General features: G+C 36.1%; 1 protein-coding gene and 1 long non-coding RNA gene across 5 annotated transcripts; one reads left to right on the top strand and one right to left on the bottom strand.

The window, feature by feature from the left end:
• Nucleotides 1-85,211: 85,211 nt before the first annotated feature.
• LOC131044822 (uncharacterized) lies at nt 85,212-248,582 on the top strand. Of its 4 annotated transcripts, none has more exons than XM_057978263.2 (16): nt 85,212-85,474; nt 85,567-85,650; nt 85,931-86,038; nt 86,332-86,439; nt 86,696-86,788; nt 87,084-87,191; nt 87,440-87,511; nt 88,442-88,540; nt 91,017-91,109; nt 108,241-108,321; nt 108,635-108,736; nt 174,345-174,434; nt 237,824-238,877; nt 246,758-246,905; nt 247,037-247,852; nt 247,939-248,582. In XM_057978263.2, exons 1-16 carry the CDS (start codon nt 85,330-85,332, stop codon nt 248,278-248,280), a joined length of 3,543 nt encoding a protein of 1,180 aa, XP_057834246.1. In that variant the 5' UTR covers nt 85,212-85,329; the 3' UTR covers nt 248,281-248,582. The 4 variants fall into 4 exon arrangements, with proteins under 4 accessions (XP_057834246.1, XP_057834247.1, XP_057834245.1 ...); XM_057978264.2 differs by having other exon boundaries at nt 108,220-108,321; nt 108,656-108,736; XM_057978262.2 differs by having other exon boundaries at nt 108,220-108,321.
• Nucleotides 114,056-119,121, bottom strand: LOC131044823 (uncharacterized). The gene is made up of 2 exons (XR_009105712.2): nt 117,989-119,121; nt 114,056-117,916 (listed from the first exon to the last, which is right to left on the bottom strand). It is a non-coding gene; the product is annotated as an uncharacterized LOC131044823 (long non-coding RNA).
• Nucleotides 248,583-288,358: the final 39,776 nt, after the last annotated feature.

The raw sequence follows: 288,358 nt of genomic DNA, 5'->3' as shown, positions 1-288,358 counted from the left end.
TTATTTCAGTGGAAACATCAAAAGAAGGGAGCCCTATAGATGTTGAAACTCAGAAGGAAGATGATGTTGATAGACTCTCAAGTCTTTCATATGTGGTAGAGAATCTTGAGGAACCTATTGAAGAGATTCCACGACCTAGGATAACAGCTATTAGACCTTCATCATCCCTAAGTAGTTTATCTGTTGCGTTAACATTTTATAGACAATGGTAAATAGAGAGGGCTAGATTGCAAGGGGTTATTGAAAAAAAACAAAGAGAAATTGAAAAGAGGGATAACAAAATTGAAGAATTAGAGGCTAAAGTTTATACAATCACTAGTTTGGTCCCCGAACTAATGCAATGTAGGGCACCACCAAGGGTTTATGTTCTATATTTAAGGGAGCGGTATTTAAATTTTAAATTGAACCACATTGTCAAGGACCTTAGCCCCTCTTTAGAAACCCCTGAGGAATTTAATGATGCTTACCAGACTTCCCCAGTAGCTGTGAAAATTTTTTTATGTGAACTTCATTTGTATAACTATGTTGTAGCTTCAAATAGTGAGTGGAATCCTTTGTTATATATTGGTGATATCCATATAAAATCTTTAATGTCATGGATTCAAAATGAGATCAGCATGGGGGCACAAGCTAGAGCACACAAGGATTTTGAATTTGATTGTCCATTGCCATTGATGAAGGAAGCAAAAGAGCCAAGAGTTCTTTATTATGAATGGCAGAAGTTGTTGGTAAGGCAAGATGTTAGGAATCTAGTGTTGCCGATGAGGGAATAAATACACCAAGCATATGAGCATTTACTTCAAACTGAAAGTGCAGCTGCAATTGATGGCTTAACTCGATGCTGGAATAACTTGCCAAAATAATTGAAGCAGGGAGAACCTCATTCACTATTAAATTTCTAGGCAGTTATGCAAAGAGCCCCTAAATATATACAACTAGGCAGAGAGAAAACCAATAACTGGGTACCTTTGATCTTTCAGCCTCCTATTCTTATGTGGCCACTATTGGGATGTAAGACTATAGATAAGCCCTATGAAGCAATTACCGAAGAAGCCAGATGGTCCAGGTTGGAAAAGATGAAAGGATTTTACTAGAATTTAGCTTCCAGAGGAACAAGTCAAGGAACCATTGGTGACCTAAGAGTTAGTGCAAGAATCAGAAATTTTCCTCTTCCTGGAAGATCAGCAAGATCTTAAAGTTGGGAGGCATGATGAGTTGAGACATTGGCATATTTTTATCCTTATAACTCTTGAGCTTTTGTCATGTTTTGAGTTACATAATAGTAATGATATATCAGAAGTTTACTATATGTATTTCAAATGTTAGCTTGAACCTATTAAAACATGTTTTGTCTTTGCCAGTTTATTCCTGCAGTCATGTTAGTCATTCTTGTTGCCATGTGGATTATTTAGGGCAATATCATGTGCGAAATTAATAGATGTCCCGATTAAATAAAATATGTATGTATGTTCTTGTATGTTATTTCTTTTGAAGTGCAAGGAATAAATGATGTTGTTGTGGAAGCTCGCCTATCACGCCAATTGCAGGAAGAGATATTCAAGAAGATGACTGAAAGATCGAACAACAGAGATGCTGAAAAGCATAAGGAACACCATAGGAGAAGCAATCACGTGATACTATAGATATCTAACTCAAGTGGACATTGGTGTTGTAAATACCGCCACAGTATGTTATGATTGTTGTTCGGTTTAGATCCATATTTTCTATAGCTTAACTCTAGCTATCTCCTTTCTCGATTATTTATCCACCTCTTTCTTTGATGTGATCTGTGTTGTCTAAAATATATATTTTAATTTAAAATAAGATCTTCATCTCTTCTCAGAGGTTAGATAGAAAAAGAGAGAAAGTAGAGCAGAGGATTTTTACAAGTATTTTTGAGTTTCTTTTTATGTTGAATCATGTAATGACTTCCAAAGAACAATGAATAAAAATATGTTATTCTAAACACTTAGAGTTATTTTTGGGAAGCCTGGAATCACTCACCCAAGGGGGCCTACTTGGTGAGTGTTCATGTGCATTTGTTAAGATTAGTTTTCTTCCTTAGCTACAATAGATGTTCTTGCATTGACTGTTCCTGTAGCCACTAGAAATAGATCCACTGATTGTTCCTGTAGCCAAACCAAAATAGAGTAATTTATGTTTATCAGCATTGAACTTAGCCAGTATTGCTTGAATGAATTTATGTTAATGTAGAAGTTTTCATGTAGCCTTTCAATAGTTTCAATTCTTGCTTATCTTTTCCGCATAATGTTAGTTGCAGCAGTAATGCAGAGTAGCTATTGCGGGAACTTAGTGCATATATAGTGCAGACCCATTTCAAGAATTATGTCCCTAGGTTGACTATCAAATGAACACTAGCTATACAAATAGTGACTTTACCAAGTGAATGTCCAAACTTCGGGTTGAGACTTTAACTAAAGTTATTATTCTTATTGTTGGGTTGAACAAAAACAAAATATCATACCTACCTTACACAATACCGAGGTAAATATTATTTAACAGTATTATTTACTTACCTCTATAAAATCAACCAATCAGGAAAGAGGGTAGGTAAATTTATATTATATCTAGTTATGCAAATAATATTAAAGTAGTAATATAAATATGAATGGGATAATAATAATAAATCAAATCCCACTAATAAATTAATAAATAAATAAGGCCTGTATAAATATAAATTAATAAATAAATATAAAAAATCATATCAACAATAAAACATAAACAATAAATAATCAATAAAACAATAAATAATTAATACAAATCAATTAAGCATTAAATCAATATAATTAATCCCAATTAAATAAATATAAAATATCAACAATAGATAAATATCAAGTAATCAGTTAACCAAATAAATAAATGATAGCCATACTATAGGATAAATTAATTTTGACATTAATAAATTACATTAATCCAAATATTAATTAAATGATAAACACACACTCACATCACCTCAAGAAACCCGACAAAAGGGTCAACATCGACACAAGACTCTAACCACCAACTTGTGCCACAACACAACTAACAAGGTGAACAATTAAGCCTAGAGTGAGTGAAGAAAACCCATGGCATCTCTAACAACTTGTCATTGGGATAGGACATGCTCAAACCTGTGAGACCAAGTGGAGTCGATGTTCAATACTTGCAATCCTGCAACCACCACCAAAACACAATACAATACATATACAACATATATATATCATGATAAATAGGCAAGTGCAAAGATAATTGCAACACCATATCATTCTCGCAATGAGTGATAAGGCATTGTCCCTTTCACGAAGACAATCACACAATAAAAACATCAATGCATCGTGCATGAAACCATAATCACGAATTAGGGGTTAGAACTATCATAACATCATAAATTATATACTCTACATAGGAATATCGAGTGCATATAATCCATTCAATGTAAATCCATCCATCAAGTAATCCAAAATGTATCATCAATCATATAAGTCATCCAACACCATGAGTCATATCAAATATCCATCATCATCAATAAGAATCTAGAGTCTAAATAAGTTCATAATCGTCGATTAAATATCATCAAAACATCAACCATGAGCCTAAACAAGTCTATCAAAGCATAAATCAAAATATGAGTCTAAGAGGGACACTACATGATATCTCCTAGAACACTCTATATGGTATGAGCCGATCGGATCTTGATGATGTACTAGCCTCATTTGCTACAAAGTGTGTCTTGCACTATTCAACAACATCATGTGCATCTTTTATTCAAAATCCCTCATAATTCATTTGATACTTTTTTAAAGCATGTTTGATGCAAGCTCCTGCACCATCATGCTCACCCTTTCCATGTCCACTCTCAAAGAAAGTCCAAATATGTGGTATCTTTTGGTTTTGATGGTATCTACATAGTGCACAAAATGGCCTTGATGATTTTAATTGTGTTGCACATCCATCTGACCAAACAAAACGCTTCTCAATTTTTATGTGCATGTCTTCCAAATATCAAAAAAACTTCTTAAAACAATGTTCTACAAAATGTGTGTCATTCTCTTTATCATCACTAACATAAAAGTGGTATTCTTTCTTGATGACAGGTGCTTCAAATTTACTTTTAATACCATCCACATCTAATTGTGCATATCAATAACACACCTAGACCATAATAGTGATCTTCTCTGAAAAGTAGTATTCTGATTGAATTTGTTTTTGATGAACAAAACAGTAATTTTATGCAAAGTTGACAATTGATAAAATTATTCCATGTAAAAAAGTGTCTCTCAATGTTTGGAACTATTGTGCTTGCCACTTAGCAAAAAAATCATGATGTATATAGAGTGGAATCAATTTGCAAAAATTATCCATAAAGGTTCCAACGGGTATCTCATCTTCAACATATTCTAACCTTTTGGATTCTTTCCCAATTTTTGTTTTAGACTTTATGTATTTGTACATCTTACATTTTACCATCCTTGTCATGTCGGTATCTTCATTTCTTGAAGGAAATTTAGCCAAATTACCACAAGTTTCACATTTTTTGTTTATGCAATCTATTTGACCTGTTGCATTATCATTTGATTTGTCACATAAAATTGATGTTATGAACTAACTTGGCCATTTAGGGGGAGTATTGTGAAAACCAACAGTTTCTTTTATAATTTTTTGAAACACTTGACAATAGAGATCAAATTCAATATGATAATGATAACATGTTTCAAAAGCTTTGTTTATCTTCACATTATATGGCTTTAATCTTTCAAACATTGTTTGTCCAATCTTTATGTTTGGATTTGAATTACAAAATGAAAAATATAATTCATGATGTGTGGTGTCCAACCAATGTTTTGTTTGTAGCACATATTCATTACGCCCAATCCTATGGTGATCATTCCAAAATGTAGTGATCGTGTTCCTAACTCCATCTTCAATCCTGTCAGAATGAGGAGATTTACATATTATTTCCCAATTTCCATCTAATGTACTATCATCGAAATTCATTCTCTTTTTCACATTATGTGATATTGTCTTCCTACTATATCCAATCTCATATGAAAGTGAGGAGATTTATGTTTTTTGGGACATGTTTTTATTTGCAATAGATGTCAATATCACTCTTCTTTAAATGGATATCCATAGATCTAGACTGTTTCCCAATTGAACCCAAACCAACCTTAACATTTTCAACAATATCTTTTTGTAGGTTGTAAAATTTCCTCTTTTTCAATGTTGTATCTACACCCAACAATTTTAATGGCTCTTTCAACTCATTATTAAGAATTTGAATTGATATTATTTGGGCCTTTTCAAGTGTATCAAGATTCTTAAACTCAACAATTATTTTCTTTGACTTTTTATTCAGTGTCCTCCTATTAGTATGTGTAGGTTTCTTAGCATAATATCTCAATTTCTCCACATCTATTTCAATTAAATGATCTAATGTTCTGTAATTAATTTTTCTCTTTACAAATTGATTTGGATCCATATTCTCATTCATACCAGTAGAAGGAAACAATATTGACCCTTCTCCAACTTCCATTGCTTGAAATTGGGTTGCCCCTTGTCCAACATTTGCTTGAGCTTCTTCATGTTGAGCACAAGCTACACACAAAACAAAATGAAAAAAGAATTAATCTAGATATAACATAAATTTAATTATAATGACTAAACAGAAAATATGGGGAGACATAGCTAGATCTAGAGAGAGAGAGAGAGAGAGAGAGAGAGAGAAGTAAATATGTGCATACTTGTTTGAGATTGGTTTGACCCTTCTCCAACATCTAGAGCTTGATCTTCTACTTGATCTTGTGCTTGACCTATAAAGAGAATATGAGAGAAAGAGATAGAGAGACTAAGCATGTTTAATCACCGAAGAAGACTAAAAAGATCTAGAGAGAGAGAAAGATCATAAAAATCTTTAATTACCCTTAAGAAGACTAAAATGAGAGAGATAGAGAGAGAAGTAAAGATGTGCATACTTGTTTGATCTTGGGTTAACCCTTCTCCAACTTCTACAGCATGAGCTTCTACTTGATCTTGTGCTTGACCTATAAAGAGATTATGAGAGAAAGAGAGAGTGAGAGAGACTAAACATAATTAATCACCTAAGAATCTGACTAAAAGGATCTAGAGAGAGAGATCCTAAAAATATTTAATATCTTTTAAGAAGACTAAAATGAGAGAGAGAGAGAGAGAGTATTAAGGAGAAAGAGATCCTAAAAAAATTTATCTTTTAAGAAGACTAAAAGGAGAGAGAGAGAGAGAGAGAGAGAGAGAGTCTTAAGGGGAGAGATTAAAAGTACTAAGGTAATTAACAATGGAGAGAGAGAGAGAGAGAAGTGAAGATGTGCATACTTGTTTGAGCTTGGTTTGACCCTTATCCAACTTCTACAGCATGATCTTCTACTTTATCTTCTACTTGACCTATAAAGAGAGTATGAGAGAAAGAGAGAGTGAGAGAGACTAAAAATAATTAATCACCTAAGAATCTAACTAAAAGGATCTACAAAGAGAGATCTTAAAAATCTTTAATATCTTTTAAGAAGACTAAAAGGAGAGAGAGAGAGAGAGAGAGAGAGAGAGAGAGAGAGAGAGAGAGAGAGAGAGAGAGAGAGAGAGAGAGAGAGAGAGACCAAAGCCACTTGATCATCTAAGAAAACTAAGATGAGAGAGAGTCTTAATGGGAGAGTAAAAGTACTAAGGTGATTAAGGGTGGAGAGAGAGAGAGAAAGATCCTAAAAAATCTTTAATATCTTTTAAGAAGACTAAAATGAGAGAGAGAGAGAGGGGGGGGGGAGGGAGAGGAGAGACCAAAAATACTTGATCACCTAAGAAGACTAGGAGGAGAGAGAGAGTCTTAAGGGGAGAGATTAAAAGTACTAAGTTGATTAAGGGTGAAGAGAGAGAGAGAGAGAGAGAGAGAGAGATCCTAAAAATATTTAATATCCTTTAATAAGACTAAAAGGAGAGAGAGAGTCTTAAGGGGAAAGATATCCTAAAAATATTTAATATCTTGTAAGAAGACTAAAAGGAGAGAGAGAGAGAGAGAGAGAGAGAGAGAGAGAGAGAGAGAGAGAGAGAGAGAGATTCTTAAGGGGAGAAACCAAAACTACTTGATCACATAAGAAGACTAAGAGGAGAGAGAGAGAGAGAGAGAGTTAAGGGGAGAGATTAAAAGTACTAAGGTTATTAAGGGTTGAGAGATAGAGAGATCCTAAAAATATTTAATCTTTTAAGAAGACTAAAAGGAGAGAGAGAGAGAGAGAGAGAGAGAGAGAGAGAGAGAGAATCTTAAGGGGAGAGAACAAAACTACTTGATCACCTAAGAAGACTAAGAGGAGATAGAGAGAGAGAGAGAGAGAGTGTGTGTGTCTTAAGGGGAGAGACCAAAACTACTTGATCACCTAAGAAGACTAAAGGACAGAGAGAGAGAGAGAGAGAGAGTCTTAAGGGGAGAGATTAAAAGTACTAAGGTGATAAAGGGTGGAGAGAGAGAGTCTTAAGGGAAGAGACCAAAACTACTTGATCACCTAAGAAGACTAAGAGGAGAGAGAGTTAGAGAGAGAAAGAGTGTGTGTGTGTCTTAAGAGGAGATACCAGAACAACTTGATCACCTAAGAAGACTAAGATGAGAGATAGAGTCTTAAGGGGAGAGATTTAAAGTACTAAGGTGATTAAGGGGGGGGATAGAGATAGAGAGATCCTAAAAATCTTTAATATATTTTAAGAATACTAAAAGGAGAGAGAGAGAGAGAGAGTCTTAAGGGGAGAGACAAAAACTACTTGATCATCTAAGAAGACTAAGAAGAGAGAGAGATTCTTAAGGGGAGAAATTAAAAGTAATAAGGTGATTAAGGGTGGAGAGAGAGAGAGAGAGAGAGAGATTCTTAAGGTGAGAGACCAAAACTACTTGATCACCTAAGAAGAATAAGAGGAGAGAGAGTCTTAAGGGGAGAGACTAAAAGTACTAATGTGGTTAAGGGTGGAGAGAGAGAGATCCTAAAAATCTTAAATATCTTTTAAGAGAAAAATTAGAGAGTGAGGGGGGGAGAGACCAAAACTACTTGATCACCTAAGAAGACTAAGAGGAGAGAGAGTGTCTTAGGGCAGAGATTAAAAGTACTAAGGTTATTAAGGGTGGAGAGAGAGAGGGATCCTAAAAATCTTTAATATCTTTTAATAAGACTAAAAGGAGAGAGAGAGAGACCAAAACTACTTGATCGCCTAAGAAGACTAAAAGGAGAGAGAGATTCTTAAGGGGAGAGATTAAAATTACTAAGGTGATTAAGGGTGGAGAGAGAGAGAGAGAGAGAGTCTTATGGGGAAAGAGATCCTAAAAATATTTAATATCTTTTAAGAAGACTAAAAGGAGAGACAAAGACAGAAAGAGTCTTAAGCAGAGAGACCAAAACTACTTGATCACGAAAGAAGACTAAGAGGAGAGAGAGAGAGTCTTAAGGGGAGATATTAAAAGTACTAAGGTTATTAAGAGTGGAGACACACACAGAGAGAGAGAGAGAGAGATCCTAAAAATATTTAATATCTTTTAAGAAGACTAAAAGGAGAGAGAGAGAGAGAGAGAGAGAAAGAAAGAGATCCTAAAAATATTTAATCTTTTAAGAATACTAAAAGGAGAGAGTGAGAGAGACAGAGAGATCCTAAAAAATATTTAATCTTTTAAGAAGACTAAAAGGAGACAGAGATAGAGTGTGTGTGTGTGAGAGAGAGAGAGAGAGAGAGTCTTAAGGAGAGAGAACAAAACTTCTTGATCATCTAAGAAGGCTAAGACATAGAGAGAGAGAGAGAGAGACTATGTGTGTGTGTGTGTGTGTCTTAAGGGGAGAGACCAAAACTACTTGATCACCTAATAAGACTAGGAGGAGAGAGACAAACATTCTTAAGGGGAGAAAGTAAAAGTACTAAGGTGATAAAGGGTGGAGAGAGAGAGAGAGAGAGTCTTACGGGGAGAGACCAAAAATACTTATTCACCTAAGAAGACTAAGAGGAGAGAGAGACATAGAAAGAGTGTGTCTGTGTGTGTCTTAAGGGGATAGACCAAAACTACTTGATTACCTAAGAAGATTAAGAGGAGCGAGGGAGTCTTAAGGGGGAGACTAAAAGTACTAAGGTGCTTAAGGGGGGAGAGAGAGAGAGTGGGAGAGAGAGAGAGAGAGAGCAAAACTACTTGATCATCTAAGAAGACTAAGAGGAGAGAGAGATTCCTAAGGGGAGAGATTAAAAGTACTAAGGTGATTAAGGGTGGAGAGAGAGGGATCCTAAAAATCTTTAATATCTTTTAAGAAGACTAAAAGGGGAGATAGAGACAGAGACAGAGAGAGTCATAAGGGGAGAGACCAAAACTACTTGATCATCTAAGAAGACTAAGAGGAGAGAGAGATTCTTAAGGGGAGAGATTAAAATTACTAAGGTAATTAAGGGTGGAGAGAGAGAGAGAGAGAGATAGAACCTAAAAAATATATAATATTTCAAGTGTTAGTAGCAGCCAAGAAGGCAAACTGAGAGGGGGGGTGAATCAATCTTCACCGAATCAACAAACTTAATCACAAAACATAGATCTGATAAACTGGAGTAACAACAAATATAATCAATTTGATAACACAACACACAACACTAGCATTTTGATGTGGAAAACCCAGTTAAGGGAAAAACTACGGTGGGAACCCTCCCATAGTAAGATAATACTCTGTAGTAGTATATGAAAAATATTGCAATGGGGAATGCACATGTATTCAAGCACACCGCCTAGAGCTCACTGCTCAAATATAATGGTTCAGAAGGCTACAACCCTCAGGTAAGTCTTACTAACTTACAATAAGATTCAGACTACAATCTGAAAGAAATGAACTGAAAGAATCACATCTCCAAATGCCTGATCACAGTTCTGGTTCACCACAATTATCTGCTCTGCAACACCAATCTCTCCTCAATCTCAACACTTAAGGATAAATCTCTTGTTTGCACATACACCACTCTCTGATAATGTAGACATAACATTGACACCTAAATTACATGAATATATCACCTATATATACAATTCATCAACCTTGATAACAAGGTTAGCTAAACCCTCAACCCTTAATTACAAAATTGCATCACACGATACAAAGATCGACCACTGGACCAATACAACGATTTAGATATCATAGCATGGACCTAAATCAAATTCCCAAATGCACAACTCCACTAGAAATCGCATCAAGATCAACCGCAACATGTTACACCACCAGAAAAACCACATAACACGAAAAATCATCACCGGTTCATAGAAACCATCAAAAAATCACACAAAGATCAATGCAGATCAACAAAACAAATAGGATATGGATAGGAAATACCAACAAGCATGTTAGAATCATTGGAAACAGCTACGCCAACACCACTTATCAAATCTTCATATGTCAACATCTGAAAGCTCAAGAACACAACCAATCAGCAACTGTCACGAAGAAAGATAACTTGTGGGTCACCAAATCATGATCCATATGAAAAAAAGATACACCAGACCATCCTAAACAATATCCCAAAATCTCAGCACAAGATCTTATCACACCGAAATATATCAGAGGATATACTAAACTCTGCAAAACAGTGATCAGCAAAACAACACTGCAAAATCGGATCATAAGATCTTCCCAAACTACACACATCAGAGCAATACACATGAATATGTTGACATTAATGACAACAATATATCCTAGCAGTAGCAATGACCAACAATCTCCCCCTTTGGCATTGATGGCAACATATGAATGTGAAAAACAATCAATGCAAAGTAAGAAGATATCTCCAACAAACTCCCCCTTAAGATTAGGACATATAAAGCAGTTTTTCACATGATCTCTCTCCCCCTTTGATAGCAATACCAAAGATCTTTAAAATAAATAATCAAAATTACTCTCCCCCTTTGAATATGAAACATGAATCTCTCTCCCTAAAACACAAACTACTCCACTAGAGGAGCAACACCAACTCACCAATCTGGATAAAAGGATAAGACTCTGAAATCCATCGGATTGATGCAACTTAATGCATATAGTTCTCATCGGGAGGGGTGGATACCCCTAACTTGTCTCTAAAATAGACAAATTATCTACGGGAAAAGCCTTAGTGAAAATATCAGCTATTTGTTTCTTTGTAGATACATACACCAGCTTCAATGTATCTTCACTAACTTACTCTCTCAAGTAATTATATTTGATTCACACATGCTTAGTCTTTGAATGTTGTGCTAGATTCTTTGACATGTTAATAGCACTGGAATTATCACAATATGTAATAGTAGGCTCATCATAAATAACTCTGATATCCTTCAACATTTGCTTCATCTAAACTACCTGAGTGCAATTACGAGCAGCAACAATGTACTCAGCTTCAACAGTAGATAAGGACACTGAATCTTATTTCTTACTAGCCCATGAAACCAATTTCTTTCCCAAAAATAATGCTGCACCGGTAGTGCTCTTTTGGTCATCAACATCACCAACCCAATCTGCATCAGTGTAGGCACATAGCATGAAATCATCATTCCTCAGATACCATAGACCATAATTCACAGTTCCTTTCAAGCATTTGAATATCCTCTTCACAGCAGTGACATGACTCTCTTTCGGATCAGTTTGATATCTAGAAGCCATGTGTAGACACCTAAAATTGTCTGGTCTAATTAAATAAATATCTTATTTATTTAATTACTTTAAGCCTAATTCTTCTATTAATTAAATAAATCTTTATTTATTTAATTAATTCATTTATCCTCTTCTAGACTTATTTCTCATTTAAATAAATACATTTATTTATTTAAATTATCCTTTTCCTAAATTAAATAAATATCTTATTTATTTAATTGATCCCACTTCTTCTATTAATTAAATAAATCTTTATTTATTTAATTAATTCATTAGCCTTTTCTACCTATGACACATGTCATTCATCTTTTAATTCCTACACTACCTACCCTTTCATTATTTTCTTATTTTCTCTACCTACCCTTTAATCATAGCCGACCATTTATCTTTTACACCTCTCAATCTTATCCCTCCATTTCTTATAGTGTCATCTATATAAGGATATGCTTCCTTCATTATCAACCCTCAACTATGCATCCTAACTACTTGATCAATTGACTACACTACGCTTTTGAACTTTCATATGCGATCCTACTTGCAACCACATTTCCATTCTTTGTTGAGCTCTTGTGCACATATAAAATCTGAGAGCAAATATATCAAGCAAGATCAATGGAGATAGGAAGAATGGAGATTCAAACCCTATTGGACATGTGATGGTATAATCTTTGTGATTTCATTTGATTTGCATTGTCTTAGGTAATCGATATGTTATGGTGGATCTTTGTTGTTGTTAGGCTAGGGTTTTGTGGTTCAATTCATTTGGTTTTTCAATATTGTTGTTATCCACTTTCACCATATACATTTTGGCACTCCCCGTGGGACATGGATTTTTGTTAGATCTGTGTTTTTTGCAGGTTTTTCTAACCCTATATTGTTGTTTTGTAAAACAATTTGGAGAATAACCTTGTGCAGCTAGGGTTTTGGACATAAAATCAAGATCTTGGAGAGATTTGATCTGATCTCACAAACGACTAACAATTTTTGCACCACATTTTGTTTGCGGGTTGAGGACAGTATTAACAGCTCTCAATCCAAAATTCAAAATTTTTGGAGCAAATTTGCATTTTCCATGATTTTTTTATGATTTTTCATAAAAAATTAATTTTGAGAGAAAATTAGCAATTTTTTCAGATTTTCTTATATTTTTGAAAAGATATCTGATTTATACACATGATCTGTTCTTTGTGATTTTAATTTTGATGCAAAAATATTTCCCTAAAAATCGGATCTTTAAAAATTAGGGTTTTTCCTTATTTTGATCAGATCTCACAAACGGCTTCAAATTTTGGCATCAAAATGCTTTTGCAGGTTTGGAAGACCATCTGTAATCTCCAGTAAAAATTTTAGATTTTTTGGATCTATTTTGCATTTTATATGAATTTTTTATGATTTTTCATTAAAAAATTAATTTTTGGAGTAAATTAGCAACATTTTTGGATTTTCTTACATTTCTGGAAATCTCTTGAAATTTTATAGGTGGTCTTTTTTTATGATGAATCAGAACTTTGAATTGGTCAACAAAATGCATTGTTGAAGGCCCCTATTTCACAAAGTCTTTTGGATCTAAAATTTACCTAACTTGTGTGCTTGCAGGAAGGGGTGATCATTTAAAACAATCCAAACTACTAATAAATATTTGCTGCAAGACCTTGACAAGGATTTTATTTTGATCTTTATTGTGCCTTGTTTTCATATATTATCAAACACTTCAATTGGTGCACTAAAATTGAACCAGTGTCTTTTGTGTCTTGGTTAATAGGCTCTTTTTGTTTCATCTTTAGAGGGCCTGTCTCCCCGTGTGGTTATTAGGACTACTAGTGAGGAGAGAATGACCCAAGTGGTAGCGAGGAAAACCCACCTCTTCTGAACCACTATAAACAACTGTATCCATGGTGAAAACTATGGATAATGTGTGCTGATTAGTTCATACCGACACTATGTCTCCCCATAAACCTGTTTGATCAAATTTATTTGATCATTTCTAGGGGGTAACCCCTACCGGCTATGAGCCTTCTGTATTTATAGAGCTGAAAGTGTCGCATGTATGGCCACACGAGCGGATACCCTTACTAGCACCTTTTTGTATTTGAAGCCAAAATCCTTCTAGTTGTTGGGGCAGGAGGTCGGACCTCTGGTAGCGGCCCACACACATACGGTTCTTAGTAGAGATACAAAGTTCACCACAGGGAGTTTTCATGGGGACTGATGCTTCGCTTCCCCGAGAAGTGAGTGTCGAGGGTGGAGCCAGTGGGGTCAAGCATCTAGGTATCCACTCTGAATAGCGTAGCCTCGGGGAAAACTCCATGTGGGATCAACAACTATTGTCTTGGCCAGCCATAAGAATTGTGTTTGTCTTATTTTGAACAATCAAACATTCAAGACCAAACACCAAAACATTGTGTCTTTTGTGTCTTCAAGTGTATGCAAAACAATTTTACATCAAACAACACACTTTTTTTTGGAGTCATTTTGGAGTCTAAACACTTGCAAACACTGTGTCCTCATCAACACTATGTCCTCTTGTCACGAAAAACAGTCAAAATTTCAGATTGGGTCACAACAAAACAACTTCACAAATTGGAAAAATTTACAGTCCAACAAGCAAGAGCAATGAGTTTCAGAATTCTTGAGCTTCCTAAGTTATTTCTCTAGATTTTCATATAGCATTCAGCCTATTTTTGGGTCTCACAAAGTCCATCATTGCTTTACACCTTACATTACATTCACATTTATCTAAACTTGAGTCAAAAGGTCACTTGCTTGTCCTCATCATACTTTGTCAACACATTACATACAACATTTTGCTAAGTGGTCCCTCATCAAGGTCTATCACCTTTGGGTCTCATTTGGTCTTACTTAGAGTCAAGGTCAACTTACCTCATCAAGAGAAACTATCATCTCTTTGGAAGCCACACCTACTCTACTACATACATACTTGGTCTTACACTTTGGACATTGCAAGTACACTTCAGATTCATTTACATTCCATCCAACTCTTGGTCTTTCATATCTTTCCATTTTCATCTAGTCTCACACATCTTCGTCAATACCTAGTTCATGGTTGAAACCCATTCCCAAAAATCTAGGAGAGAAGCTAAAGAGGCTCAAGAGTGCGCAAACATGAGTTCCTATGAGTATGACAATGATATCTTTTTCAATTCTTATCATACTACATTGCCTGACATGGATGCCTATAGAAACATTCCAAATGTTGAGAACATGGACACTACAAACAACAATGATACACACAATGACAATATGGACAACATTTCAGTACATTGAGCAGAAGTGGAAGACTCCATTATGGATCCTCGTTTTAATCGATTGGTTGAGGAAATAATAAGGAGAGATAGACAATACTTCTTACAAGTGATGGCACAAAGTGGAGCCAAGATCCCTCAAGATTTTGACATGTCTCAAATAATGGAAAATCGACCTTTGCAACAACCTCATCCCAACATGGATCAAAGGAGGCCTAATAGTGGAGGCAATAGAGGACCACATATGGTGCCTGAATCACCATCATCTTTGTTTCAAAAACCAGAGGTCCCTTACACACATGGTCAAGCATATGATACTCACCTTTGCAGACCATTATGGAGGTCTCATGCAGAAAAATATACTCAATCACATACCAATGATAAGGACCAACCACCAAAGCAATTGGATATCCAAAGGCATGATCAAAATTTGGACACAAGGAAACCCCATGTCAAATTTGGGGGCAACACACTAGAACAAACTCATGACATTCCTGTAGAGTATGGTATATATGGACAACACAGATATTCCATTCCTCATCATGACTCTATACCAAGTGGTCCATATACGCAACATCGTTATAGACCTCCTCCATATGAACATGTGTATGATCAATATCATCCATACATGCAACATGCTCTTCCTCCACCCGGTGCTTCAGGAATGGGATATGGTCTAAGAAGTTGGTCTCCACCTAAGAATAATTTGGAACAACAAATTAAGGACTTGCAAAAGAAAATGGAGGATATAAATGCACTGAAGCCAACTTACACAATGTGAGACATATGTTCTTATCCATTTGACAAGAGCATTCCAATGCCTCCATTTCCTACACACTTTGTGACACCTAATTTTGATAAGTACAGAGGAAAAGGGGATCCTAAGGCACATATTAGACAATTTTTCACAACTTGCATTGAGGTAGCAACAGAAGAGACATATTTGATGAGATTATTCCCACAAAGATTAGGTGATCAAGCTATGGAATGGTTCTCCCAACTTCCACCTGGAATTAAGTCATGGGGTGAATTAGCAGAGGCATTTATTCAACATTTCTCATACAACATAGAGACGGACTTATCAGTCACTACTTTGTGCAACACCAAGCAAAGGGATGGAGAGTCTTTTTCATCATTTTTACAAAGATGGAGGAATTTAGCCAGTAGATGCTCTTGTGAAATTCCACAAAAACAAATGGTAGAGATATTCACCCAGAATGTTAACAAAGACATTGGTTATGACTTAAGAAAAGCTTGCTTGTCCACCTTCAAGGACGCCATTGAAAAAGGCTTAGCAATAGAGAAGGTCCTAATTGAACAAGGAGTCATCAAAATATTCAAAGAAAACAAAGAGGACTATAAAGGAAAAGACAAGCCAAGATTTTGGAATAAAAACAAAAACACAGTCAATGATGGTGTTGTTGATGCCAATACAATACGACCCAGAATCATTTTTTCTGGATCAAGCTCAACAAACAATCAAGTGAATACTCAAACAACTTCCAAATCACAAAGGAAGTACACTCCATTGGGAGAATCACTTGAGTCAGTTTTCAAGAAGCTAGTGGCAAACAAGATAATAACAATTCTAGATTTGCCTCCATATGAGCCAAAGGTCAAACCAAATTGGTGGAATGATGATGAATATTGTGAATTTTATAAGAGCAAAGGTTATAAAACATGAAATTGCCATCGACTAAAGAACATCATACAAGATCTCATTGATAGAGGTGACATTCAAATTCAGGGACATTCATCCAATCAAGAACATGAAATGTTTAAAGAACCATTTCCAAAACATGACAAGGTAAAAGCTAAAACCACATATGACCAAACCAACTATACCAGAGCATCTTATAACTATGATTCAACTGTCAATCACATTTTGATGGACAATTATGTCTCTACCATTATCATCAAGGACAAAACACCTAAGAATTATACCCAAAGACCCAAAATCATCTTAAAAGGAATTGGATCTTCTTCTGAACCTACCTCTAAATATCATGTTACAACTCATCGAGGTAAATTCACTTTGCAAGGTGCTCCAGCTAAAAACACTGCTTCCTCGTCAACCAAGACTAAGTATGACCTTGTAGAATAGTTAGGGAAGACACCCGCACTCATCTCCATCCTTGAGCTCTTACGCATATCCCCCGCACATAAAGCCATTCTTGATAAAACTTTGAGAGACACTTCTGTCCCTACTAATCTGAACATGGACCAGTTTCAAGCCATGGTGGGATACCTTTCCATTCCACACTCCCTTACATTCATAGAAGTTGACGACGCCTCCGTAAGTCAGCCACATAATGCACCATTACACATTGAAGCCTTCCTACACAAACATCGAATAAAACAAGTCCTGATAGATGGAGGAGCGGGTCTAAACATTTGTACATTGAGCACTATTAAACAATTGGGATATTTAAATAAAGTTGTGAATTCTACAAACAAAATTACCATCAAGGCATATGATGATGAAGAGAATTCATCCAAAGGCACAGTCACCTTGCCTCTCAGAGTTGGGCCAGTTACAAAGGATGTGGTTTGTCAAATCCTAGATCTCGATCTCACATACAACATATTGCTAGGACATCCATGGATTCATGAGATGAGCACAGTCCCATCTACATATCATCGATGTATCAAGTTTCCACACAATGGAGTTGAAGTGACTGTCAAAGCTCACCTAAATCCATTCATATATTGTAACAATCTGCAACATAAATCAGAAATAACAATCCCAGTCAATCAAGAAGCTATTCCTTCATCAACATATGTGGATCCAGAATCATTGAAAGCTTCTACATCAAAACAAGTAGAGATCAAAGAAAAGATCAAGATTAAAGACCTGGGATGTGGTGAGTATATATTTCATGTTGATCAACTCCCACTATTTCCTAAGGTATTCAGTCGACAAGAACAATCTACAATCAATTTTCAATACCAAGGAAATGGGTATGAACCACCTAGTGTTGTGGCTACTAAGTCTGAATGTGAATCTCCTCTAGTGGTGCAAGCACCTCTTGATATTAATAGTCCTAAGAGTGCTTCCAATGAAGAATCTATTGAGCATATTGCCAGCCCTCTTGAGAACTCACATAGCTCTACCATTTCATCCACTCATTCCATTTCCACTCCACTTCCAAACTTGGATCAACAAGAATCACAAAAGCCCTCACTTATTGGGGATCAAAAATCAAGCTTTGAAAAGAAAAATCTAAAAGTCAATAATAAAGAAAAGTCATTTAGTCCAAATCAAAATCAAAATTTATTGGACTCTGCAAAAATCAAGGTCAAGGATAAAATTCCTATGAAGGAAAAAGAACAAGAGTTGATCTCCCCTAATATCAAAATAACTGGGGGCAAAAGTTCTAAAATTTCAAGTCAAAAAGCATACTTGTTGATCCTAAGTCTCCATCATGTCATCTTACTTTCACTTCTTTTCACAATCATAAGCCTTCATCACTCATCCACTTGTTCCACACATTCTTCCCTTCTGGTGATACATCAGGGACCTTTAATGGAGCTTCCTCGAAGGACTTTGTTATCAGGGATGCCCAAACTTCTTTAGGTGACACACATATGGGCCTACATAGTCCACACACTAGTAATTCTATCTCAATTCCTTCATCAAGGAAGACAGTCACTTCAGCTACACATCATTCAGTCAAGGAACAATGCAGTTACAATCATAAAGTCAAGCCTCACACATTTGAGGTAGGTGACTTAGTTCTTAGAGAAAATCCTAAAAATCAGCAAGATAGAGAGAAGAAGGGTAAGTTCAAACCAAATTGGCTTGGCCCTTACATCATTACAACAACCTATGGATCCGGTGCATATCAACTCTCAACTCTAGATGGCAAACCTTTGGAGGATCCTATCAACAGCATGCACCTTCGCAGGTTTTACACAGCTCTTCAGAGTATCCTAATTCAAAAATACAAAAAAGAACAAAAAAATATTCAAAAAGACAAAAAAATCATAAAAAATAAAAAAATCATTACTTGGTGAAAACCTGGCAAACAGGCGCCTTGTGACACAAAAAAAAAATTGAAAAACAAAAAAAAAAAACATTTCGTCCAACGATGAAAACCACTTCGGTGGCTCCCTAGGCAAGTACCATGGTGAAAACTGGGTCACTAGCGCCATGTGTAGAGACATTGCTCCTCCCTCCTTCAGGATTCACTTTCATCCTTTCACTTTGCACACACTCACAACCTATCAATTCATAATAAACTTACCCATTCCCATCATGGCTTGTTATTGATCTACCCAAGATTGGTTAGCCATTCATAATAATCATTCCTTTTCATCCCTTTCCATCCATAATAAATCAACTCCTATCTATGGCTAAGGCAAATCCTACGTCTAGTGATGGGTGAGGAACTGAGAACATCACATGTTTTGAGGAGTATAGTTTCTTCCAGTTTTCTTCAGTCTATTTGTGTACAATCCGCAATAAAGAAACATTTGCATCACAGATCTGCAATAAAGTTTTGTATTCTCCACAATAAAGTATCAGTTTCATGGATTCAATCAGTTTCATATGAGACAAAAGTAGCAATGGGCTTCAACAAATCAAATCTTTCAACAGACTCAGACAACATTATGGTTCAGTGCTATCTATCCTTTTGTGAAAGTAAACATTGTGACCACAATCAAATAAGACTTATACAAGTGACAAGAGACACTAAACTTGAGGACTACAGTGGATGTTGGTGTCAAGTCCCTGTTTCTTTTTTATTTTATCTTTTGGTGACATGTCTTTTAGCTTTTCCAGGATGTCTTTGACTAGAGATTCTATCTCCAGGATGTCTTTGACTAGAAAGGCAAGGATGGGGTATCGTCACCTATTTTTCTTTGTTGTCTGTGGATTGTTTCTTAGTAATGCTATGACTTGTCCAAGGATATAAGGACACTGAAAGTCTAGTGTGAACTGGGGGATTCCTTGTTTGTGACTGTCTTATCTCCATGCAAATAGGTACAATGACTTTCTGGGTCGAACATATGTCTCAATTGTCATAACCTATCTTGCCATAATAAAGCTCAATGATGATAACACACAAGAAGCTCTTTCACTTTCATATCTTCTATCTTTCATCCCCTTTTCTTGATTGACCTCCATCATCCTCCTTGAGTCTATGTAGCCTTCTATCACATGACTGAGTATAATGACACGCCAAAAAACATTTGCATTTCATGTAGTTGCACCTGCATTACCACATATAAGCATTTCATACATACATATAGATATCACAATTGCATCACATCCTGCACACAACACATGTTAGCACATCTTACATTTTTATCATGTAAATAGTCATTTGCATTATCATAGATTCACATTTGCATTTGCATAACATTTAAAAACATAAAAGAAAAAAAATATTGCATTTCCTCATGTACATATTTGCATCCATAACATAAACATCACATAGAAACATACATCATAGGTACACATGCACATAGCTGCCGCAAAGATGCATCATCTCATATATATATAATCATAAGTGTCATAATACAATGATGTCAAAATCATATGGCTACAAATCACCTGAAGGTGTCTACATCATCATACAAAAATGGTACAAAACTGATACATAGGGAGCCCTTTAAGGCTATGATGAACTCCCTCCCTCAAAGTCGCCTAGCCTCGATGGAGTCTGAGCCCTAGAATGATCCACCCTAGGATCATCTCTCCTGTCCCCTCTATCTAGTGGTGGAGGGCCCATGACCCCACCACTAGATGCCTGTCTCCTGTGACTCCCTCCAGTAGTCGTCGCTATCCGTGATGGTCTACAAAAGCTCCTAGCCCGCTACTTTGGTGGCACTGCCCTATAGTATAGGTCTCACCAATAACCTATCTCCTCCCCTTCCCATAGAACATAGGTGTATCCATCCCCTGTGTCCTCTGTTTCCTGCCTCCCAACCCTCAGTCTTGTCTCAGCCTCAGTGTAATGCTGGATAGCCTGATCTCGCTCTCGCTCAGTGTCCCTGAGTTGTCTCCTGAGTCGATCCCTCTCCCTCTCCAGCTTCTGGATCTCATCTGTCTGTCCCTAGCAGATCTCCCTCAGCTCAAATAGCTCATCCTCCTCCTCCTCGGCCCCCTGTACCTGTGGCTCTACCTATCGCTGCCCCTGTACTAGTGACTGTACCTATGCCTGTACCTGTGGCTGCTCATGTGGCTGCCCCTGCCCCTATCCCTGCACCTATCTGGGACCCTATGCTGCTAGCACCTATAATGGCAACCCACCATGACCCCTCACCACCTGAGCCTGTCTCTCCTCTCCACCCTCTCTCCGCGGAGCCACCCTCCTCTCTCCTACTGCACCCTGCCTCCTCCATCGACCTCTACCCCCACCATCTCCATATCATAGTGTCAACCTCATCAAGGACTCGACACCAGTGCTCCAACCTGCCAATCCATGGTTGTGATGTAATCATATCATACAAGTGCACAAAGCTACGTCCATGACCCCTACCTCTGAAATGTATCAGTTGTGTCACTGGCAGATGCTCATATGCCCACACTTATAGCAATGTAACTCCGCAACCCAATCCTACGGATCCATGGTAGATGAACTAATGGAGCTAATAGTACAAATGTGCCAGCACACACGATCCCCAGGCATCTCTAGTATGTTGTGTCACCAGTGTCTCCAATGTGCTCCCCCGGCCCATAACCTCAACTGCTGCTCTCTCTTCAACTGTCAGCTCTGCTCACAAAGTCTAAGTTGAAGGGAATATCTCTTGTGACTCCAGCATAGGTAGGTACTCCTGCAGTCAAGAAAATCAACTGTGTCAATAAAGTAGCATTCCCTGTTCATCACAAAATGCTACTTATTATCCTAAGTGTTTATGATACTCTATCCTAGTGACACTCACTGTTCATCACAAAGTGTTGCCTCTATCCTAGTGACACTCACTGTTCATCACAAAGTGTTGCTTCTATCCTAGTGACACTCACTGTTCATCACAAAGTGTTACTTCTATCCTAGTGGCATTCCCTGTTCATCACAAAATATTATTTTTTATCCTAGTGGTACTCACTGTTCATCACAAAGTACTATGTGTTTTTGCACTCCCTATTCATCGCAAAGTGCTCCTCATATATTTACACTCCCTGTTCATCACAAAGTGTTGCTCATATTTTAGTACAACCTATTCATCACAAAGTACTATGTCTCGGTACTCACTGTTCATCACAAAGTGCCTTGATCTATCCTAGTCTTTCCTAAAGGACCTACTTGAGTGTATCCTCTCAGCAGCTTATCCAATTGATAGCGTATGTTCATCATAGAACTGTCGATTTTCACTAGAAGACATAAATGCACATTTTTGACACAAACGCTTTCATGACATAAACGCGCTTACATACTGCATAAATGCACTTACATACTGCACAAACACGCCTGCTCTACCCAGATGCACCTGAAATACACAGACATGCCTATGCTCTGCACAGACGCACCTACTCTACACAAACATGCCCACATTGCACAAATGCGCCTGCACAACGTAGACGCACTCACATTTTGCATAGGTGCTTTTTTCGGCACGGACACGCCTGACACAAACGCAGACGTGCCTAGCCAACCTAGACGCGCCTGGCACCAACGCAGACGTGCCTAGCCAACCTAGACGCGCCTGGCACCAACGCAGATGCGCCTCAACATTTTTGACATTTTTTTGGCATTACCTAAAAGTGCATTTATTGCTCTACCTAGCATGCATTAATGACAACAATTAATGCAACAAAGTACAAGGAGGTTTTGTGATACTTACCAGCTCTCCTGCATCTATTGGCCTCTGAAATCAGTGAACGCGATCAAATCTATGCACCAATGCCATCATTGTTGACTGCTGCTACTCTATTCTCTCTCTACACTCTGATCTCTTGGATGTGTGGATGACAATGAAGATTTTTTCCCCTCGTGGTCTATCTTATAGACTGCTCTAGCCCTAGCCCTAGTCTCCCATGTCAGTCTTCATTATCCTGTGACTTTGTCACTCTATCCTATCTGGTCAGTCCATTGTAGCCTTTCTTTCTTATCGAGATATTGTCTGTGATCTTTTCAGACATTCCCATCTTGGAGCAACTTTGTATCAATTCATATTATCTTCTTTGAAACAACGCGACAAGTTGCATTGTCTCAAAGAGGGGCAAAATGTAGACACCTAAAATTGTCTTGTCTAATTAAATAAATATCTTATTTATTTAATTACTTTAAGCCTAATTCTTCTATTAATTAAATAAATCTTTATTTATTTAATTAATTCATTTATCCTCTTCTAGCCTTATTTCTCATTTAAATAAATACATTTATTTATTTAAATTATCCTTTTCCTAAATTAAATAAATATCTTATTTATTTAATTGATCCCACTTCTTCTATTAATTAAGTAAATCTTTATTTATTTAATTAATTCATTATCCTTTTCTACCTATGACACATGTCATTCATCTCTTAACTCCTACACTACCTACCCTTTCATTATTTTCTTATTTTCTCTACCTACCCTTTAATCATAGCCAACCATTTATCTTTTACACCTCTCAATCTTATCCCTCCATTTCTTATAGTGTCTTCTATATAAGGATATGCTTCCTTCATTATCAACCCTCAACTATGCATCCTAACTACTTGATCAGTTGACTACACTACGCTTTTGAACTTTCATATGCGATCCTACTTGCAACCACATTTCCGTTCTTTGTTGAGCTCTTGTGCATATATAAAATCTGAGAGCAAATATATCAAGCAAGATCAATGGAGATAGGAAGAATGGAGATTCAAACCTTATTGGACATGTGATGGTATAATCTTTGTGATTTCATTTGATTTGCATTGTCTTAGGTAATCTTCATATGTTATGGTGGATCTTTGTTGTTGTTAGCCTAGGGTTTTGCAGTTGAATTCATTTAGTCTTTCAATATTGTTGTTATCCACTTTCACCACAAATACCATGTACACAGTGTGCATAATGTCTAGCCTAGTCTGAGTAAGATATAGTAGTCCACCAACCATAGATCTTTACAAACTCTTATTATCTTTCAGAGATTCATCATTCTTAGACAATTTACAACTAGTCACCATTGGAGTTCCAACCGGTTTGGAGTCATCTAACCCAAACTTCTTTACCAATTCCTTCACATACTTAGATTGAGATATGAATATTCCTTTTTCAGTCTATGAAATCTGTAAACCTAATAAAAATTTCATCTCACCAATCATAGGCATCTCAAATTATTTTTGCATATCACCGGCAAACTTCATACTCAAGTCATTATCACCTCCAAAGATAATATCATCAACAAAGACATCAACAATCAGGATGTTATCATTTTCTATCTTAAAATATAGATCACTATCAGCAACACCTTTATTAAATCTCAATTTCAACAAATACTTATCTAATCTAGCATACCAGGCTATAGGGGCTTGTTTAAATCCATAAAGAGATTTATTCAACTTACATACCATGTCCCCATCAACTGATAATGAAAATCCATCAGGTTGCTCCATGTAGACTTCTTCCTCTAAATCACCATTCAAAAAGGTATATTTGACATCCATCTAATATACCTTCAAATCTTTATAAGAAGCATATGCAAGCAACGGTCTAACAGCTTCAAGTCTAGCCACTAGAGAAAAAGTCTCCTCATAATCAATCCCTTCTTTCTAAGAATATCCTTTGCAAACCAGTCTATCTTTATTTTTGACAACTTCACTAGCTTCATTCAATTTGTTTTTGAATACCCATTTAGTGCCAATGACATTCTTATTTTTAGGTCTGGGAAAAAGCTCCCATGTATTATTCTTTTCAATCTAATCTAATTCTTTTTCCATAGCACTCATCCAATTTTCATCTTTACAAGCTTCAGCAACATCTTTAGGTTCAGCTTTAGAAATCAAACATACTTGTTCAGTAGCTAACCTTCTTCTAATCATTACACCTTTATTCTTATTACCAATAATTTGATTTTTAGAATGATTCAGTCTTACATACCTTGGAGTCTTCTGATTGTTCTAATTATTAGGTTGTTGCACCTCTTCACCTGCAACAACAACATTTGGATCAACTGTCTCTACTAGATCATTATGCTTAGGTTCTTCAGTCTGAACATGGGCTAAAACATGTTGTCCATCATCATAACCACATGCTCTAATCTCCTTTCCAAGGTTCTCATCCACCTTCGCATTTGCAATTTCCACTATCTTTCTCAGTCTCTTATTGTAGTACCGTTAGGCTTTTCTCTTTGTAGAATATCCCAAGAAAAATCCTTCATCACTTCTAGCATCAAACTTTCATATATCCTCATCTCTCTTGATATAACATTTGCTACCAAATACTCTGAAATATCTCACAGTAGGAACATTACCAAACCAAAGCTCATTAGGATTCTTACCGGTATCACCTTTAATGTGAACTTTGTTGATGTGTAAACAACAGTTCTTAAATCTTCTCTCTAGTAGATCTTTGGAATATTTCCTTCAATCTACATAGTCCTTGCGGAATCCAAGTTAGTTTTGTTCTTCCTTTCAACAACTCCATTCTGCGGAGGGGTTCTAGGAGCAGATAATTGTCTTCTAATCCCATGCTTCTCACATAATGAATTGAACTCACTAGAACAGAATTCTCCACCTCTATCAAATCTTAGATACTTCACCTTCAAACCAGACTTAGTTTTAACCTTAGCTTTGAATATCTTGAACTTGTCCAATGCTTCATATTTCTCCTTCAAAAAGACAACCCACATCATTATGGAATAATCATCAATTAGCAGCATAAAATATCTATCACCCTGCACACTTCTAACATTTGTAGGTCCACATAGGTCGGTATGCACAAGATCTAGCAGTCCATCTGATGTATATTTTTTCTCTTGAAATAAATCCTCGTTTTCTTACCCAACTGACATTCCTTACATATCAGATTAGTAGGCTTAACAATCTTAGGCAGATCTCGAACAACTTGTGTAGAATAGATCTTAATCATTAAATCAAAATTTACATGACACATTCTCCTATGTCACAACCAACTTTCATCAATCTAAGCAATCAAACAACTTTTCTCACTAGCATTCAAATGAAAAATGTTACCTTCAATCTTAGTTCCAGAAGAAATTTCTATACCAGAGGCATTTAGGATCTTGCATTTTCCATCCTTGAATTGTAGATCATAACCTTATCGACCATTTGTCCAACACTCAGAAGATTATGATTCAAACCTTACATACAAGACATCATTAGTATTATGCTTACTATCAAAAGAAATAGAACCTCTCCCATGGATTACATAGGCTTTGTCATCTCCAAATCTAACTATTCCACCATCATATCTTTCCATACTCACAAATTTTCTTTTATCACTATTCATATCATGTGAACAGCCACTGTCAATCACCCATTCATCTTTCTCTTCAACCTTAGTAGTTAAAGCTTTCTCCTCAATAGTGCAACTTGTGGAATCAATAGGTATAGGTCCATCTTCCTTAATGGAAAGGAATACAACATCATATCCTTCTGATTCTTCATTTGTAATACCTTCATCAACAGCATAATAATATTTCTTCTGATTCTTGTACTTATGATTATGCTTGTAGGGCTTATCATACTTGTCATGCTTCTCATATCTATCATTCATATCATGCTTATCAAATTTATCATGTTTGTCATACTTAGCCATTCTCTCTGGGAATCTAGAAGTAAAGTATCGTATCTTATTACAAGAGAAACATTTCAAAGGCAACTTTCCATCATACTTACCAGCTCCTTTAGGAAATCATCGGGAAGTCAGTGGTTCAAGTTCATCCAGCTCTCTTTCTTTCTCTTCCATCTCTCTTCTCTCTCTTCATATCTAGATATTTTGCACTCATCAGGATCATACTTCTGCTTACAGGATATAGATGTTGATGCTCTAAATGTCGTCTCAGACTTTCCATGTGATTCTCCAAATTCACTTATCTCAAATGCAGTAATCTTTCCAACCAGCATATCTCTTGTCACTGTAGTCACACTATGGATCTCATCAATAGTAGCAGCCTTATGTTTATAAGCAGGAGGCAAAGATCTCAGAACCTTAGCAACAATTTCATCTTCCTCAATGGTTCCACTGGCACATCTGATACCTAGGACAAGATCATAGACCTTAGCCATGAAAGAGTGTATGTTTTCATCATCTCCCATCTTCAACATCTCATATTTTCCTTTTAAAACTCTAAAAATTAGCAACCCTCACTTGTTTATCACCTTCATACAGGATCTCAAGATTTTCCCAATTCTCATGTGCAGTCTAAAGTCTCATTATATTTGTCGTCTCAAAATTAGTCAGGTCACTAAGCAATGCTTCATTCGCTCTAATAATATGTTCAACTCCCTTGATCTCATCAGGAGTAGTTGATCCATTCGGAGGAGCAGAATAGGCATTCTTTGTAACCTTCTAGTAATCTTCACCAAGACATTTCAAGTGTACTTCCATTTAGTCCTTCTGTATAGCATAGTTACTTCCATCAAACCTTGAGCTACCATCCCAGATCTCCTCAAGTGGTTAATCTTCTACCAGAGGATCTAGCTCTGATACCAATTGTTAGTGGCAGCCAAGAAGGAAGACTGAGAGGGGGGGTGAATCAGTCTTCACCAAATCAGAAAACTTAATAACAAAATATAGATCTAATAAACTACAGTAATAACAAAGATAAGCAAGTTGAGATCACAACACACAACATCAATATTTTGACGTCAAAAGCCCGATTAAGGGAAAACCATGGTGGGAACCTACCCACAGTAAGATGATACTCTGCAGTAGTATGTGAAAATATTATAATGGGGAATGCACATGCATTCAAGAACATTGCCTAGAGCTCACTGCTCAAATATAATGGACCGGAAGGCTACAATCCTTAGGTAAATCTCACTGACTTACAATAAGATTCAAACTACAATCCAGAAGAAATGAACTGAAAGAATAGCATCTCCAAATGTCTGATCTCGGCTCCGGTTAAGCATAATTGTCTTCTCTACAATACCAATCTCTCCTCAATCTCAACACCGAAGGATAAATCTCATGTTCACACATACACCACTCTCTGATAATGTAGACATAACATCGACACCTAAATTACATGAATATATCACCTATATATACAATTCATCAACCTTGATAACAAGGTCGGCTAAACCCTCAACCCTTAATTATAAAATTACATCACACGATACAAATATCAACCACTATACCAATACAATGATTTACATAGCATAGCATGGACCTAAATCAAATTCCCAAATGCACAACTCCACCGAAAATCATGCCAAGATCAACCGCAACACACAACACCACCAAAAAAACCGCATAACATGAAAAATTATCATCGGTTCGTAGAAACCATCAGAACCTTGCACAACAATCAATGAGGATCAACAAAAAAAATAGGATATGACTAGGAAACACCAGCAAGCACGTTATAATCATCAGAAACCATTGTGCCAACACCACTTATCAAATCTTCATATGTCAACGTCTGAAAGCTCAAGAACACAACCAATTAGCAATTGTCATGAAGAAAGATAACTTGTGGATCACCAAATCATGATCCATTTGAAACGAAGATACACAAGAACATCCTAAACAATATCCCAAAATCTTAGCACAAGTTTTTATCACACCAGAATATATCAAAGGATTACATCAGAATATATCGAAGGATATACTAAACCCTACAAAATAGTGATCAACAAAACAACACTGCAAAATCGGATCATAAGATCTTCGCAATTTGCACACACCGAAGAAATGGATAGGAATATATTGACATCAATGACAACAATATATCCTAGAAGCAGCAATGACCAATAATATCCAACATTAAGAAGACCAAAATGAGGGAGAGAGAGAGAGAGTCTTAAGGGGAGACATCCTAAAAATCTTTAATATCTTATAACAACACTAAAATGAGAGAGAGAGAGAGAGAGAGAGAGAGAGAGAGTCTGAAGGGAAGAGACCAAAACTACTTGATCACCTATGAATCTACTAATAGGAGAGAGAGTCTTAAGGGGGAGATTAAAAGTTCTAAGGTGATTAAGGGGATAGAGAGAGAGATCCAAAAAATCTTTAATATCTTTTAAAAAGACTAAAAGGAGAGAGAGAGAGAGAGAGAGAGAGAGAGAGAGAGAGAGAGAGAGAGAGAGAGATTCTTAAGGGGAGAGACATCCTAAATATCTTTAATATATTTTAAGAAGACTAAAAGGAGAGAGAGAGTCTTAAGGGGAGAGACCAAAACTAATTGATCACCTAAGAAGACTAAGAGGAGAGAGATAGAATATTAAGGGGAGAGATTAAAAGTAATAAGGTGATTAAGGGGGTAGAGAGAGAGAGAGAGATCCTAAAAATATTTAATAACATAAGACTTGAATAAAAGGGGAGAGAGAGAGAGATACAAAAAATATTCAATATCTTTTAAGAAGACTAAAAGGAGAGAGAGAGAGAGAGAGAGAGAGAGAGAGAGTACTTTTTATTTATAATCACCTTCTATTTCTATTATATTTTATTATTTTATTAATTTAAGTGGTCTTATGAATTATAAATTGTAGAGATGCGTACCTCTTTTCTTCCCATGATATCTTGCCAATTCTTGTTCATGACGTCTTTGTTTTCTTTCAAGTGAAAACTTTTATGCACTCTTATTTACCCTTGTCCTTTTATTTCCCATCTCCTTCCTTTGAAAAAAATCCTTTTCAAAATTCCACAACAAGAAAATTCACTTTAAAATGTGTTCTTTGTGAAAAATGTGAATTGACCTTCAAATTTGATATGTTAAAACTGAAAAAAAAAAAAGCATTTGTATTTATATGGAATCGTTCATAGACAAAAAAATTAAAATTGGCCGATAGGGGTTTCTATTGATTGTCAATAGTTACGAAAGATCACATTCGATAGAAAGTGGTCATTATAATAGAATTTGTACCAAGGGGTTTTGATAGAAAGGGGGTTCAATCGAACATATGTTCTATCGAAAGTCCTTGGTTCTAGTCTCCCCCCAAACCTCTCATCATTTCTACTAAATTTTGGCCTTCGAAGCTCAAATTGGGTGTTCAAATGGATGAATTTTGATAAACCCAAACGCTTGATGGTAGTACTTGAAGCTAGTTTTCCAATGATTATTATTTTAATATATATTGAATTTATTAAGATTTTTTTTTAGCTTACTTGAACATAGGTTTCACACCAAACATCAACTTCTAAGTTCAACGCTTATGGAAAAATAGTAAACAAGTGAAAAAAAAATTGAAAAATATCTATGCACTAGGTATTGAAGTCCTCTTTCCAACAAAAAAAATGAATTTTGTTACATACACAACAAGTTATGAATGACCAAATGGACATATGTCAAAATTAAAATTAACTCAACTTCAAAGCTTAATAAAATATAAATAATTGAAGATAATGTTATGAAACCAATTGAAAACATTAGATATGGATGTTACAAAACTAAATTTGAAAGAATCGCATTCATATCTATTTTAGAAAAAAAGTTATGCCTGACGAAGTGAATATCACTATTTAAAAATATTATTTTTTGTAAAAAACTAGTGTTTGAGGGAGCTAGAAAAATGGAAGCAAATTGATTCAAAAAAATATTATTAGAATCTACACACAAAATGATGTCAATCACTAGTTCACAACATCTACAGATTTCATACGGTTTAGCAACAATAGTTGTCTAAATGTGAAGTTTTGTTTCTGAAAATGAATATTGTAGTGTCAAAGTTGGCAAAAAAGTGTAACCCACTATTGTGGGTTCACCCATTCACATTTTATTTTCATCAATTCACATAATATCCCATGCTCAAGTCACATCTGCACTCCTTGAATATAAGAGATCATTAAAAACCTAATTGAGGGTCAAAAAATAGAATAAGCATTACTACACAAAAATAAGCCACCCAAACCAAAAGTGGTCCAGTCTAGGAGAAAGAGGGAACCTAGAAACAACACAATACATCCTTACAAGTCAAATCCAATGAACAACACACACCAATGCATCCTCTTAAGTTGCCACCAAATGAAATGTTTAGATAAACAATAAGGCTTAGCACCTATTCATCCAAAAGACATCTTCCAATGCAAATTTCCTAATGCGGATCTCCACCCAACATGGTAAGAACCATAGAAATGTTCTAACTCAACCTTCAATTCATATCTGAACCAAAAAGGTATGATCCAAACAAGATAATCCAACCAGACACGCTGAATCATAATATAATTGAATATACCAAGCACAAACCAATACAACTCACCTTAGAAATAGAAACACCACCAAAGAATGAAATAATAAATATTGCATGAACCACACAAACATGTCCATGAAATCGCAACACAAGATTCACCATATCCAAAGGCTACCAAATACTTTCCAAACCAATCCAACAAACACACTTATTGTCAGAGAATAGTAACAAACAACTTCTTGTTGGTGTTAGACACAATGCACCACTGAGAGGGGGGTGACTCAATGGCTCTCAATCTTTTCCCCTTAACTATCCTATGTGTATATATTGGTTATTAGATCTAAATCAATGAAGGCTTACCGGTTAGTGGGGAGACTAATCACAAATGCATTCACACAAAAAAGGGACATCACATAACACCAGCATATACGAGGAAAACCCAAGATGGGAAAAACCTCGGTGACAAATGTTGTTGGAGACTACTACTCCAATCTAGCCTCACAATGAATCTTTGATTACAATATTTAGAGTACCAACCCAAGGAGCACCAACCCAAGGAGCTACAACCCCTACACTGAGCTACAACTATTAGGATTCCCAAAGATACTGAGAGGGGGGGTGAATCAGTATCTAACCGGTTAGATAATTTACTTGACTTATAACATGAAAAGCATATTAAAACTGTGTACCGGTAAATCAAAAATAATGTAGTAAATAAGAATAGCAACCACAACATAAAAGACACACCATAACACAATATTTTAACGAGGAAACCCGATGTGGGAAAAACCTCGGTGGGATTTGTAACCCACAATATTCTCTTACTGGCCAATAAGGGAATATTGCTGCTTACAATAGGGGCCTGCACATGCAGGAAGGCCAAGTGCCTAGAGCTCATTGCTTGGTTACAAAAGAAGTCACACTGACTTACAAAATTGGATTATACAAATCCAATGTCTTGTACTGCTTCAGATCAGCATCTTCTATGCCAGATCCAGTACTGGTTTAAGCTCTGCAATATACATAAACCCTTATCCTAATAGTTTGCACATTAGGTCTACTATATTCTTTTCATACTCCGCACTATCTATCTCTCCTAAATGATCTACAATGATCTCATACATATATGAGTCATATTACAATCTACCATGTTGGCTTACAAAAGATTTTACAATTAATTATAAAATACATTTACACAAAATTCATGTCGGTCATGGTGTCGATAATCTTCTTTTTTGATGTCGGTGATCTGTATGTCGGTGTAGAGTCTGTTAGTGCTGGTGCTTGTGCTTTCCTATCGGTATCACATGATTGTAAGGTTGCCATCAATGACAATACCTTCAATTACCTACAATTTCTCATTGGAGTATGCATTTGTCAACAATCTCCCCCTTTGGCATTGATGGCAACACTCATGAGAAAAATCAAAAAGTGTCCAAAATGATGTCCAAAAAGAATCTGCCAAAATTGTCTTACCAAAACTATGTGCCCAAAAATGTATGCTCCCCCTGAGCTGATGATGTCCTTTTCTAATCATTTTTCTCATCTCACTACTCCCCCTTTGACATCAATGACAAAGGTTGTCAATCGCTATCAGTGGAGTGTGATTCCTGCCTAGATTTTTGTAACCGGTGGGTTATAATATGGAAGATATCTGCCAAAACCAAATTTAAACTATCGCTGAATCTTTTACCATCCTGTAATGCCTCTTATGTTCTCTGAACTATACCAGTGAGTGTGTTCATTTTCTCTTCCGATGTTTTGAGTCTGGGAACCAGAGCCTCAAATATTTCTTTTCTCAAAGAAATGAGGTAATCTAGTTTCGGACCAAGTTTACATTATAGGCCCTTTGCTTTATCCTTTATTCTCTCTTTATCCTTTTCTAACTTCTCAATCTTCTCTTCAAGATCTTCAATTTTCTTTTATGTTTCCAAAAATGAATCTGATGTGCTTATTAGATTGTCAGCAATATTGTTAATCTCAGTTTGTGTTTTGTTGATCTCTGAATCTATGTCCTGTGTCAAGATGTTGGTTTTAGATGCGTCCCTGTACAGTTTCTTGAAATTCAAAATTGTTTCTCCTAGTGCCGTTAATAAGGTTTTTGTTTGTTCCTTATTCTTCTTTACTATTTCCTCAAAGAATTTCTCTTTTTCCTTATTCATCCTCTCTTTGAATGTGTCTTCAATGATTTGATCAACTATCAAAATGTTGTCGGTGATGAATTTAGACAATGTGTCTAATTGACTTAAAGAATCTTTATTATCCATAATGCACTTGGGTGCTACCAATTTAAGAATAGGAATTGTGTCATCGATAGCCTTATAAGCTTGTGCAAAACACTTGGTGATTTTCTTCATTGAGTCCAGTAAGACCTATGTTACATTTGTAGGCCGTAATTCTTCTATTGAAGTACCAGATGTCTGCCCAACTATTTTCACATTCTCCATGCTATCGGTTGTAGTGATAACCTTGCTGGTTTTGACCTCTGGTAGGTCAGTTTGTGTTTGCATTTCTATTAGCAAAGGTTTAGGCTTTTCAGTTTTAGCCGGTGGCACTGTCTTGGTTTGAACCTGTACATCAACATGTTTTTGTTCCATTTTCTCCATCTGTGTCTTAGAAGGTTTTTATGAGTTCTCAACAGCCAGTTTCTCAGCTGTAGTCTCTATATGCACTTCTGGTTTCTCTGTTTGTACCTTTGCACTGTCTATTGCCAGTTCTCCTAATTTTTTTTCAGTTTTATCTACCGGTTCTTCTAATGTTTTACCAGTGGTGTCTTCTATTGGTTGCTCTGTCTGAGTAGGTTTTTTTGTGCTTATGTTTACAGTATCATTAACCTCAACCTCAACATCTGCATCCAATGACTCAGTAGTCACATCTTTGTTTTTATCCTCAGTGGTTTCTCTATCAACCACAACATTTACCTCTTGTGTATCTATATTCATAGTGTACAAAATTTTGGACTCAGGATTTGTATCCTCTTGAGGAGTCTCCATACTCTCTGTAGCCAGTTGATTGTTTGTAGTTTCTACCAATGGAGTATCCGAAGGAGGTGGGGGTAAGTTATCAGTTATTTTTAGGCTTGGAGGTCCACCTACCTTACCTTTCCCCTTATCCATGTCCTTTTGATATACCCTGATGGTCTTAGGTCTTAGTAGCTCTTCTTGTTTCTCTTTTTCAACAAAAAATATGTCCTATTGGTCTGTAGTTTCTTCTATTATCTCATTCACTCTCCCTGCCATCAGTGCTACATGTCAGTGAGCAGTTAAAAATATTGTCGGATTTGCCTCACTGATTAATTTGTCTATCTTATCAGGTGAGTTTATCAAATGCACTGCAAGTAATTTTTCAATTTTTATCTTCTTGTCCAGCTCAATAATAGCTACCCTTCTAGCTTCTAGTCTTCTCTACAAATCAGCTGGTATTTCATCAACAATTTTCATCAAAATTTTCTTGTAAATATCCAAGTGTAAAATTACACTATTTTCTATGCTCTCTTTGCCATCAGCGGAAAGTGTGTTGTACAATTTGCTAATGTTTTTCAACTTTCCATCCTCTATTATTGCACTTAAGAGTTTATCCAATGGAGCAATATCTTGTTTTACCTTCTTCTTCTTAGGTGTTAGCTTCTTTGCTGGAGGCCTCATTGCCTGTTGCTTTTGTCTTATTTTTCTAGGAGTGGGTGAGGGTACCGATGAGGGTTTTCTTTTCCTTTCTACCCTTTTGAATATCATCGGTATATCATTCTTAGAGGAAGTTGCAACTGGTGAAAGATGAGTTCCAGTTGAAGTCCTTCCAACTCACTTTCTTTGATACCATTTTGCTTCAATACATCTTCCTTAAGTGCTTTTGCTTGTGTAGTGCCTTTCCTTACTGTTTGTTCAACTTTCTTAACTCTTTTCCTAGATTGAATACCACTTTCTATTGTTTCAGCACTGCCAAAGACTTTCTCGGTGGGTTCTTTTGGTTCTTCAAGGAGGGCTTTTGCATAAGTTTCAATGTTATCATTTGTTTCATATCCCATTTCAGTTACCCAAATAGTCCTAGGGACAACTGCCTCCATCCAGATTTCGTCATTTTTAATTACAAAGCATATTTCCTTCTGATATTTATCCACAATTGCCTATGATGGTCATATTCTTTTCTTCATTTGAGCCTTTAGTGCCTAAAAATGTTCATTTATGATTTTCTCTCTGTTTTTTCCCATGTTGTTTAATAGATCCAATAGTTGCTTTCCTACCAGTATATCAAAGCCAAAATCCTTTCTACCAATACCGGGTACTTGCTTAGTAATGTACAGCATTAAACATACAAGTAAGTTTCCAAATATAAAGGTTCCTTTCTTATCTCCCTTTATCTTCTTCAGATTGTCTATCAATTCATCTTTGAGCCATTCACACACATCTATTCTAGCATTATCATTAACCATGTCATATGCACTTTTGATACATAAGCTAGATATTGAGTTTAACCTATTTGCATGCATAGCTTTGTAGCCTAAAATAATACTAACAAATCAAACATTAATTTCCTTCACATCATTTACTCTTAGAGACCTTTTATCAAATGTTGCGGCAGTTAGGGCTATCACTGTGTTAGTTGAGACCTTTTTAGTTCTATCAGGCCTATTGTCGATGGAAGGTAACCCTATTACTACCTTAATGGCTTCTTTGGTGATCTTATGAATTGAATCCAACCAAAATAATTCACCATGGACTCTGCTTAGGACTATTCTTATCACATCTTCAGGAAAATCAGGAATGCTAAGAATATCCATAAAACCTAGGGTTTCTATTATTGTGTTCCAGTTTGATATTGCCATTTTCATCATAAATCATAGTTCTATACATGTTCCTGATTTCATCATCTCCTAATTCCTCTATGTGACAATGTATGTATATCCTAGGGTCTTCAGCATATACTACTCCCTTAGGAATTTGAGAAAATGAACCTAGGGTATCATCTTTCTTTTCTATTTTGGGAACAAGCTTGAATACGGGTCTAGGGCGCTTGATAACTTCGATCATAGTAGTATTTGCAATAAATTCAGGAGTGGATGAGGAAGCCATAGTTATAAATACCTCAAACTGCCTTTAGGATGAGTGCTTGGATGAACTGCTTCACTTCTTCGCTAAGGATGCCTTTGCTCAGGAATTTTCACGCTCTTGAAGATTTGAATGTTCAATGAATGAAAAAGGAGTCAAAACACTTGCTTTATAATGTTATTTTCACCAACTACCACATTTAATGCTTGTTAGTTAAGTCACAACTTAACTCATCTGCCGGTAAAGAAGTAATTCAACTTCTCACCATCAACCAAGGGTATATTAGCATGTTTTTCAATTTGTTTCCAAACCCTCAAAGGATTTTCCTTCAGTTAGATGAAGAGTCTCTTGCTGGTGGAGTGTTACTTTGCTCTATTGGTGGAGGAGTATTCCCATCAGCAATCTGATCTGACTTTCTGATCCATTGTTTTGAGAATTCTTGTTTTACTTCATCAACCTTTTCTTTACCTTTCAAGCTAGGACCTTTGTTATTTGTCAGTGATGCCTTACTTCTTAAAAAATTAGCAATATGTCCAATCTTGTTACAAGCATAACAATTCACATTGTTTTTCGGAATAGCTTTCCCATATCCTATGCCAATATGTGTTCTGCATTGATTAGATAGGTGTCAAAATCTTCCACAAACATAACATCTTACATTCATTCTGCAATTTTCTGAATTAAGACCAACTTTTTTGCATTTAGAACATTGATTGGTGGGTGTATTAGTGTTCTAATAATTTCTAGATCTACACTGATTTTCTCTATGACCATACTTGTTATAGTTAAAGCATTTCCCATTGAATTTGTAAGCATTAGGTTGTATTACCAATTTACTATGGTCGTGATTGTTTGCAGTACTAGAGCTTTCACCAATTTCAAAGTGAAGGCCATTTGTATCACCATTAGGTTTCTGATTCTTCAGCATGTCAACAAGTTCTTCTAAACTTTTCTTGAATTTCTCCTTGTGTTGATTTGTTGCAGCCAATTCACTTTCCAAGATTCCTTTCTGTCTCATGAGTTCATTTGTGTCATTTTGTGTATGCATCAAATCTATTTTCAACATATCATTTTCATGACTAAGACTTGTGTTTTCATTTGCAGCATCATTTAGTCTTCTAGCCAAATCATCTTCGTTCTTCTTTCTATCTTCAATTTCTTTAGAAAACCTCATAGTCATATCTTGCATCTCATTCTTCATTGTACAGTTATCTTGTCTCAGTTGGTTTACCAGATCATTAAGAGTTTCCTTTTCATCTTCATCATTCTGCATCTTTTCACAAAGTTCTCTTCTCTTGTTCCTTGCAATAGTGAAATTCTCTTGAATTCCTTGAATGATATCCTGAGCAGCCTTTAGATCATCTTCAAGTTTGATATTCTTCACCTTTTCGGCATCATAGTCTGAAAGAGTTGTTTCCAATTGCTTTCTCACGATTTTCATCTCTATCAGTGACAAGATCTTCCTCAAGTTGTTAGGCTTTTGAAAATAGAGGACCAGGCTCTGATACCAATTGTTAGGATTCCCAAATATACTGAGAGGCAGGGGTGAATCAATATCTAACCAGTTAGATAATTTTCCTGACTTATAACATGAAAAGTATATTAAAATTGTGTACCGATAAACCAAAAATAATGTAGTAAATAAGAATAGAAACCACAACATAAAAGACACACCATAACACAATATTTTAATGAGGAAACCCGGTGTGGGTAAAACCTCGGTGGGATTTGTGACCCACAATATTCGCTTACTGGCCAATAAGGGAATATTACTGCTTACAATAGGGGCCTGGTAGGAAGGCCAAGTGCCTAGAGCTCACTCCTCAGTTACAAAAGAAGTCAAACTGACTTACAAAATTGGATTATACAAATCCAATGTCTTGTACTGCTTCAGATCAGCATCTTCTATGCCAGATTTAGTACCGATTTAAGCTTTGCAATATACATAAACCCTTATCCTAATAGTTCACACATTAGGTCTGCTATATTCTTTTCATACTTCTCACTATCTATCTCTCCTAAATGATCTACAATGATCTCATACATATATGAGTCATATTACAATCCGCCATGTCGACTTACAAAAGATTTTACAATTAATTACAAAATACATTTACACAAAATTCCTATCGGCCATGGTGTCGGTAATCTTCTTTTTTGGTGTCAGTGTAGAGTTTGTCGATGTCAGTGCCTATGCTTTCCTGCTGGTATCACATGATTGTAAGGTTGCCATCAATGACAATACCTTCAATCACCTACAATTTCTCATTGGAGTGTGCATTTGCTAACAACTCAGTGAATACAAAACATAATCATTTACAAATTAATAACCTTGTTACAAATGGATTTTGTAACACTTCTTCAAATCTCTCTACTGGATCTCTTGTCCAATTCACTTTCAATTCTCTAGCTCACCCTTTTACTACTGCAACCTTATCTCCTTCTTCAACCTTGTTGGTTCAGTCTCTTCTCCTTCTTTGTCAGTTCTCTGCTAGTCTACTCTGCACTCTTCTGCAACTCTTCACTATCGGTTTGGTCACCATTGGTTACCTCACTATTGCTGGTTGAACTTTTCAACCTTAAACTCTCTCACTCTTAGTCTCTCTCCAGATACTCGTTGATTACTTGACCGATCTTCTCTCAAATTCAGCAACCATCATTCATTTAGCAACTTATTGGTTGCTTTAACGTCACCGGTTAAGCCTTCACCAAAACCTATTACTGGTTGTCTCATTGCTACTCGATCTCTATGATCCTCTATAGATATCACATTTTATCTATTTCTCTATTCGGCCCTTTGCATCACTTGGTAGCATCTCTCTCTCTGAGGCATCATCAAATCTATCTTTTTCCCGCTTATTTGTATTCAGACATTCCCACCAAAAGCAATATTCAAAATTGGCACCTTAGGGTTTCTTCCACAGATCATAAGGCACATCAAATCCAATTAGATCTCATTCAATCTAAGCTCCAATACAACTATCTACACATCACCACCATTAGCGTGCCTTCCAATACACATTTTCTATGTTTAGCAACCACGGACAGTCAGTTGGCGAGACACAAGATCAATCAACATTAATGGTTATGTAGATTGCATCACCAACCTCATCCTGCACCTGGACACTCTGCATTGATCAATGCATCCCATCAATCACTGATGTTTGACCTTCCTTGATTCGCACACCTCTACAACACATCACATGATTTTTGGGGTCTACGATTAATATTGACCCACTCTGCAACAACCTCATCGGTGCACACTCTATCTACCATTGCATGCATGTCTGCCACCTTGACTCCATGTGGCACCTTTGTTGATATCCACCTTAGCATGGACCTCTATGTCAGTTCAAACAGGATCACCGACCAAACACCCTACCGGTCCTTCTTTTATGTCAGTTTACTAACCATGTCAGTATCTCACACTTTACTGGTTACCCTTCATGTCTGCACTTTGTTGATCTATCAGTGGAACACCTTAACTAGTTGCCAAACATATCTATCCATAGCATGCTCATTCACATCAGGTAGGATCACATCACTTAGCCTCCTTGCTTTCTTACCGATTCGCATGCTCACAAGTAGCCATCCCGATGACACCATGTCATCAACCTTCGACTGATACCATCTTAAGTATCTCCATACCAATTGCATTCTCTATTTGCAGTTGCTCCACTTTGCCTTCTTCACCATCAGACCGGACATCAACTTAGTTGATTTGTCAAGGTGACCAAACCATCACTCTTGATCTATTCTGGCAACTCAATCATGCTTTCTCTGTTGGTCCAGTGCATATCCATGATTTCATCCACTTGAGGCATTCCTTTGATTCACCGATAGATCCGGTGTAATATTTCAAACACCTACCTTTACCTCTTCTTCCCTATCTCATAGAACTATGATGCACACTATGCATAATAGGAGATAAGCTCCACTTACTGGTGGTAGTGGATCCTTGTCATCTACATGTCATCTACATCCTACAATGTACTCATGTGGCTTCCATGTTTGTGCATCATACCCTCAAACAAGCACATGTGATTTGGTGTGAGTACATTCACTGTCATTCATCTCTGTGTGGGGGAAAAAGCGAGACTAGGTCAACATACCCTAATCCTACTCTTTGACACACATTACGGAATACGAAAGAGCCTAGAGATATCGCACAATTGGCTACTTCTTTTGGTGAAAGAGAGAGCCACGGGATATCTATTAGGATTCCTATTCCCTTGTTGAAATTGTAAGATCAAGTAATGCAAGTTCAAACCCTAATCTCAAAATGCAAGTATGAACTAATAACAAGATTGCAGAATTGAGATTAAACAATGAACAACTGTAAGTACAAGGATGAAATAAGAATGCAGATATGTACCCAGAGTCAAAATCGGACTGAAAATGTTCGGAACGGGGGCGCGGGCGCCACTGTCCTGAAAACTGCACCGGAAACAACTGTTCTGCACTCTGAAACACTATCTACAAACCTTAGCAATTCGTACACTCATTCGGTAGGCCCAAAGAGCATAGATCAGCTAGTTACTCCAATCCTTACCATGCTTATTCACGGTTTTGCGAAGAATTTGTTCAATTATCTTATTGGATGATTCGGCTTGGCCATTTGATTGAGGATAGTATGCTGTAGAAAATCGATGTTTGATATGATACTTCTCGAGGAATTTCTTCACGTCCTTGTTCTTAAATGATGTCCCATTATTTGAGATTATAGTAGAAGGTATCCTGAACCGAGAAATGATGTTTTCTAGGAGAAATTGACAAATCACTTCAGCAGTAGTAGAGAGAAGAGGAATAGCTTCTACCCACTTCGTAAAGTAATCTGTTGCAGTTATAATGAAGGTGTGTCCTTGAGATGAAGGAGGAGAAATTTTTCCAATAAGATCCAAACCCCATGTGGAGAAAGGCCAAGAAGCTACTTGAGAACGAAGTTCTTGGGCAGGAGCATGAATTAGATTATTGTGTTGTTGACACTGATGACATTTCTTAACAAATGAAAAGGAATCCTTCTGCATAGTTTGCCAATAGTATCCCATACGAAGCAATCTATGAACCAAGGATTTGCCCCCAAAATGCCCCCCACAGGCACCTGAATGTGCCTCTTCAAGAGCAACAGGGATTTCTGACTTGTTAAGACAATGAAGGAGAAGACCATCATAACCCCTTCGGTATAGGACATTAGAAAGAATGATATGCCTAGCAGACAGCTTGCGGATTCTAGCCCTAGTGTTCCTATTAGCGGAATCAGGAAAGGTACCATCGGTCAAATATCTTACGATATGCGAGAACCATTCATCTGAGTCTACAAAGTCACAACATGTTATCAAGCTAGGATCATCCTCAATAGCAGGAGAAATAAGATTGTGAATAACGAAATTAAGATCGACCATAGGGTCCTCTAAAGATACAAGAGAAGCCACACATGCCATTGCATCCACATGTCGATTATCTTTTCGAGGAACGGGTTCCATGGTATAAGAATCAAAATTTTGTAATAAAGAGATAGCAAGATCTTTATATTGTGATAATTTGTCTTGTTTTGCTTGATATATTCCTGTTACTTGTCTTATAATCAATTGTGAATCTCCATAGATATGTATGTGTTTTATATTCAGAGCTAGGGCTGCTTTTATTCCCGCTATAAGAGCCTCATACTCAGCAATGTTATTAGTACACAGGAAATTTAGATGATATGACAAAGGAATGGACTTCTCTGTAGGAGAAATCAGAACAACACCTGCCCCCGATCCTGTACGACACTTAGAGCCATCAAAGTATAACTCCCAAGTTTCATCTTTCTCTATAGAAAGAATGAAGTCATCAGGAAAAGACTCAGGGTTAGGGAAGGAGAAAGGTGAAGGGGCCTCAACTAAGTGATCAGTCAATGCTTGTCCTTTAATTGCCCTTTGGGAAACAAATTTAAGGTCAAATTCAGTTAACATCATAACCCACTTAGCTAGACGTCCTGATAAATCAGTTTTAGAGAAAAGATGCTTCAAAGGATCAAACTTAACCATGACATGGACTTCTGAATTTAAAAGATAATGTCTCAATTTATGAGTCGCAAACACCACGACCAAGCATTGTCTCTCTATCGCAGAACATCGGGTCTCATAATCGAGTAAGGTACGACTTATGTAATAAACCGGACATTCCTTACCATCTTTATCATGTTGTGCTAACAATGCTACGAGAGCATGAGAAGAAGCAGCTGTATACAGAAGAAAGGGTTTAGAAGAGTCGGCAGGTTGAAGAATAGGAGGACTAGCCAAATACACTTTTAAATCTTCAAATGCTTGCTGACAGTCTTCATTCCATTGAAAAGTGATATCCTTTTTAAGAAGTTGAGTAAAAGGAAAGGTACGATCCGCAAGTTGAGACACGAACCTACGAATAGCTTGAATCTTTCCTTGTAAGCTTTTAAGTTGAGACACATTTTGAGGAGGTGGCATGTTAACAATAGCATCTATTTTCTTAGTGTCCACCTCAATCCCACGATGCGAAACTATGAATCCTAATAGTTTTCCACTATCCACACCAAAAACACATTTTCGGGGATTCAAGCGCATGTGATATTTACGAATTCTTTCAAAAATTTGGCGGAGGATTTTAACATGATCCATGCGAAGAAAGGATTTAGCTAAAATATCATCAACATAATCCTCTAAAATCTTATGCATATAATCATGAAAGATAAGGGTCATCGCTCGTTGATAAGTTGCACCGGATTTTTTAAGTCCAAAAGGCATCATTATCCAACAAAACGTACCCCAAGGAGTGGTGAAAGCAGTTTTGAATTGATCTTGAGGGTTAATAAAAATTTGATTGTAACCTGAAAAACCATCCATGAAGGATAACAAGGCATGTCCTGCCGTAGAATCAACTATCATGTCAATGTTTGGAAGAGGGAAATCATCTTTTAAAGAAGCCTTATTTAGATCCCAAAAGTCAGTACACATTCTTATTTTGTTATCTGGTTTAGCCACAGCGACAATATTTGAAATCCATGGGGAATAGTCAATAGGGCGGATAAATCCAGCCTCCAATAATTTTTCAATCTCAGCCTTAACAAGCAGAGCCACCTTAGGATTCATTTTTCGAATCTTTTGTTTCACGGGCTTAGCGTCAGGAACTAAGACAATATTATGAGTAACGATCTTAGGATCTATACCAGGCATGTCAGAATATGCCCAAGCAAAGATCTCAGGGAATTCATGCAATAGTTCTTCATATTGTTTCTGTTCCTCTTCATCCAAACATTTCCCAATTTTAATGACTTTCTCTTTATTGCAAGGATCCATCTTAACATCAGTGGTGTCACTTATGAGAAGATTACTTTGTTGAGGAGTATCCTTTAACTGAGGGAATTCTTTCACAATCTCATCATTATCAATCTCTTTTCCAAAATAGGCTTCGGTGTTCAAACAATAAGGGAGTCCCCTATTGTGATGATAATGAGGAAGAGTATCATAGGCTCCCAAGAACTCAGCTAAAGCATCGTCAGTAGGGAAGATATCCAAAGCACAATCACCCGAAGAATCCTCATCAATATACTCAGGGTGTTGTATTGATAAAGATGTAGAGGTAGCATTAACACTAATGCATGGTCTTTTAGAAGCTTTAGTACGTCTGCAGGGATTATAGCCAAGTCCAAAGGCATGATGTTGAAAATTAGTCTCTAGAGGAACTCTTATCCCTTGTTCATTAGCACCACAACCTTTTCCATGATACCCATGCTTAGCGAAAATGCGAAAACCACGACCATAACGATCAGCCATTTCAGGAAGGGAAGGTGGTTTTTCATAAGACAAAGAATCAAACTCTTCATAATTATTGATGTGAGGAGAAGAAGTTTGAGAAGCGGCCACAAAATTATTACTCATAGATTCAGGTAAGGTTGATTGATTTTCAACTTTGTGATTTTCAGCTTCTTCCTTCTTTTCCACTTTAAGCTCTCTAGAAGGAACCTTATATTCACCTACAAAGGTAGGGTTAAAATAGAGAGATCCCCAATCATCTTCTGCGAGGATCTTCTCAGGATCAAAATCCTTTTTATGTGTAATCTCACGTCGAGAGGGATCTTCTTTAGGAGTTCTAGACTCATCCAAAGGATTTTGACCATCGGAAAGTGAAGACTCATCGATAGGTTTCTTGTTTAAAGAGTCATCACTAGACAAGGATGGCTTAGAAGAATCTCCTTTGGAATTAGATGTTTGTAGACAAGCTTGAAAATTAGTATCACCCATCAAAGTGTATGTCTTATTGTTATAAACGAATTTAACTTGTCTATGCAATGTAGAGGGGACAGCTCGCATGCTGTGAATCCAAGGCCTCCCTAATAACAAGTTATATGTTAAATTTCCCGGCATAACATGGATAGGAGTAGGCAAAGTAACAGGTCCCACTGTGAGAGGTAAGGTGATGATACCTAATGAAGTCTTAGCCACATTGTCAAAACCACGAATGGGACGAGAGTCAGGCTCAATAAGAGATGTATCCACATTCATCTTATGCAATAGATTAATGCTACACACATTAAGACCAGAGCCATTATCTACTAGTGTTCGTCTTATAGCAGTGTCTTTCATGATAACCACAATCATCAAGGGATCATATTGTTGTTGAATTTCACTAGTAGGCAACTCATCTTGAGAAAACACAATTTGAGCTTTAGGATTCATCACAGAGTTAACAAAAGATGCTATATTACTAGATGTATTCGGTGGAGGAACATTCAAATCTTTCAAGGCATCTTGTAACATTCCATGATAAGAGGAAGAAGTTTGAATCAAATCCCAAAGGGATATCTTAGTAGGGGTAGCTTTAAGTTGTTCTATGAGATCATATTCCTTTCCAAGAACTTGTGAAATACGGGGAGCTTGTGGAAGCACCGGTTGAGGATTAGGAAGGGAAACTGGAATAACAGGAGGAGGATTAGGTTGCCTATTATTTCTGGTATGATAAGTATGGGCAACCGCATGATAACTCTCTCTAGTTATTTGTTTAGCATAATTGTAAGGACTTATAGGTTTTCTTCCTTGCACAGTGATGATTGGTTTATTCGGAGTACGAAAGGAATCATGATCATACCCTCCTTAGACAGTAAGGAGAGGTGACTTAGAAACTTGAAAGGTGGGAGAAGGATAAGCTCCTTGGACTTCAAAGAGAGGCTTTTTATGCTCATTCAAGTTTATCATGTTAACTAATTTAGAGGTCTTGTTTTTGTTTATAGGTTTCGATAAAGCCACAAAGTCATCAAGAGCATCATCCAACAAAGCATGATCATATCGGTTAAAAGGTTTGTCATTTGATTCAAAAGGAGACATCTCCTCATAGAGGGGATTATTGAAAACAACCATGTTACTAGATTCAGGGGAAGAGTTGATAGGAATGTATCCTTGAGAGGAATCATTCAACTTATCTTTCTCATCACACCTAAATGGCATAGTAACAAGGTTTATGAGTTTTTGGTAAAATGAAGGTTTGGCATCTTTAGGGTTTAAAAACTCATCTAAAGCTTCATCTAATTCATCTTGGCTATACTCATAATAATCATCAAAAGCATGAACATTTTGCAAATAAAAATCTGACATTTTGAAAAGATTGCATAAAATTTAAACACACAATGCAAAGAAACACACTCTTTTTTTTTTTTTTTTTTTTCTCTTTTAATGAAAATGAAATGAAAACACACTAAATCTAGATCTAGATCTAACAAATGTAATGCAAGAGGAAGCAATGATAGATTCACGTCGGGTTCACCAAAATGTGTGGGGGAAAAAGCGAGACTAGGTCAACATACCCTAATCCTACTCTTTGACACACATTACGGAATACGAAAGAGCCTAGAGATATCGCACAATTGGCTACTTCTTTTGGTGAAAGAGAGAGCCACGGGATATCTATTAGGATTCCTATTCCCTTGTTGAAATTGTAAGATCAAGTAATGCAAGTTCAAACCCTAATCTCAAAATGCAAGTATGAACTAATAACAAGATTGCAGAATTGAGATTAAACAATGAACAGCTGTAAGTACAAGGATGAAATAAGAATGCAGATATGTACCCAGAGTCAAAATCGGACTGAAAATGTTCGAGACGGGGGCGCGGGCGCCACTGTCCTGAAAACTGCACCGGAAACCACTGTTCTGCACTCTGAAACACTGTCTGGAAACTGTCTGCAAACTGTCTGTCTGGAGGACCAGGGCGCCCAGCGCCTCTGTCCTGGCAGGACCAGGGCACCCAGCGCCCCTGTCCCAGTCTCCTGCTCTGCAATTTCACACAGAGTGTTGTTCCAACTTTCTCTCTCCGGATCTGTATCCTGCGGCGTCGTCCGAATCTCGAAACTTGCAATAATATCTAAAAAAGGGGGAGGGGTGGCTATATAGGGTTTTGCCTTAGTCAAACCCCCACTTTGGTGATTTCCACCTCCATGAATAGCCAAGTTGTTTTGTAAAATGTATTGTGTGTGCAGACCTAGTGTGTGTGCAAGGTCCAAAAAATGCAAGAAAGCAAACTAGAGCAACCTAGAAAGTAAACCCTAATTGCTTGCAAATGATAATGTAAATGCTCTAAATCAAGATGCAATGTGATCTAAAGCATGAATAAATGATGTATCAAAGCTTATGCAAAGACATGAAAACAATACGAAATCATACCCAACCCTCAAGGGAGGAGTACAAGCCAATCTTCAGTCGGTAATCTCCTATTGTTCTTCAATGTCTTCCAAGCCCTAAGTGGATGAATGAATTTGATAGATGCTTGATAGAATGATGTTGAATGTTGTTGAAGTCCTCAAAGATCTGCTCTTTCGCTGCATATGAAGTTCCTGGAAACCAAAAATCCCCTTCCCTTCAAATGAGGAAAGAGAGCTTTTATGTATGAAACCCTAGGTCGTAAATTCGTATTTTGGCTGACCTAGAGATTGAATATCCCGCCAATTTCTTGGGGTTAAGCTTTATTTTATGATTGGATCATGCTCCCAAAATTTTGGGAAAAATGTCCGAGACCATGTGCACCGGGCGCCACGGTCCCGGCAACTTTTCACCAAATTTTCAGGGCCGTCGGATATGATGATTTTAGAGAGAATCCTGAAGTTACAGGTGATTTCGAGATGTTTTGACCCCGATACCAAGCCCCCAAGTTCGGAATAGGACTTAATTAGGGTTTTTGATTAAGTGATGTATTGAAGGAATAAAATGCGAAGGGCGCGCTTTAGTGAAAGGGCCCAACTTTATGATGATGAAATAGGACCTTAGACCTAATTAATTTGATTAATTAAGTGCTTAAGGAGAAATGCAATGCAGAATGTAAAATGCACTAAGGCGGGTGCTAAACTAGGTGTGAAATTGTACCACCCTAGCGAGTGCGTACAATTTACGACGCTACAATCTCTTCACTTGGTGACTACATCTCTATCTAGTGGGAGTCCTATTTTTTGCATCCACATAGCACACTGATGACCTAAACATTCTTCTCCTTCTGTGTTGATGTGATTTAGGTAACATTCTGCCTCTTCAGCACAAACAACAACTCAACATCTTTTTGACTCAAAAATGTCATTATTTACCAGTTATTATATTATACCAGACTCGTCCATATCTTCCACACAAGTCAGACACTAACTTGTGTACCGGTGTCTCAACTGTGACTCCAATTGTCATTCCTTTGAATGATATTCTTCTTCTTTACCAATGACCTACAACACTAGTTGACATCAAAGACTTCATGTCAACAATACACCCATACTAGTTGTCCTTCTATATCGAGTGACATCAATGACAACACAATGCCAACAATCTCCCCCTTTGGTATTGATGTCAACTCATGTAGTATCCGGCATACTACAGAATCCTTCTCCCCCTTTGACAACAATGGTAAAGGGCACTGTTAGGGTCTCTCACTTCCTCATTTTTACTGGTCATAGTCAGATATTTTTCTTCCCTTTTTCTCTTTACTAGATGCTTCTCCCCTTTTGATACCAATTGGTACAATTTCTCAAGTTGCAACTCTTGAGATGGAGGACTCATCCATCAACTGACACCAATTGCTCAGAACCAAGTGTTTATGCAAACCGGAAACATATGCATTTACAAGTCTAAAACCAATTGAAAACCCATGTGTCAGTGAACAAAAACATACCTGTTGGTCAGACTGCATCATCTCCCCTTGATATGTAGAAGTTATTCTAACCCCAATTATTTGATATTAGGTGTTGACGTTGACACTGATACCAAATGTATCTTCTCTCATACCAACTGTATGTTCTCCTATGCAGATAACTTTCTCTCTTAGCAAGCAACACTCTCGGTGATCCAGTTCATTTCAATTGAATAGGCATTGAAACATCTCACAAAACTAGATACCTCCAAAACACAAACATATCGGTACAACCATAGACACTTACACACCCTCTGTGTCTAGCAAGGTTGATACACATCAGAAAACATGGTTGTCAACTCCCCCTGAGTCAAGCATCTCATGTCCATATTGCCAGTCAGGTCCAAAACTAGGGCTATAATCAACTCCATATACTACTTTAGTTGTACATATGTGATCATCTAATGATCTTTCAGCTCCATCATATCCATTTCACCCTATGACATAATCCAAGATCTTCACAATGCTTTACAATGTCATCATGATCCCATGAATCAAACCAATTATCCCAAAAATATATATGCCTGCATGATCATAAACCAGGCCAACATATGTCATTCAGGTCTTTATCAACACCACCTAAGACATAACTTCCCATTTCATGTTAGTGGAGCCAATGCAATGATCTCCAACCTCATTGTCTTACATAACCTGCAAGTACTTGTTAGCATTCATGTCAGTAACCACCTGCACATACCGGTTTTCTGTACCGGTTCATCATCACTATCGGAGCACCTTCCTATGACTCCTGACATTTATAGACACATGCAGTAGTGATCCAACTCAGATCTGTAGGTGCATAGCCAAGGTAGCCACTACACACACTTATCTTCTCTTTTCCATCCTTCATACCAGCAGCATCTTGTTCTTCCAAGTGTCCTTATTCATTAAGGGGGTGAGAGATCTAGTCAATATGCTACTCCCCCTGAGGTTCTAAATCTCCTTTAGGCCTTAGGAGATATCACTTGTGCATTGAATGCACAGTACCAGTCCATGGTCTTCTTCCTCCACACCTACTTGGTCTCATTCTTCTTCCCATTTCCATTCATGGGAGCAGGTCTTACCTTCTTCTATTGATGAGTCCTTTCATTTCCAGACTCTTCATCACAACTGGAAGTAGTGCTATAGTAGCACATAGCATCCATCCCAACTTCATGATTGGGGAATCTCTTAATATACCATTTTGACCATCTTCTTCTGGTCATATTGCTATGACTAGCAACCAAAACGGGTGGACCTCTTGCTCATGCAGGGACATTTATCCTTTGACTCCATGGAGGTCTATGTTTTCCATATTCTTTGTATCCATTTCTAAGTTGAGCATAGTTTCTATACCGGCCTCTGTATGAATACAAGTTCCTCTTCCTACATTCATACTCTCTAAGGCCAATTCCATTGCAATTATAACAAACATTATTTGCATAACCAGGAGAGGGGATATGCATGTATCTACTCCTAGATACATTTTTCTCATATGCATGATATCTATGAGATCCTAGATTATTCCTTCTAGATCTCTTTTCTACATTCTTCTTCCCTATGGCCATGACCATTACATGTAAAGAAATAACCAGTAAAGGATGGAATATGACTTACAAATTTATTCTGCCATGCATGAGGAGATCTTACTGGTCTAGCATCTCCATTTCTCCTTCTTTGAGGATGGATCATGGTTTATCCATTCTTTGAATTTCTTCCATCTGATCTCTTCTTCTCCCACACTTGTTTTGTCTTGTGGGTGGTAGCACTTCCTTGTCTTCTACCGGTAGGATGTCTTCTTTGATGTCTTCTCATGTTCCTGCTTTCGGTGAAGTTGTCTTCTCCCATATGAACTTTTCCTTTGGGATCTGAATTGTTTCTCCTTCTTGCAGCACATGTCTTCATTCTTGTCTGCAAGTCTTCACCGACTATGGTTAGGTCAACCTTCTTCCGGGGAGCATTTCTAACTATGAAGGTTTGTCCCTTGTTCTCTCCATTTGAGGAGACAAACATAATATCATTTAGGGGAGCATTCTTGTTGGTAGAGCATTCACCAAAACCACTTCCTAAACCTTCAATGTCCTTGGCATTGCTTTTGCTTTTTCAATATTTTGTCCAAGGCATCATTGTTGCTATCAAACCGGATTCTTACCTTCAGCTCATCCTAATACTTCTCAAGGTCATTTTGGAGAACCTCCATTTCTCCAAGCAGTCGTTGATATTCTTACCTTTTACTTCTAGCTCAAAGGCTAGATCACTGCACTGGCACTCCTTAGTGTCTCCTTGTTGAGGCTTCAACTCTAAGATACATTTCTTAGATTCTTCAAGGCATTTCATCAACCGGTTCTGCTCCAATACAGCAGCATTCTTGAATAGCTTGTATTCCCTTCTTACTCTACTAATTTCTTCAAGTGCATTCACAAGCTCACTTTCAAGATCAACTTCTGCTTCATCTTCTTCTTCTCCTTCACTATCACTGCCAAACACATCTTGCCGGTAGGGGTGATCTACATGATCATTCTCAGATGTGTGCCTCTCATCTTCTAATTCTTGAGCCATGAAGAGGTGGGTTCCTTCATCATCATTGTTGCAATTGCTAGCAAATCTGCCTTCATCATTTGTAGATACATGAGATGCATTTCTCATTCTATCTTCACAAGTTGGTTCTGTAGTAGTAGGCTCATTTCCATAGACCTTCTTCAATCTATCCCATAAGCTTTTTATGGATCTGCATCTGTCCACCTGAGAGGAGACATCATTTGTTAACCCATAGAGTATAGCCTTCATTGTTGCTTCATTGCATTGGTTTCTTTTCTCTGCATCTAAATCGATGGGAGGACTGACTTTGCTAGGGCAGCCATCGTACCCTACAGAGGATAGGTGAACTTCTATTCTACAACTCCAAATGGAATAGTTAGACCCATTGAACATCGGAGTTGGGATTGACACTAGACAAACTATTGTGTCCTTAAGCCAAAATCTACCCAAGCTGGAGAAAGCTCTACTGACTAGGAACCTAGGCTCTGATACCAATTGTTAGACACAATGCACCACTGAGAGGAGGGTGAATCACTGATTCTCAATCTTTTCCCCTTAACTATCATATGTGTGTATATCGGTTATCAGATATAACGCAATGCAGGCTTATCGGTTAGTAGGGAGACTAATCACAAATGCATTCACACAAACAAGGGACATCACATAATGCCATCATATACAAAGAAAACCCAAGATGGGAAAAACCTCTGTGAGAAATGTTGTTGGAGACTACTGCTCCAATCCAACCTCACAATGAATCTTTGAATATAATGTTTAGGGAACCAACCCAAGGAGCACCAAAACCTAATTTAGGGCACCAACCCAAGGAGCTACAACCCCTACATTGAGCTGCAACTCAGTGAATACAAAACATAATCATTTGTAAATTAATAACCTTGTTACAAATGGATTTTGTAACACTTCATCAAATCTCTCTGCTGGATATCTTGTCCAATTCACTGTCGATTCTCTACCTTGCCCTTTTACTACTGCAACCTTATCTCTTGCTTCAACCTTGTTGGTTCAATCTCTTCTCCTTCTCTATCGGTTCCCTGCTTGTCTACTCTGCACTCTTCTGCAACTCTTCACTGCCAGTTTGGTCGCCACTAGTTACCTCACTATTGTTGGTTGAAATTTTCAACCTTAGACTCTCTCACACTTTGTCTCTCTCTAGATACTCATTGAGTACTTGATTGATCTTCTCTTAAATGAAGCAACCCTATCTCATTCAGTAGCTTGTCGGTTGCTTTAACCTCACCGGTTAAGCCTTCGCCAAAACCTATTACTTGTTGTCTCCTTGCTTCTTGATCTCTATGATCCTTTGTAGATATCACACTTTATCAATTTCTCTATTTGGCCCTTTGCATCACTTGGCAACATCTCTCTCTCTGAGGCATCATCAAATCTGTCTTTTGCCTGCTTATTTGTATTCAAACATTCCTACCAAAAGCAACATTCAAACTTGGTGCCTTAGGGTTTCTTCCACAGATCACAAGGCACATCTAATCTAATCAGATCTCATTTTATCTGAGCTCCAAGTAAACTATTTGCACATCACCGTCATTAACGTGTCTTCCAATAAATGTTTTATGTGTTTAGCAACCACGGACAGTTAGTCCGCAAGACACAAGATCAATCACCATTAATGGTTTTGCAGATTGCATCACCAACCTCATCCTGCACCTAGACACTCTGCATCAATCAATGTATCCCATCGATCACGTATGTTCGACCTTCCTCAAGCCGCACACCTTTACAACATCTCTGCAACACACACCATGATTTTTAGGGTCTACAATTAATATCAACCCACTCTGCAACAACCTTGTTGGTGCACATTCCATCTACACTCCACATGGCACCTTTGTCAACATCCACCTTAGCTTGGACCTCTATGTTAGTTCAAACAGGATCACTAACCAAACACCCAACCGGTCCTTCTTTTCTGTCAGTTTAGTAACCCTACCAGTATCTAACACTTTACCGGTTACCCTTCATGTCTACACTTTGTTGATCTTCTCATGGAACACCTTAACCGATCGCCAGACATGTCTATCCATATCATTTGTCATTCACATCAAGTAGGAGCACGTCAATTAGCCTCTTTTCTTCCTTACAGGTTCTCATGCTCACCGATAGCCATCCTGATAACACCATGTCATCAACCTTCGACTAATACCATCTAAAGCATCTGCATACTAATTGCATTCTCTATTTTCATCTGCTCCACTTTTCCTTCTTCATCATCAGACTGAACATCATCTCAACTAGTTTGTCAAGGTGACAAAACCATCACTCTTCATCTAGTCTGGCAACTCAATCATGCCTTCTCTATCGGTCCAGTGCATATCCCTGATTAATTCACTTGAGGCATTCCTTTGATTCACTGGTAGATCTGGTGTCAGCTTTCAAAGACTTGCCTTTACCTTTTATTCCTTATCTCATAGAACTATGATGCACACTATGCATAATAGGAGATAAGCTCCAATTACCAGTGGTAGTGGATCCTTGTCATCTGCATCCTACAATATACTCATGTGGCTTCCTTGTTTGTGCAGCATACCCTCAAACAGGCACATGTGATCTAGTGTGAGTACATTCACTATCAGTCATCTCTTCACATGGTGACTACATCTCTATCTAGTGGGAGTCTTGTTGTTTTGCATCCACACAGCATACCGGTGACCTGTACATTCTTTGCATCCTGTGTTGATATGATTTAGGTAACATTCTGCCTCTTCATCACAAACAACAACTCAACATCTTTCCCACTCACAGATGTCATCATTTACCAGTTGTTATATCATACCGATCTCTTTTCCATATCTTCCACACAAGTCAGACACTAACTTGTGTACCGGTGTCTCAACTGTGACTCCAATGGTCATTCCTTTGAATGATATTCTTCTTCTTTACCGGTGACCTGCAACACTAGTTGACATCAAATACTTCATGTCAACAATACTCCCATACCAGTCGTCCTTCTATATCGGGTGACATAAATGACAACACAATGCCAACATTTGGAATCAAAGAACACTGAGAGGGGGGGTGAATTAGTGTTCTACAATTTTTAACCTAATTAACTTATCCTTTTAACCAATTAATGTGAATTAATGAAAGAAAGATGCAGAAACACAAAGTAATCAGCAACAACACCATAACACTAGATTTTATATGTGGAAAACCCAGTTAAGGTAAAAACCACATTGGGGATGAGACCTAGAATATAAATATACCCTATTAGAAGAATAAAAATATTACATTGGGAATGCACATGCATTCAGGCACATTGCCTAGAGCTCACTGCTCAAAAGAAAAGAGGGCAACAACTTCAGAAGGCTCACTTCCTTAAGAAAATCTCTTACAAAATATAATTGGAATGTTTGAAGTGAAAAAAGCATCTACAAATGCCAAGGTACAATTCCAGTTAAGCACAAAATATTTAATCTCTTGTTGCTCTACTACACTACTCTATTCCATTGTTTTGCTTTATTCTGGAGCACAAATCCTTCACTTGCAAATGTGAAACTACACACAATCAATCACAAGCACTTTCCACACACACACTGTTATCAAAATGATCATATACATCAATATTTTATATATGCGACATGAAATTAGGTCTTCTACATGTCAGCTTCAAGAACACTATCCAAATAATGAAACATGCACACATAGCGACTCAATCTGAACTCCAATGCACATGTGGACCAAAAATAATTGTCCACACACTTCCCAAATGTCAGCTAAACATCCTCAATCACAAAAATAATCACCAAAATTACTCCATCAATTTTGCACAACGATCAACTATCCAAAATGTTCATACCACACAGTTCAACCCAAAAACCTAAACACTAGATCTTCTAACTCACATAAAAATCATTACTAGAGGCTAGGATTCTGGAATAAGGTGGTCTAGACATCAAACTATCTTCCTCTAGCTCCGCAACACAAAATATTTAACCGAAATGAAATGACAACCAAAATACTACATTGTGTCGGATAAGCTATTCTAACTCACCAAACTTAACCAAATCTTCATTCTGACTACTGTACACTCCCCCTTTGACATCAATGGAAAATGTAGGGATCTGGATGTAAAAATTTACACAAAAATTCTACATACAGATTGGATATATACACAAACCTAACTGCCTTAAACTTGAAGATATCTGCAGAAGTGTTATTCAATGAGTCCAAATGGTTGTCTTGGCCCTTCTTGAGACACTCTAAAATAGATATAAGACCACTGAAAAGGTAGGTTTGCATCTCTACTTATTTAAGATCTGAAGGTTCGCTAATAGCCTGAGCCATCCTTCGGGGCACTAAGCAATGTGTCTAACTTGGGAGTGATATGACTCCTAAGTTCACCAACTCTACCAATAATCATTTCCTTGTCATAGCTCAAACTCTTGATTTTGTCAAGTAAGGATATTACTTGATCTTCTTGACTACTCACAAAAACTAACAAGGGATCAAATGATAAAGATATTCTAACTAATTTCTTTTCATGCTCCTTGAACCACTTTTCAATATTCTCAGTGAACTTTAACAATGATAGACATGACTTGTAAATTTTTCCACCTTCGGATAATGCATCTTGAACAATATTAATACAAGTATCCAATGTGACTCTATCATCGGCAATCATTCTCTTCAATATTTAGAGCCTTTTTGCATTAAACTCACTGCGGACCTTCACTTTGGCTGATTTCTCCAATGATCAAAATGAGTACTCACTGAATTGATCAAACTTTTTAGCTGGTCAGAAGGGGAATCAAATGTATCCTTTTGAAATGTAGGCATTATTTTCTTCAAAATACCGGATGCAAGATTCATAAGCTCACTATCCTCTATGTGAGAATTTAAAATCTCCTCTCTTGCCTTAGCCTATGCAAGTGATGCTAGCTTTAGCTTCTGGATCGAAGAGAGAGAATCTAATTTAATTGGACCTTTTGATAATGTCGTGTCATCACAAATTTTATTTTCTTTTACAAGAAAATCTTTTAGAACATCTGCAGTGTCTCTTGTTGCATCCTTTTTCTCTTCTGTGTCCATTTTTGTCTTAACCTCTTTAAGTCTTCCATCATCAACCGCCGAATCTTGATTCTCAACTAAGGGCATTATATCCATGGGCTGATCCAAAGGATTTTGTGTATCCTCATCCTCATTATCATTACCTATCTCATCTTCACCTTTATTCAACTCATCTTCCTTTTTAGCCTCTTCTAGAATAGGGGAAGCATCTACCACAACTTGTTCACCTTGAGACTTCACTACATGTACTTCCAAAGAAAAAGGAGTATCCTCCTTAACTAGTTCACCTTAAGATTGAGTACTCTGAGATTTTGGAATAAATGACTTAGCAGTATCATCATTATCTTTCTCAAGAATAACTTCATATTGGTTTTAAGCAAAAATAATCTCAAGATCCAATTTGTATCTTTCATGACTTCTTCAGTTTGCCCAATCATGAGATTATTAACCCTCTTTTTGGTTTGCAATTCCTTCCTATATTCTTTGAGAATTCTATTAGTTTCTTCCTTATATATTACTGAACATATATTAACCAAGATAAGCTCTCTTAACCTTTCATCCTCAACTTGAGCGCTTACTCTCCTCATTTCCAAAACATCATATAAGCTTTTAGGAATTCCTGACATTATCTCTACAAGAGCCCTATTGAATTTATTTAAATATTCTACAGCTGCTTCTTCCAATGACCTCTTACCAGCATCATCAAGTAACTTATAATACTCAGAAAGTGGCTTGAGATTACCTCAGTGCTTCCTTCACCTTTTTGATGGTCATACCGGATTGATTTGAACCAGTCTTTATATTTTAACTGGGCTTCTTACCACTAGAGGGCTTCTCCTTAGTAACTTTAGCAGCTTTAGTCCCCTTTTTCTTTACTTCCTTCACAGCTTCATCCAACTTTGTCTCCTCATCATCCTTCACAGTCACAAATCTTACTTTCTTCCTTTTTTCTTCACCACCGAATGATTTGGTTGGAGATTTTATTGGGTTAGCAAATCCGGAGGAGGGTGCATAGCTCATGGTTTTTTTTGTCTTTGGAGTAGAGACTTCTAGTTTTTCCTTCTTGACAGGCTCCTCTGTAGATAGGATGTTCCTCTTGCTTGCTTCTTGAACAGCCTGCTTAGAGATTCCAATGCTTTCTGCATAAGCCTCCACTTCCTTCCTTACTTTCCTTTGAGTTTCTAGATTTTTAAATTTCTTGTGCAACTTCAAGCTCTTCCCATCATAGGTACCAATTCTCTACTCAGACGGATCTACCAGTTTCCTTAACAAGTGTTTAGCATATAGATCTAATATTTACTCATCTACCTCATACCCCATAGGCATGATCCATATAGTCCTCGGTTCAACTACTTCCATCAAACATTGGTCAGTATATACCATGAAATAAATTGTATCCTAGTGCTTCTCTACTATTAACTTAGGGTTCCTCTACCTATCATGCATCTCACTCTGAATTTTTTTGAAATAGCCCGATAAAACAACTTTTTGGGCCTTAGTATCACCAACATTGTACAATAACTCTCTGATTTGCACTCTCACATATCTGTCATAAGCCCATTGGACTTGTCCAACTCCCAAAACTTCATTCATGAAATAGAGAATAGACATAGAATCATAGTTTTGTACTTGAACGGATGTTTCTTGTATTTCTTGATCTTTGCCAAATTCTTCATTAGCTCACTCCAAAGCAACCCACATAGGTCATATTTCTTATTCTCCCAGATCATCTCATAAGCAACATATATTTTTATTTTGGATACAGATTTCTCTCTACTAGAGTAGTAAATCTTATATCCATTTACCATTGAGGCAAATCTAACATCACACTCAAAAAATTCATTGATTGTCATGGCTCTTTTGTTGAACCTTGAACCAGTTGCGTTTGTGACAATCTAGTTCTTTACCGACTTCAAGAGGGCAGCTCACCAAATGAACACAACCATGTTACAGCCCTAATAGCATTCTTGGTGATCTTGAAAGGAATTATTAACCACATAAATTCATCATACATTTTGCTAAGCACATACCGAACCCATTCTTGTTCATCAAACATCAAAACTTGGCGAATTGGACAAAACCCTTATCCTCCAACACTTCAAATTTTGGTTTTAGCCTAAAATTTCCATCAATCAATTGCTTATTATAGAGATTCAATATATGGGAGCTTCCCAACTCCTCGATGTTGCAGTGTGTGTAAACCCTAATATCTTCAATGCTCGAAACACCATGTGGAACCGATGAAAATGCACTCTTAAAATCATCTTCTATGGAGATAAATGGGTGCTTCTTAAAATGTAGTTGAGCTCTCTCAATGATATCTACAAATAGTGGGGTTGCAGTTCTAGAGGTAGCCATTTCAAAAATTTCAAAACTTCAAACTGCAAAAGTTTCAGCGAAAAATACCTTAACCATCGGATTAAGAAATTTGTGCAACAAATCTTCTTCACGCTTTGATCTCTGAAAATTTTTGTTGCAGAGCTCTCTTATCTTCTTCTCTTAGAATGAAAAGTGAGAAATGAAGTGATTAAGTCTCTTTTTATCTTCTGCACACCTAACTTTTAGGTGTAATAAATGTACTTTCCCCTAATACTTCCTAATACCCTGCATACACAAACAGTTCTTCAAGGAATTTTCTACAGTTCTTCAATTTCGTCAAACTCTTCTGGAAGTCCTTCAAAAACATTTGCACCACCATAATACAACTACTGATAATCTATTGATCTTCCATCACCAACATTTGGCAGGGAAGAAAATATCTGCATGAAGACTCCCCTTAGTCCAAAGGCCTCAATCTAATTCCCAAAGGAATTGGCAACACCAGAATCAGGTGCAGACTCATTTCCAATATCTAAATCACTCTTCTTACGCCATGTCTTCTTCATCTGATCTCTGATATCCTCCACTTTTTCTTTCTCTTTAACATCTTCCTGCACATTCTTATTCTTTTCTTCCGGACCCTTCCTATTCACATTTCTACTTCAGCAAAACCTTGCAATGTGACTAGATTTATTGCAATTGTAGCTCATCACATTTCTTTGTCTAGGCATGAAGTTCCCTTGATTTCCTTTTGATCTACATTGGTTAGCAACATGTCCAAACCTACCACATGCATAACATTTGATATTTCTCCTATTTGGAAATTTATTCATAATACATGCATTCACTGTCTTATGTCCATACTTGTTGCATTTAAAACATTGATCGCAGAAAGATTGACCATTTTGATTCATTGTATTTCTACATTGACTAGTCATATGACCAAATTTATTGCAAACAAAATAGTTGCCATTGAACTTATGAGCATTAGGTTTCCTTATTGGAGACCTTTTAGCTTTATTCTTTTGATGTTGAGACTTTTGACCAGATCTTGAGCTTTCACCTTTTCAAATCCAAGTCCTCCCTTGTCATCTTCACTCTTCTGACTTTCAAGCATCTCACTAAGTTTGGTGATCTTGAATTTCTTCTTGTGCTCATTTGCAGCTTCAAGATCATATCTAAGAAGAAGGATCTACTTTCCTATCTCTTCCTCATGTTGTCTAGATTCTTGCAAGTCAAGCTTTAGTTGGCAACATTCATCAAATTCATCTTTTAATAACTAAGCAATTTTCTCCTCTTTCTTCTTCCTTTCCTCAATCTCCTTTGTCAATTTCATCACAATAGATTCCATCTCATTCTTCTGAAATGCATTATCTCTAGCAAGTTTCTCGCATTCTTCTATTTTCTCTTTCAAGGCTTGGTAATCAATTCTTTGGCTTTCTTTCTCCTTTAGCTTATCAACAAGTTCCTTTCTCTTTTCTCTTGACTTGTTCAACTAATCTTTTAATCACTGGATGAAGTCCTCAGCATCCTTAAGATTCGCTTTCATCTATTGGACCTCTTCTTGGGATTGATCAAGATCCTCAAGTGTCACAATAAGCTAATGTTGAAGACTATTAGAATCCATTGATTCACCTTCCCAGATCCTCAAGTTGTTAGGCTTCTTCTGCGGAACTAGATTTTGATACCAATTGTTGGAATCAAGGAACATTGAGAGGGGGGTGAAGTAGTGTTCTCCAATATTTAACCTTATTAACTTGTCCTTTTAACCACTTAATGCAAATTAATAAAAGAAAGATGCAAAAACACAAAGTAACCAGCAACAACACCATAACACCAGATTTTATATGTGGAAAACTTGGTTAAGAAACAAACCACAGTGGGGATGACACCCACAATATAAAATACTCTATTAGAAATATGAAAATATTACATTGGGAATGCACATGCATTTAGGCACACTGGTCAAAATAAAGAAGAGAAACAACCCCAGAAGGATCACTACCTTACAAAATCTTTTACAAAAGATAATAGGAATATCTGAACTAAAAAATAGCATCTACAAATGCCAAAGTACAGTTTTGGTTAAGCACAAAATATTTAATCTCTCGTTACTCTACTACACTACTATGTTCCATTGTTTTGGTTTATTCTAGAGGACAAATCCTTCACTTGTGCATGTGAAACTATGCATAATCAATCACAAGTACTTTCCACAAACAAACCAATATCAAAAATGATCATATCCATAAAATTAGGTCTTCTACATGTTGGCTTCAAGAATGTTATCCAAATAAAGAAACGTGCACACATAGTCGACTCAATTTGAACTCCAATGCACATGCGGACCAAAAAGAATTGTCCACACGCTTCCTTGATGTTGGCAAAAATCCTCAATCACAAAAATAATCACTAAAATTACTCCATTAATTTTGCACAACGATCAACTATCCATAATGTTCATACCACATTGTTCAACCCAAAAACATGTACACCAGATCTTCTAACTCACAAGATAATCATCACCAGAGACTAGGATTCTGGAATAAGGTACTCCAAACATCCAACTGTCTTCCTCTAGCTTTTCAACATAGAATATTCAACAGAAATGAAATGCCAACCAAAATACTACATTCTGCCAGATGCACTATTCTAACTCACTGGACTTAACCAAATCTTCATTCTGACTTCCGGCAGAGAAAAATCAATCATTACGGATGAGATATCTTATTTCAATTGCCATCAATGACAATACTAAATGATCTATACAGTGTCTCTTTCCAATACTTCTACCAATGAGACATTAAATATTATTTCCCGCATATATAAAGTACTCTTTCCTACATACATTAAAAACTCTTTCCTGCATATTGAACTTGCCACAACCAACACTAAAGCATCAAACTCAATATAAAAACCAAACACTAGACAAATAAAACCTGCAATAGTACAAGATCATATCCAGACCAAACTCTATCTAGACAACCAAGTCTGACATCAATGACAACCAAACTCAGATCTTACAAAAAAACTATTTTATTTGCAAAACAACACATTTATAAGAAACAATGAGGGGAAATTATAAATTTAATCAATAGGTTTATCATATTGTTAAATTTTGACAGAAGTGAGAACGGAGCTAGGATCTGATGTCAGACATAGATCAGATGCAACTCCAAGCAACAGATTATAAAAGATCAAAATAGCTTAATGAAGATAAATCTAATATGAGAAAAAAATAAAGATAAATAGAATTTGGAGAAGAATCTCACCAATCTATCACTGAACAAGTGAAGGTGAGATTATAGTGCTTATTATATAAAAAAAAAATAGCATATACATCCAAAAAGTGCATTAACTCCCATCTCCATAAAAAGTGGGAGGTTTTAGCTACTACCCCATAAAAGGTGGGATGGTTTTACCTACTTGGTAAATGCCAAAACATGTGGCATAACCTCTTTACATGAAAACAAAAAAGGAGTTATAAGAGGTGGCACATAAAGCCAAAAGAGGGTGGAAAACCCAACTACCCCATAACCCACTTAGGAAAAGACAAAATAGTAGCTATGAGAGGTGGCACAACAAGCCAAAAGAGGGTTTGTAACTCAACTACCCATGTGAGGTGGAGACTTACACATGTACAACTAAACTATTTCATCATGTGTCCTCATATTAACCACTCCTAATAACCTAAGAAAGCTTAAATAGGAATTTGGGAAAACATCAAAGCAATAAACATTAGCTAACCACAAAGCTAAATTGCAATGAAAAATGTCCTAATACACTCAATAGAGATATGAAGACAAGATAATCAAACCAAATGCAAACCATTACAAACGTGGATATCTCCTCCATAATTCTCCATTGGCTTTCTTTCTCCTTTAGATGGATGTGGCTCTCACCTACAAACACAAATGTATTGAAAGCAAGATAATGATAGAAAATTGATTTTGATAGCATAAGGATACTCAAAATGTGGTTGAAAAATCAATGAGAAAAGGGCTAAATTTATAGAAAAATTGAGATTGATTGGAGAATCAAAATGGATTAAAAAAGATGGCATAAAGCGGATTTTGACTGGACATATCTCCTTTTTGAATTTTAAATTGATATTAAAGAGATATTTTACAAGAAAATAAATCAAGAAAATCAGAGCTAACTAGTTATTTCCATTTTCAATTTTTAGGAAGATATGATAATGATTTTTGAAAATCATATAAAGCAGATGATGACATACTTTCCATTTTTTAAAATTGGGAGAATATTAGAAAATTAATTTATTTAAAATGGATAATGATTTATTTTAATTTTTAAATCATTTTCTCGATTTATTTCCATTTTTGAATTTGGATGAGGATAATTATAAATTTGTTTAATTAAATAAAAGCAAATAAAGATTTGTTTCCATTCTTGATTTTTAGAAGAAGATAATTAAGATTTTATTAAATAAATAGAAATTTATTTAATTATGATGAAAGAATTAGCTAATTAAATAATTTAAAGAAATTATTCAATTATGAGGAAAATAAAATTGAATTTAATTAAATAACAAAGATTATTTAATTAAAATTGGATTGAACTTAATCAAATAATAAAGATTATTCAATTAATGTTAGGAAATTAATGATTAATGATGAAATAATTTAATTGATTAGGAAAATAGAAATTTTAAATTAGAAGAATGACATAATGTCAACATATGATAAAAATCAAATGCGACATGGAAGACATGTTAAAAATTAGGTTAACGACGCAGGAGTGATGACCAATTTTGAGTGTCTACATTTTGCCCCTCTTTGAGACAATGTGATTTTGAGCATTGTTTCAAAGAAAACAGAAAAAATGATCATGCCCCAACAAACTAAGGAATGGAGGTAGGATGCCCCCTTGAGAGATTGTTTATGTATGAAAAAAATATATGATCTCTCGAAAGAAGAGAAGAATGGTTAGATAGAAGTGAAGAATGTTAATTGATTGTAGACAAGGGGTGATTGATATCGAAAGAAGAAATTCTCAATTGATCAAAGAGAATAAATAGCACGATAATGATCGACTTGATGAAAAGATAGAAGGATTCATGGGATAGAGGAAATGTTAGCCAGAAGAGATTCAAATGAGAAGTGAAGAATGATTAATGTGATGAAATCTTGCTTTCACAAATGCAACTAGTAGGTGAGATCCTTTATTGGATATGGAAAAACGAATGCGGCGCACCATGGCAATGAAGGCCAGGACGATAATGCAATCCCTTTGCGTAAGATAGACATGTTCATAGACAAGGAATGGTTCAAAAATCCTAAGACAAACTTGCCCCAGAATGTTATGAAACACTCCACAAATAGAAGACAAAAACAATAAAGGACCATGAGCCATCCCGACCATTCTAAATCACTTAGTGACATCATCGAGCAACATAGGAACATGGTCGAAGCCAAAAATAAATCAATAAAAAGATAAGACTCACAAATTCAAACAAGTCAAACAAACATTCTGATCTTCGTTGCCAAAGTGATAAAAGGATGATCATGTTGTCTAGTTTCAGGGAATGCAGTACCCCATCTAAGATAGGACACAGTCTAGTTTCTAGTATACCATGCTCTGTATAAGACCCATGATAATATTGACAAGGACAAATGATATTGATATTGATTGATTGACATGACAATTTTGATCAGTTTGAATGTCTGGTTTGATTGAAAAGTTCATCTGTTAATGCATGATTTGTTAAACGCAGTGTTGTAACATGTTATCTATTTGTTGTCTACACAAATGTTTGTCTATGTACAAAAGGGACAGTTTATTGGTGAAATGAAACAAAAGCATTTTTTTAAAAAAAAATTTAATGTTTTGAAATTTTTAGGGTTTTTGGGCATTTTGATTTTTAGGGCTTTTTTCTTCAGGACATTTTATGAATGTTTTTGAATTATTTCGGGACATTTTTTGATGTTTTTGGATTATTTCTGGACATTTTTTGAATGTTTTTGGATTATTTCAGGACATTTTTCAATTTTTTTAGGATTTGTTTTTTTTTAGGACTTTATTTGATTTTTTTGGATTTTTATGATTTTGCCCCCAGTGTCTAGCAAGGCAAGGAATATGACAGGTGAATAAATAGACTTGCTAAAATGTTGGTGGGTAGAGGGAAGACAAAGGCCTTTTATTATGGAGACAATGGGACAAGAGACTGGATATGACAATGTCACGGCGTGAGGGACATATCAAGAGGTTTTTGAAACCATGTTTAAATTTTGCATCCTTATGTCAGATCAAGATCAAGGAATGAAAAAGAGTGTATGGATAGTGATAAGATATGGATAGGATAAGAAAGACCAAGAATGGATAAGGGACATGGACTGAAGATCAGGATAGGCTAAGGGATAGTGGCAGAAAGTTACAATAAGCCAGGGAATATGGATGAAAGGTTGTAATAAGCAAATGGATAAAGACCAAAAGCTATGATAGAATAAAAGCTACAAACAATATGCATGATGCTCATGATGATCCTCAGCCTTGTCAAGATCAAAGGTGGAAAGGGGAAATGGACACGAAGGACAATAGGATATGAAGGGGTATGATAGGATAATGAAGGGTGAAAAGATAATGAAGGGGGAAACCTGCCCCCAAGTGTGGTGTGCAAGAAGTTCATGGATTACACATGACGCCTGTTTGTCAGGTTTTCATCATGGTACTTGCCCAAGGCGCCTGTTTGCCAGGTTTTCAACAATGGATGAATTATTTTTGCTTTACTTTTTTTCTTTTTTTTCTCACTTTTCTTTTTTTTATTTTGACTTTTTCAATAAAAGATGGACACATGATAGGGGATGGAAGAAGGACTCAAGCATCTTTTTGTTTGCATAGTAGCCTTGAAAAAAATGGACCATGACCTTTAAAAGTATGTTCAAAGATGTTGGTAGGATAAGGACATGGAAAATGAGATGAAACTAAGGCAAGGATTTATGCAAAGGATTGGACCAGAGGGATGGAAGGATGGAAAATATGCATTAGATAATGGATAGGGTATTGGAAGAATTGGGCTTCAGTGGATGGAAATGTTGGCAAGATTGACATTGGCACACACCTTGAGGGGTGATGGACTAATGGAGGAAAAATGTATTTTGGATATTGAGATTTTGATGGAGGAAAGGCTATGGATTTTGGGACATAAGGGCCCAAAACGGATGAAGAAGGTGATGGAGGAATAGACTTGGAAATTTTAGATGGAGGAAAAGAAATTTCAGATGCCAATCTGGGTTTTTCTTTTTGTGCTTCAAGGAGCCTCTTGGGAATCCACATGGTTTTTGATGTTTCATTTTTTTTAGTTTCTTGGAGTGCATTGCTTGCATAAGGGATTTAGGAACCCATATAGATTTTGACTTTTGTTTTTGAGCAATGGGCCTTTGTGACCTTTTGCATATTTCTTTTTCTTTATAGATCATATTGTTTTTTGTTTTGACATGTCTATTATATTGGACATGTTGATCCTTGAATACATGTGGATTGCTAGGCTTATGACTTTTATACTTGGCATCCAAATTGCTTGGAGGGGGAAAGGAATGCATAGATGGATATGAATGAAATGGAGTTCTTTTGGATGGATGAAATTTACTCAAGGATGTGTGCCTTTTCTGACCTTGCATAGAGGACGAAGGGATATAAGGACCTAAGATGGATGGAAGGTATGATGGGGAAGGTGTATGTTTTGATTTTGATGGAGGGATACCAATGTATTGAGAGTGAGTTGTGTAGACATGACCCTTAAGATCTTCTTTGATATGGAGGGATTCTTTCTCATGAAGGTCTACCCCTTTGCCTTTATGAATATTTTGACATGTAGGATACTTTGTGCTTTTAGAGGAAGATGCAAGTCCATTATTAGGTGGACATGACATGAGAGAAATAATGAGATTATAAAGTGGATCAGAATGGACCAAAGTGGAAGAACCCATTGTGCATATAGGGGGTTCATGAACATATTGCACCAACACGTTAGAATCATGAGGGGGATCAGGATCACTAGGGGGATGACGATCACGAGGGGAGCTAGGATTGTGTGGTGGACATGGATCAATGATAGGCTCTTCAAGAGATGGAATGGGATAAATAATGGGATCATCAAAAGAAATGAGATCTTGGAGTGTATATGGAGGATTAAGACAAGGAGATGGAGGAACAAAAGGATCTTGTGGAGGATTTAAAGGAATAATTTGACCTTGACAAGGAGGAAGATCATTGAAATCCTCTTTAGAGGTGCTTTGCCCTTGACTTTCAATGGGATCATCAGAAAGGATGGAAGGGATATCTTGATCTTTCTTAGGAAGGGGATTGTTTGGGATTGGATGGACTAGGATATCTTGATCTTCCTCAGGGAATGGAGTGTCAATAGGACTTTGGATAGGATGGACAAGAATAGGGGAATCATCATGAGTTTCTAGGAAGATGAGATCCTGGTCAACAATTGGATGGGATGATAAGGTTTCAATATCTTGATCTTCATCTATTTCAAGACATGTTTCTTCATGCTCTAAATTATCCTCTTGACATGGGGTTGGACTTTGGATATGCATGGGGGATTTTGGCAAGGGATCAATGCTTTGGCACAAAGGGGATGGAATTTGAATGGGACTCTCTAAAAGAGAAGCATTTGATGGCATTAAATCTTGCATTTCCAAAGAGTACAAGGGATTTGTATAAATGAATTGATTAGCATATATTTCTATGGCAAACAATCCTTGGGAGGATGCATTATTTGATGCATCATTTGGAGGTGATGGTGTAAATTGCTCTTGTGAAACTTCAAAATATGATAGAATGGGAGGGGAAGTGGAGGCAAATTGAGGATCAAATTCTTGATGGATGGATGAGCCATTGCTAGACATTGGTGTATGATTTTGATCATCCTTAGGAAAATCACTTAGGAATCTCTTTAAGATTTGTCTAATAAGGCCACCTTTCTTTGGAGACGCATTTGAATCCCTGCGAGGTTTTGACATGATTGGATTTATATTTTTAACTTTCTTGGCAAGAATTTGGTCTTGGTTTGATGTCATGTTTTGATATTGGACTTGGTTCAATTGTTCTGACATGTTTGAAACTTGGGTTGGTGTGTGCTGCAACCTTTGTTTTTGAATGTTTGGTTGTAGTTGTTGACATTGATATTCCACCATTGGTTGAACCATTTGTTGACATTGTATTATTGGTTGGACATATTGTTGAAATTGGACCATTGGTTGTATATGTTGGACCATTGGTTGTGTCTGTTGGAAATGTTCAAACTGTTGAACAATTGGTTGTGATGGTTGAAAATGTGATTGATAGTAAACACCTTCTTGTTCTTGTTGTGGAGGCACATAATGTTGTTGTCTCTTTTCTTGAAATTGTTTCATCGTCTCTATTTGTGAGAGGAGAGATGGTATGTTTGATTGTTTGATAAGAGATCTTACATCAATTAGCTCAAAGTTTGGGTTTGGACCTTGAAATTTTTGAAATGTTTTGGACATTTGGGATCTAATCTTCTCACTATTTTTCACTTTTTGTTCCAATATCTCCTTTTCTTGAGCTAGTTTCTCCTCTAGTTTTTGTATTTGGACATTTAAATCATCATGATAAGTTTGATCCAAGTTATGAGACATGTAGAGATTGGATTGACATGATTGATTTCTCAATTGTGATGACATGGCTTCGTAAGAAGGTTGAGACCTCATTTCAACAAACATGTCACTATGCAATGCAACTAAAGGGATTGACAAATGCAGCTTAAAAGGATGACAATGCAACTAAATGTTTTTGGACTTTTTGAATTTTTGGAATGACAACTAGATGCAACTAAATGCAATGAAAATGTGACCTTGCTTTGGACCTTTGAGTTTCTATGGTTTGATAATGTTATGCAACTAAGTGCAACCTATTTTTTTGTTATTATTTCAAGAATTTTTGGAAATGATATGCAATCTTTTTTTTTTTACTATGCCTGGTAAACTTTTTAACGTGACCGGTGACGCTGGCACGACATGCCCTTCAGGTCCATGTGAATGCTTTTGACTTGGAGCTATGAACCAGTGAGGCCACAGACGGGGGACCTCATCCCCACACTTCACTTGTTCAAATCCGCGAGCACAATGACCCAGCGAAGGCACAAGGCCTTGCGAGCACAGTGGCCCAACAGGGATTTGAACCTTGGTGGCTGCTTTACCAACGAAGTGTGTTAACCACGACACTACATGTCCGAAGACAAAATGATATGCAATCTTAAGCAATGGTAATGCAACCTATTTTTTTGTTGTTTTTTTTAGGTTTGGACAAACCTTTGAAATGCAACCCTAAAGACATGACCCTTGGGATATTGAAATGAAGTCTAGACCTTAAAAGGACAAAGGACAAAATGACAATAGGACAAATGACAATGTCTCACCTATATGCTTCGATACTAAGCTAGGTTTGACAAAATCATGTTGACAGAATAGAAACGTTGGACAAGCTCAAGACTTCCTAACAACAACTTAGGGTTTAATCTAAAGAATTGAATCCTCAAGTATGACAAAAACCTAATTTTGACACTATATGAAAAAGGACAATGATCTAAGGTGCAAGCCTACAATATGATATGATAATGACCTAAGTTATGAAGAGAGACCTAGGGTATGCAAATGTGACCTTATATGATGATATGGACAAAATTTGATTATGACACAATGATATGACACTAAAGATGTAGGTACAAATGTATGATAATGTTAACCTAAGACCAAACTTAGGGTTAGACTATGAAATGATATTACCCTACATGCAAAAGGACATATGCAAAGGAATGAATTTTTTGATATGCAAAGAATATGACCTAGGTGAAACCTAACCTTGGTATTTGACACTGATTTATGGAAAGTGCAAACCTAGGAAAGACCTAATGATGGCATGCAAAATGACACCTAAGAAGGAACCTAATAATGATATGCAAAACTTAGGAAAATAGTGTTAAACCTAAGTTCAAAATGAGGACACTAAAATGGGACACTAAGAATGAAGACACTAAGTGCAAAAATGAGGATACTAAAAATGATTATCCGCTAAAACCTAGGTATGGACTATGATGGACCTAACTCTAAGTGACATGTAGTTAAAGACAAAAATTTCCAACGTTTGAAAGTCATGCTATGAAAATGTTTTGAACTTTGTTGGATGAATGATTTTGTTTTGGACTTGATTGGACTTGTTTGAAAATGTCCTTTTTTATTTTTGTGACAATGTGTACGATTCAAATTTTGACAATCACAAAAGACAAGATGTTTGGACTTAGACCCAAGACAATCATGCTCATTCACAACATGTCCTATGGATGGTCAGGGCAATATCTGTTGAATCCTCTAGCCATAAAATACAACACTCAGTCGGATAGCTAGACGCTTGGTAGCACTGGCTCCCCCTTACAGTGCACTCACTTCTCGGGCATACCAAGCTTCGAGTTCAAGGGGCATCACTTCCCAAGAACTTGCTATCTCTAACTGAGGAGTACATGAGAGGTATCTTCGGCATGCGTGTATCACAATGCCTGAGCCAACAGATAGAAGGTTTTTGGTCTCTACAAACAAAGGGTTCTAGTTAAGGCATCCATTCGGGTGGGTATTGATCCAGCGAATAAATCGTCACAATACCATTCCAGCACCCGTTGTCTACAACTTCCGTTGCATCCACAGTTATTTAGAGTGGTTTGGAAGGGGTTTTTCTTCAACCCTATCACCACTTAGGGTCGTTCCCTCTCACAAATTGGGAGGCAGGCCCACTATCTAAAGTTAAAACACGCAAGCAAATGAAAAACAAACATGGTATACATGGTGTTCGTTAACCCTTTAGAAAATGAAGTGTGCAACTACACTAGAAATCACAAACACATAGTTTTGAATATGAATCTTTGGCTACGTCCTGCAACAAATATGTCAATAATTTCAATGTTTGTCTTCAATATACGAAAATGCCAACCTCCAAACCTGCACACATCAAAAGCCCCAAATTAATTGCCAAAAAGAAATCCAAAACCCACTAACAAAAAACAAAACATTAATCTAATTAACAAAAATAATGTTTAATCTACTTAACAAAATTTAAAATCTAATTTTAATCTAAAAAGAAAAATCTAATCTCAATTAAAATAATCTAATAACAAATTAAAAATCTAACTAATTCTAAATAACAAAATTAAAATCTAACTAATTAAAAATCTAAAAGTAATCTTAAAAAAACAAATCTAAAAGTCTAAATCAAATCAAAAAATCTAAATCAAATCTAAATAAACAAATTTAAAAAATCTAAACTAAATTAACTAAAAAAACAATCTAAAACTAATTAAACTAAAAAAATAAAGAAAAATCTAAAACTAAAAAACTTACTTAAAATAAAGAAAAATCTAAAACTTAAAAAACTTACGTAGGAGGCTACCAAGGCAGCCCCCATGCAAGCAAGAAAAACGTGGGTAGATTTAAGATGTTTTTCCAATAATTTAAAAAATGTTTTTGGCAGATTTAAGATGTTTTTGACAGATTTTTAACAAATTTACAATGATTTTTGAAGATTATGAACTGATTTTTAACAGATCATAAAACATTTCAGCAGATTGTAATGTTTTTTTAGCAGAAAATAAAATCTCCAAAGCTTTTCCAAATTTTTTTATTTTTATTTTTTAACAATTCATAAAATGATTTTTTAACAAATCATTGATCATTTGGAGCAGATTTCAAAGCTATTTCTGCAGATTAACAGACTTTGCAACATTCTGGACAAGCATGCCTGCTAAATCTCATGAAGATCCTGTCACATCAAAAACTCAAGAAAATTTTGTCAGATTTTTAATACATGATTCATGTCGGGTTCACCAGAAAATGTAATTAGGAATTTGGGAAAACATCAAAGCAATAAACATTAGCTAACCACAAAGCTAAATTGCAATGAAAAATGTCCTAATACACTCAATAGAGATATGAAGACAAGATAATCAAACCAAATGCAAACCATTACAAACGCGGATATCTCCTCCATAATTCTCCATTGGCTTTCTTTCTCCTTCAAATGGATGTGGCTCTCACCTACAAACACAAATGTATTGAAAGCAAGATAATGATAGAAAATTGATTTTGATAGCATAAGGATACTCGAAATGTGGTTGAAAAATCAATGAGAAAAGGGCTAAATTTATAGAAAAATTGAGATTGATTGGAGAATCAAGATGGATTAAAAAAGATGGCATAAAGCGGATTTTGACTAGGCATGTCTCCTTTTTGAATTTTAAATTGATATTAAAGAGATATTTTACAAGAAGATAAATCAAGAAAATCAGAGCTAGCTGGTTATTTCCATTTTCAATTTTTAGGAAGATATGATAATGATTTTTGAAAATCATATAAAGCAGATGATGACATACTTTCCATTTTTTAAAATTGGGAGAATATTAGAAAATTAATTTATTTAAAATGGATAATGATTTATTTTAATTTTCAAATCATTTTCTCAATTTATTGCCATTTTTGAATTTGGATGAGGATAATTATAAATTTGTTTAATTAAATAAAAACAAATAAAGATTTGTTTCCATTCTTGATTTTTAGAAGAAGATAATTAAGATTTTATTAAATAAATAGAAATTTATTTAATTATGATGAAAGAATTAGCTAATTAAATAATTTAAAGAAATTATTCAATTATGAGGAAAATGAAATTGAATTTAATTAAATAACAAAGATTATTTAATTAAAGTTGGATTGAACTTAATCAAATAATAAAGATTATTCAATTAATGTTAGGAAATTAATTATTAATGATGAAATAATTTAATTGATTAGGAAAATAGAAAATTTAAATTAGAAGAATGACATAATGTCAACATATGATAAAAATCAAATGCGACATGTTAAAAACTAGGTTAACGACGCAGGAGTGATGACCAATTTTGAGTGTCTACAATATGTATAGGAAAAATAAATACCCCCTAACATAAGGAAAAATAAAAAACCTACACTAACACCCCCCCCTTAAGTGTAGCTTAGGTGGGTGAAAAGATGGGTCTTGGAAAATGAGGTTGTGTTAGGTAGGTACCCATGTACATAGATATCTCCCCCAAAAGAAGAATACCCCCATAAGAGGAATACACCCCCCACCCCCCCCCAACCCTTAAATAGAGAGATAAAGAATGAAGGAGTAAGAAGACCATCCTAAAGTAGACACCTGTCGCATCCCAAACAAAGCTTGCAAATGAAAGAACTTGCTTTTGGTGAAGGGTTTGGTGAAGATGATCGCAATGTACTCTGATGTAGAACAATACTTAAGATCAATGATGCCTTCTTGAATCAGCTCCTAAATGTAGTGCATATGTATCTCAATGTATTTTTTCCTCTTGTGATGAACTAGATTTCTTGAGATTTGTATAGCACTTTGATTGTCACAAAAGATGATGGTAGGATTTCTTATTGGAATACCAAACTCAATGCTCGATTATTCTGAAGACAAATAGCCTCAATGATGGTATTGACTACCCCTCGATACTCAACCTATGTTTATGAAAGAGAAATTGTAGACTGCTTCTTGCTTGACCAACAAATTAGACCAGAACCAAGTGAGAAACAATACCCTGAAGTAGACTTGCGATCCTTAGAATCACCTACCCAATTTAAATCTGTGTATCCCACCAAGTCAATATACACATCTACTACATACTAAATTCCATAATTATGATTACCTTGAATGTAGTGGAGGATCCACTTAGCTACTTTCCAATGCAACTCATGTGGCTACTACATGAATCGAGAAACCATGCCCACAACATATGAAATATCAAGTTCCGTATGAGTCAAGTAGATGAGACTGGCAACAAGTTATTGATATAAAGTGCCATCAACCAAGGGTGAAGATCAATTAGCCTCAAGTTTGACCCCTAAAATAAATGGAGTTGATGTAGGCCTCCTATCAGCCATGCAAAATCTAGAGAGCATATCAAGTGCATACTTGGGTTGACCAAGGAAGATATTTGAAGATGATAGTAATCTCAATCCCCAAGAAGTAATGCAAAAGACCCAAGTCTGACATCGGAAATTTATCATGTAGAGAAGTTTTCACTATCTTGATGGTGGATGAGTGACTCTTTGTGATCAACAAGTCATCAACATAGAATACCAGAAATGTGAGAGTATCATCCTACTATAGAATGTATACGTTCGGATTAGAATGGCATCAAGTGAAACCAACTGTTAGAAGGAATGGGTCCATCTTGGCATACCAAGCTCGAGGAGCTTGTTTGAGGTCATAAAGACTTTCAAAGTCCACACACAAGTTAAGGATCCTAAACAAACCCTTTAGGTTGCTCCATGTATATTTCCTTGTAAAGGTCGCCATGAAGAAATGCACTCTTTACATCCATCTGATGAACTTCCCAATAATGGGCTACAATTATAGAAAGGAAAATTTGGATGGAATTCATCTTAGCAACTGGAGAAAAATTCTTAGAGTAATCAATCCCTAGAACATGGGAAAACACTTTTGCTACCAAGCGAGCCTTATACTTACCAACCGACCCATCTGCTAGAAATTTTGTTCAATAGATCCACTTGCATTGAACAAGTTACCTTCACTTAGGAAGAGGAACTAAATCCCATGTGTGATTCCTTTCCAAGGAATTGAACTCTTCTTGCATTACAGCATCCCACTCAAGAACACCTGAAGCTTCTTGAAAGGACTTTGGATCAGAAGTTGGAGCAATGAAGAGATGTGGAGCCTGCTGAAATTGTGACCTTGTTCTTCTAGTATCTGATGGATCACCTAGCCAATCTCCTGTTGACTCAAATGTTTGTCGAGCCCAAAGAGGCATTGAGAATGGAGATTCTAGGGGAGAATCATCAACCTTTGAATGATGACAATGAGAGGAATGTGAATCCTTATCATCACTATCACCATTTGAAATGGAGGAAGAAGACTCCTCATCAAGATTATGAGGATCAATATCCTCTGAAGATCTATCATCATGATGCAATGTCTCCAATGTGATAGTGTATGGAGAAGTGGTATGAGAAGAATTACAAAAACTCTCCTCAAAATGAACACTCCTCTTAATGAACAACTCATGAGTAGTGGGATGGATAAGTCTATACCCTTTGACATCATTGAGATATCCAACAAATATACAAGGTTTTCTTTGTGGATCCATAGCCTTAAGTTTCTCTACTCGAATGTGGGCCCATGTAAGAGAATGAAACACTCTAAAGTGCTTAACTATAGGTTTTCGGCTAGTCTAATCTTGAAAAGGAGTTACCCCCTTCATAGCTTTGTGAGGACCTTGGTTTTGGATGTAACACACACAGTTGATGGCATTTTCCCAATACTGAGGTGCCAAAGACTTAGAGTGAATCATACAATTGGCGATCTCCTTCAAAGACCTATTCATGCATTCTACGACACCATTTTGCTAAGAACTATATGGAACTATGTGTTGCATGTTGATACCTTTTGAAGCACCAAATTGTTCAAACTAGTTGTTGACATATTCACCCACATTATCTATACACAAATTCCTGATGAACTTCCTAGATTGTTTCTCTGCAAAATCTTTGAAATCTAGAAAGTTCTCAAATACCTCAAACTTTTGTTTGAGAAAGTAAACCCAAGTATATCTGGAAAGGTCATCAATAAATGTCAAGACATGTCTAACATTGTTGAAAGATGGTTGTGGAAATGGTCCTGTCAAGTCACTGTGTACCGACTCCAATAGCTATGTAGCTCTCCATGCTTTACCTTTATCATACTTCTCCTCAGAATTCTTACCAAGAATGCATCACTGGTAAACTCTATCAAAAAATCGAATAGAAGACAATCGTGAAACCATGTCCTGTTGGTTGAGTTGTTGCAAGTAACGGTAATTCAAGTGGCCAAATTGTTGATGCCACAAACAACTCACCTCATTTGCATGAGTGAGTAGAATTGTCGAAGGAGAGTCAGGAACAAAGTGAGAAAACTAATATAATCTAGAATGATGATCTTTTTTTCCCACAGCAATAGTAGACCCATTATGCATTTCACTAATTCAAAATGTATCTAGTGTGAACTCAACTCGCTTGCCAAAACCGGTGTGAGTGATCTAATAAAAAGATAGGAGATTAGTTGATAAATATGGAACACAAAGTACATCCTCAAATGTTGCTTCACCCACATCAACATACCCTCTCCCATGCACTTCAACAAGAGTGTCATCACCCATTAGGATGGAATGCATAGAACATGGCCCTAAAGAGGTAAAATCATCTTCTGAAGAAGCTATGTGGTGCAACACACCCGATTCAATTATCCAAGAATTGGGCTGCGAAGCAACAACAATTAGAGCCTTACACTTTCCTTTCCCCTTACTCTTATTTGTGTCCTTTGAAGATCCTTCTGATGAACTTTGTTTGACTAAATCAAGCACCTTGATATTATTCTTTTCAAGAAGATGTGAAAGGTAATCAATTTGTTTCTTTAAACACTTATGTTCATCATGACTAGGCCTCTTATAATAAGAACACTTGACCTTCTCCTTATTAGGTTGTTCACCTCTTGATGAAGAGGTCTGATTATCTGGTTTTGAAGTAGCAATTTTTTTATCTTTCTTCTTCTCTCCTTGGTTCTTTTGTTTCTTATCTTGCTTATGAGACCCTTTTTGTTATTTTGTGCCTTGATTTATAGCTAAGGCATGTGACTTAGATGGTTTTATTGTACCCATTTGAAACAATTTTTCCTACTCCCTAGTGAGTTCTACAGCAAATTCATCTAGGTAAGGCATTTTGAATGTGGTACCTAGGGCACATTTGGTAGCATAGAATGTAGAAAAAAACACTAAATAGTTAGTACCAAGCTTAGAAAGAATACTCAAGATCAATCGCTTATCATCTTTATTAGTTCTACATTGTTCCAGTTGTAATCTTACAGACTTGAGTTTTGTGAAGAAGTCTTGTATAGTGTCAAAATTGGTTGGATTCAATCCTATGAGTTCATTCTCTAGCTGATGACCTCTTAGCTCATCCTACTTACCAAAGAGGTTTTCCAAAGTGGTTCATACTGAATTTAGTGTAGTGGCAGATTAAATGTGAAAAAGAAGGTCAGGGGAGATTGACATACATAGAGTACCAAAGGCTTCATCACATTTGTTAAGCCATTTTATCTTTTCTGCAGTTGTAGCGTCGTAAATTGTACGCACTTGCTAGGGTAGTACAATTTCACACCTAGTTTAGCACCCGCCTTGGCGCATTTTGCATTTTGCATTGCATTTCCCCTTTAGCACTTAATTAATTAAATTAATTAGGTCTAAGGTTCTATTTTATCATCTCCCATATCATAAAGTTGGCCCCTTTTCATTGAAGTGTGCCCCTTTCATTTTATTTCTCCAATACATCATTTAATCAAAAACCCTAATTAGGTCCTATTTTGAACTTAGGGGCTTGATTTCGGGGGTCAAAACATCTCGAAATTAGCTATAACTTCTGGATTTTCTCTAAAATCATCATATCTAACGGCCCTGAAAATTTGGTGAAAAGTTGTCGGGACCATGGCACCCGGAGTGCACACGGTCCCGGACATTTTTCCCGAAATTTTAGGAGCGCGATCCAATCATAAAATAAAGCTTAACCCCAAGAAATTGGTGGGAAATTCAATCTCTAGGTCGGCCAAAAGTTGAAATTAAGACCTAGGGTTTCATATATAAAGGCTCTATTTCTTCATTTGAAAGGATCTGAATTTTTGGTTTCAAGGACCTCCTATGCAGCGAAAGAGAAGATATTTGAAGACTTCAACAACATTCAACATCCATACATCAAGCATCTATCAATTTCATTCATCCATTTAGGGATTTGAAGGCATTGAAGAGCAATAAGGGATCACCGACTGAAGATTAGCGTGTACCCCTCCCTTGGGGTTGGGTATGATTTCATGTTGTTTTCATGTCTTTGCATAAGCTTCATCATATCATTTGTATTCATGCTTTAGATCACTTTGCATCTTGATTTGGAGCATTTACATTATCATGTACAAGCAATTAGGGTTTACTTTCTAGGTTGTTCTAGTTTGCTTACTTGCATTTTAGGATCTTGCACACACACAAGGTCTGCACACACACTACTTTTACAATACAACTTGGCTATTCGTGGAGGTGGAAATCACCAAAGCGGGGGTTTGACTAAGGCAAAACCCTATATAGCCGCCCACCATACCTTTTCAGATATAAGTGCAGGTTTCGGGATTCGGACGACGCCGCAAGTTGCAGATTCGACGGAAGCAGACGGAGACTGAACTTCACACCAAATTTCAGAGCAAAAGACCAGGACAGGGGCGTGGGGCGCCCTGGTCCTACCAGGACAGGGGCGCTGGGCGCCCTGGTCCCTGGGATAGGGGCGTTGGGCGCCCTGGTCCTTCTATCAGACAGCAAGTTTCAGACAGCTTTTCAGGTTGCAGAACAACAGTTTCAGGAGCAGTTTCAGGGCCAGTATCAGAACAGTGGTGCCTGCGCCCCCGTCCCGAACATTTTCACTCAGATTTTAACTCCGGGTACGCATTTGCATTCTTGTCTTGTACTTGTGTTTACAGCTTTCCATTGTTTAATCTTAATTCTGCAATCTTGTTATTAGTTCATACTTGCACTTTGGGATTAGGAATTGAACTTGTATCATTTTATCTTTCAATTACAACAAAGGAATAGAAATCCTAATAGGTAGCCCGTGGCTCTCTCTTCCATAAAAAGAAGTAGCCAATTGTGTGATACCTCTAGGCTCTTTCGTATTCCACAATGTGTGTCAAAAGGTAGGATTAGGACATGTTAGCCTAGTCTCGCTTTTTCCCTACACAGCAGCATCTTGAGGTTCAACTTCAAATCTCATTCTAACACAATGATATCCATGTCTTTTTAGATATAATATTAGCTTAGATTTCCATTCAAAATAATTATATGGTGTTAAAAGAGGAATTGTAGATGCATGCATGATAGCAGAAAAGAAGATTGCAATGAATTGGGAAAAGTGCAGAAAAGAAAAGACACGAGACATCCCCCTTTTCACCAGTCTCATAAATCACCCTCCCCCCAAATATTACAAGGTTGGCACTTTATAATTAGTGTGTTTGCAAAGTCTTTTATCAGATTACAATTCTTTTAAGACTCCAATGGCCAAAAATAGAAAGTTTTAATATAAATAAATTTGATACGAGATCTGAAAAAAAATAGCCTTATAACTTAGTGTAATACTTCTCAATACCTTTCCAATAACAATTCATTTTTGAAAAACAAATTTGTGAGGTGAAAGATATGACTTGTAGAAGAAAAAAACATAGCTAATTCAACCTGCAATATCTAATGAAAAAAGGTAGAATTTTTCAATGAGACCCACGTGAATGGAAAATGCACATTTCCAGCTTTCTGTCAAGTACTCATTGCAAAAATTTGACACCCAAGGAAAAATTTATGCAACCTTTAAGAGAGGTTGTTGAATCTGTCAGCTAGAAAAATGGCTCATGCCCTATTCAACCTCGATTTCTGCAAAAATTATTAATTTTTTGGGAACAACACCAAAAACCCAATAGTTTATCAATGTTGGGAAGGAAACCTAGAAAAAAAATTCCTGCAAATGAGCAGAAGTTGGAATTCTAGAGCCAAAATGAAAATAGATCTAGTAAAAATATTTTTCTCTGGTTTTTTATTGTGTCCTCCAAACTCTGATTTTTGTGAAATAAAGGTCACTTTTGACTTTATCAAGCCTTCTGGACACTCTAGAAATGCTAAAGAAGCCTTTGATATTACCAAAATATTGCAATCACCCAAATCTCAAAGGAATGCATATATAATAAAGCAAATTAATCTAGAAGCTTATTTTCCTTTAAATTGTTCTAATTCTCCAGGTCACACAAGAATGCAGGGGAAGAGCATACTTGGTTTTTAAGAAAAATATTAGCTATCTAATTTAATAGTCTCAAATCTCCCAAATAAATCAGAAAAATAATGAGCTATAACAAACAATGAGACTCTGATGTACCATATTAGATTCTGCGAGAAGAAATAACCAAGCCAAGATCTGAAGTCGTTCATAGATCCCATGCAACTCCAAGCAACAGATGATCAAAGATCAAAATAGCTAAATGAAAATAAATCTGAAATGAGAGAAAATTAGAGACAAATATAATTTGGAGAAGAATCTCATCGAGCTATCACTAAACTAGTGAAGGTGAGAGTATATCACTTATTATATAGGAAAATAATAGCATATACATCCAAGAGGTGCATTAACTCCCATCTCCATAAAAAGTGGGAGGTTTTAGCTACTACCCCACAAAAGGCGGGAGGTTTTTAACTACTTGGTAAATGTCAAAACATGTGGCATAACCTCCTTACATGAAAACAAAAAAGGAGTAATAAGAGTTGGCACATAAAGCCGAAAGTGGGTGAGAAACCCAACTACCCCATAACCCACTTAGGAAATGACAAAATAGTGGTTATGAGAGGTGGCACAACAAGCCAAAAGATGATGTGTAACTCAATTACCCATGTGAGGTGAAGAGTTACACATGTAGTTGACGTATTTCACCATGTGTTCTCATATTAACCACTCCTAATAACCTAAGCAAGCTTAAATAATATGTGTAGGAAAAATAAACACCCCTAACATAAGGAAAAATAAACACCCCTAACATAAGGAAAAATATAAAACCTACACTAACATAAAGAAATATCAAAATCAACCAAAAATAGAATGTAAGAAAAAGAAAATACGAGCATGGGAAAGACAACAAACAAAAATTAGTGTGACCACTAAAGAAAAATGTGCACGCACTAAATAGTACAAGCGTTAAAACATAGTGTGTAGGAATTAAAGAATTTGTGCATTGATATGTAGTGTACAAGTGCTAGGAAAATGTACTGTTGTGTTACTATGGAGGTGTCAATCTTACAATCGGAGACACTAAGATATCAAGTGCAAGTATTATTCCACAACCTAAGACAAAAAAATCACAAAAAAAGAGGTAAAATTTTGTTAGTAGTAGGGACGTGGGTCACACTATACATGCCAAAATGAAATTGAAAAAAATCTAGAAGAGGCAAATCATAAGATAAATGAAATACACAATATTACATTGTCTTTTACCTTCTCATCTCACAGATTTAGCAAAAGAAAATGTGCACTCCTTCACTTACTTTTCTCCTTTTTATGTTATAGTGGGGGAGGAATGTGGTTGCTTGTAGTAGTAGTATGATGTTGGGATCAAGATTGATAGAAGAAAATGGCAACATAATGATAGCATAAAAGTGGATGATCAAAATGAGAGAAAAGGCCATCATTTAGATATTTTTAAGAGAGAGTCAATGTCTAAGATTCAATGCCTAATGGATGGAGAGATGGCATGGATTGAAGAACTAGCCTTGTGACAAGTATCATAAGAGGAATGCATGTGTAAGAGCTACTTGTGCTCACACAATGGAGAAGAACACAAAAGAGACAAGTGAGAAAATTAGGATGGCTATAAGATGATCTTTGCATTCTAACACATGTGTGAGCATGAAATGGGTAGGGAAACTTGTCACATGATGACAAGTTTAGATCTTGATCCATGTAAATGGATTCAATGACTTAGATTAAATGGACAAGGATTGAAACTGAGGTGGAATTCAATATTAGAGAAAATGTTATTGAAAGCTAATTAGCCTAAATCAATTAATTAAGTAGATATCAATTTGTTGATTTGGCTAGAGGATATGGGAGATAAGGTTTAGACTTAATTAAATCACACTTTTATAAGTCTCAACTATATCTCATAGTTAAAATATTATCACAATATTATTCCCTTAACAAATAACTTAATATTTAACTATAATTAAATAAAATTGATAATACTCAATTTTTTTTTTTAAATCATTAAATTCCCTCATTCATGGAGCCAAGAAGGTTGGTCTTCCTAATGATCTGTGGGTGAATATAGTTTGGTGTACCCTAAAATTGGGTGGGTTAAGATCAACTTTGATGGGGATTCACAGGGAAACTTTAAGGCTGGTAGAGTTGGGTGCATCGCGAGAGACCATAATGGAAACATTATTGCCGAAAGGTCTGAGTATCTAGGAGAGACAACGAACAACATTGCAGAATTTAAGGTTGCTCTCCTGTGGCTGCAAATTGCTAAGGACCTGAATGTGGAACATCTCCACCTTGAAGGAGATTCACTAATAACCATCAATACAATACAACAAAAACCACTCTGAACTCGAAACTCGACCGTTTGGTTAAGTCCAATCCATGGGTTAATACAGACGTTCACAAATTTAAAACTGGCTCATGTATATCAAGAAGGCAATGGAAAAGCAGATGATTTGACCAAGGTGGGCATGATAGAAGTGGAAATATTGCATGGTGCTAGCTGATGCCACACGAACCCCACATAGGACTCCATCACCCTTGATCAATTGATAGCGGCCCAGTATATTTTGTTATGATGATTGGCTTGATACCTGATTTATGATCGAGCATTGATGATCTCTCACGTCAATGAGATTTCCTGGCAAATGGGATAGATTTGGTCGTCCTTAGCAAGGCCCTTGATGGACATATTTGCTAGCAAAGGACATTTGCCTTGGTTGTTGGTATGCCCAAGCATTGATCACATTTACTTCTTAGCATAGCCAAAAATTTTGATGATTTCCAAAGATTGTAGATGGAAAATTAATCATGACATAAACTTCTTTATATCTTGAAGATGATGCAAGTAGTTATCTCATATCCGGTCCTCTTTCCTCATTTTATATCTCTAGTTTATGTCTTTGATAGTGTTTTTATCAGTGGCATCCATGGATATCCCTATTAGGCAAATAACGAACAAGAGACAAATGTCCTTTATTGGAGAAGTGAAGGAGAAAAGGCTCAAAGAAGTGTCCAATTACTCACATGGACTGATCATTCATGCAATGAAGAAAGTCTTAGGGGGGAATTCCTCTTCACCGGCTACCGATATTGAGTGAACATGGACATTACTACTATGTTCTTGGTGGTCACTCTGATGGTGGGAGAGTCCAAAGTTGGAGCAAGACAACAAAAGACAACAAAAGGTTTTCAAGGAGTCCATCTTTGGGGAATTGGATGTGGTGGTGGCCAATGTGGATGAGGAAATGCGAATCCCAAACCTATGGGATTATTTTGTGGTTAGGCGCCAAGGCAGTTTAGTGCCCAAATTGCCAATGCTTTCCATTCTTGACCCAAAGGTCTTCGAAAGTCGAAAGCCCATCATCACCAGGAATATCATCTTCCTGAAATAAATACTAGGATTGATGTTGAACAAGGGTGGCGACTAGATTAAGGTATACAAGCATGTTGAAGGCTTGGTTAGTGATAGTGAGGACGAGGACAATGAATTTGGAGTAATTATAAGAGAAGAAACCTCGACCGTGGTCTCGGTTGAGTCACCTGACCCAAGTCATGGGGCTGGTGGTGTGGTGCAAGAGTGTTCGGGAACAAGCCTTTGGCAGCGGATAAGGGGAAGAAACCATATGAAAAGTAGCCTCTCACTCTATTTTATTTTTTTTATTTAGTATGCTAATTATGACAATAGTATAGCTAGAATTTAGTCTTTGTTGCTCGCGCCATTTTGTTGCTCAGTGTTTCTCATCTGGTTTTGTGTCCATTCCCAGTCTGGATGGGCCTATTGGGTTACTCTGTGAAGACTGTATTTTTTTTGTTTGATATAATATTAGGGGAGTTGTCTCATATGCAGCCATTAATCTTTAAAAAAAAAATCATTAAATTAGGTGATCTATTAGGTGTAAGAATTATATTTTATGTAATAAGTGGAAGTATTATTTTTCTTAGATTTTATGTGAAAAATATGTTTTTTAATCAGATTTATAAGATATTAGATCTAAGACATTTTATTAGGGTGTGTTGTTTCTTCTTTAGTAAGAACTAGAAACTTATTCTATTTTTATACAATTCAATCTTTATGTCCTACCAGAAGCTAAAAACCTATTTCAATTTTACACAATTCAATCTTTGCATGCTATTAGAAACTAGAAACCTAACTCATTTTTACTTGTCAAGCCTAAAATTAGCATGTAAGATCTCTAAGATTGACTAACTAACTTGAATGGCTCATTTATTAATTATGACAAGTTAATTTACTTTAAAAAATTATCAAGAACTCTTTTTAAAAACTTATGAGTACTATCAATTTTATTTCATTTTTAATTAAATATTAAGTTATTTGTTGGAGGTAATATTTTACTAGAATATGTAGTTGAGAACTATAAAAGTGTGAATATAATTTATGATATTTTTAATGTGCATTTGTCTTGTGATAAACTGTATATGAATCTTCCTATAGTTCATACTTTCTCTAAGTAAAGTAAAATTATATTAACATTGAGAATAAGAATTTTTGGATTCATATGTTTTATTTTTTTATCAAGTTTTATTATGATCTTTATTGATTATGGAAAACTCATTTTCTTATCAACATTGTTAAAAAAAATTGCTAATAAATTTTAAAATAAGTAAATAAAATATTACCAACAAATCATATAATAATAAGATGTGCAAGTTTGCCTAAGGGTTCCCCATTATCGTGTACAAATTCATCTTTGATAAATATAGATATCATTAGGAAGACCAACATTATCATATCATTAGGAAAACCAACCAAACTATTATCATATCAAAGTTTATTTGACAAGGAAAAAGTGTACCAACATTATCATCAAACTATTAAAAATCTTAAAATAAGTAAAACAAATACTAACAACAAATTTTAAATAAATTTATATATTTAATTATTAAAAAATCAATGGTCAATTATAATAAAAATATTTAATACAATAACTTAATTTAATACAAAATAAAAAATAGTATACAATCATTTTTTAAATTTTATTTATTTAAAATTATATACACTCGTTATTACAATAAATTGTCTATTATCATTAATATCTTTAACTATTGGAAAAAAAATTAAATACTATTCTAACAAAATTTATATACAGTAAATTGTAATTAAATTTTATTATATAAGAAAAAATATTTAATAACATAAAATTTCTTAAATAGTTTTTAAAGTAAATAAACTCTGTATCAAACATTTAAAATATCAATCATAATTTATAAATATTTCAAAAATTATTAAATAAAAATTATATTTAGTATAATAATATTATTTTTTTACTGATTAAAGTAAACATCTCAGTTCGTCCAACATTTCAGTTTCACTCCCAGCTTTTAATTGTTCTTAAAATTGTAATTTAACATTATTTAATATATTTTTTTATTGGGAGAGTAAATAACTTAATATATTTGATGTAAAATCATTTCCTAGATTTAGTGTGGGAAATTTAAAGATATGTTTGAATTAGATTTACTAGATATTAGATTAAAAATTCACGTGACAAGAGATTAAAAGGACCGTCTTATAAGGATCTTGTAAATAGTGTCATGTTTAGTGTGGATTCTTCTCTACCAAATAATATTAGGAACTAGAAACTTGTCTCATTTTTATACAATTCATTTTTTATGTTCTATTAGAAACTAGAAACCCATCTTGTTTTTACACAACTCATCTTTTTGTTCAATTAGAAACTAGAAACGCATCTCGTTTTTATACAATTTGATCTTTACATCCTACTAGAAACTAGAAACCTATCTGGCTTTTCTACAAGTCAACATCTTACACTTTAATAAATTAATTAAAAACTCAAACCCAACTTCATCTAGGTTCAGCCTATTGGCTTGTGCCCCCGTATCGGGTGGCAAAAAATACTTCCTGAAGGCCCTAGCTGGGCTGGCAGCTCCCGGACTTCATGCCCTTGCTGAGCTTCGTTTTTCTACATGTCAGTATTTCAACTTCATCTCTTATAACATCTCATCTTTACGCGTCAATATTTCAACTTCATCTCTTAAAACACCTCATTTTTACAACCGAAAATGTACCATGCAAGTCACTGATCACATTAAAAAGTTTAACCGACACTTTCAAGAAAAAAAATATCCAATTTTAAACTCCAAATGAATTGATACTGGGTTTGAGCTTGTGAGATTCAGGAGACTGAAAACAATTATATTTCTGCAGCAAGCTATCTTTTATCACTTTGTCTTACAATGTACCCGTGCATTGTTTGTAAGCTTCTGCCCTGTAAATGCAACATTGCATTTAAGCCATTTTCTATTTTGAATAACCAGCAAAACTCTCCTAGCAGCAATCGGAATGCCTTCTGGAACAACCAGACCCAACAACATACTTCAGGTTAATATATCTCTCTTTATTTTTTATTTTTTAAAGATATTGCAGAATGCAATAACTAAATTGATACATCTATGAATGTATTATAAATGCAGGATCTTTCAGTGGAGCAGCAGAAAGGAGACAGCATATTAAGTTGCAATCATCTCTGGCATTTTCTTTGCCGAATATTCACAAAGGTGATATTAATGGATACATTTATGGTTTCTAAATTAGAACAATAGTTTGAAAATCAAAGTTAAAGGTATTTTTCTTTCTATTCAAAGATTTTGTATTATTTATGAATTTGTTTTGTTATTTGGTATGGGAATATGAGTTCATGTTTATGGTAATACTGAAATATATGTTCATTTTAAGGGTCAATGATTAGAGTATCCATTCTATCAAAGTTATTCAGGACATGGTCTCATCTCTTCAATCAACTAATTTGATACATTTATAAATGTATTATATATTCAGGATCTTTCAGTGGAGCAGCAGAAATGGGGTTGAGGCAGCAAAGTATTAAGTTGGACTCATCCCTGGCAATTCCACCACTGGCATTTTCTTTGCAGAATACCCACAAAGGTGATATTAATGGATGCATTCATGGCTTCTAAATTAGAACATTTATTTGAAAAAGAATAAGTTAAAAGGGTATTTTTAATTTTATTGAAAGATTTTATATTATTTATGACTTTGTTTTGTGATTTGGTAAGGGAACATGAGTTCATGTTCATGTTGATACAAGAATATGAGTTCATGTTAAAGGGTTAAGGACTGATAAGTATCCATTCCATCAAAATGGTTGAGGACACGATTCTAGTCCCATCTCTTCAATCAACTAATTTGATACATTTGTGAATGTATTATAAATGCAGGATCTTTCACTAGAGCAGCAGAAATGGGGTTGACGCAGCAAGCTACTAAGTTAGAATCACACCTGGCAATTCCATGGCTAGCAGCTTCTTTGCCAAAAACCCACAAAGGTGATATTAATGGATGCCAGTAGTTTGAAAAAGGATAAATTAAAAGGGTATTTTTCATTTTATTCAAAGATTTTATATTATTTATGAATTTGTTTTGTTATTTGTAAGAGAACATGAGTTCACGATCATGTTAATAAGAAAATATGAATTCATGTTAAAGGATTAAGGACTGGGGTATCCATTCCATCAAAATTGTTCAGAACATGATTAGAATCTCATCTTTTTATATCATACATCTGTGAATGTATAAATGCAGGATCTTTGAGTGGAGCAATAGAAATGGGGTTGAGGTCGGAGGGTATTAAGTTGCAACCACCTATGGCAGGTTGTTTGTCAAATACCCACAAAGGTGAGAATAATGGATGCATGGTCTCTAAATTAGAATACTAGTTTGAAAAAGGATAAGTTAAAGGGTCTCTAAATTACAACAGTAGTTTGAAAATGGATAAGTTAAAGGATTATTTTCTTTTTATTCAAAAAATTTATATTATTCATGAGCTTGTCTTGCTAGGGCAATATGAGTTCATGTTAAAGGGTTAAGGATTGTGGGGTATCCATTCCATCAAAGTTATTCAAGACACCATTCCAGTTCCATGTCTTCGATCAACTAATTTGATACATTTGTGAATGTATTATAAATGTAGGATCTTTTAGTGGAGCAGCAGAAATGAGGTTGAGGCAGCAGGGTATTAAGTTGGAACCACCCCTGGCAATTCCACCTTTGAGATTTTCTTTGCCGAATACCCACAAAGGTGGTATTAATGGATGCATTCATGGTCTCTAAATTAGAACAGTAGTTTGAAAAAGGATAAGTTAAAAGGGTATTTTTCTTTTTATTCAAAGATTTATATTATTTATGAATTCCTTTTGTTGTTTGGTATGTGAACATGAGTTCATGTTCATCTTGATACGGGAATATGAGTTCATGTTAAAGAGTTAAGGTCTAGGTATCTCTTCAATCAACTGATTTGATACATTTGTGAATGTATTATAAATACAGGATCTTTCAATGGAACAGTAGAAATGGGGTTGAAGCAACAGGGCAATAAGTTGGAATCAAATACCTACAAAGGTAATATTAATAGATGCATTCATGGTCTCTAAATTAGAGTAGTTTGAAAAAGGATAAGTTAAAGGGTATTTTTCTTTTTATTCAAAGGTTTTATATCATTTATAAGTTCATTTTGTTATTTGGTACTGGAACATGAATTGATGTCCATGTTTATATGAGAAATACGAGTTCATGTTAAAGAAGGAGAAAATTGTTAGGGTTGAGGCAGCAAGGTATTAAGTTGGAATCACCCCTAGCATTTTCTTTGCCAAATACCCAGAAAGGTGATATTAATGAATGCATTCATGATCTCTAAATTAGAACAATAATTTGAAAAAGGATAAGTTAAAAGAGTATTTTTCTTTTTATTCAAATATTTTATATTATTTAGAGTTCTTTTTGTTATTTGGTACAGAAACATGAGTTCATGTTCATGTTGATATGGGAATATGAGTTCATGTTAATGAGTTTATGTTAAACTGCTAAGGATTGAGGGATATTTATTCCATAAAAGTTGTTGGGGATATGATTCTAATCCTATTTCTTATATCATGAGGGATATCCATTCCATCAAAGTTGTTCAGGATATTATTCCAGTCTCATCTCTTATATCATACCTAATAGAGTTTTAAACCTCAATACATGGAACATCTACATTAATTGTATTTATTCAATTGAACTACAATCTATTGATAAAAATATATTTTTAGAACCTCCCATAACCAGAAGTTTATCTTTTCTGTACAGTTATTAAAAAAACTATGAATGATTGATCCCATCTTTACACATGTTTTCCATATTAATATTGACCATGTTCTTAGAAGCAGCCAGAAGAATCTAGATGCTTCAGTATTCTTAAATATTCTAAATGTGGCAGATTTATTTTGTAGTTAGAAACTGTAGTTAATAAATTCTATTCATAATGACTGTAATCAAAAATTATGAGCGCAGGATACTTTTATGGAGCAGCAGGAAAGGGGATCCTCCAACACAAAAATATTAGTTTTCAATCACAGATAGCACCTCCTTGGCCTCATACAAATCACAGAGGTAAGTGAATTTACTGACTATGAAATATTTATTAGGTTGCACTGTTAAAGACCTAAAGTGGATCCTAGCTTAGATAAAACCTTCACAAGGAATAAGCAAGACATGGCTTTTATTAAAAAATAATTAAAAAAATAAAAATTAAAAAAATTAATTTTTTTTTAAAGGTGATATAAGAACAGTAGTCATATATTTTTTACTTAATGTTAGTTTATCATGATGAAAATCTTTTTTTTGTTTATCTAGAAAGAAAATCGCTTTGTTTTATTGTTATATGATAATTTATTTTTACTTAATGGTTAATCTATCTAGAAAGAAAATCACTTTATTTCAGTGCTACTTGATAAATTATAGGAGAATCACTTTGCTTCATTACTACAAGATAATTTAAAAGTATGTGACAGTTAAATTTTATTTATTTAAGAATTGTGTAATAATAATGTTTTTGATTAAAAAAGCAGAGTTAACTAGGGTGCTGACCCTTTACATAGCCAAAAGACTATCATAAATTTAAAAACATCCCAAAGATGGCAACAGACCAAGCAAGGGTACAAACCCCAAACTAACAAGTCAGATAGCCAAACACCTATCAAACCTACAACAACCCACCCCAACTCAAGAGTAGGGAGAAACACCCAAAACTTGACAAAAGGGGGGTTGGGAAAGGGAGGCAGTTTTTCACGCCTCAATTTTACATAAGGTAAAGACTTAAGCATAAAACAGTAAAATCAAAGAGGGAAAACATAATTAAGCACCAAAAGAAATAGATATTGTAGTTATAGGTGGATCACCATCATCTGATTTTTAAACATCTAGGTTACCTCACTAAGGTGAATAAATAGCAACTTAAACTAAATTAATTTTATTTTTTGATATTGATCCATAATTGATATAGATATATTCTATAATACAATTCATCAACACTTGTATACTTTTTCTGCTTATTTATATTAATTTTATAAATATCACATGGGTGATAGATAAAAATAGGTAGTTCATGGTTAATTTATTTATTTATATTGCTTTTATAAATACCACATAAGAAATAATGTGTAAGACAAACTTAAAGAACTTTTGATCTTTCCAGGTTAAATATTTGTTTTCTCCTATATAATTAACATGTATAACATCTTTCCAGGTTAAACTTTTGGTCTGTGGTTGCTCACAGGCATAAGGGGAAATCTTCTCCCCTGCCCCATACCCCCCCTCATGGGAATTTGAGTGGCCCATCCCCCACTTGAGTGGGGTTTGTTCCCTAGTTGTTTAGGTTCCTGTCTTGTGGTTCTCTTCCAACATCATCTCTCTTGATGTTGTTTTTTGTTCTCTTGATGTTTCTTTTTGTTAAGGGTCAGCACCCTAGTTAATGCTGTTTTTTAAATCAAAAACATGTATAACATTAGTTTTGGCAATCCTATCACAGCCACAATAATAGATTGTGATGGTCATTTATACTTTATATATTTCTCCATTAAAGATTCTAATAAATTGATCAATTAAAATAAAAACATATAAATCTTAAATTTTACTCTTAAACTATTTGATGGTACTATTCTTAAATACATTCATGCCTAAAATAGTAAGAATATAGTAAGAAAAACTATAGGGATTGAAGATTCTCTTAATCTAAGTATGGACTATGTCATGATCATTAGTAATGAGGTTTTACAAAGAGAGTTGATCTTAAACAACTAGTGTGTTGTAGTCAATGAATTGAATGTTTGAATGCTATTCCATAGTCATTAGTATTGTGCTATCTGAAGAGGATTAAGCTTAAACAATCAATACTTAGACTATAATGCACTTGTTGTTTGAGCTCAACCTTCTTCATTCAACATATCATTTTGATGGGAGCATAAATAATTAATTCATTGACTACAACACATCAATTGTTTATGAAAATCTTATAACACTAGTTTGAAAAAGATAAGTAAAAAAGATATTTTTATATTTATTCAAAGATTTTATATTATTTATGAGTTCATTTTGTTATTTGACATGGGAGCGCCACTTTATGTTGATACCTCTTTAGTTAAGAATTAAGGACGAAGGACTGAGGAGTATCTATTCTATCAAAATTGTTTGAGACACAATTCGAAACCCATTTCTTATATCATACCTCCTAAAGCTTTATACCTTGATGCATGGGTGACCCATCTCATATTATCATATTTTGTAAGATTTTAAACCTTGATGCATGAATACTTAATCAATTCAACTAAAATCTTCTGATTATAAAATATTTTGAAAACCATCATAACCAATAATGTAGCTTTTCTACACAGTTATAAGAAAATCTTTGATAATCCTGTAGCCTGTTCTCCATATTAATATTGACCATATCTTTAGAGTAGCCAGAATAATCCAGATGCTTCAGTGTTCTTAAATATTCTAAATGTTGCCAGATTTATTTAATTTGTAGTTAGAAATTGAAGTTAATAAATTTTACTCATATTGACTGCAATTGAAATTATGAACGCAGAATCTTTTTGTGGAGCAGCAGGAAATGGGATCCTTCAAAATCAAAATGATATTACTTTACAACCAGAGCTACCACCTCATGTTATTCACACAGGTAGGTCTTTCAGCTATCATCCTATCCTTATTTCTGCTGTTTATGAGATTGCACTGTTCAAATTTTATAATATTAAGGGCTGTCAAACAGATGGTAGCTAAACAAGCAAGAAATGGTTTATCTTTCAAAAAAAAAAATTATTAATAGGTTGGGGTCTTTTTTATGCTTATTTAATCAAAATATAAGGACAATTGTCCTCTTTTTTTATATAGGGTAGTGATGCTCTACAAAAAAGGAAGGATTAATAAAAACTTGGTTTACAAAAAGTAACTTTTTGCACTATGGATGTCTTATGGAGGTTCAAGATGAAAAGATGATTAATCTAAGATGTTATGCAAATGCGAACAAAAGCTAAAATAAGAGATTATCTAATTAGCTAGTGTTGATTTTTAAAACAAAAGAGTGAATATGATTGATTATCTAATGCTCTCTAAAAATGGCTATAATGCAAATGCATACAAGTTTTCAGGATCTGGATTATGAAGAAATAGGCTCTATTTATAAGTAAAATGGAGCAATGGATGGTTGAGATTGAGTAATCTCAACAAGGGTCAGGATTGAATGATATTCAATCCATGAGAGGGTTTTCAACCCAATCTCAGGATGACAAGTGTCAAAATGAGATGGGTTGAGAGGAGAGGGAAGAAGCATTAAATGTTTGACATGACCTGAGGGTTAACTTGGGAGTTAAGGTTAAAGTTGGGTTGAGTGAATAAATTCATTATCCAAAGAATAATGTTTTTATCCAATGGATAAACTTTTGTGCAAAGGTTAAAAGGATAACTATGGTCAAAGCAATAAACGTTTGAGAAGACACATGGGTCACATAAGAGTTGAGTTAGGGGTTAAAGTCCTTAACCATGGGTGCAAGTGGATTTAACCATTAATAGTCATGTAAGAGCCATAAGTGGTTTGAAAGACTTTAGAGGTTAAATTGTTGAACACACAAAGCTTTTAATGCTTTTCAAAGACTTTGAAGTCTTTGAGAAGTGACTCCTAGTTAATTAGGAAGGAGTTAGAAGAATCTAGAAGGGGGCTAGGATTTGCAAGTGGGTTTGGTGGGTGAGGGAAAATAAGATTTTTATTAAAATAAAATTCATTTAATTCAACAAATAAGTGCAAGTTACATTTAAGTGGGAGAGGATTTAATGATTTAAATAAATATTTTATTTAATTTATTTAAAAGAAGAAAGGAGATTAAATTAAATAAATAAGATTTATTCATTTAATTGATTGTGAATTTGGTTTAATGAATTAATTAAAATAAATTGAATAATTTATTTAATTAATAGGAGAAAGTTTGAAGATGAATTAATTAAATATTAATTTAATTAACTGATGCTAGTGGGTTGTTTTTTTAATCAAAACATAAAATAGTAAAATCAAAACGGGAAAAAAATTAAGTAACGAGAACTATAGACATTGTAGTAGGTGGATAGCAATCATCAAGTTTCTAATTTTGTTTCTTTGATATTGATCTATAATTGGTATAGATATTAACACGTGAATATTTTTTCTTTTTTTTTATAATTTGTAAAAACCACAAAAGAGGTGATAGATAAGATTAGGTAGTTAATGGTTAAATATTGATTTTACAAATACACATAGCACATGATGGATAAGGCAAGCTTCATAAATTTATATCCTTTCCATCTTAATTATTTTTTCTCTCCTTATAAAATTAGGGTACCTACATTAGTTTGGCAATCATATCATAGCTATAATGATAGATTGTGATGGTCATTTACACTCTATATATCTTTCCATTAAAAATTTTAATAAGTTAATCACTTGCTTTTTTCCATTTGCATAACTAAAAGTGAAGTAACAAAGATAGATCTATATCAATTAAAATAAAAACATATTAATCATGGTGGTACTATTCTTGAGTATATTCATACTTTAAAATAGTAAGAAAAATATAAAGATTGGATATTTTCTTGATTCGAGGATTGGTTAAGTGATTAATGTGGTTTATAAAGATTGTCTAGCCTAAACAACTAGCATGTTGTAGTTAATGTACTAAATGTTTGTGTGTTATTCCACAATCATTAGTGTTGTGATGTATGAAGAAGATTAATATATTGACTATAATGCATCGTAACAACTCAATCTTCTTCATACAACACATCATTATGATGAGAATAGATCCTACACATAAATAACTAATTCATTAACTACAATACATCAAAATCAAAATCACACATTATTATGATGAGAAATCTTTGTTTGATGGGGGCGTGTGGAAACCCGAGTTTGAAGGGAAATGTGTTCTCTTACTTTCTTGGCATTAAAATATGGAAGCTCCAAATACTTTGAATAAAAAGACCATATAAAACAATGTTAAATTTGAAGTGTTATAAATTCTAACAGTGGTTCAATGCAAAGGAATTTGAGATCTTCATGTAGAGTATAAAAGTGAGAGACCATCCTTTACAAATCTTGGTTGATCAATCTTATTTTAATTAATGCATGCCATGATAAGTGTAAAAAAACTCAATCGTATGTGATGCAATTTTAGACATACATTAGTCAAGTGTTTGTGATGATTTTCAATGTGAAAAATAACATATTTATGCATATTTTTCACATTTTTAATGCACTTGTTTTGTAAACAGTGGAAACAAACCATCAGTAAATGAACTTTGAAGCTCATTATCCACTTAAATAAAATTCATATTAGTAATAAAATCATGAAATCTCAACATATTTCATAACTGGTTCTTGCTCTTTTCTTTTTCACTCTATGAATTTCGCAATGAATATTTTCAGCTCAATATTGTATGAAAATGTTTCATGAAATAACTAGTCAAATTCATAAGAGAGGTGATACTTGAGCACGTGACAAGGAATAGAACTATATGAATATGTGACCACTTGAGCTTGTAGAAATAACCTAACAAGCAAGTCCTCATGAAAAGAGTGAAGTGTGTAGTTTTGAATGAAATAATGGATCATCTCTACCATCATACTTTGTGAAACATAGTGGCACAAATCTGGTTGGTAAAGGATAAGCCAAAATCACATATGCTTTAGAATTATTCATTTTTAATCTTTGTTCATAATCATCAATACACATATCTAGATAGATCAATCTACTCATATCAGGGTTCTAATAATGTAGAAGATCATGTTTAAAATACCCAACAAATTCACATGTAGGTAGATCATAGGTAAGTTACCCAAAAAAATGTAAGATAGTTACACATCATGCTTACAAAAGCCAAGTAAAAATTGTAAGAGAAGTCATTTATTTTTTCAATATGAAATGGAAAAGAGGGTACCCAAAAATTATTCAAAGATATATCATATGAAAGAATTAAAAGGTTGAAAAGAGAATTTTCATGGTTTTCAAAGAGGGGCACATCATCATGATGCATAAAAGTATCCATGCAGTCCTTCAAGGAAGGGCCACTTGAGTATGAAGAATGAGAACCATCAAAACAATACTTCTAGAGTCATCATAACCAAATCGTCATGGATTAAAACATTGTCATCTACATTATTAGATGCTAAGGAACTAACACAATGCTTCTCACAAAACCTATCATCAATAGATGATGATCCCAAAACATAAGAGAAAGACTATCATGATTCACATGTGGGAAAACAATGTAATATGAGAGAGAGCACAAATAAGGTATGTCATGTAGAGGTACATTTCTGGTAATAGAATCTAAGTACAATCACCATAAAGCTAATTGCTAGAATAGGCATCATAAATAGGTACCTCTAAAGAGAATATATCTTTTAAAAAATTATTAGAGATTACAAACATTGCATCCTTATGCATAGAAGGTGCTTCATATGTGTAACATGTGGATTGATCAAGAGCACAATTGTACTAGGTTTCTTAAGGAAGGATGAATCAAGAGGCACATAGAGGAGAGCTATCATGAGATATACAAATAATATGCTCAAGGGGTGTTGAATCAATACCCTTAAAATATATCAAGTGGAATTTGGGAGATATCTTAAGGCACAATGAGATAAGAACTAAATGTGGCAAGGAGAGCGAAAAAAAGTGTCCATTATGAAAGATGCAATAATGAACCACAAAAAGTTCAAAACTTTTAAAGTTTTGAAATGGGCTCTCCTGCTTCTTGTGTCCATGTGTTGCCTATTAGAGGGCCCCATGGTTCTTTTGTGTTTTTTTGTTGGTGTGCCACTTGTCACTGGGTCTTCTTCTCTTGGGGTTTCTTTTACAATAGATATGCAACATGTCTCATCTATTGCAAGTGTGCTTCTCATCTCATATATTGTAGGTGTGCTTCCCATCTCATCTATCGTGAGTGTGCTTCCCAACACAAAGGGGATGCTATTTGTAGGCTGTATGAACAAGTTTGGGCTAAAATACATACCAAATAGGGATTTTCAGAATGTTTTGGAAGTGATATCCAGGTCAAGCAAGGATGCCCATTGTCCCCTACTTTATTTGGGATATACATTGACAAATTAGAGGAGTGGATCAATAAGTTTGCTGGTGGAGGGGTGTACTTGACCAATTATGTTATAAAGCTACTTTTATATGTCGATGATCTTATTTTAATGGCAAAAACAGCACAAGATTTGAAGGAACACTTAAAATCTCTAGAGCTCTTTTGTCACCAGGTGGGGATGCACGTGAACACTACCAAAACTAAGGTCATGATTTTACCTTGAAGAGAAAGAAGGTTCATAGGGAATTTGTTTTTGAAGGCAGCCCCTTACAGATGGTCAATGAATATATGTATCTTGGCCTTGATTTTCACAACAAACTTAGTTGGGAAACATGTAGAGCAAAAAGGATATAGGGGGGATGAAAATCTTTATACTCATTGAAAAATAGATGTAGAAGGGCCGATCTATGGGATTGGAAGACAAAGAAAACTCTTTTTGGGCTTTTAGTTGTTCTAGTGGTGCTATATGGGTGTGAAGTTTGCGGTAGCAACACCTCAGCAAGAAAGTGGAGACAGATAGAGAGATTACAAAAATATTTAATCACACATAACCTCAAGATTAAATTCATTGTTCCATATGATATTGTCCTAGCTGAGGCCAGGAATTTCATCGTTGAAGCGTCAGCTATGTTTCGGTTGTTAAGCTATCTAAGAAGATTAGATAACATGGAGCCTCATCGTTGGCCAAAAATGGTAACTAGTGAAAAATAGATAGAAGAAAGAGCATGTGGATAAAGCAAAATGTCACATGGATGAGCAACTAGGGTATTAGCATAAGTGAATGTCCAAATCACAATGGGGAAATAAAAAGGTATGTGCAGGGAAAATTCAAAGAAAGCATGTGGAAAGGACCTCTTGGGAGGAAAAAGGAATACTATGTCAAAACATTTTAACCCTAAATATGACCATACACAAAAGACCTACATAGGAATGGAAATAAAATGGAAAGAAAAAATGTTGATCGCTTAGATAAGAACATGTTCGCACCAGCTTATATGTGAGACCGAAAGATGGATGATACCCAAAGAGGAGTGGGCAGATAGAAGGTGTAGATATTGCACTCAAGAAGCGGTTGAGACAGAATGGCATTACATTATGGAATGTTCAGCTTACAAGGACATATGGATCAATTATATTGAGACATTAAAAGGGAACAACTTGGGTGATTTGTTCGAAGAAGAGAAGATAATAAGGGTTGCAAAGTTTTTGGTCAAGATACACAATAGAAGATCCAAGATGCAAAAAGAAAAGGAAATATAGGTGTTGTGTTTTGTATACACAAGTTTTCTTCGCTAGCTATTTGTGGGTCCCATAGGCTGCTTGGCCTCATGGACATGATTAAAAACATTCATTCATCCCATCTCATCTACCACGAGAGTGCTTCTCATCTTGTCTACCACAAGAGTGCTTCCTATCTCTAGGGCCTTTGGTTCCTCTATGTTAGTTGCTAGTGTGTCACTTGGCACCGATTCTTCTACTGTGAGGGTTTTTTTTGTGGTGGATGTCCTTTCTTTTGGTGTGTATTCTACTACAGGTGTGATTTTTGTCCCTTGTCTAGCCACACATTCTTTTGTTGTTGCTTTAGGGTGTTCCTCAAAATCCACCATCGGTGTGCCATTCAATTGTCTCCTCTACTTCTGGGGTTTCCTCTATCACCAGTATACTTCATTTTGTTGCATGTGTCATTGGTCTCTTTGGTGCCTACTACTAGTCTTCATGTCTATAGTGCAGTCGTGGCTACTATTGTTGCTACACCTTTTGGGATTGTTGTTATTGCATGCATCTTTGCTCAGGCTACTAATGTTGCTCAAATTTTGAGGCAGAAATCTCATCCTCTTATTTGTGTCAAATCATCTCCAGTGGTGGTTTATGGCAATGATTTGGTAGAAAATGAGGCCTTCTACCAATGTAGGGGTTTAGTGTGCATTTTCTCCAATTTGTGGGCCTCTCTTCCCAATCTACACAAATGGGTGTTGGATTCTTGGAGGCCTCTTGTGAAATGTATGATTGAACTCTTCCCTTGGGCTAAAGGTTTTTATCTCCTCCTTTTCCTCCTCTAAGGATAGAAATTTGGTGTTGGGAAATTTGTGGTCTTGGGGGAGCACTCTCTCTATATCAAGCCTTGGTCAACCTCCTTTAATCCTCTTATTGAGCAACTAAATGGGCACCTAGTGTGGATTAGACTTTTGAACCTCCCTCTACAATTTTGGGAGCCTTATTGTTATGAGGCCATTTGTAACTCTATGGGTTACTTTTTGAAAGTTGGTGATTCTACTTCTTTTGTGGGACACTCCACTTATGCTCATATTCTAGTGGATATTGACATCTCCAAGACCCTTCATGGAGATTTGAAGTTGACGGTTGGGGATAAGCATTGGACTCAACCTCTTGATTATGACGACCTCTCCTTCCAATGTCAATTGTGCTTCTCCATTGGTCACCTAGCTATAGATTGTCCTCTCATCTCATGATGCAAGAACTCTGGTATGTGGTGAAAGAATGCTACTAATGAGCATTTAATTGGCAGTGCTTCTAATTCATCAAATGACTCAAATGATGCATAATATCTTGCTTCTAATGAGGCTCTTGTTGAACCTCTTACCCATAATGCATAGTCTGTTATGGGTGTACTTCCACTCTTCGATGCAACCGCATCCTCCCAAGTTGTTGATGAACCTCTAGTTATTGATGTGACCTCTTTGTGACTGCTAACCCCTATTGGTGAACCTCCTATCTAGTGCATGCACCCTACTCTACCCATTGCTCTTTCTTAGTGTTAGCCTTTGGTGGAGGACTTTCCCCCTCTTCCACCATTTGCTTCGTCTATTGATAGGCTCTCTTTAGGGGTTTCTCCTCATGCTTCCCCTTATAATGGTGTTCTTGATGATAGTATCGCTTGGACTATTATTAGTCGACAAAGGAAGGGCATTTCTTCCTCTTCACAAAGTCTTCCTCAATTTGTGGTAAAGGTCTTACCCGCTCTTGATGTGGGTTATTTGTTTTCTATAAGAGGTTTGTTTTTGGCCTAGGACATGTTGTAAGTGGTTTGTTAATGACTTTTGGAACATTGTGAGTGTCTTATGTTTGGCATGCATTTCTTTACCTTTGGGGCTTCTTGTTGTAAAGGGTTGACACCTTAGTTTGTAGCTTTCTCAAAAACAAATCAAGTAGTTATATGTGTATAGAGTCGGGACCTTGTTTGTTGCATTTATAATAAAAACAATGAACCACAAAGGAGGGTCATAAATATTTGTCATGCATATAGTAAAACTTGAATCCCACGCCCTAATCAAAATAAATAATTAAAGCACAAAGGAAGGCCATATCCAAACACTACTAAATTCCAAAAAGGTATAGAAATCAAAAATATCTAAATTAGTTTGATTTTAGCTTCTAGTTTTTTGGTGCAATCAAATCAAGTGAATTTGATTAAAAAATTGTGAGTTCAATATTTGGTGTATATTAATTTTCAAATCTCATATGTATGTCCAAGGGTTCAAGTTTAATTGGTTAATGTGTTGGATTGAATTATTATTGTGGAGACCTAAGTTCAAATTCCTACTAGGCATCTAATATTGGAATGCTAAGTTGGGACGCTTGGTCTTCCATAGTTGGCTTCTAATATGGAATTGGTTTCTAAATAAATGGATTTCTAAGTTAAAGACTTGTGTTCTTCTATAGTTGGTTTCTAGTGTGGTTGCTTGAAAGGAGTTGTTTTTAGTATAATAATTGATATAATAATGAATTTGTCATTACACTTTGTCCTTTGTTGAATCACAAAGAAATAAAATAAATTTATTGTAGATGAAATTATGACCTCCATATGTGTGTACCTTACAAAAATTCTCCATATAATATAAATATAATATTATATGATGGCCTTCCTAATCATGCAAATATGAATTATGGAGAGACATCATAATTTGAAGGTATGGTTACTATGATTGATATAACTACAATTGGTAAGTTAATTAAGTTAAAATAATCTTTAAATATGACTATTACGGTTTCAATAATCATGTAAATTCGAATTGCATGAACACTTCAAATAATCTAGAAATATAACTATATTTTTTATTAATAGAAGTAGCAAACTAGGGTGTCAATCCTTTACAATCATAGGCAAAAAACAAGCCACTTACAAACAAGCCATAAATAGACCACTTACAACATTGCATAGCCCATGAACAAACCTCTTGCAAGTTACAAACAACCCACATCAAGAGTGAGTAGGACTCAAGCCCACAATTTAGGGAAAAGTTTGGGAAGAGGAGGAAGGACCTTTCCTCCAATGGCTAACAACATTCCAAGCAATATTGTCATTAGGAACACCAATACAAGGGAAACTATGGAGGGGACCCCCACAGATAGGCTATCAACACATAGAGCAAAAGATGGACAAGGATTCTCCACCAAAGACTAGGGTTAAATAGGGCCAACATGTAGAGTAGGACACGTGCACTAGGCAAGAGGATCTTTGACAGGGCACAAAGAGGTCGCACCAACAACAAGAGACTTATCAACAACCTAGGAGGAGTCATGGTCAATATAGAAAGAGTCATCAAAAGGAGAATAAAAAGCGTGGACAATTAAGTGAGTACCAATAGTATCCTTCCACCAAGGAGCAACACCTTTACAATGTGGGAGAGCACAATCTATGGCCAGGCAACTAATAGAGAAGCATCAACGACATCTAAAGGGGAGGTCCTCATAATCCAATGATTGAGTCCATGCCCTTTTCCCAGCTGTGAGAACCACATCCCTAGGAAGAGGCGTGGAGATGTCAATATCGATCAAAATGCATGCAAAAGTAGAATGACCCATGAAGGAAGTAGTATCATCAACCTTCAAGGAATGGTTGATATAGTTGTTAATGGCCTCATAACAAGAATTCTCCCAAAAATGGAGGGGAAGATTGGGAAGAGGAACCCACATTGGACACAAGTTGAGTGGTTCAGTATGAACATTAAACAAAGTTGTCCAGGCTTTGATTGAGAGATTTTTCACTCCCTAAGCCCAAAGCTTGCTAAGCACCAAGCCATAATCATTAAAAGAAGCAAAAGAAGAAATGACAAAACCCTTAGCACAAGGGAAGAGCTCAATGTTACCAGCAACTAAGGGCTTCTGAGAACTCATCACCCAACAATGAAGACAAGAGAGAGAAGGCCAAAGACCAACAAATCTACACACCAACCAACAACATTGGTAGAAATCCACATTTTCCACCACATCCTAGCCACAAACCACAACAGAGGAAGTCTCAGCACAAGGAAGTGGACAAGATTTCCCTCTAGGAGGATGAGCACCAAACTATCTCGTAACAACAATGAATTTTATCCACCAACAATAGAGAAATGCCTTGGAAGGAAGCCCCAACATCCTCAATAACTATGCCAACAGGACCAGGACCAAGAGGATCATCTGCAGGAGCGATCATGGCAAGAAATTCTTCTTTTCCTTGTTAATATTCTATTTGGTTTTCATTGAAACTATATGACCCTCTATGTTATAGTTAGATTTCTATTTTATATAATAAATCTTTGAGTATTTGTATATTTTAAAATTCTAAGCATTTGTAAATTCATCATGAAGTTGGTTTTCCCTCTTACTATGACTATATCTTTCTTTTTCCTTTCCCATGACTAGAATCCAATATGGAAACAAATAACAATTAGAATATCAGGAATAGTTGTTTAGATGAGTTTGTAATTATGTTAATGGATTCCAGAGGATACCAGCATCCAGGGCGTTGGAGGCAAGACAGTAGCTTCTTGAATCATGAGCGGACGGGCAAGAGTTCTTATAACAAGAATCATTTGAGTAAAGTCGATTGGCCTCCTAGAGTAAATCGAGTGGCAACCGAACCAAATAGAATCCCTCTTCCCATTAATGGGCACACATGGCCATCCAAAAGGCTTAATAGAAACATTGGGGTCTTTCCTTCTTTAGTGCAAAACCATTTAAAGGATAACCGATTCATAAACATGACTCATCAGGGTTTCTCGTGCCCACCCCCTCTTAAGGATTTTGCTAGACCCCTGTTGAACTCTTTCAATGCCAAATAACTCGGTAGGATCTAGAAAGAAAGGGTTGAAGGTAGGTTGGAAAAGCCTTCCTCCGTTGAAATCTACCCCTATAAGTTCAACACCTCCTTAATTTGACTAGAAGAGGAAAGGCCTAGGAAGTAAACTCTTTGTCATGTCATCATCTAAGTTGAATCCCAAGATTGGGTGCTACAAAGAGAATCCCCTTTTTGCCAAGTGGTGTGGTATTGGAGGCAGTTGTCTAGATATCATGGAATGGTGGTCTTCTTCCTTTCCTAGTATGGTTTCTAGTCGCCCCATGCAAAATGACTTCTTCTTTATTGAATGCATTGATTCTAGTATGAAGGATAGCATTATCAATGGAAGCCCCATCTTCTATCTTGGCTCAACCTTCCACTTTGTTGACTGGAAGCTGGGATTTGACTCATCTTCTCATAAGTTTGGAAAATCCCCAATCTAGCTCTCCTTAGAGGGTCTTCCCTGAGAGTTTTGGTGTCCGGAAGTACTCTTGAAAATAGGTGATGCTTTAGGCTTTCTAGTGGGTATTAAGGAGGATTTTTTGAATGGTCTAAAAGGGGATGTTGCCAACATCTATGTGGAAATAAACTTGGATCGAGGCTTCTATGGAGAATTGGAAATAGTCTCGAAGATCGAAAGATGGAAACAAAGAATCAAGAGATTGGTTGATGAAATACCTAGCAAATGCATTCTTAGAAGTTGGATAGTTAATGGGAACTTTGTGCAAGGCTCAAGGGGAGCGTTATTTCAGTCAAGGGAGCAAATTCAACATGCTACCCTCCTTGATAACTTTCAACGGGTCCATGTTGTCTAGCCTCAGTGGGACACTGCCTTGGCTTCACGGGATCACCAAGGGAAAGTTCTTTCAGAGGAGAACCAATTTCATAATCCTATTGGGGAAACCCATCAGATATGCAGATCGTTGGCTTATATCCCCTATGTTCCCCGTGTGTCTTCTGAAGATTTTCATTTGATTCTCTCTCCTAAAATGAAGTTAAAGACCAAAAACACTTCAAGAAGACTTTTTGGCCAGAAAAAAGAACCCTATCTTAAACCGGGGAGTGTTTAATGTCTTTATTTCGAAACCCATAAAGGTTTCCAAAAAAAGGAATCGAGTGAGAAACCAAAAGAATGTGGGGAATCCTTCTCTAGCAGTTACTTATAAGGAGAAAGACTTATCTTTATCAAATCTTCTATTAGAATCTAAGACTCTCAAAAATGATATTATTCATGAGATGAATGCAGCCAAAGTTGCCTCTTTCCAAAATCTAGCGGCTTCCCCTTTTTCAGAGGTTCAGTTGGAGGCCCAAAAAGCTTCTCATTCTGATTCATTTCATTCCTCCCCTAATCTGCAAAAGTTTGTTAACCTTTCCTCAGAATCTCCAAATCCCTTCGTGGATTCCCCACCCCTGTGGGCTCCTAATGCTGAAATAAACTTAGATGCAAATACCCAGCATATTCTTAATGGCTTTATGACTGAGGAAGAGGATCTGGAGCTGGTTATGGATACCCCGCTTACTACCATGTATTCTAAAATCAAGGAGAAAAGGAAGCTGAGAATTAAGAAAATGATAGATGGAAAGGAAAGGTCAGATTTTGGCTTTACTTCTCCCAAGAGAGGTAGAAAATCACTCAATGAGCAGTTAGTTAAAGAAGCGGAGAATGAGACTCAGACCAAGCTCACTGAACAACAATGAAAATATTATTGTGGAATGTTAGGGGCCTCAATGAAGAGAAGAATTCTCTTGACCAATGCTGATATCATTTTGCTTCAGGAATCAAAACTTGACTACCAACAGGAAGAGTCTTTTGGTGCGAGATTAGGACAGTTCTTTTAGGCTTCGCAACAGATTGTGGTCTCAGCTGATGGTGCATCGGGCGGTCTTATGATAGTTTGGAAACCTTCCTCTGTCCAGCTAGAGGAAGTAGCCTCTAATAGAAATTGGTTACTTGTGAAAGTTTTGCTTCTTCAATTTAATGTCTTCTTCTTCTTGCTCAATGTCTATGGACCTTCATCCCCTTCATGTAGACATAATCTTTGGCTCAATCTAGACGGGGTGATCTCTCGACTTCAAGATCAAAATCTTCTTATTGGAGAGGACTTTAATGCCATTCGAGTTTTCAGAGATAAAAGGGACCGTGGTATTTCTAGACTTGGTAGATCAAGGCAGGATTTTAATGATTGGATAGACAGAAATGGGCTTCTAGAAATTGAATCAGGGGATAGCACGTTTACTTGGAACAATCGAAGACAAGGCTTTTGTAATATAGCGAAGAAAATAGATAGATTTTTCTGGTTGGGGAATCTCACTTCCTTCCCTTTCATCTTGGAGTGCTATGTTCTTCCATGCTTAGGCTCTAATCGCTTCCCCCATTTGCTTTCTCTCCAAGGAGATACAAGTTGTTTGAAACCACCCTTCAGGTTCGAATATATGTGGATGAAGGATCCTAACTTTTTATCCATGATTGAAAAATGGTGGAAAGAGATCAGTTTTGAGGGATCGAGGCTTTTTTGTTTCGTGTCCAAGCTTAAATACGTGAAAAAGAAGCTTCTACAGTGGAACGGATCACATTTTAAAAATATATTCTCTATCAAAAAGAACATTGAATCTCAGCTTGAAGTTTTGAATGACAGGATCATTAAGGAAGGTATGTCGCATGCTACCTTCTTAGAAGAAAAGTAGTTGTTGGCAGAGTATGAGGATATCCTATCCAAAGAAGAAATTTTTTGAAAGCAAAAATCTAGAGAGAGTTGGTTGCAAGCTAGGGATAAGAATACTAAGTACTTCCATAATGTAACAAAAGTCTGGAGAAACATCAATAAGATCACTAGGCTAGAACTCCAAGGCAACAGCTTTATTGAAGATCCTAAGGCCATCAGGAAAGAAATTGTCAACTCTTTTCAAAGCTCCTCAATAATGAGGAAGGCTTGGACCTAATGGAGCAAAGGAAGCTCCTATCTTGCATCCCAAAAATTATTACGAAAGAGAAAAATAGGAAGTTAGATAAAAGTTTTTCACTAGAGGAGATCACAACTGCTCTTAACCAACTCCCTTCTGATAAAGCACCAAGCCCAAATGGTTTTCCAATTGGCTTCTTCAAGAAATGCTGGCACATTTTTGGGCTAGAATTGGTGGAGACGCTAGAGTAGGCTAGAAGGTCTGGCAATCTTCTCAAGGAAATTAATAACACCTTTATTGCGCTAATCCCAAAAAAGGAGAAAGCTATCCGTCTAGGAGACTTTAGACCAATCTCCCTCTGCAATACTATCTTCAAAATCCTCTCCAAAGCGATGACAAATAGATTGAAACCTCTGCTAGACAATATTATCTCAGAAGAGCAGACAGGTTTTGTTTTGGGGTGTTCAATTCTAGACGGAGTAATAGTGGCTCAAGAAGCAATTCACACTCTTCAAAACACGAAAAGGCCAAGTATGATAGTTAAAGCTGGACATATCCAAAGCATATGATAGTGTGGATTGGCGCTTCTTATGCAAAGTTCTGCAAGCTTTTGGTTTCAATAATCAATGGATTAATTGGGTCTTTGAGTGCATCTCTACACCTAGATTCTCAATTCTTATTAATGGAACACCAGAAGGTTTCTTTTCATCCTCAAAAGGTATCCGACAAGAAGATCCAATCTCTCCTTACCTTTTCATAATTATGGTTGAAGCCCTAGGAAGAGCCATTAAAGAAAAGCACTCTAACAAAGAGTTGGAAGGAATCAAGATTACTTCCAACTTTATAGCTACGCATCAGCAATTTGCTAATGATAACCTTCTGTTGGGAACAGCTAAAGCCAATGAAGCATGCCAATTGCAAACACTCCTAGACTCCTATGCCAAAGCATCGGGCCAGTTAGTAAACAAAGATAAGTCAAAGATTTTCTTCTTCTCCATGCCACTGCCTTTGGAGCACGGGATCTTAAGAATTCTCAATTGCAAAAAGGGTACTCTAACTTGCATCTACTTGGGCATCCCCATAGACAGGGGCCTGAGGAACTCAATCTTGTGGGGTCCTTTTAAGATAAAGTTGGACCCAAATGTTAATTCGTGTAAAGGGAAGTGGTTATCTTGGGTGGGTAGGCTGGTTATGCTTCAAGCGGTCATCGCATCTCTTCCAATTTATTTAATGTCTTATTTAGCTCTAACTGTAGGAATGAATAATTATGTCATTCAAAAGATGAGGAATTTTTTTTAGCAAAAAACTAAAGAGAAGCACAAAATTGCATTAATAGCTTGGGAAAAAAATTGCAAACCGAAATCTTTAGGAGGATTGGGAGTCCACAACCTTTAGATTCAAAATATGGCATTAGGGGCCAAATTGGTTTGGAAGATGCTTAAAGAACCCAAAGCAAGATGGGTGAGAATGATGAATTCCAAATATGTAGAAGCAGGTGAATCCCTTAATCTTTTAAGGTCTACTAATCACCCCAAAGGTTCTCGGATATGGAACTTCATTAACAAATGCAGAAATATGATAGTTGACTATGCCTCCAAGGATGTCCATGATGGTTCTTCTAGTCTTTTTTGGGAAGACTCTTGGGAGGGTTATCCGAGTTTAGACAATTTATTATCCATTCCAACTACTAGACAGAGGTTACAACAGCATTGGGGGAAAAATGTCAAGGACTATGTCAATTTTGAGAAGGGAAACCCTATCCCAGGCTAGAGTTGGAATAATTTGGAGGGGTTGCCTCTTCCCCCTGCTGAGTTAAGCCAATTAATTGAGTCAATCAAAGAGAGACAACTGTTCTTTAGAGAAGGAGCAAATGCCCTGATATGGATCCCATCTAAATCAGGTAACTATAGTGCTAAGGGTGGTTACAAAACTCTAGCAAGTCAAGGGGTTTCAGAGGATCAAGGAATCCCTCAAAAAATATTTTGGAAAAATAGAATTATCCCTAAGGCATGCATCTTTATGTGGCTAGCAACAAAAAGGAAAGTTCTTACAGCAAATAAGTTTAGAAAGATGGGTTTTGAGGGTCCATCTAGATGCATTCTTTGCAAGGCTCAAGAAGAAATAGTTGACTACCTTCTCCTCAATTGTCTCTTTTCGGCAAAGTGTTGGAGATGGCTATGTGCCAAATTAGGCTGGATAAAAGCTCTTACAAATGACATAGTCTCACTTTTTCAAAGCTGGCCAATAAGACCAAAGGATGGTTCTCTCAGCTCTCTCTGGGATATATCTCCTCCATGCCTTGTCTGGGAGATTTGGAAAGCACATAATAGAAGTCTCTTTGACGGAAAAGCAAGAAGTTTAGAGTCAGTTCTCTCTTCCTTGGAAGCTTCAATTGTGGAGAATACCAACAACAGTTTAGCCCTATCTACAAGCTTAAACAATATTTTATAGCTTGGGATGACAGAACCAAATTTAAGTGGAATGGCTTAAATATTTTTTCTCCATATTTATATTAATTTTATAAATACCACATGGGTGATAGATAAGATAGGTAGTTAATGGTTAATCTATTTATTTTTATTGATTTTATAAATAACACAAAGGAAGTAATGGAAAAGACACACTTCATGAATTAAATGTTTTTCCCTATATAATTAGCATGTCTAACATTAGTTTTGATCAATTGTTTTTAGTCTGACATAAATAGAAGTAAAGTAACAAAGATAAATTTGTATCAATTAAAATAAAAACATAAAAATTTCAAATTTTATTCTCAAACTATTTGATGTTACTATTCATAAATACATTCATATCTAAATATGGTAAGGAAAAGTATAAGGATTAAATATTCTCTTAATCTAAATATGGACTATGTCATGATCATTAGTAATGAGGTTTATAAAGAGCGCTGAGCTTAAACAATTAGTGTGTTGTAGTCAATGCATCCATTGTTTGCATGCTATCCCATAATCATTAGTCTGTATGAAGAAGATTAAGCTTAAACACTTAGAGTGTAGACTATAATGCACCCATTGTTTGAGCTTAACCTTCTTCATACAACATATCATTGTGATGAGAGTGGATATTACACATAATTAATTCGTTGACTACAACACACCAATTGTTTACTAGTTTGAAAAAGGGTATTTTTCTCTTTATTCAAAGATTTTATATTATGAGTTCATTTTTTTATTTGATATGGGAGAATGAGTTTATGTTAATACCTCTTTGGTTAAGGGTTAAGGACTGAGGGGTATCAATTCCATCAAAGATGTTTGGGACATGATTCCAGTCCCATCTCTTATATCATACCTTCAAGGGCATTATACCTCAATGCATGGGTGACTCATCTCTTATATCATACTTTGTAGGGTTTTAAACCTTGATGCATGGATCCCCATATCAATTGTGCTTAATCAATTGAACTAGAACTCTTTGACTAAAACAATATTTTTAAAACCCACCATAGCCAACAATGTAGCTTTCCTATGCAGTTATAAGAAAATCTATGATAATCCTTTGAATACTTGATCCCATCCTTTATCCTTGTTCTCCATATTAATATTGACCATATCGTTTGGAGCAGCCAGAACAATCAAGATACTTCAATGTTCTTAAATATTCTAAATGTTGCAGATTTGTTTTGTAGTTCGAAATTGAAGTTAATAAATTCTATTCATAATGTCTGCAATTACAATTATGAACGCAGGATCCTTTTGTGTGGCACCAGGAAAGGAGATCCTTCAAAATCAAAATGATATTGCTATGCAACCACAGGTACCACCTCCTCGGCAACACATAAATCACAGAGGTAACTCTTTCAGCTATGATTCTATCTTCATCTCTGTAGAATTTATTAAATATGAAATGTTTATTAGGTTGCACTGTTACAATTTGTAATTATAGTAGTGAAAGCCATGCCAAGGCAAATAACTGTTACTAAAAGGGCTGTCAAAACAGATGGTAGCTGCATGCTCTATCCAAAGATAAAGATCTAAAATGGAACAATAGCTGCTTGCTTCAATGTTCTTAAATATTCTAAATGTTGCAGATTTGTTTTGTAGTTTAAAATTGAAGTTAATAAATTCTATTCATAATGTCTGCGATTACAATTATGAACGCAGGATCCTTTTGTGTGGCACCAGGAAAGGAGATCCTTCAAAATCAAAATGATATTGCTTTGCAACCACAGGTATCACCTCCTCGGCAACACATAAATCACAGAGGTAACTCTTTCAGCTATGATTCTATCTTCATCTCTGTAGAATTTATTAAATATGAAATGTTTATTAGGTTGCACTGTTAAAATTTGTAATTTTAGTTGTGAAAGCCACACCAAGGCAAATAACTGTTACTAAAAGGGCTGTCAAAACAGATGGTAGCTGCTTGTTCTATCCAAAGATAAAGATCTAAACTGGAACCTAGCCCCGATTAAGCCTGCCCAAGTAAAGATTCAAAGCACTACTTTAAAACACAAAACATATGTCGAAAAAGTGACATGAGGACACTGGGTGACTGGCCCTATTTCTCCGTATATGGTTACATATATTTTTCACTCAACCCTTAGCCTACCAAGAACAAAAATCACCTTGTTTCATTGCTCCAACATAGCTTAACATAGCTAACATGTGACACTTAAATTATCTATCCCTTAAATATTGAAATGGCAAACCCTGACTTTTATTTCTGAATTTTCAAATGAAAATGAAATGTGCAATCAATATTTAACTCTGATGTGAAATAAATCCTAATTGCTGTATAAAAATAAAAACAAACCTTAAGACAGAAAGTAACTTGGAACCCTTCAAAAGTAATTTATTTTAACAAAACGTTGATCAGATTTTACAACCTCAAAAATAATATTTAATTGAATATTTTGCACTTACAAGCTGTTACATGGCCTGGTACAGTTGTATAGCACTGCATTAGAAGTCTGGAAAGTTGTACAATTGTTGTTAGGAAGGTACAATGTGACTGAAATTGATATGCACACCACCTTGATGTTGATTCCTCTCATAAATGATGAGCTGTTCTTACTTTATGCCCTCGAATGGAACAGCTGGCTAGAGATCTCAATAAAAAGGCTAATACAATTCAAATCTGACCTAGAAACATCTGGAATATGTCATTAATCAGGATTTTTCTCTTGCAAGGTTGGCACTAAAAAAAGATGATTGCTAATAAAAGTTGACTGAAATAGCACAAACAACACCTGATGTGACTTCTCTAATGCTTTAAATATCTGATTTTCTTACTTCAAAGGTGGCACTCAACTAGGGTTGATTGGAAATGTCATTAACAATTTAGATCCAGCACTTTTGATGCACCATAACTCTCCAATATCCTGTAAAATAATGTAAAAACCCTCAAATAAGATAAGGCAACATAATAATGATTTTTACTTGAAAAAACATTGTAGTGCCACTATAGCAAACGGAAAATATCTTCAAATCCTCCACGATCGTGATTCTCAGACAAAATCATCCAAGATTGGAAACAAAGGTTTTTGTCTTTGATTCCCGAATGTGGAGTTCAAGAGGATGTTCATCCTCTCAAACCCCGAACAAACCAAGGGTTTTCATCCTTATATGCTCTCGATAGAAAAAAGTGCTCAAATCTAAAAATGGGATGCAAAAGGATAGCTTGAATGACCTCCAAATGAAGAAATGTGCCTCCTTGATATAACTTTTCAAATTGGGCCCTTGGCTCCTAAATATACCTCCAAGTATTTAAAAGTACTTTTAAATTTTATTTTTTATTTTTTATTTTTTATGAGTGAATGCGGCCATGGGGGCCATTCCCATAAATCAGAAAAGAAGAAAAAAAAGCAAAGGGCTGCTCCATGAGAGGGCCATTACAAAAACCCTTTAAGGGTATGTATATTCATAATTACAGTTGCAGATACATGAAAATTACACATATGAGCTGATATCCTATGCATTTATTCTAGCCAAAACAGTAACCATAAGCTAACTTAGTATTACTCTATCATTTCACCTACTGTTCCACTAGGACCCACACCCTTCCATTTGAGGCGCCAATGACCACCATAAGGGAGTTGAAGGCCTGGAGAGCTCTCTTCTTTCTCCCCTCCATGTCAAGACAAAGCCTAACCCAAACCATCATAGCATCCAGAGCCACCATCAAACCACCATGGCATATAGGGAAAACTAGAGCCTCTATGACAACCTTAATAGTTCCTTTGTCTTCTCCCAAGTCTAGCATCGCAATGAGCATTGAGGATAAATTTGCATTAACACGGTATCTATGGTTGGTGGAGATGAAACCATCCCCTAATACCATCTGAATGGCATGCAAAACAATGGAGCAGCTAAAACTGAAAACCTTCTTTAGCTTGCTCTTTGAGATTGTTCCTTTGAAAGCAATTTGTCTTTGGTTAGCGTGGAGACCCCCTATCAAATCTATTGCATATGAAAATAAACTGAAATTAAAGGATTAAAAGCAATCCTTCTTGCCCTTTTTAGCATCGCTCCTTGTTATTAACCAGACCTGTCTTCTCTGGTAATTCAGACTTCACACGATATGACAAGGCTTAGCTTAACTGAATCATACATTCTTCTCCTTAACCATGCATGTTGGAACGATTAACCTTGTCCTTCCAAGTTCTCCAATCATTTGTGTTATTTATTTTGTCAAAGAGAGATTGCATGGTGATTGCCACATTTGTGATTGTGTTCGCCTCACGATAGGCGTGGGCTATCTTAAAGTCATTTAATTTATTGATGCAAACTAGCAAAACCTTATAATGTCGTCTATCTTCCAACTGAGGTTTTCAGGATTATTTCTAAGAGCATTGATAATAATCAGAGTCCCCTTCTAATCTATGATGATGCATCCAGCTCTTGAAGAACTCCCAGGGTTGCATTTGGACGCCCCATCAAAAGTAAACTGTGTCATCCTGCCTCATGGGGAAGCCACTTTACAGCCAATCCAAGTTTTATGAGACGGATGAACCAGTTCCTTCCCAGAAACAGGGGAAACGTCTAACCCATTCCAAACCGGTTTGATTTTGCCACCCCAACTTGTGAAAGAGCTCTTCTTTAAGGATCGGTTTCTTGCTGCACTATTAACAACTTCAACTATAGCCTTCCCAATCTTGCTGACAAGGAGTTCAACTGGCATGCCCTTGTCAAGAAAAAACCTCATGTTTCTCTTCTTTCATAGTTTCCAAATTACGATTGAAAGCCTAACTCTCCAAATGCTTGAAAAAAACCAATCCCTTCTATAAAATTGGCCATAATAGAATGGGAGAAAGGATGTCCTAAGGAAGTGGACAAGACCAACCTAAATTCTTGCAAACACTTACAAATCAATAGCAGATGATCTGTAGTTTCTTCTGCCTCCCTGCATAGGACACACATAGATGGGCCACTAAAGCCTAGTTTCTTTAGTCTATTACCTATCAAGATCCTCTTTTGTAACATTGCCCAAGCAAAGGAACCAACTTCGGGTAAGAAATTTTTATTCCAGAATAGATGATGTGGCCAATCCTTTTTCTCTTCCATTGCTTCTTCCAAGAAGTAGCCAACCTTCACATTATAATTTCCAGATTTTGCCTCACACCATCAAATCTGGTCCTCAATTTCAAAAATGAAGATTTTCTTTTTGTCCAATTCTTCTTGTAGCAAGACGGGAGCTTCCCATTCAAATCAAAACTTGTGCTACGTTTCCACTGCTAGTTTGAAACACCTATAACTTCCTCCAAGCAAAGATAGTCCCTCACGTACTCTCCCCAAGAGTTGATTAAGACCGTACATATCTCAGACATGTTGGGAAATTGGTCCATGACCAGATAGCCATTCTAGAAATCGTCCCAGAAACTTTGCTAACAACCACTTCTATTTTCCCATGTGAGATGTTTCATAATTAGACTTCTACAAGATAGCATAAAGTTCTAGATTGTTGAACCTTAGGGAGGGTTTCTGGTTGTAAAGATTCTCTTTGATTCCAAAGAGTCCAAGCATTTATTTTGTAGAATCTTAGCCCACTTAAGATCAGGTTGGGCAAAGAGTTTCCAAAAGGGTTTCGCACCTAGGGAGGTGTTCATAACAGGCCATTCCCTCAATCCAACTCCAGCAGCTTACTTAGAATTGTGAATCTTGTCCCATGCTACCAATGGGAACTTCTCTTCTGAATTGCCTTTCCAAAAGAAGTCTCACCTATTGACCTAAATTGGTGCAAGTTTTTTAGTGCATCTTGAGACATGAAAGAGTATATATCAGTATAGCCACTACTACTACTTTCAGCATTAGGATCCTTCCTGCACCAAATAGCCACTTTCCTTTCCACCAGGACATCTTGGAAGACACACTTGAGACTAATGGATCCCACAGATGGGCCTTGCAGGCTCCTGAAAAGAGGGGAATACCAAGACATTTACTAGGCAAAGGGTTGCTTTTATATCCCAAGAACATAGCTATTTCTTTTTTGCTTTCGCAAATATGTATTAAAGAAGAAAACTTCTGACTTATGTTTATTTACTTGTCCCAATGCTAAAAAATAGTCTTCCAAAGTCTATTTTTATAATCATGGCCTCCCTATCCCTAGTAGTTCCAAAGAGGAAGGTGTCATTGCAAATTGCGAATACATAAGCGAAGAGGTTCCAAGTGCTACTCTTACCCTTGTCCAAATCCCTAATAAGCTTTCTACCTAAATAGCCTTGCTAGCCCTCCCCAAGGCTTCTGCAAGAATAATGAAAAGGAAGGGAGATGACAGATCACCTTGTCTTAGACCCCTAGAGGATGAAAATAAACCACTAGGGCCCCCATTGGTGATCATTGAGAACCTAGTTATCCAAATGCAACTATGGATCCATTTGACACATTCCATACAAAAGCCAATTTCTTCCAAGACTTTCGCTAGGAAATCTCTATCCATTTGATCATAAACCTTCTTTATGTCTAATTTTATAATCATCCTCTCTACTTTGCTTTTCCTAATTGAATAAATTGGCTCATGAGCAATGATGATGCCCTCTATAATAGATCCCCTTGGATTGAAACCACTCTACTGATCTGAAATAATGGTGGGTAGCAATTCTTTAATTCTATCGGCCATTGCTTTAGAGATGATCTTGTAAGATGTGTTGCGTGGAGAAATGGGTCTATAATCATCCATTATGTCCAAGGAGTTTTTTTCGGAATTAGGACCTAAAAGGCATTATTTAGATCTTTATGCATTGTGCCTTCTTTTCAAGCTTCTTCAATCACTGCAACAAAATCCTCAATAATTTTCCAAAATTTTGATAGAAGCCAATAAGTAACCCATCTGGAGTTGGCAAATTATCCGTGTTCATCTGAAAGGTGGCCTTGCTCAAGTCATCCTCAATTAACAAGTTGTTCAAGAACGAAATTTGCTTGGGGCTTACTCAGTGAGGGATCTTATTAAGGAAGAATCTCTTGCCTGCTTGATATTAGTGTTATCTTTAGATCAGATTGATAGCAATAACCAGAAATAACACAATGAACACATAGAACACAAGAGTACCCTAGGAAAACCTCCCTCTTGGAGATGAAAAACCCAGCAAGAAAATCTCAACTTGTATTAGGCAATAATCAGACTGTGTCTTCACAATTTTGCTTCAACACTTGAAGCAATATGAACAGCAGAATATAACTTTACACTAGGGCACACAGTAGTATGAACAGCACCATGAAAATCTGAGTTATAACAAACTTATCTGCCATTATCCTTGACTGAGAATGATGCCCTAATCAGAGAGGAGAATTCGCTGATTAAGGAGACCTGTAGCAGACCATGAATGAGGTCCGTTGTTCAAGCACAGATTTGCTGACCTGGGAGATGACTTCGCTGCCCTTGGATAAGTTCGCTGATCTTGATAATGCAATTCGCTGTCTTAGAGATGTATTCGCTGTCTTGGATAAATTCGCTGTTGAAGGAGGATGTAATTTGCTGACTTGATGTGTGTATTGATGCATGAATGAACCTTGCATGTATATATGTGCCTTGACCTCATTGTACACCTCAGGCTGGCCTTGCAAATAATAACAATAATATGCTTGGCGCCCATTACAGGGTCAGCCCTATAAGTATTTACAAGTTACATGTTTAACATAGGGTCGGTCCTATTCACACAAGTTACATTTGCACATTACAAGTTTCATCGCCCATTATACGACCGGCTCAATTCACAAGTTACATCGCCCATTTAGGGCCAGACCAAAATACAAGTTACATATTGATTTTTTGCACATTAATGTGACTAAGGCCGATAGGCCAATTAGCCACCCATATGCTAGGTCGGCCCTAGAAGGAATCCGACCTAGCTACAAAAACATCAACAATTAGAACCTTCCTCATTCAAGAGTACCTTAAAGTAGTCTTCTGCCACCTTGCCAATTTCTTTTGGATTCTCCACCAACACACCCTCCTTATTTCTCATCTTAGTAATTCTATTTGATTTCTTCTCACTTTTGTAGACATGCGGACAAATTTTGAATTTCTATCCCTCTCCTTGAGCCAACACTCCCTGGATTTTTGTCTCCAAAAACCTTCTTCCCTAGCTAGCACCTCTAAGCATTGACCCATTAGTTCCTTCCCTTCGTGGAAAGGCATCTGATCCATTCAATCTCTTATTATGTCTCATTCAACTCTGCAAGATTATTTTCCAGCGTGATTTTTTCATCAAAAATGTTCTTAAAGTGATTCTTCTTCCACTCTTTCAATCTTTCCTTGACTAAACCTAGCTTTTTGAAAAATTGAAAGAGCTTTGTGTCCCTAACAAGTGGTGCCCCATCCCACCAGTCTTTCGCTCTATCCTCTATGTCCTTATCCCATAGCCACATATTTTCAAATTTGAGAGAGCAGCATTTGGAACGGAATTTTGGAAAGAATTTCAAAAGCAACAGGAAGTGGTCTGATCCTCAGACTGGTAGGATGGTACACTCCTACAACTAAGGAATATCCAGCTAATTTCATTGTAAGAAGAACCTGTCTAGCCTCTCAATGATGCTTGTAAATCCACATCTCTTGTTAGTCTAGGTAAATCTTCTGTTATTTGATATCAGGTCAATGAGAGAGACACAAATAAAGTTTTAGAAATTTATAGGTGAGGTCCCCCCCTCTTTTGTCAGAAATGTCACCGGTGGCATCGAAGTCTCCTCCAATGATAAAGAATTCCCCTGCCTTTGACTATAGAAAGGTACTGAGTTGTTCCCATGTGGCAGCTTTTTACGTGTTCCTGGTTGGATCATAGACATAATTTAAATTGAATTTCAAACTTCAAGGGAGAAAGATGATTGAACACGCCTGTCGATACTACTACTCCTGAATGAATTATGCACCTAGAGCATCTATGAACAATCATTCCTTGTTACTCCATCTTAAGATACTTTAGTGGAGATCATCAACTTGCACTTTTGTTTCTTGAATGAGTGTAATATCAAGGGATGGTAACACCATAAGGCACTTTAATTCGCTCCTCTTGTTAGGGGCATTACAGCCCCTAACAGTCCACATTATGAGCCTCGTGGCTCCTCTACTACCCTTCCCCAATCTTGTATTTCTCTGTCCTTTCACCTTCCTTGCTATCTCCAATTTTGCCTCATTTATTTTTCTCCCCCTCTGACCTTTTTCTCTTGTCTTAGCTTTGATTAATTTTGACTATGATCGGCTTATGGTTCTCTCTTTTAGGGTATCCACTTCATCTCAAAAAAAATCACTGTATGAATTATCTTCTCCCATCACATTTTCAGAAATCAGATCCTTGTGTGTGTTACCTTGATCAATATCCATGTGGCCTTAACAACACCCCATAATTTTTAAAGCTGATTGATTGAATGAATGAATGAAGGAATTTTAATGGCATCCACGAGACCCAACGGTCTAAGGGACCAAGATGAAACATGCTAGCCCGTTTTCAAGTTCTTTTCTATGTTGGCTCTCTTGCTATGGATCTTTATTAGGAAACTCGTTGTTTTGTGAATTCTTGTCTCTTCAAAAAGCTCATTCAAGCTATCCACCTTTAATTCGTTAACAACTGATTGCAGATGTCGTATGCTGCACATTCTTTGATAAAATGCCATTCTGTCTCCACTGCCCTCTTACTGCAGAAAATGCACGTCCTTTCTTCCCAGACCTCTTTGGGGACCTTCCATCTACCAGTTTCACATCTCAAATGATGAGACCCTGTCCTTAACTGTGCAATTAGAATTTTGGCCTTTTCGTTGATTGCGGATCTCAAATACACTTTTTCATCATGTTCCCAGGTGGGGTCAAACTCTTTGATATATTATGCTTTTTTCTTCCCTAGCTGATTTGTCCTTATAACATTCCTAGATTTTTCTACCACCCACTTTTTAATCTCTTCTTTAGTGTTAGGATAGTCATGATGATTTATGTTCCACTTGTTCAACCACTTGCTATTTTGATTTTTCCAGTTCTTTTTCCTACGATTTAGCTCCCCCCCTTCCACGATCATTTTGGGCCAGCAGTGTTTATCCATATTTTCAGCTTTCTTTAGATAACATAACAATTGAATGACCACTAACGCTTCAATTGGAAACATACCAGCTTCTGCTAAAAGAATATCATACAGAATCGTTGATTTGACTTTAAGACTGCTGGTAATTAAGTGCATTTGAATTCTTTGATTTGGTCTACTGTATGTCCCCCAAATTGGGATGTTCTTCTATGACTTCACCAGCCTTCCCAATTATTATAGCCTCCCTAGAGGGGGTGGACACGGTCTCACTCTCTTCCAATATTGGCTTGTCCTCACCCCTTAATATTTGTTCAGAAGGGGATGTCCACTGAGCATCCCACTTTGTTGGGTGCAAGCTCCTTCTCCTTAACGGTCACCTCCTCTCTTTTGCACTTCACAGCTGTCTGCCCTAGCAAGGTGACATAGTTTACATCTGATTGAAGTCATCTCCATCTGCACTTTCTGTCGCCAAATCCCTAACTCAGATCTAATCTCCAACTCTTCCAAATGAGGGGAATCCAAATCAACGAACATGCAGATTCTTGCATACATGCCAAATTCTCCATCTTCAGTATGATCATCCACCACTAGGAAAGAACAAATTTGCTCTCCAATCATTTTCAGGGTCACTCCTGCAACTGGGGAATATGCACCCAGTTTCATTGTAAGAAGAACCTGCCTAGCCTCTCAGTGATGCTTGTAAATCCACATCTCTTGTTAGTCTAGGTAAATCTTCCAGTGTTTAGTATCAGGTCGATGAAAGAGTTCTCACAGATGAAGTTTTAAAAATTTACCTGAGCTCTGGTGAGATAGGTGAGGCCCCCTCTTTTGTCAGTAATGTCACTAGTGGCATTGAAGTCTGCCCCAATGATAAAAGAATTCCCCTGGTATTGACTGTAGAAAGGTAGTTAGATGTTCCCCTCAGGCAGCTTTCTGCGTGTTCCTGGTTGGGCCATAAACATTAATTAAATTGAATTCCAAGTTCCAAGGAAGAAAGATGATTGAACATGCCTACCAATACTGCTGATTCTGAATGGGTTCGAGCTCCAAATGATCCTCCATCTTAAGATGCTTTAGTGGAGGTCATCAGCTTGCATTTTTGTTTCTAGAATGAGCATTAATATCAAGGATGATGACTCCATAAGGCGCTTTAATTCACGCCTCTTGTTAGGGGCATTACAATTCCACGTTATGAGCCTCATGGCTCCTCCGCTACCTTTCCCCAATCTTGTCTATGTTCTTTCACCATCCCTACTATCTCCAATTTGGTCTTATTTGTTTTTCCACCCCTCTGACCTTTTTCTCCTGTCTTAGCCTTGGTTAATGATTCTGAAAAGCTTATGGTTCTCTCTTTTAGGATGTACACTTCATCTCCAGAAAAATCACTGGACAAATTACCTTCTCCATCACATTTTCAGAAACCACATCCTTCTGTGTGTTACCTTGATCAATATCCAGGTCACCTTCACAGCATCCCATAATTTTTAAAGCTATTTCGAGATCTGACTTGATTCTCTGTACGTCCCCCACATTGGGATATTCTTCCATGGTTTCACCTGCCTTCCCGGGTATTGTAGCCTCCCTAGAGGGGGTGTCCAGGGCCTCAATCTCTTCCAATATTGAATTGTCCTCACCCCTTTCCTATTTGTTCAAAAGGGATGTCCACTAAGCATCTCCCTTTGTCGGGTGCATTCTACTTCTCCTTAATGGCCGCCTCCTCCTTTTTGCACTCCACAGCTGTATACCCTAGCAAGTGACATGGTCCATCTGATCAGAGCCATCTCCACCTCCACTTTCTACCACCTAATCCGTAACTCGGATATAATCTCCAACTCTTCCGAAAGAGAGTAATCCAAATCAACGGACATGCAGATTCTTGCAATATGCCATTAGGAAAACCAATTTGCTCTCCAATCATTTCCAGGGTGTCAACATCCTAATACTCGGGAGATAAATTGTACAAGCGAATTCACATCGAAGCATTGAAAACCCTGTGTGTAATTGGGTTAAAGTTCGTTGTCCAGTCTATGATGTAAAAGCCTACACCATCAATCATAAGCGGTCCGACTCAGAATTCCCTGTTTTTCCTATTCCGAGGGACATTCTATCAGAAAATCCCCTTGGAGTGATTTGATTTTAACCTCGCAGCCCCACATCCGTTTGCACCTGTTTTGTACTTTAGCCCGATGTGTTGCCCATTTCCTAAAAAGGACAGGCTCCTCGAGTCCTATTGTCACCTTTTCACACATCACCCATCCCATTGAGAATGGGACCCTCCCTAGGGTTTTTGTTAGTCTTGTGACCTTCCGGTATCAGTATTGTCAATTTTTGTCAGTTTTGAATGGTCTGAGTTTTGAAGTTGTGAGTCAATTTGTGCAAATTAAGGTCAAAGCACAGTTTAGACACTCTCAAAGTGCTTAGAAAGGACGAAGATCGAAGATTGCAATTGATTTGAGTAGATTTGGACAATTTTCTATTTTTGGAAAGTTTTTTGTTTTTGTTTTTTTCTTATTTTTTAGGAAGTTTTGTTTTTGGCATTTTAAACGCGATCCCCGAAATGGCTATTTTTATAAAGGTTTTCCTATTTTTTTAGGGAAGCTTGTTTTTTCTATTTTTGGAAATGAATCTAGGGTTTGCACTATTGGTTCTGAGATTCACTGAAAATGATCGTCAAATTCATCTCAAATCCAAGTTTTGTTCAAAGAAGTCGATTTTCTAAATTTTAGGGATCTAGAGGAATTCAATGGATGAATGATGAGTGGTTTTCAAATTTCAAACAAATCTGAGAAGAATTGCACAAGTTGTAAAGATTTTAAGTTTTGATCTCATGGTGCATAAGTTTTACCAAGTCTGCCTAGCAATGAAGATAAGAGGTTCAAGACTTAGGTAAAGTCCGCCCTGAATGGGTCTCACAATGAATCAAGTCTGCCCAAAAGATATGAAGGGAGCATGGATGAGGTTCCTAACTTAGGCAAAGTCCACCCATATATAAGGTTCCTAAGTTTCATAAAGTTTGCCCAACATTATGGAGAGAAGTGCAAAGGATGTGCAAAGTCCAACCTAGAAGGAGAACATATGAGGTGCACATTGGAAACCAAGTCCACCTTAGAGGTGCAAAGTGCAAAACAAGTCCACCCAAGAGTATAACATGAAGTGCATGACTTCAAGGAAGTCCACTCAGCATCATATTGAATGGTGCACAAGACAAGCTAAGTCCGCCCAAGTTTGGGTCATGAAATCAACCAAGTCTTCCCTTGATCAACGTGAAGGGTGCATATGTTTTAGCAAGTCCGCCCTATGAAGAGGGTATAAAGTGCACAAGATAAGTGAAGTCCACCTGAGGCATGAGGAATGGTGCCTAACTTCAACAAAGTCCACCCTACCTCAAGTGTAAGTGGAAACATCTCAACAAAGTTCGCCTAGGCTGCAAGAGAATCAGATTCATCAAGTTCGCCTCATGTAGAACTTGCTAAATTTGGAATAAAGGAATATTCCCACACGATGTCAGTGAGATTTATCTTCCAAGTTCGAACTATAGCAGATTTAGAAAGTTTTTGAAAGGAAAATATTGAGGATCATGGACTGAAAACCAAAATAGAAATTCATTGTAGACTAAAATTCACAAATCAGAATTGCCAGAAGGATTACAGTTCAACTAAGCATAAAAATTGGAAACTTTCTAAGAGATTCAAATCGAGTTCATTAACTGAATGTCCAGGTTCGATGTATGAAGGTCAATTTAGAAACAAATTTTAAGAGATCTTTTGTGTTTCTAATTAAGAAGTTCGAACTCCATTACAAATGCCTCTCATTCTTTCATTTTCGTGTATGAAGTTTGATTTTTGGAGAGAAAGTAAAGAGAGTTTTGAGAGAAGTTTTATGTAGGTTGAAGAGATTTTGAAAGAGATTTTGTGCAGGTCTAAGAATTTTCAACCATATTTCAAAGGTTTACGTGCAGCTTGAGGAAAGATTTTGACTATTTTGAAGAGCAAATTCACAGATTATCTAAGACATACCTGTAATTTTTTTTTATCTTAAGCAACATCTTTTCTCTTCTTTCTCATTTCTGAAGGTGAAAATGGGTCTTATGAAAAGAATATTGGGTTTCTTACTTGATTCTTTTAAAGTATTCAAAGAGAAAGAACAAATACAACAAATTTTCTTTCTTCTCTTTCTCATTTTCTACTCCATAAGTCAATTAGATTGAATTATATCGAATTTTCTTGGACATAGTTTGCTCTCAGGTTCTTATTTTTTATTGAAATCTGACCTTGAACTTCTTGAGTTGGCGATTTTCAAGGGTTTTCTTAAGATTTTCAAAATAATAAAATATTGAAAAACCTCATTTTTAAGGCTAAGTGTTGGAAAGAAAGTAAAAAAAAAGCATGATATACTTAGCTACCAAACTCCAAAAACACACCTAAAATGCAAACCCTAACTTGAATTTATTCATTTCTTTTGTAGATTTGGATGACCTCGGAGGTTGGAACATCGCGCAAGGTCATGATGAAGTTCCAAGTTGACAAAGATTCCCCTCTAGAATCAAAAATGAACTCCAAGTGGAAGCAAGTCGGAGATACAAACCTAGGGCACATAAACCTTAGTGAGTTCAAGAAACGGATGCACGGCACAGACACTAAATTTCCTACAATGATAGCAAGGAGGAGGATGTGGAATGGTATAGTGCAGGTTGTTGGTTTCCTTCCAACGATGCAATGCACTAAGTTGATAGTAGAGTGTTTCAAGCATTATAACCCGGAGAATAGAGAGATAGTGGCACCTGATGGAAGGATTCTTGCAAATATTGGAGAAGTAGCAATTATAGAGGCCTTCTACATCCTTGAATACCACAACATGGTCTATATGACCAGGGATGAAGCAACCCAGCTATACAATGACAATGTAGAAGAATATGAGGCTAATACTGACCATTCATGGTTGGAGAAACCTAGGAAATGTGTTTCCAAGATACCTAGGCTCCTTATGAGGGCATATTTCAAAGAAGATTATAAAGACTTCATCATTTTACTGAACAGAGTCATGGGCAGCTAGCAGTGTGCTCCCTTTGAGCCATGGATGTACTATTTTATCCATGAGGCAACTGGTGATGTTAAGATGATAAACTCGGCTAGAATCATTAGTGATAATTTGGATGATCAGTTGAGAAACTTGGAGAAGAATAGAACATTTTATGAGTTCTTATTTGATCTATTCTTTATCTAGGACATATAGATATAGAGGCCTTGTATGCACAGGAGCTGTTGGAAATAAGGAGAACCAATTCGTTGTCTATGATTGTTATCCACAACTGCACCTGGAGGAGAAATTCTATTTGAAAAGAGTTAATGATACATTCCTAATGCATATCACAAGAACCCTTCAAGGAGGTCTTCATCAACGACTCTCTCAAGAGTCAAAAGATTTTATTAGCAGGTTTGGGTATTGGTATATCTAATATCCTAGGTTCACCTACTTAAGGATCCAAGGATTCTCCAGACAGCCTATAGACTACCCATGTTTCCTACAAACAAAATGCTACTACTTAAAGTAGTAAGACAGTTGGAAAACTTTATGATTGTGCAAAGAAGGAAAAAAAAGACAGGTGCATCTTCTCTCAGTATCAGAAGTGGATTGGAGACATGTCCATCAGCCCAAGTTGCTACACATGCCGACAAGGAGATTCAATGGTACCCATTCTTTCAATATCAAGCAAGAGGTCATTTCAATCCTTTTCATTAGATGAAACAAGTTGATGGAGAAAGGTTCGAGTATAGACCAGACCTAGAAGATTATTGGGATAACACAGCTGATAACTTCAAGATCAAAAAGATATTTTGGTCCAGGATCCCATTGAGCTTGATTAGGGCATTCGAGGTATTCTGAGTGGCAGACCAACTTGAGGAAGACAATAAATATGAGCAGCCACATTATGCCACCCTGAAGAATGAACCTCTTGCTCTAGTTGATTGGACAAAATTTGAAAGATCTAACCTGGGTGATCTTATGAGACCTATGATCGAATACTCCAAATGGTGGGCAACTAAGAGAACAAAGGAGCTCAAAGAAAGGAACAGTGTCTTCACCTATGATCTCATGGGGATTGATGAGTCCATGTCTTCAAATCACAGGAGTACGTCGAGTAACCCAAAGAATCCAGAGAATGTTGGGTCAAGGACGATAAAAGAGCCCACTGAGAATTCTATAAGGGCTAAAGGAAAGAAATCACTGGAGATGCAAATGTGAGCAGAATGCACAAGTCTGGTGAAGGTCATTTGACTATAAGTGTTACATCTACTGCTCTAGTAAGAACTGAATTTGATGAACAAGAACAAGATAGTAAAATGGGAGCTAATGAGACGGAAGTTATTCCTCCCGTAATTGAGGAAATAATGAAGGAAATGGTTCAGGAACCAAGTCAGACCCCTATTCTCACCAGAGTTCTAGAAGTTGAGAACCCAAAACCTCAAAGAGAATTCCTTGATGGCATAGCTACTACGCCTAAGGAAGATGAAAATAATTTTGATGAGAGTGGCATGGAACAATCAACCATCCTAGATTGGTTGAGGGAAAGAATGAAACCCAAGGTTCCTGAGCAGGTTCAACAAGTAGATAACACAATGGCATTCTTGGCTGAATTAAATAAACCAGTTGAAATAAAACCACCTAAGCTAGCTAAGAAGTTCTCTTTGATTCAGAGAGATAGTGCAGTGTTCAGATCAATACAAGTAGCAGTACCAAAGGCAGGAAAAACTCAAGATAATATTACTCCTGAGGACTATGAGGTCACTACTATAAGTTTGGGAGGGACCACCAAAATTCAAGAGGTCCAAGAAGTCAATGATACCTACAAATCCATGAAGGAGAGGCTAAACAAAGAGGTTGAAAAGATAAAAAGATTGGAAGCTGAGAACGAACAATGGAAGAAGTGTGATCAACACTTAACAAAACCACTTGATGGGAAGTACCAGTTGCTCCTCATGCACCTCTTCCACTAGAGTCAATGAAGGATTATGAGGATATGAAGACTACATTTAGAGAGGCCAAAGGATGGACTTCTGATGCCTTGGAGCGTGTTGACATACTTGTTGCAAACCTAGTATCAGCATATGACTCCACCTCTTCCTTGTTAAGCAGAATTCAAGGAAACTTCTTCAAAGTTTCAGGACCAATTCTCAAGAATGATCTCACCAAGATTTATAGATTCTTACTCATTGATGAGAACTTCCTAGCACAAGTGACTAAATGGGAACACACTCTCGCCACATGTACTGATGACATGGGCATGGTTGATTACCAAATTGGCAATTTGCCAAGTGTCACCATGGAGGAGGTTAGACCATTAGTGTCCAGATATATTGCATCTACTGAAAAGGAAACTGGATTCCCACCTTAGTGAAATTAGTAGCTATGCCACTTGTCTCCTTCTCTTTTGTTCAAATTGTTAGTGTTTTGGGAAACCCTAATTAGGGTTTTGAACTTTCAATATGGGCCCTTGATCGTTGTTCAATCTCGACCATTCAAAAATTTTGGACTCCTATATAAGGTTGCCTCCTCTCATTTGGAGAGTGAGGTTTTTGAAATATTGTTGCAAGAAGGTCATTTTCAGATAATACATTACTTGTGTGCTTTTTCTTAAGGCTTTGTAATTTCTATTATTTGAGTGATTAGCAAGGTTTTCAATTTCTTCAACACCTTAGTTAGATTTTGTTTCATCTTGTTAAGATTGAATGAAAGATTTGATAAGTATTGATTTGTGGTGTATCTCCACTCATACTTTTGATGAATAGCTGATTTTAATTCATTGTGAAAAGTTAGTCTAAGCTTTCCATTTTGTGTATGATTAAACTTCTAATCACAAGTACATTCTTTGAAGATTGCATTCACTTTGTGTAGTTGTCTTAAGTGAGGCGAAGCAAAGTGTGGTTTATTGAGTCCACCAAATCAATACCGTCTCTTGAGTTCATATGAGTAGAGTAGACTTCTAAACCCTTATCCTTTTATCCTTTTTTGAAAGTCTTAACTCGAAAATCCAAAAAAAAAGAAGAGCAACAATTGATAAACCCGTCTAAATCCCAAAGTTGTGAACAATTCAAGTGTAAGTCCCTTTGTGTACTACCAGCTTATCCACATGTCAAGACTGACAAAAGAAACCTTGGAATCGCCATATGATCTTCTCGCAATCTTAACATAAGTGGTGCTTTTTCAAGAGAGGATAGAGTGTCATTGGACATTTTTATTATAATGTTTGGTATATGATAAAATGTACACCAACAAGTCCCACTCCGAGGGATTTAAGCTTATCAGAATTCAAAAAGGAAGTTGTGCAGATTACCGAGTTGGTCAAGTCTCTTTCTTCTCCAACTATCAATCTTTTTCTCCTGGACGATCTGGCCACCATCGCTACCATCCTTATAGCTCTTTGGCACATAATGGTATTCAAGATCAGGCTCTATTTGTGGAGTTGTGATTTCATGAATATATTAAGTCATCTTTAATAGTATTAATAATGTTTTCTTTAATAAAAATTTGAGGGAAACAATAGAAAGAAAATATTGAAAAAAAGAGAGAAATTTGTGAATGCACGACATATTTTTATGTTATTTTAAATTCTTAAATAATAGCTTTTTTTATATGCTCCATTAAAATAAAATAAAAGATTTCAAATTATTCTTTTTTCATAATTTTAAATTTTAAATTTGTATGAGAACACTCCAACTTCAAGTGTACTTAAAAACTATTGAAATGTGGCAACTGATCAGCAAAGTACTGTACACTCAGCACGTATCCTCGCCGGGGTCCGGGGGCGGGAGCCCCCGAGAAAAAAATTTTTGCCGTTTTTCATTGATGAAAACCGACATTGTAATAAAACCCTAAAAAGGTCAACTTTGTTTGTTGCCCTAAAAACGCATGTTATAAGCGATTGGGATGCTTAAGGCATTGTAAGGTTGATGTACTATTTTTGCTGGATAATAAGAAATATTGGATGACTGTGTATGGTGGACGCAACCCATTCTAGGTGAACCACGTTAAATCTCTGTGTTATTTGTGTCCTGTTTTATTTCTTTATCTTTTGTATTTAAATATGCATATAATTGTTAGTTCATATTTGCTTCGGATCTGCTTGAAACCCTAACAATTGGTATCAGAGCGAGGTTTTCTATAAATTGGCAGGACTTTCAGATTTGAGTGGGAGCAATGGAGGATTCCAAATTCAAGGTCGAAAAGTTTAACAGCCAGAATTATCAGTTATGGAAAATGCAGATGGAGGATTACCTTTATCAAAAGGATTTGTGGCGGCCATTGGAAGGAAAGGCAAAGAAAGCAACCACAATGTCAAATGAAGAGAGGGACATTTTAGATAGAAAGGCACTGGGATCCATTCGATTGTGCTTTGCACCGTCTGTAGCATTTAATATAACAAAAGCAAAAATGACTGTAGATTTGATGGCGACATTGGCTAAGTTGTATGAGAAACCCTCAGCTTCGAATAAGGTATTTCTTATGAAGCGTCTATTTAATTTGAAAATGAGTGAGGGAGGATCTGTAGCGGAGCACTTAAATGAATTTAATACAATTACCAGTCAATTGTCTTCAGTAAAAATTACTTTTGCAGGAAGAGGTTAGGGCTCTCTTGATTTTATGTTCTTTGCCAGAAAGCTGGAATAGCTTGGTTATGGCTGTAAGTAATTCTATCTCTGGTAAAAATACTTTGGTATTTGATGATATTGTTGGTGTTATCCTAAGCGAGGAAATGCAAAGGAAAAGCACAGGTGAGACTCCAACACCATCAGGTAGTGTTTTGAATGTGGAGAATAGAGGGAGATCAAAGGAAAGAGGAAAAGGCCCTAGGAATGAGAAGTCACGAGGGAAGTCAAAGAAAGGACGCTCTCAATCTAGAGGAAAGAAAGATTGTTGGTATTACGGAAAGCCTGGTCATCTAAAGAAAGACTGTTGGTCTCAGAAAAACAAAGAAGGAGACAAAAATGAAAATGACAGTAAGGAAGCTAATATTGCAAGTAATACTTTACAAGATGCTTTAATCTTATGTTTGGATAATGTCAATGATTCCTGGGTAATAGATTTTGGGGCTTCATTTCATGCTACACCCCATAGAAAATATTTTCTAGATTATGTTCAAGGTGATTTTGGACAAGTATATTTGGGTGATGATGAGCCCTGTCAAATTGTTGGAAAAGGAAAGATAAAGATCAAGTTGCAGAATGGAAATGACTAGTTTTTGCAGGAGGTAAGACATGTTCCTAATTTAAGAAGAAATTTAATTTCTGTAGAGAGACTAGGTAGTGAAGGTTGCATAGTTACCCTCTCAGACAGTATGTGGAAGGTCGCTAAAGGATCATTAGTAATAGCTAAAGGTGCGAAGGTAGACACATTATATCTGTGTACAGGTAACACTTACTCTACCCTAGCTGCTAAAGATAAAGTTACTGCAGGGACAACAACAATAAATGTTGCAAGAACAGATTCGATAATGTGGCACCATAGGCTTCGGCACATGAGTGAGAAAGGGATGAAAACCCTTCACTCCAAAAATCTATTGCTAGGACTAAAAAAGATTGATTTAGAGTTCTGTGAAAACTTTGTTTATGGTAAACATAAAAGAGTCAGATTTCTCAAGGTTGGGAAAGAAAAGAAGAGTGAGAAGTTAGAGCTTGTACATTCAGATGTATGGGGACCGGCTCAGGTATCATCTCTTGGTGGCTCTTGTTATTATGTTATTTTTATTGATGACTCAACCAGAAAAACATGGGTATATTTCCTAAAACAAAAATCAGATGTTTTTGAAACTTTTAAGAAATGGAAAGCTTTGGTTGAGAATGAGACAGGAAAAAAGTTGAAGTGTCTCAAATCGGATAATGGAGGTGAGTATTGCAGCAAAGCATTTGAAGATTACTGCTCCTGAAATGGGATTCGAAAGCAAAAGATAGCTCTAGGAACTCCACAGGAAAATGGTGTGTTAGAGAGAATGAATAGGACTATCATGGAACGCGCGAGGAGTATGAGATTGCATGTTGGATTGCCCTTACATTTTTGGGTAGATGTTGTACATACTGTTGTCTATTTGATAAATAGAGGACCTTCAACCCCTTTGGATGGTGGTATTCCAGAGGAGGCATGGACTGGTAAAAAGGTAAATTATTCTTTTCTAAAAACTTTTGGTTGCGAAGCTTTTGTCCATGTTGATAAAGAAAACAGAACCAAGCTTGATGCTAAATCTCATAAATGTACCTTCATTGGATATCGGATAGATGAATATGGCTATTGGTTATGGGATTTTGAAAATAAGAAAATAATTAGAAGTAGAGATGTTATATTCAATGAGAAGGTTATGTATAAAGAACAGATGTAGGAAAAGAAGCATGAACAAGACAAACAAGAATATGTGGTGTTGGATGAGATTACTAAAAATGAAATGCCACATGTACCTGATGCTAAGCAACAACAGATTGTCTCACAAACTCCTGTAAGTGTTAGACGTTCTACGAGGACAAGTAGACCCCCTAAAAGATTTTCTCCTTCTTTGTATTCTATTTTATTAATGGATTCTGGTGAACTAGAAGAATATGAAGAAGCAATGCATGTAGATGCCAAACAACAGTGGGAGCTAGGCATGAAAGAGGAGATGGACTCCTTGATGAAAAATAAGACTTGGGACTTAGTCCCTTTACCTGCAGAAAAAAGACCCTTGCCTAACAAATGGGTTTATCGGTTAAAGGAGGAGGAAGGAGGTCAGAAAAGATATAAGGCCAGACTTGTGGTAAAAGGTTTTGCACAAAAAAAGGGTATAGATTATGATGAAATATTTTCTCCAGTTGTAAAAATGACTTTAATTAGAACTGTACTTAGTCTTGTGGCTACAAATGATTTAAATCTTGAACAATTAGATGTCAAAACAGTTTTTTTCCATGGAGATTTGGAGGAGGAAATTTACATGTTGCAACCACAGGGATATGAGGTCAAAGGTAAGGAGAGCTTGGTGTGCAGGTTGAAGAAAAGTTTGTATGGCCTAAAGCAAGCACCCCAACAATGGTATTTAAAATTTGATAGTTTCATGGTTGAACACGGTTATCATAGATGTCATTCTGATCATTGTGTATATTTTAAGAGATTTGATAATGGTAGTTATATTATCTTGTTGCTTTATGTTGATGACATGCTTGTTGTTGGGTCTAACATGCAACATATAAATGATCTTAAATAGAAATTAACCAGGTCATTTGCTATGAAGGATTTGGGTGCAGCTAAGCAAATTCTCGGTATGAGGATTACACGGGATAGGAAAAATAGAACCTTGAATTTGTCCCAAAGTGAGTATATAAAGAAGGTGTTGAAAAGATTTAACATGCAAGATGCAAAAGCAGTTAGTACACCTTTGGCTAGTCATTTCAAATTGACTAAGGAGATGTGCCCAAAGGCACAAGAAGAGGTTAATAAAATGTCTAACATCCCGTATTCATCAGCTGTTGGCAGTCTGATGTATGCAATGGTATGCACAAGGCCAGATATTGCACATGCAGTGGGAGTTGTGAGCAAGTTTATGAGTAATCCGGGTATGGAACATTGGAATGTTGTGAAATGGATTCTTCAGTATTTGAAAGGAACTACTACAAAGGCATTATGTTTCAAAGGATCTAATGTTGTTCTGAGTGGATTTGTTGACTCTGATCTAGCAGGTGATATTGATTCACGGAGGAGTGCTACAGGGTATGTTTTTACTATAGGGGGAACTACAGTTAGTTGGATTTCTAGGCTGCAAAAGGTTGTTGCACTTTCAACCACTGAAGCTGAGTATGTTGCTGCTACAGAAGCCAGCAAGGAGATGATTTGGTTGCAATGTTTTCTGGAGGAATTATGTCAGACACAAGAGGATAGCCCATTGTATACTGATAGCCAGAGTGCCATTCATCTTGCGAAGAACTTTGTTTTTCATTCAAGGACAAAGCACATTCAGCTCAGGTACCACTTCATCCGGACTGTTTTGGAGGAGGGTCAGTTACGGCTTAAGAAGATTCACATAAGTGAGAATCATGTCGATATGTTCACAAAGGCAGTTCCACAAGAGAAGCTGATTTCTTCATCAGTTTCTGTTGGTCTTCTTGATTGATAATTGTGGAATTTATACCAACGGATGCTGCATGTACAGTGGTGTCATGTAGTATCAGTCTCCAACTGGGAGATTGTTCGATGTGGAGCCTGATCAGTCTCCAAGTGGGAGATTGTTGAAATGTGGCAACTGATCAGCAAAGTATTATACACTCAGCACATATCCTCGCTGGGGTCCAAGGGGCAGGAGCCCCCAAGAAAAAAAAAATTGCCATTTTTCGTTGATGAAAACCGACATTGTAATAGAACCCTAAAAAGGTTGACTTTGTTTGTTGCCCTAAAAACGCATGTTATAAGCGGCTGGGATGCTTAAGGCATTATAAGGTTGATGTACTATTTTTGTTGGATAATAAGAAAGATTGGACGACTGTGTATGGTGGACGTAACCCATTCGGGGTGAACCACGTTAAATCTCTGTGTTATTTGTGTCTTGTTTTATTTCTTTATCTTTTGTATTTAAATCTGCATATAATTGTTAGTTCATATTTGCTTTGGATCTGCTTGAAACCCTAACAAATTGTATCAAAGCGAGGTTTTTTGTAAATTAGCAGGACTTTCAGATTTGAGTGGGAGCAATGGATGATTCCAAATTCAAGGTCGAAAAGTTTAACGGCCAGAATTATCAGTTATGGAAAATGAAGATGGAGGATTACCTGTATCAAAAGGATTTGTGGTGGCCATTGGAAGGAAAGGCAAAGAAAGTGACCATAATGTCAAATGAAGAGTGGGACATTTTAGATAGAAAGACACTAGGATCCATTCGATTGTGCCTTGCACCGTCAGTAGCATTCAATATAATAGAAGCAAAAATGACAATCATGTCTATATTGGGCAGCGGGAAATCATCTTTAGGACAAGCTATATTTAGATCACAAAAATCTATGCAGATGTGGATGCCCCCAGCAGGTTTGCCGATAGGTACAATATTGGAGACCCATTCAGCATAATCTATTGGTTTGATAAATTCTGCATCTAACAACTTTTGGAGTTCCACCTTGACCAGGAGTGCAATATGTGGGTGCATTTTGCGCAATTTTTGTTTTACAGGTTTTGCATCTGGGCAAACAATGAGATTGTGAACCACCAAGGCAGGGTCCAACCCTGGCATATCGGAATAGGACCATGCAAAATTGATTTTTACCTCTGTAAGGAAGTTGATGAAGTCTTGTTTCTTGATTTCCTGTGAGGGATTTGGCAATGAGCACATTTTTCAGAATGACCTCGGTGCCCATGTTGATGCTGTCTATTTCTTCTATCAACAAATTTGATTTGTCCTGTGGAAGGTAACCAATGGTAGGGAGGTCAAATCCCTCATCGTCAAGTGCCTTTTCCAAGTTTTCACTTTCAGATGCGCCCTTTGTTTTTATTTCTTGTTCATCCAAAGGCGCCTCAGGGAGGTTTTCACCTAGGGAATCATATCTTTTTCTTTTATTATCTTTTTGGTGGCTAAGGGCATTGACTTGACTACCAAATTATCCCTTTTCGTGTAGTTGAATACCCTTGATTTTGCTACAATCTTTCATATTTTGCGTTGTTAGGAGAGCAATGAGAGCATTATCGTCGGTGCAGATATCTAAAGTGGGTTTGTCTCGTTGGCCCCAGTCAATGAGTTCAGGATGGACAAGATGTAGCTCATGTGAAGTGGGAGGGGTTACAGGGGTGATGGTATTGATGCAAGCATCCAAGAAGATATCTTTCTCATATTCATAAGGCATTTCATGGAATTCCTCTTCGTCGGCACTTTCGATATCCGAAGAAGGACTAGAAGGGGCACCAGCGATAGTAATCTTAGGCACCGAGGTGTACCCCAAGCCTCTGTTGTATCTGTAGGAGATAGGATTTATGGGTGTTTTTCTTCCTTTCTCCTCTAGTCCCAGGCCATGTCCTTTGTAACCCATTTTTTCAACTATGACAGATGCTTTTGGGTACATTTCTTTGGATATTCTTGTTGGATCTTCATCTTCTTCCCAGTACAACCATGAAGAGATACCTGCTTTGAGACTCTCGTTATCAAGTGGGCCCCATTGTTGGAAGGTGGTGTTTTGGCATTCCATGACTAGTTTTAGGTCCTTTTTTATCTCTTTTGGTTTGCCAAATGACTTAGGAGAGAGAGGGAGGTTGCCTATTAATAAGACGTCCTCCAATTTGTATTCTCTACAACCATTGTCCAAGATCTTGATTTGATTATCTGGTTGGGATGATGTGGAGGCAACATTTGATGTGTCAGATGGAGGCATTGGCAAGGGTCTATTTAGTGGGCAATAATACGGATGCTTCCCCTCTAATAGTTTGCAATATTGAAAAGGTTGGGGATCACCTTTGATAGTGATCTCTCTTCCGTTATAGGGGAATTTGATGTATTGGTGATAGGTGGAGGGTATGGCCTACAAGGAATGAATCCATGGCCTCCCGAGGAGAATGTTGTAGGGGAGATCAAGATCTAGTACTTGACAAGGGGTTTCAATTGTAATGGGGCCCACTTGAAGAGGTAAGGTGACCATGCCCTTTGAAATTCTTTCTGCATCATCATATGCCTTTATTGTGATCCTTCCTGATGTGTCTATCAGATCCTCAAAAAGTCCCAATTGTTTTATTAATTTGTATGTGCACAGATTGAGCCCGGACCCACCATCTATCAGGATACGTTTGACCTTGTGCTTGTGGATAAGAGCTTCGATGCGTAAAGGTTTGTTATGGTCTTCATCCGTGGGAGCATCTTTGGAGTTAAATACAATGTGCTGCTAGGCAGTGTTGATGTGTATTTTGTACACAACCAAACATAGAATAAAATACCCAAAGGTATCTTATCCTCTCTTGAATAAAGTTTGCGAATGCTGAAGATGTCACAAAAGGATCAATCGGGATGACTTCAAGGTTCTGCTTTGTAGGATCTCTACTTGTGGATAAGCACCAGTGGCCGTTGTGTTTGTTGTTTCTTCAAGGAGCCTTACGTACTTTCAGAGAAAGCTTGTCCGTGCTACTTCCTTTCAAATGAGGGAACAAGATTTTCCTAATACTGACAGATTTTCAAAAATATCAAAAGATAAGGGTTTCAAGGAAGAGATACTTAAACTAATCCTAAGAATGACTCAATGAACGCTAGACTTGATAAGATTCTACCAATTTCAGTATCGCCAAGAGATTACAACTCTATTGGAATTGATGTGATCTTCTAAGGGGATTCAATAACTTTCAAATCATCAAGGATATAGATACTATCAAGGAGATACGTATCAATACTTATAATGATGATTGAATTCTTAATCAATCTCAATGTTTCCAGTTGACCACACAAGGCGTTCTTACAATCAGTAAGAAGCTAGTGGTTTGGGATGTGAATCTTATCAAAGATCAAACACAACAATTCGTCCTTCAAACTTAAAATTTAAATGATATTTCAATTGAAAGTGATTCAAGAAGATAAACAATCATGAAGATAGCCATGAGTATTGCAATTAAATACCATAACTTCAATATTTTATTGATCTCATAACCAAATGGACAACAATTGTTCAAATTTCTCTCTTCACTACTCAATTTTGCTACAACAATAACTTATTTCTCTCTACCTTTCTAACTTTCTTCTTTACTCTAAACTCTCTCTAACTCTTTAAAATGAAATGAGTGAGGGCATATATAGCATCCTCAAATACAATGAATGGCCCAGATCAAAAGAAGATCAACGACTGAGATTTTGACATATAAACCCTAATTAGGGTTTGTTACAAAAAAGTCCCCATTTAGATAAACATTACTAATCCATAGCCAATAAAAAATTGGCACAAATACCGAGGAGACATAGACCAATAGGAATTAAGTTGCCACATCATCCTATAACAACTTTTCATCTAGAATTTTGTTCCATTTCCTATGCTCTTTCTTACAATGAATCTAGACACAATTCCCTCAATCTCAGCAATGGGAATCTCAGGAAGATTCTTCATTCGTTCTTCCAAGTGAAGGCCTTGATCAAAAGTAGTGAGAAGAGTCGTCTCCCATCCAGGTTCAAGTTCTTTGGTTTTCTCAATCAGGAACGTAGTAGTATACATTTGATCTCGTTGCTTTTCTGTGATGATGTTTTCCTTCTTGCAAAAGATGATCTTGATTCTATCCTCCAACTCTTGGATGTCCACATCTATCTCAATCTTGATCCGCCTGTCAAGGATGGTACACAACACCTCAAACACCTTATCTTGAATTGGATGAATGATGCCTTCAACTCGGTTGCATCTGGTGTTGATGTCTTCAAGAAGGACTTCCTTCATCTGGAGCAGAGCTTACCACTGTAGGAGGCTATGGGTTCCTCCATCCATTATCTTTTCTTACGTCAGAATCCATCTTAGTGTTTCTCTTATCACTTGTAAGACTGAGATGATAACATCTCTAGTGTGAGTGAATGCAGCTACAATTATCATTAGATTATGGATAATCTCAAGGACCTGGATAGCTCGATGAACTGTCTTCATTATTCTTGTTGCAAATTCAACAGCTACCTTGTGAGATTCATCAATCCAAGAACTCATGAGTTGAACTAGGTTCTTCACCCTTTTTGCCTCACTTATTGATTCAAGAGGAAGTGCGTGTAAAGGAGATATTGTTGAATCCTGTCATCTCAAAGGCTAGTTAAGAGGGCTAAAATAATTCCTCCAAGCACTGACCTCCTTTTCAAGCTTCTTATTCTTTTCCACTTCCTCTTTGAGTTTGTCTTTGAGTGTTTTTAGTGTGTCAGTTGCTTCTTCCATAGCCTGCTCGGTGGTAAGTGGACCAAGATCAAATGTTTTTAGATCATATTCTTCTGCTAGAATCTCATCCTCATATTTGTCCACCACTGGTGTAGCTATCTGCACTTTTCTGGATCCTGTCTCATCTCTAATTACCTTAGACATCTTTGTGGCCTTCTTCTTCTCTATTACTTCATAAGAATTTCCTATAAGGCTTTCCAAGTCAAACACATCTTCTTCATCTTCAACCATAACTACCCTTGTTAGTCTCTCTTTCAGCCAATCAAGAATGGCAGATCTTGTTTCCCTCACTTGTATTTCTTTAGGTAGAGGTCTATCTTCCCGGAAAGGAGATGTTGCTTCATCATCATTCTTTTCTTCATGTTGCTCATTAGCACCAACTTGGGGAGATTGACTTGATGAATGTTGAGGTGTCTATCCTTTCTCTTGTTTATCATTTTGTACCATGGATTCCATAGACTCATCAATTTCATATACTATCTGCCTCTGATCTTCCCCTTGACTTGCTTCCTTTTCATGCCTAGAATATGTGCTTGGTGGGCGATCAGGATTCGTTTTCTGCTTCTTCTTGGAAGGTTCTCTCTTCTCATGTCCTTCTTTCCTCTTTGAGCCTTTGGAATGAGAAGTATTCTCACTCACACTTGCTTCTCCTTCTTTTGGTCTTGCTTCCAAGGTGAATGTCATAGATACATTCTGGTCCTTCAAATTTTGATGCTATACATCCACCCATTTGCGAGTGCAAGATAAAACGGGAGCCATCAAAGCTCTCAAGTCTAAAACCTCGGGCTCATTCCAATCTATCTTCACTTCTTTGTCTTCCTTCTCATAGGATGACTGGAGGTATCTACCATTATCTTGGGCTTGATCGGCTACTCTATAAATTTTGCATTTCCTGATGAGATCCAAAGGCAACCTGGAATGAATCTTTCTTTTGACCTCGACATCATCTTGGACATTCATCCAAAAGTCCTCCACATGATATTCGTGCCTATACTTCTTCCCAACTGTTTCTTCTATATGACCATGAGGGTCAAAATTCTCTCTCGAGGCAAAGAATGTGAATGAGTATAGAGATAATTCCTTCTCTGCATCTTCCGCGGCTTGAGTATTAGGACATACTTCAACTGAGTTCCCTATTATGATGGGCACGAGAATTCCATTTCCATGCTTGTGTCTGGATGCCTTCGCATAAGTTGCCAACTGTCTAGTCACCTCAAGTAGTACTATCCTGTCTGTTGGATATCTTGGCAACATGTAGGGAGGTGAAGGACACCCATGAACTCTGATGTATGTGAATTCTAGAAACCGAATGAACCATGCACCATGCTTCTTTACAAGCTCTTGTGCATCCATAGACAATCGATTGTGAATCCCACCTTGCAATATCCTGGTAATATTCATCGTGAAGGTATCATTGACTAACTTGTAATCACTTCTAGGCGGATGATGCAGTTGAACATAAGAATCACAAACTCTTATATCTCCAGGTCCTCTTCCAACAACTCCTCTGTGAGGTAGTCTTGCATACTCAAAACCTTTGATCAAGGCATATACAACATATGAACTCATGTGGAATGATTTGGTAGGCCTTAGTCTTCTCAACTGCACGTCCAGACTGTTGCTAATGATTCTAGCCCAATTGAGCATTCCCTTTCCTTGGACAATCAGTTGTATGAAGAAGAACATCCATTTATCAAAGAAGAAAGCTTGAGAAGCACCTGTGACCCGATTAAGCAAGGTTATCAAATCCTTGAACTCTTCCTGGAAGTCAATTTTGTGCGGTGTATTTGGAATCTTGTTCAGGCGAGGTCTGCTCTTGAGTAGCCAATTCTTGTTGATGAAGTTCAGGTAGGAATCAGGATCATCCTCATAGATCAACCTAGCTCCTTCTAGACTTTTGTAGACCATGTCTTTATGTTCCAGGAGATGAAAAATCTCACTTATAGCTTCCTCTGAAAGATAAGCCAAGATAGTTCCATCATCGGCCACGATCGTTCTTGAGTGTGAATCATAGTGCCGAGCACACTTGATCGTGGGAGGGAAACCTGCAGCTTTGATGATGCCACTCTCAATTATCTTCTTTGCAACAAGTGATGGCTTTCCGATGTAAGGGGCCTCTCGAAACTTCCTCACATTGAAGTTTCCTAGGTTGGTGTCTCCGACATTACTCCACTTGGACACGATCCTGGTCTCCAATTCATCATTCCTCTGATCTTCCTTGATGAGAACCTGGCAAGTAGTAGATCCTCCAGCTTTGGGGGTCATCATTTGATGCCTACACAAAAACTTAAAATTAGTCCTTGAGCATAATATCTTAAAGCATAGGATCTAAGACCTTTCAAGGGAATAATTTAGACATTAATTTGAAAATGACATGATAAATCCAAGATTTATAAACTTTCAAATTAATTATGAATGAAATCAAATTTTACAAGACTTGAATTTTAAAAGATTGCTATGAAATCAAAATAAGTCTTGAATAAGAACTTCAAAAAATTGATTCTTCATACCTCCTCTTTGAATGCTTAACTATCAACCTTGGAAAATGAAGAAAAGGAGATCAAAATTCGCTGGATAAGGACTGAATTTCTATTCTTCCTTTGGATGAATTATGCCTCAATCAGCCTTCAAAGAAATTTGCTTTCCACCAGCCTCCAAACACTTAGCAAATCCTGGAAATTAGCCTCCAACTTAATAAAAATTCGCTCCTCTGATCTACTCCTCAAATTTGCATAAGAAGGAATGAATGAATGATTTGAAAATGCTACAATATACCTCCCTTATATAGGGCGCTCACCCTAATTATCCTTGAGGCCGACTTAGGTATTTAGCAATAAAATACAATACAATCCCACTTAAAAGGAGGCCGACTTGCCTAAAGAGACAAAATAAAAGGCTTGAGTGCTCACCTCAATTTTTAAATTTTTAAATTAAATACAAGGCTTCCAAGGTGAATTTTTTATTTATTTTAAGGCTTGAAAATTAATTAATTCAATTATAAAGGCCTTAAATTATGTGAACTTGATTTAGCTTCCCAAAATGTCTTAAATTTGGCAAATTTAGTGAAAATTGAGGAATATTGAGGTTTGATCAAGGCTCAATGAGGCTTCTTTCCTCCTTAGGTATTGAAATATCTAGAGTGATGAAGGCCTAAACCATTTCAAGACTTACTTGAACCTCACATCCAGACTTGCTCACTTCATGAGTCAAAATTTTCACAACCTAGATTTGTAAATTCCCATGCTCTTGTCTTCACAATCTTGCAATTTACCCTTGACTCACTCTAACAAGGTTGAATGATAGGATTTTTGATGATTTCGCCCTGGACCCTTTGGAAGGGTCAGGAGCAATTTTTCAAATTAGGACTTGAATACCTTGTTTTCTTGACTCCAAAATCTTCTAGAAGGCAAGCTCATGTTTGTTTTGACCTAATTAAACTCTTGCATTTCAAATTTTAGCCTTTCACATGAGCAAATTAGGTGATAATGTGAATTTCGCCCTGGACCCTATGGAAGGGTTAGGAGCAATTTTCTCTTTTTAGGTCACAATTTACCTTAGCTTGATCATTAACCTCCTTCAAGGCAATCTTCAAGGTATATTCATCCCAATCACTGAGTTGACTCATCAATATTTTGAAGGAAATACTGCTTTTTTGGGAATTTCGCTCTGGACCCTTTGGAAGGGTCAGGAGCGAAATTCTCTCCTGAGCTCAATTTTCTAGTCTTCTTCACTTCAATTTATCAAAACTTAGTCAGTTTGAGTCCACTTCTCAACTTGCTATCATTGATTTGATCTTCACAAGGCGAAAAGGGTCACTTTTTGTTCAACAACCTAGCCAGGGACAAGACCTATCCTGAATTTCGCTCTGGACCCTCTGGAAGGGTCAGGAGCAAAATTCACTCTTGAGCTCGAAATTCACACTTTTTGAAGGTCCAAATCTCTCCAAAGCATTCCAAATGGCTTTTTTCACTGTAGTCTAGGCCTAGTTTTACTCAGATCTTGGAGGAAAATGTGACTTTGATGTTTTTCGTCCTGGACCCTTTGGAAGGGTCAGGAGCGATTTTCCTTGCTTGGGCTTACTCCTCCATCATTTTAACTTCAATCCACCTCACAAGGTTAGGCAATAGTCTTCTTCATTCACTCCACCCAAGTTTGGTTTGTTCTTGCAAGGCAAAGTGGGGTATTTAGGAATTTTCGCCCTGGACCCTTTGGAAGGGTCAGGAGCGAAAATCTTTCTCTGACTTAGAATCATCATTTTTTGAAACAAACATCCACTTAAAGGTGGTCTCAAGGATAATTTCTACCTTGGTCTAGTCTTGTCTTAGCATAAACATGAAAGGAACACATTGGTTTTAGGATTTTGGCTCTGCACCCTTTGGAAGGGTCAGGAGTGAAAATTAGGTTTTAGGGCAATTTTCCAATCCTTTCATCTTCAAATCACTTCCAAGGCATAAAACATCTTGCCTCACTCCTCTCCAAGTCATGAAAACCAAAATCTTGTCTTAAATTGTAAGGAAGAAGGAGGATCTAGAAATTTAGCTCTGGACTCTTTGGAAGGGTCAGGAGCAAAATTTTCATTTGTCTTCAAAACTTGCATTTTTAGCAATCCAATTCCACTCTAAGGAAATCCAAATACCTTCTCACACCCTTGTCTAAGCTTAGTTTTGCCCAAAATTTGAAAGAAAGGATAGTTTTTAGGATTTTCACTTTGGACCCTTTGGAAGGGTCAGGAGCAAAAATCTCTCTTAGGCTCAATTCCTTCATCTATTCAACCTCAATCATATTCAAAAGGCAAAAACACACCTCCTCACACCCATTCAAGCCATAAAAACCAAAAAGTTGTCTTGACCTTGCAAGGAAAATAGGTGTTTTTAGGAATTTCGCTCTGGACCCTTTGGAAGGGTTAGGAGCGAAATTCACTATTTGGCTCAATTCCTTCACTTTTTAATGATCTCTTAGCACTTCAAGTCACTCCCAGGGGCAATTCCTTCTTGGTTTTACCTTATCCCACACTTTTCCTAGCAAAACTTGATAGCCAAAAGAAGTTTTGAGAAAATTCGCTCTGGACCCTTTGGAAGGGTCGGGAGGGAAATTCTCAATCTTGACCAAAAATATTCATTTTTTCACCTTGAAACTTCTTTTCTAGGTGGGATTTCATCTTTTATTGTCCTAGGAACAAGGTTTCATGTCCAAGAAGGGCTAAAAAAATAGGTTTACAAGGAATTTCGCTCTGGACCCTTTGGAAGGGTCAGGAGCGAAATTTCCTTTCCTGGCCAGAATCCTTCATTTTCACAATTTTTAAACATGCCCAAGGGTTTCAATATATTCATTCTTCCTTTCATCATGTCTTAGACACCTCAATTTGACCAAACAAGGAAAGAAATATCTCTTATAGAGATTTTCGCTCTGGACCCTTTGGAAGGGTCAGGAGCGAAATCTCCATTCCAGGCCAAATTGCTCAGTTTTCAAGTTTCAAACTACCTCACAAGGAAAAGTTAGGTCATTTTCCAAGCTAAGAACAAGGTTGCAAGTTTATCCAAGGCAAGAAATAGGGTTTAGGATGAAATTCGCTCTGGACCCTTTGGAAGGGTCAAGAGCGAAAATCTCCTTTAGGCGTCAATCTTGCTCTTCAAAATCCATCAACTTCCTCTCCAAGAAAGAACATATCAATTCACCTTCAAACATGCCCTACTTAGTCAAAAATGAGAAGAAAAAAGGACGTCTACAAGGATTTTCGCCCTGGACCCTCTGGAAGGGTCAGGAGCGAAAATCTTATCTGAAGCTTGATTCTGGACGTTTTGAACTCCAATTTTCTTTGAAATGCAAACATAGACTTTCCTCATGTATCTCCATCAAGATCTTGCTTTTTACTAGGCAAAAATGAGAACCTTTCAAAATTTCGCTCTAGACCCTTTGGAAGGGTCAGGAGCGAAATTTCCCTTTTTAGGCTAGATGTTACCTTGATTCACTTCATTCTCCATTTAACTTGACCAAATCAACTCCCTTGTCTCATTGACTCGGACCGGGAGACAAACAGGACTCTGACAAGAAAACTCTCAATCTAGACCTAACCTGACCTAAGACCTATTCACCCTATTCCTTGATCTAACCAACTTGACTCTCCTGAAAGGCATGCTTCATTATGGCAAACTTGAGGTTTCAGGCAAACGACCAACAACTTCCCAAAACTAGGCTAGACTCAGCTTGAAAGAAACCCTAAAACGAGCTTCCAAGGATTAGCTCTAATCTAGCCAACCCAGGCAAACCACTCACTCACTCAAAAAACCTAAAAAGCAAAGAGAAAAACAAGCAAAAGGAAAGCAAAACCTAAAGAAAAAAGAGGGGGTCCCCATTCTAATGGGGCGATGTGTGAAATGGTCACAACATCTGGCGACACCACTAAGAATGTTCACGAACATTTGAGAATCAATCCATCCTAAAGAATACTCAAAAAATCTCCCTCAATAAAACAAGGAGTTAAACAACACTTACAAGAAGAGATTTTCATATTGAGACAAAGTACTAAGTCCATAGTTATCCATGTGTGTGCAATGAGTTAATTCCCCTCAACAAGACAATCATGATCGCCAGGTTCCCCTGTGACTAGCTACGTAGTTTATCTGAACTTCAAAAGCATCCTGGATAGAGCCTCGCTGCTAGTTAGACGTCCATAGTCTCGACGAGGTTATCGCCGCAAGCTCACGAACATTGCTCCATTGCCAACCGGGCGTCCATAGCCCCGATGGAGTTATCCGTATATTCCCGTTAGCCAAGTTTGATATTTCATTTTCATCTCATCTTTTCTTGATTTTTCCTTTCATTTTCTCACTTTTTTTTCTTTTTTGATATTGCCCTTTCATTCCGTCAATTCTTTTGGCTCGTAAGCAGTGAAGCTTACTAGAGTTTGAGGATTGCGGTGGCACTGAAGCCAGATTTTAGATTTTTCACCGATCACAGCTTAGCCTGAAAACCATAATGACTTGGAGATAATAAGTGTGAAAGATATAATAACTGAAGGACAATAATATCTAAGTCCAATAAGCCAATCTTACTTCACGGCAAATACAACCTGACTCAACATTTTATCAAGAAAAACTTCTTTGCGCTTCTAAAAGACTTCATAATTGTCCAAATGAGACAAACAATCTAGCGGGGGGTCAAAGTGCTTCATCACAAAATCGCCCATTTTCAAATGGATACCCCTCAAAACAAACCAACCAACCTAACCTAAGACACCAAAACCACCTGAAATAAGACCCAAAAAACAAAACGAAGGACAAACCCAAAACAAACCAAACCAAACAAAACCAAAATGAAAGAAACTAGACTAACTATGTACAAAGGCAGACCTCCTGAACTTTAGGACTGGAAGTAATTCTTGAGATACCTCCCATTGACAGGCAATGGGACGTCTTCTCTAGTTTAGGTCTTCAGTTTGAATGCATTTTCTCCTAGAATCTTAGAGATTTGATAAGGGCCTTTCCATAGTCTATCAAATTTATCATGCTCTCCCTTTTTTTCGTGTGCTTTATCCCAGTATAAGACAAGATCTGAGATCCTGAACGCCTTGGTTCTAGCTTGTCGATCGAACCATCTTTTAACAACTCCCTGATGCTTTGCAAAATTTTCCAGTGCTTGATCTCTCTTTTCCTCAAGATTCAATAGTTGCGTTAATTGGGCTTGGACAACATCGGTGTCTTCCATGTATTCTTGGATAAATCTTGAGGTTGGGATCCTAAGTTGCATAGGGAATACCGAGTCTTGACCATGAACTAGGAAGTAAGGCGAAATCCCTAATGCATTCTTGGTTCTGGTCCGATCTGCCCAAAGGGCAAATCTCAGTTGGGTATGCCATTCTCTTGGACTTCTCTCCAGCAATTTCTTGATTACACTGTGTAGGTTTTTGTTTGTTGACTCAGCTAACCCATTACCCTAAGGGTAATAATTAGATGAAAATTTAAGGGTTATACCGTACTCAAAAGCCCAATTTGAAAATCTTAATGATGTGAAGGCTGAGCCATTGTCGCAAACCAATGCATAAGGACACCCAAATCTTGTAATAATGTTTTCCTCAAGGAATTTAATTACGGCCTCAGTAGTGCATACCTTGAGAGCTTGAGCCTCTGACCATCCGGTACAATAATCAGTAGCAGTGATGATATACCTGTGTTGCGTCGAGGATGCGGGGTTGATGACACTAATAAAATCCATTCCCCATTTTGCAAATGGTCTTGCTTCGATCACTAGATTGAGTGGCATGGCAGGATTCTTCTCTCTGAAAGCGGCGACTTGGCAAGTGTGACAAGTCTTGACATGATCAAATGTATCTTTGAATAGTGTGGGCTAGTAATATCCTGCTCTCAGGATTTGATGAGCTGTGGCCAGGTTAGCACCATGTCCTATCCCAAACTTGGAGTGAAAATGTTCAATTATCTGTTTGGCTTCTTCTTTGCCAACACATCTTAGATATATTCCTTCGTGATTCCTGTGATATAGGACGGATCCTTGAAGCATATAATGCTGACACTTTATCCTCAATGCTCTCTTCTGAGTGGGTGTCATATGAGCAGGTAAGTCACAATTTCCTTGTACCATTCATCTGGGGTGACATCATCCAATTCATAAACTTGCTGGATTAACCCGAGCCCGTCGACTACCAGTGTCTGAGCTAAAGCCTGCCCTCAAACAAGTTTCATAGGTTGGATTTCAATATCAAATTCTTGAATAATGGCGACCCACTTGCCTCTTCTCTCTCCTAGTTCATTTTGCATGAGGAGGGTTTTTACGGCTGCATCTGGTACAATTGCATAAATTTTGGCCCTTAAGAGGTAATGTCTAAATTTTTTAATGGCTTTGACCAATGCATATGCGTGTTTTTCAATATTAGGATATATGAGTTTCACATCTTTCAACGGGGTACTCATGAATGCAATTGGGTTCTCATTCCTCTCTTCACTCCTCTGGGTGAGAATAGCTGCACAAGTGTATTCAGAGGCGAATGAATACAGGTAGAAGGGCTTCATGTAATCAGGACTGATCAATACTGGTGCTTCTGTGATTGCTGACTTTATCTCCTCGAATGCTCTCTTGGCCTGTGTCGACCATTCTATTTTTGTGTCCTTCTTCAACATCTCATTCAAAGGCCTGACTATCTCAGCAAACCCTGTGATGAATTTTCTAACAAAATTGATCTTGCCGAAGAATGATTTGAGTTCCTTCTTACTAGCTGGCAGGTTGATGGTTGATATAGCTTTCACTCTATCAAGATCAATAGAGATTCCTTTCTCTGAAATGACATGTCCTAGGAGCTTTCCTTCCGTCACCCCAAATATGCATTTCTTAGGATTGAGAGAAACACCATATCTTTTGCACCTTTGGAAGACTTTTCTTAAATCATCCACATGATCTTCCCTTTTCCTGGAGAAAACTGTGATATCGTCCATGTATATGATGATGCATTTCCCAATCAAGTCTCTGAAAGCGATATCCATGGCTCTCTGAAAGGTGGCCTCAGCATTGATAAGTCCAAAAGGCATCCTTTTATATGCAAATGTTCCCCACTTGGTAGTGAAAGCGGTCTTCAGTCTATCTTCGGGTTCAACCAATACTTGATTATAACCTGAATATCCATCCAAAAAAAACATCATTTGTGACCCGTTGACAATTTGCAATACTTCATCCAGCGATGGCAGTGGATAATTATCCTTTTTTGAAGCTCAGTTGAGATTTCTAAAATCGACACACAATCTGATCTCTCCATTCTTTTTCCTGACAAGAACCAAGTTGGCGACCCACGTCGAATGTCTTACTGGAAAGATGATTTTGGCTGAGAGCAACTTCTTAACCTCTTGATATATTAAAGGTTCCAGTAAAGGATTGACCGGCCTTTTTCTTTCTCTAAAAGGTTTGCTTCCTGGCTTCAAAGGGATTGTGTGAGTGATGATTGCAGTATCATAGGTTTTGAGATCTTCATAGCTCCAAGCGATGACATCTGAGAAATCTCTTACATTTTTCAAGATACCATTTATTTCTTGCGAAGTACAGGTCTTTCCAATGAATACATTTTTAACTTGACTGTCATCACCAACATTGATTGTGTCACATGCATTTCCTTCCATGCTATGGCTTTTCATCTCCCTCAATTTGTCGGGATCAAAGATTCTTTCTAACTCTACCATTCCTTTTGGAATAGTGTTTGTTTTCAAATTCAAAACTCCTTCTGCATCCAATTCCGCTCCTTCCACTTCCTCTTCATCAATGATTTGGGCTAGGAAGACATCCATGTTGGTCAAAAAATCCAATATGTGCTTGTCGTCTTCAAAGACTTTAAAGTTGGTGATGTTGTCTGTGACTAAAATAGAGCAGAAACCCTAAATTTAACAGAATAAAAAAAATGTCAAAGGTCTGGATTTCTGATTGTCTAGATAGACAAGAGCATAATCTCCTACTTTCACACTTTCCTATGGTCAGACAGATTATCTTTAAACAGAGCAGATAACAGGAAATGAAAAAAAAAAAATGTAGACTACAGTTAGCACCTAAAAATTTCAGACAAATTAACCGAGCAGACAGTAGCACTAAACAGATAGAAAAGTGTCAAAGGTCCGGATTTCTGATTGTCTAGATAGATAAGAGCATACTCTCCTATTTTCACACTTTTCTGTGGTCAGAGCATACAGTCGCGCTAAACATAATAGAAAAGTGAAAGGTCTGGATTTCTGATTGTCTATATAGACAAGAGCATACTCTCCTACTTTCACACAGATTATAATTAAATAGAGCAGATAATAGAGCAAATAACAGATCGGATAACAGGAATTCAAATTCCCACAAAAACGCTCGCGCTAATCGTAGAGCTATCGTGCTGAAACTAAAACAAAAACAGAAAAAGAACAGAAACAAAAATGCAACAGAAACAAAAAAGAAGTTGTTGCGCCGAAATACAGAGCCGCTATTCTGGAACCTACAAAATTTTTTTTTTTTTTTTTTTTGCAGTCGTGCTATTCTAGAACTTGCGTCTCACAACTCACAAAAACCTAAAAAAAACATTAGTTCTTAGGGACGTGGGTCCCATCGGGTGTGCCAAAATGAAGAGGGGAAAACGGATTTGAAGGTCAAATGATCAAAACATAACGAAATAAACATGCATAATGCTAAAATATCATTAAAAGACCATTTCACCTTGCTATTTTACCTTCTCCTTCGTATTGAGCTTGATGAAGTGAAGGCGCCCCTTGATAATGCTCCACTTGATGTGCTCCTTTGATTGCTAGATGTGGATGGCTCTGCAATGTTGTGCACAAATGGAATGGATTTGAAAAATGATAAGGATGAGATGATCAAGTTGCCAAGTTGATTTCCTGGGCTCAAAAGGGCAGCATAAGCTTACTGGATTTCAAGATGTTTAGAATGAAAGGATGGAGCCCTATTTTATAGGAAGAGGAGAGGAAAACGGATGGCTAGGATGAATTCAAGATGAAGGGCTAAGATTTACTTGTGAGCTCACACAAGGTCCAAGAGAGGGTGTGGAGACCAAGAAATATGCCTTAAAGGCATTTCGTATCTCCACACTCCACAAGATGCATTGGAGGAATTAAAAATTCTCCAAGAAAGGATATCATGGGGATTGGAGGAATAAAAAGGAATTAAAAATTCCTTGGAAGAGGGGATGCCTAGAGGAATGTGTGATTTCGAAAATCTTACATTTACCTAGGAAAAGAGCATTTAAAGCTAGTGGCTAGATGAAAAGGACAAAGAGTTGACTTTGTGGCTAATCATGTTGATTAACCATTAACGACTCATTAGGAGGGGGATTAGAAGAAATGTTAGGTGGGATTAATATTTGTAGGAGAATTTGACTAGGAGAGAGAATGAGTGGAGGGAATAAAAAATTAGAAGAATAATGTTAAGTGAGTTTAGGGAGTTTCTAGAAGAATGAATTAAGAAGATGATTTGTAGGAATCATGTAGGTTAACTAATTAATTGAAATTAATTAGCTAAGAGGAAGATTTGTGAGGATTTGATTTTTTAGAAGAATAAAGAAAGGGATTGATTTATTAAATAAATCAATCATATGATATAGTGACAATATTAATTATATTTAATTAATATAGAGAGGAATTTGAATTAACATAATTAATTAATTAATTAATTATGCGAGGAATTAAAAATAATTAAACTAATTATTTTTAAGTGTCTACAGATTCCTATCATCTAAAATAAATTACACATTTTATTAAATATATTCAAAACCTACAAAAGAGATATAGTCACAACGATTTGGCAAAAGAAAGTCAATATGGGAAGAATCTACAAGAGTAGAGTTATACATGCTTGCCTCTACTATTATCTTGCATACTTAAAAGGTCAAGTCCTTTTGATACATTTAAGGATACCAACAACATTAAGTTCGACAACATACTAAAACCTACAAATGTTCTTATAATTTTTTAAAAATTATTTCTAGTTCATCTTTGCTTAATTGCTTATCCTCATTCATAAGTATGTAATTGTCTTTGACTTTAAGAACAATCAAAATTATATTTGATCCATCCTAATTTACTAATAATTCTTTTTTAATCCTTTACAAGACCTTAAGTGGTGCATTTTTGCTTAGTGATGAGAAAATGAATTGTAGAAGAATTTGAAAAGTCTCATTTGGAAAAATTCTTCTAATGGTTTAGCTTCAAGTGGTTTGAATAGACTTTGAACCCACTACCCATGTTTCTTGTAGTCTAAATCTCACTTTACATCTCAACCTTGTTTTATCATATGAGGTTCAAGCACTTCTTTACTATTACTAATTAATACAACTAACCAGCTTAATTGAAATCACTTTGATAGGGTATGTTATATTGTCACTCAAACCCTTTCCAATGAAGGGCACTTGTCTTGTTTTTGTGTTATGAGACAACTTGTGAAATTTTTTTTAAAAAAAATTAGTTGTCGAGAAGGGAATTGATATTGTTTCTTTGTTATATAGGGCACCTTAGGTGGTTGGTCCTAAGAAGGAAAAAAAAACTATTTTTATTAACATAAGGTATCTTATACATTTTCACTAAAGCCTTCACTTGCCAATGACATTTTTCTTATTTATATTTTATAGGGTAGCTTATATAATCAATTAAACCTTAATCTCACAACATGATATATATAAATTTATCCAACTATGAAGGTTTCCCTGAGAATATTGAGCTTATTTATTGATATAGGGTAGCGTATATTCCACTTAAACATTAGCCTACCAAGAATGACACTCATCTCATTTCATTGTTATAGGGTAGCTTACAACATATGGTAACCACTTAAACCCATCCATCCAAAAAGAGAAAACCAAAAATTATGTCATTTTTCTTTACAACAAGGTAGATTGTAATTTGTACATAAGCCTTAACCAACCAAGAAGAGTTGTCGAATTTTCCCTTTCCTATAAGGCCTTTATAATGGTCACCTAGATTACAGTATATGCCACTTAAATATTGACTTATGAAAAGGATTTAGGACTTGTTTCTTTGTTATTGATTCATAATTGACATAGACGTGCCATTGTTAGTCATTTTTATAGATTTGTTTTCCTTGCATGATGGACACCCAAATTTCTAAGCTACTGAAACATAACCCTTAATTTGTTAGAATAATATTATAGCAAAACTATCACTATCATCTACTTGTGGAAGTTGGTGATTGAATTTCAAAGAATTTCATTTGGTTCATGGCCAACCAATGAATTCACCTTAAAGAAGGGGCAAATTGTTGTCCACGTTTTAAATTTGGTGAAGATCCAAGCTAAATCAAGTTATGGAGTTATAGAACTTTTACATTTAACAAGATGGTACAAAACTTTCTTGATGTCATGGATGTTGTGATATTATCATTAGGTCGTTATTGACCTAGAATTTTCTAAGTTTTCATGCACAAGAAAAACTTTCTTATGCTTCAAGGCATATTTTGTTTACCCTCAATTTTTCATAATGTTCCTTTGCACCTTATTTTTGTACATGACTTGTGAGGGTGGAACTATCTATACTACATGGGAATATCCATGACCCCTCTAAACTTCTACCAACATCTATAAGGTCTTATTTTTTTCACCAAAACATCAAATGGTGTCAAAAAATGATAATAAGATAGTTACAACTTTTAATTTAGTGATCATATTTACAAGAATGAACAGAAAAATGATAATGCATGGTAACAGGAAACAACACACACAACTAGAAGTGTACACAACATAAGTCTACCCTGGGAAAACCTCCCTCTTGGAGGAAAAACCTAGCATTAAGTGTCCCTGATTTGATTGATGTAAATCCAGTAACAATTACAGCATTATCCTGCCTTAGGGCATAAATATAAAGACTTAGCTGATAAGGAATGGTGAACTTGTTGTCTGAATCAGAACTCGGTAGGTATATGATGATGCTCCAGTCTAAACCAGATTTGTAATCCCTTCACCAATAGTTGCAGAACTTCTAAGATATTCGCTGACCTTTAATGGTGATGCATTGACCTTCCAAGGTGGTTTGCTGACCTTCAGAAGTGGTTCGCTTGCCTTCAATGAGGATTCACTAACCTCCAGAATGAGTGGGCAGATCTTGCAGAGCTAACTTCACATTGATGATGAAAAACTGAGTGATGAATGTATACAAATGAATCTCTATTTATATGTGGCATGGAGACCAATTCAAGTAGGCTTCACCTTAAGTTTTGTGCCAATAATTAATTACAATTATAGGGCTTACACATTACCTTATGTCTTGCCCTATTTTGGCGTCCTAATAATGATTAAGTTATATTGCAAGGGGAGCGCACCTATTTAGGGCCACACGTTACATGAAGGGGTGTGTCCCTATGTTTGGTGAGCTTAATGCATTTGGGCCTAGCCCTATAAGGATTCAGATGTTGCCTTAAGGCAATCCGAATCCATTTGTTTTCCTAACCTAGTTACAAATCAACACTCCCTCTTAACTAGGGAGGAAAATAAATACATAACCAAATTCACATGGACAAGCCCATGCCATGAATATTTACAAGGTTTAGGATTAGGGCCCAGCCCTAATAGTTCAATCAATATACAATTCGTGATTTGATCATGCAATTACATTACAATGAACCTTTACATGATCTTCTCTAGCAATGCCTACAGAGGATGAAGCCAATGCTTCATAACTTTATACTTTCCTGGGCACTCATATGTAACGCCATGATCTTTCATCATGCACATCCACAGAGGATGACAGAGACCTTTCCATATGCACACCTACAATAATTAATACTCAAAGATATATATAACCATATAACATAAATCATGCACAACCGCAGAGGATACATAAGCTTCTTCACAGAGAAGAACAACCTGTCACCTTGCACACCGCAGAGGGTGAACTCACCTTGCACTCCGCAGAGGGTGAGAGAAACCTGCCACCTTTCACTCCGCAAAGGGTGGAGTCACCTTGCACTCCGCAAAGGGTGAGCGAGAACTACCACCTTGCACTCCGCAGACGGTGGATGATACACCCAGTGTATCATGGTTAGTATCATCATAAAATAAACATTTTTCAATAATCAAGTAATACATTTAGACATATCAATTTCATTAGCTGAAACACAATGATTAGTACTCAGCAAAATAAAGAAATATCAAGAAAACATGAGGCTCCCTCTAAAACTCTATCTAACTGATAAATTCAAAATAAGGTTTCTGACCAAACCCAAATCTAACAAAATTAACAATTGTATCTTTAATGAGGCAGAAGGTTTGAAAGCTTATGTAGTCCTTCAAATTTTAGACTAATGGCAAGAGCTAAAGTGGACCTTCTTGCAGTAAGCTTGTAGACCTGAAAATTTTTCCCTTTAGAGTAGCTCAAAGGATTAGATTCCAACACATTATTACTGAAATAAACAATAAGATCAGAAAATCAACAAACCAATAGATCAAAGGAGGAAATCATCTTCATGATTTTGAAGATTTGATACTTCGTTTATGTTTGCATCTTCTTGCTCGCCTTGGGTTTGACAATCCCTTGCAAAATGAACAAGCTTGTTGCATCGGAAGCATCAGATGTGGGACAAATCTCTTGGTCTCTTTTTTGTGTGAAAAGTAGAAGAGTTGAAGTCTCTATTTCTCTTGAAATCATTCTTTTTCTTCCAATGGCTGCCCTCCTTCTTAGTAAATAGAACATGTTGCTCATTATAAGGGTTCTTAATTTTTCCCCTTGCAGCCAGTTGGGATTCTTCTTGAATGCAATATTCCATTAACTGGTCAAATTTAGGGAGTTCAACTCTAGCACTAATTCCTTGAACAAATGGTTCCCAAGAGGGAGGAAGGCCATTTAAGGCTGTCATAGATAAGTCGTTGTCTTCAACATTCTTCCCAAGGGTGGCAAGCTGATCTCTTAGCTCAGAGATTCTCATGAAGTAATCAGCAATCAGTTCTTCTGCCTCTAATTTGATGCTAGAAAGTTGATTCCTTAGGGCAAGTATGAAGTTGGTATTGTTGACTTCATACATCTTCTCCAATGTGGTGAACATTTCCCTAGCTATTTTCTTCATGGAGATAGATGACACCAATCGATTTTCGACTGAGTCTATTATAATCCTTTGAGCTTGGAAGTCCTTCTTCCACTCTACTTTCTTAGTTTTGCTGACCTTTAATGGTGATGCATTGACCTTCCAAGGTGGTTCGCTGACCTTCAGAAGTGGTTCGCTTGCCTTCAATGAGGATTCGCTAACCTCCAGAATGAGTGGGCAGATCTCGCAGAGCTAACTTCACATTGATGATGAAAAAATGAGTGATGAATGTATACAAATGAATCTCTATTTATATGTGGCATGGAGACCAATTCAAGTCGGCTTCACCTTATGTTTTGTGCCAAGAATTAATTACAATTATAGGGCTTACACGTTACCTTATGTCTTGCCCTATTTTGGCGTCCTAATAATGATTAAGTTATATTGAAAGGGGAGCGCACCTATTTAGGGCCACACATTACATGAAGGGGTGTGTTCCTACTTTTGGTGAGCTTAATGCATTTGGGCCTAGCCCTATAAGGCTTCAGATGTTGCCTTAAGGCAATCCGAATCCATTTGTTTTCCTAACCTAGTTACAAAATCAACACTTCCTCTTAACTAGGGAGGAAAATAAATACATAACCAAATTCACATGGACAAGCCCAAGGCATGAACATTTACAAGGTTTAGGATTAGGGCCCAACCCTAATAGTTCAATCAGTATACAATTTGTGATTTGATCATGCAATTAAATTACAATGAACCTTTACATGATCTTCTCTAGCAATGCCTGCAGAGGACGAAGCCAATGCTTCATAACTTTATACTTTCCCGGGGACACATATGTAACGCCATGATCTTCCATCATGCACATCCGTAGAGGATGACAAAGACCTTTCCATATGCACACCTGCAATAATTAATACTCAAAGATATATATAACCATATAACATAAATCATGCACAACCACAGAGGATACATAAGCTTCTTCACAGAGAAGAACAACCTGTCACCTTGCACACCACAGAGGGTGAACTCACCTTGCGCTCTGCAGAGGGTGAGAGAAACCTGCCACCTTGCACTCCGCAGAGGGTGAGCGAGAACTACCACCTTGCACTCTGCAGAGGGTGGATGATACACCCAGTGTATCATGGTTAGTATCATCATAAAATAAACATTTTGCAATAATCAAGTGATACATTTAGATATATCAATTTCATTATCTGAAACACAATGATTAGAACTCAGCAAAATAAAGAAATATCAAGAAAACATGAGGCTCCCTCTAAAACTCTATCTAACTGATAAATTCAAAATAAGGTTTCTGACGAAACCCAAATCTAACAAAATTAACAAATGTATCTTTAATGAGGGAGAAGGTTTGAAAGCTTATGTAGTCCTTCAAATTTTAGACTTATGGCAAGAGCTGAAGTGGACCTTCTTCCAGTAAGCTTGTAGACTTGAAAATTTTTCCCTCTAGAGTAGCTGAAAGGATTAGATTCCAACACATTATTACTGAAATAAACAATAAGATCAGAAAATCAACAAACCAATAGATCAAAGGAGGAAATCATCTTCATGATTTTGAAGATTTTATTATTCATTTATGTTTCCATCTTCTTGCTCGCCTTGGGTTTGACAGTCCCTTGCAAAATGACCAAGCTTGTTACATCGGAAGCATTTGATGTGTGACAAATCTCTTGGTCTCTTTTTTGAGTGAAAAGTAGAAGAGTTGAAGTCTCTATTTCTCTTGAAATCATTCTTCTTCTTCCAATGGCTACCCTCCTTCTTAGTAAATAGAACATGTTGCTCATTATAAGGGTTCTTAATTTTTCCCTTTGCAGCCAGTCAGGATTCTTCTTGAATGTAATCTCCCATTAACTGATCAAATTTAGGGAGTTCAACTCTAGCACTAATTCCTTGAACAAATGGTTCCCAAGAGGGAGGAAGGCCATTTAAGGCTGTCATAGATAAGTCATTGTCTTCAACATTCTTCCCAAGGGTGGCAAGTTGATCTCTTAGCTCAGAGATTCTCATGAAGTAATCAGCAATTGGTTCTTCTGCCTCTAATTTGATGCTAGAAAGTTGATTCCTTAGGGCAAGTATGAAGCTGGTATTGTTGACTTCATACATCTTCTCCAATGTGGTGAACATTTCCCTAGCTGTTTTCTTCATGGAGATAGATGACACCAATCGATTTTTGGCTGAGTCTATTATAATCCTTTGAGCTTGGAAGTCCTTCTTCTTCCACTCTACTTTCTCAGTTTCGTCATTAGGTTTCTTAGCATTCTTGCCAACATATTCAGCAAGATCATTCAATGCCATCATTACCCTGACCTTCCATGAGGCATAGTTTGTAGGACCTTATAGTCTATCTTCAGCCCTGATGTACGAAGACATGAAGACTAAATCTTCAAACAATAGGTTAGACAGACAAGTACAAATCTGACCACAACCTTTACAACTTCTATGAACCTAGAGCTCTAATTTCATGTTAATTTAGTGATCAGATTTACAAGAATGAACAGAAAAATGATAATGCACAGTAATAGGAAACAACACACACAACTAGAAGTGTACACAACACAAGTCTACCCTGGGAAAACCTCCCTCTTGGAGGAAAAACCCAACATTAAGTGTCCCTGATTTGATTGATGTAAATCCAGTAACAATTACAACATTATACTACCTTAGGGCATAAATATAAAGACTTAGCTGATAAGGAATGGTGAACTTGTTGTCTGAATCAGAACTCGGCAGGTATATGATGATGCTCTAGTCTGAACCAGATTTGTAATCCCTTCACCAATAGTTGCAGACCTTCTAAGATATTCGCTGACCTTTAGTGGTGATGCATTGACCTTCCAAGGTGGTTCGCTAACCTTTAGAAGTGGTTCACTTGCCTTCAATGAGGATTCGCTAACCTCCAGAATGAGTGGGCAAATCTTGCAGAGCTAACTTCACATTGATGATGAAAAACTGAGTGATGAATGTATACAAATGAATCTCTATTTATATGTGGCATGGAGACCAATTCAAGTCGGCTTCACCTTAAGTTTTGTGCCAAGACTTAATTACAATTATAGGGCTTACACATTACCTTATGTCTTGCCCTATTTTGGCATCCTAATAATGATTAAGTTATATTGCAAGGGGAGTGCACCTATTTAGGGCCACACGTTACATGAAGGGGTGTGTCCCTACGTTTGGTGAGCTTAATGCATTTGGGCCCAGCCCTATAAGGATTTGGATGTTGCCTTAAGGCAATCCGAATCCATTTGTTTTCCTAGCCTAGTTACAAAATCAACAACAACAACCAATAGAGTGACTTCCCAAATGCCCTAGATGATTAACACATCATCCAACATGTCAAAACTCGAGGTGGACACCTATTCTTCATCTAGTGTGCTATAAATATTAATTTTGACCTCTTTTGGAGGGGTCTTTATCTTGGAGAGTTGAATTAGAGAAATTTTTTGCATGGATGATGTGAGGCTTAAGAGCTAAAGCATTTATGAAAGCTTGTTAGAATACAATGATCTTATTGTAATAAATTGTTTGCAAGAGATTAAAGAAATAATATGGCATTGTGTTTGAATTTCTATTGTGTTGACTCGTTTAGTAGTTTTTCAAGACCTTTGAATGTTTTTTATTAAGGTAAAAGCAGGTTTTGAAGGGGCCCCGAAACCCTTTACAAAAGATCCTTAAGATATAAAAGCATTAAGCAATAGGATGGAACAAACAGCTAAAAAGCCAGCAGAGAAATGATCAAAATCTAGCAAAAAAACCCCACAAAACTAGCAACAACCATCAAAAATAGACAAAATCCAGAAGAGGAACAACTAGATGTTTTTTAGGGCATTAGCCAAATTTCTGCTAATCCCATACAATTCTTTAATATTATCCCTAAGTTTAGGGATTTCCTTTGGAGAAGCCACAACAACTTTCTTCATGCTCGCCCGCGTTCTCTTTGCAGCTCCACCAGGAGCACTTTGCACAGTCCCAATCTCAATGGCATCTTCATCCATATCAAGGTCCACAATTGGCTTAGGAGTACTGGATCCCTCAAGGACCTTAGAGATTTCCCCTAAGTTCTTTGTAACAATAGTCAAGATATCCGGGATCATAACCAACAGGTTTTTCATTGCATTTTTTCCTTCCTCCAGCTTCTCAATCTGAGCTTCCATCTTCTTAGCTTTTTCCTCCAAATCCTTCATCCTTTGCTTCTGATCTCTTTCGTCTGTCTTCCTCTCCTCTTCCCAGTGCTTCCCACTTTTTTCAAGGTTCTTGATACCTTCGTAAGTCCACCTGTCAAAGCCCATTCTAGCATCAGAAGATTTTTGAGATTATCCAGAATTAACCCTTCTCCAACAAACTCCTTATCCTTGCTCGGGTTCTCCATGTCCTTCTCCTGCTCGAGCTCATTCTTCTCTTACTCAAAATCCATATCTTTTTCCTCATTAATTATTTCATCCTCCTTCTCCCTTGGTTGGCTATCGACATTGACTAAACTAACACTGCGAGTAGGACTATCTTGGTCGGAAGCATCCTCAACTTCTCCTTCCTCTTCCCCCACATCATCTTCTTTCCAACTTTCCTCCTCCGAACTCCTCTGTTTCCATCTCACTGTCATCTTTTCCAATATCCTTTGAAACATTCTCCATCTCCATTTGAGTATCCTTGTCCTCTTGAATTTTCAACCTAGTAGCACTTTTGCTCTTTTTGTTCTGAATCGACTCTTCCTTGCTTGGCCTGCCTTCCTCCATCTTTCTCTTACCCTTTCCCAGAGATGCAGACAACCTCTTATTTTCCTGGATAGAAATAATTTTGCAATGCTCATAAATGAGCAAAATGAGGCCACAATGAAGCACAAGAGTCGAAGGGTTCTTACTGTGCTTATTAAGAGACCTCGACGGGGACTTGAAGAGGTAGTAGGCCAAGGAAATCCTTTTCTCATGCCTAAAATGGTTTAACAACATGAAATGGTATGTGTGGACCCTAGTAAACTAGCCCTCCATAGTAATGTATTCCATGATAGCATTCAACACACAACCCCAAATTTTCTTTATGTTGGATGCATCATAATACCCTCTTGTAGCTTTACCAATTTTTGCCCTTTCCTTTTCCTTAGGCAGAAAAATCTTTACCGCATTATTAGAAACTTTCAAATCTCTAAAAAAATTAAGACCTGAGTGGGGCATACCAGTTATTGTCGCTATGAGGTCCGCATCCAACTTGAACCTCACCCCATGAATTTTGAAAGAACTGTTGCTCCCGTTTTCAGTGATTTTGTTGACTGCAAGATTAACCTTGCCTTTGTTATAATTGACCAACTTCTCCATAAAATTAGTCATAAACCCTTTTTCTAGCTTAGTCCAAACCTTTGGCATTTCCTTCCATCTGGACATGTTATTTGGTTCTTCTCTCCTTAGATCCCCTCCCATTTTCAAATTCACAATACCAACTCTATTCTTCTGCAAATTCGGAGCTTCCTTCCACTCACCTCTCGAAATTTTGAAAATGTTAACCCACAAAGTGTGCGGAAGATTAATATCTTTGATTAAGATTATGCCATTCCACTAGGTCATCATTACCTTTCCATAAATGTAAATATTACTCATTGCAACTAGCATGATTGATTGTGTGATTCATTTTTTCCCATGAATCTGTCCTTTCTTAGAAGATTTTTAATATCAAAATTAATATTATCTTCCCTGTGCCAAATACTTTGAGCCTCGGAAATAACACCTAGGTTTGCCAAACCATCCACAACCAAATGTTTTTCTCTAAAGGCATGTGTAATTATAATACTTTTAATGCTAGCTATAATTTCTTTAGCTTTAAAAATTATATTTTCAATAGACCAAGATGGCTCAATTTCTCCCTTCAAGCACTTGATAATATTTAGAGAGTCTCCCTCCTACCATAAGTTATCATGATTCAGATTTTTAGCAATAATCAAATTATTCAAAGTTGCAAAAGCTTCAACATAATGACTTGCTTAATTACCCAGAGGCCCAACAACTGCCACCAGGTAACTACCAGCAAAATTCTTGACAATGCCCCATAACCAGCTTTACCTGGATTCCCCTTAGATGCCCCATCAAAGTTTGCCTTAATCCATCCCTAAGACATAAAGCACCATACAAGATCTTCCCTTCCTTTATCCTTACAAGATTTGATATCAGAGAGGTTCCACCTTTCATTAAAATCCTCTTTAGCAGCTAATCCATGATTAGTTCCATTTAAACATTCAAATATTCCTCTATAGATTTTATCCACCACAACCTCAGGGATAACATTTTTATCCCTAAAAATCATATTGTTGCGCTCCTTCCAGATATTCCATATGACATTTGGGAGAGTCAGTTTCCATAGCTCAACATTAGGACAGTACCATTGTTGCCATAGCTCCCCCAGAGAGTTCGGGAAAACCCAACTCGGCTTCCACCTACAAAAAATAATTTTCCAAATTTCCTAGCTGAAAGTGCACTAGTAGAGGATGTGACAAGCAGACTCCTCTTCCTTGCAACAAAGAGAACACCTATTAGAGAAAAAAAATCCACGCTTTTGGAGGTTATCAAGAGTCAGCACCTTGTTTTGGATAAAAATCCAAAAGAAGATATCAACTTTAGGCATTAATTTTTTTATCCACACTTAATCCCACATAGGAGTTTCTTCCATCACTTTGTTGTGGATAGCCACCGCCGAAGACACAGAGTAATTTCCATCTGAAGTCTCCCTCCAAATCAAACTATCCTCCACATTGTCCCTAAAAATTTTAGAAGATAGCAGAATCTCAAGAAACTTTAATCCTGGACATTGTTGGCTGAACTCAATCCACTTTCCATTTCTCCAATACTCTTTAACAGAACCACCATACCTATTTTTGAACCACTATTTCCATTCCTTAAGGATAGGAATATCCTCCAGAGGTTTGTCCAAGACCCAACTATCTTCCTAGAATCTGATAATTCCTCCATTCCCCAACTTCCACCTTCTTCCAGTAGCAGCCCAACTTTTAGCCGTTTGAACTACATTCCAGATTGGAGAGCCTTCGACCAAAAAAGAACTATCCATAAATTCTTCCTCTGAAGGTTGCATATAAAGATATTTCTTTTTCTAGATTAAATTCCATTCTCTTTCCTCCCCTTTCATTCTCCAAATTTGTTTAGCTGGCAAGGCATTATTCATGGACATAATATTCCTTAAATCCAAACCCCCAGAAGCCTTAGGAGTTCAAATTTTGTTCCAACCAATAAGGGGAATTCTATTTTTATCTTCCACTCCCGACCAAAGAAACTTTTTTTGAATTCTCTCAATTGCCTCCGCAAACTTTCTAGGGATTTTAAACAAACTAAGGGCATAAATAGGCAAATTTTGAAGAGTAGCTTTAAGCAGCATTACCTTGCCCACTTGACTAAGGATAGCTCCTCTCCAGCCAGCCAATTTAGAGTTGAATCTGTCAACCAACTTCATCTAGAAATTCTCTGAAGGCTTAATACAAAGAGGGAGCCCCAAGTAGGTTGAATGTTGTCCTACATTAAGTGGTATTATAAAAGGTTGAATCTTAAAGATTGTGGATGGTTGAGCTAAAAGTCTTAAATAAATTTTTGTAGGAAGAGTGAAAAGTAAAGAACCTATAAATGCAAAGGATCTAAGAACTGTGATACCAAGAGGGAGAGGCAGAAGGGTAGTCCCACAAGCTAAAAACATGGCACTTGTTGAAATGATGAGGAGAATTGTAGCTAGATTGGATTCTGTCAAAATAACACCGTGTAGAGCTACAAAGGATGTGAGTGATGGAGAGGAAGAAGTATGAGTGAAGACGAAAGGAGAGATTATCAAGAAATTAGTTTTTTAGTGCAATGACCAAAAATTCCAGTAAAACCCATGTAGACCCTCCAAACTAGAGTGGTGACTTAAATCAAGAGGAGTTGATAGACTGGATTTCAATTATGGAAAATTATTTTGAGTTGGAATCCATTTAGGATCTCATAAGAGGGTGATTAATAGTTTATTTATATGCCTTTGAACATATATCAAGTTGTGGTTGACCAGCATTGAAAATAATACATTTCTCTTTCTTAGTCAACCAACATAAATGTAAATCTATCTTGCATGCAGTGAGGTCAACTAACATATACAATAATGCATATCTCTTTCATAGTCAACTAGGATAAATGCAAATGTATCTTGCATGAAGTGATATTGACTAGCATATAAAAGATGTAACTTAGTCATTTCTCCATGAGTCATACTTATGTCTTCTTTATTTGTTCCTTGTTGCTCGTAATCAAACTAGGAATCATAATTAAGCAGACTCTTCTTGACTTCCTCCTCATATTGAAAACTTCTTTGACATTAATGACAAAAATATTGGCCAACTAGTTCCTTCTTGACTTCACTGACAATATTTTCAACAATCTCCCCCTTTATTATTGATGTCAACTTTGCAATCAAACCATCTATGAATATGGTATGAACATAATGCACCCCCTATCTCTATTGTTCCCCCTTCGGTATTTCTCCCCCTTTAACATCAATGAAAAATGGAAACTTAGTACTTTCACAAATAAAACTTCCCCTATATGTACCTATTTTTGTAATGCTTTCTCTTAGCATCAACAACATTATATTTCCTTTTCATGTAACTCCCCCCTTTAATGGCAACGAGATCACTACCCTGACATAGAATATGCATCGACTAATCTATCACTCAATTGTCTTCTCCATGAAACTAAAATATAATTTAATGACTCTCTCTCCCTAAATTCAAACTTCCCCTTATGAACTTAGTGATGCCTCATGTGCATGAAATGCAGTTTGCATAGAATTCTCCTTATGACTATCTTGGTCTTGCTTTCTTCTCCAAACTTTTGTAAATTTTTTTATTTTATTTAGAAAGTGCATCCAATTTCTTATTCCATATATATTTCCACTAAACCACTTATACAAAAGTGTTCTATATGTCCATAAGTGTTGCGCTTATAGCATATAACATTATAATCTACTAAAGGAGCAAATGAATTATAGTTCGTACTTGAAAACCCAGAATGACTTACGTTCTTGATCAATGCAAAATTATTCCTTACATATGTCCTATAACTCATTTCTTTATGGACAATTATTTCTTGCATGTGCCCTATAATCTCTTTCTTTATGACATAAATGGCCACAAAAGCAATAATCATTAAAAGAATGTTGAAACCTAGTCATGTGCACTTGCCATGTAGGAGAAATTATTTTTTAAATTTGTCCTTGTTATCTTTTGGAGGAGTAATTTTTTTGTGGGACTTGATCCTCTTTCTTGCTATTATCATTATTTTTGTGACTCTTAAGAGAACCTACATATTTTTTTGTTTTTCTTCATTTACCTTCTTAGGTGGCTCTTTGGAATCTTCCTTGTTCGCCATGTGATTTTCCTTATACCCAAGAACAATTTTAATGAATGATGGCCTCTAGAAATTTGTGATATCATCTAATATCTAGGTACTCTTCTCAAATTTTAGGATTTTTTTTTTTATCTTAGTGGGTTTTTTCTCTAGTTTCATCCTTATGGTAACAATTTCAGATTCTACCATGTTAAGGGACAGGCCCGAGTGCATTCGAGAGAGGATACTCAGAAGGAGGTGAAGTGAAAAAAATGGAGGGTTGGTATAAAGTTAACTTCAACGGGCCTTCAAAAAGGAATCCTATACCCTCGGGTATTGGGTGTGTGGTGAGAGATTGGGAGGGTAACATAGTGGCAATTCGAGGAAAAAGAATTGAAGATGGAATGAATAATATGGTGGAAGCAAAAGCAGCTCTTTTCAATATTAAACTGGGAAAACAATTAAGATTGCACATTATCCACTTGGAAGGAGATTCAATGATAATCGTTAATGTTATTATTAGTGGTGAAATTCAGGCATGGTATTTGCAAAAATATATTATGGCTATCAAAGGTGAGCTAGAGGCCTTACAAAGCTATGATGTGAACCATGTAAGAGGTGTAGGAAATCATGAGGCAGATGTACTATCCAAATGGGTGTCATCATTCCCTGAAGTGGGAGAGGTACGCTTCAAGGCTTTTAGAGAGATTGCATGATCAAATAATTAGTGACATCGTCCTTTGAAGCATGAAATTATTAATGGCATGGTAGGGGAGTTGGAATGATGGGATGAGGAATGTGCGAGGTGGCGTTATAAGAAAGCCAAAGGTGCTTGGTGGTAGCATTAATAGTTGAGTGCGACAGTGATCTTTGAGGTGGAGTGAAGGATGGAGGTTAACGTCACTCCCATCACTTCTCATCTTCAGGTTGCCTTTCATAGGAAGGTTACGAATCAGTGGCTAAGGCGGTTGTTTCTATTTGGGGATGCAGAGTTTATTTGGGCGGTTGAGATTCGGGTTGGTGACACCTTTCTGCAACTCAAGCATGGTATAAGACCAATCTGGATATTATTTGTATGGTCATTGCTTGCGCTTTAGATTTGGGTGAGTCCATATATATTATCAAGTGGGTTATGATTTCAATTCTGGAGAAGGACTGGCTGAAGGGGTTGGACTCCATTCTAGAATGGGCAGTGCTAGGGGCTTTATGTGACTGAGGGTATTGAGGATTCACAAGTGAAGGATGTGTATGAGCTCATTCCATTCATGAGGTGGCCATCAAAATGTGACAAGGACGAGAGGAGGGCAGAGGCCCTTATTGGATGTGACACAATTAAGACCTTCATTCGAAACAAGGAGGCCCAGAGGGCATTTGTAATGGCGTTGATGGATGAGTAGCCAAATTCTGGGGGTGGTAGGCAATCCCTATGGGTGCGGAGGACTCGGGGTGGCAATGTGGTAAAGGCATGCAAGAAGGCTCGACGGAATGCTTGGAAAAGGTGGGTGTGGTCTATGGTAAAAACAAGGTAGTTTTTTAATATTCCCTTGTTTTGTTGCCAATAGTATATGTTTATACAGACTGTGTACGAAGAGTTTTTTGTATTGATTTATGTGGTCTAGGGTAGGGATATTTTTGGTGTTGATATTCTCTATGTACATGGTTGTGTTGTTTTCTAGGGGGGGGGGGGGTTTATTATAGAATATATATGTGGTAAGTTTTATGGAGCTTCGGCTCTTGGTTTCGGGTGTGACTGTAAGGATCATCTTTGAACGACAAACAAATGGTAGTTGTAGGGTAGGGGTGGTTTTTTCATATCATCAGCCCAATTTTGGCTGGTTTTTTATGTAATCTTTTTCCTATATTATTAATAAAAAATATCGCTATTAAAGAACAAAAAAAAAATCAGACTTTGGCCTTTCACAATTTTCTTCTTTTGTCTTCAAGTGGATTCTCACCTCTTCCTCTATTCTTTTTGCCCCTTCAATTTGATTTTTCATATTGATGATTAACTTCTCTAACTCTTCAATACTTTGTGATATTTTAGCCTTAGATTCACAATCCTCTTGAAGTTGTAATTTTTGCTTCAGATTCTTCTTAAGTTTTTTTTTATCTCACCTAGGGCACAACTAAATTCTTCTTCTAATTCATCTTCTCCTTCATTTTCATCATTTTCCTTCACTCACAAATTTGTCTTCATTTGTCACCACATCACTCCTTGTTTCTATTGCCCTGTGTGCTCTTAAGATCTTCCTTCTAGCAATTAAGTTATCCTTTGAAGAAACTCACTCTGATACCAATTGATGAGCACATGCTTATACTGAGAGGGAGTGTGAATCAATATAAGATAATCTTTTACTTTTTTAAAACTTAGCAACCATAACAATATCAATCACACAATATCTAGCAATTATGAAACACAAGATCTAAGATTTATTGAAAACCCTTTTGGGAGAAAACCATGATAAAAATATTGTTTATCTAATATTTTCTTTAAAAGCTTCATCTTTTACTTCACTAAAAAAAATTCCTTCATTTGTCATAACACCACTCCTTGTTTTTATTGCCACGCATGCATTCTTAAGATCTTTCTTCTAGTGATTACGTTATCCTTTGAAGGAATTCACTCTGATAACAATTGATGAGCACATGTTTATATTAAGAAGGAGTATGAATCAATATAAGATAATCGTTTACTTTTTCAAAACTTAGTAACCACAAAAATATCAATCACACAATACCTAACAATTATGAAACACAAGATCTAAGATTTACGTGGAAACCCTTTTGGGAGAAAACCATGAAAACAATATTTCTTATATAAAATTTCCTCTACAAGCTTTATAGGTACCAACCTAGAAGAGACACCAATCCCCCCTTAAATGATTTGTAGGCACCAACCCACTAGAGACACAAATCCCCACTTGTAGAATCTTTAACCAACCTATTGAAGACACCAATCCCCACAACTAAGCACCATCTTAACAAGAGACCAATCTCTTATTTTGGGAAGCACCAACTTCCAAATGAGTGAGTTCCACCTTCAGGATGTTGCTTCTTCAATAGATGATGGACAATTCAATCTTCTTATTTAATCTTGCATTCAATCTAAATCTTGCTCCATTAATGAGTGTTACTCATTTAAACTTCTTCACAAAATTTGTCTTGAATGATTACTCTTTTCTCCACATCAATTTCCTTGTGTTTGAATAATGGATCTTCACATAGACCACTTGTTTTATTCACAAATCTATTGGTGCATATATGTTATAACTTATTTATTCGCACTTATTTCTCCACACATTTCTCATTCTATCCATATCCTTATGCCTCCATGAAGAGAGGCATCTCTCAGAAAAGAGACAACCTTTAAGAATACATAACTCTTGGTTATCTTGATCACTGCCCTTTGAAACTTTATTAATTTCTACCTTTAATAAATCATAATCATTGATTTTTACACTTATTAACCACTTCCTTTTAGCCATAATTTTTTTACGGATAATATTAATCACATCTTTGCTTCTTAATATATTCATTTCCTTATATCATTTTCTATCCATAACGATGATTCTATACATTTTCTTTGATGATTAATAATTTATTTATATGCCTTTGAACTTATATCAAGTTGTGGTCAGCTAGCATTAACAACAATACATTTCTCTTTCACAGTCAACCAACATAAATGTGAATTTGTCTTGCATGAAGTGAGGTTGACCAACATTGACCATAATGTGTTTCTCTTTCATTGTCAACCAACATAAATGTAAATTTGTCTTGGATGAAGTGAGATCGACTAGCATATAAAAGATGTATCTTCTCCATTGCTCCATGAATCACTCCTATGTCATATTAATCTATTATTTGGTGCACATAATTAAACCTAGAATCATAATTAAGCTAACTCTTATTACCTTTATTCTCATATTGAAAACTCCTTTGACATCAATGACAAGTGTGTGTGTGTGTGTGTAAAGATTCATGACAATGATAAATGGGTGCTCAAATTCCTAGATTTCTACTTTGACATGTTTTTAATGATCATTTAAAACATTTTGTATGGCTGTAAATCCTATACCTTTATGGATTTTAACCTTCTCACAACAAATGAAGGCATGTACAAAAATATTTTTCAAAACTAGATATTTCCTTTTTAATAACATTATTATCAACCATTAGAGTTGTGGAGATGAGCCAAAAAAGTTTGCACGCACAGTGGAGGAGGAGTGGCAGTAGGCGATGGACATGAAAGACTAGGGGAAGGCTCACCAAGCAAGGGTTTGGTGTAGGATCTTTCAATAGAGGTGGAGGCACAAGTTGTCAAGCAAGGGAAGCCAAAGGCTATGGATTCTTACAATATTTTCTGACATTTGTAGGTGCTCTAGAAGAGCCCTACTATTCTACGCGACCTTCCATTTTGGGCCTCAATGATTTTGATAAGACCTCGGTGGAACTGCAAACTTGCACAATGGGAGACTATGAGGTGCAGATAGTTTATGAACCTACTACTTTTCACATTTCAGATTCATGCATCAATTCAATCGTTATTTATATTGGGTGTCGCTCCCTTATCATTCATTACATGAGTAGGTGACCTCCAATTGACTAATTTCTTGAGTGGATGAAGGTTACTTGGTGCAATATGACTACTCACAATTTTGACATCCTTGATTTTTGTTTTTTCTAGCTTTGTTTTCCTCTATTGAAGATTGCATTTTTGTTAAACAAAATGGCCCTTGGTTCTTTGGGAAGTTAGGCCAATTTATCTCTTTCTAACATCCATTTTTTTATATCGTTGCTATTTTTATCACTTATGTTCCCACTTAGATCAGATTATATAATCTTCCTTTGATTATATAGGATTCAAACCTTATTAGGGATTGATTAGGCAAATCGACACATTTGTGAAGTTGGATTTAGATACAATGGATCCACTCTACAAATACACTAGGGTTTGTGTCATCATTGACATCTCTAAACTTGTGCACCATTTTATTAATATTTTCTCCTCGCACGACACCTAGACTCAATGTTGTTATATGGAGCCTAATCAGACTCGAAGGTTAAATTTTCCCTACTTCTATTGGCGCAGTTTCCCCCAATATTTTTCAGCAAGGGTTTGGGGGTAGCGCCCCCAAGGTGGTGTCAAGGGGTAGCTCCCCTTGCGCACTCCCTATCGCGATAGAGGGTGGGGTTGAGGGGTAGCACCCCGCAAGGCCAAAAAGGCTTATTATTTTATAAAGGTGTCAGGTGTTATTTTTCTACTGGCTGACATGTTGTAACCCTAATTTTGTAACTAACATAAGTCTTGATAAAAAGGCTAAGGGTTAGGGGTTTTCTGTAGTGAATTTTATAGCATTTCGTAGTGGTATTAAGTTGCAAGGGATTGCTACTTGTAATCGATTTTGATTTACTGGATAATAATATTGGACTCTTTGTTTGGTGGATGCAACCTGAGATTGGGTGAACCACATTAAATATTGTCTCTTTGTTGTTATTATTTTTGTGTTTTTCATTCCTGTGTTAATATTTATCTCCATATAATTGATATTTTCTTTATGCAATTCCTAACACTCAATTCTTAAACTATGAAAGCCTTCCGTTTAGATGCTTTCACTGCAACATTCTTGGGCACAAGGTGATTGGGTTCTCTTTGTCAAGATCTAATTGTCCAGGGAGTTTTTGTTTCAAAAAGTGGGTTTAGAATCTAGCAACCCCAATCCTGACTTTGTCTGGTGGAATCAGGAGATTTTTTTTTATACTAATGTGGTTTCCAAACCTGTTTCTATGACTGTTGATTTTGCTACCTTGCTACAAATTTGGTTGTCTCTATGGTGGTGCCTACTGCCTCTCGGCCCATTATTGTCCCCATCCTTGCCTATTGAAGACCCTCCTAGTCTTAATCAATTTGGTGAAGTTTTCGTTAATGAGCTTGATTTTGAGGGCTCTTATCCCTTTATGGATGATTTGGATGATGATTTTGTTGACTATTGTGATATAGATGATGTGGTGGTTCATGTGAAAAAGTGCACCATCAATCTAACAACAAGTGTCATCTCTAAACCTAACATCTCAACAGAGAAAAAGGAAGGGATACACTGAGAAGCTATGTATTTAAGGTCGTAATGTGGTTGATGGTGGCACACAATGGACCATGGATGCCCTCTTCACTAGGAGCAAGAGGAAGGGGTTAGACAAAAAGACTAGTTGAGGAGCACCTGATTAGTGGTATTTCTTTAGGTTCTATGTTGCAGTAGCATTATTTCTATGTTGCAGTAGCATTATTTCTATGTTGTTATCCCTCCTTTTGCACTCTTTCAGTTTTTTTGAGCTCGCTTTGGGTTTATTCAGCTAGATCGTTACTCTTTGTGCTCCCCATTCATGGGTCTGAAGTGGTCTATATTTTTATTTGTTATTATACTGGCCGTGTGCCCCATTCCCATAATTTACCTACCCAAAAAATATTATTATCAATCATTGTAGCTAAGCAATCATTTAAATCATTCTAATATAGATCTTAATTTAATACCAATATGGGAGGTGCAAATACATTGATGTTCCCCAATATTTTAAATGAACCCAACAAAACTAAACAAGAAAACACAAAACTAGATAGAAAAATGAACACAAACACCACAATGACTACCAAAATCCAACACATAATAACAAAGAAGAAAAAGAATGTGAATAAGACCAAGAAGAACAAACATAGAAAGAACGGTAATAATGGATGATGATTCTTCACCTCCCTCACTTAATCATATTGTTGTGCTCCATGAGATTGTGATGAGAATAGAGGATGTGTTTAATGTGAGTGTAACATATTAGTAGTCTCAAATAAACAATAAATTTGAAAAAATAAATTAACATTATGCAAACACACATAAATACATAACATAGTATTTATCCTAGGAAAGGGTAAGTACACCAAGATGGGGGATGAAATAGTGTTCAAATGCTAATTTTCAAGGAAACACAATGCTTTGTAACATGTGTGCATCATAATTTGTATATGTTATATTGTATACATGTTATGGTTTTTAACAGATTAAGCCATAATGCATATAAGGCATATATTATGTCTTAAAATTCACTAAGATATAACATGTGTGCATTATGAACCATACGCATTATGTGTGCACTATGAGGCTAAAATTGATAACAAATCAAATATCTTTGGTCTTCTCTATCTATTAGATCTTGATTCATTATTATAGGTTAGCTTACAACATATTAAGTTGTGAGACTTTAAGTCATCACTAGCTCAATTTAAGATTACTTTAAATTGCATGAGACTAAAACTTAAGTCAACAATGAGTTGTATTAGATATTAAAATTATATCTTATGGAGTGGAGAAGTCAATGAATACAACACCTTATTTATGTATGTGTCTCTTTTTATTTTTTCCCATAAATCTTAGTTTTTAATTTATTTTTCCCTCCATCTCTATCATTTTTTTTCTTAAGATATACTTAACTAAAAAAATAATTATCGATGTTTAAAATTAGATTAGTGGAATCATTTTCTAGGGTAATTTAAGAAAAAAATTAAAACACATGATCAAATAGGATTGGGTTGGTCATTTTGCCTTGGGACACCCCTACCTAAATTACCTCTTGTATCCTACATTCCCAATTTTCTACCATGTCCTGCACTTTTCCCTTCCCCCTCAATAAGATAAGTTAAGATGATTGTTCAAGTCATATTGATTGTTCTAGCCTTGCAACTAGTTCTAGTCTCTAAGCTCTATGCCTTGGTCAAATTATCCATTTTAGGGCAAGTTGACCACCACAAAAAATTTATGGCATAAAAAACTATACCAGAAAACCCTTTAAGTGTGAAAATCAAATTCACTGGTAAAATATCTTGTTCATATTAACTGGTAAAGATTACAATTTATAGAAATACAAAACACTTCAGAAATTAATGATATTACCTACCTCTATCTACCTAATATTGTAGATACATTAAAGAAATCTAACAACCTAAGTTGAACATTAACAATATAAGAAATTATTATTCTAACACCCTCCCTTAATGATCAATCTATCAAAAACACCAAGTTGCCCCCTGAATTTTACATATTTATCTGAACTCAGAGACTTGGTGAGAATATCTGCAGTCTAATCCATTGTTGGAACATACTGCAACTGAACTGATTCGTCTTCTACCAGCTTGTGGATGTATTGACAATGAAGTTCAACATGCTTGGTACGTTCATGGAAGACTGGAGTTTTGGCCAGCTTGAGCATCCCTTGATTATCAGTGTACAAGGGAGAAGGACCTGTTTGTGGCATTTGCATGTCAGAGAGCATCCTTTGGAGCCAAACTACCTCACATGCGGCCTTGACTGTTCCCTGATATTCAGCTTTAGTCGAGGAAAGAGCCATGACCTGTTGCTTCTTGTTGCTCTAGGTGACGATACCAGTACCCAAATTGAATACGTACCCAGAAGTGGATTTTTCTATCATCCACCAATCCTGCCCAATCAGAGTCAGTATAACCAATCAGCTTTGGACCGTTTCACCTAGTATATAGAATGCCATAGTCTGAAGTGCCTTTCACATATCATAATACTCGCTTCGATGCAATCCAATGATTAGCTTTTGGAGTTGTTATGAAGCGAGAGATGTAGCTGACAACGAAACAGATGTCAGGTCTAGTGGCAGTGAGATAGATGAGACTACCTACTAGCTGTTTGAATTTTGTTTCATCTACTACAGGTGAATCAAACTTATTTGATAACTTTAGCCCTTTCTCCGTAGGTGTGGAAGCAGGTTTACAATCTTGCATTCAAAAATTATCCAGCAAACTATGGGCATACTTGGATAGTAAAATAAATATATTGTTAGATAACACTTGCTCGGTGGAGGAAGAATTGGTACTGCTTCCAAATTGTTATCGCCACTAATCTTGTTGTAAAATCTTGTTACGAAGATCAAAAAACTTCAAATTGACGTCAGTGGAACTGATATTGAGTGTTTCAATGAAATGCTCATACAAGTGTGGGAGACTCTTTAGAGTAATGGCCACCATATCTTCTTCCTCCATTTTTTGACCAATAGCTTTCACTTGGTTGCGAATATCCTTGATCTTTGTCAGATGCTCCTAAAGAGATGTTTTCTCATCCATCATGATCCTGAAGAGCATATTCTTAAGAAAGAACACTTTGCTCTTGTTAGAGGTTTCATGAAGACTCTTCAAATGATCTCATATTTCCTTTGTAGTTTTGTCGGACGGTACCTAAGATAGCTTCTCATTGGTAACATAGAGTTTGATGAGCATGACTGCTTCTCGGTTGCACTCATCCCATTTGTCTTCATCTTTTATGGCAGTTTCTAGACGTTGAGACATGCCTAGAACAACTACATCAAGACATCGGTACTTAAAAATCATCAACATGCGTTGCTTCTAGGTGTTGTAGTTGTGGCCATTAAACTTCTGGCTGCTTTCAAGAATAATGTTCGTCAGTGATGCCATCACGTACCCCAAGGTCGAACTGGTGAAGGCACAAATGCACGAAAACTAGAGGGTTTTTAGAAATAAATTCTGCAAGTCGGATTCAAAGGCAGAAACTAAAACCCTGACACGATTTTTGAGGCATAAATTTTTTGGAAGATCGGGAAAAATATGATGACAACCTAGTTCAAATCTCAAAAACCCACAAATATTTGCAAATAAAAAAAATTATGACTTGAAATGAAGGAGATAATCTCAAAACCCTAGCACAGTTTTCGAGGTAAAATTTTTGATTGACCCAAAAAATCCAACGAAGACCTAGAAATACTTGCGAAAAACCTAGAAAGAATCTGCAATCAGCATAATTTTTCTGAAATTGAAGGGTCAAATCTGCGAGCTCAAAAAATGAGGCACAAAAACGTTGCACCTAGAAAAATCTGACGACAACCTAGTTGAGCTCTCAAAAAACCCATCAAGAATCTGGGATCAAAAAAAAAATTGCCTTGAAATAGAGGGTCAAAACCCTAGGCAAAGTTGCAGAAACCCTAGGTCGTTAAAAAATGTGCAAATTTTCTGAGAAAAACAGGTTCCGTGCCCTATCTCTGATACCATGTGAAAATCAGATTCACTGATAAAATATCTTGTTCATATTAACTGGTAAAGATTACAATTTATAGAAATACAAAACACTATAGAAATTAATGAAATTACCTACCTCTATCTACCTAATATTGTAGATACATTAAAGAAATCTAACAACCTAAGTTGACCATTAACAATATAAGAAATTATTATTCTAACATTAAGGGCATGGTGGTCACCATCAACCATCCCTTTTAAGACACTTTTTCACCTAACTATTCCCATTTCAATATAGTTGGCCCTTTTTGGATACCATAAATCCAAGCCAACCCTAAACCACTCAACTAACCTAAAATAGGCCTATAGTTTATTTACCCTTTCTAGATAGTAGAGATCAACCATGCTAGTAATCCAAAATCGTTAGGAGATGTTTCCCTTTTATTTTCTCTAGGTGGACTTGGTTGTCGTAGAGGAGAGGGAAAAGGAGGATTAGGAGGGTGAGAAGGAACTATTTATAAATAAATTCTTGGAGAATGAGGAGGTGAAAGATTCAACACTTGAGGAGTGTTATCTCCCTCCTCAAACACTAACCTAGAACCCTTGACTATATCATCCTTAAGGAATATTTGCAATTATTTCTTCTTCTTCTTCTTCTTGCCTATATCCTTCTCGTAATTCCTCGACTATCACTTATTCCTCCCTAATATGTTGTTTCAGAATATTGTCATGTAGTGGAGGAGAAGACACTAACACTTGTGGAGAAGGATAAGGAGGAGGTGAAGGTACTCAAAATCTTACAAATGGATGGATGGTTTTATATATTATAATTTCTCCTCTCTTTGACATGGCCTCAAGTTCCCAAGTTCTTCTGTATGTTGGAATGAGATTATTCAAATGGATAACATGTTGTTGGATCTTACCTTATATCAATATGTTTGCTCATTTTAATCTTTCCTCTAAGGACAAGTAGCTAATGAATTTACCTATCTCTCCTATATATCTTAATATGTTCATTAACTCTTCACTCTCACTCAATGAAATTTCCTTCTATACTAGCATTGATTTTCTTTTCATTATTTTTCCTCCTTACCTCTCACATAGTTATACCTCCATTTTTTTCACCATGTTTACCAACTTGTTCCTCACCTCAACGTAAAGTGAAATTATAGATATTATAATGATACCTTTTAGGTACGAATGATTTATAACATATGAAATTTCAATGAAATGTTAACACTCAAGTCTTGGTTTGGAAACTCTTACTCTTACATTTTAAACTTTCTATTGAATAATGCATAAGATTCCTACAATTTAGACCTTTTTATTATCCATTCTATAAGTTACCTCAACACATGAAATACACTTTAATGAAATACAGGTTTTCTCACCTTGATTTGAAATAAAGTTTTCAATATGTATCTCAAGTGTGTTTGATCAAACACCTAGTTGGATAGCTACTTTACTAAGAATTGGCACTACTAAAAATGCTTTACATAAATCTATAATATATATAACTATCATAGATGGAAGAAAACATGTAAGATAATATTTGATAAGTTGTTCTCTCCTTTGTAAAATTATTACTCAAGTGCTTTACTCTAACATATTTTTTCAAGTCACGACACTTTCCACATTTATACAATATAATTCAAAGGCCAACCAACAACTAGCAAAGTAACTAGAATAGATACAATATCATATTGCTCAATTAGAATCTAATAATGGAAGGCTCCTCCTCCATTCAAAAAATTAGATATACCTTACATGATGATGGCAATATACATATTCTATTACACCAAGTCCATGCATCTAGGCTTGCACATAATATCCTTTAAACTTGGCATGGATTGTTCAAGGCCTATTATTGAAGAATAAATGTTTAAATCGATCTAATTGAACTTTTATCATAAATCGATAGCCTTTAATCAAATATTTGATTAGATTGTATCGTTTTATTAGGGCACTAATTACTATGAAGTGGTTTTTTTCCTATCTAATTTTTAATGAAATTTTTTCAATATAAAAGACAATAAGAATTTGAGTTCAGCCTTAGATTTTTTTAGAAATTCACCTAGAGATATTTCAAAACCAATGGCAAGTTAAAATTTCTTCCTACATGGCCATTTATAACATCCCTAGTTACACATTATCTAAGTGAATTTTCAAAGAGGATGGTATAATAGCCCTACCAAATGTTGGATTCCATAAGAAAATTGACATTTTAGCTAAATAGATTTTGATTTTTTTCTATTTATCCTTGGGATATGATTGGCTTACTATTTCTCAAAAATAATACATCACTTTTTTTCTAAGATATATATATATATATAAAAGAATGTATTTTGCACTTTTCTCATTTTGTTTTAAGTCACTTTAGTTCAATGTCGTTGATGCATGAGTTTAACACACAATTTGACTATTTTAACATACACACTAACCCGAGACTCATATCGAACATTAATTATGACACATCTATTTATTTACAACTTCTATGATTATCTTGGATAAGTTCACAATGGTGATCATGTATTTTGAAAGGAATCTTGTGCAATAAAGTTGTCGTCTTACAAAATTTTAAACAATTACCTTTTTAAGCTAAGAGTACTAGGATATAACCATTAATTATTGGAATGGGTGCTTAAAAGTTTTAATTATGCATCTAAGGATGTGTATGAAAGGGAATTATCCTAATACACTTACACGTCATCATATAAAAAACATACTCAACTTAATTATTTCTAAAAGCATACTCAATTATTTCTCAATTTTTACTCCATTCTCATACTCAACTTGTATATTTAGTGTTCACTTATGTCTAATTGATTTATTCATTCATTTAATTTCGATATTTTAAAAACATGTATTGAATTATTTTCCTTTACTATCATTCCTATACATTATTTTCGATAAGAAAACTCTAGGATCTTCACTCATTTACCTTTAGATTCAATTCAAGAGTATTATTAAGCTTCGTTTCAAAGGATGTTTTGTAACTTGTTGGTGGTCAGAAGAACCAATTTATCTGTAGTTTACTCTTAAGCTCATCATGTTGTAAATGATTATATTTCCTCTTCTAATTTCTTAGAGTCAATTTTGATCATTATTAGAAAGATTAATATCTATAATATTCTCTTTCCAAAAAAATTAAAAATATCATCAATTCCTGTGATTATTTCAACAAAATCAATGCCAATTTAATAGTCATTTAAACTTTGCTAGTATTCACAATATTTTAGAAATAATTAAAAATAATAAGATAATACCAACAAAATCACTTTAACATAGCTATACTTCTTGTTTATATTTTGAATATTATATCAAAGTTTATGATTTGCTAATTTGATGAATGTGTTTATATATAATATAATGAATGCGAAAAAAATTAAACAAACAAAAATGAAGAAACCCTTCAAGCTACAACATATTTTACAATCACAACAAATCATTTATTTTAATAATAGGCACAAGTGAAACCTATAAACTATTTTATTTCCTTTGTAAGATAAAATTTGGTTATTTTAGCTTACATATTATGTTTATTAAAATAATAATACTAAAATGTTTAAATGTGTATGATAAATGCAGGTTCTCGTAAAGACGAAAGAGTTAAGTCACGTGCAAAATATCAACGTATTTTGCAATCACGATCAAGAAAGTCAAATATTAATGACAAAGGTATGACTTTTAACCTCTCTTATTAGTATCTCTCAAAGGAAAATTTATATATTGATTCATTTATATCTTAATTTGTGTTTATAATTATTCATTTTGATCAAATATCATACTATATGTAAATTTAATATTTTTTATTTAAAAATTATTAACTTTAATGCTACAACATTAACCATGTAAATTTAAATTATTTTTGATAAAATAATAATAATTTTTTTTAAAGTTAATTTTTTTAATTAAAATGATACATTTTTATTTTTTAAAAAAAAAAGCTTATACAAGAAATAGTACTGACCATAAGTTTGAGTAGATATAAAATTTGTAATCTAAATTAACATCTAGGACTAAGTATTGTTCATATCTCTCTAATCTCTATAAAAAAGTTACCAATAGATTTGTCTCACTAAACCACTTGTTAAATTGATCGTGGTATGAAGACTTTTATGAGCATCCTCGAAATCTCTAATATTAGTGTTTGAATGATCTTGAAGAATCCTACACCTTTATGCTTTAGACTCTAAATGCAAAAACTATTATCAAGGAGCTCATGAATTGAAATAGTAAGATCCTTTGTAGAGACCATGCCTTGATAGATCTCCTAGAAAATACCCATCTAATTATTATTATTTTTTTAAGATAGGAATATTATAAATCATATAAGTTTTCATCTTAGGATCCCTTGTCAACGGAGGTGCAATTCTAGTACAAGGAATTACTTCAAGTCTATCAATGTGATCCCAAGGAATGTCTAGCTTCTTTATAAGATAGTGATTGTAAGAAACTAATTTTCTCTTGCCTTCTAATTTGGAACTTGATGAGATATATTTTTAGTGTGCTTCAATAGACTTAGTGGGACTATTGAAAGATCATTTTTGTATCTTCAATAATCTAAGAGCTAGATATTATATGGACCTGCCTTCTCAAGATTATAGAGTCTAGAGAGGGATGGGAGATATTCAAAGAAGCCTCAAATACAAGCAATGAGACTACTAGCTAGAGTTAATTTAAAAATGTAAGCAAGTGTTAGTAGGCATAAGATAAGGCTAAGATATTGGTCTACAATACGCATAAAGATGGACAAAGAAAGGAAATATGAGGAAAGCTCAAAAGTGTAGGGTCTAAGGTAAAATATACATTAAAAAATTAAAGTATTTGCATCCACAATATAAAATAGAAACAAAGATGTATGAATATTCAAATTCAGTTGTCAAATATGGAATTATAAAGACTTATTTTCAAGCACTCAAATAATCATTACCTAATTTTCATTAACTAAAACTAACTAAACTACAAACTATTAACCTTGGACAAATAAATTAATAAAATATTAATATATAATCACAAACTAACACTTTGGATCATATAAACTTAGTAGTCCCCCTTTGTGATTTAGGGTACTCCCCTGACTTTCAACAATATACAAAAGCAATATAGAAATGCAAAGGAAATACTAAAAAATCAACAACACATGACTCTTGTTTTATATTCAAATACCCCCAAAATTATGCAAATACATAGAAAATATGAAATTATTGTTGTCACGGGGATTTGCACCCAATGCAACTATGGAAAATCTGGAATCTCGTGCAACATGGGAATACTCTCGGACTGTGAGTATCCTATGTGAGAGTAGATCTCCAGATTATGGGCTGGCTCCCTTTAGATAAGTTGAAAATACTAACACTTTGACAAGGAAAAGGGGAAGAAAGATGCTCTTGAAACTGAAATTACTAGCTAACAAGGTGATGCACCAATAATATGAAAGGACTTGATCTACTATCTAGACTCACAAAAATATTCAACTACGAAGCTATATTAGCTCACAACTAAAAAAAACACATGTATGCAATAATGTTTCATATGATAGGTTTCATATTTTTTGATGTTTTATAAAGGAAAACAATATTATTTTCACAATTTCATACATCAATACTAATAACACATCCATAGACCTGCACTATAGCATGTTGTTCCTATATCAAGCATTGAAGGAATGAAACAAAAATAAAGGATTTCAAGAAGAAATCACAATACTCTTATCAAATTACTCACATACAACACTAAAATAGAAATAATTGAGAAGGAAATAGGCTTCTTTTTTTGAACAAAAGGAGTAACTTGCTTTACAAATCCAAAATGCTTACAATGTAACTGAAATACTCATATGAAAATAAGTTACAGCAGTACAAATCTTCCTACTACAGCAAAAAGACCAAACTGAGAACTAGAGAAGAATGAGAGGAGAAGAAGGACTTATATTAAAAAGGGATCCAACATTTGAAAATTTGAAATGCTTGGCTTCCTTTGACCGAGTTGTTGACCGCTCCTCAAAATTAGGTGCCAACTGATTGTGATTTTGAGCTCATAGTCTTGCTGGGCTGATGGAGTTGAAAACCCCTCAAAATTAGGGTCAAAACTGAAGGTTTGGAGTTGATAATTGATTCTAAACTCCCCTTGACTGACAGACAACCCCTAGGGGCCTTCAAATTAGGTGTTTTACTGTTGATTTGCCCTCAACTACCTCCTTAAATCAAGGGATTTGTCTTTAGGCGACCCCTTAACTCATTTTAAAATTTGAACATGGGTTGCATCGATGACTAATTCAAATTTGAAATCCAAATCTTACTGATGGATGGCTTAAATTTGAAATTCAAATGTATATCTCATGTCAACCACCCTTCATGGCACCTATACATTTGTGACCAAACAAACTTCTCTTATTGCTATGCCACCTTGACAGCTTTAAGACCATCTTTATATATTGAATGCATTGTCCTTCTTTCTTCAGGTTTGAGACTATTGAGGACTCTGTATATAGAGGTCGTGGCAATTATTATTCAATGCTAGTGTGTTGACTGATAGACTGTCAACATACCTTTCCCTGCAATCATACTAAACTATAATTACGTTGTCTTCTTTGTGTGACTGTTGCACTGATTTGTATTATCCTTCCATCTATACCCAACAGTCGGCCCAAAAGTCTAAATTGACTTACAATGCGCAATCGTAGTCCAACCAAAAGCCACATGGATGTCATAAAGAGGTTGTAATTGAGGGTACATAGACAATATGGGGGGATTACCATCCCAAGAGTCCAACTAGAAAAGAACCTCTTAGCCCTTGTTATAAATCCAAAAAAGCCTATTTTTAATAAGATGGGCCCTAGTTTTCAAAGTATGCCAAATCACAGATCCCCTGCCCTCAAACTAGCAGTGAGAAACATTCCAACTATCCATGGGACCTAAATACTTATGAGAAAGGATACGAGCTCACACTTGATGCTAATTGGTACACCATCGCCAGTAAAGATTAGATGTAAGAACCTGGCTATGCAAGACCGTAGATCGAAGGCCAAGGCCACCCTCAGTTTTAGGCCGATAGATGTAATCCCACTTAACCAAGCACCACTTAGAAGAATGCAAATTATCACTCCAAAGAAATTGACGAGACAAAGCATCAAATTCCTTAAGGAAATACATAGGAGCAGTATGAACAAAACCCCAGTAAACAGGAAGAGTCTGAATCACAGATTGGAGGAGAGTAACTCAAGCAGTAGTAGAGAGCCACCCATGAGTCGAATGGTTGACCTTTCAGTGTAGGTTATCCAACAGGTCCTACCAAAAGGGCCTTAGTTGTCAACTAATAGCTACAGGAATCCCCAGATAGATTAACGGGAAAGACCCAATTTGGAACCTCAAAATATTAGCAATTTTCTCTGAATAAGTTCAAGGGTATTGAAAAATAAGGTAGAAGATTTGTGATCATTCACCCACTAGCTCGAAGCAGCTAAATAAACATCCAACATTTTTTTAAATAGATTTCACCTCCTGAATGGAAGCAACCCCAATAAGAGTAGTGTCATCCACAAACTGCAAATGAGAAAGCTTAAGTAATCCAACACCCTAATCCCACCCCCGAATCAAACCTTGAGAAACACAAGACTTAAAGAAGTGCTCAAGGCCCTCAACCATAATGATAAACAAGTAAGAGTAAAGAGGATCACCTTGCCTCAAACCCCTAGAAGCACCAAATAACTATGAAGGCTCCCCATTGGTAAGAACAGACAAAGAAGTAGAGATCACACAACTCATAATCCAACTGACCCATTCCAAATTAAAGTCGAAGGCTAGGAAAATCTGACACAAAAAACTCCATCTGACCCTATCATAAGCTTTGTCAATATCCAATTTGATAAACATAAGCCTCTCTCTAGACACTACCATGGAATGAATGGCTTCAGAAGCAATAACAACCCCATCCAAAATTTGTTTTCCAGCCACAAAACCCCCTTGCTCATTAGAGATCAATGAAGGAAGCCAAATTTTTAATCTTTCAACAATCAATTTAGTGATATTTTTATACACAACATTATAAAGAGCAATGGGTCTAAAGAACTCAAGCTGAGTAGTATCCCCATTTTTGGGGATAAGAACCAGGAAGGTAGAATTCAAGGCCCAAAGCATTTGCTTGCTACTATAAGATTCTTGGACAACCGGTAGCAAATCCAACTTAATGATGTCCCAAAACTCTTGAAAAAATTCAATAGGAAAACCATATGGGCCAATAGCTTTACCTTTAGCCACACCAAAAACAACCTCTTCAAGTTTTGACAAAGTCACCAAATGAATGAGATACTCATTCATCATATTAGTAACCAAAGAGGAGATACAAGCCAAAATCTAGTTCTCCTCCACAGGGGCAGGGCGTACATCATCAGAGAAAAGGGCTGAATAAAACTAATATGTCTCACGTGATATCGCTTGAAAAGAGTTCAACTGAATGCCAGTAGAATTGACCAAGGAAGAAATAACACTCCTCTACCCATGAGCCTGGACAAATTTATGGTCCCCAGCCCGAAGCCAATCAATCTGAGCTTTTTGCATCCAAAATATTTCCTCACGAAGCTCCCATTCCTCCAAATCCTTCAAGGCCCGAGACTAAGCATTGCCCAAGGCTTCAATAAAACTAGAATCACTAATTTGGCAAGTAATATCATCAAGGTGCTCCTGAGCACTTATTTTCCTTCGAGAGACATTACCAAAAGACAACTTGTTCCATATTTTGAGTTGGTATTTCACAAACTACAACTTCTTAAAAAAATTATACATAGTCATACCATAGGGAGGGCCCCCATCATGCCACCACTGAACCATGAGATCATGAAGAGAACCCTCCTGGAGCCACATGAGTTGAAACTTAAAATGAGGATTCTTATGACCACTGACAAAGAAAGCAGAAAACTTTATTGGCCAATGATCAGAACCATGCCAGTTGAGGATCTCTGAACTAGAAATCACACTATCCCCTACCCAATAAATGGATACCAAAAACATATCTAATCTCTCTGAAATAACATCCACACCACATTCGTGATTGGTCCAAGTAAAGTTTCCATTAGATGGCTTGATATCAACTAAGCCAAGAAAATCCATATTATCCTGAAAAGGAACAGAAGAAGGACCCAATCTGGCCAGACCCCCCTTCTTCTTAGCCAAGCTCAAGACAAAGTTAAAGTCACCAGCAAGAACCCAAGGAAGGTAAGGAGCACAAGACCAAACATACCTAAGATGTGACCAAAGTTGGGCTTTTCCCAGGATATCAATGGGATCATAGACATTTGTAACCAGAATAATTTCACCAGATTCTAGACTAGAGGCAACCAAGGAAAGAGAAGACTGAGTAGAGAACCACCAAAGAGGAGAAACCTTGCCTGAATCCCAAAAAAGATCTAATTCGCCTCAAAAACCCAAGGAACCAATACACTGACACTGGCTATAACGTCACATAGTCGAAGCCCGTTGAAGCATAAGATCAACAAAAAACTTAGTCTCTTGGATACAAAAAATACCTAGAGAATGAACACCCACCAAATCACAAATAGATTTTTTATGGTAGGGGCTATTCAACCCCCACACATTCCAAGGAAAAATGATCATTTAAGGGAATGTGAGAAGTGGGAATAAATAAGTTTCACGTACCCAAACTCCACTAACAAATCCCCTGTTGATTGAAGCTTTCCTGATTCGTTTTGTGCCCCCCTTCTAATGAAATTTTCTTATGAGGTTATTGCAATAAACCCAAAGATCAAGAAGAACCTTTTCTCTTACTAGATTTCAAAACCTTTTTGGCCAAATCTACCAAAAAAACCATCATCCTGCACGACACCAAAGTCATCTAGATTATGCACCTTCTGACCACAAGAAATTTCCTGGAGGCACCAAGGGTCCTAAGATGTTGAGACATCGCAACCCGCCCCCACAGGAAATCCCATACCCATTTCTCTAGAAGATACCTCCATTGGAATTCCTTCCTCTAATGCCAAAACCTCAAAACGATTAAAACCCTCCCCATTTTGCATGTCCTTAAGGGACCTCTTTTGGCCCCTGCCTTTAGTGTGAGGTTTAACTGACACAAATCCATCCCCTACAAAAACCTCTTCCGAATCAGGAGCTTTACCTTTGTCTCCCTTATCATTCTCTGTATGCAGTGGCTTAGAGGAATTATTACGAGTAGCAAGTCTATGAACTCGGGGGCACTAATGCTGAAGATGTCCATATTCATGACAAACTCTACATCTAAAAGGAAGAGACTCGTAGTCTAGTTGTTGAACCCAAGAAGCCGAGCCTAAATAAATCTCTAAAGAATCTAGAAAAGGGTTATTCAAATCCATCTCAACACAAATACGAAATAACAAAATTACCTTTTTATCCAGCTTTTGTTGAGAAACTGTAGCTGGCTTCCCAATTAACTCAACAATTCGGCGTAAGATATTCTCTCTGCAAAATTCCAATGGTAGCTTTGGGAGACAAACCCAAACTGGAACCCACGAGGGAAAATCTTTGACTTAATTAAAACCCATATGCCATGGTTTAATATATAAGCCAACCCGGTTGTAAAAACAGGGTCCTCCCTCAAAAACTTGATTTCTATCTGCCATACTAGAAAAAACAACCATGAAGAAGTTGTTGGTCGCTAACATGATCTCCATATCCCCCTGAACCTACCAAGTCTACCTAATCCAAGCTTCCAATGTGGACAAAGAAATGTGAATCCCAAGGAATTTATATATCAAGGCATGATTACTCCAATACGCAATGTCCTCCACAACAGATTTAGGAGGGATAACTAACATCGGATGATCTTGGCTCTGCAACAGATAGCCATTAACTTTCTTAAGCTTGGACCCCTTGCCAACATAAAAGGAACCTGATTGGTTCGCATGCACATTCATAGAAGGGCCATTACGCCACCCCACATCAACAATCACCAAAGTCAAAGACATTGACCTCCCACTCACAACAAATAGAAAAACCAATAGAGACAACAAACAAATAAAACCCTCACAATGATGAAAGATCTCGACTCCTAGCTGGTAGACACCCCACCAAAACCCCCAAAATCCTGCAACTCAAATACATAGCCACCACACACAAAATGACAAGAGATATAAAAATTGTGCACCCTTGCACGCCCAATGTAGACACCCCACTCAATAACCCCGCCACAGACGCACAGGCACACAAGAACTGGCTAGGGCATGGGTACCCTAACCAAGTGGACCAACTTTGTTCGCACCATCTATTCAATTGTTCCTAGGAGCTAAGAAAATTAATTCAACTATAGAGGAAATTGTAATGTATGGAAAAAATAGGCCTAGCCATTCCTCCAAATCTAGTTCTTCTATATCAAAAGGAAATTGTTTCTTCAATAATAGAATTTTGTGCTACTATTACAAGAAGAAAGCACACATTGTTATGAATTGTACTTAGCATGCCAAGGATATCCTTGATGGCAAGCTAAATAGAAATAAGGCATTGGCTATAGATGATGATGAAGAATGCCCTCATGGGGTGGCTACTAAAGACCCCTCACACGAAAAAAGTGAGGAAGAATATATTTTGTAAATCAAATAAAAAGTTTGTATCTGTGATTGGATGTGTTTGTCCCCAATCACTATTGTTCATTTTTTGTGAATGGATGTGTTTCTCCCCAATCACTATTGTCGATTGTTTGTGAATGGGTGTGTTTCTCCCCATTCACAAGATGATGTAAATGATCGGATGTGTTTTTTCCCCAATCACTATTGTTGTTTGTTTGTGAATGGATGTGTTTGTCCCCATTCATGAGATTATGTAAATGATTGGATGTGTTTTTCCCCAATCATAAGAGTTTGTGATTATGTTTGGATGTGTGTGTCTCCAATCATAATTGCTATGAGCAGATGTGTGTGTCCCTAATCATAATTGCTATGAGCAGATGTGTGTGTCCCTGTTCATGACCTTGATTTTGGATAGATGTGTTTGTCCCTATCCAAACATGATGTAATACCTTGTGTGGATGTGTTATTCCCTATCCTTGGTTCCATGGGTAGATGTGTGTGTCCCTGTCCTTGGATGAAGTTATACAAAGCATAGTGAGGCTAGTTCCACTATTTCTTATCATGAGTAGATGTGTATGTCCCTACTCATACCTTATGATGAACTATTGAATGTGGTCATCAAGTATTGTTGGTTCACTATCCCCATTTGGAGAATGATGCAATATGGGGGGTGTTAGGTATATTACATCATAGGATGCATATAATAATTATCCATAAAAATAAATAGGTTTGTTATAGTTTGTTAAGTAGGTTAATATATTAGAGGTACAAATGTGTTGAGTTGTCAAAACAGTTCAATATATTTGGGAAAGTTATTTTGGGAGTGTCCTATAATGTAGGAGATTAAACTCCTATATAAGTGTGATGTATTTGATTGAAAATAAAGAAGCACATATATTCAGTTTTTTATTATTGCAACTTTTGTCCTTCTCTACCCATATTTCTTATACTTTGTGGGTTTAGAACCTGCAAACTTTAAAGTTCCCAAGTCTTTTCTCTCACCAATTATGTTATGCACTTATCTTAACCACTCTAATATTGAACTTTATATTGAAAAATATCATTGTTAAGACATGATTAATAAAGAAAACAAAGTCTAAGTTTTTACCCATTTAAGTTTGAATTATGGATCAAAATAATTGGTGTGGAATCTTTGAAATTTAAAAGACATTAAAAATTACCAAAGAAAAAAAGAAAAAATATAACCATGTTTTTTCTATTGCTTATAAATTGTTTGAAGCATTTATAACAATGCCTCCTTTCATTTCATTTCATTGCATCTAATTTTTTTAAAACAAGACTTCACAAACCTTATCTTTCCTTTTTTCTTAACCAAACCTTTTTTGTTAACCAAATATCATTCTCTACGCCAAGCCTTACTCTTAAGAGATATTTGGAAGAGGGAAAAACTATCTTAAGTAAAATATATTTTTCCCCTAGTTTCACTACTACATATTATATTTTGAAAAATATTAAGTAAAATTTGATGCCACATTATGAAAATAATCATTTTAAAAAGAAATGCATACAAGAATTTGTTTGCACTCTTCAATAAGAAATGACTAAAATTTCTTCACCCTCCATCTATTTTATTTACTTTAATACCATTATAACATCTTCAATCAAATATTTATTGAAAATAAAAAGATTTTAATCTACAAAATTAAAAGAAACATAGAAAATATATGAAAATTGAAATTTAGATTTTTAAATATGAATTTATAAAGCTTTTCCACCATTCAACATCTAAAAATATTAGTGAATAACTAGAAAATACCCAAATTATAAACTATAAGTCACAAATAATGAAACTAAAAAAGAAAACAAACCACATCATATTTAAAATCCATGAAGAGGGTGTAATTAAAGATGAACACACATTTATACTAAGAGGGAGGGGGATAAATTAGTATAAGGTAAATGTTTAACTTAATTCAAAACTTAACAACCATGGAAATAATAATAGTAATAACCACAACAATAGCAATCACACACAAGAGAGAACAAAGATTTATGTGGAAACCATTTCAAGAGAAAACAACAAAGAAGGACTACTTGTATCTATAATCCAAAGATAGCCTCACAAAATGATAAAAATATCTTACAACATTTTCAAGGACCAACCCATTGAAGAAACCAATCCCTTCTTATAGTTTTTGTAGGCACAAACCTACTGGAGACACCAATGCCCATAGTTGAGCACCAACTCAGCAAGAGATGCAAATCTCTTTGTTAAAGAGGCACCAACCTCTTATGCTTTCTAAAATTTACTTATTCAATGGAAGATGAGCATTTAGCTCTACTCCAACAATTTTATCATTGGGATGATATCAACTTTTACTTCATATTATGCTATTTGCATCATAAATAATCTACTCTACATTAATTATGCTTTACTCTCAAAAGATGGAATATTTTAACACTTTACCACCAAAAATGCTTCTCTTTTACATACCCATTTTGGGCACCAAAAACTCAATTCAATAAATCTATAAGTTAAACACCCTTTTTAAAATATTATAGTCATAAGGTTGGAAAAACACGTTATCCAATTTTTTGTTTAAAAAATAATTTGACTATGTTATGCTAGTTTGGTCAGTTGAGGGTTGGGGTTGCTCATAATTCATGCCAAAAACAAGACTAACCATCAACCACTATCCACGAAGGTAAGGAGAGCACTTGACACTTAGAAATGTGTTCCTTGTCATCCTTTTGAGGGTTGGGTTCATCCATACTTCATCCCCACAATGAGAAACTTGCTAAAATGAATACCCAAAAGCCTACACCAAAAAGCCTTAGAATTTTTTTAGAGTTTAGCATGCTACGTTAGGGGTAGGGGATCGAAAGTACCCCTTAATACATACCAAACTAAGAAATCGTTAAGCATTAATCATGTAGGTCAACCATTGCTGAAATCCAATTTATTTCAAGGGTCTTGCATTGGCTCTCCCTCTTCCCTCATACCAAAAGTTGCATCAAACACATATCAAGTGCCAATTTTGAGCATCCATGGGTTAGACAAATTTGGGGTTAGGTAATTGGTCCTTCATACTACCAAGTTCAATTACCGATAAGGAGCTAGCACAAATCAAGGGTCAAGGATCACCTTCCTTGTCCCTCTTCCAAAAAATAGAATTCAACAAACATCAAATAAGAACTTTGATCAATGAAACATGTCAAAACAATTTTGAGGGTTAGGGTTCAATCCTACCCCGCGCTAGAAAATGAAAACTCTTAAGTTTTTAGCAATAAAATCACTTTGACACCAAAGACACTTTGACAACTTTTCTATTATCTCAATCTTGAAATAATACATCAACAACCTCTGAAATCATTGGCAACAATCTTTGATATCAATGGCCATATTTCCAACAATCTCCCCCTTTGTTTTTTATGGTGGCCCTACGAGGAATTTATCTATGAATATAATTCTTCCTCTTCTTGCATTGTTCCCCCTTTTTGTATGCTCCCCCTAGGTGTAATTCTCCCCATTTGACATCAATAAAAATGGGATGTCTTCTTCTTCTTCTACTACTTCTTAAATACTTTTCACCTTACAAACTCTTAATTCTTGTAGGACCATAAAGGTCTATATGGACAAGTCCCAATGGCCTTGTTGTTGAGTAATAATTTGACTTGAAGCTTGTTCTTATCTATTTTCTATTATGATATTGCTCGTAGAGAGTGTTGGAGGGTTTTGCAATCTTTAGCATGTCTCTTACAACTTGTTTGGTGTTGATCTTTACTAGATTGCCAAATTCATGTCCCATTCTTCTATGCCATAACTAAATTTCATATGTTTGTACCATTCCATAACTAAAGTTCATTAGTTTGTGCCATAAAACATTTTTCTCTCTTGATCACACTGAGGTTGCATAGGCTATGTTGTTCTACTTGCCTCTATAACTAATTTTCATATGCTTTCTTTCCTAATATCACAACCTTGAGTATGAAATGTAATGGTACATCCTCGATCATACATTTGACTAAAACATATGACTTAAATCTTGTTCTTATCTATTTTCTATGATGACATTGCTTGTAGAGAGTGTTGGAGGGTTTTGCAATCTTTGGCATGTCTCTTATAACTTTTTTGGTGTTTTGGATTAAGGCAAAAATAGGTTTTGAAGGGACCCTAAACCCTTTAACAATATCAAAGTACAACTTGTTTGGTGTTGATCTTTACTAGATTACCCAAATTCATATGTCCCATTCTTCTATGCCATAACTGAATTTCATCTAGATTTGTGCCAAGCCATAAACTTCATCAGTTTGTGCCATAAAACATTTTTCTCTCGTTATCACACTAAGGTTGTATATGTAAAGTTCTGATGCTAATAGTTAATAGGATGAGAGGGAGGGGAGGGGGGGGTGAATCATACAAACTTAATCTTCAATATATTCAACAGATTCAACCTCGGTAGCTTATACTTCAGAATACATAACCAAAACTGTAAAACATTCAAACTTATGAAAAGATAACATCATAACACATATAACACCAGATTTACCGTGGAAACCCAAAAAGGGAAAAACCACTGTGGGATTTCGAACCCACTAATAAATATACCCTTCCAAAGTATGCTCGGTTAAAATCAAATCTTGTTAAAGATTACAAACACATTGCTAGATGTGACCCGGTTAAGGGATTTCCCTCAAACTTGTTAGATTCTTGCACTTTGTTAGAAGTGACCTTGTCAAAGGATTTCAAACACTCATTTAGAATGTTACCTTGCTAGAGGGTTTACAAATAAGATTGTTACGTCCACTCGGTTAAGAGATTTTTTGTCACTTACAAAATAAATAACAGTAATAAATTATATCTGCAACTTCACATCTGAAATGCTAAAGTAGATTCTATTTGCTCAAAACAATCTTGTCATAAGACTTATCTAGTCCCTTGTTGGGCTTGCAAGGCTTCTCAATCTATTCTTCAATCAGATCTTCAAGCTTCTGAGCTCGGTAAACAATCATGTAGCATCATTGTGCATACATTTGCCCGCATATATTTGTTTATCAACAATTCCTTATTTATAAACAATTTCTAACTGCTTAATCTCCTTGATCACATTTCCCATGATCAATCTTAGCCATCAGATCATTAAACTTGACTAGGTTCAATGTATTCTTCGATCTGAAAATGTTTTACCTCACCTTGGAACTTGCATTCCTTCCTTGGAACTTGTGCTAGGTTATTGCGGTTCAATCTGTGCTGTAGATCTTCCTCCTGTATTTTCCATGTCATTGATCCTCAACAAACTTCTTGCATGACAAACCAATCATCTGATCAACTCCAGCTCATCAGCATCCTTCATTAAATAATGCTTTTATCCATCCAATGCCATCTATAAAAACTCGGTTGTTACTCGGTTAATATTGAACTCTGCTCGGTAGACATTTAACCGATATCGATAACCTTAGGGTTTACCGACTAGGTTCCTTGCTCGGTGACATAATACAGTATTAAACTTATAATCAACAACATGTATAGGATATCAAAACAATCAAAACAACATGATCTCATCATTGTCTAACTCGGTAATAGTTGCCCATTGAATAACTTATTTCTCCCCTTTATTATCACATTCTTTCTGTGTCACTTACCGACCTCCTAATACTCATCAACATATACTTCTCAAGATATGGCAACATTATACTGAATCAAAATCAATCTCTTGACATCAATGACAAAACAATATTATTAAGACAATAATCATCCTTCTTCAGTTATATCAATAATCTCCAACAACCTTCTCAATATCCTTATTGAAATGCCAACAATCTCCTTTCTATTGTAATGCCAACAATCTCCCCCTTTGGCATTGATGGCAAAACCAACTTTAAGTGGCAATACCAACTTGATTTGTTCCAACTGATTCGGATTCAGATTGTTGTTAGACTTTTCTTGTTATCCTTGAGTTGTCTCCTGAAGTCTTCTCCCCCTGTCATTGGTTTTTTGTTATCTTCTCCATTTAGTCTTCTCCCCCTTTGACAATAATGCCAAAAAGAAAAAAAAACTAGTTCATGGTTTCTTCCCCTGTGAAGTGATTTCCTTGTTGTGTTACACATGTATCATCTCAGTCTCGGTCAGAGCAACTTGCACACCTTTAGAAAACCTCCTAAAGTGCGTAAATCAGCATCAATCCACAAATAATATTCTATAGAGTCATTGAATTGATGCTTTCACTGAACTCTATCAATGAGTAGAAGATAGGGGTAGGACCCCTAACTTGCTTCTGTGATACTCAAAAGTGTCCCTTGGCAGTGGCTTTGTGAAGATGTCTGCTATTTGCTCCTTTGAACTGATATATTCCAGCACAACTTTTTTCTCTTGAACTTCTTCTCTAAGATAATGATAGTTTATAGAGATATGCTTTGTCTTAGAGTGCATTACCAAATTCTTTGAAATGTTAATGGCACTAGTATTATCACAAAATATAGTTACTGGCTCGGTAACTTTCTCATTTATACCTTCCAACAGTTGTTTGATCCATGCTATATTGGTACAATTCAATGTTGCAGCGACATATTCAACTTCAGTTGTTGACTATGAAATGCATCCTTGTTTCTTGCTAAGCCAACTTACTAGTCTTTCTCCCAAGAAGAAAGCTCGACCACTTGTGCTTTTCCTGTCATCAATGTTTCCTACCCAATCAGCATCAGTATAAACCTTTAAATCAAAATCATTCCTCTTTTCATATACTAAGCCATAATCTTCAGCGCCTCTTAGGTATCTGAAAATTCTCTTGATTGATGTCATATGGGTTTCTTTGGGATCTGCAGAAAATCTTGCAACTATTCCTACTGCATGTGCTATATTTGGCTTGTTGTGAACAACATATTGCAACTTTCCAATCATAGATCGGTAAAGTGTCTCATCACCAGATGCAGATTCATCAATCTTTGATAGTTTACAATTAGTAGTCATAGGAGTACTTACAGGTTTAGAATCCTTGATAGGGAGATAGTTCAAGTGAGTTGTCAAATAGGCTTATATGGTTACTAAGTGATAGGTTCTTTTTATTTCAAGGTGTAGACACCAAAATCAGAGAAAACAAGCTGGTAGGAAACTTAGCAACTCTCCTTGTTCCACCTCCATAAGTCAAACACTTCCTAGTTGCTCAAGGGCTTCAACTCCATTGTTTTTGTCATCCTTTCAAGTGCTACAAAACTGACTTATGAAGTCAAACTCACCAAATTTGTTGGATTCATGTTAGGTTAACCTATTTCAACTTGATTTGTTGGGTTTCATGCTTTGCAACCTTCTTTGGCATACCCGATTTGACAAAGACCTAGTTTTAGGCCTAAAACGGGCTACTAGGAATTAGCCCTCCTTTTGGGGTTTTGTGCTCACCCTACTCCAGCGATGGACTTCCAAACAAAACAAAGTTGATATTCGGACACCCTTTTGGGAGTTCTTAAAGATTTTCTAAGTTTTAGGGTCCCTTAGGCCTTCTCCATGACTGTCCCAAAAAATGGGTGAAAAAGGAGGGTTTGGTAGGGTTTTGATGGCAAACAAGCTCGAATCCTTCAAAGTGAAACATGATAGAATCCTTCAAAGTGAAACATGAGACCTTAGTTATATCATTCCACATGCTAATTAGACCAAGACAAAGTAGTTTTACATCCTCAAAGGTTAGAGAACAAGTTTTTACAAAATGCACATAAGGAGAGAGCAACAATTGACAACTTTTCCATTCTTGCTTCCTACAAACACATCTTTTCTTGAGTACAAATTACATTCAATCATGTAAACATGGTTGTCATTAGAGAAAAATAAGAAACATCATTAGCCCTGCACAAAAGCATTAGGCAGTTTACAAAACATTGCTCATTCACTATCAAATCTAAGTACCACTGCACTTTGCCCTTTCACTGTTTTTTCACACTTTGTCCTGCACTTTAACACTGTCAAAACACCTTTCAAAGGTCTGCCTGATGTTCTTTTGTTAATACTCTATCTTTTCTTTCTTTTTGACCTTCATGCCTGCCAAATGGAAGAGGAAGATTGCAAAAACTCCTTCATTTGATATGCTAAAATCAGTCATAAATGACTGTGACAGCCTGCTGGGCGTTACAACTTTGCCTAAAGAGATCATTGCTTGATCTTGGCAAACACAAAGCCCATGGGAAGGGTCAAACACCACTCCATATTCTTGTTTACAAACACATTAAGGAGAAACAAGGTTTTACACACACCAACATATGGTGGAGAGCAAGTAATTGAGTGGATACAAACTCCAAAATAGTGACTCACTGTTTTTGTTACAATTTACACAAACTGAAAATGCAAACTTCCTTCTCTTGGCTTAGTAAGCCTCTTAGCTTTCATTTACAATCTTGGACAACAAGACTAGTTTGTCCACCTGATGAATGCATTTTCTATAGAAGAGCAAAGCATCAAACTTATACAAAGACCCTAACCAAATGGCACACTTGCCTAGGTCTCCATGGCCACAAAACTCCTTGTACCTGCATTCTTGAAAACAAAACATGTATTTACATAATTTACAAGTTGACCAACTGGTTCTTGGGAAGCCATGAACATTTTAGGACTTCAAGAAGCCAAGTTGGTCAAGCATCCTTGCCAATTTCCTAGACAAGGCAGTGAAACTGTCAAAACCAAATATTTTTGCACAAAATTCAAAACTTGATGAAATTAAATGCCACCAAAGGGAAAAGCTTTAGGAAACATGAGAGAACATGAAAATGCCAAAACAGTACGGACAAGTACAACAGGCGTACAGACTTCTGCTCACTTGGAGTCAAAACATAGTGAAAAACAAAGAACTTTTAGTGCAAATTCTCAAAATGCCTAATAATTTCGAATGAACAACCCTTACAATAGTTCAAACAGGAGATTAAATACCTCTCCCATTTGGTTAGCCTCCTGTATGGACTGGTACATGTCCAAGAGCACTTAAATTTGACATTTTGATGCCTAAATGACAACTTTTGGTGCCTAGAAAATGCAAGGTTGATCTCAAAGACCTACAATCAACTAAGAGCACTACTCACACCTAAAAACCAAGCATAAGACATGTCTAAGCACTTTCAAAACAACAACCACATTAAAAACTCACTTTTCCATCATTTTGCCAGGCAACTCCAAACTGGCAACTTTGAGCAAAAAGATGAAAACAAGAAACCAAAACCACACAATGAGTTCAAAACTCATCCAAACAACCTAGAACAACTTCAAAAACATCTTAGACAACTTTCCAACTTAAAACTAATAAAAACCAAAATTGCTATCAAACCTGAGATGAAAATGAGACCTAGGTGCTCCTGCACCAATCCTCCATTCCAAATTTCTTCAAGATTTCCTTTTATATACTTGGATTGAGTAATGAAAATCTCATCTTTCATTTGCAGTATTTGTAAACCTATAAAATACTTTATCTCACCGATTAATGACATCTCAAATTCTTTGCACATTTCATTTCCAAAGTTCTTGCATAGAGAATCATTTCCACAAAAAATAATATCATCAACAAAAATGGTTGAGATCAGTATTCCATTGTCCTCATCATTCTTCATGTTCATATCATTGTTTTCACTTGTTCTTATAAAACCAATCTTGATTAAGTAAGAGTGCAGTCTTTCATACCATGCTCTAGGTGCTTGTTTCAGACCATATAAAGCTTTGTTTAATTTACATACCTGATCTTTACTCTTGTCTTCAACAAATCCTTCAGGCTATTCAATATAAACTTCTTCTTCTAGTATACCATTCAAAAATATAGATTTAACATCCATTTGATATACCTTGAAATTTTTGAAAGCAGCATATGCCAACAATGTTCTTACTCCCTCAAGTCTAGCCACAGGTGCAAAAGTCTCACCATAATCTATTCCTTCTTCTTGAGCATAACCTTTGCAAACTAATCTTGTTTTTTTCCAAATGACCTCACCTTTTTCATTTAGCTTGTTTCTGAAAATCCACTTTCTACCTATTACATTTTTGTCCTTTGGTCTTGGGACCAATGTCCATGTTTCATTCTTCTTGATTTGATCAATCTCTTTTGTCATAGCACTTACCCAATCTTCATTGTTAAATGCCTCTTTTACTATTCTCGGTTCAAATTTATATATCAGACATGTGTTTTGTCTCAGTTTGTTCCTTGTCATCACTAGATCATCCTTATCTCCTATAATCTGACTTGATGCATGATTTCTTCTGACATATTTGGCTAATATAGGCTCGGTAGGCTCTGTATGATCTTCTTCATCACTCGGTAACTAGATATTATCTCCATTTTCGTCAGCAACTTTCTCGGTAGGATTTCTTGGTTGAACATAAATAAATTCTTCATAATTTTCTGGTTCTTTGGAATTTCCTACATCAATTCTTTCTGCAAATTCATCAATTTTCACATTTGCACTTTCTACTATTTTGTTAGATGATTTGATTAGACATTTAAATGCTTTACTTCTAGAAGAATAACCAAGAAATGTTCCTTCCTCGCTTTTCTAATCAAACTTTCCATTTCTTTCATCTTTGTGAACATAACATCTACTTCTAAAGAATCTAAAATAACTTACATTAGGTTTCTTGTCATACCAGATTTCATATGGTGTCTTCATAGTTCCTTTCTTCAGTTGTACTCGGTTCAGGGTGTAAACTGCAGTGTTGATTGCTTCTCTCCAAAATGTTTGAGGTACCCTCTTTTCTATCATTAGGGTTCTGGCACAATCTACAATTGATCTGCTTCTTCTCTCAGCTATCCCATTTTGCTGAGGTGTTCTTGGTGCAGACACTTGCCTTTTTATACCATGATCATTGCAGAATAAGTTAAATTCATCAGAAGTGAACTCTCCTCCTCTATCAAATCTAAAACATTTCAGCTGTCTTCCTGTTTCATTTTCAACTCTTGCCTTGTACCATTTAAACATTTGAAAAGCTTCTGATTTTTCTTTTAGAAACATAACTGACATCATCCTTGAGTAATCATCCACAAATAATATGAAATATTTATCACCATAATAACTTTGAACTTTCATGGGACCACAAAGATCAGTGTGTACTAGATCTAAAATTCCTTTAGAAGTATAGGACTTACTTGTAAAGCTTGATCTTGTCATCTTACCCATCTGGAATCCTCGACACATAGCATTCTCAGGTTTTTCCAAGCTCGGTAGACCTCTTACTCGGTGCTTCTTACTTATTTTGATCAGATTATCAAAATTTACATGACAAAACCTTTTATGCCATAACCGGGTATCTTCTATTTTTGCATATAGACATTTGTTCTGAGTTGAGTCAAGATGAAATGTATTACCTTTTGTTTGTGTCCCAATAGCAGCCAGCTTTCCATGTTTGTCATGAACTTTGACACATCCCTTCTAGAATTCTATTCGGTATCTTGTATTGTTTAGCTGTGCTACACTCAACAAATTGTATTTCGAACCTTCAACCCAGTATACATCATCACATTTAGCATTGTCAAGAAGTGTTATAGATCCTTTACCTTTCACCAGACATGGTGCATCATTACCAAATATTACATATCCTCCATCATAGTCTTCTAATTTAACAAACTTGTGTTTATCACCTGTCATGTGATGTGAGCATCCACTGTCTATGATCCAAGAATCATTATTATTTATGTGAGATATTAGGGCCTTTTCTTCATACCTTTCTTCATCTGATTCATCTTTAATAGCCACATAAACAACTTCCTCTGTATCAGTTTCATCAGATTTATCATCGTTGGATTCCTCATCAGCTACTAGGCATGTCTTTTTGTCTCTCCTTCTAAAGTCTCGGTGTCCTCTGTATGGGTTGTCTTTCTGCCTGTCTTCTCGGTATTCTCTCTTTTCACCAGATTCTTTGTTAGGGCAGTTAGAAGCCATATGTCCTATTTTATCACAATTGAAACATTTCAAAGGTAGCTTTCCTTTATACTTACCTTTGCCTCTCGGTAACCTTCTGGCCAATAGTGCTTCAAACTCTTATTGCTTTTTGATTTCCTCATACAGTTTGTGTACTTCTTCCATGTTTTTACGAAATCTCTCACTTGCTCCACTGTGATTTCCTTTAGAATACTTATTCATTCTATCATTATAGTCATCAGATTCACCAATATGAAAAGAACTGAATGCAGATTCTACTTTATTTACCGAAGATCCACTGTTATCAAAATTACTTAACTCAAATGCATGTAGCTTACCGATGGTGGCATCCAAAGAGACTGGCATGTTTGGTATAGACCTTAATTCATTGATTGCAGAGACTCGAATGACATAAGAAGGTAGAAGGGTTGTCAACAACTTACTTGTTACATCATTTTCTTCAATAGTTCCTCCTGCTCCTTTAATTTGATTGACAATTTCCTTTATCCTTGACCTGTATTGTGTTATGTTCTCACCTTCATTCATTCTCATGGATTCAAGTTGTCCTCTTAGACTATCTACTTTTTCTCTTTGAACATGTTCATCACCACCATACACAGATATGAGCTTGGTCCACATTGCTTTTGCATCATTACATCCTTCTAGATCATTAAACTCTGAGTCGGTTAATGTTGATGTTATTTCAATCATAGCTTGAATATGTTCTTGCTTTGCCTTTATCTCTTCCATGGTCATCGGGTTGGTGCTAGGTGCTATGTAATCATTCTCCAGATAATATGTTGCATATTCTCCAATTCCTGATAAGTGCATCTTCATCCTTTTCTGCCATGTGGAGAAACTTGATTTGTTTAGCTTTGGTGCATCCCTTTTATACATCTTCGGATCTTTGCCTCAAGTACCTTTAAACTTTTCTTCTGGAGTCCACAGCTCTGATACCAATTGTAAAGTTTTGATGCTAATAGTTCATAGGATGAGAGGGGGGGGGGGGGGGTGAATCATACAAACTTAATGTTCAATATATTCAACAGATTCAACCTCGGTAGCTTATACTTTAGAATACATAACCAAAACTGTAAAACATTCAAACTTATGAAAAGATAACATCACAACACATATAACACCAGATTTAATGTGGAAACCCAAATAGGGAAAAACCACTGTGGGATTTCGGACCCACTAAGAAATATACCCTTCTAGAGTATGCTCGGTTAAAAGAAAATCATGTTAAAGATTACAAACACATTGCTAGATGTGACCTGGTTAAGGGATTTCCCTCAGACTTGTTAGAGTCTTGCACTCTGTTAGAAGTGACCTTGTTAAAGGATTTCAAACACTCATTTAGAATGTTACCTTGCTAGAGGGTTTACAAATAAGACTGTTAGGTCCACTCGGTTAAGAGATTTTTTGTCACTTACAAAATAAATAACAGTAATAAATTATATCTGCAACTTCACATCTGAAATGCTAAAGCAGATTCTATTTGCTCAAAACAATCTTGTCATAAGACTTATCTAGTCCCTTGTTGGGCTTGCAAGGCTTCTCAATCTGTTCTTCAATCAGATCTTCAAGCTTTTGAGCTCGGTAAACAATCCTGTAGCATCATTGTGCATACATTTTCCCGCATACATTTATTTATCAACAATTCCTTATTTATAAACAATTTCTAACCGCTTAATCTCCTTGATCACATTTCCCATGATCAATCTTAGCCATCAGATTATTAAACTTGACTAGGTTCAATGTATTCTTTGATCTGAAAACGTTTTACCTCACCTTGGAACTTGCATTCCTTCCTTGTAACTTTTGCTAGGTTATTGCGGTTCAATCTGTGTTGTAGATCTTCCTCCTATATTTTCCATGTCGTCGATCCTTAACAAACTTCTTGCACGACAAACCAATCATCTGATCAACTCCAGCTCATCAGCATCCTTCATTAAATAATGCTTTTATCCATCCAATGCGATCTATAAAAACTTGGTTGTTACTCGGTTAATATTGAACTCCGCTTAGTAGACATTTAACCGATATCAATAACCTTAGGGTTTACCGACTAGGTTCCTTGCTCGGTGACATAATACAATATTAAACTTATAATCAACAACATGTGTAGGATATCAAAACAATCAAAACAACATGATCTCATCATTGTCTAGCCCATTGATTAACTTATTTCTCCCCTTTATTATCACATTCTTTCTGTGTCACTTACCGACCTCCTAATACTCATCAACATATACTTCTCAAGATATGGCAACATCATACTGAATTAGAAAATCAATCTCTTGACATCAACTACAAAACAATATTATTAAGACAGTAATCATCCTTCTTTAGTTATATCAATAATCTCCAACAACCTTCTCAATATCCTTATTGAAATTCCAACAATCTCCTTTTTATTGTAATGCGAACAGTATAGGCTATGTGTTTTTCTACTTGCCTCTATAACTAATTTTCATATACTTGCTTTTCTAATCTCACAACCTTGAGTATTAAATTTAATGGTACATCCTTGATCATACATTTTAGTAACATTAAGAATAATATTCTTCAAAGCTTCAACATATAAGACATTTTATGTTTTTTTTCTTACCATTATCGAGGCTAAGAGTACCTTTACCAGTTATTATTGTTTTAGCATTATCCCCATATGTCACCGTGCCTCCATTCACTTCCTTCAAGATGAGAAACTTTCTCTTTCCCTAGATGCCATGCGGCTTGAGCATCTACTATCAATATACAATTGGTTTACTTCATCTTGTACATGAAACACAAGCATATACTCTTCCATCTTTTGTCTTGCTCCTTCTTCCTTTTCCATGCTTTTGTAGGTTTTTCCATTTTCTTAGTAGAGATATCCACATTCCAATCCTATCTAGGGTGTTTCGTAAAACCACTTCTACAAAGATGTGTTATATGACCAAGGTTTCTATACTTGTAGTATTTAACATTCTAATCCATTAAAGGATCAAATAAATTATAGTTTATATTGAAGAACCCTACAAATATTTCTTGCATTTGCCCTGCACTCTGTTGCCTTATGATAAAATTGATTACACAAAAAGTAATAACTAGAGAAAAAGTATTGGAACTTGGTCATACGGGTAGGTCTCAAAGGAAATAATCTTCTAAAACTATTATTATTCTTATTGGTCTTTTAATTAAAATCGTCTTCTTTATTCTTTCTCCTTATTCTTGATGTATCCTTTGAGTGCATCTGCATATATTTTAGGATTTTCTACATTTGTTTTATGAGGTTCTATAATCTTTGAATTTTTATTTTCTTCATACCCAAGCCCAATATTAATAAATGATGACCTTCAAGAATCAATAATATCATATAGGATCTCATTACTCTTATCAAAATTCCAACTTTTATTTAGATGAACATTATTTTTCTCCAAGCCCTCCTCGTGGAAATAATTTCAGATTGTAACCTTTCATAGTCTTCTTCCTTTGTCTTCAATTGATATCCCACTAGTTTTTCTATCCTTTTTGCTTCTTCTAGCTAAGTCTTTAGGCTAATGATATTCTTCTATCATTCCTCCAAGATTTGTGACATATTCGCTTTTGAATCATAGTCATCTAATTCAAAATTTTGAAGTTGCAATTCTTGTTTAGGAATATTGTTGTTAAGATTCTTGATCTCACTCATGGTAGTAGTTAATTCTTCTTCAAAATCCACTTCTCCTTTAATTTAAGTATCTTCTTCTTCTTCTGGATCATTCACATAGTTGTCTTCATCTTTCATGACATCAACACTAATTTTTGTTGCCATTAAAAAATTTCTTCTTTGTCACCATCCCTCTAAAGGCTTTTCTTGTTTCTATGGAAGTTATTTCTATTGTTTATGGAAGTTATTTCTCTTTTTGTATTCATTAGGTCTACTCTCTCTCTTAGAAGCTTTAAATACTACTTATCACTTTGATTTCTTTTCTTTTTCAATCCTCATCTCATATGTAGTGAGGATCCCATCTAGTTCATCCATGGTTAATGTAAATTCAAATCCTTCATCTTTTCAAGGGTGGAAACTTTTCTATCAAGTCTTAAGGGAAGAGACATTAGAATATTTTACATAATTATTGGATCACCAACTTGTTCACTAAGTCCTTTGGTGATATTAACAACTTTATCTACATGGAGGATGTATGTTGCAACATTTTCTTCATCTTTAATCTTCAAGTTTTTTTTCACTAGCCATCTTTACAATTGTATTTGTTGGAGGAGTTGTTGGAGCTTGATAACTAGTTAGAATAGGTTGCCAAATTTCAAACCTTATAACCATTAGGTAATTTCATATCATCATACTCAAGGAATCATAATTTTCTCCATCAAACAATGGAGCTCTGTTTGAGGAGATTACTTCTTGGCATTCCATTTGTGCTCTTCAGATCTATCTTCCAGTAGTTAGATTGTTCTTGAAGAAACTTTCTCTAATACCAATTGATGAGTACACACTTATATTGAGAGGTGGGGTGAATCAATATAAGGTAAAATTTTCACTTAATTCAAATAAATAAATAAATAAAATTGTAGATCGTATACCAATTATATTAATCCAAAAGGTAGAACAAGTTTGGATACAACAATAGTGATTAAGAACATCACTCAAGATTGCTTGTCCAAGTTCAATCAAAAGATCATATTTTGTCAAGATACCATGATATAAAATCCTATAATAGTATAACATAAGGTCCATTACATATAACAGTATAGAGTGTAAATATATATCAAAAAGAGACATGTGTCGACATATATTAGTCATCATCAACATTTCTATCTTGTTCCTCTTCTTCAACATCATTATGATTCTCTTCATCATCATGTTGTTCCTCTTCATCTCCCCATTGCTCCTTATCTTCATGCACCTATTCATCATCACAACCTTGTTGTTCCTCATCCTCACCTTGTAGTTCATCACCTTCATCTTGTTGATCCTCATCATCTGCCACCTGTTTTCCTTTCCTTTTGTCTTTGTCTCTTAGTTGTACCCTACTTTCCTTAAATGACTCATAGGTACCTAGGGGAGGGGAGATCCTTTCCCAGCTCATGGTGTCAAAATTCTTATGTGACATCTCCATGTCTCTAACTAATGCATCCCTTGCAAGCTGATACTGGTGTTCTTTGATGTAAACATTCTAAAAATTGATGTATTCCTCTTGAAACTTCTTGTCCACTTGTCTCAGATCATGAGAAATAATCTACTTCCTCAATATCATATTTGAACAATGGAAAGGAACCTTCTTGCACCTTCATGAATCTATCTATTGGTAACATGAGGGATAGACTTACTTGTTCAATAGTCATTAAAATTGTGAATCTACAACCAAACCCATTAAGGATTCTATCCTTGCCTTGGTAAAGTTCATTATGTTTTTTATACAAGACACATAAGATTTTAGTAGAGAAACAAAACCAAAACATATTATGACTCTTTTTAAGCCTTCTAACATAACCAGTCACAATTTCAGACCATGACATCTTCTCACAAACATTCCAACCAACAATGTTACCCATAAACAAAGATAAGATAAGAGCAACATATTTACATTAAAAAAAAGATGCATATAATCCTCTAGACAACCACACAAGAGACATATAGTAGACCTATTATCAAAAGATAATTTTTGAATTGCAAATTGCCACCTAAAGCATTTCTTGTTAGGATCAAACATACCTTACCAATAAATAGATTTATTTTTTACCAAATTATATCCTCCAATCAAGGTTATAATCTTTATTAACATGTTCAATGACACAATTATACTCGACTAAGATTTTGTATAGATACTTTGCCTTAAGCTTCAAAAAAGGAGAACCATCAGACCACTTGAGATTGGAGAGCCATTCACGCTCATTCTTAATTTGTGTAGGTTGCTTCAACTATAGTAGTTCCTTTTTTAAAACTGCAAATGTTCTTTTATTTTTATTAGATAAATTATTCATTTTTTAATGTATTCCAATCTTTTAGCTTACCATTACAAAATATGTCATTAAAACTAGAGATTTCAAGATTATTCCATCTTCTAGCAGAGCATCCTTGTAGTAGGGCTAGATGTTTATCATTGTGCATTATGTTCCAACATAGAGATTTGAATCCATTGATGATGTCTTGGCTATATTAAATAGCTTCATTACCCTTTACCTTACCTTTACCTCTCTCGTAGGCCCTCCATATGCTAGGGAAGACCATAGACCCTAAAGGTATAATGCTAATGCTAGATAAAAGGTTGTCAACAATATTGATATTACTCCACCTTCTTGCAATTTTTGGGAAGGCTTCTTGAAAGTTATGTCTAATAAGGATTTTTCATGGCTCATTACCCTCCATGGCTTTCACAATCCATTTAGTGGCTACTGGAATACCTTGAGATTTGTAATTCAACTTAGGATTGTTTGGATTATTTTGTATCTTTTTTTCAATATCAACCAAATTTTCTTAGAGTAAACATTCATTCTTCCTGTTGGTAATGGCATTTATTTTTCCTACAATTTTTAGGATTTTTTGCATATTACAAATCATCCTATTCCAATATTCCACAGGTTCCTCATTGTGATTCGGGGATTTAGTAATACTTTTAAGAGTATGGATCCCATCAAGAGTGTCTTGTTGTTTAAGGAGGTCCACATTCATCTTAAATAGTCCACTCTTCATATCCTTCTTAACCATATCTATGTCCTTAATGACAATATTAGCCTTTAGAGGATGATAGTCTAATAGTTCCCTTGGGATTACTTGAACACAATTAGCATTAGGGTTGTCATCAAAATAGAACATGTCTTTATGGACATGCATTCTATCCAACCTGCAATATACTTTTTTCCCAACCCCTTGTTTATTACACCATCTAAATCATATACTTTTACTATCATTTCTATTTTCTTTAAAAGAATCATATAGCTTGAGTACCTTCTTTAACCTTAACCAAAAGAACTTTTCATTTCCTTTCCAACATCATTTATTCCCTCCCTTCTTATCATCCTCATTTTCTATCATATTGAAGTCTCCAGTTATAATCCAGGGGATATTAGGAAGGTTAGAAGCCATCCACTACCACAGTGCTATGTTGGAAAGAGACATTGTTCCAGTGAAGATTGATGCATGAGAAATGCTTAGGAGTTGTCATTGATGGCAACTCAGTTCAAAAATCATATTCAGTATGTGTAGATTTGATTTATCGGAAGTTGTATTATTCATTAGGCATAAGTTTGGAAGGTGGAATACAATATCCGGTAGAGTATGAATACATTATGCAAATCTTGATTTTGGTTGCGGTAATAAGGGCAGATGATTCAAGGTTCGAGGAAACTTATTTTGTAATCCTAGTATCCGTGTTGATTCATAGCGATATTGAAGGTCCGGTATCTGGTAATCCAAATAAAACAAAGCTATTTTGATGTAACGTGTGATCTGAAATCCTTGGGATGATTTCAGTGATTGGTTTTGAGCTCAAGGAGATTGGGCCGACATGTGTGAAGCTTGTTATCATCTTGTTTAGGTTCGCATATGGATTTGTGGGCGGATTGAGACGACTTGTTGGTTGTATGTTTCATGTTGTGCATTATGCCATTTTTGGAAGACGACATGGGGATTGATTTATTTTGTTGATGCAGATATATAAGAACAATAGATTTGAGAATTTTATGTGATGGTGTGTGTGTGTGTGTGTGTGTGTGTGTGTGTGTGTATGTGTGTGTGTGTGTGTGTGTGTGAGAGAGAGAGAGAGAGAGAGAGAGAGAGAGAGAGAGAGAGAGAGAGAGAGAGAGAAGTTTGGTGAATGTGATTGAAGGTTTTAGTGCTCTGGTATATGACATAGCAAAAGAACAGAGTAGAGAGACAAAACAGTGGTAGAAGAACTCTTGAGCCTAACCGAAACTCCTATTTGGCATTAGTAGATTCTATTCTTCGGTTAAGACATTATTGTAATCATCTATAAGATAGTGAGTTCTTCGGGTTGTTGCCCTCTTTTATATTTGAGCAGTGAGCTCTAGGCAATGTGCCTGAATGCAAGTGCATTCCCCTTTTGTAATATTATCATAATCCTAATCAAAGTATAATAATATTGTGGGTTCAAATCCCACTATGGTTTTTCCCTTTCCGGGTTTCCACGTATAAATTCTAGTGTTATGGTTTTGTGGTTGATTGGTTTATGTTTTTGCACTTTACTTTCATTCTTATGCATCTGGTGATTTAAGAATCAGTTTAATAAATTTGTGAATTGCAAGACACTAATTCACCCCCCCTCTCAGTGTTCATTGATTCCAACAATTGGTATCAAATCCTAGTTCCTCAGAAGAATCCTAATGGCTTGAGGAAGATCTGGAAGATTGAATCAATGTACTTTGGTTTGCAAAAGCATTTTACTGTGGCACTTGAAGATCTTGATGCAGCGATGAAAGAAAAAAGTAGCTTGAGGAGAAGTCTGGATGCTGCTGAAAATTTCATTGAATCTCTAAAAGAACAAGTGAACACATCCAGAGAGAAGAGAAAGGAACTGATGGATAAATTCATGGAGAAAGAAGAACAAAACTTTGACAATCAAGCCCTACAAGACAAGACAAATTAATGTGAGAAGCTTGCTAGAGATAATGCAGTCTTGAAGAATGAGATGCAATCCATTGTGATGAAGCAGACAAAGGAGATTGAAGACATGAAGAAGAATGAGGAAAATTTGAATCAGTCATTAAAGGATAGATCTGAAGAATGTTGCAAATTGAACTGTGAGAATGACCAGTTGAGACTTGAATTGGTGAAATCCAAGAATGATGGCAAGAACTTGAAAGGCATATCATAATTATGAGAGATGAACTTTCCACTGCTAATGAGTACAAAGAAAAATTCAAAGCTAGCTCAGCCAAGCTAGATGAGATGCTAGAAAGTCAGAGAAGTGGAAAAGACATGCGAGGACTTGGATATGAGAAAGGAGAATCCTCTGGTTTTGGACAAAGCAATCATCAAAAGAACAATAGACCTCCAATAAGACAAACTAATGCTTATAAATTCAATGGTAAATTTTTTGTTTGCAATAAATTCGGTCATATGGTAAGTCAGTGCAAAAATAGGATGATGAATAATGGTCCTACCTTTACTAGTCAATGTTTCAAATGCAACAATTTTGGTCATAAGTCAAACATGTGCAAAGCAGTGATGAATAATTTCCAAAATAAGAGATGCTATGCTTGTGGACTATTTGGATATATTTCTAACCAATGCACGATGAGACCAAATTAGATGAACTTTAGGCCTATGCAAGGAAATGTTGTTTGCTATGCATGCAACAAATTTAGTCACATTTCAAAATATTGCAGAAGCAAGAATGTGAGAAAGAATGCTCTAGTAGATAAGAACAAATCAGATGAAAAGGGAAAAGCAAAGGTTGAAGAGGCCAGAGATAATCATAAGAAGATGTGGGTTAAGAAGGAAGATTCAAATGCACAAAATGGCTCCACACCTGATTCTGGTGTTGGAACCTCATCTGGTAACTAAGGCATTTGACCTTAGGGGGAATATTTTCATGCAAATCCTTAAAAACCCCTTTCTGAGATCTGTAATCGACTGAGTAAGGTTACATATGATCGAGAATAGTTGTGCAGTTGATATCCGGAAGATTACATGCCTATCTGAGAATCTAGTGATGAATTCTTGAAAAACAGAGTATCCGGAAAGCCTTTAGGGTTGTGCATTAATTACAACTTAAAGTTAAATTTATAGAGGATAAAAAGGCATTCTATCATTCATTCTTCACATTGTGAATGAAGAGAAATAACAGGAGAGCGAGGCGAACAAGATTAAGCAGCGAAAACAAAGCTTGAAGCAATTCAACAGTGATTCCTAGCATCTGATTGAAATTAAAAAGGTATTTATTCGTGTTCAATTTGTTTTTCATACCCTATTTTTGAAATGGAATCATCATCTAGTGTAGCAACTCCATTGGTAGTAGATATCACTGATATGGCAAGGCCAATATTCAAGAAACATCCATTCAAGTGGGTCGAAGATGATCCAAATGGAGCATTTTCCTCTATGTCGTATGGGGTGTTGCATAACAAGGATTTTAGGGCATACATTCATTGTAATATTGAAGAGATTGGGAATGAAGACATGATATTGTTATACACTAAGCATATGATGGATGAGATGGGCAATTTGAAGCCCGATTTCAAATCATTGCAAGACAAGGGTTTTATCCAGTTTGTTCACTTTTCAGTTTTCGATGTACCCGATGGGTCAGGTATGTCTTGAGCCAAATCCATGTTGAGTTTATATGGCTAGATAGACCATATAAGATCACAAATCAATCCATTCAATTGGTAACCTATTTAAATGCAACTGGTGAGATCCCCGATCTGAGACATGTAAAGAACACAACAGTGACAGAGGTAACCGGATCCCGACATGATAACCGGTTGATGACAATAAGTGATCTCATTGAATATGATGTGAGATTTTCTTCAATGGTGACATGTTATAAGGCATACTAGTCCAACAAACAAAATTCAGTATCCAATACTGCAATATATGCAACCTATTAGATACTTAAGGAGGACAAGAGATGTGATCTGTGTGGATTGCTTCTTAGTGAATTGATGAGAAATTTAAGTAAGATTAAGCAAGATAAGGAGCATTCTTTCAAGTTTGGTTCTTTGATTGTTTGTTTGTCACTTTACTTTTTGAATGAAATCCCCGTTGTAGGAAAAGTATAGTGAGCTTATGATAAACCAGTGGCAGTTCAAATTAAATAAGGTTTGCAAGGATTGGATGATGTAGTAACACATAAATCTTCTTTGTGGGGTTATTTCAAATCATTTCAGGCTATGGTGCAAAGCAGAGAGAGGATTCCAAAGGATATTATAGAAAAATATGAAGATACCATATGCTTTATGGTAGACAAAGATCAATGCCATATGGAGGCAGCAGAACCAAGAACAATATGGATCATCCCCATGGGGTACGAAGTGGATGGAAACACTATTGAGGCTTATGCACAACATCTTCTAAGTAGACCAGTAGATTAGAAATAGGAAAGGTTTGGTACTTATAAGGAGAAAAATCTAGACCTACACAAGAAATTAATTGAGCCCGGAAGAAAGAGGAAGGTCAAAAAATAGTTGAAGAGCTTGCACAACAAATGGGAATAACAAAGGAAGTTGTTCAAAGGGATAGGGAACATAACATTCTGAAGGAGGAGGACATGGTAAAGCCTAAGGAAAAACCGGTCTCCACTCCTCCCAAGCCAAGTAAAACCAAGTTAGCACCTACCTCCAGTGCTCAGAAGCCTATTTCTCTACCCAAGCCACATGCCAAGTCAACCGGTGGAGCAGAGAAGAGGAAGAAGGAGAAGTCAAAAAGGAATATATTGTAGCCACTGCTGAAGATGTAGAGACATAGTCTGATTAAGTAGTGAAATAGGTGAAAAAGATAGCTACCTATGCTAGGGTAGTGAAGAAGCCTCAATCTGGTGAAGCCCAGCCGAGCAAGAAACAAATAAGTGAAGCTAAGCCATCTAGTAGAGCCAGATCAAGCCGAAAGCCCAAGTCTGAGCTGGATGAAGCTCTGAAGTCTGACATGATAGAAGGTACTTATACTGTTGTGCCCCCATTAAGTGAAATAATTGACGAAGTGGTAAAGGAAGGTAATTTGAAGAATGTATCTATATACTATGAGAACTGTGATGATAATGACCAAAGAGCTATAGAGGAAGTTGTTGTACAATATATGAATGTTTATAGCAAAGCCTTGATAGAGCTGTTATATCTGATTCCGAAGGGATTGTATGATATTCAGGATGCCAAGAGGCATACAACCAACTTAGAGGATGAAAGAATAAAAGAATATGTATTAGTCAATTTGTCTTCTGTAATTTCTAAGGCTGAAGTTGATAGATTGCTTAAGATTGCAAAATACTGTTTCAGAAGCAAAAAGAGAGTAAATCTCGGGAAAATAGATGAAGTGACTAAAGAGACCAAAGCAATTTTAATATAATTTTTGAAAGAGAACATATATGAAGTAAATCCGGCTAAAGATGACACTCAACCGGAAGAGTGGGCACAAGATACTTTCATTCTGGAAGTACATACAATGGTTCTTGATATACAGAAAGATCAACCAACTAAGAGAGTCATTCTGGTAGATCAAACCAATGTGCATGCAATAGTTGTTGATGATGTTGATGATTAGAATGTTGGAGTCTCCGATGAAGCTGAACAAAATCCTCCGATGATAGAGGTTGACTCTAAAAAGGCAACTAAGGAGATTGGAAAAGTTGATGATGGAAAGGGAGAGGTTGATGCTGAGAAGGATGAATATGTTGTGAAAGATGCAAGTACAAAAATGGTATATAAGGAGAAAGGAGAAGAGAAAGATGATCAAGTTTCGATGATAGTGGCAAAAGACACTATAGCAAACAAAGGAAAACAAATTGTCACTAATTATTTCACTCAAGGACCTATTGATCTTAGTTCACTATCTTTGGTTCAAGCATTGAAGCTTGCAACTCTCGCACAAGCTAAGGTGAGTGAGCACTTACTCAAGTATCACTTCAAAGATAAAGAGTTGATCTCCATGGTGGCAGATGTGTTAGAGAAAATTTTGTCATCATTCAAACCAGATACAACTAATACTCCATCCTGTAAGATGAGAAGTATGTTGAAGCCAGTAGACTCTCATTTTGTGTCTTTGGAGAGTGCAACAGATGCTATAGTTTTGAATCAGTTTAATTCTATGAGATTGAGGATAATTTTGAAGATGATTGAAGGAGATAGAGTGAGTTTGATAACTATTATGAAAAACATACAAGATGCATTAGATTAAGGCGGTCAAATATACAAGTCATGTCTAATTTTGCCTAAGTTTACTATTGACATTGACAAGAAAATAAAAGAGTGTGAAGGGAAGTTAGCTAGCATATTTCAATCTTATGCACCTCTATTAGTCCCTGCTAGCAATTTTGAAGCTCAAGCTATGAGTATATTGGATAAGATTAAGAGCTTAAATTAGGAAAAGGATAGAATTTTGGGCAGAGTGGAAGAAGTGAGAAGCTTTATCACTCCCCAGATAGATTCGCTAATCAATAGTAAGCAAGATGCAATGAATGCTCTGAATAAGAGTATTCCAACAGATCGAAGAGGAGCTGAGATGCACTCCTATCTTTTCAGTGGTTTGATCAATATTTTGGAGAGCTTTAAGAAGGGTTGGGATGACCACTTGTTGTGCATACAAACAATTTTTGCAGATATTTTCAATTTTTTGTAACTGTGTATACCCTTGTATATAATTTTTGGTGGATTCCTATCTTTGGCATTGTTGTCAAAGGGGGAGAGAGCAAAGTGAAAAATGGTGCAAATTCTCAGGGGGAGCTTATTGATTTGTTGAGGTATTGTAGTTTTGAAGTTTTGCAAACAGTTTTGACAGTGTCATTTTTCACAGTGTTGCCATCAATGCCAAAGGGAGATATTGTTGGCAAGAGACACTGTTCTGGTGAAGATTGATGCATGAGAAATGATTAGAAGTTTTAATTGATGGCAACTCAATTCAAAAATCATATCTAGTATGTGTAGATTTGATTTACCGTAAGTTGTATTATTCATTAGGCATAAGTCTGGAAGGTGGAATACAATATTCGACAGAGTATGAATACATTGTGTAGATCTTAATTTTGGTTGTGGTAATAGAGATAGATGATTCAAGGTTCGAAGCAACTTAGTTTGTAATCCTAGTAGCCATGTTGATTCATGAGCGAGATTGACAGTACGGTATCCGACAATCCAGATAGAACATGGCTATTTTGATGTACGGTGTGATCCAGAATCCTTGGGATGATTTCGATGATTGGTTTCAAGTTCGAGGAGATTGGGATGACATGTGTGAAGCTTGTTATCATATTTTTTAGGTTTGCATATGGATTTGTGGACAAATTGATCCGACTTGTTGGTTGAACATTTCATGTTGTGTGTTATGTTGTTTTTGGAAGCCGACATGGAAATTGATTTATTTTGTTGATCCAGATATATAAGAATGATATATTTGAGCAATTTATGTGATGGTGTGTGTGTGAGAAGTCTGTATGAGTGAATGAGCAAAGTTTGGTGAATGTGATTGAAGGTTTTAGTGCTCTGGTAAATGACAGAGCAGTAGAACATAGTAGAGAGACAGAATAGTGGTAGAAGAACTCTCGAGCTTGACCAAAACTACTATTTGGCATTAGTAAATACTATTCTTCAGTTCAGACACCATTGTAATCATTTGTAGGACAATGATTCCTTCAGGTTGTTTCCCTCTTTTGTATTTGAGCAGTGAGCTCTAGGCAATGTGCCTGAATGCAAGTGCATTTCCCTTTTGTAATATTATCATACTCTTGATCAAACTATAATAATATTGCGGGTTTAAATCCCACCATGATTTTTCCCTTTCTGGGTTTCCATGTATAAATTCTGGTGTTATGGTTTTGTGGTTGATTGGTTTATGTTTCTGCACTTTACTTTCATTCTTATGCATCCGGTAGTTTAAGAATCAGTTTAATAAATTTGTGAATTATAGAACACTGATTCACCCCCCCCTCAGTGTTCATTGATTCCAATATTCTATTATTTCTTTATACTTAGTTGGTGTATACATTGATCAAACACCAAAATGTGTCTCATCTTCCTAATCTCAACCCAAAGACATATATTATAGGGGGAGATACTAGAGTTTTGAATACCATTACTCCATTAGTAACTAATGAGTACAAAAATCCCCCCTCTCCCTTTTTCATGCTTATTGAAGATGGCTTTATCATCTTTCCATATAAAACTAAGGTTATTTTCCAACTAAAAATCCACAAATTTAACTTCTTGGAGAAATAAGAACTCCAAATCCTTAGTCTGATGACATAGATTCCTGATAATGTATTTCCTATCAAGAGACTCTAGTCCTTGAATGTTCCAATTTAAGCAGTGGATCACAATTTATTGGTCAAGGGGTTGGCATTACTACTTCTACATAATCATTCAAAGCATTTTGGGATATAACTCCCTTTCCCCTTTCTACCATCTGTCTTAGCATTGTTAGTTCAGTTGACATTTTCCCTTTTTCTCCTAGCTTTACTTGGGGCCACTTTCTCCCATTCATTAACCTCTTTTGTTTCAGATTCAATGGAGGGAGGAACACATGTGCTATCATCACCACACAAATCAATACCTTCTCTATTAGACAAGCCAATGTTAGAGCCTAATGATCATGCTAAGTGAGATAGGTTATATGGTTGTACATTGCAAGAAGTTGGAGTTTTCTCCACAATATCTAATGAAAGGTTTGGCTCTTGACCATTTGGGAGTTGTTCAATTAGCACTAAACCTTTAGGGTTTGTTTATTTAGTAGCAATATGAGGGCCTGCAAGAGCTTTTTCCATTTTGTTTCTAGTTTTAACCATTATTTCAATCTGTATAATACCAATTCTTGAGCATTTTTTATATGAGGTAGAGCATTTGAGGGATCTTTCCTTTCATTAGATGCTTGAACATTATTAGGCTTAACTTGTGGATTATCCTTTTGTTTTGGAACTTGTTTACTAACCTTCTTATCATCTTTTTTGTCATTAATAAAACCTATAAATTCTTGTTCATTTGAGGATGCATTCATAGTGACCTCCATATTGTCATTGGTTCGTATTTTTAGAGGAGCATCAACATGGTTTCTACTTCTCTCCTCCACCGGATCACTATGCTTGCAATCCTCCATAGGACTAGGATTTTCAACATGGAAACTCGCTTTTTTACATTCCCATTTCTTTTATTGTTTACAATTTTAGTTCAATCTCTTTTGTGGTGACCATTAGATTTACATAGAAAGTAGGAATTTAGCCCACCCAAAGCCTCAATTTTAAATTTCTGTACCTAGTCCATGATTAAAAATTTAATCATTTTAGGGATTTGAACTCCTTCATTGAAGGATATAGGGTGATTTGAGATTCTTCCACTTGTAATGTTTTTATCGTTGAGTGTCATTGATGTCATTCTTGATGTCCTATTGATCAACTTGTTAAGACTGTTTATTTATTATCACGTTGGTGTTTGCAGAAGTTCTTTTTTCATTTCGATCAGAATATGTTTCACTTGTTTTTTTTTGGTCGGTAATAGTTTGTATTTTTATTGCACCATAAAAAGATAAAGGATTACATAAAATATATTACTGGGCTTCCCAGCTTTCAAAACAACCCATCTTTGGAAATAACCCATACAATCATCATCATTAAAGAAACCCTCTACACCTAAACAGACTTCTGAACATACTTATAAATAGACTCATAACACTGTAGAAAATCATAAGAAACCCCTTAAAGCTGGGAAAGCCACAAAAACCAGTCGTCTGCAGTAAACCCATCCCACTATAAACCATCATCTTATTAAAAAGTCCTATTCCTACTTATAACTCATTACTAACTAATATTCGTGAAACTATATTAACAAAGGGGAGCCACTTATCGGCATAAAACCTATAAAATATGAAAATTTTACCACACTGCCTAAACAGACCCAACACCTCCAACAAATCTTGCACCAGTCACTCGCCTTCTCCTAATCTTGGTTCGCCTTCCTCTCGGAATCTCCCTTGGTCATGCTTGTGTCAAGCCATTGTCTTCTCTCTCATGGCACAAAATGACCTCCTTGAGTCTCTCCCAAGCCTTCACTCTTTCCAGCTCATAAGCCTCCTTGTCCACCTTCCTTACCCACCTAATAAAGGAAAAAATGCCAAATTCGTTTGCATCCCTTACATCCTCAAAACCTTCTAAATAATCCAAACCTACACCAGGCACAACCCACTCCAAAATGGAAGCCTTCTAACATCTCTTCTTAAAAAATTGAAGTGACAACCCATTTAACCATCTCTATGTCGTCCCCTATCTCCAGTCCCCAGGTGATGATCATGGATATTATATCCAAATTAACTTTCCACCACATTTTATTCTCCATAAAATAAGGCCCCAAGACCCCTAAGGCAGCATTACAGCCTCATCTTCCTTGAAACGCAGCAAGCCCTGCATTCTTTCTTTACTTACAGGTCCCTTGAACCCCTTCTGCTATTTTTTTGTGCTCACTGTGAAATATTTCTTCCATGTTATTTAAACCAGGAAACACACTTCCAGTTCACCACCTCTCAAGCCAGTTTTTACTAATAAATGACACTACTTAACTCTTTATATCTTGAGCCGAGCGAATTTCATCACCTTAAATGCCATTTGCAACCAAGATTGTGAATCTGACAAACCACCCTGTAAAATGTGCCATCTCATTTCCCATCATCCTTGGACACTTCACATCTACACTGCCAACCACCTTTACATGCTCACAAATCCTTTTTGAGGATTTGGAATGAGGTGTCCAGAGAAAAACTGTGCATTAACCATCATTAAAAATATGAGATAATCTAAAATGCCACCATCCCCAACTTTAAGGTCCAATCGGGAGCGAGTCGTCCTTTCCAAAATATTAAGGCACCACCCACCACCACACTTCACAAAAAACCCGCACGATTAACCACTGCAGGATGACATCATCTGTTGATCACCACACAACCACCATCCAACTATCAATCACAACACTAATGCTTCATCTCAAATAAAATCCCCTTGAAAATCTTCAATTCTTGATTCGCCTTCCTACTCAAAGGATAAAGCCCATTTAGGAAGTCCGTCTGCAGTTTGGTTTCCATCTCTGCGAATGTGACTTATTTTAAAATTATGAAAAAATTTAAATCTTTAATGATCAAAGCAATAAACCCTTGTAAATGCCATGCTCTAATAGCCCCATTCATTATGGCCTGAATTATAATCAGAGAATCCCCTTCCAAATGAAGATTACAGATACCTAGACTTCTAGCCATTCTAGCAGCTAAAAAAGCAGCATGAGCTTCTACCTCATTATTTGTGCACCTCCTTAATCTTTTTGCTCCACACTTGAATAAATCACCAAATTCATCCCTAATAACAAACCCTGCCCCTGCCAAATTTCTAGAAGCTTGTGCTGCCCCATCAAAATTCGTCTTGAACCAACCCTTATCAGGAGGATTCCAACACACACTTGAGACCTTCTTAGTGCTTACCTTATTACTAGACCATGAACCATGTCTTATTTTGATTCCAGGCCAAGCTCTCTGTATAGTGCTATCCATAGAAGTAAAAGGGGTTGTCAGTGCTAGGGACTGTGAGGCTTCCACACCAACAACTTCTTCAATTGCCCGGTTGATTCTGGCCAGTAACCTTCTGACATTCTCAACTTTATCCTGAAAAATTCTGCGGTTTCACTCTTTCCAAATCTCCCATATGACTAAAGAGGGGCTAATTCGCCACACACTTGAAAGAGTAGACTTACTTGGCTGTCTTGGCCAGCTTTCAAAGCCATCTTTAAGGGTGTGCTGAAGAGGACCTTTCCAGTTTAATTTCTCTTAAAGATCTAACCAACACCTTGAAGCCACATTAAAACTTAGTAATAAATGATCCACTGATTCATCTGACTTGCAACACATCACACATTTGGAAGGGCTCATGAACCCAAGTCATTTCCTTCTCTCCCCAATGAGAATTTTGCCTTTCACTGCTAACCATGCAAAAGCACCAGTTTTCGGAAGGCAATCTTTGCTCCAAAACAGATCCCAAAACCTTGAATGAACCTCCTCCCTGCCTTCCAATAATTGATAACCAATTTTTACTAAGTAATTCCCATCTCGAGCTCCACACCAAATCACCCTATCCTCTGATCCTGTGAGAAAAATCTTCCTTTGATCCAAAAATTCCATGAGACGCCACTAAGACTAATCTAAGAGACCTGTTGATGACAAATCTTTCCACACCAATTCCTTTCCAAAGTCCCCTTCTACAACTACCATATAGTCTTTTACACGGTCACCCCAAAGGGGCCCCAAATGATCCTTATTGACAAAGAAATCTACAATGTCTTTGATGGCTGAAAACCCTGCCCAAGAGTCATCCCAGAACTTAGTTTTCGATCCTTTACCAACTTGCCAAGATAAATTATCAGTGACCACCCCTCTGCAACTTACTTTGAAATTCCATATAGCTGAGCCTTTGGGAGGGTTACGAATTGTGAAAATTCTATGATCTTCTAAGGAGTCCAAATATTTAGCTTGCAAAAATTTTACCCACATTTGATCCGGATTAGTATAGATATTCCAAACCAACTTTGCCCCTAGAGCTATATTCATCTTATGCCAATCTCTCAAACCTGCACCACCCTTAAACTTTGCTTGACAAACTTTATCCCATGCCAATAAGGGGATTTTATCTTGATCATTTGCCCCATTCCATAAAAAATTCATCATTCTTTGTTGGATCACACTAATCACCTTTTTTAGAATCTTTAGACACATCATTGAGAAGATTGGTATTGCAAATACAACTGATCTTAACATTAATATTCTTCCAGCCGAAGTAAGCCATCTACTTTTTTCCATCCATCCATTTTATTAAGACCACTATCAATCAGATTTTTCCATAAATCAGACTTGTTCGCACCACCAAAGAAAGGGATGACTAAATATTTATTGGGAAGGATTCCCAACTTCATGCCCAAAATTTTACAAATCTCCCTCTGTTTCCATGGTTTGCTGTTGAAAAAGAAAATTTCAGATTTGAACCAATTAACTCGCTGTCCTGAAGCTTCTTCATAAACATCCAAAGTTCCCCTGATAATTCGGGCTTTTCTAGCTTACGCATCACCCACCAGGAACGTGTCATCTGCAAATTGCAGATGGGTAAGGGGGTTCACACCTTCTGCAATTTGAACACCTTTCCATAAACCTTCACTCCACTTCTTAGAGATTAGTCTCCCTAGAACCTCTGCCATTATGACGAAAAGAAAGGGGAGAGAGGGTCTCCTTGCCGAATACCTTTCTTGGACTAAAAAAATCCCTGAGGGCTACCATTTATAATAATAGAAAAACGAGGGGAACTAATACAACCATTGACCCATGCAATCCATTCCTTACTAAAGCCAATTTTCGAAAGGACTTGCACAAGAAAGTTCCTATTTACCTCGTCATAAGCTGTCCTTATATCCACCTTAACCATCATCTTTTCTATTCTTGTCATCCGAATAGAGTGAACAACTTCATGTGCAAGAATAATACCTTCATAAATTGATCTACCGGGGGCAAAATCACTTTGTTCACTTGATATTATAAATTCCATAACAAGTTTTAATCTGTTGGCCATTACTTTGGATATCACCTTGTATATGGTGTTACATAATGAAATCGGGCAAAAACCATCAAAAGATGCGTAGTCCACCTTCTTTGGAATCAAGGCAATAAAAGTGTTATTGAAATCCTTTAAAATAAAGCCCCCTTTCCTTGATTCCTCCACCACATCCAACATATTAGTTACAAGAATGTCCCAAAAATTTTGGTAAAAAAGGGCAAGGAAGCCATCTGGCCTTGGGGATTTATCTAATCCTATCCCAAAAGCTGCTCTTTTCACCTCCTCCAAAGACACCGGATCCATTAGAATTTTGTTTTGTTCTTCCTTGACACATGAAGGAATAACCTCTAGAATCTGGCAAAGATCCCCACCAGGGTTAACTTCACCATTAAAAATATCAAGAAAGTGTCTAACCGCCTCTAAGTTAATCTGATTCATATCTGAGACAGACATCCTATCTCTATTCTTAATTGAAAATATCTTGTTCTAAGTCCTTACCTTTATTGAAATGTGGTAAATTTTTGTGTTTTTGTCTCCATCCTTCATCCATGTTTCCCTTGACTTCTATTGCCAAAAGAATTCCTCTCTGGCTAATACCTCAAAGTGGCGTTTATTTATAACTTTTTCTTTATTAAACACCTTTTCATCCATACCCTGACTGATGATCTATTCATGGAGTATTTTTAACTCATCTTCTATCCTTAGCTTCTCACTGAAAATATTACTAAATGACTCTCTATTCCATTTCTTGAATTGCTCCTTTAAGAACTGCAGCTTCTTGAAAAAGATAAAAGCTTTGTTACCAGATTTTTCCGGGATATAACACCACCAACACTCCACTAAGTTTCTGATATTACTATCCCTTAACCACATAGCTTCAAACTTAAACAAGCATCTGTCTAGAGCACTATCATCCTGAATTCTGAGGCATATTGGATAATGACCTGAACCTGTTATAGGTAGAATTTCAGCAACATAGTTCCAATGACTTTCTGACCAATCCCTTGCAATAAAAAACCTATCTAGCCGCTCAACGATATTCAAAAATCCACTCCTCTTATTAGTCCAGGTGAAATCCCTCGTCCTAAAGGAAATTTCAAAAAGCCCAAAATCCATCACAAAAGCACTAAAATCTCTATGACTCTATCTATTCCATCCCACACCACCCATCTTATCTGAGGGGCGTAGTAGAGCATTAAAATCTCTACCAAGAATGAATAAAATTTCCCAATCATGCCTCAGAATGTCAGATAAATTAGACCATAGCTGCATTTTCAAATTTGTATTGTTAGGCACATAAATATTAATAAGGAAAAAACTAGTGTGTAGCTGTTTTGATATGATTTTCAGCCACTGCCACCATTTGTTTGTCCTGATGACATCCACCTCAACAACCAAGTCTCGCCAAAGAGCAACAAGGCCTCCAAAAGCACCTTGAGCTCCAACAAGACTATACTTCCATGATGGGAACTTCCTAGAAAAAACACCAAAATCTTCTTCTTTAATTTTTGTTTCTTGCAAAAAAACAATATCTAGCCTAACTTGATCAAGACACCTTTTGATCAAGCGGATCTTGTCAAGGGCATTGCAGCCCCTGACATTCCACGATAGGGTCCTCATTACTCCCGCGAAAAGGCATAGCCTTTTCCCGATCTCAATTTGCTTTGGCCTACTGCATTACTCGCCATCTCCAATTTGACCTTATTAGATTTGGCTCCCCTCTTATGTTTTTCTCCCACCTTAGCTTTTGTTTGGAGAGAAAGCGTCATCTCCAGTGATCTCTTATCTTGCATTCTTGTGAGGGCCGTTAACCCTAGTTCATCCTCTCCATCCTACGAGAATGAAGACTCGCCCTCATAGTCCAAATCTAGGAAATCCCCTCCACTATCCTTTACTCCTTCAAAAGAACTTTCAAAACATGTTCTTCCATATTTGATTCAGGATTGTCATTCTGCATTTCTGAAAAAAAGACCTTTATCTTATCTAGGTCTGGGAGCATAGGGATCTCCATTTGAGTCATAACTGAAAAGTCCTCTACAAGCATCACCGATGTAGCAAGGGGTTCACCCTTTTCCTCCATAGGGGAAACACCCTCTCCAGAAACCCTAAACTCTGGGATTGTAGGGAAATTTTCTGCTTCCTGATCTACAATTATCTCCCTTTGAAGATTTGCCCTAACCTCTAAGCTGGCCTCCTCTAGACCCAAATGAGCTACCTTCTCACACCTTCCTTGAGGAGTTGTTGCACAAACGGATCTATTCATAATTAAGTCCACCTCTTCATCCAGCCTTATAGAATCACCTTTGGTTAAACAACAAGAGTTTGAATCCTTAACAAAAGTTTCATCAATAGCACCTTTTTGAGACTAAAAAACAACAATATTTTCGAAAAAATTTCCCGAGTCATTTCTACACTTGGAATAAGACTGAATCACCCAATCCTTTTCATTCCAGTGTTCTTCCCAATGATTACCTTCTGACAACCTAATGATTTCCTCCACTAGCTAATTATGCATCACTATTTTGCCTTTTTCATCTTTTTTACAGGAACTCGGAGGATGAATTTTGGTAATACATTTGGAACAAGATTCCATCTCTTCCTCCAGAAGTATTTTTTGCTTCCAAAACCCTGAACCTGTTTTGATCTCTATAGTGTCAGGGAGATTGTGAATCGGTTGCCAATTGATGCACAACCTAGAAACCATACTAAAATCAGAGGAATCTACAGATTCCTCTGCCATAAAAAACTCACCCAGTTTGCTGCCAATTTGTTTTAGGGTTTCCAAATCCTTTTATTCCTAAGGAAGTCCAGGCAGTTTTATCCAAATGAGGATAGTGTCCACCAAATCCTCATAGGGGTTGAAGTTAGGTTTCCAGTTTAAAATGGTGAGCCCTTTCCCTTCCAGAAAAAAACGGCCCATTCTCAATAATCTAGTCTTGATCTTGAACTACTGGGCATACAACCCGATAGAAGTTGTTTCCTAGGGTTTTGAGATCCATCCCTTCTCCCCAATTTTTATTACACTAGTCCCTAAAATTAGAAAAGGTCAGCCATGCTCCTCCCCATTTAACAAAAAGAGCTTTATCAGATAAAAAATGAATCAACTCCCTCCATTCTTCATTTACTATTTCTAAAGAAAGGACCCTACTATATTCTGCGTTAGGGTTTACCTCTAAAACCTTTGCTACTTCAGGAGAGGGATATGGTTGCCAAAACTTCTCTTGGATCGTTCGAAAATCCACCTTCGGCCCTGAGTATAGATCCCGATAACCACCAAAACCACCAGATTTGCGTGCCCTAGTTGAGCCGACACCACGTTCACCAAAACGATTCCATCCTTTTGAGGTCACCAGAGCCTTCCATGTCCATCTATTTTGGTTGTTTTGCTTAGAGGCCATTTGAACCCTGCACCACCTCTGTAGAGGAAACCCTCATGTTTCCTAAACCCAGACCTACAGCTCCATTCGCCATGATTCATAAATATTTGTTTATTTATATGTTTCACTTGTTTTACTTGCCACATGGATTCAGTTTAAACTCTTTGCAGAGTTTTGTGTCTTTCTGATTAGAAGGTTTGACAGGGTAGTTATAATTGTGCTTACAATGTTCAGTCTTTGTAGAGAGGTTACATATCTTGAATTTGACTGTCTCCAGTTCTCGCAAAAGTAACTGAAAGCCTCTAAATCATGGAGTTTGTACTTGTGTCAAGATGAAACGACTATGTCAATGACAAAGTGTGTTCACTATTTTGAATTATGTATGATTTCTATTGATTGTTTGTGGTATTCTTTTCATCCCGCTTGTAGTTACGTTTCTAAGCTTGCAGAGTCTTGTGGTTTTAGATTTGTACAAACATATCTTTCTCTTGTAGCGGCATAGACATTTTTTGTGATAGCAGGATGGGCATTTTATCTTCGACTTGGATTTTATATTCTTTGTTGGGGTCGAAGTTTTGTTGGGAAATGGAGGCATTAACATTTTGACAGGTGGCATCTTTAAATTCGAGCTAAAAGTCTTTTTAGTTTTTTTTGGAGGCTGGGGTATTGAATGATGTCGTTTAGCATGATGAGGTGAATACGAGTTGCGTAGGTTTAAAATTATATACTTTCTAAGATTTAGGCGTGTGAGTTTAGTGCGTGAAAACTAGTGTGCACATTGTGATTCTGTTCCGATTAATGTTTTGAAAAAGTGAATTCAAGTGAGAAATGCAGAAGCATTGTTATAGATGAAGCTTTGTTTTGAGTCGGTTGCTGAAAGTAAACTTTGATATGAATATGCCTTATTGCTGAATTTCTGTGCAGAGAATCAAAAGGAATTTAAGTCGCGTTATCATACAGTGAAAGTTTTTGATAGTTACAGAGCATAATGAAAGAATGTGCTGACATTAGAATGAATCTTGAACTCTGTTTTTTCTTAAAAACAGAATGAAAATATTGACTATTATATTCTTAAGCGTGCAGATTTATTTATTATGAAATTCTTAATAGGAGTTTGATATAGGGGAGAGGATCCAGTAGTTGTGCACCCTAACTTCGCACTTCTCAAAATCTTATTTGGAAATTTTAAATCACTACGATTTTTTTACAGCAGCTTACTTGGCAAGTCCCCTGCTTATAACTAAGGTTTCAGGGCCACATCATCAAATATGATGCCACATCAACATACTTTTTGCCAAGGTGTCCAAAACAGCCCCCCAAAAAGAGAGACCAATAGGGGTGCAAAAGAGACCCCAATAGTTGTGCAGCTGACATGGCATCACCTGATTGGTTACTTTTTACAATATTAGTACATTTCTTAACAACTATTAGTACATTTCCTAACAAATGTTGGTACATTTCCTAACAAAAATTGATATTTTTTGTTTCAAACAATAGGTTTTATTTGTTCAATTTTTGGAACAAAAGATATCAACAACCCTCACAACAATTGGTACATGCTCAACTACTGGGTCCTTTCCCCTACTCAAGCTCAAATTTTTATGTATCTCTCTAAGTGAGTGTATTGAGAGTATATTGAGAGTTATTTATGTAAAGGGGAATATGTGGTTATCTGAGAGCCAAGACAATTCTCTTATTAAAATATCTATTTCAAAAAAATTGAAGTTATTGTATGAGAGGTTGGAGCCTTTGATTGTTAGAGTTCGTGCTCTATTTTGTAACTGGGTTGGAGCCCATTTTGATTTAGTTAGTACCATGATTTTTTACCCTATTGGGTTTTCCACGAGATAAATTTTGTGTCTCTGTCTCTCTTGTTTGTTGTTGTTGTTTTTTGGTTCAAGTTGTTAAAACACTTATTCACCTCCCCTCTCAGTGTTTTTCTATTTGTTTTTCATTTACCTATAGGCTCTAACAATTTAGATAAAAACATCTAACTTTGTACTGGGACATTCTTAACCATAATTCACCTAGGTGTTGAACAAAATAGGATATCATTTTGAAATACATCCAGTTCCCATTGAATGATTTTTAATAAAGAGATCCCCACATTCCAATACTTCTTTTCGACAACCATTTTTTGCATATTGTGATTCTTTAAGAAAATAACGAATAACCTGTGTTGAATCATTCTACAAAATGTTATATACACCCCTAGTTTCCTACCCCAAACAATGTTCAACCAATCATCAATGAATCTTCTTGCAAGAAGGGTCTTAGTATCCAAACACACAAAGAAAATAACATTATTTTAAAGCCTCGTTTCCTCTTTTTTCATTGCCATTATCATCTCTTCATTAAGGTTTAATCTTAGCACCCTAGGAATAATAGGAACCTTACTTCCTTTGGGCGGTCCTCAATGTGCTTCTCCTTCACTTGGGATTGTCCCTGAAATGTCTCTTTCGACATTGAAAATGACTTCCATTGGTATCTACTTGGATTCTCTTCCTACACAACTTATTTGAACATTTTCCACTCTTTTCATCTCCATTTGGAGCCAACTAAACAATCTTATTGTCACTTTGGTTCTCCTTTCCTTCCACTTGTTGTCCCATGTCCATACTAGACAACCGAACCATCAAAGCATTTGTCTAACCTAGAACCTACAAACCACTACGTACTACGATAACAAATCTACAACTTCAAAGTAGGGAAAACACAATGTACATCAACAATAGAGAACACCAAATCAGCATTGAACAACTAAGCAAACCAAAAAAATAGAACACAATTACTAAGGTAAGGACGAATAAGGTGGGGTGGCCATGAGCATGCCTCAAGAGACGGAAAAACCCTCACACAAGTAAAGCTAGAGCCACCTATCCCCTCCAGATTCATAATTCAAAACATAACAACTACGACAACAATAATAGTAACAATCACAATAACACCAACCACACACAAGATAGAACATAGATTTACATGGAAACTCTTTTGCGAATAAACCATAAAGGAGTACTACTTATCTATCACCCAAATTGACCCTCACAAAATGATAAAAAGATCTCACAATATTTTTAGGCACCATCAATCTAGAGACACCAATCTCCACTTATATATTTTGTAGGCACCAACCCATTGGAGACATCAATCCCCACTTAAAATTTTTACATGAACCAATCTATTGTTGTAGTTATTAGTTCAACCCCACAAGCTCAACAATCTCTTCTAAGAAAAACACCTATCACAAATGGAGATCAAGCAAGATAGATTTGCTAAAAAACATGATAATTGTATTGATGCACAAAAGATTGTGATTACAAATGAAAGAACACGTCCTTATAGAAAGGATGATGCAACCCTATATTTGAATCCTAGAGGAAGAATAAATTAGCTAGTGACAAGTGTCCACATCATATTCAATGAGACAAAATGAGATATTATTATCCTAATCTAATAAAAGGAAAAACTCTCCTAAGTTTATCTTAAGTGAATAAAGTAATAAGGAACTAATTAGATAATTAATTAGGTGATACCCTAATTACTCTAACACTTTTTGATATTAATTTAGAGAGAAGCTAAAACTCAAATGATGAATGAATGAATGGGACTCAACAACAAGTCTTGAATAGGTACCCATATACAAACCAAAGAAATCTCTCACAATCAGAGAAAATGAGAAAACCTCATGGGAAAAAATCCTCTCCAAAAGAGATAAATAAATAAATAAAATGAGTATATGAAACTAAGAATGAAGGAATCAATATGTCCTCCCAAGAATTGAATCATTTGCATAAGTACATCAATATCCCTTCATAGGAGAGAAAGGAAGAGACGATCTTTCCCCCAACAAGGAAGAAGCTCCAACACCAAGAAAGAATGCTCGAAGATGAATGTAGATGATGATCCAAGGGCAAAAAAACAATGTTCCTCCCCTTATGAAGAAACAAATCCAATGGCCAAGGTAGAAGATACTTCGTGAAAGGAGATGGGAGGAAGGGCCTCATGATGTGTGCCATGGAAGATTGCTCAACTGTTCACATGTCTGAATCAAAATATGTCGAAGAAAATGAAGCAAATCTAAATAATTGTAAAGATACATGTAAAACAACTTGAGAAGGAATCGATGAAGAGATGATATGAATGTTAAAGGGACCATGAAAGAGGAAGTTAATATCCTCAAGAATATCCCCAATATCTATAATGTGTGATTGGATAAATAATCTTGCAATATCTGAAAAGAAGTCATCCCACGATGTTGAAACTGGAAGGAAACTACCAACCTGTTGAGTTGAAATTAACTTTGAAGAAGTATGAGGTGGAGGAGGAGGAGGCTCAACACAATCCTCAAGAGCCAAGGTGGATGATGAAAGCACACATAGGTTTGGAGTGACCAAACCTATCCTCATATATCTGATCCACTCTAGATGCATGAGAGTGAGGATTAGTCAAAGGAACTATAAGCTCCTCAAGACCAACATGTGAGAGCTCATAAAAGCGAGATGTATGATCAACATTGCCAACTACAATAAGCTCTCTACTATTCATATATCTAATGAGGATTGAATTTGGGGCGAACTTCATTGTCTCATCTACCCCATCGTGAGTAATTTGGTAGATGGAAAGGAATTTTGAAGATAATGAACACAAAAGAGTTTTGGATGTTGTAAATCTTGCTCCTATGGTTTTTCAATCTATGGTGGTTGAGAAACCAAATGATGATACTGTTCTTTATATTGTTGCTTATCCTAACGGTGGAGACTTATCTTCTTCTATTTATTCTCATCATGTTTATAGGAAGGAAAATAATGTAGTTATTGATATTCCTAAGATGTGTAATGTTCTATGCTCTCTTTCTAACAATTATATGGATATAGTTGATTCTCCTTTGCTGGTGGTTCCTATTAGGATTTGTCTAGAATCTTGATAACGAGATAGTGTTGATTTTAGGGTCAAGTCATCAGAGAGGGCTATTAAGTATTTTATTGAGAACTTGGATAAAAATGATGATGATAGTGATGTTTAATTTTTTCGTATTGGTCTTTCGAGTTTTTTTTTTTGTCAAGGCGAACTCTCCTATTGTATCTATGTTTAAGAAGGTATGATATCCTAATAGTCTTTTTATAAGTGGCCATATTACAATGGTGGATGCTTTTTCTAGTGATCTTTTTTGATGTTTTATTTTACTTGATGTAAATCTTTATTTATATTTGTTATCAATGGCTTGTGGGAACCATATTTATAAACTATTTCTAATATATATGTATATGAATATGTGTGTTTGTACACACAAATATAATAACATCCACAACAATTAAAATAACAAAGATTAAATTAAATACTTAGATCATAAATTGCTACATATCAAATATATTACAAAATATACCAAATGATCATAAAAAAACCATTATAACTTTTATTAGTTTAGCTAATAAGTATATAAATATACCAAGTGACCCCATCACACCTTTCCTTGGGGTTACTTTTTATGCCGAGTATTAGGAGGGCTGAGTGCAGAGGCTTGAACAATACAACCAATGGTCAAACCTAGTGGGTGAGAGTTGAACCTTGGACCTACATGGGACAAGCTCAAAGCCTTAGCACAACCTTACCAACTGTTCAAGTTATTGTAATTGTAAAAATATCATTTATGTTCATTTCTATTGGTACATGTTGGAACACTAGTGCAAAAAAACAAATTTGTATTTATATTTTTTGTAAATTACATGTACAACACATTTAATTTATTTAATCAAATTTCAACTCTATTAATGGCTTGGTAGACATCTAAAACTGTTCTTACTTAATTAAATAAATATTTATTATTTATTTAATTATTTTTTCATTATTTTTTCAACTATTAATTAATTAATTAGTTTTTTCACTATTAATTAAATGAATATTTTAATTTATTTAATTAATTCATTAGCCTTTTTGTTTTGAAATTAAATAAATATTTATTATTTATTAATTGTCTTAAACCCTCACCTTTTCTTTCTATTAATTAAATAAATACTTTTATTTATTTAATTAATTTATTATCATCTTTTTTTTAATCCTAGCCATCCAACTTGTTCACATGGATCATAATCTAAATTCGTAGTCATGTGACAAATGTCTTATTCCTCTTCATTCACTTTTGTCCTTTCTCTAATGTCCACATTCATTGAATTGAAAGTCAACCCACCTCTTAATCTCAACCCTTCATTCAAATTAACCTCTTAATCTTATTCACTCTCTTCCACTTCTTAATCTCATCCCTCCATTTCATTTCCACCTCTTAATCCTATTGATTCTCCTTTAACCACTTAACGAGGGCCATTCATCTACTAACCTCTTAATCTAAGCCCTTGATTCTCTTGGAGATTCTATAAAAGAAGCTTATTCTTCTTATTTCCACATCCACAACTTGAGTGTACATCTATTATGCTAAAATTTCTCTATAGCTTACATCATTGCTTTCATTATCATTGCATCATGACTTACATCACCAATTAACCACACTCCATTTATTTATGTCATCTTGTGACCGTTCTTAATGTTGAGAGCAAATACATCTTTTTCACAAGATCTTCAAGGATAGGAGGGCAATGGAATAAAGCTTGTCATTTTTATGAGGTATGATATTGTTTATTTGATTTACATGCATTTGATTTAGAGCTTTATTAATGTTGTTGAATGATTTTGTAGATTTTAGGCTAGTGGTTGTAGACTCAATATTCATATACACAACAAACACTATATATATATCATAATGATCATTTTCTATTATGAAGTGGAAGGTAAATCAATATGAAAATAAATATTAGCTTTAATAAAATTAAAATTATTTTGCTTCTTTAATACTTTTTTAATATTTTCCAACATCACGAAATCTACAGGTTAAGATATTCAAAAATAAAATTTAATAATTTTTTTTTAACATAGTTATATTTTGTGACAATTTTTATTATTGAAAATACTAAAATCATGCAAAATAATGCTGAATTTAAAGGCAACAGTCTTTAATTAGAATATAATTTTAACAGGAGTTGTAAAAAATTGCTCGGCGGAATGAAACAACTGTAGTTTAGAAAAACTTAGTACGCGGGGTTTTTGGCTGCATTAACTGAGCTGAATGGAAAGTTGTTCAATCTTGTACAAAATTGATGACAAAACTTTTTTCTGTGCACTCTATAACCTTTATTTCGAGCTTTGTCGCAGAAAAAATGGAGTATTATAAGAGCTTTTTGTGAAAATTGCATCAGAAAAGGGTTCTGTGTTTTTATCTAAATACTGTTTAGGAGAGACTAAATTTAACTGAGAGGGTCTGTTTGCCCTGAAAATTTGGAGGTTTCACGGACAAAATTGGATTTTTTTCAGACAGATTAAGAGGGTTTTGTGATAAATTCGTAAGATTACCGACATTTCTGAATAAGGGTGGTGACAGGTTTGTTCTTCATCTTAATTCACGAGTTATTTTGTTGAGGGAAACTGACGATGCTTACTAATTTTAATCTGGTTCAGTAAAATGCACATTGTATCTGAGTGAATTTCGTACGATTTTTGCTTGACCATGGGAAAAGCATCAATTGGGCATTAAAACGGATAAAGTGAATATGTTGTTGTTGCTATATGGGATTGCTGTCTTGATTTAAGTTTAAGTTTGTAAAAAATTACAGACACCAGTTCGAACTGGGTGAATTGTAACACATGGAATTTGGTTATGGTTGTACATTGAATATTCAGGGGTTCTATGATTATAGTGTGTCCTTTTAGTCTTTGGTAAATCTTGGATTTTGTTTTGCAAACATGGGTCGGGCTGGAGTATACCCCATATATGTTACACCCCAACCAAGATTAAACACGAGTCACCCTGAAATGTTTTGAGGCTGGGGGATATGAGCACGAAGTCTGTAGTATGCCTGCTTGCGTTATGCTATAAGTATCCTGCTTGCTCAAGATGGCATTATGTGAAAGAAGTCACATGATACCCCATATATGTTACACCCCGACCAAGATTAAACACGAGTCACCCTGAAATGTTTTGAGGCTGGGGGATATGAGCATGAAGTCTGTAGTATGCCTGCTTGCGTTATGCTATAAGTATCCTGCTTGCTCAAGATGGCATTATGTGAAAGAAGTCACATGAACTAGTCGATTTGGGAAGTGATTTCACAGCCTAAAGTTTTCCCACAAGCTGTTTTCAAAAAACTTATGGCTGAAATTTTGAAAGAACAGCAAATTATAACCTTGCCTCAAATGATATTTCCCGGATTTCATTATAGCTCGCCGCATAATTGCATCCTGCCATTCTGTTATCGTATAAGTAATATTCCTTTCCTTTAGCAAATTTAAAAAGGCATCATATTGCATCTTCAGTTTCTTATCATTATGATTCCGATCCTGCCGCATTTTCATAGAATGAGCATCAAGCTCACCAAGGAAATTGTCCCTCTCGAAACATTCAACCACTTTGCAAATACATTGAATTCTAAAAAAGATTCGAATCTGAAGTATTTCTAAAATACCCCTCAAAGGGGCCAAACCATTTATGGCATCCAACTAAATATCCGTTTTCTTCCCATCACCCATAAACCATGAACAGCCTTTCTGAAAAGAGGAATGTCAGCATATATATTCACCTGAACTGCAGATCCACAGGAAAGTCTTTCACTTATCACAAGGATTACCTCAGGAGAACTACCTCCAAGGTTAGCAATAATTCTACTCCACAGAGACTCTTTGTCGTAAATCAGTCTCCAAATAAGTTTTGCCCCAAAGACTTAAGGCAAAAGGGATAATAGCTTCATTCCCAATCCTCCCCAACATTTTGGGATACAAACCATATCCCACGCAACAAGGTTGATTTTCTTTTTCCGAACTTTCTCCCCTCTCCACAAAAAAGATTAGATGAATTTATCAAGGAATCAAATAATGCTAGCCGGAGCATGAATGGAGGATAACTAGATACAAATATAACTAGAATCTTTCAGTTAAAGTCAACCAACGACGAGTCCACAAATTGAATCTATTTACAAATTTGCTAACAGCTCCTTTCCATTGCTTTTTAGTTTGCTTTCCTAAACCAATAGGAACACCAAATAAGTGAAAATTGCATTGGATTCGTTGAATTAAAACCAAAAATCTGAGAATGGTTCTTAAAATGCACTAAAAACCAATAGTAGGCAAATATGATGGACTTCTTGCATTGATTTGTGCCCCCCACTAACCAAACAAAATTTATCAAAGATTTTCTTCAACTATCTAGCCTCTTCAATCTATGCAAATCCCATGAGCATGGAGTCATTGATGAATTGGGAATGAGTTCCTTAGCAAATCATGTGATTCAATATGAGAAAGAGATCATTTTGTTGGATTGCAAGGAGTCACGTAGATGCATCCAAGAGATAACATAATTCATTGGTCAGTATTATATGCTAGCAAATATTGCACATGATGAGAAGTTTATACATTCCTGTGAATGTTTTCTTACCTATCTGACAGCGCAGAGTAAGGGGAGATCCTCTCCCAAGATCTTTCAGTCCTCTTTTGTAGAACTCCGTTCATGGTCAATTTTAACAATCACTTTATCAACGAAGAATGCATCAAGGCACCCACTAAAAGATCATAGCATGAAGGCTTGTTCTAACCAGATGCACCTGTGGGTGCAAAGGTGAGAATCTTTTGAAGCAATTACACTGGGTTTTTGGGATTGGATCATCACGTGCAAAGAGTGCAATAAATGCTGCTATTGGTTCCAGCCTTCTAGAGAATGGACACATCCATGACAACTAGATATTGGAGGTATGTCTAATGAATATAATAGATATTTTGGGGTGGAAGATGTGAGGTAAGTTGGCAGCAGCTAACTATATGCAGAAAACATGGCATGGAGTTGTGATCAAGGCAATATCAAACTATAATAGAGCTTTACTGCGGGAGAGCTAGGAGGTCTCTTTAATATGAGATAGATTCAAAAAAATGGCCAACTACAAGAATGCCTGCAATTTTTGAGGACAGGGCTTGTGAATATTAACTTTCAGGCCTCTTAAGCCACAATTCTTCTTTGTTATCATAGCAGCAATCAAAGAGAGTTCATGAACTGATTGGGGGATTTCTATACATGAAGCACAACAACACCAGAGGAGGATATGATTCTGATGAATTAATTATAATTTATCATGATCCGCCTAATATTAAGGCTATGTAACCTTTTTTCTGTAATTTAAGGGAGCTGTTCAAAAGACAGCATCTTGCATATAAAAAATAAAATGGAAATGAGTAGAATTGCTTGCATTTGAGATGATCAAAAGACTTCTTATAAGGCCTCATTCTTTAGCATGCTTGAGCAAGTAGCTTAAAGCTTCCATCATAATGAAATAAAGTTGGTGAGAGAGGACATTCTTGTCTGATTCCTCTAGTGGCCCTAAAAAATTCAGATGGCCCACCATTAACCAAAGCAGAGAAAGAGCTGGGATTTATGCATCATTCCACCCACTTTAGCCACTACTCATAAAAACCTAATTTATGGAGCACCATTAAGAGGAATTTTCAAATTTGACAATCATAAGCAATAGAAAAATCTATTATAATCATCATAAGTTTTTTTAAACACAAACTGCAGAATGAATTGCTTCTCGAGCAATTATTGCTTCATTGAATTTATCTCCCTCTAATAGCCCCACCTTGTTCCTTAGAAATAATGTTTGGAAGTCAAGATTGCAACAAACCATAATCTTAGTAATTTTCGAGAGAAATGGGCATCAACCTGTCAAATCTGCAAGCATTATCTTCTTTGGGGATTAGAGCCTGAAAAGTAGATCAAATAGCTAGTAGCACCTTACTAAAAAATCTAGATTCATCCACCATGGATAAGAGATTTTCATAGTATCCAAGCTCCAGAAAAAGAAAATTGCCTGTAAGGCATCTGGGCCAAGTGACTTGTCAAGCTGAAAGGAAAAAAATAAATTTTAAGCTCTTCCATTGTCATTTATTTTACCGATTGCTCATTCATATCATTTGATACAAGAGATGGAATGATTTCAATTATTTCATCTTATAGCAATCATCCTTAGATAATAGAGTCTCGAAATAAGATTTTGCAGCCTCTCTGACAGAATTATCTTCAGTAAGATCTTTCTCCTATTCTTGTTTAACAATGGAAATTTTGTTTCTCAATGTGCCACAATTGCTTTATGAAAGAATTTAGAGTTTGCATCACCTTGCTTTACCCACAAAGCTCTAGATCTGAGATGAATTAAGGATATTTCTATAGCTTGTAGCTTCTCCAGCTCTGCTAGCATCTAACTCAACTGCATTTTGTGCCATTGAATTTATTACTTCCAGTCTTTTCTAGATTTCCTGTTTTAGCTTATCATATTTCGTGGTCTTTTATATTCCTTTATCTTGTTTTGGTGTGCTTCAATTTGACATGAAATTTATGCATTTCAGCCCCTTCAATGTCAATCTCCTTCCACCACATTGTAATATTTACATCAAAGTCCTTATGCTCCAATTGATGAGGATTAAATTTAAACGAGGTGAATCCAGGAAGTTCACAGCCCTGAAGTTTTAAAAGAGTAGGAGCGCGACCATATCTGGCCTTTGGCAGAATGAAGGATTCAGCCTCATCATTTAAACTCAAGGAGGACTCATTAATGATAAATCTATCAAGTCTCTCCATAATCAAAGAATTACCGCTTTTTCTTCTATTAGACCAAATGAAGATCCCATCTTCGGGAATTATGTCAACAAGATTTCTATCTTCTATAATTCTACACTTATTGAGAGTTGTGATCTAAAGAAGCAACATCCCCTTTTTCATCCTCTGATCTCAGTGTCAAGTTGAACTGTTGAAGTCACCACCGACAAACCAGTTTTCTAGCCCATTACATTATCCATTCTGCCCAATCTCTTGCCAGCACTCTTTAGCCAAAGAGTGAAGACAAGAACCATAAACTTTAGTGAAGTGAAATATTTTTTTGGAGTGAGACATTCCAAAGAAGTTCTGATCTAAGAATCCCTTTTAATTGACCCAATAAGTTTCCATTTTCCACCATCCCAACTAGAAGCAACCACCCAGATTGATCCTTGGAACCAATGCACTAAACACCAAACTTGTTATTTTTCCATAAATCATTCAATTGTAACATGTCATCCTTTGAACATCTTATTTTTTGAAGAAGGATAATATCAGGCTGCAAATCAAATAGTTTGCCTTGAAGGGTCCTTTTGATTGAGGCCAAATCCATACCTCTTATGTTCTAGGAGAAAATATTCATTTTCTAGGGTTTCAAGGAGGATCGTTCTTAATCTTCCCTTCCCAGGTTTCCGGAGAAATCTAGTCTCTATGTTGCTTGGTTGACTCACGTGTAATATTTTGAAGGAATTTGTTTTTGGGATCCTTAACTGGTTTTTGTGACAACATCTTTAATGCCTCAGCTTTTGAGGGATGGCCTACTTTCTCTTAATTATAGTGCCACAATCAATTTGGGAATTAACTTGCTCTAGAGACAACACACCTCTAGGGGCATTTGGGGCAACTTCACCATGGTTAGAGACATCCTCAATCGTTTATCATCTTTACTTTTCAAAGCAACTTCTTCGATTTTGACACTCTTCTCTATTCTACTTTCCCTTATGGATTTTAATTTTCTATATTGATTTCCGAAGTGTTAAAACTTGAACCAGAATATAGAAAAACTGAGAACAGAAAATAAAGAATGAAACACCAATACACAAGCCCTTATCCTGGGAAAACCCTCCACCTGAGGGTGAAAAACCCAGCCCCTCAAAATGAACTTTATTATATCTCAGAAAATAATACAACTGATGATAGTCTCAGATTACTATCAATCACAATAATATGAGTTTGATTCTCGCATACAATCTAAAAACCTTCATATGACTGAAAACTCTGGATGCAGAAGGAACACATAATATCTCTGATCTGTCAGACACAATCACACGATTTTATGAAAGAGAGAAGCCGATCATGAATCTATTGAAACTGCCGAAGAAGAGAACGTGAGACAAGGAAGAATAATCAATATAACATATCGGAATTTCCAGTGAAGAGGCACACGAAGGGAGAGGGAAAGGCACGGACAGTTACATCTGCACTGACAGCCTCATATACACCGACAGCCACATCACCTTCACCGACAACCACATCACCTTCACCGACAGCCGTAGGAACATGAAGAGTCACCGACAACAAACAAGCCAAGAAAAGAATGGAAGCTTACGAACCGATACTAGATGAAATAAATAAGGAACACTGTATTGATGATCTCTATCGCAGCTATATCATCCTCAATTGTTTTATCATCTTTACTTTTCAAAGCAACTTCTTTGATTTTGACACTCTTCTCTATTCTACTTTCCCTTATGGATTTTCATTTTCTATATTGATTTCCGAAGTCACTTTCATAGTTCCATGATATGGTTCCTCACTATGATTTGCCCCATCTCAAAATTTTCCCTAAGACTAGTTAGTATCTCATCATTACTTTCATTTTCCAAGGCAACACATTTATTTTGAGTAGGAACCACACCATCAGCCTCGTTTCGATATAGCATGTTGTATCTTTCATTAGGAACAATAACAAAGCCTTCACTTTCATTGATTTTGCGATTTTCTTTGCTACCGAATTTGGCTTTGGCACAATTGTGGAAAAAATGCCCATATTCATGACAATGTGAACATTTAAAAGGGCTTTGCTCACAATCGAGCTCCTACTTCCAAATTTGCTTTTGCAACTGTAATTCAATACACTTAGGAAGACTCTCTAAAACATCAATTTCCACACAAATTTGTGCAAATGGTATAAGTTTGCATTGAGAGATTGTTTCTACAACTTCAACAAATCTGCCAAGAGTATCCCCAATGGCTTTGAAAGATTCTTCCCTCCAAAACTGAATAGGAAATAAAGGTAGCTTCACCTAAACAGGGATTGAATTGGGAATTTCTTGTTGAACACTACTAGATGTTAAGAGTGGGAGGGGAGATGAATCAGCATACACTAAAACTAAATAAGATTTAACCTTTTACTTAACAATCATTCCATCTACCATATGCTTGAAAGTAAGTAACTGAAACCACAAAAGTAACCACACATGAAAACCAAGATTTTGACATGGAAAACCCAAACTGGGAAAAGCCACATTGAGAACTATCTCACTATATGAGAATCAAGTTACAATGTTTAGGCTAGCGGCCAAGGAGCTCATTGCCCTTAAAGTGACTTGCAAGACTAAGGCGCACAACTTTAGGGCAAGATACAAAAGGGACTTGCAAACACTTAAGAACACTTCTTCAGGGCAAGATACAAAACTTTAGATAGAGTAATATTAATAGGATTGAATTGCAAAGAACTGCATCCATTGAAATGTTGATCACAATTCACTGTTCAAAACACATTAGAAATTGTCTTCATCATTGCTCTGCTATACCTCGAGACCTCTGTACTGCTTCACATTCGCTTCACACAACACACACAACTTATCTGTTTCTTTCCACAATGATTCCATCCTTTATATACCATCCGCAACCTCAACATCATTAATTAGGTCAGCCTAATTAGATGTAACGTGCAAATACAAAATAGTCGGCCCAAAAACAATCTCCAATGTATTGCGGAAGGAAAAATGAGATGTGTGAGGCATCACACAATGTCGGCACACCTTCCTGTCCATCCTAAATCATCGCCCATAGATCCACACACAACTACACAGACCAAAACATTATAGGTCAGGTGCAAAAGATAAAGCGGTTAAGGTACACCAATACAACTAACACCAATTATGATGCGGACCACCAAAGACACGAACAGATGCCCACGATAACATCACCAAATATCCACAACATTGAATAATCGAAACGCATCACCAAAATACTAGTAGACATAGGAATGCAATGCATTCCTGTACACTGATATTGAAACAGTCACACATGACTGAATATCAACTGCGGATCCCAAAAATCAACACCAAAGATCCGGAAACTTCATGATACATCTTTATAAGCCTTCTGAAGCGTCCACAAATAGATTTCACACATCCACATGATCACAAAGCTAATCCATTGTTACTATATTATACTAGACCACATCCGGACCACTGAATGCTACCAAGTTACACATCTGGATCAACAAGTTTGACATCAATGACAAGAAGAACTCATATTTGCAACATTTCTTCCGTGGGGTCAAATTGGAATCCATTATTTTATAAATTGGTCACTTTTACCATAAACCACAGCCCCTTTTTAAAAACTCTTTCACAACCTTATGCTGAATGGAAAATAACCATTAAATACCTCTTCCAAAGAAACAAATGTTAGGTTTCTGTTAAATAAGCAGAAGTGAATTGTATTTTATCCAAGATGGAATACCACTCGGAGAAGGCCAGACATTGAAGAATCTGCAAATCAACCCACATTCTGGAAGTTCATCATAATCCTGAATATATTCTTTATCATCAAATTCACATTTGGAGTTTGAACCTTTTTTTTCAAAAAACTTTCTTGTATAAGTGGGGAAGCAACATCTGATTCCCTTCTCTGTGACTTGGTCAGAGCTTTGAGAATTTATTTGGGGGTTGTTGAGACATGGACCAACTAGGACTCGAACCTAGGACCTTCCATATGCTGCTGGAGTGCTCTACCACTGAGCTACTGGCCCCTCTTGGACCAATCCATCGTCGGTCCAGGTGTGGCTTATTTCCAACACCAACACCCCCCCTTAAGCCACACCTCTTGTGTGCTTGGGGCTCCTAGCCTGGACCTGGCTCTGATACCATGTTGAGACATGGACCAGCTAGGACTCAAACCTAGGACCTTCCATACGCTGCTGGAGTGGTCTACCACTGAGCTACTGGCCCCTCTTGGACCAATCCATCGTCGGTCCGGGTGTGGCTTATTTCCAACACCAACAGGGGTTTGTTTTGAAGGACCTTGAACTCCACCCTAATGGGAAGGAGAGCCCCACGCTGTCATTTTGGAAGCCTCTAGAAGTAGCTTTTGAAGAAAACAATTCCAAAATTAAGACGATCATAAAAGAAACCCCACCTAGGCACAACAAACTAAATCTTAACAAACCAAAAAACAAACAAACTTGCAAAAGATTCACAGCAGTGCAAGTAAAAATCACTTGCAAAAGAGGGAACCCTAGCCTGAGCAGCAACACGCCTCCTCCCAATGCCCACCTCCCATCTACAGACCAAAGCAGGTTTACTCACACAGCCCTACACTTCAAATCACGAAAAAAAAGTTCTCAAAGCTCCTTCCACTAACTCTGATCACTCTCCTAGACAAAATTCCTACCACTTATATTCTCATAAATAACCAGATTCAAATAATAAAATTGCCTCTACACACCGTTACTGCACAACTTTTTGGACTGTTTCAGTAATTTTATAATTAGTGCTTTGAAGGAATAAAATATTGTATGTAAAAATCCCATAAGATAAGGTTATAATATCAAGAACAGATGGCTATTGTTGCACTATATTTTGCAAAAACAATGCTGGAAGTTAAAAAGCCAGGATTTTATAGTTTTCCAGCAAAGACAGATATTGGAAGATGGCTTACAGTGCCATGTACCCAACACATAAGAAGTTTAGAAAACCAAGATATGCTACAAAGGCATATTTTTGAGTGGCAAGTGCCCAATGAGATGTAGAGCTCGTTATGCAAAAAGGATGACTGAGCAAACAGAACTACTAAAAACAGAATTGTAATACCAATTAGAAGAAAACAATTTTTTTGATGTTTGTTGTTACGAACACCACCAATCTACTCATCCCACCATCTTTCATTTGATTCTACCACATTTCTTTTTGAGGTTATACTGAGAAGGCGAACCTGAAAGATTTTGCATTAAAATGCGCATACCAGGATAATTGGTTCATTCCAATGAGAGATGTATAGAATTCTAATTTTGTTTATGCTTTATTAATAGTACACAACTATTTTCATGCTATATCCTCATATTTCTCTATTATTCACCCAACAACCTAACTTAAATAGGTTTAAATAATATATCATTAAACCTATACCATATTTTAAGTATTTACCTTGAACTAAAGTGTAAGGGGAAAGGATGCATATTTGTATGTGAACTAGAACATATACAGTTCAATATACTTACAATCAGGAGTAAGGATGACTACATTACATCTACTCAACTGGATACAGCCTTGCTGAACTTTTGATCAATGATAGGGACACACTCAGCTTTCCTCCTTTAATGTCACAAACAGGGACGCACACAGCTGTCCACAAGAAGCAATGGTGGGAATGGCCTCACTAGGCTTTTTGGCATGAGTAGGGACACTCTGTCGTTCATCTTTCAAAATTGCAGGGACACACACAACCACACACAACACCTTGTGATTAGGGAAAGGCACAAATCACAATTTGAATATTTTGTGGGCACTTTATCATCAATTTTGGAGGCTTCTAAAGTGGGAATTTAGAGCGAAAATTCTCCCAAAACTGAATCTTTTGTTATCCCATTTGGATGTTTCCAATTTTTTGAATTCAATAATGAAACAATAGTTGAGGGAAAGGATACGTCAATATCATTTTGCCACAAATGATCAGTCAGATTGGGCCTTAATGATCTTTACTACATTCTGTGAATAGGGACAAACTTGCCTATTAAAAAAAAGTGTGACATGGGCATCCACTTGACATATGTTTTGGTTGGCAGTCATCTGGGTCTGATTGAAAACCTTCTCTCATGTGTAGCAGAAGTATGGTCTTTAATACTTTATCACTAAGTTGCTGATTCGGGTACGGGTTAGGGTACGGTGGTACGACAATTTTCTTTCCTTGGGTACAAGAATATATATATATATATATATATATATATATATATATATATTATGTATATTTAATATTTATACTCAATATTATATATATTAATATATAGTTTTAAATTAATGCTACAAGGGATAAAATTATGATCCCCGTTGAAGGAATGAGGACGATGCTATTCAATGGATGTTTGGGACACACATGATACGATTTGGAGGCACAAGACTTACAAACAATGCATGGTGTGGGACCTTGGGTGAAGCCAGGATTGCACTCGGACTGGACCCGGACCTGGGTTGAATCGCACCCACATCCAAAGGTTGACCCCTGTACCTGGTAACATAGCTTTATCATTGTTGACTTCAGCTTTGTAATATTTTTCACTCTTAGCTGCCACTAAAACACTGAACTAGGCTCCAAGCTAGTAGCAAACTCAAGAGTAGGGTTTATCCTTCATCCTCCCATGGTCCTCTAGCCTCCTACTAAATTTGGTTCACTTAGGCAGGTTGATTTTGTAATGCCCCCTTTTACAATGCCCTAGTCCTTGCCCAAAATTCACAATCCCAAGTGAAGTAAACAAATTAAAATGCAGTCTCGAAGGATAATGCTTGTACCAAATGCTAATGCACCTAAACTTGATCAGAGTGTGGAAGTCAGAGTGTGCAGCAGATATCAGAGATGGACATTGAAGCCATCGAACTTAACGTGATCGCAAAGAGAGGACTAGCTATCCAAGAGATCCCCAGGAGCACAGAATGACACCTGCCATTCGGCCTCCCAGCACCACTTGGGGTAACCCAACTCGAATGGACCCTTATGCTACTTGCATTTCTCATATGCCCTATCTCCCCTCCATAACGGAACGGTAGATTGGATGAAAGTTTTAAAGGAATTGTTATATCTATTCTATTATACAAGCATAATCCATAATAACAATCATGGACTAGGTAAAAATTGTGCATCTATGATGCAATGAAAAATGGCATTCTACTTATTCATTCATCATTCACTTGAGCTTGCAACCTTACTCCTAGGTATGTTGTGAGGAACTGAATAGCAATGTAGAAAAAAGAGTACTGGTACAATTTCTCTTTGAAGATACATTTTAAAAAATGAAACTGAGAAAACAAAACATTCAAAACAGAATTATAATACCAATTATGGGATAGTACAAATTTTCACATCTTTGTTGCTATGACACAACCAATCGACTCATCCACCAAGTTATCTCTTTGTGAGGTAATGCTAGGAAGGTGAATAGAAGCAAAAGCAATGTAACATTTTACCAATTCTTGTTGATTTTGAGAACTACTTTAATTTTTGTAAAATTTGCTTGTTTTGATCTCAAATTTTTGTTTTTGTGTATTATAAAGACGTTTGAATCTCTTATTTCTTATGGTGTGACTTCTTTTTTCCTTGAAATTGTTGGGTGAGGTTATGGACAATGTTCTACTTAGTGAGCGGTAATGCAGTAAATTTTGGTGAGGGTTGTTAATTTGGTAAATCTGGATTGAGTTTAAGCCACCCTTGAAGCAGTACGGAGTAACTTGATACATATTGCACACGGTTATTTGTGTGGGTTTATTTGGTAAAATTTGCATGGGATTATGAGACATCTTTAATGCAGTGAGGAATTTGGTAACTTTTGGGTGTTGTGATGAGCCACCTATAATACATAGATAGGTAATTTGGTAAATTTTGAGTGGGTTTTTAGACTATATCTAATGCAGGATGGGATGCTTTGGTAGGTTTTGGGTGAGATTATGGACCACCTGATTGCAGCAAAAGGGATTTGAGTCACACACAAGTGTTGTGAATTATCATTACATGATAACCCTTTGGATGACTGAGGGGCTTGGCAAAAAATGTATAAATTTTTTTGTTTGGGGGGCAGGGGAAGGGTAGGGAATGGGGTTGTAATTTATAGGAAATAGATTAGGGATAGTGGATATTTGTTCCACATTTAACTTATGGGGACAAAATTGTAAAGCTGTGAAAAAGTTTTTTGTAGGGACCATTTCTAGATTTTTTTCCTTTTGATGAACTTGAGTAGTGTTTCTTTTAAAGACCATTCGATTCAGGTTGGTGCATATAATTTCTAATTTTTATGGTTAACAAGAGTATCCTATTGTAATTTAGTTGTTAGATTAAGCTTTGAAATTTTTCTTTTCAAGCTAATGCAGATTTTGGATATGATTTTGACCTAAAATCAAATGACTATATGTATATTTGTATTCTCTTTTTTCCATGCCCTGTCCCCCAATTTTTATATTTTGTTGTATTTGCAGTAATGGCTGCTGCAGTCGACAAGTCTGAAATGCGTTTGGAGTTTGGAAGAGTCCCAGTCATAGATATGCAGTATTTTTCTCAAGATGAGATCAATACAGCAGCCCGAAGTTCAGATGTGTACTGTTTTGATGATCTTGCAATACCAAACATCGATTATTCTATATTTAACGAGAGTACTGGAAGCAGCAACCAAACTTACACAAATCAAATCCTATTGCAGTGTAAAGAAGAACGTGCAGGTCAGGCTAGGCGGAGGGCTGGCCATCTTTCAGTCTCAAGGCGGCAGAATGTATTAACTGAAAATGAAAAAAAACAAGTCCATTGGGTACTTGAACTCATTAAAGAATTTCGAATAAAGGGAGAGCATTTCCGTAAGAATTCAGTATTAACTACTACTAATTCAAACACAGCTTTTGGAGTGCATAATTTGGCTTCTAATCAGGAGAATTCAAATCTGGAAGCTGGTAGCTCTTTGCAGTTACTAACAGATCCAGCATTGCAGACCATAGATGATGCAAAATTGGCAAGTAATACATTGAATTCTGACAGAAGCATTGCTATCACCAATACTGGCTTAGACAAAGCTAAAAAGAGGATTAAAACAAAAGAAGGTGCTAGACGCAAGCCATTTATGACATGTAATGAGACAGGAAATGACCAGATGGTTCTTAAAATAGCAAGAAGTAATGCAGCAGAGAGCACTGGGTACCTTACTCATGGTTTCAGTAAAGCACATGAAAGTAGTGATGACAAAGCAGCAAAGGAAGACATCGGTGCTCCTGCTAACAATGTTGGCAGTACTTTTGGCTCACCACATACTTCAAATGAGCCTCAGGTTCCTCAATTCAAAAGGAAAGTCAAACCTCTAGCTACAGAAGCTGAGCTGCAAGACTATTTCAATAGTATAGGTGGGGAATGGGCATCTAATATGAAGAGGCGAAAAATTGTAGATGCTGAAGACTTTGCTGAAGGATTTCCTAAAGGTTGGAAACTTTTATTGGGTGTTCGAAAGAAACATGGGAAGTTCATAATCGAATGTCGTAAATACATTAGGTTTGTTGTTTCTCCCTCTTCATAATTGCTAGTGTAATGCAAACAGGTTACTCTGGGTCATTTTCTCTTGGATCTTTGAATCATTCATGTATGCTATTGCCCTTTATCTGAGGAATTTCATCTCTATCGGAAATACGAGTTAAATATAAAGTTTTTTAGAAATACTCTAACCTTCTCTATCAATTGAGTCATACTTGTCAAGCAAGCAGTGTGAATGGATTTATTTTATAATCATAATAGTGATATATTGATGATACCATCCAAATTACAATTAGTAACTGATGCAACAAAGTGAGTTGTAATGTAGTTTAGTTTATGTCATCTGAACCTACTATAGTCAGGTGCTAGCTTTTGGCATGCAATTTTTCAGAAGCTTTATTAAAAAATCTAAGATTCTTTTGAGCAAGTGTACTTCTGCATAATTTGTCTAGTTCGACTGTCTTCTCCAAATAGACTTCCCCTCCCTGCCACCCCAAATTGTACCGATGATATGTTGACAATTCTATCCTAATTGATATTGTAATTGGTGCAACAGAATGAGTTGGAATGAGTTTAGTTTGTATCATTTGAACCTGCGATACTCAGTCTATTTTTTTTCATGTTGTTCTTCATAAGTTATATTTAGAAAAATAAGATTCTTTTAGGCAACACCCATTTCCACGTAGTTTGTATAGCTCCACTGCCTTTCCCAAAGGCTCCTTCCCTTCCCCTCTCCCAAATAAGAATGTGATATCTTGATCAGGATTAGTATTTTGTAATTTGAGCAATAGAATGAGATATAATGCAATTTGGCTTGTGTCATCTAAACCTATTACTCAGCTCTATCATTTGACATGCAGTTTTTCATGACATTTATTAAGATGAGTTTCTTTCAGGCATTGAATATTTTCACATAGTTTTTCTAGTTCCACTGCTATCTCCAAATACACTCTCACCCCACAGCCCTCCAACCCACCTTGCCCTCCCACCTAGATTCTTAAATATCGTTGCCAATATATCCCTTGTTTATGAGATTGCTGTATATTTGGAACCCTTGTACTTTTTAGTAATCAAAATCTAACAATATTATATACTTGTAATTCAATCAACAGTTTTGGTGGATACCTTAAGCCAGCATTGTACCTTGAGTTGGCATGTTGGGGCAATATTTTGAATTGAACACATAAGCCCACTAACATGGCGTTGTTTTCAGGGCTATAGCTTGTTAACATGGCGTTGTTTTCAGGGCTATAGCTTGTTATGCATCGAGACTTTGTTCTTAGTAATTGCCCCCCTTTTTAGTTCTAATTTTTAAAGTTGGCTCTTTCTATCTTAAAGTATTTGCTACCGGTACTCTTCCCAAGCATTTCCTGCAGATTGGTAATACATTTAAAGGTTCAATTAGTTTATAATTTTTATGAATTGTGAAGTTTCCCAATTGATAAGTGTAATGCATCACTAGTAAACTAATGCATCAATGATGACTAATTATTCACTCTGTCATGTATTTGTGTAGCCTAGAAAACTTCAACAGTCAAGATTATATTTGATTACTTGTCTAGATTTATTTACGATGTTGATTAATTAGAGCATCCTTCTTGATTTCAAGATTGGATAAGGCTTGTGCTAGAGGAAAGGGTTATCCACAATAGTGAGTTTTAGCTTAAGCATCCTTATTGATGATCTTAATTGTATTTTGTTCCGCACATATCTCAAAATTGTCTGGTTATCTCCTATGATTTGGAGGTCTTTTCTTTTGCTCAGAATCATTATTCTTGTTTGGGGTTAAGTATACCATGAGTTTAGGCGCTTCTGTTTGATGGCTATTTTTTTTAACTAATGTTCCAGCATTGCCAAAAAGGATCTAGATACTCTGTTTTTATCCACCAAAAAGATTAGAATATAAAATATCATAAGCTCGATCTAGATTCTAGATTCTCAACATATAATCTCTTAGCAACATGGTCCGAGTCCCAAAAGCTTGACTCATCAAAATGGGGCAATAGATCCTGTTGGAATTTATTATTTAGTTGCTTAGTTGTAAAAGGTTTTAATTTTATTTTTTAAATAATGCAGTGGTGGCGTTACAGGGCACAGTCATTTTCATGGAACATTTTTCAGAACATTTCTAGTGTTTGTTATAAGTTTATAACTATGTTTTGCATTTACTGACTAGAGGCAGAGTTTGCTTGTTCAAATATTTCTGGAGTTGTTATGTTTATAGCCTATGAAAGTTGATGTGGTCGTAGTAGCCATCCATCTGTTTCAGTTATCATATCAAATATCTTTCAATTCTTGGTCATTATTTTGTTGGAGAGAATGTTACTAAAGAAAACCCTTGCTCTGCAAAATTCAATTACGAAGTGTCTAGAATCTAGATATTGACGCTTTACATGGTTGTTTTAGTGGTCACTTGAGTTACCAAGAATTTGCTGGCTGTTTGTGGGTGCCATCCAAATGCTTAGAGCTTCACTGCTGGTTTGTTAAGAAGACAACAAGTACATACTACAGTCTCCCATTAAAAACTTTTTGGCATGAAATCAGCATATTATACAGAATTTTCCTTTTTCTAAGTTCTGATCATATCAGAAAGAAATTTAACCAGCTTGCTGATTCTCTTGCTAATGAGGGTGTAAGCTAAGTTAGGGTATCCTTAGTATCAAATAGACTTAATTGTCTTGTTGCTATTCTGCCTTATCATTCTTTGATGTTAGCTTTATTTTTTTCCCTCCCTGTAAGCCTCTGTTTTCTGGGTTGAGGTTGGTTGTAAGTCTTCTTATGTTTTAATATATCTTGTTTTTGTGGTTAAAAAAATGGTGTCAAGAGAGGTTCATAGGAGAGTGACCCATGTTTAAATTCCCCAACTGCAACAAGGAGGGACATAATCCAGCAGTAAATTCTAAGTGTGAACCACATTTACTGAAAAATCACCTAAGATTTACCAGCCAAATTGTAGTTTAAAAATTGTTATAATAGTTTTGCTTTAGTTCAATAATGTTGGCTTGATGTCAAATGTAAAGCAATGAATCCTATACCCTATTAATCAGGCACTTGGAACAGTAAGTCATTTTTCTATATAAATGGTCAAGTATTAATGGAGAAAGTTTAGTCCACTCCCAAGCAAGACAACATTTTTGTGTACATGACCTATTTTATGGAAGCTCACAAGGGGATGGTTGATTTCATTTTTCTTACATATCACTCAACAAAGAATACAACTGCCCTACCCTTTCCCCTGGGTCCAAAACCTCTGCTTCCTTTGCATGCACACATGCCTTTGACAGGCTCATTCAGGCATTCCGGAGTAATTTATGTGAAGTACAGTGAGTCAATAGCTTTTAATGATGTGACCTCGCGTAAGTTAATAAGAAGGGCATTCAAATTAAAAATCAAAGCATAACACTCAAAAGAATTTTATGGCATAATGCAAGTGGGTATACTACACACTTCATACTCACATTCCCCAGTCTCAAACATTCCAGAATGATCCAAGTTTACAAAACATGGTTGGAGTGTAACAAAGATGGGGTATTCTCCAGCCAGACTCATTTATGAAATACATAATCCAATATTTACCAAATACCAAAAAGACGCATTCCAATTATGAATCCCAAGAATATTTAGTTTGCAACCATAACCAAATTCCATGTGTTACAATTCACCCAATTCAAGCTTGTTTCTGTAAATTTTCACATAGTAAAACTTAAATCTAGACCAAAACCTCAAAGAGCAACAAGAAGATATTGAGTTTATCCCTTTTTAATGCCGAATTGATGCTTGTCTCATGGTCAAGCAAAAATTGTATGAAATTCAGCTAAATACATAATGTATTTTAGTGAACCTGATTAAAATGAATGAGCATTGTCAGTTTTGTTAAACAAATTAACTCATGAATTAAGATGAAGAATAAACCTGTCACTCTAATGTCCCCTATTGGGACTTAACTCAATTTGCCCTAGAATTCCCAATTAGGGTTTGGATTATGCTTGGGAATGTAACTCGTCAGCTTAATACCTTGATTTAGAGCCTGCAACCAGGTTAGTTATCACAAGATAAATAAACATATAGTTCAACAATGTTAAAAAGAAATAGGATTTTTATCAACTCATTAATGTTCATAATGTACATGCGGAGTTCCCTTAAGCTTTCTCCTAATAAACCATCCACATTATGAAGCACCCTGGGAGGTCCTATAAGGCGCCTTGAGGTTGTCCACCAAGCCCAGGAGCACGAAATGACACCTGTCATTCGGCCTCCCAGCCCCACCCAGGGTACCCAACTTGAATGCACCCTTAAGCCTCTTGCTCTTCTCATATACCCTACCTCCCCTCCATAACAGAACGATAGTTTGGTGAAAGTTTAAAGGAATCCTTATATCTATTCTATTAGGCAGAATCATAGTAAGCAAACAATATATATATATATATATATATATTAACAGTAGCAATGTGTTCTATATAATATTCTACATCATATCAAATGAAGAACCCATAATAAATCAGCCACATTATTATGCATTACACTTCTTACAATAATATTAAATTAATATATATACTGCTGCCTAATGCATATTTTCTGAGTGTGCACTCTTCTGAATGCTTATTAATTCTCTTCTTTGATGCTGGTCCTTGAAATGTTGTTCTGGTTTATATTCTCCTCAAGAGGGAGTGAAGGTTTGTGTTTCTGAACGGGTCACAGACTCACGACTCTCCTAGAAGTGGCACCTCTCATATACCCTACCTCCCCTCCATAACAGTAATGGTAGTTTGGTGAAAGTTTAAAGGAATCCCTATATCTATTCTATTAGGCAGAACCATAGTAAGAAAACAATAAATGCAGAAATATATATATTAACAGTAGCATTGTGATCTATATAATATTCTACATCATATCAAATGAAGGACCCATAATAAATCAGCCACATTATTATGCATTACACTTCATACCATAATATTAAATTAATATATATACTGCTGGTTAATGTATATTTTCTGAGTCTGCACTCTTCTGAATGCTTATTAATTCTCTGCTTCAATGCCGGTCCTTGAAATGTTGTTCTGGCTTATATACTCTTCAAGAGGGAGTGAAGGGTTGTGTTTCTTAATCGGTCACGGACTCACGACCCTCCTAGAATTGGCACCTCTAACTAACATGTCTCTTACCCTTTCATTTATTAAACCACTGTCTGTTAAATTTACGAAGTTTGCTTCTTAACAAACCCATGCCTTGCTTTAACAAACTCACGTCTTCTCATTGTATATGGGCCATTGTATGCTTTAGTTTAGGCAGTGTTGCAATAAATCTGTCTGGGTCGATTAGTATGCTAATCAAATTATAATTAAGTCAATTTTCTGATTATAGCGATATATTTTTAAATCCCTTTGATATGTTATTTCTTGCTTGCTTTTGGGAGTGAGAGTATTCATGGCGGGGACATGACAGTCTGCCCTTCCCAAAAATTGCTTGTCCTCAAGCAATGTCAATTTTATCTAATCTTTCAACCTGCGGATCCCTAAACTGAACTTTGGAGATTTGTCATTTTCAGATGCTCTTTGTGATATAATTAACTTCTTAAGTTAAAATTTTGAACTAACTTGTAACAACAGAATCTAGATTTGTCATGGTTTGTAAGATTCTCTCATTCTTGTTCTCATCACTTTGATTAGGTTGTCCCCAAAGTTTAATGTTAAAGAAAGGACTTATGTATTAAGATGAGGGTTAGAAGCATGACACACATCTACATCCTCATATTCTAGATCAGCCAAAAATAGAAATCTTATGATGACAGGAATATGTCTATAGTAATCATACATTGATAGAGTAGACAAACACATCAGGTATGAACCAATCACGGAGCATACACAAAAACACAAAGCATACACATGGATATATGCAAACACAGAGCATACACACAAATACACGTATTGTTAGCTCCTCATTGACTAGGATGATTCATTGATTCATCTTTACCTTGCAGGATGGCAGGATCAAAGCTCTGATACCAATTGTAATGGCCGCTATTGGGACTTAACTCAATTTGCCTTGCAATTCCCAAATAGGGTTGGATTATGCTCGGGAATGTAACTCGTTAGCCTAATACCTTGATTTAGAGCCTGCAACCAGGTTAGTTATCACAAGATACATAAACATATAGTTCAGCAATGTTAAAAAGAAATAGACTTCTAATTAACTTAATAATGTTCATAATGTACATGCAGAATTCCCTTAAGCTTTCACCTAATAACCTATCCGTATTATGAAGCACCCTGGGAGGTCCTATAAGGCGCCTTGAGGTTGTCCACCAAGCCTAGGAGCATGGAATGATACCTACCATTCGACCTCCCAGCCTCACCCAGGGTTACTCAACTCGAAGGGACCCTTCAGCCTTTTGCTCTCCTCATATATCCTACCTCCCCTCCATAAGAGAACGGTAGTTTGGTGAAAGTTTAGAGGAATCCTTATATCTATTCTATCAAGCATAATAAGAAAACAATATATGCAGAAATATATATATATATATATATATATATATAACAGTAGCAATGTGTTCTATATACTATTCCATGTCCTATCAAATGAAGGACCCATAATAAATCAGCCACATTATTATGCATTACACTTCATACCAGAATATCAGATTAATATATATACTTCTGGTTAATGTCTATTATCTGAGTCTGCACTCTTCTTACATCAAATGCTTATTATTTCTCTTATTCAATGCCAGTCCTTGAAATGTTGTTCTGGCTTATATAGTCCTCAAGAGGGAGTGAAGGGTTGTGTTTCTTAATGGGTCACGACCCTCCTAGAAGTTTCACCTCTTCCTAACATGTTTCTTACCCTTTCATTTATTAAACCGATTTTTTTAAACTTATGAAGTTCGCTTCTTAACAAACCCATGCCTTGCTTTAACAAATTCGTGTCTTCTCATTGTATATGGGCCGCTGTATGCTTTAGTTTAGGCAGCAATGGAATAAATCTGTCTGGGTTGACTAGTATGCTAATCAAGTTATTTGATCTTGCTACTCGATCCTTAACCTAGATCTCAGAAAATTGAGAAGTCTTATAAATAAGTCAATTTTCTGAGTATAGTGATATATATTTAAATCCCTTTGTTATGTTATTTCTTGCTTACTTTCGGGAGTGAGAATATTCAGGGCAGAGACATGACAGTCACCACCCTAATTCATAAACATCGAAAAATCATAGAAATTTATCACAAAACCCTCTTAATCTGTTGCAAAAAAAATCCAAACACATTAGACCTCTGAAGTTTTAAGGCAAACAGACCCTTCCATTTAAATTTAGTCTCTGCTGAACAGTATTTAGGTAATGAAACAAAAGCCATTTTTTCTCTGATGAAGCTCAAAGTAGAGGTTAAAGAGTGCACAGAAAAAGTTTCTGAATTATGGTCATTTCATTGCAGAAATGATATTTTTATTAACTCTTCAATTTTATTTGCATGATTATAGTATTTTAAAAGTTTTCTGAAATTTGAGTCATTGATTTAATCAAATCACATTATTAACTCTTATCGGCTTGCTTGCGCAATCAGAGACTAAATGGCTTGTTAATGTAGGAATTCAAGTGGCATGGTAATTTATGTAATTTAGTTAGTTTTATATTGACAAAGTTGTATTCTTATTTTAAGGTTATAGCTGCTAGGTTTGCATGGCAAGGAAATTGATTGCATGGTGCTTTATCATTTAGTCATCTTTTTCAGTTTTTAACTTTGCTTACAAAGTATATTTGTGTTTATTGATTCTATGGAAAATTAGCATTATTCAAGCATTTATAGAGGTTTCCTATTTGTAGCAGATGTAATTTTTTAGCTATTCCTCTTTTGTTTGCTTCATTTATCATACATGTTTTTACACTCTTTCTTTTTTTTTTCAAATCAGTCCTGAAGGGTTGCAATTTGCTTCGTGTCGTGATGTTACAACGTATCTTTCAAATACTGGTAATTCTTCTGCTGCGGTGGTTACTGCCCAAGAAAACTCGAATCTTGAAGAATCGAATGATGCTCATCAAAATGCAATAGCTGGCACAGTAAGCGTCTTCTATTTTCCTTCGAGTTTTTTCACAGTGATTAACTGTATTGTTCATTAACAGCATCATGCTGAATTTGCCAATCTGGTGAATCCAAAGAGGATCTCCTAACTTTTTGGTAATACATGCAGTCTGCAGAGGAGAACATGATGACAGGGAGTCAAGTGATGCAGCCAGCAGAGGGAGGTACAATGCTTACAGGTGGGTTGAGCACAGAGAACAATGCAGAAAAAAATTCCCCAGATTTTGATAATTCTGCCACACCTGAGATGGAACCCCCTCCTAAGATGTGTCAAGGAGATAGCTCTTCTGGAACTCTGGATATTGTTGGTGATTCAAAAAAACGCCAAAATGCAACCAATCAAAACCATCCAATGAATTGTAAGAAGTGCAATGGATCGTTCAGCAATAGGAGTGAATTTATGGGTCATTTGAGCATACACCATGTTAAAAAGAAGAAGGTAGTTGCTGATAAAACAACAATTGCAGATGGCGCAATTCTGGTAAATGGGAAATATGAATGTCAGATATGTCACAAAGTTTTCGATGAGAGAAATCGTTATACCGGGCATGTTGGTGTGCATTCAAGGAAAAATGTAAAAAGAGCACGAGATGGGTTGGACCAAACTGAAAATGAAACTAAAGCAGCTTTGGATTTTGGGGATGGTGGTGTACGTGCAAAACAAAATATAAAAAGACCCCGTGTTTCTTTGGACCAAACTGGTACTGAAACTAAAGCTGACTTGAATGGTAAGAAGATTTCTGATGATAAACAAGAACTGCAAATCAAAGCAGAACACTTTCAAGAGATTTTGGAGGCCAAAATTTTTAAAGAGCAGAATAATACAGCAAATTCATATCTAGCATTCTTGGGTGCCGTGGGAAATGGCTTGGCTTCTCCGAGTATTGGAGGATTTCTTGGAGGCTTAGATTCAGATTCTGGAAAGGTATGTTTTCTTTTTAATTCACATCTGCTTTTAGGTGCATTTGGTCTATCTTGTTCAATACTAACCTATGTTTTATTTGTTTTTAGGATCAGGCCAATTTCACTGCAGGAAATGAGAAGTTTGATGATATTGCAGACTTTGAAAAGATACATATGTACAATTCAGTGCCAAAATTTTCTTTTGAAGCAGGTCAAGATGCAATTGATGCTGATTTGAGCTATGGAGATGTTTTGCAGCAGGTAGAAATGGCACCAGGGCAATTTGGGTGGGATTCCTTTTTATCTGGGAGAGAAAATTCTTCCCAGTTTGTTGTGTGCGTTTGGTGCAATGAAGAGTTCATTTACAATGGTGTTGATCAGGACCAGCAGGCTGACTCTGTTGGAGTTATTTGTCCAAACTGCAAGACCAAGGATGTCAGTACAGGCTGAGATGGGCAGTAAGCTTGAAGAGATGTAATTTCTGGATTTTATTTGAACATTGAATATAAAATTCAAAATGCAATATGTGATTTCTCAGTGAGCCTGAAATTTTGTCGGTGTAATGGATTTCTAGTTCTGCATGCATTTATATTTATCAGTGCATGCCTTTGTTCAACAAATGCAAACTTGTATGAGAACTTCTAAGTTTTCAAGACTAATTTTAGGACATATTCACCATTGCTCTTGTTTCACCTTCTTGTACAGAAGTAGTGTGATGCGTTATCAAGGATTTCAGGAAAGGGTTAGATGGACACTGAGCTTTGGAGGATGCGATATTTGGATTTTCTTTTGAATCAGATTGTGAAATCAAAATTGCAATTCTAACGACAATGAGCTTGAAATTGTCAGTAGAATGAACTTCATACAGTCATCTATGTTCATCAGTACATGTCCTTGTTCAATGAATGTGTACTTAAGTGTTTTAGTAGTAAAATTTCAAGATTAATTTGAATTTATTACATATTTATCTGATTTTCAGACTCACTTGAATTGACACAATAGTCTTTGAATTTGTTTTACTTCTTTATGTCCGCTGCAAGTTGAGATGATAGATGCCTCAAGCCTTTTGATATAATTCCAGTAGCTTGTTTACATTTTGTTGTTCTGGAGACATCTGAATGCGCTGTGCTGTTTTAATCTTTGGCTTTGGAGATGTCTCTACGATGAGCTTTTAGTTTGATACAATCATTGATGCAGAGGAAACTTTCATGGCGAACAACTTGAACTTCTTATTAGTGATAATGCCAGATTCCTGCCCTTTTCATGGATGCCATAATTGTATGGCATGCAGAGGGATTCCCTCATTTTTAGTTTATGTTGGGCCTGAACTCGTGACTATTTATCATTTATTGGAAATCCTTAAGTATCCCGGTGTGCATAAGGATGACCTTTGGCAAGGCACAACTGGAACTTCTGGTCCATCTTATTGGTGATGCATTAAATAGGAAAATCTCGAGGTAAATGCATTTGATCCCAAAAGGTCGCTGGAATATTGGACATTTATTGTCATTGTTTTGATTTGGTGCTCATAAATATATGTTGTATGATTCTTTTGTAAGTCTTTGGGAGCAGAATGTTTATTTCATTTTTTTTAACCGTTTTAAGATGAATGAGGAGTATATGCTCAACTGCTCCTCTGGGAAGGAATTGCCTATTGAAGAATCCCACGTGGGTCAAAGGCCCAAAAGAATGCATGTTCCTAATAAATCGACATGTTGCACTTTGCTTCTACATTGGTTATAGTAAGTAGTGTGAAAGGACTTTTCCAAAAATGAAAAAGGAAGTTTTTTCATAAAATAATTTTGGAGCATTAAAAGAGAAAAATAAATGTTAAAATGATCTTTTGGTTTAAAAAGGGGTTAATAATGATTAAAATTCTTTTTAAAAGGGAAAAATAATTGCATTTTTAAATACTAATTTTTAAATACTAATCTTTGTGAAAAGGTGTTGAGGGTTTTCAAATCAACCTTAGAAGGTTATATAAATTATTTATGTGAAACTTTAAAATTACCAAGGAATGTGGTGGTTGAGGGGCTGTCAATATTGGAGGGGGTATATGGAGCATTAACTTGGAGTACACAAAGTGCATTCTAGATTGTTGTGGTCATGGCTTGTGGTGCATGGAGGCAAGTGTTCTTACATAGATACCTCCTAAATGTGCCTTGTGGTGCATGGAGGCAAGTGTTATTACATAAATACCTCCTAAATGTGCCATAGTTGAGAGTTGGGACCACTAAAATCTCCTTGAAGTGAGAATGGTCATTGCCAAGAAATTTGATTTAAGAGTTTCATTATGTTAATATTCATGATTTTGAATGTTATTGTGTATGAATGTTTTTGAATTTAATGTGTTAAAAGTCTTAAACCTGTTAATTTTGATAAATAAATATTTTCATGCTTTTAAATTTTTTTTTTTATCATCTTTAATATTTTAAAATATTAGTATTAACTAGTATATATATCTTAAATACATCTATTTAAAAATATTGAGAGGTGTCAATTGGGAACTTTTATTTTGTTTTATTTAGAAACTATTTTATTTATTACATATATAGAAATATAAATTTTATGGAATATTTATTTGAAAACATTATGTTTGTTATTAAATAATATTTTATTATACAAATGATTATAAAATTAAATATAAAAAATAAAAGAATGGTTGTTAACCTATTTATTATAATCACTCAAAAAATTATATTAATAGTTGAACTTTCCAATTTTGTACTTTAAAAGAAAAGTAGCATTAGAGATAAGAGCCAATAAAACTTTAGTAGCAAGTGGATAGTGATTAACAACTAAGACTTTTGCATTTACTATATACGTAAAATTTAATTTATTTAGAGCATGTAAAAAGTGATTTTCAAATCCTCATTATTGGGGTGATGGGCTCTAAGGTTAATTAAGGTTGGCCAAGTGTTAAAAAACTTGCTTGTGGTCCATAGAGAGGCATACTCGAAGGGTTGATATTATATTATATTATTGTATTATGAATTATATATAAGATTTTAAATGTATAATGTAAAATATATTTTTTATATATTTAAATATGATAGTTATATAATTAATGATACTAATCTTTGTTTTTTTTCATGTTAAAGACATCTTTTAATAATATATTATTTTTATAAACTATATATTAAATTTAAAATTTAAATTTAATACATAATTTATGTGTACTATAAATATTTGAATGATATTTTATACATAAAAATTTAGATTTTTATAATGTATTATGTAAAATATATAATTTATGTGTACTATAAATATTTGAATGATATTTTATACATATAAATTTAGATTTTTACAATGTATTATGCAAAATATATAATTTAAATGTTTAAATATGATAGCTATATAATTAGTGATATTAATATATAATTTTTTCAGGTTAAAGCAAATTAGTATATTAATCTTTAAGAAAATCTTTGTAAAAGAAATTAAGAGATATCATCTTTAAGGTGATTATTTCGTTAATCATATCTTTGCAAAGTAATAATAGCACACTGACTTTATAGTTATAATATAAAATTTGAAATAAAGAATCACTAATATTCATGAAAATGTGTCATTGGTGCCAAAAAAATTTATGAAATAATTCACTAGTTATATTCATACAAATGTATTTGTAATAAGTACATAACGTCGTTTATCTTATAATAATTTTAGTATCTCTTCCTTAGCTTTGTGGTTGGAAAGTTGTTTTCCCTTTTTCATTTTTAAATGGTGATCATATATAAAGATGCACATTAATAGACACCAATATTATGGAAAACTAGACACTCAGTGTTTTATTAGTGACACCTAATATACTTCACATAATTTTCTAGTGAGCTCAAGTAGACACCTAGCTTGTGTTTTATTTTGTCACACACATACTTTGAAAACCTATATGAGTGCCCTAGTGACTCCTACTTTAATCTATGTGAACATTAGAAATTAGATAAATAAATTTATCCACTCTATAATAACATTTCTAGTTTCTAGAGACATGCTTATTTAGACCATTTTCTATCAATTTGATCAAATGGAAGAGAGAGGCATCATTAACTCTCTTTTTAATTTTTTTTTTTTGTAAGTTCATGTTGAGGGAATTTCTCATAAATATTTTATTATTATGAATCCATCTCTCCAACTTTATTCAACCCTAGGAAAATGGCTCTTCTAACCACACAATATACTAAATAGGAGGTCATATACAACTTCCTACTTTCTTGGACTTTTGACAATCGCTCAGGTAGATTGTTACTAATGAAAGTTGACCAATCGATTATGACCTTATTTTCCAAAAGAATAGATGCATCTAAACATCCATTATCGCAATTCTTTTCCATTTAAATTGCCTACAACTCTTCTTACATCATTTGAGATGTATCTATTCAACAAGCTTATTAGATCATTTACTTCAATTTGAAAATAACTCCTAAGTAATGTCTTAGGCAATATTGTTGGACACAAACATGGTTTAGGTAGCTATTTTTATTTTACATCTCTTCAAGATAGATAATGATACTTATTGAAAAATTTGTTGTAGTATTAATGGTCATTATGACCTACTCTACATGATAATGTATATGGAAAATTTCCTCAACACTCTCAAGGCTAATTCCAACAAAACTTCACTAGCCAACTAACAATTCTCATAGTTTGAGTATCATAATATTTGGTGCAAGCTATGATTAGTTTGATATATTGAACTAATATAGGAAAATCAATAACTTGAACAATCCCACTATCTACTATTCATCTATCTCTTGTAATTTTACCCTCTTAATACACTCTTTGGGAAGTCTCCTATGTTTATGTGGCCCAAGTCTAAATTTGACACATCTCCTAGTGTAGATGTAATTTTTGAAGGGGGAGTTATGTCCTTGAATTTTTATTTTATTTATATGGTCTTGGGAGATGACATATAGAAGCCTCAATAAAATGTGAGAATTGGAATAAATAATGGAACATACTATATAAGTAAATGGAAATTTGGTAGAAATGTGGAGCACAAGGGCAAAGGAGTGGTTAGGAAAAGTTACAAATATGTTGAAGAATTCAAAATTTTATAAGGTATAAGGATTATAGGACTATAAAATGTGGAAGCATGCCGATAATGTGCAAGGGTTGCATGAGTAAAGTCCACAAAACCTAATTATGTGCATTTATCTCAAGGTCATGTAGGGTCTAGGGGCAATTATTTCACTTTAAAGTTTTAGTGGTATGCATAGAGTCTACAAACTGAGAAAGTATAAGTATCATGGACATGTGAAGCACAAATACAAATTAGCAAGTTGCAAGATTTACACCATGCAAATGAGAAGTAAATACCTACAAGTCTCTTAGAAATGAGTGTAGGAGTAAGTAAGGCATGTGATTTAAGTGCTTGTGCTCACATGTCTTACTTAGCGAATGATAATGTAAAAAGGGACAAAAGGTGGTAGTTTCATGCATGGATTGAAGGAAAAATTGTACGATGATGGCTTGTTTTAGGGTTTAACAAAACTATTTCTGATAATTAGTGTGAGCAGAAAATTCTGAGCAAATTAAAATGATTGGAATGTAAATGAAAACCTAAAACTACACAATTATCAAGCCTACACTCATGATTAGGACACTAAAAAGGAAACTAAATAAGAAAATGACAAAAGCAATAAAATCGCAAACTCAAGTCTCCTTGATTTGCTTGTCCTCCGATTTGAATGTGTTCTCAATACTATGTCTCAAGAGGTGCTTGAAAATGCTCCATGAGGGTGGATATGCAAATGCAAGTTAAGCGAAATGATGAATGTGAGATGCAAATTAGAGTGATTAAACCGACATAATACCTTCGCTATGCAAATGAACGTGGGTAAATTGTGAAGGAAAATAACCAGATTAAATAGGCAAGGATGAGGGAATGCAGAGGCTTAGAAATGTGCCACTTGTCCCACTTGAGGACAAGTGACAATGTAGGAGATGATAAATATCTCTTCTCCAAGCCAAATGTCATAGCTCAAGATGACGTGTAGCCAAAGACACGTGTTGGTTTGGGACAAACACCCAAACAAAATTGATTCTTTTCCCAAATATTTGTAAAATTAGGGAATGTGCACATGTGACAAGGTGGTTGAAGGGATAGGGTTGGTTAGTGGGTTAGGTTAGATGAGAGGTTAGATGGGGGTTAAGATTAGGATCCATGTTCTCTAATTGAATTATTTGAATTATTAAATTCAAATAAAATGACTAGGAGGAAAAAGGGGATATGAATTAAATTAAATAAATGACATTTATTTTTATTTAATAGAAGAAGGGTAAAAGGGGATTAATTAATTAAAATGTCCACATGACGCATTAATTAATTAATTGAAAGAGTATGTAATAATCAATTAAATAATATTAATTATTCAATTAATATATGAAAGCAAAGGGAATAAATTTGATTGAATTAATTAATCAATTTAAGTGTCTACATTTTGCCCCTCTTTGCGGCGACACTAGAAAATTGTCGATGCAAAGAAAACGAGACATTGACGACTGGAAGAAACAGGAGCAACAAGATGCCCTAGACAAGATTGACAATAGCAAAGGGGCGACAAAACAGAGGACAAGTTAGTGATGCCCCCTTGAGAGGGAGGATCTAGCGACGTCTCAAAAGAAATGTTGCCCCAACAGACAGGAAGAAAGACTTAGCAAAACAAAGCCTATAGGCAAAAATGACACTCAAAAAGGAGTCTCTAGGAAAAAATTGGCATGAAAAATGGTCCTAATGGGACCAAAATAGGGCTCAAGAAGGACTTATATGAACGAATTTGAAAATTTAATATTCACTTTTACCATGCATGGGAGAGAAATAGAAAGACTCTTGAGCCCATTTGTGCATTCTAGAGCTTTTATACACTTGGATGAAATGGCAGCTAGACAGGCATCAAGGCATTGCACTGACATCGTGGCGAGCGTTAGATGACTCCGACAACTAGACCACCAAGTGAGTCTCAAAAACTTGTACCTCACAGTTGAATTTTATGCATTTATTAGCATAGGATGAGGGAAAATTAGCATTCCCGAAGGTTCGTGTCCTGTGGGAATGAGCGACGAAGCGACAAGAACACGTTCCTGTCACTTGCACATTAGGTGCAAAATGAGGGAGGTTTCGGCATAGAATTAGGGGGTTCGAGAATGTGAGCCCGCCATAGTGGGAGTGCGCAAATGGATAGTGGGAATATGGTCTCGCAAGCGAAGGTTAGCAGGATCACACTCTTGTGAGTTAGTATGGTTAGAGAGGTTGGGTAGCGAGATTGCGATCTCGCAGGAAGGGGAAAGGGAGAGGACATGATGACCATTTAGTCGATAATATGACTGCGGTAATGCCACCAAAAGTAGTAGGAATGACCGCATAGAGGGTAAAGGGGATGCAGAATAGAAAGGCTAGCTAGATAAGAAAGCTGACATTGTCTTGTGGGTTGGATGCAGTGAAGCATTGACATCCTCGTGAGATGAGAGAGGAGATCGTCGGTGCTACGGGTAGCAGACCAATTTGAGGATGCTGATTGGGCTAGGTTCAACGCAATCAGCTTAAGAAACCTTTTGCAGATGCCCCATATCAGGGCTCATATGGCGATGGTCATTGCGCTAGTGGAGAGATGGAGGAGTGACATTGCGACTTTCCACCTACTGATAGGGGAGATGATAGTTACTCGCGATGATGTGTACCACATTTAGAGGTTGTCAATTCGAGGAGTATAGGTGATTGCAGAGAGGGAACCTCCTTGGTAGGAAAGGTCGTTGATGTCACAACTTGCACCATTTAAATTCTTTTTATTATCGAACCGGGGTGTGTCTAAAAGTTGTATGCGATAAGGAGATATTCAGTTTTGGGGGGTGTTTGCACTGTAAAACAGTGACTTTGGTTGGATCATGCTCCTTCAGGAGCTGTTAGGAGCTCTCTCTCGTGATTGAGTTTTAAGACTAAAACACGCTTTATTAACCTAAATTAATGAAACCAACTATACTAGGAAGAATTCAGATTTGGTATCAAGAGTTCGAACTGAACAAAGTTGAGATTTAACCATGGAATTATCTAATCAAAAACTTAAATAGCTTCTAATTTCCTATTAATTCAAATCTATAATTAAATACTAAAAATGAACCTATTTTACATTAGCAAGAAATGAAACCTATATTATGAGTGCAAGAAATGAAATCTAGTCTAATAAACATGAAAGCAACTAAATTCCATCTTTTATTCTAACAATGTTTTTGCTCTTTTTTTTAATTCCAAAGTCATCATCTTGATAACTATCTCGGAAATAGACTGCATTTATTGAAAAAGGAATTAAACAAAGATGAAAATTGAAACCTCTTAACATTCATCTACCAAAACATCATTTGCATGAGTAATGAATAACTAAAACTTTTGTCATCAGATTCCTAGTTACTCAAATTTTTTCATCATGTAAACTGAACAGAATGAATCAACTTTAATGCATCGAACTAAAAATGTAAAAGAAATAATTCAAGGATCACCTCCCTTTGGTCGAGCGGACTCTGCTCTTCCTCTGGTGGGATCCGAAACATGGGAATTCTAAGAAACTTTTGATTTTCATCGAAATATACTTCCAAAAGGAAGTAGAACAAGTTACAAAATATGAGACTCTACTGTTGGCTAACTTATTGAATTGTTGTCTATTTCTAGCTAGCTTTCTTGAAGAAAGCAAGGGGATATTTATACATATCCTTTATTCAAAGTCAAACTAAGGTTACCCACTTAAAGTAGAATAACGATTACAAAACCGAACTGAAGAAGACTTAACATGAAATTAAATAACTCCAGAGAGAAGTTAAAGTTATCAGAGACAACCGAGAAACTTCGTGCAAAGAAGATCAAGGGGATCTTTTATCTGAAACGATCAAGGGTTATCATCAAATTTGTAGCAACTGAACTGGACTGGCTTGCTTGTTAACTTAAAACACATTTAAGAATGCATTTATGAAGATAAACAAAACATATTGATACCATCTTGATCATTTAACCATCCATTCGTGCATACAAGCAGAAAGTAAAACATTTAATCAAAAGATACTTATTTCTAATATTTTCCCTAATAAGTAGCATATAATAGTAGAAAAGAGTAAACATGCATGCATTTAAGTATGCCACCATGCATATTAGTCCATAAAACATTAAAAGTTTAACTATAAAGTATGATTATAAGTTTCATGATGATACACTCATCATTTCTCCCCTTCCTATCCTGAACCATGTTCTTATGGTTGATCTAGTATATTTTTGTTTTGCCTTTGGATCCATAAGACTAGATCCATATGATTGAAATTGTATTGCTAATATTTCCGAGAGGGTACATATCCATTCCACATCCTCTATCCATTCTCTTAAATCTGCCCTTGCATAATTGTTTGGTGCATTCAACTATGGCACAAGCATGAGGATTAATGGAGGTCTAAACAATTCATTCCAACCCATTTTATATCATGTTATTCCATAATCCGCATGAATGACCTTACCCAATTAAGACTCCAGGTATTGTTTGTAGGGGAAATAGATTCCCTCCTTCTTAATGGAACTGGAATGGTATTATACCTGGTTCTAGATGCCTGTAATGCTTTGTAGGGTAGTTGGTTTTGAACATCTCAAAATGCTCTTATACAGGTAGTCAAATTTCTACTGTAAGTGGATTATATCTACTTAAGTTATGCAATGGAGACGAAATTTGACCTGAAAGCTGAGGAGTTTGGTGTCTCATCTCTGATTGAGAGGCCTAATATGTTTTATTGATCTCTATACTGGTTCAACCTATCCTCCCATTCTACTTGATTTTGCAACAGAGACACAAATTCTCTAACTTGTACATCCCCAACATAAATGTTCGTAAAAGACTGGTAATAATGACCCAAAAGAAATCCATGCAGGAAGAATTCACACATTAGATTCTGATAAAGAGGTTGACTTCTGTAGAAATCCTCAAGAAAATCATCGTCATCATCATAATCCAACTTCCCTTAAACCAATTGATTGATTTTCCATGGAAGGAATCTTTCACGGAGAAACAAAGAGTACACCCTAGAAGGTTTTCTCATTGCTAGTAAAGTTGATGAAAGTTTTGCAACTTGCTCTACTCGTTGAATTGCCTTATTTTTCTGGTCCTTCATTTCTTCAAGTTGTTTTAACAACTCAACATTTTCTTATTAAAGTTTCTCAATGAGCAGAGAAAGTTTCCAAGGAATTGTAAAAGAGGTCGAAGTTCCTTGAGTAGGAGTTGGCAGCTTTTGATTCCTTTCAAAATTTTCTTGTTTAAGTTTTTCAATGAATAGAGAAAACTCCAAAGGAAGTGAGGTTCCTTGGGCAGAAGTTGGCAGTGTTTGATTCCTTATTTGATGTTCTTTTATTGCCAAATATTCTTTCAACTTTCTTATCTCCTCACTACCTCGCAATACTTGACTAGTGGCCCGATTCAATGATTCCTCTGCTTTTTCTATTTGTTTTTTCCAATTTTCTACTTTTTTAGCCACAACTTTTTGTGTTTCCTCCATTTTCAAAGTGGCACTTATTATTTCTACATCTTTTTGCTTCAGAATTTCTTCCAGGAAATGCATTTTCTTATGATCTTCATAAAGCTCTGTTCCAACATAGGACAACATCATTGCTTTGTCCAATTCTTCATTTTCTCCTGCTCTTCCTTTATCTGTACCATGGGGAGCTTATTCTTCAACTAGTATCTCTTTTTCCTCCCTTCTAACAAACTATGGAGGAGAAGGTGGTAGTTGGGTTTCAAAATCATGGGAAGGAGATGAATGGGTTCGATTAACCTCAAACTCTTTAGAGCTTCCAATATTTCAGTATCGGCTCTTGAGGGTGTGGAAGAATGAGGAGATTGCTGAATTTCAACATCATCCGAAGACTCATCATCAATAGAAATTATTTTGGGCGAGGATGGTTCAACAATTTTATCAATATCTTGTTCTTTTAATGGCACATTATCAACACTCGGCTGATCAAGTTGATTTGACATAGGGGAAACATTATCAGCGGAAAGTGTGGCAGGAGGGTTTTGAAGGGGATTATGCTGGACATGCTCATTAGGTTCTGCAATGGAGGGGTCATCAGGAGCCCTATGGGTGTCAGAAGGAGGGTTAGATTCTTCTCTAATTTCTTCCCTACTGATTTTTTTGGTAGAGCTATGAGTAACTCTAGAGGGCCAAGACTCTTCACTTTTTATTTTTCTCTTTTTCTTTGATGGGCCCTCTTTCATGACTTCTATCCCCTTATCTGCCCTTTTTGTTTTCTTATTTGAAGGTTCCCTTTTTTCTATTTTCAAGCTTTTTAACATGGGCCACTTCTTTACCTTTCTGACAAGTGAGGACAAAATTTTTAATCACTGCTCTTTCCTTGATTCCTTTAAGAAATGATGTTTTACAATAAGATGAATAAAACTAGGGTATTTTATATCACCATCTTTTTCTTTTACCTAGGCTATAATAGAAGAAATTTGTGAAAACAGGAAAGAAGGAAGATTAACTCGAGCTTTTGGCCTGGTGTTTGCATACTTCAAATAGATTAGGAGTCACATGCCTGGGCCTAACACCATACCATACTACCTTTCGTAGGTGAAGAATATCATAAGCCAAAGCATTGTTGTTTTCCATGGCTCCTCCAAGTTGCTTCTATTCACACCTTTAGTGCTAGCTTTGTGTATCTGCAACTCAGGCCATTTCTCACTTCCTTCATGGAATAAAATGATCACTTCATCAAAATTAGTATGACATTTGTTTATCGATTACCCTTCAACATGAATTCTGGAGAGTTCACTTATAACTTGGGACGTTACTTCAATTATCTCCCCTCCTACTTTGGTAACATTAACATGAAACATTTCCACAAATTCCTCTACAATTTTTGGCACAAATCCTTCATACATTTTAACAAACTTCAGCCAATCCACTTGCTCTAACAATCTTTCAATTTCTGGGTCTAAACTAAAATTTTATGGCTCAGTAATTCTTTTGTTTCCCATTTCTTTCTTTATTGAAATTTTTTGCTTCAACCTCTGCCAGTTAGCTTCAGCTCACAAAACATATCATGAAAAATATTTCGTGAAATATAAAAGATATGTTCAGGGTGATTATTAATTACACACATTTTTTATTAACTTCATAATGATTCTGCACGATCCGCCCGCCATTATGCTGTACTTTACTTCGGGAATTGCTAAATTGGCGGCGACTCTATTATGTGTGTTAATCATTGTAATAATTACTTTTTATAATTTGAAATGACAATTGACATCATTCCAACTCATTCCTTATCTCTCTGTCTAATACTTTTTAACTTATAACATTAATATGGTTAAAATGTTGGCGGAAACTTTATACAAACAAAATCTACTATTGCCTACTTTTATATCCACAAAATTACAAAATAATATTTTAAAAATAATACCTATGATAAATGTTTACCTTTTAACAATTAATGCATACTGGTTAGGAGCCATCATGCAGAACTGATCATTTTACTACTAAAGAAAAGCAACATACTGATCAAGAGCCATCATGAATATCAATTTATTAGCAAAATTGACAAGTTGATTAGGAGTTAATCATGATTCTTTTTGCATGGACCAAGTAAACAATAAATAATGAAACAATCTTCAAAAATTTCAATAGCAAGAACTATCAGGAGCAAGAGGAGCACTGTTTTGACAAAAGACTTATTTCTGAATAATTGAGAGCCATAAGGAGTCATCAAGAGCAAATTGTAGTTGATCTGAGAAAAGCCACCATTTTTGGTTTTCAAATTTTCCCTTAGGTATGAATCACCATTTCTGGTTTTCAATTCACCTTGGAGGTAGATCGCCATTTCTGGTTTTCAATCTTCCCTGATTTTTTTTCTTTTTCTTTTTTGTGTGGGGGGGGGAGATAAACTAAAATGTCAGTTTATCTCCTTTATTCTATCTTTTTACTAGAATCATTTGGAACTGGATTTCATCATTGAAGTGATGTCTTCCATGATGAAGTGTTCAATCCTAGACTATAGTTTAGGAAGGAATTCTTCTTTGGATGCTGGTTTGTGATATAACTTGAAATGATGATCATTAACTAGCATAGCTCTTCTTTCATCATCAATAGGTACTAATTGAATTGTGCCATTATCATAAACTTGACTGATTTCATAAGGGCCCAACGATCTTGTATGAAATTTTCCTTTAAATTCCTGGAACCGAGAATCAAATAATAGTGCCCACTCTCCCTTTTTGAATTGTCTAGAGAAAATATGTTTGTCATGCCATAACTTCCTCTAAATCTGAATTAATCTTGTATGCTGCAGAGATTCCATTCTTATTTCATCCAATCTATTTAAATGCAAAATTTTGGCCTTCTCTGCTTTGAATAGATCAATTCCAACTTCCCATGCTGCTCTTAATATTCTTAATGCAAATTCAATTGGCATAACAAGATTTTTCCCATACACCAATTCATTTGGAGAAAATCCCATGGTAGTCTTCCGGGTTGTATTATATGTCCATACTACCTCGTCCAATCTATCTGACCAATTTGATTTCCTCAGCGAGACAGTTTTTGTTACTATATTTTCCAATTCACGGTTGGTGACTTCAACTTGACCATTTACCTGTGGGTGATATGGTGAAGAATTTCGATGTGTCATTCTATACTTGTGCATAAAAGCCTCCATCATAGAAGACATTAACTGTGGTCCTTGATTAGATATTATTTTCCTAGGTACACCAAATCTTTGCAGAATGTGCTTATATAGAAAGTCAACTACTTTATCCTCTCTTGCTACTGGCAATGCCTTCACTTCGGCCCATTTTGTCACACAATCTATACAAACCAAAATGTAATGATATCCTTTGGAAGGAGGATCAAAAAGTCCCACAAAGTCAATTACCCATTTTTCAAATGGTTCCAAGACTATCTGCGATTGAAGTGGCATCTCCATTGTTGTTGTTGGTCTCCCTATGCATTGGCATTCATCACAATGTTTTACATAAAATGAAACATCTCTAGTCATGGGAGGCCAAAAGTATCCTTCTCGCAGGATCTTATGGACTATTATGATAACTAAATAATGTCCTCCTTCTGGTTCATTATGACATGCGTGAATAATGTCATAAACATCAATTTCTTGTACACATCTACAAAGAACATGATCAGGGCACATTTTAAACAAAAGACCATCAATCCATTGAAATCTAAAACTTTCGTGAATTAATATTTTCTTTTGCTTAGAATTAAAATGATTTGGGCACTTCCCTATTACAAGATAATTTGCAATATCAACAAACCAAGGTGATTGTATCGAAATGGAAAACAAGTGTTCATCTGGAAAAGTATCATTCACTGGTTCACTATTTCCTTGCAAAATCATTCTCGAGAGAAAATTAGCTACAACATTATCCTTCCCTGGTTTATTCATAATGGTTATATCAAATTCTTGTAGAAGTAACAACCATATTATTATTCATCCTCCTACATCAACTTTATTCATCAGATAACAGATGGCTGCATGATTTGTGTGAATAAAAGTTTTATATTCAGTAATATAATGCCTAAATTTGTTTATTGCATACACAACAACTAAAAATTCCTTTTCAGTTGTTGTATAATTCCTCTTAGTTGGATTGAAATTCTTATTGATGTTATATATAGCATGCATTGCTCCATTCTTATCTTTTTGTCCCAAGACTGTTCCAATAGAAAAATTTGATGCATGTGCATATAAGTGGAATGGTTCTCCCCAAACAAGTCCCTTGATTATTGGTGAGGTAGTCAAAGCATGTTTTATAGTTTCAAATGATTTTTGACAATCATTTGTCCATAAAATTTTTGAATCCGTTTTGAGCAATGTAAACAATGGTTCAACAATTCTACTGAATCCCTCAATGAATCTTTTGAAGTAACCTGCATGTCCAATAAAAATTCTAACATTAGTTTGAGTTTTTGGAACCTCAATTTATTGGATAACTTCCACCTTTCTTGGATCTACCTTAATACCTTCTTTAGAGATATGGTGTCCTAACACAATCCCTTTTGTTATCATGAGAGATCATTTTTCATGATTAAGTGATAACCTATGATCTTTGAATCTTTGTAACACTTTGTTCAAACTATCGAATGCCTCGTCATATGTTTTCCCATGCACCGTAAAATCATCCTTATAAACTTCTACACATGAAGTAGTTAAGTCAACAAAAAATGGCTAAAACAACTCTTTGAAAACTGACAGGTGCATCACAGAGTCCAAATGGAAGAACTCTATATGCAAAAGTTCCCCAAGGACATGTAAATGTTGTTTTATCTTGATGCTCAGGAGCCACTTGTATTTAGTTATAGCCACTAAAACCATCCAGGGAAGATAAATAATTACTACCAGCTAGGTTATCAAGAACCTGATCAATGAAGGATAAAGGAAAATAATCCTTTTTAGTGGCTTTGTTCAACTCCCTATAATCAACACAAATGCGCCACTTCCCATTCTTTTTAGGCACAATGACCAATGGTGAAACCCATTGACTATTAGAATTTGGGTAGATAAATCCTACTTGTAGTAGTTTTTCTATTTCAGTTGTAACAAAATCCCTCAAAGCTGGATTGACTTGCCTTTGTCCTTATGTCACAGGATTGACACCCTCAGTGTAGACGTGATGTGTACAGATTGAAGGATGTATTCCTCTCATGTCTTTATATTCCCAAGCAAATGCCTCTGTATGTTTCTCTAAAGTAAGTTTTAACTTTTTCTCTTGTGTCAAAGGCAAAGATGAATTAATGAAGAGAGGTTTATTTACTGAAATTAAATTTTCTTTCGTATGATTCTTCCCTTCAACTAGATCTTCAATAAGTGTATTAAGAGGACAAGGGTGCAGATTATTATGACATAGAATTTCATTAAGTCCTTCTTTACTTTCCAGTTTTTCTCCCTGATCTACATATTCCTCATACTCCTCAATATGTTCATTCAAAGTGACCATGGCTAATTCAACAACTACATCCCCTTCTGAATCCATATCGTCATGAATCCATTGTTGTGTGCTAGAATGAATGGTTGGTTTTGCTGGAAGATACAATGTCAATTCCTTCTACTTCTAATTGTTGGAAATGGTCATACTACCAGATTTGCAATCTATTAGTGCTACTGCAGTTGCTAACCAAGCTCTTCCTAATATGACTAGATATCCTGATGCCCTTTTTTGAGCTTTAAGGATAAAAAAATCTACTGGATAATCCCAGTTATCAATAGTGACTGTGACATCTTCTAGAACACCTTCAGGTTTAGCAGTAGACTGATCTGCTAACTGAAGTACAATTGTTGTTGGTTGAACTTTAGTCATGCCTAACATCTTTCCCGTATCTGCAGTGATAACATTTATGGCTACTCCCAAATCAATTAAGACATTAGGTATCTCAAATTTTCCTATGCTCAAGGTAATCACAGGATTCCCAGGATCACTGTATTTCTGAGGAAACAACCTTCCTAATAGAACATCGATAAGTTTAGTTCCTACCTCTATTGTCGGTGGAAATTTAAATTTCCTTCCAGGTGTCTTTACACATAGTGAATTGATAAGTTGAATTATTTCGGGAATATCCTTGATAGCTTGCAACAAAGGAATTTTTATGTTAATTTTTTTCAACTCCTGAAGAAGTGGTGAATCTACCATGTTGATATGATCCGATCGGGAGGAATCAAGATCTTTCTGTGGTATGTCCAAACATTCTGGATATGAGGCTTCACTAGTCATTTCCTTTTCTTTATCATAGACGTTTTTCTTCCTTCTCCTTTGTATCATCTTTTGAAATAACATTACAATTCCTTAATTGAATATCATTAACTTCTATCACGTTCAAACCAAGGGTATTGATATCAACATCAAATGTTTGTTGAGGATGATTATTCTTAGGATTTGGAACTGGTTGTGTTGGAATCTGAGGTTGATTCACCTCCTCATTAATAGTATTTGGGCCAATGATAAGAGGTTGAGGTTGTCCCTAAGGTTGCTTCGAGCCTTGATTTTGCCATGGTTGAAATTGAGAGTGATTTTGTTGCCATGGTTGTTGATTCCTGCTACCACTGTGGTTGATTTTGCTACTAGGACTGGTTTCATTATGGACTAACCCACTTTGGAGGTCTCCAAGATGTAGGAGGTGATTTCATTGCAAAAGGAGAGGTCCATTGATTATAATTCCAATTATTCCTAGGATTATATTGTCCTGAATAGGAATTAAATCCCGCATTCTGTGATCTCTGACTAACATAATTGAGCTCTTCTTCAATTATTGGGGGTTTCTTCAAATGATTCTTAATCTCTGGTAAGAGATTGCAAGAGCTTGTTGCATGACTCTTTTCAAAAATTTCACAGAGATCAATATGATTTCATGGGCATTTCCTTAAAAGATGTTTTCCCTTACACTTTGAACAATAGATGGCCAAAGGTTCAGTGCTTTTCTTATCTACATGAGTATTAAGATGGAGGAGTATATTAATTTTCAAGTTTTCTAACTCTTCCATTACCTGTGACACATCAGGTCCTAAAGCTTTGTTTCTTCTAAAACCTCCAGTCCCTACTCTCGTACTAGTGTAATTTCTGCAAATATCAATAATTTCTTTTAAAAGGATTTTATTAATATCACCTTTCCCTATTAAGTTCAAAGCTTCTTTTGATTTGTCATCAATTCCTTGTAAGAAAATTGTTTGACTGATGTCATCAGAGTCCTTCAACACATCTTTTGTATACAAACAAAAATCTGTCAGCATAATCCTCTAAACTCTCATCTTCTAATTGCTTCATCTGAAACAACTCATCCTTCCTATCTCTTACTCAACAATAATCCTGGTATTTATCCAAGAATACTAATTCCATTTTAGGCCATGTCGAGATAGAACCAACTCGTAAACCCATAAACTATCTCAATGTTGATTCCTGTAAAGTAGAAGGAAATAACTTCAACTTCTGATTATCAGACATATAGTCCTAATTCTAATATAGACTTTAAACTCAAAGAGAAACTAATTAGGGTCTTCAAAAGTTTTTCCTCTAAAAGTTGGTAATACTGAGGGTGAAATTTTTTTCATAGGAGGTTCATGATCCCCTATATTAAGGTTAATAGGATATGAGAACATCCTATTAGGTGGAGGATTTTCAGCTTCCACATGGTCACCCATTTCGTTTTGTTGTTGTTGTTGTTCAACTTGTTCTTCTAACTCGTTTTGTTGTTCTTCCTGTAGTTGATCAAGATTATAATGCCTTGGAAGAAATCTTCCAAATTGGTCTCTAGATCTTCTCATCAACTGCTTGAATTTCAATTGTCAACCCTAAAGTTCTAATTCCATTGGCGAGATCTTTTAAGTTCTTGGACAACGACACCAAAAATGGTGGGCAAGGTCGTTGATGTCACAACTTGCACCATTTAAATTCTTTTTATTATCGAACCAAGGTGTGTTTGAAATTTGTCTGCGATAAGGAGATATCTAGTTTTGCAGGGGGGGGTTTGATTTGTAAAATAGTGACTCTGGTTGGATCATGCTCCTTCGAGAGCTATCAAGAGTTGTTAGGAGCTCTCTCTTGTGATTGAGTTTTAAGACTAAAAGACACTTTATTAACCTAAATTAACAAAACCAACTATACTAGGAAGAATTCAGATTTGGTATCAAGAGTTCGAACTGAACAAAGTTGAGATTTAACCATGGAATTATCTAATCAAAAACTTAAATAGCTTCTAATTTCCTATGAATTCAAATCTATAATTAAATGCTGAAAATGAACCTATTTTACGTTTGCAAGAAATGAACCCTATATTATGAGTGCAATAAATAAAATCTAGTCTAATAAATATGAAAGCAACTAAATTCCATGATTTAATCTAGCAATATTTTTTCTCTTTTTCTTAATTCCAAATTCATCATCTTGATAACTATCATGGAAACATAATGCATTTACTAAAAAGGAATCAAACAAATATGAAAACTGAAACTTCTTAACATTCATATACCAAAACATCATTTGCATGAGAAATGGATAACTAAAACTTTTGTCATTAGATCCATAAATACTTAAAATTCTTCATCATGTAAATTGAACATAATGAATCAACTTTAATGCACAAAACTAAAAATGTAAAAGAAATAACTCAAGGACCACCTCCCTTCAGTCGAGCGGGCCCTGCTCTTCCTCTATTGGGATCCAAAACACAGGAATTCTTAGATCAACTTTTGATTTTCATTGAAATATATTTCTAAAAGGAAGTAGAACAAGTTACAAAATATGAGACTCTACTGCTGGCTAACTTACTGAATTGTTGTCTATTTCTAACTAGCTTTCTTGAAGAAAGCAAGGGGATATTCATACATATCCTTTATTCAAATTCAAACTAAGGTTACCCGTTTAAAGGAGAATAACGATTACAAAACCGAATTGAAGAAGACTTAACATGAAATTAAATAACTCCAGAGAGAAGTTAAAGTTCTTAGAGACAACTGAGAAACTTCGTGTAAAGAAGATCAAGGGGATCTTTTATTTGGAACGATCAAGGGTTATCATCAAATTCATGGCAACTGAACTGGACTGGCCTGTTTGTTAACTTAAAACACATTCAAGAATGCATTTATGAAGATAAACATAACATATTGATACTATCTTGATCATTTAATCATCCATTCGTGCATACAAGCAAAAAGTAAAACATTTAATCAAAAGATACTTATTTATGATATTTTCCCTAATAAGCATAATATAATACCAGAAAAGAGTAAACATGGATGCATTAAGTATGTCGCTTGGCATATTAGTCCGTAAAACATTAATTTTTTAAATATAAAGTATGATTAAAAGTTTCATGATGATACACTCATCACTCCTGATGATGCTATACAAAGGCTTGTTGAGAATATGTGGTGCTCCACCATGGGTAGATGTCTGTAGATCAGGCACTGAGACAGGTTCCGCTAGGTAGCCATATTTACTTCTATGTATGTGCATTGGTCAGTGACTTTATTTTAGCAGAATGAGGTGGGCAATCAATATTTTTGGGCATGATCTAAGTGGTTATTGACACAGTGGATGCTGAATGACCTATGGCCTAGGGTACACTTGTTTTGGTCGAGATATATAGAGAGTTACAAGACATTTGCTACCATAGAGGCCACAATTTTGGATATGTCACATTGCTTCAGGTGTGGGCCTGGGAGCATATCACGGTGACACAACCAACAGAGTAGACATACAATACGGCCAAGGAGCCCATTGTATACAGTTGGTGTGGGGGTCTACATTATAAGGAGGTTGATGATGTGGCCCATTGGAGGGTGATTTTTGATCGGCTCAATGTAAGTGGTATCACATGGAGTCCCTACATGGGCATGACAGGTTGGGCTGAGGAAGCACTCCATATTCCTTATGTCATCACTCTCATATATATCATTGCATGATAGGAGTATATAGTAGAGTGTTACCAACCAAACAAGGTCTACCACTAGTTTGGGCTCATCCAAGATGTTCTAGAGATAGAGCACAAGTTTCGGTGAGTCACTAGGAAGAGGGTGGCAAAGTTTAAGCTATCCTTGGATAGGATAGGGTTGATCACAGAGTGGACCTTGTTAGCTTACACAGTGTGGGACTTGAGGACAAGGCCAATATATGTCAGGGTTATAGATGCTTACACAACATGGTGGGATTGAGGAGGCCAGGACTGGTGGGGAGATCAGTGTTGGCGCCACTAGGCCCGCCTAGAGGAGAGCAACAATAGTGGTGGTAACAATGGTGAGGAGGGCTAGGGGAGTGTCAACGACACCATCAAAACCTATTAGGAAGGGGAAGAGGAGGAGAGACAGGGACAACAGGCACAAAGGAGGGAGGAGGAGGAGGGGATGTGTTATGCCTTGCATATCTAGTCCCATCATTTTCATTCCCATAAAAATACAGGTCCCCTTTTCTCTTTTTATGTTAGTTTTCCCTTTTCTTTTTGGCTTTTGTTTTGGTCACTTCAGAATTTTGGGTTTCTGAGTTCCCGGGGTGGTGTTTTGCTTGTTTCCTTTTCTTTGTTCAGGAGTCTGGGTCCCCGGCTTCCCGAGTTCATTTTTGTTTGTTTGTTTTTCTAGCCTCGGAGGTTAGGGTTTTCGAAGTTTCAGGTCATTTGTCTGTTTCCCATTTCGGAATTGGGGGTTGTTTATTTGTTTGCACTACTTCAAAAACTTGGGTTCCTGAGTTCCCGAAGTGGTGGTTTTGTGTTTTTTGGGTCTTTGTTTGAAGCAATTCAAAAACTTGGGTTCCCAAGTTCCCAGATCGCTTTCTCTTTTGCATGTTTGTTCGGTTCGAAACCCTACAGTCCCAGGATCCCGAACTTTCCTTTTGGCTTCGTCTTTGTAGTCTACCGGGACTTCGGGTTTTCAAAGTTCTGCGTTGCCTATTGAGTCCTTCCTTGGAACTTCAAGTTTCCGAAGTTCCACGTTTCCTGTTGAGTCCTTCCCCCGAACTTCGGAACCCTGAAGTCCTGGTTTGTTTCCTGTCCACTGTTGGACCACTTCGAAAATCCGGGTTCCCGAGTTCCTGAAGTGGTCCATTTTGTGTTGTCGTCAAAGCTCGAGACCTCAGGTTCCTGAACTCCCAGGTTTTATTTGTAGTTTTCTTTGTTTTCTCACATCAGGACCCCGGGGTCCCAAAGTCCCAAAGTGAGTTGTTTCTTTGAGTCATTTTTTGATGCTTGTTTGGTTGGTTTCACAGGTTTAGCTGTGTTTCATGGAATCTTCCCGAAAGACAAAGGATCTTGAAAAGTTGCCGATCACGATGAAGTACCAATATCAAGGGCAAACATATTCCTCAAAGTTGGAAGATGCAATTCAGTGGGTAACAGACACAAAGATTGGGCATATTGAGCTTGAAGATAGTGAAAAGAAATTTTTGAAGAAGTCTAAATTTCGGATTTTGTATGTTGCCGATCCTCCCGAAGACACAATTGCATGCTTCATTAGTAACTACAAGAGCTATAAAAAGAAGTAAAAGATAAACATACAGTTGCTAATGGTAGCATGATACTTTTGAGAATTTTGCATGTCTCTAGTACTGGGACTTCAAATACTACTCCATAATGTACCTTAGATTATTGAGAAATTTTTGCATGATTACGAAGTGTTGGCTCATGCAACACCATTTTCGTAATGCTCACCCAATCATAGTTTCATAGTAGTTAACTAGAGTTCAAGGCAGAGACTTGCATGTCAATTGCGACTCCTTGCTTTTTTAGTGCTTAATTTAGATAGGTTTATTTCCTAGAAATAGGACAAGAAACTCTATAAATTAGAGATTTTGATTCATTGTAAGGTTCCACAAATTGATGATTTTAGGCCCAATTAGAGATTCTTTTAGAGATTTTTATGCATATTTTATGAGTTTGAGTAGATGTTATGATACATTCTTTGAAGTTAATACAAGAAGAAGCTTATAGATTGCTTGATCTATGTGTATGTGCTATGCATTTGCTCTTTGCAACCTGGTAATGTCTATTATTTGAAATCAGAAACTTGTTTTGATCTTATGTTTTATCGCTTTATGAATCATATTGCACACACAAGTGGTGTATGCGAATTGATGTGATAGAACAATATTGTGGTGATATTCATTTCCATGAATTTGTGAGGTTGCATGACTTTGCATGTTTATTGGAGGTCCATTACTGAATGTTGGTTTGAATGATATTGATGATATCTATATTGCAGGGTGCTAATTGAGTAGTTCATTAAGTTGTTATTGTTTTGGTTTCATTGTTATTTTCTTGTTTCCCTGATCTATCTTTTGCTGTTTATTTTAAAAGAGAATTTAAATCTTAAAATACAAAAAAAATAGTAAGTTATTGGAAGTTGTTTCAACCAGCAGGCCCCTTAAGAGGTACAACCGCATCAACCATTGAGTTGCCCATCACCGTCGAGACTCGACTATAGAGACCTTGGAGTAGTTAGTTTCCCGAAACTTATTGTTTTTCAGGAGAGGTGGTGAGTGTTCACATAAACTACTTGACTGTTGGTGAGTGTGTCAAAACACCCATCAACATGATGGAGCAGAGGCCATGGACATTGATTGGGGTAGCTAGGCACCCACACATGCCATAGGGACATGGATATAGGAAACCAAAGAAAAGAGATGGACCAAGAGGAAAAGGAGAGAGGAGAGGAGAAGGGCCCAATAACACTTGTGGATCCAACAACACATATCTAGTCTCTGTAGGAGGCATTGGGTAGAGAAAAGGAGAGGATTAGGGATGCCACAATGCAGATAGCTCAACTGACATAGGAGCGAGATCAACTCTCACATAATAGGGAACAACTGTAGCCCGAGAGGGATAGTCTTTTCTAGGAGAGAGATGCTGGGATCGGTGCCAGGGACATCATTGATCATGTGCAAGAGATGAGGGAGGAGAGGGCCTTCTGTTATCAACAGGAGAGGGATGAGGCTAAGAGGACAGGAGGAGGAGGAGAAGGAGAGGGAGACCTAGCCATTGCACTAATAGAGAGACATATCAAGGAGATTCACAAGCTATCACATGAGGCAAGGTGATAGAGGTCACAGTATGAGGCAACATGCCCTTCTTCACAGAGAGTAGTATGTAGCACCTCCTAGGGCTAGGCAGATTAACTCCTCTCACAACAGGGGCTCTAGTAGAGAGACAAGGGGATCCCGCCATATCATAGGGAGATAGAGAAGGAGGAACCACTCACAATAGAGTGGTTATTTGACAAGGTCACCCGTAGGATCTGCACAGGGATCCTAGTGACTGAGAACAAGGACCAACACCCATAGGAAAGGGACAAGGATAAGGGACAAGGTTGTTCCCCATCGAGCCATCCCAGGATTAGGATCCTATGTACAGATGATGGAGATACAATTTTTTTTGATGTACCATACACATTGCAGTATTCATTGATTCATTGTACACCATGTAGTGATTTAACATAAGTGTTGTACTCCATTCTTGTAGATATTATTATCATTAACGTACCTTATTCTTGTAGACACTGATGTACCGTATATATTTTTGAGGCATTTGATGGAATTGTACACATATTTTGATACATTTGATGATATATATGATGGAGATTATGTTGACCCACTATGTGCATGACACTTTTATGGTTTTATGATGCATGTATGCAATATGATGTATGCATGCATGCATATGATATGATGGACTAACATATGTGTTATGCATGATATGAAGGCTATGCATTGATATGTGTGATATCTACATGAGATGTACTAACGTATCTATGGTGCAGGATGTGCTTGATGATTATGTACATGGATGCCTATGATCTGATTATGTCTATATGATATGCATTGACTGATTTGTGATGCAGGATGTGATGTGTTTATGCATTGATTCTGATGAGTTATGATTGTATCTATGACATGGATGTATGGATAATGATTAGAAATGGATATTCATGATGTATGACTATGTGGACATATGCATAATGATGATGAGATGTTGACATGGATATGATGATGCATAATTTTATCCCATAAAATTGTGATATAGACAATATATGATCACCTTGTTGTCAATGGTAAGGCTTGTTTTGATATTGGTATTATTTTATGATTTACTTGAGTGTATGGGATTTAATGTTATCTTAATTATTGATATTAATTATAGCCTAAGTGATATAAATTAATTAATAGTTATTTATTGTTTATTGTTTCTTTAATTGTGTTTTCAATTTAATGAATATATTCCTATTATTGGACATTATTTATTAAGTGATTTATTATTGTGCATGTTAATATTTTTATTGTAGGAATTATTTTATAGTGGAAATTATATTTTATTGTGGAACTAATGTTCTATTTTAATTTTATTTTTGGTAAATAATTATATTTTTTAGTTGGAAATAATTATTTATTCTCCACATGCTTTTTGAGTGAGAGTTAATTATTTTTAGGGAATTATTTTTGTTTTTTTAAGGTAAGTGCTATCATTAGTGGGGATAGCTCCCTATATTGTAGAAATTTTAGAAAAATTACATACTTTTTCCTACATTAGACAAGACTAGCCTTGTCTACCTTACACTCCCTTCACATTTACATCATACCAATAGCCATTAAAATCACACTAATACAACCCATAGTTACATCTATCCACCAATAGCTTGGTATATCACTGCTGCATATTCGCCAATGTTGATAGCATTACGGGTGGAGTTCTCAGGGAGCCACCAGTCATCTGATTCAGTCAATCTTCAGAAAGGCTCCATGTTTCCATTAAATACCACACATCTAAACACTTCCCATGCATTCTCCCCAAATGTCTTCAAACACTCTCGTTCCTCCTTCCAAACTTCCCTTCTATCCATTTTGCGTATGGTGTCACTGTTGGTAGAGCCACCACTGTCCTCATCTTCAGAATCCACCTCTGTCTCTGAGGGTAGGTAGTTTTTGAACTGAAAATATACCTTCAATATGCTTACTTTAACAACCTCCTCTAGATTTAATATGACATTAGCAATGTTGTCCGCAATGAATGGCTTTACAAATCCAGCAAAGAGTTCAATCGCACATTCCCCATAATCAATGATATCAACCGGAGGCAAGAGGACTGCCTCCAGCACAACTGCATCACACCAATGTCTCTTGAAGTTGAGAACGATGCCCACGAGCCCGTGAATTGCATCATAAACATGATCTTCCATGATGAACATGTTCCTCAATTTCACTCCCAGCGTGCCTTCACAGTTGACACAACTGATCATTCCAAAATGAGCCATCGAACCCAACTCTGTCTCTACAACACTACCAAAATGGAACTTATGACCGCTGAGTAAAACATCTTCTAGAGAGTTTTTATAGAGGGACGCGGCTTGTAGATAGTAATCATTCCTACACTACCCATATCTAGTAGGATCTACCTTTGAACTGAAGCACATTCGATGTGATGATGTATTGCAACATAATGAACTGCTCAGGGGCAGACCACGACCTACCCATGTGATTCTATCGCCAAAATGGATGTTATTGTCTGATCAAATATATCTCCCATCCCAATAGTCAGAGTTGTACTCATCCAAGGCTTACATCAGTGCCACCACTACACCCAAGCAGTCATGTAGATCCAAATGTTACAGGCATGCTACCCAATACCTTGTCGTGGAGATCTTTGGCAATCCATCACACATTGTCCTTTGATATCCTCCGTAGTCGATGCTTGGATAACATAAACAGGGTCATAATTCCTTCCAACCCCAAGATTCGCAAGGTAATCAGCCACTTGATTGCCTTCTCTATAGACATGCCCAATCTCAAAGCACTCGATTGTTCTTAGATGGTCATTTATCATTGGTAACCATTTATTAAGTTTCTAGTTATGCAAACTCAACCGAATGATCCAATTTATTATAATCTGTGAATCACCTTCTATTATGATTTGAGAGAGTCCTTGCATAATACAGAGATGAAATCCTGCCTCAAGTGCACAGATCTCAGCTTCATTGTTTGTGGCAACTCCGATGCCATCAAACCGACCATAAATGATATTACCCTGCTCGTCTTAGATTATGGCACCAATACTGGATTCACCAGGATTCCCCTTACTGGCACCATCAAAATTTAATTTTGTCCAATCCTTTGGAGGGGCCATCCATCTAATTGCATTTCTATCTACATGCTTTATCAATGGAACATATGATTGAGGTTCTTTAAGAGCCCACTGTTTTTCCATTAATGCATCCCAATTATTGTATATTTTAGGCCTACCTTTTAGTTTCTTTCCATTTAATACTTCCTCTATTGTAGTTTTTATTTTTTCCACCAGCATGAGATTTGATAGTGACGCTTCTTTGAAAATTCTTCTGTTCCTTTCCTTCCAGATGTGCCATACTATTATGGATGGTCCAATCATCCATAGATCACTCCATTTTGACTTCTGTCTATTTGGCCAAGAGAGAATGAAGTAAAAAAGTCTTTCATTTTTTACCGTAGCCCAATTTATTTTTTCAAGGAACTAGTTCCAACAATATTCTGCCACCGGACAACTGAATAAAGATGATTTTCCGATTCTTCATCTACGCAACACATAACACAACAATTGGGGCCCGAGATGCTAATAGTTTTGAGTCTATCACCCGTTAGGATTCTACTATGAAGAGCAATCCACAAAAAATCCCCAGCTTTTGGAAGTATTTTGTGATTCCAGCATAGTTTATGCAGCCAAGTATTGTTCAAGCCCCTTTGTCTTTGAACTTCATAACCAAGTTTGAGCTGTACACCCTCTATTTCGATGCAAACCAAATTATGTTGCCTTCTTTGACAGATTCTGGTATTTTCCTATCTTTTATTGCTTTCCACAACTTTTCACATAATGAGGGATTTCCAACATTGATTTTCTTCCATATTCTCAGACCATTATTATCAATTTGGTTTTCCATGTAGTTGCACACATGTTGCCCTATGCAATTTTCCACCATGTCTACCCACCCCTTATCTTCAAAGGATTCCGATAGAGCTGTAAACCCATCCCATGAGTCTCTCCAAAACAACGTAGTGCTACCATTGCCAATTTGCCATGAGATATGGTCTATGATAATGTGTCTGGAATCCCATAAGAAGTTCCACGTAGTCGAGCCCCTTTCAGTATTTTCCATATTGATAATTCGGTTAGTGTCTTCCGAATCTAGATACTTCTTTTGGAACAGCCTGCACCACATTTTCCAGGACAACTTTGCACCAAGAGAAGAGTTTTGTAATTCCATTTTCCTAAGGCCAACACCCCCATCTTGCTTAATAAGGCATAGAGTGTCCCAATTGATAAGCAGAATTTTCATGTTGTCTTTAGCTCCTTCCCACACAAATTTCTTCAGTAAATTATTTAAACTTTTTCCAGCAATGAACAACATTTTGAAACATGACATGCTATATATTAGACTGGCCGATAAGAATGATTTGATCATGGTAAGTCTACCTACTTGAGTCAACCATATGTTTTTCTAATTTTCTAATTTAGATTGGCATGATTTAATAACATCTTCCTAGATTTGGGATTGCTTGCACCCTTTGTTAATATGAACCCCTAAGTACTTGATCGGGAGCTTTGCAATGTTTATGTCTATGAGATGTGCAATTTTGCCATGGGCCTGCCTATTGGTGTTAAAGAAAAATAGCTGGGATTTGCCTTTATTCATAACTTGGCCCAAGGCCATTGTGTACTCCTCAAGTGTGCTCTTAATGCCTCTAGCTTCCCGGATGGAAGCTTCACCAAATATGATGGTGTTATCAACGAATTGGGAATGTGTAATTGCCTCAAATTGCTCATGAACTTTGATTCCTTTCCAAATGCCTCTTTTTTAATAGTCCCCCCAACACTTCTGCCATGAGAATAAATAATGAAGGGGATAAAAGATCCCCTTGTTTTAGGCCATTTGTGGCTCCAAAAAACCCACTTACATTTCCATTAATAAGTATTGAAAATTTAACAGTGCTAATGCAAAATTTTATGCATTTAATCCATTTTTCTGGAAAACCAAATCTGACAAGGACATGGCAAAGAAAATTCCAAATCACCTTATCATAAGCTTTGGCAACATAAAGTTTAATAATCATACCTTTTAGTTTTTCTTTGTGAAGTGAGTGTATGAATTCTGATACCAGGATGATGCTATCCACAATTTCCCTACCCAGAGTAAATCCATTCTGATTTTCAGAGGCTAGCTTTGGAAGCAATACCTTCAATCTTTCAGCCATTGCCTTGGATATTATTTTGTAGATGGTGTTGCATAATGATATTGGGAGATAATCAAACATGGTGTCACAATCCAGTTTTTTGGGAATAAGACAGATAATGGTGTGGTTAATCTCTTTCACAAACTTATGGTTTTTCCAAAATTCTTCAACCACATTCCATATATCCTTTCCCATGAAATCCCAACATTTTTGAAAGAGCTCTACCATAATGCCATCAGGTCCAAGTGCCTTGTGTGGATGCAGTGCGAAGGTGGCCTTTTTAATTTCCTCCAAAGAATAAGGAGCCAGGAGTATGTCGTAATCAGAACAGGAAATCAGGGGGTTAATGACTTCCTCAATAATTGGAATTGTGCCTGTATTTTCTTCCATAGAGCTGCCCAAGATTTCCTCAAAGTACTTAAGAGCAATTCGCTCCACATCAGTGTTTGAGGTTTTTAAATTCCCATTCTCATCCTTAATTGAGCATATCTTATTATTGATCCTTCTAGCTTTTGACGAAGCATGAAAAAATTTGGTATTGAGATCCCCCTCAACAATCCAAAGTTCCCTAGATTTGTCTTTCCAATATAGTTCTTCCCTCTTCAAAATTTCCAAATATTGTGCTTTCAGTGATTTTTCTAATTCAAACTCCACATTGGTCATGCCAAATTGCATTACCTTATTACCGATCTCTTCTAGTTTTTCCTTGATTCTACCTTTCTTAGCAAAGATATTTTTGATTGAGTTCTTATTCCAGCCCTTAATTTTGTTTTTCAGGAACTGAATTGTTTTGATAAACTTAAAGCTAGGGGAGCCAGAGTATATGTTGCCATCCTACCCCCAGTTTTTCAGATTGACAAGGAATGTTTCATCCCTCCACCACATGCTTAAGAATTTGAAGTAATTCTTATGATTCTTATTTTCCTGAGCAATGGATAATGGCAGTGGTAGATGATCCGAGCCAATTTGGGGCACAATTTCAATTTCTAGAGAGTAGTCACCATTTATCCACCATTCCCCCACCAGGAAGCGATCAAGCCTTTCTGATATATTGGCAAAGTTTAGTCTTCTGTTGGTCCAAGTGAAGTTTCCATTCTTCGGTATGATATCTACCAGTTTGCAATTAGAGACAAATTCTCGAAAATCATCCATCACTTTTGAAGGCTTCCAGAGACCTCCCTCCTTCTCATCAATATCCAAAAGAGAATTGAAGTCACCAGTAGCAATAACCTTACCACAATCCAATTGGCTAGCTTGATTGAATACCTCATTCCAAACTTTAAGTTTTTCCTCCATTTTACTAGGACCATAAATGTTAAACAATGGATAAGAGATATTGGATTGCCTGCAGACAATGATGCACATCATCCAGTGATCAAATGAGGCGATGGGATGCACATCTATTTTGGAGGAGTTCCACATGATTCTCAAGCCCCCAGCCAATCCCTTGACATCTTGAAAAATACCTTCCCACTTATAACAATATTTGATGAATTTGGCCACCTTTTCCTTACTCAATTTTGTTTCCTGTAGAATATAAACCTCTGAATCTAGCTTGGCCAAAGTTCTTTTGACCAGACATTTTTTGTCAGGAGCCGAGAGGTGCCTGACATTCCATGAAGTAAGCCTCATCTTCCCCCAAGAGAGGACTTGCCTCCCTTGACTGGATTCAATAATTTCATCATACTAACAATGCCCTTCTCATTTGCCCTCTACTCCCTAACCATTTTGTGACTTTTCCTCCCTCTTGTGCCTTTTTCTCTTCCAAGGATGATATTTGCAGATTGGCTGATGTATCTTGGATCCACAATATTCAACCCATCATCATCACTACCTAGCTCAGCAGTATCTGAATCCGATTCCTGCAAAACTTCCTCTGCAGCGGGATCTTCAATTGGATACACCACTGAGTCGTTGTTTGGGATTAGGTTACCATCCAATGGGATGTCTTGATTGGGAGTTTTCAAGCTTACATCTTGATTAGAACCATTTTTTAATGAATTTTGGACCTTCTAAGAGTAGGGTTTCAGGTTCCTGAGTTTTTTCTTTAGCCTTCCATACCTGTTTTGGTTTTCTGTGTTAAAGGCCTTTCTTACAAACAATCTGCATTTGTCGGTGCTATGAAATTTGCTTCCACATTGAGAGCAAACACCAATTTACTTTTCAATTTCTATGTGCTATTTCCAACTGCCATCCACAGTGAGAAGCATAACTGAAGAGGGTATTGTCTTTATGGCTGCTAGTTTGAGTCTAGCGTATGAGTATAAATCTCCCTCTACAATCTCTTCATCACTTTCCAATAATGTGCCAAGGGATCTTTCGATCATTTCCAAACATGCCTCGCTCCAATATTCTATCGGAAGGTTGTATAATAAGATCCATACTAGTTTATCATACACCGCCATTGATGTGGGGTCAAAGTTCAGAGTCCACGACTGAATGTATAAGGGATGCTCGTCCCGGAACCAATTTTGAAGGTTAATGATGCGGTCTGTATCATCTTCATTGGGAAATATGGCAACAAAGAAGCCCTTGGGTAGGAATTTTATCATTATGTGCCTCCCCTAATGTTCCACTACCCAGGCATGAATTTCTTTTCTTGACAGTTTTGGCCCTAAAAATTTAGCAATAATCGCATATTGGTCGAAGATCAACTTCTCATTTTTGACACTTTCATTTAGGTCAATTTTGATACCGCTTGTAAAAGAGCCTTTTCTTGTATCCATGCAACAGTTTGAATTCCCGCCGATGTTAACATTGCTTTCTTGAGATTCAGCCTATTTAACGCCATATTCATCCCAATCGACTTCCAGTGTTCGCCATTTGACAAGTTTTCTCGGGCTCGCATCCTCTGCAACACCCTTCTTCTTATCGCAAGTGGCCTTCTGCGTATCGCTCTCCATTATTTAATATTTTTAGGGAATTCTTAATTGGCATTTTAATATTTTAATATTATTGTTTAATTTTTTATGAGGATTTTTTTATTTAGGAAGAATTTAATATTATTGATTTAATGTTTTATAGGTGATATTTTTATTAGAGTTTTGCCTTTTCTTTTGTGCATGATTTTGTGAAGCTTTATTTAGGTTTTTTATTGAGTTTTATTTATTATTTTTTATGAGATTTTTGATTGTTGATGATTCTTGTTACAAATTTTTGAGAGAAGAATTATTATTGCAATTTTGTGGAGAATTTTGAAGAACTTTGGATTGCAAAATTTGGAGAAGGATTTGCAGTTTTTTTGAATTGATTGAAGGATTGCTTTTTGAGTTTTCTTGGAGATTGGATTGGATTTCTTTGGGGCTTTATTTCTAGATTTTTTTTGCTGATTTGAAGACGATTTGTATTTAGAGATCCGTCTACAAATTTTCTCTCATTTATCTTTCATCACAGGTTTATAGGTAGGTTTCCATTTTCTCGGTTGTGATTTCAATTTTTTTTGCAATTTTGATTAAATTGATTATAAGGGGAATTTGGGAATTTTGTTTTGATTATATCTATTTTCTAAAATCAATTCTTTATTCGTGTTTTGAAAAGATTGCGTTAAGCTGAAATCGGGTGTAGGGATTGTTTGTTTCATTTGATTAGTTTTGCTTTATGTTTGATTGAAAATACTATATGAATTCCTATATCTATTTTTTATATGTTTTGGGATGTTATTGTTGGAAAATGCACACTCCAATGAGAAATTGTAGGTGATTGAAGGTATTGTCATTGATGGCAGCCTTGCAATCCTATGATACTGGCAGGCACTGACACTGACAGACTCAACACCGACACACAGATCACCGGCACCAAAAAGATTGATCACCAACACCATGGCTGATAGGAATTTTGTATTTAATTGTAAAATATTTTGTAAGCCGACTTGGCGGATTGTAATATGACTCATATATGTATGAGATCATTGTAGATCATTTAGAAGTAGTGATAGATGAAAGGATTAATGCAAACCTAATATGCGAATTGCAAGGCAGATATTGGATAAGGGTTTATGTACATTGTAGAGCTTAAACCGATACTGAATCTAGCATAGTAGATGCTGATCTAAAGCAGTACAAGACATTGGATTTGTATAATCCATTTTGTAAGTCAGTGTGACTTCTTTTTGTAATTGAGTAGTGAGCTCTAGGCATTTGGCCTTCTTGCATGTGTAGGCCCCTATTGTAAGCAGTAATATTCTCTTATTGGCCAGTAAGCAAATATTGTGGGTCACAAATCCCACCGAGGTTTTTCCCACACCAGGTTTCCTCATTAAAAATACTGTGTTATGGTGTGTCTCTTATGTTGTGGTTATTGCTCTTATTTACTGCATTATTTTTGGTTTACCGGCACACATTTTTGATATGCTTTTCATGTTATAATTCAATTAAATTATTACATCGGTAAGATACTGATTCACCCCCCCCCCCCTCTCAGTATCTTTGGGAATCCTAACAATTGGTATAAGAGCCTGGTCCTCTATTTTCAAAATTCTAACAACTTGAGGAAGATCTTGACACCGATAGAGATGGAAAACTTGAGAAAGCAATTGGAAACAACTCTTTCAGACTATGATGCAGAAAAAGTGAAGAATATCAAACTTGAGGATGATCTGAAGGCTGCACAAGATATTATTTGAGGACTTCAAGAAAATTTCACTATAGCAAGGAATAGGAGAAGAGAACTTTGTGAAAAGATACAGAATGATGAAGATGAAAAAGAAACCCTTAATGATCTGGTAAACAAACCGAGACAAGAAAACAATACAATGAAGAATGAGATGCAAGATATGACTATGAGATTTTGTAAAGAAACTGAAAATCGGAAGAACAATGAAGAGGACTTGGTTAGAAGATTGAATGATGTTGGAAATGAAAACACAAGACTTAGTCATGAAAATGATATGTTGAAGACAAATTTGATGCATACACAAAATGACAGAACTAAACTCATGAGATAGAAAGGAATCTTGGAGAGTGAACTGGCTGCTGCAAATCAACACAAAGAAAAATTCAAGAAAAGTTCAGAAGAACTTGATCACATGCTGAAGAATCAAAAACCAAATGGTGATGCCAATGGCATTGGATTTGAAGTTGGTGAAAGCTCCGATACTGCAATAAATCATGATCATAGTAAACCGGTAAGACAACCTAATCAATATGGTCATAGAGCAAATCAGTGTAGATCTAGAAATTATCAGGAAACACTAATACACCCACCGGTCAATGTTCTAAATGCAATAAAGTTGGTCATAATTCAGAAAATTGCAGAATGAATGTAAGATGTTATGTTTGTGGAAGATTTGGACATCTATCTAATCAATGCAGAACACAAACCAACATAGGATATGGGAAAGCTATTCAGAAAAACAATGTGACTTGTTATGCTTGTAACAAGATTGGACATATTGCTAAATTTTGTAGAAGCAAGACACCACTGGCAAATAACAAAGGACCCAACTTGAAAGGAAAAGAAAAGGTTGAAGAGGTAAAGCAAGAATTCTCAAAACAATGGATCAGAAAGTCAGATCAGAATGTTGATGGGAATACTCCTCCATCGGTAGAACAAAGTATCACTCCACTGGCAGGAGACTCTTCATCTAACTGAAGGAAAATCCTTTGGGGGTTTAGCAACAAACTGAAAAACATGCTAATATACCCTTGGTTGATGGTGAGAAGTTGAATTACTTCTTTACCGGTAGATGAGTTAAGTTGTGACTTAATCGACAAGCATTAATGTGGTATTTGGAGAAAATAACATTATAAAGTAAGTGTTTTTTCTCTTTTCTCATTCACCAAGTATTCAAATCTTTGAGAGCGCGAAAATTCCCGAGTGAAGGCATCCTTAGCAAAAAAGTGAAGCAGTTCATCCAAACACTCATCCTTAAGGCAGATTGAGGTATTTATAACTATGGCTTCCTCATCCACTCCTGAATTTATTGCAAACCCCACTGTGATTGAGGTTATCAAGTGCCCTAGACCCATATTCAAACTTGTTCCCGAAATAGTGAAGAAAGATGATACCCTAGGTGCATTTTCTCAAATTCCTAAAGTAGTAGTTTATGCAGAGGATCCTAGGATATACATACATTGTCATATATAGGAATTAGGAGATGAAGAAATCAAGAATATGTATAGGACTTTTTTATGTGATGAATCTGGAAATATCAAACCGAAACATAAGATAGTGGAAACCCTAGGTTTTACTGAAATCCTTAGTATCCCAGATTTTCCCGAGGATGTTATAAGGATTCTGCTAAGAAGAGTTCATGGCAAATTATTTTGGTTGGATTCAATTCATAAGATCAAAAAGAAGCAGTTAAGGCAGTAACAGGGTTACCTTCCACTAGTAGCAGGCCTAACAGTGCTAAAAAGGTCTCCAATGACACAGTAATGGACCTAACCGGCACAACATTTGACAAGAGATCACTTAGAGTCAATGATGTGAAGGACATAAATGTCATATTTATCAGTATGATTTTAGGCTACACGGATAAACATGCAAATAGGTTAAACTCAGTATCTAGCCTATGTATTAAAAGTGCATATGACATGGTTAATGATAATGCTAGAATAGATGTGTGTGAATGGCTTAAAGATGAATTGATAGGCAATCTGAAAAAGATCAAAGGAGATACGAAAGGAACTTTTAGGTTTGGAAATTTGCTTGTATGTTTGATGTTGTACATTACTAAAGAAGTACCCGGTATTGGTAGGAGAGATTTTGGTTTTGATATACTGGTAGGAAAGCAACTATTGGATACATTAAACAACATGGGAGAAAACAAATATAAAAATATAAATGAACATTTTCAAGCACTAAAGGCTCAAATGAAGACAAGAATTAGGGTGTCTCAGGCAATTGTGGATAAATATCAAAAGAAAATAAGTTTTGTAATTAAGAAAGATGAAATCTGGATGGAGGCAGTTGTCCCTAGGACAATCTGGGTAACTGAAATGGGATATGAAACAGATGATAACATCATGGAAACCTATGCAAAAGCCCTCCTTGAAGCACCAAAGGAACCCTCTGAGAAAGTCTTTGGAAATGCAAAAACAATTGAAAGTGGTATTCAGTCACAGAAAAGAGTTAAGAAAGTTGAAAAAATAGTGAGGAAGGGAACTAGACAAGCTATAGCAATTAAGGAAGATGTATTAAAGCAAACTAGCATTAAGGAAAGTGAGTTGGAAGGACTTGAACTAGAAACTCTTCTTTCACCGATTGCAACTTCTTCTGAAAGTGATATACCAACGGTATTCAAAAGGGTAGAAAGGAAAAGAAAACCCTCACCGATACCCTCACCTACACCTAGGAGAACAAGGCAAAAGCAACAGGCAGTAAGGCCACCAGTTAAGAAGTTGACTTCGAAGAAGAAAAAGGTAAAACAAGACATTGCTCCACTGGATAAACTCCTTAGTGAAATAACAGAGGATGGAAAGTTGAAAAACATTGGTAAACTGTATAACACACTTTCCACTGATGACAGAGAAAGCATATACAAGAAATTCTTGATAGAAATTATTGATGAAATGCCCACTGATCTCTACAGAAGACTTGAAGCTAGAAGGGTAGCTATTGTTGAGCTGGATAAGAAAATAAAAATTGAGAAATTACTTGCAGTTCACCCAGTGAACTCACCTGAAGATATTGATCAATTAATCAATGAGGCGAACCGGACAGTATTCTCAACCAGTCACTGACATTTAGCACTAATGGCAGGAAGAATGAATGAAATTTTAGAAGAGACTGCGGACCAATGGGACATATTCTTTGTTGAAAAGGAGAAACAGGAAGAACTCAAAAGACCCAAGACTATCAGAGTATATCAAAAGGAAAGGGATAAGGGGAAAGGTAAGGAAGGTGGACCTCTGAACCTAAAAATAACTGATAACTTACCCCCACCTCTTTCTGATACTCCACCAATAAAAACCATTGACAATCAACCGGCTACAGAGAGTATGGAGACTACTCAAGAGGATACAAATCCTGAGTCTGAAGTTTTGTACACTATGAATATAGATACACAAGAGGTAAACATTATGGTGGACAAAGAGACCATTGAGGACAAGAAGAAAGATGCGGCTACTGAGCCACCAGCTGCAAATGTTGAGGTTGGAGTTAGTAAGACTATAAATATAAGCACTGAAAAACCTACAGATATAGAGGAACTGATAGAGGACACCACTGAGAACCCATCTAAAGCACCGGTAAATGAAACTAAAAAACAATCAGAAGTAAATAAAGAGAAACTGAAAGTGCATACATAGACTACATCTGAAAAACTGGCAGTTGAGAGCTCAGAGAAACCCTTTGAGACACAAGTTGAGACACAGGTTGAGAAACAGGCTGAGGTATAGATTCAGACCGAGACAGTGCCACCGACAACAAATGAAAAGCCTAAACCTTTTGTAGTAGAAATGCAAACACAAACAAAGGTCGAAACAAGCAAAGTTACTACTACAACAGATAACATGCAGTACTTCAATGACAGAATTTAGACCAATGAACATGACAGAGGTATTATTGGACTCTATTAAGAAGACCACTGAGTGTAATGCACAAGCCTATAAGGCTATTGGTTGCACAATTCCTATTCTTAAATTGATAGCACCCAAGTGCATTGTAGGAAGTAAATATTCTTTAGGTCAACTAGACACATTGTCTAAATACATCACCGATAACATTTTGACAGTTGATCAGTTAAATGAGGACACATTCAAAGAGAGAATGATTAAGGAGAAAGATAAATTCTTTGAGGAAATAGTGAAGAAGAATAAGGAGAAAATGGAAACCTTATTACTGGCACTAGGAGAAACAATTTTGGATTTCAAGAAACTGTACAGGGATACCTGCAAAACTAATATTTTGATAGAGAACATAGATTCGGAGATCAGCAAAGCTCAAGAAGACATTAAGAGTATTGCTGACAATTTAATAGGATCATCAGACTCATTTTTGGAAATTGAAAAGAACATTACAGATCTTGAAGAGAAAATAGAGAAGTTAAAAAAAGACAAAGAGAAGATAAAGGATAAGGCAAAGAACTTAAAATGCCAACTAGGTCATAAACTAGATTACCTCATTTCTTTGAGAAAAGAAATTTCTGAGGCTCTGGTTCCCGGACTTAAGACACCGGAAGAGAAAATGCACATACTAACCAGTACAATTCAAAGAATAGAAGCGACATTAAAGGATAGTAAAAGATTCAACGACAGTCTGAATTTGGTATTGGCAAATCTTTTCCAGATTGTAACCGCCCGGTTACAAGGATCTAGGCAGGAACCACACTCTACTGACAGTGAATGACAAACTTTGTCATTGATGTCAAAGGGGGAGTAGTGGAAATGACAAAAATGATCAGAACAAAGACATCATCAGCTCAGGGGGAGCATACATTTTTGACAACACAGTTTTGGTAAGACAATTTTGGCAGATTCTTTTTGGACAACATTTTTGGACACTTTTTGATTTTTCTCATGAGTGTTGCCATCAATGCCAAAGGGGGAGATTGTTGGCAAATGCACACTCCAATGAGAAATTGTAGGTTATTGAAGGTATTATCATTAATGACAACCTTTCAATCCTATGATATCAGCAGGCACCGACACCGATAGACTCAACACTGACACACAGATCACCAACACTAAAAAGATTGATCACCGACACCATGGCCGAAAGGAATTTTGTTTAAATATATTTTATATTTAATTGTAGAATCTTTTGTAAGACAACTTGGTGGATTGTAATATGACTCATATATGTATGAGATCATTGTAGATCATTTAGAAGTAGTGATAGATGAAAGGATTAATGGATAAGGGTTTATGTATATTGCAAAGCTTAAACCAGTACCGAATCTAGCATAGTAGATGCTGATCTGAAGCAATACAAGACATTGGATTTGTATAATCCATTTTGTAAGTCAGTGTGACTTCTTTTTGTAATTGAGCAGTGAGCTCTAGGCATTTGGCCTTCCTGCATGTGCAGGCCCCTATTGTAAGCAGTAATTTTCTCTTATTGGCCAGTAAGCGAATATTGTGGGTCACAAATCCCACCGAGGTTTTTCCCACACCAGGTTTCCTCTATAAAAATACTATGTTATGGTGTGTCTCTTATGTTGTGGTTATTGCTCTTATTTACTGCATTATTTTTGGTTTACTGGTACACAGTTTTGATATGCTTTTCATGTTATAATTCAATTAAATTATTACACTGGTAAGATACTGATTCACCCCCCCTCTCAGTATCTTTGGGAATCCTAATAGTTATCAGGACTTTTTCAAATGGTTTTTTGTCAGATTTCAATTTGGAATCCTTTATGTTCTATTTTTCTGCATTTTTTGGCATTTTCGAGCAACTACGCAACTGCAGAGCTCAATTGTACTTATTTAGGACTTTAATTACACAGATTTGAGCTTTTATTGTACATCTATAGAAGCCCAACTATGCAAGTACAATGATCAATTGTGCAACTCTTCTAGGTTTTGATTTGGTTTGCAATTTGACTGAGTTTGGTCTCTAAGGGGTTAGTTCCAGAGGCTTAGGGTGACTGTGCATCCTATCAATTTTGGATTTTCATGTCTGATTGGACTTATTTTGGCTATAATAGTGTTAATATACCCTTTTTTGTTTTGTTTTGTGAAAAGGAACAATGATTTTGAGGTTATGATTTAGTTTCAAGACTTGACCTTGTGATTGGTCTTTGTTTGGAAGTCCTATTTGCAGATTGAGAAATATATTCATGTATATTGATTCTTGATGTTCCTATTTGTATATCATATTTTTCATGATGCTTATTTTGAGCCATAGAGAATGTGTTATCTAGGTGCATTAAGGGGGAGTGGCTTTCTATGGGGGTCGGGGCCCAAAGTGGCAGCCAAGATAACCCATAGAAGAGTTATTTAATAAATGATAATATTAATAAAACATTGGGTTAGGTTTACACACTAATAAGATAATGTTTTGTGCCCCACTCATGGCCTCATGTGCTCGTATAGATAGAGGATGATATTGGGAAGGCATGTCCATTTGGAGAGACGTTTGGAACTGACATGATTATGCAATACCTTTTCCTTATGAAAGGATTGTATGGTTCTGCATGATTCATGAAATGGCGGTCAAGGTTTGGAGAGGTTGCCAGGATAACCCGTGTTGAGGCTATGTGATGACACTCTCTCCTTATATATCTAGGTAACCTATTGTGTCAACTTTTATGTGGAAGCCTTTGGAAGTTTGATGTTCTTTGGAAGATTTTGGTTGATATTTTTATTTTGGAAGATTTTGGATGTTCTTTTGAAGTTATTGGGTTGTTGTCTTTATTTTCTTATCTTATGCAGTTGTGTCTTGTGTATCTTGGTTATGGTGTATGTTCAATTATTTATCCCTAGCCTACTTGCTTGTTGTTTGGGGCCTTGTGTCTATCTCCAGCATGGGGGTTGGACCTTCGGGTTCCACATGGTCAAGTGGTAGTGTTTACCATCCATTGGGGTTTTGGAGTTCTTGTTCATGTGCAGATGGATGGATCTTTCCTTGTATTCCATTTTTTCATATTTAGATGTAGATTGTTCTACCATTATAATGTAATTGTTATGTATCTTCCAAAAGTGATGTAAAATAATATGTATTTGTATATTTGTACTTTTAGTTGAAAGGATATTGTAATTGGATACTCCAAGTGGAAAGATTGTAATAGGACTATTATGACAGATGTATTTGTATTATTTGATAGCTTGTAAGTGAATGTACTCATGTGGATTAGATCTATGTTCTTATTCTTGATGATGGTTATCATAGGGATCTTTCATTTAGTGCTTTAAAATGAACTTAGCATAGGTCTTTATATGATGAGT

Source organism: Cryptomeria japonica, chromosome 8 (genome assembly GCF_030272615.1).
Source record: "Cryptomeria japonica chromosome 8, Sugi_1.0, whole genome shotgun sequence".
Taxonomy (NCBI): domain Eukaryota; kingdom Viridiplantae; phylum Streptophyta; class Pinopsida; order Cupressales; family Cupressaceae; genus Cryptomeria; species Cryptomeria japonica.
Note: the sequence above shows the minus strand (reverse complement) of the source record. Positions and strands in the feature narration are given on the sequence as shown.

Excerpts from the sequence above, each read along its gene's own strand:
- LOC131044822 (XM_057978262.2), top strand. The coding sequence starts at position 85,330 with ATGTACCCGTGCATTGTTTGTAAGCTTCTGCCCTGTAAATGCAACATT. Across the intron at positions 174,435-237,823 it reads GTCAAATATTAATGACAAAG|TAATGGCTGCTGCAGTCGAC; the intron begins GTATGACTTTTA and ends TTGTATTTGCAG. Across the intron at positions 238,878-246,757 it reads GAATGTCGTAAATACATTAG|TCCTGAAGGGTTGCAATTTG; the intron begins GTTTGTTGTTTC and ends TTTTCAAATCAG.